Source organism: Pan troglodytes, chromosome 8 (genome assembly GCF_028858775.2).
Source record: "Pan troglodytes isolate AG18354 chromosome 8, NHGRI_mPanTro3-v2.0_pri, whole genome shotgun sequence".
Classification (NCBI taxonomy): Eukaryota; Metazoa; Chordata; class Mammalia; order Primates; family Hominidae; genus Pan; species Pan troglodytes.
In genome coordinates this window covers 105,803,768-106,092,125 of record NC_072406.2, presented here as the reverse complement: position 1 = coordinate 106,092,125, position 288,358 = coordinate 105,803,768, and the positions used below count along the sequence as shown (strand labels likewise).

Below are 288,358 nucleotides of genomic sequence, written 5' to 3'. Positions count from 1 at the left end.
CGGATATCTTTCACCGTCATAATTTCTTTAGTTATAATTTTGCAAAGGCAGTTTCAATAGACTTAGTGGGAAAAACCAATAAGGCCTGCCTGTCTAGATTCTTCTTGGCTTCTCTGAGCACACACCCCTTTCTTCTGAATGTGGGGCAGGACTCTTCTCTGGAATGGGGATCAGATAATTTCTTTATGGCCAGTTTTTTTTGTTTGTTTGTTTTTTATTTTGAGACAGAGTCTCACTTTGTCACCCAGGCTGCAGTGCACTGGGGCATCTTGGCTCACTGCAACCTCCTCCTCCCAGGTTCAAGCGACTCTCCTGCCTCAGCCTCCTGAGTAGCTGGGACTACAGGCGCATGCCACCATGCCAGGCTAATTTCTGTATTTTTAGTAGAGATGGGGTTTCACCATATTGGCCAGGCTGGTCTCAAAGTCCTGACCTCAATTGATCCGCCCACCCTGGCATCCCAGAATTCTGGGATTACAGGTGTGAGCCATCACACCAGGCCTATGGACAGTTTTAAATAGAGTATTTTTAGGTTTTATGACTGGCCTTCAAGGGAAAAGGGTTTCTGGTTTCTATGACCCACCTTGGGGAAGAAGAAGTTTAGTTTCTATGGCTAGCCTTGTGGGAGAATGGGACTGACAGAAAGGAGGGCAGGCAGGAGAAAGTCATAGAAAAATTTTGGGGCTGGGTGCTGGTGGCTCATGTCAGTAATCCCAGCATTTTGGGAGGCAGAGGCAGGAGGGTTGCTTGAGGCCAGAAGTTTGAGACCAGCCTGGGCAACATGGCAAAACCTCATCTCTACAAAAAATTTAAAAATTAGCTAGGTGTGGTGGCATGCATCTATAGTACCAGCTACTTAGGAGGCTGAGCTGGGAAGTTCGCTTAAGACCAGGAGGTTGAGAGGGCAGTAAGCCATGATCACATCGCTGCACTCCAGCCTGGGTGACAGAGCAAGATCCTGTCTCAAAAACAAAAGAAAACAAAAACTTTTGTTTCTGAGGCTGCTGCTGAGGATTTCATTTTTGTGCATTGTTTTCTGAGCCCCAATAGTAGGTTACAGTCTATTTACACATCCAGTTAGGTTACAGTTCACTATGTACTGAGAAAACTTTAGGCTGAACTTAAAATATGTAAGGGAGCAGCTTTAGGCTAAACATAACACTCTCATTAGTACCTGGGTTTTGAAACAGAAAGTTTCCGTGGACCCTCTATGGGTGGGAACTGGAGTGCATGAGAGCTAGAATTAGCTGGCTACTTCGGTGCTGGCAGGGGTGAACTCCACTCACTTGGTCCCACTGTGTTCCAACCCTCACAGGAGGGGGAGCACAGGTGAGCAGGTGCAGGAGCCAGAACAAGTGCTTTCAGGTGCTGGAAGGAGCAAAACTGTGCTGCCCCATGGCATCATCTTGGGGGGTGCCTGCAACCTCTCAACCACCAGAAAGAGTGTTACAAGAGTGCTAAAACAATGCTTTTTTAGCTTTGCCGCCCACAGACGGCTTAAGTGTTTACAGCTAAGTGGAGTGTCAGCATGACAGCTTTTTCACCCACATCTGAGTTCTTGTCTGGCGTCTAGGAGGAATGAAGTCCTGTGAACAAATTGGAGATGGTAAATGTGGGGGCTTTTATTGCCAATGAAAGTGGCTCTCAGCAGGAAGGGGAGCTGAAAAGGGGATGAAGCAGGAAGATAATCTTCCCCCAGAGTCAAGCCATCCTGACCAGACTCTTCTCTGAAGTTACATCATCAAGGTGTTCCTCTGAAGTCAAGCTGCTTCTCTCTGACGTCCAATTGTAGTGTCCGACGTCCTGCTGCTTCTCTTCTCCTCCCTCTTCTGGCAGAGCCTGGGGTATTTATGGGCACAGGATTGGGGGGTGGGGTGGGCCATGGATGGTTTTGGAAAAGGCAACATTTGAGCGGGAAAACAGGAATGCATGTTCTTGCTTTGGGTTGCAGTTCCAGGCCTGAGGTTGGGCCCCTCACTGGGGACTGCCCTCTTCTGCCCAGAATTTCCCTGCCTCCTGTCTGTATCATTTTGAACAATAAATTAACTGATCACCCTATCCTACCCAGCAGAAACTTGAACCTATGACTTCTGCATTCCAAGACCACTGCTCTGTTTGCCAGATTTTATTAATCCCAGGCTCCCTGTCACTGTCTCTCCTAGTATCTCCAGGCCTTTGCCAAGTCACACCACTGAGTAGACTCAAATCCAGTGATCTGTTTAAACAACAGTTTTCTTTGAAATCTGCCCGGTTTCCAACTGGCTAATGAAGCTCAATCATAAAAAGTTTCTATTAAGAGGTAATTAGCAAGATGAAAATAAGCCTTGAAGTTTAATTGTTCAATGTGCCTTAAGGAATCCTCAGGAGCAGCTTGAATGTAATAAACGCAGGACAAAGATGATGTTCATTTTGTGTCAATGTTTAATACCTTACCCAAGGCAATTTTTATTAAACTGCAACCTCTGAACTTTTAATGCTCTCCGAATTTTTTAAAACAACAAAAATTGTGTAAATGAATGAGTTACAAACCCATTCAGGATTATTTTCCTTCAAGAGTGTGTCTGAGCAGAATGTCAGTTTATTTTCTGCAGTTAATTAATTCTGCCGTTCTTAAGCAGAATGTCTGATTGCCTTAAGCGATAGAGAGGCTTTTTGCTAGAACAGAAAGCTGTCTGCATAGTTTATGTTAATACAAACCTGCAGGCGGTAAATGACTGCTCTTTGGAAAGAAAGCAAATGGCTACTTTGAAACTATTGAGATGCATTAGGGCTCTTGATTTGAGAAACAGGAAATACTAGAGCAAAAAAACAAATTGATTTAAGCCATTCATAGACTAACAAGCACTCCTAGTCCCTTTGTGAACTTTGGGTTCTTGGGCCCAGCCCTCAGGCAAGTACTTGCTTCCTTCCACCCACCCCAGTGCGGATTCTCCTTTCTGCTTTGATCCCTGAATTAATAAACCACTCTGGGAAGGAGGGTCCTTTAAGTCAGCATGGAACCACCACCCCCAACCTCCGCCATCAAAAATCCATAAATCATTCAAAGCAGGAAGTCTTCATAGCAGGAAATGAGCCTCTTGAACTTCACTTTAATTTCCCATAATCTTTGGAATTACAAGAGATAATCTGGTTCATTCTCCCAATTTCTGGTTAGGAAAATGTTAAAGGTGGTATGCCTTTTATTGATATCTGAGGCTCTGGATGAGGTAAGTAGAAGTTGGAACTAGAATCCCACTCTCCTAGGGCAGCATTCACTCCACTGCACCCTCTGCCACTAACTAGAGACTGCAGAGACAGGGGTTACCATCTTGCCGACAGTGCTGTCTTCTGAAGGTTCCCTTGTATGTCACTTATTTGGAACCTGGGACACGCTTTGTCCTAGAAACACGTTTGTTTAAAAGGTGGCTGGGTTCTCCATCCAACTTAAAACCAGTTTTAACCCACATCACTGCTGCGGTCCTCAAAGCAGCCTAAGCCCTTGAAGGGGTTCAGAGTCTGCCACCCCAAAATATGCCTCTCTGCACAAGGATTCTTTTGAACTGAAGACAACTGAGAAAAACAGACACAGGGTAAACTCTCTGTCCTTCCCTGTATGCCTGAGAGTGTTACCAAAAAATGAGGGGTTCAGTCCTGGTCCTGCTGCTCACTGCACAGAATGCCAATCACTGTGACAATGAGTATTGCCAGAGAAGAAGACTTTAATCAGGTGCTGCAGGCTAGGATGACAGGAGGTACAGTCTCAAATCCCTCTTCCAACGGACTAAAATTGGGGGACTTAAATACTGAGGAACGCAAAGAAAACAGGAATTAGGGAGGGATAAGGAAGCAATTGTGATGGATGAGGGTCCTGGGGTCTCATTGTCTGAATGTGGTGATTTGATGAGTTTCAGTTCCTTGCCTGAGGGTTGGTTTCTTTTATTTTTATTTTTATAATTATTATTGTTTTGAGACAGGGTCTCACCCTGTTGCCTGGACGGGAATGCAATGGCATGAAATAATGGCTCACTGCAGCCTTGACCTCCCGGGCTCAAACAATCCTCCGACCTTAGTCCCCTGAGTAATTAGGATTACATCTACATGTGCCTGCCACTGTGCTGGGCTAACTTTTTGTATTTTTTTTTTTTTTTTTTTTGGTAGAGATGGGGTTTCACCATGTTACCCAGGCTGGTCTCAAACTTCTGGTCTCAAACCATCTGTCCACTTTGGCCTCCCAAAATGCCAAGATTATAGGTGCATGCCAATGTGCCCAGCCAAAGGGTTGGTTTCTTGAGGAAGAAACTCAGATGAGACAAATGTAAGCTTCAAATTTTAAGACTGAGGCTGGGCGTAGTGGCTCATGCCTGTAATACCAGCACTTTGGAAGGCCAAAGTAGGCAGATCACCTGAGGTCAGGAGTTCGAGATCAGCCTGGCCAACATGGTGAAACCCCGTCTCTACTAAAAATACAAAAATTAGCTAAGTGTGGTGGTGCGCACATGTAATCCCAGCTACTTGGGAGGCCGAGGCATGAGAATCATTTGAACCCGGGAGGCGGAGGTTGCAGCGAGGTGAGGTCACGTCACTGCACTCCAGCCTGGGCGACAGAGTGAAACTTCATCTCAAAAAAAAAAAAAAGACTGAGAGGGTCAACTTCTATGTTTATTCAAAACCTCATAAATATAACTTCCATGGGACAATTAGGCCGGTTTCAAAAGAAGAAGATAAATTTCCCTTGTGAAGTTGTCCCCGCCTCCACTTCCCATACCAGGACTGGGATAACAACCTTATCCCAGAAACAAGATGGCACTGAGGAAGAGTCTACCCAAACAAACCTTACTAACTACCCTTATCTTCCATTAGACTCTTCATAAATTCACCTCCCACAACTTGATGCCCCTACTAGCCTAAGCCCATGTTGCTTTTTCTTTTTGAGACAGGGTCTTGCTCTGCCACCCAGGCTGGAGTGCAGTGGTGTGATCATGACTCACTGCAGCCTAGATCTTCCAGGCTCAAGCAATCTTCCCACCTCAGCCTCCCAAGTAGCTGGGACTACAGGCATGCACCACCAAGCCTGGCTAATTTACATATGTATGTATGTATGTATTATAGAGATAGGGTCTCACTATGTTGTTCAGGCTCGTCTTGAACTCCTAGGCTCAAGCAATTCTCCTGCCTTGAACCCCCAAAGTGCTGTAATTACAGGTGTGAGCCACTGTGCATGGCCCTAAAACCCCTTTTTGTTTGTTTTGTCACATCTCTACAAATGTTTTGTTCTTTTGTTAAGATGCTATATAAACCCCAAGTTCTTTTTTTAAAAACATTTTATTTTACTTTATTCTACGTTCCGGGATACATGTGCAGGATGTGCAGATTTGTTACATAGGTAAACGTGTGCCATGGTGGTTTGCTGCACCTATCAACCCATCACCTAGGTATTAAGTCCCACATGCATTAGCTATTTATCCTGATGCTCTCCCCAGCAATCCCCTGACAGGCCCCAGTGTGCATTGTTCACTTCCTTGTGTCCATGTGTTCCCATTGTTCACCTCACCTCCCACTTATAAGTGAGAAAACTAAGTGTTTGGTTTTCTGTTCCTATGTTAGTTTGCTAAGAATAATGACTAGCCCCAAGCTCTAACCACCCCTTTGAATTACTCATTTTTGAGTTTGTCTCACAAGTATGCATGATGTACACATTAATGAAATTTTATTTTTCTCATTAGTCTTTCCTTTGTTAGTCTAATTTGCAGCAGCACCTGCCCCTCTCAACCAGAAAACCTAGAAGGGTAGGGGAAAAATATTTTTTTTCCTTTCCTACACACCTCTAAAACTCTAGTGCTGGGCGTTGACACTGGTTCCTAAGCCTTTCATAAATTTTCTTTGTAGAGACAGTGTCTTGCTCTGGTGCCCAGCCTGGAGAGCAGTGGCCTGAGCATAGCTCACTGCGGTCTCAAACTTCTGGGTTAAAGCAATCCTCCCACCTCAGCCTCCCAGAAGCTTGGACTACAAGTGTGTACCAACATGCCCAACTATTAAAAAAAATTTTTTTTTTAGAGATGGGGTCTCACTATATTGCCCAGGCTGGTCTTGTCCTCCTGACCTCAAGCCTACGCCTTCCTGAAAGCTACGCTCTGAGGTCTGGGAGAACCCCAAATGAGCCAGGGTATAGAGAAAGAGAACTACAGTTGTGCCCGGAATTGGTGGGTTCTTGGTCTCACTGACTTCAAGAATGAAGCTGCGGGCCCTCGCGGTGAGTGTTACAGTTCTTAAAGGTGGCGTGTCCAGAGTTTATTCCTTCTGATGTTCAGATGTGTTCAGAGTTTCTTCCTTCTAGTGGATTCGTGGTCTCGCTGGCCAAGGAGTGAAGCTGCAGACCTTCGCGGTGAGTGTTACAGTTCTTAAGGCAACGCGTCTGGAGTTCTTTCCTCTCAGTGGGTTCATGGTCTCACTGGCTTCAAAAGTGAAGCATACTTCCGTGTTGAGTGTTACAGCTCATAAAGCAGTGTGGACCCAAACAGTGAGCAGCAGCAACATTTACTACAAAGAGCAAAAGAACAAAGCTTCCACACTGTTGAAGGAGACCCCAGTGGGTTGCCACTGCTGGCTCAGCAGCCTGCTTTTATTTCCTTATCTGGCCCCACCCACATCCTGCTGATTGGTCCATTTTACAGAGAGCCAATTGGTCTGTTTTACAGAGAGCTGATTGGCCCATTTTGACAGGGTGCTGATTGGTGCGTTTACAATCCCTGAGCTAGAGACAAAAGTTCCCAGTCCCCACTAGATTAGCTAGATACAGAGTGTGGACACAAAGGTTCTCCAAGTCCCTGCCAGAGTAGCTAGATACAGAGTGTCGATTGGTGTATTCACAAACCCTGAGCTAGACACAGGGTGCTGATTGGTGTGTTTACAAACCTTGAGCTAGATACAGAGTGCCAATTGGTGTATTTATAATCCCTTAGCTAGACATAAAGGTTCTCCAAGTCCCCACCAGACTCAGGAGCCCAGCTGGCTTCACCCAGTAGCTCCCACACCGGGGCTGCAGGTGGAGCTGCCTGCCAATCCCGCGCCCTGTGCCTGCAGTTCTCAGCCCTTGGGTGGTCGATGGGACTGGGCGCCTTGGAGCAGGGGCGGTGCTCGTCGGGGAGGCTCAGGCCGCTCAGGAGCCTACGGCGGCGGGTCGGGGGAGGCTCAGGCCAGGCGGGCTGTAGGTCCCGAGCCCTGCCCCAGAGGGAGGCAGCTAAGGCTCAGCGAGAAGTCGAGCACAGCAGCTGCTGGCCCAGGTGCTAAGCCCCTCACTGCCCGGGGCAGGCGGGGCCTGCCAGCCGCTCCGAGTGTGGGGCCGCCGAGCCCACGCCCACCTGGAACTCGAGCTGGCCCGCAAGCACCCTGTGTACACAGCCCTGGTTCCCGCCCGCGCCTCTCGCTCCACACCTCCCTGCAAGCTGAGGGAGCCGGCTCCGGCCTTGGCCAACCCAGGAAGGGGCTCCCACAGCGCAGCGGCAGGCTGAAGGGCTCCTCAAGTGCTGCCACAGTGGGAGCCCAGGCAGAGGAGGTGCTGAGAGTGAGTGAGGGCTGCAAGGGCTGCCAGCACGGTGTCACCTCTCAGAGTGATGGAGTAGGTGGCACTGGGGTATCTCTTGGAGGTCTAGGGGGTAATGGCAGAGAAGGGGTTGGATTTGAGAGCTTCTGAAACTGGGGGTGGGGATTGTGGAGAAGGACGTTTTTCAATTACAGGAGAGGCAAAATGCTCCTTCTATCCTTCCAGGTTATTTGGCTTGTCTGTGAATTAAATTGACATAAGAGATTTAACAGGAGAAAACCAATTCTAATTATGTATGTATGCATGAAGTCCCACAAAAATATGAGACTCAAAGGAGCAGCCAGATGATTGAGATTTATGTATCACCCTTGAAGCTGTCCTCACAAGGGTAACAAGCGTTCTGGACAGAAACATTGTTATAATTAAGCGTTAATCAGGCTGTACTCTGGCCCACTTCCTGGTAACTGAAAGTCGCACAGCACTAGATAATGACCATTTGCATCCCCACTGTTGCTATAGGTGGGATTTCTGATGTTAGAATCATAAGGCTTTTAAGAATTAATTTGTATCCCCATTATTCTTACAGATAGAATTTCTGATGTTGGAGTCATAAGGCCTTTGTGTTTAAGAATTGCTTAAGAGGTTTTTCAGATCCTGAATTCCAGTGGAAGAGCTGATGCCAACCGTTTGAAGATCCCCACAGAAGAACCGAATCAGCGTGAGAATACAGTTTCCTTATCTTCCTGTCCCATAATTTCCCCCATGCACACTTTCACCCATCAATGATCTTCACAGTTAAAATCCCTAGCCCCAAACTCCTCAGGGAGATGGATTTGAGGTTTCCTACTGTCTCCTCATTCAGCGGCCCTGTGATTGAACCTGTTTCTCTATTGCAACCTGGTTTTGATGTGTTGACTTGCTGCACATCAGACAGTGAACCTATCACAGTTACACCCCGAGATACAGAAAGGAATAAGGGTTTGGGGTTCCTGCAGGGTGGTGGAGGCAAATTACAGGAAGGGGAGGGGAGGAAATGTATGGTGAATGGTGGTTGCCTTGCTATGCAGATAAAAGTCTCTCAGGTGATAAAAGTCATCTCTGAGTAGCTGTCTTCTTCCTACAGATAGCTTTACTAATGAAGATATCCTTTATAAATGTAAATTTCCTTTACAAAAGAGGACATTTGTGCATTATTTTAGTTGGGGAGAAGTAAAGAGCTTTTCCCACGTTGACTGGTTCACAATTTCTTTTAGCTCAAAAGAATCAATATGCCAAAGTGGCATATTTTGAGGTGATATGTTTTGAACCTCTTCACAGGGCTAGAGAAGGATCCAGCGGGGGAGAAACAAAGGTTATTTTACAAACTCTTTTTTCATAAATTAAGTGTTCTGATAAGTTATGATGGGGCTCAGGGCATGCCACCTCAATACAGGACTGCGAAAGACCAGAATTTACAACTCCCAAATATGCCTTTTTGATATAAGATTATTTTGAGCTGGTTATCTTGAGAAACTGCAGACGCAGGTGAAGTTCTGAAAAGTTACCCTTTTGTGAGAGAAATTTATGTCTATAAAGGAAATCTCCATTTGCAAGGGTGTTTCCCTCTCACACCAGGAAGACTAAATCTCTAAACATACTTTTTACTTTTATTTTTCTGTTTTTTTTTTTTTTTTTTTTTACTTTTTGTAGAGACAGGGTCTTACTATGTCACCCTGGCTGGTCTTGAATTCCTGGGCTTAAATGATCCTCCTGCCTGGACCTCCCAAAGTGCTGGGATTATAGGCTTGAGCCACCACTCAGCCAAGACACCCTTAATCAATGGAGAAGACATCAACCAAAATCTGCATAATAAACCTTGCTGTGTTTATGGCCATACTCTTCATTGTTTGTTTCAGAGAATGATAGTATTTAAGGCTGAAATTTAAACTCTTTCTTTGGGGTCTACTCTAGAGATTTACTTATTTCTCTGGGTTATCATTCATGTATACAGAAGGTGTACATATTATTAAATTTCTGTTTGTTTTTCTCTTGTTAATCTGTCTTTTGTTATAGAGAGTCTTGGCTAAAAACTCATGAAGGGTGAAGGAAAAATTATTTTTTCCCCCTTACAGTTCTAAAATGCCTATATGAAATTAGAGTAAATTTGGGAAGTGGTTCTCTTTTTATAGCAAAAGAAGTACCAGGAACAGCTCTAAAATACTCCCTTGGAGGGCCAATGACTGGATTAGTTTATCATTTGAAGGCAGTCTCATCAGAAGATAGCTATGGGTCTCCAGGGTGCCTGATGCCAGATCCTGGTCTTCCTCTAGACAGACTTGCCCCCAGGAGGTGCCTGGATGCGTAAATTGAAAGCGCTGAGCATCTGCCCTCTTGTGAGCCCAGGAGTGGGGCACTCTTGGCTGAGCTGGGTACTGAGGAAGGGGATCTCTCTGCCCCCAGGATTTCCTACAGCCTTGGTTGAGATCTAGAATTTACTGACATCATCACAGTGGGGGCCCAGCATGGCCACTTGGACTTTATAAGACTGGCTTTCAACACAGATGCACTTGCCAGTAAGAAGCCACTGGCTGGTGGACTCAGTAGACTCAAGTACTGTTTTAAAATGTAGATTTTATTATTCAGGTTTGATGAGGCCAACAGATCAGGAGATGACTGCCATTGAAAAGATAGTTTGTTACAGTTCCCAAGAGGTGGGGACGATCCATACCACAGTGTGTGTGTGGTGGGAGGGGCACACTGGGAAGCAGCAGGGTTGGTCAGGAGGCAGAGGGAGGGAGGGGAAAACTCGAGCAAGAGCCTTTATTCCTGCTGCAGGAAGAAGCAGGTGAGGCAGGGTAAGCAGGCTTAGGATGGACAGTTTGAATAATTTCAGCTGGCTCTGATACATAGGGGGCTATCTCTCATTGTTTGGGAATTGGCCCTGGGGTGATTAGAGCAGAAGGCCCCAAGTGAAAGGAGGTGGGTATGTGGACTCTGGGTTGGTTGGTTTGCATATGAAAGGCACTCTCCAGGGGAGTCTGTACTGCCTCCAGGAATTAGTGATCCCTAAACCCCAGCCCTAAGCCCTAAGTCAGGGAGGGGCAGCCTCTTCAGGATCAGCAACACCCCAGATGTCAAAGCTTCAGAATACAGAAAATAAGACTAAGAGAAGTGGCTCACACCTGTAATCCCAGTGCTTTGAGAGGCGGGAGAATCACTTGAGGCCAGGAGTTTGGGAACAGCCTGAGCAACATATCGAAACTCTTATGATGTCTCCACTGCACTCCAGCCTGGGCAACAGAGCAAGATCCTGTCACTGAAAAAAACAAAAACAAAAACACACACACACACACACACACACACACACACACACACACACAAAGAGAGAGCGCACAAGAGACAGAGCAAATAAAAAGGCATGATTAATACAGGTACTCTCTGCTTCGGGAGGAGGAGTGTGGAAGCTGAACTGATTTCCTCTTTGGCTGAAGTAAGCTGCCCCCGACCCCTACTCACCACTCTCCCCATGGATCTTGGATAATTCAGGGAAGGAGATACTTGCCTCCTACTAGTGAGGTAGATGGGGCCTACAAGCAAATAATTTTAAAATGCCAAAGAGGTGACCGTGTTTGATCTCTGAGTTTGTGCAGCATTCCGTGCCAGTTACAATAGTGAGACCTCAGTTGATTAGTTGTAGAAAGAATTTTAAAGCACTTCAAAACTTCTTTGCAACTCTCATTATCCTAATAAAGTGGAAGCAAAAAGGAAATAAATGAATATTTAAATCAATTTAAAATGTATTGACCTCAACAGAACATTTTTGCAAGAAACTTGCAAATATATTTGCAAGAAACTAATTCCTCAGGGATTGAACACTTTCAGAGAATTAGTTTGGTGGGAGTCAAACAGCACAATAAGCATATATGATCAAATACAAGGAGACTTTAAATATATATATATTTAAATATGTATCTATGTATATATTCTTACTTTGTGTATGTGAAACTATGAGCTTGTTTTTTGACCTAATTCTCATTTTCCTCAAAAGAATTTCTGTCCAATGTCTCCTGAGATGCTGTCCTCTGGTGTCCAGTTTATTGTTGAATAATGTTGCATTATTGAATAACTACCAAGTATTAGCACAGAGGTTATAATAATAAAGCACAAGCCTTATTCCCAAGTTGCTCCTGGACTAGGGATGAATGATTCTTAATGTTTTCTGGGTTGCAGATCCCTGATCATCCCTGTGGGGGGTCCACAGATTGCAGATTAAGAACCCTGTTCTAACAGGAAAGGCAGACAAATAATTATACTACACGGTGCTCTATCCAACAGTAGAAGTGTCTGCAACAGTTTTTCTTTACTTTGGCTGCTCATGAAAACATCTAGGGAGTTTTTTGTTGTTTTTTCTTTTGACAGAGTCTAGCTCTTTCGCCCAGGCTGGAGTGCAGTGGCGCTATCTCGGCTCACTGTAAACTCCGCCTCCCAGGTTCATGCCTTTCTCCTGCCTGAGCCTCCCAAGTAGCTGGGACTACAGGCGCCCGCCACCACGCCTGGCTAATTTTTTTCTTTGTATTTTTTAGTAGAGACGGGGTTTCACCATGTTAGCCAGGATGGTCTCAAGCTCCTGACCTTGTGATCTGCCCGCCTCGGCCTCCCAAAGTGCTGGGATTACAGGCATGAGCCACCGTGCCCAGCCCATCTAGGGAGTTTTTAAGCACCAGTCATTTGTTCCCTCATCTAGAGGTCCTGATTTAGTTGGTCCGGGTAGCAGCCTGGGTATCAGGAGTATTATTAAAAAGTTCCCTGGAAGATTCCAATTGTAATAAGTGGAAAGGTTCTGCAGAAGCCCAGTGTGATGGTTAGTTTTGGGTTCATCTTGACTGGATTAAGGATGACCTAGAGAACTGGTAAAGGATTATTTCTGGGTGCATCTGGGAGGGTATTTCCAGAGGAGATTGGCATGTGAGTCAGTGGACTGAGTGGGGAAGATTCACCCCCAATGTGGACAGACATCATCCAATCCACTGGGGGCCCAGATAGAACAAAAAGATATTCTCTCCCTTCTGGAGCTGGGATACAGTCTTTTTCTCCTGCCCTTGGACTCTAGAATTTGCACTAGCTGCTTTTCACGTTCTCAGGCCTTCAGTCTGGGACTCAGTTCGTTTCCTTGTTTCTGATGCTCCAGCAACCCAGGGTCTACAGCTTGCAGATGGCCTGTTGAGGGACTTTTCAGCCTCCATAATCACATGAGCCAATTCCTCTAATAAATCCCCTCTCATCTATGTCTATGTATACCCTCTTGACTCTGCCTCTCTGGAGAACCCTGACTAATGTACACAGCAAGGGCATGATTAGCTCTAGCATTCCCCCAAACCAAAATAGCCCTCACCCTACCCTGAGAAAAAATGAGAAGCAACTCAAAGTAGAAAAAAACCCACCAAGAACCAAATATGACAGGAGAAGCAAGGCCAGATCTTGCAGAACAAATGTGTGTGGAGAGGGAGCATTGAAGCACTGTTTTCAGACAGCATTCAAGATGTTAGGGTGTGTTTGAGAGTTGGTGGTGGCTAAGTAGGGCTACACATGACCAAACCCTGCAAAGCTATTAGAACAATGTTGTCAAGATTGGAAAATGTGTAGTTATAGAACATCCAGCAGACATTAATTAGCACAAGAGACCGTAAAGGCCAGGACCTGGTAAAACTGGGCTGGAGGGAATTAACAACAGGAATAATAATTGCACCAAAATATTCACTGAGAGCTTACCATACTATACTATACACGCATTTTTTCATTTCATCCTCACAACTGGTCTTATAAAATAGTTTTGATTATCCTTTTTTTATACACAGGGATATTGGGGCTTAAAAGTATGAAAGACAAAGTGCATTGGACAATTAAGGAGATAGTTTTACCCAGGCAATTGCAATACAGAGAGTGTTTATTTATTTATTTATCTATTTATTTTTTTTTGAGATAGGGTTTCGCTCTGTCACCTAGGCTGGAGTGCGGTGGCACAATCTCAGTTCACTGTAACCTCCACCTCCTGGGCTTAATCAATCCTCCCACCTTAGCCTCCTGAGTAGCTGGGACTACAGGCACATGCCACCATGCCCAGCTAATTTTTCGTATTTTTGCTAGAGACAGGGTTTCACCATGTTGCCCAGGCTGGTCTCGAACTCCTGAACTCCGGTGATCTGCCTGTCATGGCCTCCCAAAGTGCTGGGATTATAGGCGTGAGCCACCACACCTGGCCAGAGAATGTTTATTAATGAGGACCATCTCAAAGAAAGTGAAGGAGGCCTGGGTTTTATAGAAGCAGGTAAGTGAGGGAATGAGACTTATAGAAGTCCTGAGGAAGGATGGAGGCAGGTCTTGTCATGAAATATGCTAGGGCAGGGTAGTCCTTTTCAAGATTAGCTATTTCCTGATTTTGGAGTATAAAATGGTGGAGGGATTTCTTAACACTTGCTCTTTTCTCAGGGCTCAAGTAAAATTCAATATTATCAAAAGGTTGAGTAACTTGTCCAAGGACAAGCAGCCAGTAAGTGGCCCAGCTGGATTCAGACCCAGCCTGACTGGTGCAATCTGTTCTGGATTTGTGGCCAGAACATCAGTTTCTGTAAAAGGAGGAATTGGATGCTATTCAGGCAGGAAAAGCTAGGCAAAGGGAAGACTCCAGAGAGCAAGATCCAGACTTAGTTATCCTGTGAGCCTGGGTGGAATCACAGGAGTTGGGTTCTAATTAAATAGTTCTTGGATCACTGTTTGAGAAATGCAACAAACCAGGGTCCAGGACAAGGGCCCTAGGCTGAGAGAGTCCCCAGGCCCCCTATAGACAAGAACAACTAGGAACTCCTATCAGCCCCAGGTGGAAGCTGACTCTCCTCTCCTCCGACCTTAGACACCCCTTGGTGCTTAGACAGACAGGTGGGCAGATATGCAGGGAGCCAGAGAGGCCTGCTCCACTTCTGAGCTCCCAGGGTGATCCAAGTGGCTAGCTGGCAGAGCAGCTAGAATGCTTCATGTTAATTAGCCATTATCCTCTTGGACTCATTAAGCAAGTTCAAGGAGCTTTATTGCTTTGTTGACTGAAGGTTAAAATGAAAATGAGCTTTTTACACTGTGTAGTTTAATAATTAAAAGAGAGAGAGATAGTTCTGTGCTTTCTAATGCACAGGGCCTCAGATAAATTTTCCTGAGGGTTGTAAAGGCCAATGTCTTCTCATTTAATAACTATTGAGCACCCACAATGTGCTAGCCATTGATAGAGAATGCTCAGTGACTAAAACAGATAAATATCCCCCCCCTTCTGAAACTTACAATCCAGCGACACAAAGAGATAATAAACACAATAAATGCATAAATTATGGGGAATTATAGGATATGATATGTGCTTTAAAAATTAGAGCAAGGTAAGGGGGCTTACAAGTGCTGGGGTTGGGTGCCGCAATTTAAACAGGGTGGTCAGTTGAGAAGTTGATAAGCGAGCAATGGTTTGAAGGTGAAAGAATGAGCCTTTCCGATACCTGGGAAAGGGCATTTTGGATGGAGGAGCTAGTGCAAAAAGCCCTGAGGTGGAAAGATGCCTGGTGTGCTCAGGAAACAGCAAAAAGTTCTGGCTGGTCCAAAGTACAAAAGGGGGAGCATAATAGAAGATGTCAGAGAAGTGACAGGGCCAGATGGAGTAGGATCGTAGAGGCCTTTAGAAGGACTTTTGCTTTTATTTTGACTAAAATGGGGACTAGAACGTTTGTTATCATATTACTAAAATTATTGTTCTTATTTGCCTACTCTTGGAGGAAGAGGCTTGGTCCTGCCAGAGTCACAGGGGATTCAGGACACCAACCAGGCATAAGAATGCCCATGTCCAGATGTCACTCCATGGCAGCAGTCAGAAAAGATGGGGACAGGGCAAAGACATCAGCGTCATGGTGAAATTGAGGGAACAAACAGAAGAAGCCAGAATTATAGGACTTGATTTAACTCTCTCGACTTCTGAGACGCCTTCACTTGACTGATCTCCCAATGAGAGCTGGGGACTCTTTTCATTGACTCAGAACTTGTCTCATTACAGCACTGATACATTCTATTATACTTGTCTGTCTGTCTGTCTGTCAACCTTCCCTCATAATCTCAGTTCCTTGAAGTTAGGGTCCCTGTGTCATTTATTGTCCTTTTTTCCCCACATGTCAAACTCAATTCTGGCATATAGTGTCTACTCTGTGAATGATAAATAGTGAATAATAACATTTATTGAGTGTTCCCTCTGTGCTGGGCATTGTCTTTGCATCTTATATGCATTAACCCATTCAATTCTCCCTGAAACTCTCAGAAATAAAGACTATTACTATCCCACTTCAGCAATGAGTAAATTAAGTTTCAGAGAGGTTAAGTAATGTGTCCAAGGTTGCTTTATAAGTGAAGAAGCTGCTATTTCAACCTAGGCAGTTGGAGTTCAGAGTCTGTGCTATTAACCATTACAAGATAAATGGATGGATGGATGGATGGATGGGACAGGTCAAAATTATGATACAGAGTTTGAGTCAGTGTTCCAGAAGGGAGCAAGGATGGGAGAAATATTAAAATTTATATTTACTCATTAATAACTTGATAGTAGTATTGAACAAAACCCCAGGGGGCCAAAAGTACCTGTGTGCTGTTGAAAGAAAAAAGAAGAAGGAATGCGGAATGGATTAAAAAAGGCAATAATCTACCTGGGCTGTTACCAGATGCACTAACATCCCTAGCTTTGGCCCCCTTGGCTCACTAGCAAGGTCATCCCCAGGTTCTGGAACTGCCAAGTTTGATGGCCAACCCTGCTGGAGTGGGGGCAGGAGTGGGAGATTGTACCATGAAGGGTTCTCAAATGAAGTGAGTGTTTTTGGTTTTGTTTTTAACTTTTATTTTTTGAACTGTAATTCACCTACAATGATATACACCATTTTTAAGTGTTGCAGTTCAATGAGCTTTTACAGAGAAGGTGAAATTTTGGGTACAGTCCTGGAGGAGTGAGCAAGAAGTTAAAGGTCAGGAGTGCACAGCACATGCAGGTGCACAGAACACTCAAAGAGCACGAGGTCTCTTGTGGCTGTGGTTCATCCTGAGAATAACATGCTGTTTGGGTATGGCAAGTAGATAAGGACGGATAAAAATCCAAAGGAAAGATAAGTCTGGCACATGTCGGAGAGAGGACACTAGTTTATAGTGCAGAGTTTTCACATTGTCGTTTGTTATGAGTTGCTATTTTTCTGTCTAAAACCTTCAATAAGAAGGCCTCTGCCTTTTGCTTTCTCTTTGGAATTCATTGATTCTTTCAATTTTATTTTCTTTATTTATGCCCTGTGGTGCTATTCCATATTCAAACAGCTGCAGGTGATGTTGCTTTCCTTCCCCCAATCCAAGCTACTGCATTAACCCCCACATATCCAGCCAAGTTCTGATGGGGAAGCCATTTATTCTTGAGGATGTAGATATGAGCATCTGCTCCATTTGGGATCATTGTTTATGGGCTGTGAATAAGAACACAATTCAAAGGTTATGAGAAAGGGCAGGGCATCTACAATATAAACACATCAGCCCCCAAATGGAGAAGACATGCCAGATACAATGAGAGCTGAGAAATTAACTGGCCATGGTTCAGTTATTCAATATATAGGTAACTAGTGCTTTCTGTCTGCTTGGCATGCCTTCTCTTTCTACCCAACTTTACTCAAATGACATCTTGTGTCCCTGAGACCTTTTTTGGGCATGCTATCTGAAATTTCCCTCCCCAAATAAACATTTCCTATGAACACTTCTAATATGGTTTGGATCTGTGTCCCCACACAAATCTCACGTTCAGTTGTAATCCCCAAGTTGGAGGTGGGGCCTCATAGGAGATGATTGGATCATGGGTGCAGTCTCTAATGGTTTAGCACCATCCCCCTAGTACTGTTCTCATAATAGAGTTCTCATAAGATCTGGCTGTTTAAGAGTGCATAGCACCTTCCCCCTCTTTCTCCCCCTCCTGCTCTGGTCATGTAAGAAGAAGGCCTGCCTCCCCTTTGCCTTCTGCCATGATTGAAAATTTCCTAACACGGGCCTCCTGTAATCCCAGCGCTTTGAGAGGCCAACGCAGGCAGATCATGAGGTCAGGATATTGAGACCATCCTGGCTAACACGGTGAAACCCCATCTCTACTAAAATACAAAAACTTAGCCGGGAGTGGTGGCAGGCACCTGTAGTCCCAGCTACTTGGGAGGCTGAGGCAGGAGAATGGTGTGAACCCGGGAGGCGGGGAGGTTGCAGTGAGCCGAGATCATGCCACTGCACTCCAGCCTGGGCGACAGAGCAAGACTCCGTCTCAAAAGAAAAAAAAAAAAAAAGAAAATTTCCTAACACCTCCCCAGAAGACATCATGCTTCCTGTGCAGCCTGCAGAACTGTCAGCCAATTAAACCTCTCTTCTTTGTAAATTACGCAGTCTCAGTTATTTCTTTATAGCAGTGTGACAATGGACTATTACAGAAAATTGGTACTGAGAAGTGGGGCATTGCTATAAAGATATCTGAAAATGTGGAAGCAGCTTTGGAATTGGGTAACGTTACAAGCAGAAACTGGAAGAGTGTGGAGGGCTCAGAAAAAGACAGGAAGATGAGGAAAAGTTTGTTGTGACCAAAATGCTTATAGTGATATAAACAATAAAGTCCAGGCTAAGGAGGCCTTAGATGGAAATGAGGAACTTATTGGGAACTGAAGCAAAGGTAATTTTTGTTATGCATTATCAAAGAACCTTGAGGCAGTGTGCCCCTGCTCTAGGGATCTGTAGAACTTTGAACTTGAGAGTGATGATTTAGGGTATCTGGTGGAACAAATTTCCAAGCAGCAGGTCATTCAAGATGTGGCCCGGTTGCTTCTCACAGTGCATGTTCATACATGGTGAGCAAAGAAATGACCTGAAACTTGAACTTATATGTAAAAGGGAAGCAGAGTATAAAAGTTTAGAAAATTTGCAGCCTGGCCATGTGGTAGAAAAGAAAGGGCCATTTTCAGGGGAGGAATTAAAGCCAGCTATAGAGATTTGCATAAGTAAAGAGGATCCAAATGCTGATAGCCAAGACAATGGGAAAAAGCCCTCCAAGGCATTTCAGAGACTTTTGAGGCAGCCCCTGCCATTACAGGCCTGGAGGTCTAGGGGGGAAAAATGGCTTTATGGGCTGGCCCCAGGACCCCTTGCTACTCTGTGCAGCCTTAGGACACTGCTGCTTGCATCCCCGCTGCTCCAGCTCCAGCTGTAGCTAAAAGGGCTCTAGTTACAGCTTGGGCTGTTGCTTCAGAGGTTGCAAGCTGTAAGCCTTGGTGACTTCTACATGGTGTTAAGGCTACAGGTGTGCAGAGGGCAAGAGTTGAGGCTTGGGAGCCTCCACCTAGATTTCAGAAGATGCATGGAAAAGCCTGGAAGTCCAGGCAGAAGGCTGTTGCAGGGGTGGAGCCCTCATGGAGAACCTCTACTAGGGCAATGCAGAGGGGAAATGGATTGGAGCCTTCACACAGAATCCCAGTTGGGTCACTGCCTAGTGGAGCTGTGAGAAGAGGGCCACCTTCCTCCAGACCCCAGAATGGTACATCCACCAGCAGCTTGCTCCCTGCAACTGGAAAAGCTGCAGGAATTCAATGCAAGCCCTTGAGAGCAGCTATGGGGCAGAGCCTTGCAGAGCCACGGGGACAAGCTGCTCAAGGCCTTGGTAACCCATCCTTCATACCTGGATGTGATACATGGAGTCAAAAGAGATTATTTTGGAGCTTTAGGATTTAATGCCTGCAATGCTGGATTTTGGACTTGCATGGGGCCTGTAGCCCCTTTTCTTTGGCAGATTTCTCCCTTCTGGAATGGGAGTATTTACTCAATGCCTATACCCCCCATTGTATCTTGGGAGTTATTAACTTATTTTTGATTTTATAGGCTCATAGGTGGAAGGGACTAGTCTTGTCTCAGATGGGACTTTGGACTTTTGAGTTAATGCTGGAATGAGTTAAGACTTTGGGGGACTATTGGGAAGGCATGATTGTATTTTGTAATATGAGAAGGCCATGAGATTTGGAGGAGTTAGAGGTAAAATAATATGGTTTGGATCTGTGTCCTCACCCAAATCTCATGTTCAATTGTAATCCCCAATGTTAGAGGTGGGGCCTGATGGGAGGTGATTAAATCATGGGGGTGGTTTTTAATAGTTAAGCACCATCTTCCTAGTGCTGTTCTCATGATAGAGTTCTCATAAGATCTGGTTGTTTAAAAGTGTGTAGTACCTCCTGCTCTGGCCATGTAAGAGGTGCCTGCCTCACCTTCACCTTCTGCCATGATTGTAAGTTTCCTGAGACCTCCCCAGAAGCTGAGCAGAAGTCGTAATGCTTTCCGTACAGCCTGTAGAACCATGAACCAATTAAACCTCTTTTCTTTGTAAATTACCCAGTCTCAGATGTCTCTTCATAGCTGTGCAAAGATAGATTAATATATCTTCTCTGCTTAGTTTTTTTCCTTAACACTTGTCACAATCTAGCAGAGCATGTATTTTACTTATTTATCTTATTCATTGTCTGTCTTCACCACCAAAATGCAAGCTCCAAGGAGACAGAGGTCTTTTTTCACTGCTGTTTCTGTCATATCTAAATCATAGCAGGTACTTTAAAAATATTTTTTGAATGAATGGATTGTGCTAGGTTCTGTTAGGAACAAAGAGGCTTTGAAGTCAAGAAACATCATTCAGTGATGACATAAGGCCTTCAATTCAAATAACATTAAAAAGAAATGAATGAATCAGACACAAGTTTCCACATCAATAACAGAAACACAAAGAGCTTGCCTCAACCTAATTAACCAACTTATAGATTTAACAACCTTGAAATTCCTTAACATTTCTTTCAAAGGAGCAGATTATTTAGCAGCTTCCTTTTTAAAACCAGGGAACATAATTATAGATACATAGACTTCAGAAGGGTAAAGGATTTACAAGTCATATTTGCATGTTTTTAGGAAAATTCTGGTTTTTGCAGGTCTGAAGAAATGAGCCATTGAGACATTCAAAACAATTAAACCAAGGATGCAGATAACTACATTTAATATTATGATCTTACTTACTGTGAAGTTGTGTGCATACTTAATTTCACTGACTTATGGGAGCTTTCAAAATTCTATTTTCCAGTTATTTTATCTTTGACTGAACTCTGAGTTTTTAGTGATTAATTAAATTTGGTTTTTTTTTTGCCACCTAAATTTTAACAAAATATTCCATCAGACAAGTAGATTGTGGCAAGTGTTATTTAGGTTTTTTAAAATAAGTTTTTATTCATTAGAAAGGCTCACAAGTTTTTTTCTGAGATAACATTTAAGAGAAAGTCACACATTTGAGTTTTTCATGCTAAAACGTTTCAAAATGTAAAGTTTAGGCTGGGCACAGTAGCACATACCAGTAATCTCAGCACTTTGAGAGGGTAAGGCGGGAGGATCGCTTGAGCCCAGGAGTTCAAGACAAGCCTGGGTGACATATTCAGACCCTGTCTCTACAAATAGTATAAAAATTAGCCAGGCATGGTGGTATGTGCCTGTAGTCCCAGCTACTTGGGAGGCTGAGGTGAGCGGATCAGTTGAGCCCAGGAGGTTGAGGCTACAGTGAACCAAGGTTGCACCACTGCACTCCAGCCTGGAGGAGAGAGAGAGAGAGAGAGAGAGAGAGAGAGAGACCCTGTCTCTAAATAAAGCAAAATAAAATAAAATGTAAAGTTTATGAAGAATTAATACCTTTCATCCTGCATTTACATTGGATATTGACTGACTTGCTGTTTTTTCTCTCAGTGTCAAATCAGAAAACCCTCTGCTGCAGTTTGAGGAAAAGTCTTCAAATGTTCAACTTTTGTGTTTTTCTGCACTGAACTTGCATAGATGAGTGGCTTTTAAAATGTAGTTAAGGATTTACAAAGTGGTCCACATGGATTCTGGGGAATGGTGCAAGTGGGGGGCCCCTGCAGCATTAATGTTTCTGGTATGGATTAACAAACATTAAAGGCATTTAATGTAAACATTGAAGTTCATTAATTCATTCATTCAAAAACTGTTGTATTGAGTACTTACTAAATGCCAAGCACAATGCTAGGTGAGGGATTATAGCTGTGAACAAAACAGACATGGACTAGCTCTCATGGAGTTTACTTTCTAGTGTGGAGAAAGATACCAAACAGGCAAATAAATGAGAGATAATTTTAAATATATGACTTGCATTCTAAACAAAATAAAACAAATAAAACGGTGTGATGTGATAAGAGTAATAGAGTGGGGTGGGAGAGATTTGGTGCTTAAGGACAGCCTCTCTGAGAAGGTGACATGTGCTAAGACCTGAATGACAAGAAGAAAATTAGTCCCAAAAGATGGACTGAGATGAACTGTCGATCTCAGCTTTTCATGCCTGAAAAATTGTAATCAATTATCAAACTTATTTTTCATTCTTCCCTACATGTACCTGCTGCCCCAGCCAGGCGTATGTCAAGAGTGACAACCTTCACCTCACCCCTCCATGGAGGTGACACATTCTTCAAAAGCCAAATGTCTTGATGCCTTCTTAGTCATAAATATTACTGTTTCTTAAATAATAGTAAAGGGCAGGGGAGACAATTTTTTTGGCATTTCTTGGCATCTGGGGAAAACCATCCACCTATTCCATGCACCTTTAGCCTGGGGAAAAGGGAAGAGAGTGTTATGTGAGGAAGACTTCAGCAAAGGTCTAAAACATGAAGGTGAGTTTTTGGACTCCAGTGCTCAGCTGACTGGGGCACCAATCTGTGAACTGACAATAGTTATTTAGTGTTCTGTATTCATGCATTGAGATCTGATTAAACCCTTTGGAAGATTCCTTCTCTTATTTCCAGTGGAACATCTTGCAGCAGGAACCTGAGGCTCCGTGTTGAAGCTAGGTTCCTGCATCTGCCACCTGGATCTTAAGCCACTTTGTCACTGAGTTTCAAGACCCTTCTAACAGTAAGTGCCTCCTATGACATGTGATATGATTTGGCTGTGTCCCCACCCAAATCTCACCTTGAATTGTAATAATCCCCATGTATCAAGGCAGGTGGAGATAATTGAATCACGGGGGTGGTTTCCCCCATACTGTTCTCGTGGTAATGAATAAGTCTCACGAGATCTGATGGTTTTATAAAGGGGAGTTCACCTGCACATGCTCTCTTGCCTGCTGCCATGTAAGATGTGACTTTGCTCCTTATTCACCTTCTGCCATGATTGTGAGGCCTCCCCAGCCATGTGGAACCATGAGTTAATTGAATCTCTTTCCTTTATAAATTACCCAGTCTTGGTATGTCCTTATTAGTAGCATAAAAAACAGATTAATACAACATGCTTCTCCTGCCTCTAAGCCTGTAGACTCAGTTATTCTAGAATGCTCAAGCCTTTCCAATGGGCCTGTGCAAACGTTGCCTGTCATTTAAAGCTATCTCCTCCCTAAAGTCTTTCCCAGTGACTCTGACTTCTCACAGCCCCTGTTGTGGTCAGCATAATATTCTCCTTGGCTATGACTTCGTAGACCTGCATTCTTTTAAACTCTGCTCCCAGAGACTATGATGATCAGCCTGGTCCAGGAACTTACTTTCCATCTGAAGGAGATTCAAGGGGAAAGAAAAAGAGAGTGGCCAAACAGATAGAGACAGGACTGATTCTCTGCTTTCTACAGTTCTTGGTTGACTTCAGAGACAGGCCTTCCTAATTTGGATCAAACTGGTCTTTCTAGTTCAAGGCCACAGGTCATAGTATGGAAGCTTCTTAAACTTTAGGAGCAGAAGAATCACTTAGGAGGCTTGCTACAAATGCAAATTTCCAGGGGTCAGCCCCAGAGGTTCTCCTTCAGTAAATCTGGTGAGTCCTGGGAATCTGCATTTATACAAGCACCCCCAGGTAATTGAGATATTGCTTATCTGTGAACATTTTGTAAAATACTTGCATAATGAAGTGCAAGGAACCATTGCCCACCTCTGCCTCTTCTGTGTAACAGGGTTCTCTATTGTAAGACAGGATCCTAAAATTCTAGTTCATCCAACAAACATTTATTTAATCCAATGTCATACTAGGCATACAGATTAGGCCATAAAAATATTTGGGACATACCTATACTAAAAAGGTATTAGTTGCTTATCTCAAATTCAAATTTAACCAGGCATTTTATATTTTACTTGGCATTGCCAGGTGGCATGGGGCTGGGAGGAATTGCTGCAATTTGGGTCCTCTGGCAAGCAGACTGAGATGGAGTTCACTGCTCAGGATGTTTATTAGGAAGCACCCTTGAAATCAACACGTGTGGAAGAGAGAAGGAAGCTAGATCAGGCTGAGAAAGAAGGCAAACTGAGATGCAGGCCCAACATCCTTGACCAATCCAACAGGTGGCTGTGAGCCAAAAAGCATCAGAATTGCTCTGCAATGGACTGAAATAGCTGGGACTTTATACACCGGCTTTCATCCATTACTGAGTACAAGCCATCCCAGGAAGAGTGTTACACTAGGCAAGGCAGCTCTTTGCAGCTGAGGCAGGAGCTGAAGGGGCAGCAGCACTCTTAGCAGCCAGGTAAGTCCTTCTTTGAGTGGGGATCCCTCTTCTTTGAAGGCAGTGAATCTCAGCCGGGTGCGATGGCTCATGCCTGTAGTCACAGCACTTTGAGGGGCCGAGTTGGGTAGATCACTTGAGGTCAGGAGTTTGAGACCAGCCTGGCAAACATTGTGAATCCATCTCTACTAAAAATACTATATATATATATATATATGTATATTATATATGTATATATATATATGTATATATATATGTATATATATGTATATATATATATGTATATATATATGTATATATATATATGTATGTGTGTGTGTATATATATATATATATACACACACACACACACACATACATACATATATATATATATATATAAATTAGCCAGGTGTGGTGGTGGGCGCCTGTAATCCTAGCTACTCTGGAGGCTGAGGCAAGAGAATCACTTGAACCCAGGAGGCAGAGGCTGCAGTGAGCTGAGATTGTGCCACTGCACTCCAGCCTGGGTAACAGAACAAGAGTTTGTCTCAACACACACACACACACACACACACACACACACACACCACAAAAACATAGTGAATCTCTGTGGCCCCTACAAGAGTCTGAAATCTAGCTACGAAGCCAGTGTGGGTTCCAGCTATTAAAAATTAATGTGATCTTATTTTATACTTGAGAGATCATAACACCTGGATATAGTGGTTACATTGATTCAACCAGAAGTCTCTGGCCTACAACAGTATACCACCACTGGCTTTTTTGAGCTACTTCACAGTGTGATATTTTTGTGGACACCAATTTTCAAACCTCCACAACCCAGAAAATAGAATTGTCCAAAGTGAATGAGTGATTCATGGTGGAAACTCTCAGGGTTTAAGGAACAGAGCTGATGGAAAGCTGTGACAACCAGCTAATCATGAGGTGATCAACGCCTTTCATTCCAACAGTAGATTGTGACCAGGACAGTTTACCTAACACTGTCTCAGGGTTGCTGTATTTCTCATTCTTCATCCACTTATTCAGCCAACTGGTGCTAATTGACCTTTGGGCACAGAAATAAGAGCTCTTATTCCTCACATATAGAATTCCTGAAAGCTTCCTATTATTAATGGGACAGCTTGACTGAAGATGGAAAGGTTGTTCTTGATACTTAATATGTTTAGGTATTTCACTTTTTCATATCTTCCAATGCCTCATTTGCCTTTCTTTGAAGCATCACAGCCTTTCTTTCCTCTACATCAATAATTTATATATTTTTTAAAAACCGCACTGGTTTCCATAGCAACTTCAAAGGTGAACAGCTCATCTAGGCCAGGAGGATCTTCAGAAACTGTTTATGATAAAATCACCAGGTCTTCTAGAAAAAAAAAAAAAGCCAGCCACTTAAAACATTTAAAAGCTAACACTGTGGGAGAATACCTCCCCCAAAAACATGCGCGCATGCACACGCACACACACACACACACACACACGAGAGAGAGAGAGAGAGAGAGAGAAAGAGAGTGGCCTGATGGTGTACTGTGGAATTTGGTGCATTCTGGCATCTTTTTACAGTGTGGGAATGGGGCACAGTTCCCTTAGCGACGTAGGCACAACACTATGCTGGGGGATGTGGGACTGGAGAAAAGGAAAGAACCCTAACAAAAATGAGAATAATATTTTCCTGCTATAAAGTTTCATGGGGACCTCTTGGGTGCCCAGGGCTGAGTTCCTCATCTTTGTCAAATGTTGGAAGAATGCTTAAGATTCGATTATCATATTTCTGATTTTGTAGAGGAAGAATACAGCCTTAGAGAAAAATGGTATTTTGGAGAGCAAAGGCCAGAAGAACAGAAAATAGAGAGAAGGCGGGTGGCCATGAAAATGTACCACTCAGGTCTCCTACTGTGAAGAGCAAAATTGCCTGACTGGCCCCAGGTGCTGCTTCCGGATTCAGCACCACAATGTGCTGAGCCACACTCCCCAGGGGGCTGATCCCTGGGACGGCTGAGCATAGCAGAGGCACTAAGGCAAGCCCACTCCAGCAAGAGGCGTGTGGCTCTGACTCGAGGACTGTGGTTTGAGACGCTTCCTCCCCAGTGCTCCTTCCTGTCCAATTTCTTTCCCTGGGAGTCAGCCTGCATTATAATCTGAAACTCGTCCAGCCTTCTCCCTTCCTCAATAATTCTTCTTGTGTGTCTGATTCTTCAAAAACATCTGTTTCTAGTGAACCCAAACTAGGGCACATATCATTTGAAATGGACAAAACACAGAGAAGAGTTAAGATGCATTTTGAATATGCTGGCCAAAGTCATCTTGGTCTTTAAAGGAGTGAAGAATGAAGTGAGCCTCGTGGTTCATTAAGAATTCAGCCAAATGGATGCTCAGCACCTTGGGCAGACAACTGTGTGCAGTCCATGTGCTCATGATCAAACTTGAACAACTGCTCCTTAAATTCAATGGGTGTTGACACATAATGTTAGTGACCAAACTTTATGGAGCAGAAGGAAAACAAAATGCCAAACTTTTTTTTTTTTTTTGAGACGGAGTCTCGCTCTGTCACCCAGGCTGGAGTGCAGTGGCATGATCTCGGCTCACTGCAACCTCCACCTCCCGGGTTCAAGCCATTCTCCTGCCTCAGCCTCCCGAGTAGCTGGGACTACAGGTGTGTGCCACCATGCCTGGCTTAATTTTTTGTATTTTAAGTAGAGACGGGGTTTCACCATGTTGGTCAGGCTGGTCTCGATCTCCTGACCTCATGACCCACCCTCCTTAGCCTCCCAAAGTGCTGGGATTACAGGTGTGAGCCACTGCGCCTGGCCACAAAATGCCAAACTTCTTAAAAGAATAGCTTGAGTGTGTGATTTGCTTCATTGGTCTCTGCGTAACATTATAGTTTGTATAATATATAATTTTATTAGAAAGCTGGATTTTCTTCCACAAATATCCCGGTATGTCTTCATTTTCCCCCTCTTTCATCCCTATGATCACGAATCACCTGAAGCCCTCATTGTTTATTACCAGACTTACTTCAACAGTCTCCTGTTGGTCTTCCTGCCTCCTTCCTCCAAGCTCCTGGGACTGGACAGTTGATTTTTCTAAACCACAGATTTGACTACATCAACCCTATGCTTAAAACCCTCCAGAGGTTCCTGCTCATTTCTTTCAAAATAAAACTGAACTCTTAAATTTGGCTTATGAGACCTTCAATGAGGCAGGTGACACCCTCTGGGTTTCACTCTCTTTACTTCTCAGCCAGACACAGGAGTTTCTTGGACTCTTAAGAGCCCTTCTTTAGAGTAGCTTGGCATATCCTGATGAAGTCCAGAGAGAGAAAGGCATATCTCAGAGAGAACTGTGGGTGTTACTTTTGGCACATTGGGTATATATATATATATATATACCTGGCCATATTTTTGAGTGACTGATACCAATTTACCACATACACCATGGGATATTTCCATTAATAAATTCAGGTGTTTTTTTTTCTTCCTGGAAAATTTTCTTAGATTATACTTCTGCTTCAGCCTCCAGAGTAGCTGGGATACAGGCACATGCCACCACACCCAGCTAATTTTTCTACTTTTCGTAGATGTGGGGTTTCTCCATGTTGGCCATGTTGATCTCGAACTCCTGACCTCAGGTGATCCACCTGCCTGGGCCTCCCAAAGGCCTGAGATTACAGGTGTGAGCCACTGCACCCGGCCAACATCAACTTTTTGAAGTTTAACTCACATATATAAATATGTACCAATTTTAAATATACAGTTTAATAATAATAATTATTATTATTTTTTGAGACACAGTCTCGCTCCATCACCTAGGCTGGAGTGCAGTGGCATGAACTCGACTCACTGCAACCTCTGCCTCCTGGGTTCAAGCAGTTCCACCACCTGAGCCTCCCAAGTAGCTGGGATTACAGGGGCGTGTCACCACGCCCGGCTAATTTTTGTATTTTAGTAGAGATGGGGTTTCACCATGTTGGCCAGGCTGGTCTTGAATTCCTGACCTCAAGTGACCCACCTGCCTCAGCCTCCCAAAGTGCTGGGATTACAGGCGTGAGCCACTGTGCCCAGCCCAGTTTAATAAATTTTAAAAATGTATATGTTCATGTTACCATTACCACCAAGATAATACATTTCATTATCTAAAAAAACTCCCTCCTGGCCCTTTGTTATCATCCCCCCTACCCAAACAATCACTAACTGAGCAGCTTTCTGCTGCTGTAAATAAGATTTACCTTTTGTCAAATTTCATACAGTAGGTACTCTTTTGTGTCTGGCATCTCTGACTCAGAATAATATTTTGAGGTTTATCCTTGCTGCTGCATTGCTGGGTCAATTGTTCATTACTTTTATTACTGAGTGTATGCCACAATGTGTATCCTTTTACTTTTGATAGGCGTTAGGTTATTTCTAGTTTTTTTTTTTGCTGTTATAAATAAAACTGCTATTAACATTTGTATACAAGCCTTCGTGTAGACACGTTTTTATGTTTATCAGGTAAAACGTAGGAATGTAATTGCTGTATTGTGTGATAACTGTGGGTTCAACCTTATAAGAAGCAGACAAATTATTTTCCAAAGGGGTTGTAACATTTTGCCTTCTCGACAGCAACATATGAGAGTTTCAGTTGCTTCAAATCCTGGCCAACCCTTGGTATCATCAGTTTTGATCATTTTGGCCATTCTAGTGAGTGTGTATTGGCATCTCATTGTGGTTTTACTTTACAGCTCCTTGATGACCAACAAGGTTGAGCATCTTTTCATGTGCATATTGGACATTCATTATCACCTTTTGTAAAGTATTTCAACATAGCCAATGTTAAAAATTGGGTAGTTTGTCTTATTACTGAGTAATAACAGTTCTTTATATATTATGCATACAAGTTTTTGGTCCTATGTATGTGTTATGAATATTTTCTCTCATCATGTGGCCTATTTCATTAATAATGGTATATTTGAAAGAGAGAAGTCTACAATTTTGATGAAGTTCAATTTATCATTTTCTATTTTTGTTTTTCATGCCCAATCTAAGAAATCTATTATTTATTTATTTTTTTTTGAGACAGGGTCTCACTCTGTCGCCCAGGCTGGAATGCAGTAGCACGATCATGGCTCACTGCAGCCTTGACCTCCCAACTCAGGCAGTCCTCCCACCTCAGCCCCCTGAGTGGCTGAGACTCTAGGCATGCACCACCACACCCGGCTAATTTTTGTATTTTTTGTAGAGATGGAGTTTCACTATGTTGCACAGGGCTGGTCTCGAACTCCTGGGCTCAAGCAATCCACCTGCCTTGGCCTCCCAAAGTGCTGGGATTACAGGTGTGAGCCAATGTGCTCAGCCAAGAAATCTTTGCTTATCCCAGATCAGAAATATTTTCTTCTATGTTTTCTTCTATAAGTTTTATATATTTAAATATTATGTTTAGGTTTATGTTTCATTTTAAATAATAAATTTTTGTGTATGATATAAAGTAAGAGTTGAGGTTCATTCTTTTCATGTGGATGTTCAGTTATTCCAGCATTATTTGTTGAAAAGACTACTCTTTCTTCATTGAATTGCCTTGGTATCTTTAGAAAAAAGTAATTGATCATATGAGTGTGGGTCTATTTCAGGTCTTTCTACTCTGTTCCGTTACTCTATATGTAAATCCTTATGCAAATAACACTCTTTCTTGACTACTGTTCATTTAGTAAGTCTTGAAATCAAGCAGTACAAATCCTCCAACTTTGTTTTTTTCCTCAAAACTGTTTTGACTCTTCTAGATACTTTGCATTTCCATATAAATTTTAGAAACAGCTTATTAGTTTCTACAGTAAAGTTTGTTGGGATTTTGATGAGTCAAACCTGTTGATCAATTTGGGAAGAACTGACATCTTAACAATATTGAGTCTTCCAGTACATGAACATAGTCTATTTCTCCATTTTAGATTATAGGCTTAAATGTGAGTTTTATTCCATTGTTTTATATGTCTTCTTCAGGGGTTCAAGTGATCTGTATCTTTAATTTTCTTTGTTTATCTTCCATTTCAACCACTTTCTCTCTGAATTTTTTTGCTTCTGTTTTTAGTTCATTTTTATTTTCTTGTTCATTTTCCTGCCTCTGTTCAATCTTCTTAACTTTTCAGTTTAGTCTACTCTCCATTGGGTGTTTGTAATTTGGCCTTTATTCCTAAGATGATTTTGTCTTTTTCTTTCCTGAGTTGAATCAATCAATCAATTTATAAAATATGTACTTATCTGTTGTTTTGTTCATTTCCGTTCTTGGTTTTCAAATATCTGATTCAAGGTGGTTTTTTTATATTTCCAAATGTTTGAGGATATCAATTCCGTTTACAATTTTGTGTTTTGTTGTTGCTTTGTGGTTCTTTTTTGGGAAGGACTTCATCAGCTAAAGGCTTTGACTGATTTTTTTTTTTTTTTTTTTTGAGACGGAGTCTCGCTCTGTCACCCAGGCTGGAGTGCAGTGGTGCCATCTCAGCTCACTGCAACCTCCACATCTCTTGTTCAAGTGATTCTTGGGCCTCAGCCTCCTAGGTAGCTGGGATTACAGGTGTGTGCCACCATGCCCAGCTAATTTTTATATTTTTAGCAGAGACGGGGCTTCACCATGTTGGCCAGGGTGGTCTTGAACTCCTGACCTCAAATAATCTGCCCGCCTTGGCCTCCCAAAGTACTGGGATTACAGGCGTGAGCCACTGTGCCTGGCCCTGATTCTAATTTTTATTCCCCCTTAAAGTAGCGTTACATGGATTTAGGATGCTTCATTTCATTGCATTGTATTTCATGAAGTTATTTACCATTTCTAGTTCAAGATCACCCTCTTCTGTCAGTGTAGTGAAATGCAGTTCCTTTAAGGGATGGCTATCTTGTTTTTTAAAGTTGTGGGGTGAATAATTTTCTGTTGTTTTTTTTATTACTTACCTATTCCAGTTTTATAATGTCCTATTCTGGTTTTATTGATGTTATCTTCTTTTATTTCCCTGAAAATTTTAAACAGTTTCATTTCAAAGTTCTTTTTAGATTCTTCTGTCACTTTAGAATGTAGATCTTTGATTTGTGATGACCTTTCAGTGTGCTCTGTGTCTTTTAACTTTTGCCGGAAAGTTCATATTGCATGAGAATTTTCTCCCACACTTCCCTTGCCTGTGAGGCAGTTTCTTGGCTCCCTTAGTCTTGATCTCATAGGTTGACTAGACTAAACCTATGCCATATGTTTGCAGCTCAACTCAGAGCTGCTCATTTCTGGGGTGAAAATTCTCCACAATGCACATGGTACAGACTGGTGTAAAGCCTCACTCAGAATCCCTGAGTTGAAACCACCTTTGCAAAGATTATGACAGTAAGAGAAATCTGATATGGCTGACTCCATCTTGCTTCTAGCCTCACAGGTTGGCTGTCTTCACTCATTCCTGGGCATAGGACAAGCTAACATATTCTTACTTTTAACCAAATTAAAATTTATAGTTTAACTTGGAAGCAAGGATGATAATAGTTTCTCCCTGAAACGAATCCTCTCCTTGTTGGGGCCAGGGGGCGGGCTGAAACTACTTTCGTAAGACTAATGAAAGGCCATAAGATTACGATTCTGGGAGGGGCCTGAATTCTGCTAAAATGTCGGTATAGTTTTTATGATCCCTTACTTCTCAGGAATCGTGTGGCCAGAGGTCACAAGATTTATGACTTCCCTAATTGCTCATATAGATAATATCACTATTGTAGAACTTAAGATTGGTCTTTTGAGATGTTTTTCAGACTAACGCCACCCAGACTCATGACTCATAACTCAACTGTTCCTGTGCCCTCCTCTCCCACCAAGAGGTGGACTCAGTGCACAGATGGTGACCATTTTCCACACCCCTATGATTGCATTGCCAACCAATCAGCAGCACCCATTCTCTATCCCCTGCCCACCAAACTATCCTTGAAAAACCCTAACCCGTGAGCCTTTGGGGAGACTGATTTGAGTACTAACTCTATTTCCCCTGTGGCCAGCCTCACATCAATTAAACTACTGCAATACCATGGTCTCGGTGAATTGGTTTTGTCTGTGCAGAGGATGGGACGAACCCATCAGGCAATTACAGAGTTGTTGTAAAGATTATTTTAAGCTGAAGACATTTGAGACTCAACAGATGCAGAAAAAGACTTTCTTGGAGCTTTCCTAATCTGATGAAAAACAGCAACTTTGGGAAATGAGACTACCGTAAATCCCTTCTCCTAGGGAGAGTCCTAGCTGTGAAGAAGAGAGAAAGGCCACTAGCACCTATGTAAATAAAACGTCACAAACTTTCTCATCTCCCATTTATTCTCATAAAAATCCAGTTGTCTTTCCTAAGGAAACCTATTTGTTCTTCTCATAGAAGCCTTTTCTCCTTTTTCCTTCCCCTACTATGTTAGGTACATAAGCCCTGAATTCTAACAGTGAGCACAATCAGTGAGTGCATCACTGAGCACTCCTGTGTGTATGCACATTGCATGCTTAAATCAACTCTTTCTTTTCTCTTGTCAATCTATCTTTTGATGGTTTAGATTCACAGGCCCCCAGGCACTGACTCTATGAAGGTAAAGTGTTTCCTCTCCAGCACCAGGAATAGCACTGATATGGTTTGGCTCCATGTCTCACCCAAATCTTATGTCAAATTGCAATCCTCACGTGTCAGGGGAGGAGACTGGTGGGAGGTGATTGGATCACGGAGGTGGATTTCCCCCTTGCTGTTCTTGTGATAGCCAATGAGTTCTCATGAGATCCGATGGTTTAAAAGTGTGTGGCACTTTCCCCCTCATTCTGTCTCTCCTTCTACTCTGCCTTGCTAAGACATGCTTCTCCTTCACCTTCTGCCATGATTGTAAGTTTCCTGAGGCCCCCTGGCCATGTGAAACTGTAGAGCCTGTTGAACCGTGAGTCAATTAAACTCCTTTTCTTCATAAATAACCAAGTCTCAAATAGTTCTTTCTAGCAGTGTGAGAATGGACTAATATAGGACTCTGCTTTGGATACTGACCCTGAGCAAGTGGTGTATTTCTGCCACTGTTCTAGATGTACGGATGAAGTTCTGTCATCCACTGTTCTTGGGTAGCTCCCCACTACCAAGGGCTACATTCAGTCCTTCCTCTGGACTCCAGTCTTGTTTGCCTAGTTCCAGTCTCACTGTTTGTCCCTGTGGTTTTATACTTTGCTTATTAAGTTTTACTCCTTTTTTGAGCCAGTGACATTTTCCTCTTGCATTTTTAGAGAAGCATAGAAATATGTATTTAATATCTAACCTGTCATTCCTATGGATTTGGAGCACAGGAAAGAGGATTATGAATGCATTTGCTCTGATATCTTTATTAAGAAGTTTTCAGGCCTTTTAAAAAGTGAGGATGCCAGTATTTATCTGAACTCAAAACAATGGTTCTTGATCCAGTAATTCTGTTTCTGGAACTCTTCGTAGAAGAAGTAATCCAAAAAATGGGGGCAAAAAGCTTCACACACAAAGATGTTCATGGCTGTATTACTTTCTATGGTAAAGATCTGAATATATTATAAATATTTCCCAACGATAAATAAATATTAATATTTCCATTTAATATAATATTATGCAGCTACTAAAATAATACTTTACAAAGAATATATGACATAAAAATGCTTATTATAATACAAGGGAGAAAATTTGTAGCCATTTTTTGTTGTTTTATACAAGCATGCATTAAAAAATAGCATAGAAAGACTAATAAAAAGAAACCACATCAGTGCTAAAAACGGTTGTCTCTTAGTTTTTCTTTATTTTCAAAATTGTGTGTTATGTATATGAATCGCTTTTATAATAGGAAGATACCTAAATAAATATATTAACAAAAAGCTGAATGATAGAAGGACATTTTAAGACAGGCATATTTCATGATTATAGAGAATGGATTGGCATACTACAAAACGATTGCTTCTAAAACACACAAACAGCAGAGGAAGCTTTTGTGTTAGAAGATTATTGGTTGTGATTAGATGGGTTTTCAGCATCAGGGCACAAGAAGCACCAGTTTGGTGACATCGAGCAAGGAGGCAGGGCTACAAAGGACTGGCAGATGGCAAGAACCTACACTCTGCAGGCAAATGGCCAGGTGCCAGGATCAGATGAGGGAAAGGGCAAGCTAGGAGACTGCGCCAGGGGAGCCAGTGGTAGGGGCCGGACAGGAGCCAACACTTATTGAGGGGTTGCTGAGTTTGTGCCAGGCACTGTTTTGGATCCTGAAATACAGGTGGAGAAGACTGACACAGTTCTTGCCTTCGTGAAACTTACAGTCCATGGCAGGGGTTTCAAGCTGGTTTTTTTTTTTTTTTTTTTTTTTTTTTTGGAAAGGGCTAGATAGTAAGCATCTTAGGTTTTGTGAAGCTATACAATCTGTGTTACAATTACTCAGTTCTGCCACTGTAGCTTAGTAAAAGCAGCCACAGACAACAGTAAATGGATGGGTGTGGCTAGGTACCAATGAAACTTTGTTTATAAAAATAAATGGTGGCTAGACTTGGATGGTGGCATAGTTTGCCACTTCCTGATCTAAGTGGAAGACAGACAGTAAACAAGTAAACAAGTTAATATGATAATTACGGATTGTGATCATTGTCAGGAAGGAAATCAAAAGGGTGATCTAGTAGTGAATTAGTAATACATTACATTTTACCTTTTACTGAGATGTGACATCCATACAATAAGGTGCACAAATTCCAGGATATAGAATGTTCTTAACACCTTAGAACTGGGTCCTGAAGCATTAGAATGACCTCTCCATCCAAAGAACTGGGCATGGGGAAGCATTCCAGGCAGAAGGGAAAACAAGCACAAGAGTCTGAGGCAGAAAAAGGTTTCGCATCTTCCATGAACAGAAAGGGTTTTCATGGGGCTAGATAGCAGTGAGCAGGGAATAGGGTGGGATGCTGTGGGTAGAGGAAAACCCCACAGACTTTAGAGGCCATTGTGGACATTCTGTATCTTATTCTAAATGTTATAGGAGAGCAATGGAGGGTTTTAAGCAGAATAGCATGATCTGATTGAAGTTTCAAGATGATAAGTGAACTGCTGTCTTCTTTCTGGACTTTTCTGTAGTAGTGTTCAGTTAGGACTGGGAACTGGGGCTAGGGGCTGGGGGCTGGGAGCATCCAGCCTCAGCTGGAGCTGAGATGGGCTGTGTGAGGAAAATCCATTAAAGAACACCATTACTATACACCACATACTGAACCATAAACATTGATTTATTTTGTAAAACACCTCTTTGAAATATTACTGTAACTAGATTTATTGGCACCTGTTTCCGAGCACTTAATTAGGAGATACTTTAAGAACTGTGCATCAAAGACAAGAACCTGAAGAAAATGCAAGCAGGGGGTTAAGAGGTGAGGTGAGCTGGCAGGTACAGATCTAGCAGCAGCAAGTCATGCTGCCGAGGTGGAGGCTCACGAGAGGCGGGAGGAGGGGGTCAGAATATATCTTTAGTGCCCAGGAAGAGCCCCCGGTGGTTTTTGGAACCAGAGAGTTGAGGTTTGCTTTCATTGGTGTGGCTTGGTTCTGATTTAATGTTTTGAAGACATATTGTAGGGAATAGTTACAAAGTGTCCCTAGGATGGTGAAAAGAGGGGGGTGGTGAGGGGGCAAGAAGGAAGGGAGTTTTGTAAATGGAGAATTAAAGGAAATGATAATTTGGGGCCAAGAGCCTTCCTCCTTCTCTCCCTACCTGCCTCTCTTCTTTTCTCCTTTCTTCCCTTTCATTTATTTACTTATTTATTTATTTATTTACTATCTACCTTGGTTGAATGTCATCTCCTTTCTTTTTTAAAAATGCAGGGGCGAGAGACCAAGAGGAAGAAATTGAATCAGTATGTACTGCCTTACTAAGGTTGTCATGAAGTAAGCACATACTAAAATATTGTTCATGTTTGTCTGACATTCAAATTTAACAGAGCACCCTGTATTTTTATGTGCTAAATCCGGCCATCCGTCTATGCCTGTGGCTTGGGTTTTGCCATTTCAACGTCAGCGAGTGAAACCTCCTCCTAATTACTCCCTGCTAATTGGAACCAGCTGCCACCAGGAGGCAGCCGGGCGCTGCTTCCACCCAAGATGAGGACAGTGTCTGAGATTCTAGGGAGCTCTGAGTCTACCTTCCTCTCGAACTCTCCTGACACCCATTTCCACTTCTAGCCACAACTTTCCACTGCTCTCTCCTAATCTTGCTTTAGTAAAAATAGCTAAACTTTAAAAAAAATTATACTCCATTTAAAGGTAAAAAGAACCCATAACATCACATGCATCTTGCCTCCCTAAATAATTGCAGTTAGAAATTAATTCATCTTCCTTTAAAAACCTGAATTTAGCCTCAACTAGTCACAGCTTCTGTCACTCGCCCCTTTGACCTGGGGGTCCCCTTCGCTCCCAGCTTTTCCCGTGTCCCTGTCCTTGCTCCCTCTCTCCACTGTGCCCTTCCTTCTTCAGCCGTCACTATGGTTACAGGGGGACCTGTTTCTGTGATGCCCTCTTCCATAGCCTGCTTCTGAGGTAATTTCCCGAGTGAATTCCACCTGCTCTCAGTTATCTCTGCCCTTATCCTACTTCAATGAGTTGGGGGGGGGGGCGGGGGGAATCAGAGAGAGAAAGAAAGCGCATGCATCCAGCAGCTTAGATATCAAAATTCTTTCTGTTACCAGGAGACTTTCTCCAATCAATGTTGCCTCTTCTTTTGTTTTCCTTCTTTATGAGGAAAAGCTGTTCCCGACTCTGCCTCTTACTCTGGCATAAACCTAAATCCACTTATAAAAGTTAACTAAACAACTCTTGGCCTTGTGACTGTAACACTGAGCAACAGTTTGCTTCTTTGCATACCTCCAATTCTGGAGTCAAAAGGGTCCCTTTAGGACAGAAAAATGAACTGAAGAAAGAACACCAGCTCTGTCACATGGGGGAGACAGCGACACAGAAAATGTTAACCAAGCAGTCCAGGCCACAGGGAGATGTGTCCAAAGCCCAGGGCCCGGTAATGAGAGGCTACAGGCAAAGACTTTCCCAGAGAGGTGGAGAGGAAGCGTCTCCAACAGTGTCCAAGCAGCAAAGGTGATTCCAGAAAGCTTATGGTGAAATAACATGGAAGCAAAGATCACAAATAGCAGTGTTTTGATAAATATTTGGATGTTGGTTTGTTTGGTTTCTGCTAATTTGAGATTCTGTGAGTTAGATAATTTTCTTTGCTTCTCATGAGATATAGGATAACCTACTCAAATTATGCAAATGCTCATTCAAAGGAGGAAGCAGAATTATGTTAGTCTCTTCTATAATTCTATTGAAATGATGATTCATAGGGTCCATTCTCAAAGAAGACTTGCATCAAATTAACGCAGTCCAGCAACATTTTTTTTTAAATGTCATAAAAGGGCTGTAACTCACAGGAACTCTTCTTAAAATCCCCATGTCCTCACCCTTCCACTCCCTATTCACAGCTCCTTCTGGTCTCTTTCAGAATACAAATTCTGACACCCTCCTACGGCCTAACCCGTGAGTTACTTTGTGTTATTCTCCTCTTCTCCCAATTCTGCTTCATGGGAGTCCCCAAAAGAGGGCTATGCTGGGAACGCTGTGGGAGAAGAAGAAATTGACTAGAAAAAGCCTGAACCTTCTTTAAGTTGTAGGGCAACTGGAAAGCTGGGAACACATTGACAGCAGCACTTTTGCCTGGTTAAACTTATATTTTTGGTCTCAAAATGTAAGTTTCCTGTAAGTCCAGACCTGTTGGGATAGTCATCTCACCTAGTGGCGACCTTGAGTGGTATTTGGTACTTGCTAAGCTGCTGCACATGAAGCTGTGCTGTGTTCAAGGGCAGTAAAATTCAACTACACTCAGTCTGCCTGCCCTTAACCAAGGAGGAAAGCAAGGTAGTCTGTGTGGGTATGAAGCCAGCTCTCTCATTGCGTGTACAATGCCTGCTGTGCTCACCATCACCTGAGCCAGATCATTGACCTTCCTGCTAGGAGGATCGAGGGCAGAGGTCTATGGGAAGATGAAAGCAAAGTGTTTGTTACCACACCCCCTTTGTTATGGAGGTGATGGGCATTGTTGATATAGGTGATGCATGGGCAAATCTGCTGACATGCTAAAAGGATGGGTAGTTGTTCATGCTGAATTGAATTAATTGTTTATATCTTGGCTGAGTCATTAGGAATCTATGTTACAGTCCCTGACTTTGCATGATCCAAAGATGAATTCCGTGACTGTTATTCTGATTTTCCTCTTGGGATGACCAGGCTTTGGGGGACTAATCCAATCTTCCAAGGCGGGCCAGTGGATCGATTTCAGGGAAGAACAGAAGCTTCACGAGGGAGACATAGATATGAGTACTCTCTTCTTGCTAAGGAAAGTCTATTTAGAATACCAAAGCAAGATGCTATTTAAATACTTTCTTCAGTTTCATTCTTTTTCTCTGTCCTTTACCGCCTTCCTTATCATCTGACTGAGGCAGGACCTTGGCAAACCTTATTCAGCAAAACAAATTATCAGAACCTTGGGAAACCCTGGGCTCTGTTCTTGGAATCTCCATAACAGTATTGCTGGCCACTGTCTAGGAAGAAAATTTCTTTCCCCAAAACTCGTTGCTCACATTAGTTATACCTTTTCTGGGATCCACCCTTTTGTGGTCCCAGTGTCCTGGAGCACGGATGTTCATAGTGGCTGTCACATGAGCACTGTGCCCATGTGCATGGCAGGGGGGTTCTACTGCCCTCTGTTGGCCACAGCAGACTTGGTCTGGTTGTTAACTACTGGGTCATGTCCGCCTCTGGCAAAAGGCTGCAGTTCTTGCCCTCTAACTCTCCTTCCTCAGCATTCCTTAACAGGTACCAAATCCTCCTATTATTAAGCATTGGATGAAGCCACGTTGCAGCTCCCATGAAGAGTTTATCTAACATTCCCAAGTGAATGATTCTAGCAGTCTATCTAGCATAGGGATCATGAGTTGTTTCTGGGAACGGCCCTGAAATATGGTCAGAAAATGTCTGAGCTCATCAACTCTGTCCTGACTCTCATTTGATTTGCTGTCAGAGAGTGATATCCCTGGATCTTGCCCCTACATAGTGTGGTAGTTTCTATTTGGAAGCCTCAAAACACAAAGCCCCTTCTATAGCATAATAATAATTATTATTATGATTAATCTGCTACTGCATCCTTTAAGTGGTGAGAATTACAGAAATCTCAAACATCAGCATCAGTTTGATCCTTTAAACTAGAAATAAAGGGGAGAAGATTTGGAAATATGCTGATGGGGGCAAAATCAGTTATTTGGAAGAAAAAGGAGACTGGGTTTAGATACCCTGATGTGCCAGGTTATTGGGAATCAGTAATATATGCCAACTTTTATTTTACCACGAATATCTCCTCAAAGTCTTGGACAGGCTTCTCTCTGGCCCTTCTGAGTACACTAATGCAGGTTGGTAGTGTGGTTTCTGGAATGTACTTCTAGGAGGATCCATTTACTAGGCAGCCTTTTTTCTTTGCTGTGGAGGAGGCTTTTAGCAGATGGGTGTGTTATCTAATGGTCTGCACTTTGCCCCTACATGAGTGTAAATATTATAAACATGAACATCTGGCTGATATTACTGATGTCTACAGGGCATATTGGCCTCAGTTTAGGAGGGTGAAACAGTGAAACCCTCATCAAAGAGTGATAAATCCAAGAGATGGCTGAGGTGGGATGGGGAGGGAAATTAGTCCCTTTTTTTTTTTTTTTGAGACGGAGCCTCGCTCTGTCGCCCAGGCTGGAGTCCAGTGGTGCGATCTCGGCTCACTGCAAGCTCCGCCTCCCAGGTTCATGCCATTCTCCTGCCTCAGCTTCCTGAGTAGCTGGGACTACAGGCGCCCGCCACCACGCCTGGCTCATTTTTTTGTATTTTTAGTGGAGACAGGGTTTCACCGTGTCAGCCAGGGATGGTCTCGAGCTCCTGACCTCGTGATCCGCCCGCCTCAGCCTCCCAAAGTGCTGGGATTACAGGCTTGAGCCACGCGCCTGGCCCCCTTTTTCTGTTTGTTTTTGTTTTTGTTTTGTTTTGTTTTTGACATAGAGTTTCACTCTTGTCACCCAGGCTGGAATGCAATGGCGCAATCTCAGCTCACTGCAGCCTCTGCCTCCTGGGTTGAAGCGATTCTCCTGCCTCAGTCTCCCAAGTAGCTGGGATTACAGGTGCCCACCACCACGCCCAGCTAATTTTTGTACTTTTAGTGGAGACAGGGTTTCACCATGTTGGCCAGGCTGGTCTCGAACTCCTGACCTCAGGTGATCCGCCTGCCTCAGCCTCCCAAAGTGCTGGGACAGGCGTGAGCCACCATGCCCAGCCAACTTAGTCCCTTTTAATCTTCATTGTGGGGAAACTTTCCTTTAAGAAAGTTATGCAAGTATTATATGAAAATAATTTTAAAAAATCAAATAAAGGAATTTCAATAAAAAGTTGATTTCTTTCTTTTTAAGGCTGAATAACATTCTGTTGTATGCATATACCACATTTCTTTTAACCATTCTGTCAATGGACATTTGGGTTGTTTCCACACATTGGCTATTGTGAATAGTGCTGCAGTGAACACTGGAGTGCTAATATCTCTTCAAGATCCTGATTTCAAATTTTCTGGGCAGTCCCAGAAGTGAGATTGCTTGTTCATATGATAGTTCTATCTGTACTTTTTTGAGGAACCTCCATATGGTTATCCAGAGCAGCTGCACCATTTTGCATTTCACAGTGTACAAGGGTTCCAATTTCTCCACATCTTCACCAAAACTTTTTGTCTTTTGTTTTTTTTGATAATATTCATTCTAGTAAGCGTGAGATGATAGCTCTTGCTGGTTTTGATTTGCCTGTGCCTGATAGTGATGTTGAGCATCTTTTCATATATCTACTGGCCATTTGTATGTCTTCTTTGGAGAAATGTTATTCAAGTCTTTAGCCCATTTTAAAATCAGGTTATTAGTTTTATTGCTATTAAATTGTAGGAATTCATATTTTTGATATTAACCTCTTATCTGATATATGGTTTGCATATTTTTTCCTATTCTGTAGGTTGCCTTTTTACTCTGTTAATTGTTTCCTTTGCTGTGCAAAAGCTCTTTCAGTTTGATGTAGTCCCACTTGCCTGTTTTTGCTTTTGTTGCTTGTGTTTTTGGTATCATATCCATGAAACCATGGCCCAGACAAACATCATTAAGGTTTCCCCTGTGTTTTCTCCTAGGAGTTTTACAGTTGCAAGGTGTGGTTTACTTTTGATATGTTCCCTCTGCCAATCCTTAGGCGGCAGCTTTTTCACTCTGTTAAATCATTTAAATCGTAAAGATGTATTTATTCCCCTATAATTAGCATTTTAATCCAAATACTTAAAAGAGGGGGCAAATTGGGAAGGGAAGAATGAACACCATAGCCGAGTGACTGCAGATATAAAAAATCCCTTTGTTAGTTTGGTTGTTTTTAATTAATAATTGAACTTAAGGCTGGGTGCAGTGGCTCATGCCTGTAATCCCAGCACTTTGGGAGACCAAGTCAGGTGGATCACGAGGTCAGGAGATCAAGACCATTCTGGCTAACACGGTGAAAACCCGTCTCTACTAAAAATACAAAAAAATTAGCCGGGCGTGGTGGTGGGCGCCTGTAGTCCCAGCTACTCAGGAGGCTGAGGCAGGAGAATGGTGTGAACCCGGGAGGCGGAGCTTGCAGTGAGCTGAGATCGCGCAACTGCACTCCAGCCTGGGCGACAGAGCGAGGCTCCATCTCAAAAATAAATAAATAAATAAATAAAATAAATAATAATAATAATAATAACAACTTAAATAAAGAGGACCCAGAGGCAGCTGTTTCTAATATTGAATCATCACTGCACATGAAAAACGCATTTATTTCTATGCTATGCCCTTTTTTCAATGTAGATAATTGATAATTTCTTTTTTCTTTTTCTTTTCTTTTTCTTTTTTTTGAGACCGGGTCTTGCTGTGTCACCCAGGCTGGAGTGCAGTGGCATGAACACAGCTCACTGTAGACTTGACCTCGTAGGCTCATGTGATCCTCTGGCCTCAGCCTCCCAAGTAGCTGGGTCCACAGGTGCTCACCACCACACTTAGCTAATTTTTAAAATTTTTGTAGAGATGAGATCTCACCATTTTGCCCAGGATGGTCTCAAATTCCTGGACTCAAGTGATCCTCCTGCCTTGACCTTCAAAAGTGCTGGAATTATAGGCGTGAGCCACCATGCCCAGTCCGTAATTTCTTAATCTTGCAAATGTACCATGCAAATGCAACTTTGAGCTCTACCTTCTAACTTGTCCATTACAACTCCTGAGCCCCTCATATACAAACTTCCTAAATATCTATCAGACTTCACCCTTATGACAGAGTACTCTTAGGGCTACAGTTTAAAGCAGAACTAGGCAAAGGCCTCTTCTGGTTATATATCAAAGGATAATGCCATATATCCTTGTCATTAATATTTTCTTTCATTTATTCATATATTCATGCACGTATGCAACATATGTGTTGAGCTCCTACATATACCAGTCACTTTGCTAAAAGACAGAGATACAGGCGTGAAGAAAACACAGCCCCTACCTATAACCTTCATATTATATTATATCAGTGTGGTTTTCATTAGGGCTGTTGGCAAATCTTTGTTTATTTCTATCTCCTTTCAGACACATAGTGGGATTGTATTTCACTGTCCCATTGGTTTAGGCATGGCTATATGACTGGCATTAGCTAGCAAAACATGAACAGAAATGATGTGTCAAGTTCCAGGGAGATGCTTTGAGAGCCAATCATGCCTTTTTGTCATGCCTCTTTTTCCTTCTGCTAAAGCGACTTACCAATGTTCCATATACTGACTAGTCTACCAATGCATACATGAATGTGTGATTATTATTGTGACTTGCACATAGTTCTTAGTTTCATGAATAAGAAGTAAATATTTATTATTTTAAGGCACTAAGATTTGAGAGTTACAAATAAACCTAGAAAACGGTTACCAAATAACCTTGCCTACCCTGATTGATATAATCCATGTGAGTATAGCAGTCAATTACTATACATAGTCAGGCGTGGTGACTCATGCTTGTAATCCTAGTACTTTGGGAGGCTGAGGCAGGAGGATTAGGAGGACCAATTGAGCCTAGGAGTTTGAGACCAGCCCCGGCAATGTAGCAAGACCCCGTCTCTACAAAAAATAAAAAAATTAGCCAGGCATGGTGGTGTGCATCTATAGTTTCAGCTGCTTGGGAGGCTGAGGAAGGAGGATCACTTGAGCTCAGAAGGAGGAGGTTGCAGTGAGCTATAATCATGTCACTGCACTCCAGCCTGGGTGACGGAGTGAGACTCTGTCAAACAAACAAACAAACAAACAAACAAAAAACCCCAAAAAACCACTAAGGCTCTAATTTGAGAGAGACGAAGGTTTAAATCCTAGCTCTTCTATCTACTAAATCTACTAGCTACATGACTTTGGGTAGGCTTCTGAACCTCTCTGAACTTCAGTTCTTTCTCTGGAAAATAAGGATAATAATAGGATTGTAGTAAGGATTAAATGACTACATGCATGTAAAATAGTACATGTTCTGCACATTGTAAATGCTTAATAAATTGTAACTATTTTTATTGCTTTCAATCATTAACAACATTTTTAGCCTATTAAACATAGGTACTCAGGCCATCTAAAGACAGGAAGAATGTGTGTAAGGCAGCTGAGTTATTGTACTAGATGGAATACTGTGTTTTAGGAGATGTGGAAAAGAGTAAGCTCTTCAAGATTTGGGTGAAAATAAGTGCATATATGACTATTTTGTGATAGTAGTGGGAAAGAGGTCTTTATATTTGGTCTTTTAAAATAGTATCTGTGCTTATTCACACTCCATTCAGAGTACTAGTCCCTCTTTACTAAACCTTGATGAATTCTGTGCTAAAAATACTTCTTTCCCATTTGGTGCACTGAAATGTCATATCCATTAAACACCAACATACCAAATGCTGCTTGCAGATACTCAACCTAGCAAACCCAAGTCAACAGGAAATTGGATCTTCCTCAGCTTGTTCGTACTGCACATCTCAACAGATTATTCTGAAGGATTATCTAAATGCTAATTATTATCTTAGAACTATCTTAGAATTACGAAATAAAGAACTCATCTACTATAAAGAAGGTGATATTGGGTCAAGGTCTCCAAACTTTCAAGCTGTTTTTTTCCTCCTTTATAACAGGTAGTTACAGAAATTTCAGAACTGAAAGGGACCTTTGGGATGACCTTGTCCAGTTCCAATATCTTCTAGAAAATTGAGGCACCAAGAAACTTAAGTGTCTTGCCATGGGTAATGCTTAAAACTAGTATGTTCTAGAGCTTTTGGACAACTTTTTCTAACCACAGGCTTGGAGCTACTAACATGATACTGGTTGGTCCAATGTGGTTATTTATATCAGAGGCTCCCAAATCCCAGTTAGTGGGCTGGTCGTGGGCTATCAACATCAGAATCACTCAAGGAACATTTAAAAATAAAGATTCCTGGGTTTCATTCTTTGAAAATTCAGGTTTGATGGGTTTGAGGTAGAACTTCAGGAATCTGTATATTTAGTTAACTTTCTAGGTGATTTTGGAGTGGGGCATCCAGATTGGGGAACCATTATGAACAGAAGTCAGCGTTTTATGTTCTATTCTCTGCTGAGATTGGCCTGTGATAATTTTAGCCACTGACTAGATACTTGCAGTGTAGGAAAGCTAAATTAGGAAAAGTCTTGGACCACTAAGGAGCCTCTAAGATTTTAATCTGCAAGGCCAACCTCAAGGTGATTAAAGTATAGAGAGAGGGGAGCTAGTGCTGCCCTTGACAGATACAGATTGATTTGAGATGGAAGCACATTCAAGTACAGAATGGAAAGTGATCTAAGAACACTTGGTCTCTCCTCTCCCAGAGACGGGTGGCCACTAAATTAGAATTGGCAGCTTGACTTCACTTAGGAAAACATCATTCTGAAACAAAGGATACCGGTTTAAATATTTTAAAACAGAATATTTGAGGGAACATACTTTAAAACTGCTTATAGAAAAGGTAACAGTAAATCATTATAAATAATAGACCAAGATGGGAGGTTATATTTTGCCAACTTTTGAAAAATAAGAGCTGGAAGGGATCTTTGAAACCTTTTAGTGAAGGGATTCTAGACACGTCTGAGGGTGTGGCCATCCTTTAGTAACTCTGGCTCTTTAAGCAGAGGTTCTCAAAAGAGACCACACCTCCTACTGATAGCATTTGTTGTTTTGCCTGTCTGGTATTCTTTCCTTCCTTTTAATAGCACTCCAATTTTACTTTAGGGAATCACTCTTACCTCACTCTCACTCTATGTGGTTCTCATCCGTGGGTTCCAGGGGTGGGAACATGGCCCAACCTGGGCCAATAAGCATTCTACCCTTAGCCACAACAATTGCATCAGGATGGGCACTGGGCCGATGAGCACCAGCCCTGAGCTTTTGTTAGAACTACTAGAGAAGAGGAGTTCCCAGCCTTTCTGTTGGGCAAGGCTACACCGGCAAGACTAATGTTGGAGCTGTTGGTAGGCATTTTTCCACCATGAAAGGAGGGACTGACTTAGGAAAAAGTCAACATAGACTAAAATAGGGCCAAGAGTCAGGGAATGACAGATTTATGAAAGTATCATCTGAGCATCTGGTCCAGATATTTCTGAAGCTAGATGTTCTTTTATGTTTCAACTAGTTTAGTTAGGCTTCAGTAACTTACAACCAAAAAAAAAAAAAAAAAAAAATTCCTGGCTGCCATGACTCCTCAGGGATCAGAATCTGGGCTGTGCATTTAGAAAAATCCTGATAATTCTGATACACTCATTGAGAGTGGACAGGATTTGAAAACAGGAAATGGGAGTATGCATTTACTCAGTGGAGCACTTCTAGTTGAGAATAATTTAAGCTAGTTGAGGAAATTTGGCCAAAATCACATGGCTAGAATACAATAAACCTCTTGGGAGCTTGATTCTGTCTTCTTTTGGGAAAAAAAAAATATATATATACATATATATATATACACATATATGTATATATATATATATATATACACATATATGTATATATATACTTTTAAAAAGTAAAGGCACACATCACTTAATATAAATTTGCTGACAGGGACGATGTGGTAGAATTGCTTCATTTTATCATTCAGGGATATCTGACTTTTATTGATGCAAAAGCCACACAGAAATTTGAAGAGCTATTTTTCACACTGTGTTCCCTCCACTGATGTAAAAACAATGACCACATTTTAACAACAGCAAGTTTTATTGGAACATAGGTAATTTTCTAGAGGCCAAAGTCCCTCAATGTTCCTCAATAAGAATGCATGCATATCACACTCTGTGGCTCCTGTCGTCTTCTATGTTGGAGCACACCAATGCTGCTGGGGTGGTCCGCTCACTTCACTGCCGTCTTCTACCTGTAACTTCTTGGTGGGCCCCACTGCCTCACCTGGGTTTCTGTTCCACCTGTTCTTCTAGAGGTCCACAGACATCCTCAGCTCTCACAGAGAAAGATGTGATGGGGTGTAAGCATTTTCCAGCTATCCTGATCAGTGATTACAGCTCCTATACAATAATGTACCACTTCTACAACTCATACCAGCTTAGCAGAATGGAGTGGCCAAAATCCCAGATGCAGGCTCCCAGGTCAGACTTGCTAGCCGTATGTTCATGGACAAGTTGCTAATTTCATTAGTAAAATAGAGGTATTCAGAGTAACCACCTCCTGGGGTACTTGTGAGGCTTATACAGTATTTAATCTGCAAACCCACTCTATGACTATCATTATTCACATTTTGCAGATGAGTTTGATTAGCTTGTCCCAGGTCCTAGAGCTAGAGGAGGCCATATTGGGATGCAAATCAAGGTCTCCCTGACTCTTAAACACATGCTGTTACCACTATGCCCACTGCCCCAGAGAGAGAAGTATTGTGGACACCAACAGTGTTGACCTACAGGCAAAAAAAACAGAAAACATGTGTCATGATTCATTTATTCTTTAGACCCTTATAGAAGTTACTTTTGCCTCTTGCAAGTCAAATTTTTTGCATGCTGGCTTTTAGAAATAAGCTCCACTGGTTTGTAAATTATTTAGGGGTAAGGACAATTTTTTGCTCATTTTAATTTTCTTTGTATCATCTACCATAGTGCTTTGCACATAGTAGGTGTTCAATAAACATTTTCAGTGAAATTGAGCTTGTGTTGTGTCCATATGTATAAATACCTACCAAAAGCTCTATGATAATGGAGACACATCAAATTTCTGAGTGGCGTATCTGTCTATCTGGCAGTTTACAGAGTTCTGAATTTTTAATATATATTTTGTCTTTAGGCACTTTGTAGCATGGTGCCACTGATGGATATGATCCAAATGAATCTTTCTTTGCTTCTTAACTGGTTGTATAGCTGTGGGAAAGTTACTTTGCTATTCTAAGACTCTGCTTTCTCATCTGTAAAACAATACTATTATCATAGGATTAGAGTACGGATAAAGCCCTTAGGATAGAGGCTGACTCATAGTAAGTGCTCAGTAAATGTCACCTATCACTATGATTAAATTAAAATGTTAAAGAATATGTCCTATATTAAAGACATTTTATTTTAGAATTATTAAATATGTGTGTATAGACAGGGCCAAGAGAATGAAGTATGAACAACAATTATCCTGAGATCTGGCATTATTAAGAGGACCGATTTCTGGGATACAGATTTGCTGGGAATTACTGTTAAAAGCTCCAGCTAGGGAGGATGCTCCCTCTGGGGCATCTCTGAGTAGTACTGACCACAGATGTGGATTCCTCTCTGGGGATAAAAATTTCAAAGGGCATAGGCTTTCTGAAAGTGCTAGTGTCAAACTTCTTGCCTTTTTACTCCCCATGGCTTAATTCAGTCAGTTCCCATCCTTCAGTTTTGTGAACCAGGTCTTAGGTAGATCTGCAGTGTGTGTGTTTAATAAGGATTTACTCAGGAAATAAATTGTGTCTCTTTCACCTTCAAGCCTACCCAGGTTACCAGTGGGGAGCTGGCAGACTGTCAAATCCTATTCTTTTGGGGTAATCCATGGCCAGGAGCTTTTGTGGAGCTGGGAACTCACTACAGGGGATGTGGCTGCTTGTCAGAGATGCAAACAGGAGCATTGAAGCTTCTGGGCTTAAGTGAGTTGATTTTCACCAAGTTTTTGGACCCTCTTCAAAAAGTAGGACTATTCTAGGAGCTTAGGGGTGGGATGGATGGAAGAATCACAGATTTCTAAGACACAGTCCTGACCCTCAGAGATGTGTAACCTGGTGGGACAGATGGATGTATTGACAGCTAACCATAATGCAAGGTCACGTGAAACATGAGCCTTGCTCATGGTACAAAGCAAGGGGCCAAGAAACCCAGAGGAAGGAGAAATCACACCTAACTAGTTGGTTGAGAAGGACTAAGACTTCAAAAGCTAGAAAAGCAGGGAAAGGGCATTCTGGGTCGTGGGAGCCACTGAAGCACGGAAGCATGTCAGTGCTTAGATGAATAGAGATTGGCAAATTGTGTGGGTAACTGGAGTGTGGGCAAGGTAGAGGATGCAGGAGTGGGAGAAAAAACAGGCCAGATCTTGAACTCCACCTTCAGGACTTTCTAGGGCCATTTTAGGTCTTCTTGAAATGTGTTGTCCCTGGAGGCCCTGATGCTGTTGATAGAAATCATATTAAAATGCCTTATATCCCACATTATGATTGATATGTAATGATAAGAGCCGAGTTGAGTCAGTTGAGCTGTAGTTGTTTCAGTTACCTATAGGTGTGGTCCTGGGACCAATGCCAGTCCAGGGAGAGTTTGGAATCAGTTTGGGATAAGTACAGAACTTGAGACATTACCACATCAACCAAGTGTGTGATCGTTTTTCTAGTAATTCCTTTTTAATTTCCAAAAAGATTGGTTCACAATATATTGGTCCAAAATACACTGGAAATTATAAAATTTTGATGGTTCAAAAATTTTCATACATTGGAATTTTTACATAAAAGTTTAGAAGCATTAATCTGATTGAAATAATAGTACATTTTGAAGACATTTGACATTGAAAATGAACTTGAAGATAGAGCAATAGAAATTATACAGTCTGAACTGTGGAAAGAAAAAGGATGGAATACCTAGTACTTACCATCATATCTACATTACAGTAAATTATGCCTAAACCTTCTGAATTAGTTGGAGATAATTTTGTGACAAGTACAGAAATCCATTCAAACTAACCTGAAACAAAACAAAATGTGTGTGTGCATGGGTTGTCGTTAGAAGGTTATAGAAGTCCCTTGTATTAGTCTGCTTTTATACTGCTAATAAAGACATACCTGAGACTGGGTAATTTATAAAGAAACAGAGATTTAATGGACTCACAGTTTCACATGGCTGGGGAGGCCTCACAATTATGGCGTTAGAGCAAGGGGCATCTTACGTGGCATCAGGCAAGAGAGAGCTTGTGCAGGGGAACTGTCCTTTATAAAAACCATCAGATCTCGTGAGGTTTATTCACTATCAGGAGAACAGCATGGGAAAGACCCGCTCCCATGATTCAATTACCTCCCACGTGGTCCCTCCCACAACACGTGGGAATTGTGGGAGTTACAATTCAAGATGAGATTTGGGTGGGGACACAGCCAAACCATATCATCCCTTGAGGAATTCAAGGGCAGGGAGCTGAATCCAATGCTAACCAGCATGGAGGCTGTATACATATAAAGACCTGGTCCCCTTGATCTAAACAACTGAGAAGAGACATCCCAGCTCAGTTGTCTCAAGTTAGAGCAGCTACCAGGTTGCCTGAGGCTTTTATTGGAATTTTGTCACAGTTCAGTGCCTCCCTCCACCCAATCCTATTTCCATTTTCTCCTTCCCAGGTGATGACCTCAAGAGGACTCCTGAATTAATGTCTGTACAGTAACTTCTCAGAGTCTGGTTACCAGGTAACTCAACGAGGAACACTGTACCTCCCCATCTTCCTCTCACTATCCCTCCCTCCTCACTTCCTCTTCCTTTTTGCTCTCCCTTGTTCCCTCTTTTCCTCCCTCTTTTTCTCACCCTTTTTCTCTCTTCTTTCCTCTCTCTATTCTCTCTCCTGCTCTCCCTCAAACTGCGTAGTTTCTCACCTCTGCTCCTTTCTGAGCTCTCATGTCATTCTCTTCTCACTTTCTGACCAGTTTCCTCAGCTCTTCCGGCACATGGACCATGATGGCTGCCCCCAGATGGTGCCTTCAGCTCCCCAGTCACCATCACTGTGGTATATGCTGTTGGTATCTCACCCCGATGCCTTTACTGGGCTGATGTCCTCATCTTGCAGCTGCTGTGGGTGTCAGTTAATAACAGCTCATATGTGTACCCTTCTCTGGAGGACTATCCTTTACCAACTGGAAGCTTCTCTCCTGGAGATGCCCAAAAGGTTTTGCCCCACATGCCTTAGCCAATGACTGTCAGATGGGTGGGGGCATGCAAAAGTCCATCCTCCTTGCCTCAAGGCAGGACACACTCTGTGGTACAATTCACACTCTGGACAGCCCCCTAGGATCAGGTGCAGTCTGCCTTTTCCTGTCTTTGCATAGCATCTTCCCCTGTTCCATGCTGCTCCTCTCACTCCCTTCAGGTGTAGCCTCGGAGCACTCCCTCAATCAATCCCTCTGCCTCTAAGGAACCTGATTTAGGCTCATCTCCTTACAGATCCTGTGCCTGTGGCAAATTGGCTCAGCCTTTGCTGTCCTAATTCCAAATATCCAGGAGACAGAACTCTCTTAAAGTTCTTTCTCTTTGAACTCCCATTCAAAGACCAGTGCTCCCTACGTGCAGCTTGGCTCAGGCTGAGCTCAGCCCAGCATCTAGGACAAACACCTGGAGTTCATTTCAGGTGAACACTGGGAACACATTACAGGTGCAACCTTCTGTGGCTGCAGAGGAGACAGAGTTAAATAGAATAGGGCAGATGAAGGGTACATGGAGAGGGGACAACTCTCAGAAAAGGCTAGTCAGTTCCTGCAAAGGTGAACCCTACCCGTGTCCTCCTCCTCAGTCTTTCTTGAATTAATTTTCTTGGTCTTCTCTTTACCCCTCATCAATCTTCCCATCTACATGCCAAGTTCTAATCAGATAGTGAATGTTTGAAAAGTGGCACCACGTGATGGAGAAAGGACTAGGCTGAGTGTCAGGATGGAAGATGGTCCTAATTCAGCTAGCTCGCTTCACATACACCTCTGGGTCTCCAGCTTTAAGGTAAATTAGAGAGTCAATTTGCTAGCTTCAACAGTCAGTGCTTTTCTGAAAACAAGAAGGGCTGGCTGGGTGCTTTGGCTCATGCCTGTAATCCCAACTCTTTGGGAGGCTAAGGTAGGAGAATTTCTTGAGGCCAGGAGTTGAGATTTACCTGGGCAACATAGCAAGACCCTGTCTCTACAAAAATTTAAAAAATTAGCTGACTGTGGTGGTACATGCCTGCAATCTCAGTTATGCAGGACGACCACTTAGCCCAGGAGTTTAAGGCTGTAGTGAGCTATGATTGCACCACGACATTACAGCCTGGGCAACACAGCAGGACCCTAAAATTAAAAAATAAAAACAAATAGAGCAGAATCTGCGTCTTTTAATCTCTGCATTCCTGAATTCAGCACAATGCCTGGCAGAAAGAACATTGATAACGTATTTTTTAAAAGGAGCTATTCTCAGCCGGGTGCGGTGGCTTATGCCTGTAATCCCAGCACTTTGGGGGGCCAAGGCAGCGGATCACCTGAGGTCAGGAGTTCAAGACCAGCCTCATCAACATGGCAAAACCCCATCTCTAGTAAAAATACAAAAAAAAAAAAAAAAAAAAAAAAAAAAAAAAAGCCAGGTATGGTGGCAGGCGCCTGTAATCCCAGCTACTTGGGAGGCTGAGGCAGGAGAATTGCTTGAACCTGGGAGGCGGAGGTTGCAGTGAGTCCAGATGGCGCCACTTCGCTCCAGCCTGGGTGACTGAGCAAGACTCCATCTCAAAATTAAAAAAGGAAAAAAGGAGTTATTCTCTAAAAAATGAAATGATGGAGAGTTACATTAAGATAATAAGGTAGAGCATGATCCCAAAGTATGCACTATTCTGAGTGTAGGGTGCCTGTCGGCAATAACTATCACTTGGTAAGGGCTCAGTTGTGCCAGTTCCATGTTAAGTATTCTACTGCTGTTGTGTAACAAATCACCCAAAAACTTAGCCATTTAAAACAATTTAAGCCATTTTATTATGCTCATAGAGTCCGTGGGTCAGGCATTTGGACAGGACACAGTGGGGATGGCTTGTCTCTGCTCTGCAATGTCTGGGGCCTCTGCTGGGAAGATCTGAAGTCTGGTAGTGACTTGTGAGCTGGGGCTGGGATCACCCAGAGGCATCTTCACGCACAGAACCAGTGGCTGAGGATGGCCTTGTCTGGGTCTGTTGACCAAAGCACCTACGTGTGGTTTCTCCATGGGGGCTGGGCTTCATCACAGAACAGTAGCCTCAGGCTAGTAGGACTTTTGAAGGTGTCTGCTCACAGCTCCAAAATCAAGTGTCCCAGTTTACAAGATAGGAGAGAAACTTCATCATTTTTATGACCTAGCCTCAGAAATCAACTATATTATTCCCACCACATTCTTACAAGCAAGTCATAAACTAATTCACGTTTAAGAGTAGGTGAACTAGGTACTGCCTCTTGATGGGATGGGGGAGAGGCTGTCACAGAGCACATGTGATGGCAGATATTGTTGTGGTTATATTTGGGAAATAAAATCTGCCTTGCATGTACTGTCTCAATCCTTCCATTATCTTTGGAAGTAGGTATTATTGTCCCTCTTTACAGGGAAAGAAACTGAGGCTCAGAGGGGCTAAGCAACTGGCCTGTGGACAAGGCTAGTACATGGCAGAGTTGGAGTTCACCCTAGTCTGTACAGAGCAGGTGTTCTCCAGTAGCATATGATGCTGCTTACAGGAAAAGGGAACTGAAAAAAATAAGACATTCAAAGGCCAGTTCGGGAATGAGGTATTCTTCTCTCCCATAATCCTGATGTCAGAGTTAATATCTTCCCCATATGGGAATCTGGTTCCTGTGCATAACTCCCCAGGGAGTTGCTTCCCAGAAACTATGTAAGTATGTGTGTACCTTTGATGCCTCAAGTCTTCCAGATATGCACTGTGTGCCAGCAGCTGCTGTCTGCCCTCCCTGACCACACTTATATGGCAAAATAGTCCAGCAAACAATGAGCAGGAGCAAGCTCTGACCCTCTCCGTGAAGGCAGCACACAGAACCAGTTCGTGCCAGGAATATCTTCTCTGCCATGATCCCCCTTTAAAATTACATCTTCCCTTTAAGTGCAAACAAGAACCTAGACTTCCAGAAAGTCATCTTGATACTCCCAGGATACTTATAATCTGGAATCTTTAGAAGGTACTTGGCACTCACTGCTTGCTCTGTAGGTTTTTTGTGTTCTAACACCCCAGTTAGTCTTCTAAGGCCTCAGAGGGCAAGGTTCATGCCCTATTCTGCCTCAATCCCCCACCCCTGCTGAACAATACCCCATTCTTAGTAGGTAGGCAATAATTAGGTCAAAAGGCCTCAGAAAGTTTATTATGATATTATAACAGGAGGACACGTGCTTCTTTAAAAGCATTTTTTGAGAGCCTACTCTATCACCGGCATTGTGCTAATGACCCATGTGATCTAGAAGCAGAAATTTAGAAAATCAAATATGAGCCTTTTGGGCACTCTGCAGCAGGTAAATAACAAATCAAAATTGGTATCTAGAAGTGAAGCATCCTTGGTCAGATTAAGAGGCCTTCATGACAGGTACATTTGAGGCAAGCACTGTAAGGTTACAATCTCTATCAGCTGTCAGATGTTTAGAAAGACCCTAAATAGGGTATTGAGATCCTAATTCTTGATTTTACTTTCTCCTAGAAATTGTCTGAGTGATGATTTTAGCTGGGCTTATCAGTCAGGAAAGGATGGGTCTTGCTGTCCTTAATTTCAAATCAGTCTTCTTGTAGTAGGTAAATTTCTCTACCTTTCTTTTAATTTGTCACCATTTCACCTCAAATTATCCCTAAAGGCCATGACCTTTGGAAATACCTTTGAATGTTCAAAATCAGCTGATCCAGCCACAGATAAACCTGGTCATAATCAATGGGTAATCAATCTCATATTACCCATAATTTTATCTTCACTCATTCTTCACATCGTAAATCCTTGATCCAAATACAATACTATTATATAAAACTATTTCTTCAACATACCAACAACAAGAATGAAACAGCTCCTGTAAATAATTACCTCTGGGATATGAAAGAAAATGTAAACATTTTATTTGGCAGTTGTTTCTGAACACATGAATAAATAAATGGAAAAGTACATATTATTTCTTTTTGGAGTAACAGATACCATTAAACGCTTATTTACACATCTTCACTGCAAAGAACAGTTACACAATTAAATTTTGTCTTATAAAAGGTAACTTCCCACATCACTGGACTGGACAGTTAAGGATGGAGATACTGGTAGTGCTTGGTTCTAGCAGTCTCAATGTTTGAAAGGCATTCATTTGCAAGTGTGATAAGAAGAGTCATCATGCATTGAGTTCATCCGGGTCATGTACTGTAGAAAATTTCTGATGGCAGCCACAGAATTTGGTGTCTCATGCGCTTAAGTCAACTATGACATGTTTGTAAATCTGTGTATTTCCCTTAAAACTGGAAGCAAAAAGAAAATTACGCTTATTAATGGACACATGTGTGAATGATCTTGGTGCCTGAACATTTAATTCCTGAAATTTCACAAATTTGGCTTTCTCTGCATCCCAGTTATACACTTGAGTAAAGGAGTAATCACTTCCAAGAATTGCATATTGGTAATTATTTATTTGAAGAGGCTGGAACACCATGGATCCTCGCGATGGCATCCTCTGAATATCCTGGAACGAGGAGCCTCCCCATTTCATGACTTTGGAATCACCAATGAATCTTGTCAAGCAAATGTACACGTCCCCTTTCACTGAGAAGTGCTTCACTGCGTACACATCCTCCATGTTAGGAATGTCAGTTTGGTTAGTGAATGATTGTGTTGCTTTGTTCCACTGATAAATTACAGGACGCTGGGAACTACTAGACAGAATTAAATGAGGCGTTCTGAGTGTCTGAGGTGTTCTGACTATTTCTAGATATTCCACATCAGTGTCCCTGTACCACGCGTGTAAGGATTGATGGGAGTAGAATCCGTTTCCGTTCCATTTGTAAATGGTAGTAAAACCAGCTTTTGAACTGTCAGCAACAACAAAGTACCAGTTGTTTTCAATCTTGAATGTTTCAATGTCATTGGGTTTTCGGATTTTGAGAATTTCAATATCCTGGATTTTTATGAATTTATTTGCAAAACTGTCTCGCTTATAGATGTGAGAGCCACCAAACAGCTGGGCCACAATAACATAGAGCTGAGTTTCAATGACTATAGGCTTGCATACTACAGTGGATGTGCCTGGGAAAAGACAAAGGAGAGATTAGTTGTGTGGCCATCCTCTTTTGGAGCATGTAAACATGCGGGCTGGGGCCATACAACTTCCACCCAAATCAGCCTGAAACAAGAGATCTCCTTGGTTGATTAGGCAAGGCTGGTCTCCAAAGCCCAATGGCAGCAGTGTCCTAAAGTTCTGTGCCTTTGTGCCTCGTGGGGCCTTGTTGCCAACAATTGAGTTGTTAATGTCATATCTAGCCTGCGCTAGACGTTCAGGACACACAGCTATGGCCCGAGTGTTCTCCTCTTATTTCTTGCAGAAAGAAAGCATTAGTTTCCCTGACACAAAATGAATTAATCATAATTCTAATGAAAACTACTGTTTACTGAGCATCTATTATGTGCTTTCTCAATTTACCTCATTAATTTTCCCAACAATCTTAAGAGATAAATATTATCCTTTTTCCACATGAGTAAACTGAAGCTCAGAGAGGCTGTTCTGGTAGCAGAAGTCAGAGTCGGGGATTCAAAGCCAGGCCTACCAGCATCTCTATGCTTTTAACCCAAGCTGGGGACAAGTTAGCTATTCCAGGACTTCAAATTTGGTTTATCTAAGATCTTAGATAACCAAAGGCTAGCGTTGTGGTCTGGGTAGCCCATGGCTCTACTGTAATTGTTTTGCTCTAAGTCTGAACTGCTTCCTGCTCTAGAATAATTCGCCTTTCCCCTGCAAAGAAAGGAGATGCCACTTGTCACTTTTCTGGAGCTTTAGGTCACTGGTGGCAGGAGTGAAGAGAAGGAAAAGGAATCTTTAAGAAAATCGAAAGAAGGGTGCAGCCATGGGCACTGCTCCTGAAAGTTATTTTGGAAAATCATGGAAAATGATGTGGGATCTGTCAGTGGCCTAGCTTGGTATCCTCTGGGGAAGAGTTTGACATTTATCAGTAGATTCTGATCTTGCAGGAGTTTGGCTCTAGAAAGTCCAGAGACAGCTGAACAAATCTGGGCTTTAGGCCTCTTCTGACTACAGCGCTAGTGCGGGGCAGAAAGTTCTACATTAACTCTTTCTACTAATTGGCTTCATCCATAGGCAAAATAGTTTTATTTGTGACTCTTTTCAGGGCTAAACTGTTTGTATGATCTTAAGAAAATCATTTAACTTCTCTGAGGCTCAGTTTTCTTTTCCGTACAACGAGACTTTAGACTAGATTAAGGATGGCCACCAGATTCCAACACATGTACCAATACTGATTGGCTCATTGCGTGTGATTGTCTGGGGAACTGTGTTGAGAAGGATTCTGTGGCCGTGTCTGCACTCTACATGAAAGATTCCCATGATAGATTAGTGGTGCCTGTCTAGAGTGAAGGAAGGGATAATGACTGAGTATGGGGCACATATTTGTCATCTGCTATGGTTGGAATGTTTCTGTCCCTCCAAAATTTATGTTGTAGCTTAATCCCCAGTGTAATAGTATTAAGAAGTGGGGTGTCTAGGAGGTGATTAGATCATGAGGACTCCACACTCATGAATGGAATTTGTGCCCTTGCAAAAGGGCTTGAGCGAGTCTGTTAGATCTTTTTTTGCCCTTCTGCCATGTTAGGACACAGAGAAGGCACCGTCTTTGAAGCAGAGAGTGAGCCCTCACCAGACCCTAAATCTCCTGGTGCCTTGATCATGGAGTTCCCAGCCTCCAGAACTATGAGAAATAAATTTCTGTTCTTATAAATTATGCAGTCAAGGTATTTTTTGTTACAGCAGCAGGAAGGGACTAAGACATCATCCTAGACAAGATGAGCTCTGAGATGCCCTCAGAAAGTTTGCAGATGTATGATTTATTTCTCTTGTAAGTGCTCATCTAAAGAGTCATTCAAAGAAATTGATGAACCATACACAAGTAAGAAAAGCCTGGTTTCGACCGCACAAAACCCTGCTATAGTCCACTGGAAAACTTATGGGGGCCTAGGGAAGCATGACCTTCTTCCTTCAGAGAGAAGGATTCTAAAAGAAAGGAGGATTCCAAAAGGGTCTCAGTTTGGAAGGGATCCCTTTATTTAAGCAACCCCAGCCTCAAGCAAGCCCCAGACCTGTCTTGGTCCTTTGAGCAATGAGGGTGATGGCTACCAGCAAAATCTATCATGACCCTCCATGCCTTGTCTAAAGGGTTACCTTTTATGGGGAGGTGTGAGTGTTCTTGAGAGCAGATTTAAAGGTATTAGAAGCTAAAACTGATATTAAAAATTGTAGAGGGAGCCCTATGTTCTAACTTATGACTTACAATTTTAAAAATTATTAAAATGGGAAAGAAACTTAAGAGATCAGCTAAGTAAGCCCAGGCAAGGTGGTTCACTCCTGTAATCCCAGAACTTTGGGAGGCCAAGGCGGGTGGATCACTTGAGGCCAGGAATTCGAAACCAGCCTGACCAACTTGGTGAAACCCCATCTCTACTAAAAATACAAAAAATTATTGGGGCGTGGTGGCGCATGCCTGTAGTCCCAGCCACTTGGGAGGCTGAAGGACAAGAATCGCTTGAACCCAGGAGGCTGAGGTTGCAGTGACCCCAGATCACGCCACTGCACTCCAGCCTGGGTGACAGAGCAAGACTCCATCTCAAAAAAAAAAAAAGAGATCCAGATAAGTAAAAGTTTTCATAGAAAGAATTAGATTCCGGCTGGGTGCGGTGGCTCACGCTTGTAATGGCAGCACTTTGAGAGGCCAAGGTGGGCGGATCATGAGGTCAGGAGTTCAATACCAGCTTTGCCAATATGGTGAAACCCTGTCTCTACTAAAAATATAAAAATTAGCTGGACATGGTGGCACGCACCTGTAGTCCCAGCTGCTTGGGAGGCTGAGGCAGAAGAATTGCTTGAACCCGGGAGTTGGAGGTTGCAGTGAGCTGAGATTGTGCCACTGCACTCCAGCCTGGGTGACAGAGCAAGACTCTGTCTCAAAAAAAAAAAAGAAAAGAAAAGAAAAGAAAGAATTAAATTCCATGGCCAAATTAAGGGTGAAAAATATTGGAAAAATTTCCTCACTGCAGGGCTTCTCAGATCCACAGATGTCTATATTATGAACCTACAAGACCAAGATATGGTTCATGAATTTATTGGACCACAAAATCCTTTTCATTACAAGGCATACATTAACATTTTGTAGAAGACACGTTTGTGTAACAAATTTGGGACTTATTGATCTAAAATAACCTTCTTATTTTATAGTTAAGAAAAAGGGGTTGAGGGGTGTCAGTGAGTATGAGCGGCTTGCCCAAATAGACTGTGGCAGAACCTGGACTAGAACTCATGATTCACCATCCAATACTTTTATTTGAAGAAAAATATTCAAATATTTACTGTTTATGTATTATACTAGACCCTATGCTAAGTTTCTTGAATATGTGTTCACATGATCTTATTAACAACCTTGTGAGTTAAGTATTAATATTATTCCCATTTTACAAGTGGGGAAATTATGGCTTAGAGAACAATCCCAGGTCACTTAACAAATGGTAGAGTTGGAATTCAAATGCTAAAGCATTCCCCTATACCACTCATCTTTCCTTGTTGCCCTTGGCTGAAGCAGTTTAAATTACCACTCAAAATATCATTAGGCTTTTCATACCTGTAATGTTGTCATAATTCCGGAAGGTCTTTTCCACATGGTCCCATTCAAGGAAAATGCATTTTCCAGTAAAAGGCTGAGCGATGACTACATACTCATCATTCAAATAAGAAAAAGTGTCTATGGACAATGATTGATAAGGCAGGTCTTGAGACTTTGCAAATTCTGCAAAAATAGGAAATGATAAGTAACTGTGAGCTAATACCTCTTTCCTTGGCTAGATCTTAAATATTCACAAGAAATACATTTATTTCAGAGAATAGTAAAATGGCCATTTTACTTTTAAACACATGAAGCATTGTCAATGGTTCATAATTTTTTTAAAATTAAATTGCTCAGCTAGTTTTTAAGATATAAAAAATATCAGTTCCTGCACATGAAAAAAAAAGGTAGCCCTTATTTTAATTTTTTGAGGTGGAATGATGATGAGTACATTACCTGTAATGATGCAATCGAAATCCTTCGAGGAGAGACTATTGATTTTGCGCTTCTTGTATTCTGGGGGGCCTTCGCAGTAGATGTCTTCAACAGTTGCATTGGTGTGGCCAAGCCATTCCACTAGCCATTTCAGTTTACAGTCACAATTAAATGAATTACCCCTCAGGTCCCTGAAAGACAAACTTCAGCTGCTTTTGCTGTACAAGGGCCCTACCCACGCAGGAAAGAGTTCTACATCAACAATTAACATGTGCAGAATGACCTTACCCGGCGTTGCATTCTGCCCTATAACCTGCCTGGAACCTGACTGACCACTCATTCACTTTGGGCTCAGAGAGTTAGCACCATGCACACTTGAAGACTACCCAGTCAATGGAACCTCATCACTTACTCCCTCTTGAATTCCAAAGCGGCTTAGTCTAGGGCTGTGCTGTCAATAGAAACAGTATATGAACCGTAATTGTAATTTAAAATTTTCTATAGCCACATTAAAAAAGTAAAAAGAAGCAGGTATAATTCATTTTAATAATATGTTTTATTTAACCCAATACATACAGAAGATTATCATTTTGACACATCATCAATATAAACATTATTGAGATATTTTACATTCCTTTTTTATACTAAGTCTTTGAAGTCCAGTGTGTATTTTATACCTACAATATATCTCAATTCAGATGCTAAATTTTACCAGAAATAGGTGATCTATATTTAGATGTCATAAAATTCATAATTGAAAAAAATAGGTGTATATACCCAAATTATTCCAAGCGTACTTAACATTTTCCAATAATTGAGCTGAGAATCAGCTTTTAAATTTAAATTTAACTGTTAAAAAATTAAGTAAAATTTAAAATTCAGTCTCTCAGTTGTACTAGGAGCACATTTTAGGTGCTCAGTGACCATAAGGTCTGCTGGCTACCCTACTGGACAGCACAGGTCTAAACGACAGAATGTAGTGATTATTGTAATGTATTTAATCAAGTGAGCTATTTGCTTTTCTTCTTTCTCACAGACATAATTAATCCTGATCCTCTTCCGTGGTCTACAAATTCAGTTTAAATAGGAAATGACTTTGACACAGCAGAGTTAACACAGACATACAATCGCTCATGCCTGTAATAAGTTATACAGCATAGACCATTTACATATCCACATATGACCCCAACTCACCAAGTTCTCTGTGTATTTGCATTGCTTCTGTTCAGGAATTCCACCTCCTTTCCTGGTCACACAGAATTCTTAAGATAGGTGCTGCCTACTCTTCACACCACACATAAATAATTTTTAAACGCCCAAACATTTAAAAATGTTTTTTAGAGGATACTTTCAAGAAAGCCAAGAAATCCACTAAAAGGCAAGTTGGCATGGATCCTTGTACTTCTAAGATAATTCTTGATTTGGGCATATTAGAGTAGGTCCAAAAGGCTAAACCCCTCTTGGGATTCCCATGAGAGACTGAGCCAATTTCAATATTTTTTTGTTTTGTCTTTCACTAGTGTAGGGTATAGACTGACACAAAAATGGGGTAAAGGACCCCCAATGAGCTACATCCCACGTCACCCATGGAGTGTGTTCTAACTTCCAAGACACTCCCAGAACTGACCTAGTCTCCCAAGAGAACTCTGACCCACACTAATGAGTGGCAACCTTTCAGGCTACTGTAAACCAGAGAGGATAACTATGGTCTGTCCAGGACTCTCTTGGAAGAATCCTGATTTGGGCATTCTCCTGGAATCAAACCATATCATTCAGGAATTGAGGTAATAGACATGGAGGAGGGGCTGGGGAAATACTGCAAGGAACAAAGAAAGTTTTTCATTAGGCTACTGATTTGAAGTTAAATACTGGGCTTGGAAGAAAGTACTTGACTCAGATTTTCTTTTTGTTTGTTATTGGAGAAAAGTTGTTTTGAATATATATTCTACAGACAAGTACCTTAATAATTTTTTTAAAAAGCTTTTGTTTTCATATATCCTTTCATTTGTTCCTGTCTTCCACCTTATGACATTTAAATACCTTTCTAATGTTCTGGAAGGCAAATAATGAAGCTGAATTGCTTTTGAGAGGTTTAGGCATATATTACTTGCTTTGCTTACAGCAAAATATACAAATTCCTTGCAAAGATCTTTCACTCGGAGGCTTAAAAGTCAAAGTTTGAAAGCTCTTTTGTTTGAAAAAGGGTCAAAAATAATTAAGTTCATTCCCTTCCTGGGGCTTAAGCCAAATTCCTGGGGATTAAGCTTAGAGTTGTTGTTCAGTCTAATGAGAAAAAAGGCAAACTTTTCTCCCTTCCCCCACTTCCTGCTCCATTTCTCTGTTGATTGACCAACCCAAGGATGTAACCTTTCATCTTTATTCTGTCAGTTTCCCAGACTCCTTTATGTTTTTCCTTTGTAGCCCTATTTCCTGGACCTCATGAGAAAAAAGGGATTTTGAAATTTCTAGCCGGGTCTCTTCCCACCCCGTCAAAGTCCTTTATCATCGCTCCCTGCCGTATTGACACACACTTTGTCAAAGGAATGCCTGGGTGCCATGTATTCAGAATTTCCAATGATAAATACCATAGAAGACTCAAATGTTAGTCCATGTAAATTTAAATTTTTGGCCAGTTAAAATTTAGATTTAAAAACCCTAATTTTAATTTAAAAGCCAATTAAAAATTATAATAATCAATACCAGGCTTCCTTGTTAATGACTGCAAATTAATTAATTGTTCAGTGATTTCTTAGGTCCTCTTACACATTTGTTAAAGAATCCAGGCCTTTGAAAATATCTTTTGGGAGTGTCTGGAGATTGTTGTTTGCAAGGCTCCTGGAAAAAAAAAAAAAAAAAGGTGATGTAAACTGTAGTGATAAATTAAACAAAGGCATTTAATGATAAAGCTTAGTTATGAGTCTCTTTTGTCATTTCCAGCCTACTAAAAGACTTGTGGTCCTTTTTTTTTCTTCTGAACTACTACTCAGATTCCTGCTATTGTCCTTTCAGTTCCTAACCTGTTCACTTCAACACCCACTCCATATTTATTTACTTTTATTTCTTGAGACAAAAGTCTCGCTCTGTCACCCAGGCTGGAGTGAAGTGGTGTGACCTCAGCTCACTGAAACCTCTGCCTCCCGGGTTCAAGCGATTTTCCTGCCTTAGCCTCCCGTAGCTGGGATTACATGTGCCCGCCACCATACCCGGCTAATTGTTGTATTTTTAGTAGAGACAGGGTTTCACCATGTTGGCCAGGCTGGTCTTGAACTCCTGAGCTTCAGTGATCCACCCGCCTCGGCCTCCCAAAGTGCTGGGATTACAGGCGCACTCAATATTTAAACAACACTTTATGTTGGTTAAAAACAACAATGATTCCTGGGCATTGATCTTTCCATTTAGAACAGAACACGAGAGATTCACACTCTTAGACGCTCAATCTAGGGGATATCTCCCAAATGATGACTAACCAAACTGGTGAGTGTCCATCTCCAAAATGCGCCCCCTCCTCTTGCCTGGGCTGCCCCTTCTGCCTGCTTCCTCCTCGCTTGCTCCGGAGAGCAACCAAACCTCCAACCCACAGTGCCAGTAGCTCTATCTCTTCCCCAGTACATCCTTTCTCCTTTCTAAAGCCCACGCCTCCTTTTCCTTTCTAGCACCATTCATTCCACCTCAGAAAAAAGTTTTCTTATAAAAACCTATCCATCTATTCTCTTTAATCATCCCCCTCTTTCTCCTTCTTCTGGTTCTTTTCCTGTGATCACAGGAATGATTTTCCCTTTCCCTTTCTATTTGTTCTTCCGTAAATCACTAGAATGATTCTAATAAAGGTTAATGAGTAAAAAATTGTCCTGATAATGTCAAGGAAAGGGAAATGTGTCCCTAGTACACAAATATAGACATAGCACAGTGCTAATGCTGTATGACTGGGGAAGGTCACCAGGTAGTGTAATTTTCTATTTTTAACCAGCACCATATATATACACGTTATAAACTTTTCTTAGAGGTGTTTTTTTTTCCACAATAAAAATAAAAAACTAAACTAAAACTAAAGAGCCCATACCATTAGCCTCTAAACCCTTGAAAATTCTCTCAACTTCCCTTTAAAACATTCTCAAAAGTCTATGTCTTCTACCTCCACTAATTAAATATAAGGTTTCTCAAGTGCAAACATTCATGATCTTTAGAACTTATTTTTAAGTTAGTTATGCTGTTTTTCTAGGTTTTAGAAATTACTGCTAGTTTGGAAAATGGTTCTCAATGAACCTTGGAATGCAAGAATAGGAACTGAGTCAGAATGTTCCATTGTCAATGGCGGTCCAATTGTGACAAAGAGCATGGCTTTTGGAGTGATTCTGAGCTACGTTTGAATCCTGACTCCAGCGTTTACTGGCTGTGTGACTTTGGTAATGTATCTTCTTGGAAATTCAGTTGTTTCATTTTTAAGTGAAGATAATAATACCTTATCTCATAAGATTATTGAAAAAAGGAAATGAGATAATCAAGGATGGTGCAGGCGTCTGAACTACTCTCAGTAGAGTGGCTGGTGTCAGAAGAGAACGGCTTCTGTACGTATGTTGTCCAAGAAACAACGTTTAGAAACAGACCACATGAATGAACTGCTATGGCTGTCCACATACAGCAAAATTAATAAAATGCTGCTAAGGAAGACTATTCAAGAGAATGTCTCCATAATTCATCTTACTGACTGGTGTTTGAATGAAGAGATTTTCTGATGTCTTGGACCAGTCCAGAGTCACTCCCATGTTATGTGTCTCAGTTTATTTTCTGGCACAATGTGGCTTAAAGTTATCATACTAACTTCTAAGTGGATGTCCCTTCCTCTGAAGCTGGTAAAAACTGCAACTGGCCGCAGAGCATAAATTTAGAGGAGGCTGAGTCACAGGACAGTGGGCATGCAATGATTAAGCAGTCAAATCCTGAATTACTACTGCCAATAGGGGCTATACAGGAGAAGGCACCATGCTTGTCTTACTGTCCAAGGGGAATTCTTTTTTTTTTTTTTTTTTGAGACAGGGTCTCACTTTGTTGCCCAGGCTGAAATATAGTGGTGCGATTACAGCTTAATGCAGCCTCAACGTCCCTGGCTCAAGTGATCCTCTGGGCTCAGTCTCTCCAGTAGCTGGGACCACAGGTGTGTCCCACCATGCCCAACTAAGTTTTTTTTTTATTTGTAGAGACAGGGTCTTGCTATGTTGCTCAGGCTGGTCTTGAACTCTTGGGCTCAAGCTATCCTCATGCCTCTTCCTCCCAATGTGCTGGGATTACAGGTGTGAGCCACTGTACCCTGTGGGATTCTTTTAAATAATGAGTGAATCTGGAAGTTCTACTTCCTGCCCGAAGGAGTAGAGCTTTAGGCCTCACATGATCCACGTGCAAGCTAACCACAGAACAGATGGCAAAACAGAGCTGCAGACTCGGAGCTATGGGGCTTCCAGAATGGAGAGGCAGTATTTTTGCATGACAAGATGGAGGGCTTCTAATTCACCAGAATTGTGAGATGGGGCTGAGAAGGACAGGCTGGCCCGATGGGCTGTGGAATGAGGCATTAAATTTCCTGAGAACCTCTTGTGACAGGCTTTTGCCTTGGGAATCAGAGGGTGGGGGAGGCAGGGGAGCCAGAGGGAGAAATGGTGGGTGGATTCGCTGAACCCAGTGTCAACCCTTTGATGCTCCGCTACCAAAAATTCAATGAAATCCTTGCCCACAATGAACTGCTCTTAGAGGAGAGAGGATGAAGCTTCATGTCTAGGTTTGGTGAGTGATGGGCATGAGAAGGCTGCCTGGATTCACTAAGAGAAGCAGACTCAAGAGGAAGTAAGATTCAGAAATGAGAGTGAGGCTTCCAGACACCCAAGGCTAGGGAGCTGGAGTTCAGACAGCTTCCCTAAGTCTCTGGGAGGCTCCAGTGACAGGTTACATTTGGATAAAAGGAAAGCAGGCAGAGGGATTTGGGCAGAGAACGACTTAGGAAAGCAATGCTGACAGAGCCTGAGAATTACTCTGCAAAAAATGTTAACAGGTTGCCAGGGCATGGTGGCTCACGCCCGTAATCCCAGCACTTTGGGAGGCAGAGGTGGGCGGATCACCTGAGGTCAGGAGTTCGAGACCAGCCTGGACAACAAGGCAAAATCCTCTGTCTGCGAAAAATACAAAAATTAGTTGGGTGTGGTGTGTGCCTGTGGTCCTAGTTACTCTGGGAGGCTGAGGTTGGAGGATGGCTTGAGCCTAGAACTTGAGGCTGCAGTGAGCCATGATCATACTGCTGCAGTGAGCCATGATCATACCACTGCACTCCAGCCTGGGTGACAGAGTGAGACCTTGTTTCAAAAACAACAACAACAACAACAACAAAGAGATATAAGGGATCGTGTAAATAAACTATGGTCCATACGTAACACAGAATATTTTGTAGGAGATTTTAAAAATGAGGTAGGTGTAGGGTTACTGGAATCTTTCACTTTTCTGTGTAAATACATATTTATGTTGTGAGTTTTTATCATCAAGCATGTATTATTATTTTATAATCAGAAGAAACAAAGAATAAAGTTGACTTTTTGAAAGGATCCTGTTGCTTAGTATTTGTATATATCTATGGTTCTGTCCAGTGAGGGTTCAGTCATTTGAAATCAATCATTTGGCTGCATTTGTCAAGTTCCAAAGCTACCTACAGGGTTAGATTAGGAATTACCGAACTCGGGGGCCTGAGTGGTCAGGTCATGCAAATGTCTTTCACAAGACCTCCTGCAGGAGGGAGCTGCCTGTTTCCTAGAAAACTCTCATGCGGTTTCAGGCCCTCACCCTTTAGGGAGGTTTGGGGCTACAGGGCAGTCGAGGCTTGAAGCCACCGCTGTGGTTCTTTGCGCCAGCTTAAAGCCAGCTGTGATGAGGGCCTGTTGCCTCCACAAATCATCATGGGCATCTGAGGGCTTCAGGGAGATTTGCTGCAGTGGAGGGGTGCTGAGGGCACCGGGGTCAGGGGCAACAGGAAAAAAAAAGGGCAAGTCACGCGACGTTCCCTGAAGCCTCCTCAGCATTTAGTCATTAAAAAAGGGGTAAGTAGAATGAGATCCTGTGTCTATCAGGGAATTTTAACAGCTAGAGAGACTGAGATAGCACTTTGTGGGTTAGGGTTAGGGTTATTTTAGGGTTGATATTAGGATTATTTGATTCTTCAGATTCCACCTCTGCACCGAGTTTTGCTACCAGAAAGCAAAATACCTGGATAAAATTTTCCCAGTTCTGTCTTCATCCCACTCCCAGCTTCACAGAGTAATGATATAGTAATATTATTATTAACTTTTCCTCAACAGAAGCTCTAGTTGCTATACGTGCTATGTATTTTTAAAACTGGTTGTAGCTATTCTTTCCTGCATCACTTAGGGTAGTGTAGTGGTTTAAGTGCCAACTTCGTCCAAATCCACCAGGGATTAAATTTGAACGTCATCACTCTTAGGAATGTGTCCTTAGCCAAGTTAATTTCACCTCTCTGGGTTTCTGTTTTGACATCTGCAAAACTGAGCAAAGGATATGAATTTCACTTATTGTGAGAATTAACACATGTAGCTACTAATATTTTTATATACATATCTTTGTAATGGATTCCAGGAAAAACTGTATCTGCAGGTGAATTTTTAAACCTTATGTGTTAAGACCACAAAACTAATCTTTTTCTTTGTTGTTATTGCCATTAAACAGTGATATTAAGTATCTAAACACTTTAAAATATTTGCTTCAGGAAGCTGAGATCATCTATTCTTTCTGCCTCTCTTAGTAGGGATAATCCTATGCATTGGTATTCTTAAAAGTCCCATCTTTTACTTTTATTGATACACACACACACATATACACACACTACATATGCACATATATATGGAATAATAATTATTTCTTCACTTCAAGAAAAGTTGGAAAGTGCAAAAATTATTTTTTTAAAAAAGGAGAGAAATAATAATTATCATAGCAGAAGTAACCACTGTTAAGATTTAGTCATGTTTTCTTCCAGCCATTAATACAGAGCCCATCAAAAGCAAGTGATTCTGGAACGTCATGTTACGGGTCCTGGCCCACAGAGTGTCTAGTCCTTCTCTTTCCTCTAGAGTGTCATGACTAGAGAGAGTGTCACGACTTGAGAGAGTGTCACCCTGAATTGCGGTAGGGGACCCTCCTTCCTCTGCAAAGATCTGTTAGCCAAGAGCTGTTAAGCAGAGCTGAATTTTAATACTAGATATAAGAATTCTTAATTCTTAGGAATAGGAGGAAGAAAAATTATGAAGGACAGAGAGGCAAGGAGTCCCAGGTAGCCACCAGAGTTGTCAGGAAAAAGACTTTCTACATGTTTTGGTTTAAGGAGTACCAGGCTCCTGTGTTGGCCAAAGTGGACCCCTTGCCAGTCAGACTCACTTTAGGGCCCAGAACTCAGCCACAGAGTACAGGGGTGACGTGGACAGGGAAGTGGATATCTGAGTTTGAGCTCAGGCTATTCCCTTTTCTATAAAGTGAATGATCACTGGGTCAGAATGATCTCCAAGTCCTATTCTTGCTCTGAAATCACAGCTTTGTCATTTTCACTGAGAGGCTATGGCTTCATCTTTAAAATTAATAGATGACACTAGGATAGGTGATACTTTAGGCCACGTACTTAGGGGTCAGTGCGTTTGACAACAGGCTTTTCTAGGGGATGGAGGTCACACTAGGTGGCACTAAAATATCTGACTGGGGTGGGGTGGAGCCGATTGGGAGAGGGGTGAAGACACAGTCAATGAGAGACTTGAGGAAACATTTAATCAATGTTCCTTTATTTCTAGGATAATTCTGCAATGAGCACTAGAAGGATGGTTCTCTTTGCATTATCTGTAGTGCTAGCATAGTGCCTGGCACAAAGTAAGCCCTCAATAGATACTTTTACTTATTTATGTATTTATTTATTTTGAGATGGAGTCTCACTCTGTCACCCAGGCTGGAATGCAGTGGCGCTATCTCAGCTCACTGCAACTTCCGCCTCCCTGGTTCGAGCAATTCTCCTGCCTCAGCCTCTTAAGTAGCTGGGATTACGGGCATACGCCACCATGCCCGGCTAATTTTTGTGTTTTTAGTAGAGATGGGGTTTCACCATGTTGGCCAGGCTGGTCTTGAACTCCTGACCTCAAGTGATCCGCCCGCCTTGGCCTCCCAAAGTGCTGGGATTACAAGCATGAGCCACCGCACACAGCCTAATAGATACTTTTAAATGAATGAATGAATGAGGCAGGCTGGAGTAGACGAGAGGAAGCGTACATATCTAGGCAAAGAAAAGAGCAAAGGATGCTCCTTTGAGGCCCCCTGTGCCAAGGCACTGGGGGAGAAAGCTCAAAGCCCTGTGAGTGACTAGTGCAGTCCCCACCAGCTGGTGTGGACCCCCACCTCAGGAATGACCCTCCCTCCCCACAGCCCCACTGTGGCAGAAATCCCAAGGCAACGTGGAGGCTCTTTAAAGTTGCCTTCAACTAAGCACCATTCTCTAGGTCCTGGTTCAAAGTTCACCTAAGAAACATTCTTTTATTTATTTACTTACATTTATTTATTGGAGACGGAGTCTCGCTCTGTCACCCGAGCTGGAGTGCAGTGGCGCAATCTCGGCTCACTGCAAGCTCCGCCTCCCAGGTTCACGCCATTCTCCGGCCTCAGCCTCCCGAGTAGCTGGGACTACAGGCGCCCGCCACCACGCCCAGCTAATTTTTTTGTATTTTTAGTAGAGACGGGGTTTCACCGTGTTAGCCAGGATGGTCTCGATCTCCTGACCTTGTGATCCGCTCACCTCGGCCTCCCAAAGTGCTGGGATTACAGGCGTGAGCCACCGCACCTGGCCAGAAACATTCTTTAAAACAACTGAGATATTGCGCAGCTGAATGTCTAGTTACCTTGAAACTGGCTGAGTAAGGTCAAGTGTTCTCAAAGGCAGACGGCCATTCCTTCTTCACAGAAATGATGACCATTTCCTGCCCTTTGGTGTTTTCATCATTTACCCAAGAAAACCTCCGATTATGACTGTGGAACCCACTGGAAAGTCTTCTCTCTAAGGCAGACCAGACTGGCTCAAACACCGCGTTTCTTTCAGTGCCACCGGGCTCTGCTGCTAAGAAAGCATCGCCCACAGCCATCTGGGGTGCACCAGCCCCCCTGCAATGCAGATTCTCAGCTTGGGTTTGTGTCTGTCTGAACCTGCGGCGGTGCAAGTGCAGTTACTTTAATTTCATAGAAAGTGTTTAAAGGGGGTATACACTGTAGCATTTAGCATCCTGATTCAGGACTAATGGAGGTTATGCAGTGAGTTTTAGTTTTTTCCTACACAGTGGTGCTTACTACATACCAGGCCCTGTTCTGAGCACTTTGTAGTTACTTAAATTTCACAGAAAATGTTTAAATGGTATATACACTATAGCATTTAGAATTCTGATCCAGGACTAATGGAGGTTGGGCAGTGAGTTTTAGTTATACAGTGGTGCTTACTACATACCAGGCCCTGTTCTAAGCACTTTGCATTTATTAACTGACTTAATCTCAAGACAACCTTAGGCACTAATACTCTTAAATGCCTTGTTATTCCCCATCCCATTTTAAGAGATTATTATTATAACCCCATTTTACATGCCCAGTCTGTAGCATAGTGAAGCTAAATGGCCTGCCCCAAATTCCACAGCTGTTAAGGTGCAAAGCCGAGGAACTGATCTGAGGTGGAGAAAAGTGCACTTTGAAGCCTAAAGTCTTAAAAAGGAAACTAATGGCTCAGATAGATGCCAGATTTATTAATAAGTAGTAAATAATGGAAAATAAACTTGTCCTATTGAGCTGGCAGAGAGACAGTTGAACCCAGGCAGTCTGGTGGCAGAGATCACCCTCTTAGCTGCTACATTGCACTACCTCTTTACATATAAGGCAATGTGAAGGCTAAAACAAAGACATCCTGTGCAACTGATTGGGAACACGCAAGCATCCTGAGTTTGGGGACTGTTATATAGTCCTTTGTACCCCCTCAGTGCTGAGCAACCATTGGATACTCTACAATACATATAGATTGATGATAATTTTCTCCAAATATTTATATATGCATGCAAACAATGCTGGCTCCACTGGGCCTTAGCCACAGTGACACTTAATGGCACACAAAGCAATCATTACTAAAGACTCATAGGTATTACTAGAAGCCAATACATAATGTTTGAAGATTTTGTCATCATTGGCCATAAATTAGTTTTTTATTCATAAACTAATTTTTATTCATGTTTTCCTGATTACCAAAATAACATATATTCATCAGAAAAATTCAAATATACAAAAGATTACTAAAATATACAAACCATTCAAACATTAAAGTGAAACATGCATAACATTAGAACAATGATTCAAAATAAAGTAATTGAGAATCCCAGCATTTGACAGGCTTTGAAAGGACTTAACTTTAAGAAGTCTCTCTCCCTTTTTAAGGGTTAATTTGCAGGGTTTTAAGGGTTAATTTGCAGGGGAGGGGAGGATCTCGCCTGATAGCCAGGTATATATAATAACTTTTTAATATTTATTTATTTATTTATTTATTTACTTCTTAGAGACGGAGTCTTGCTCTTTCGCCTAGGCTGGAGTGCAATGGCGTGATCTCGGCTCACTGCAAGCTCCGCCTCCCGGGTTCATGCCATTCTCCTGCCTCAGCCTCCAGAGTAGCTGGGACTACAGGTGCCCGCCACCACGCCCGGCTAATTTTTTGTATTTTTTAGTAGAGATGGGGTTTCACCATGTTAGCCAGGATGGTCTCGATCTCCTGACCTAGTGATCCGCCCTCCTTGGCTTCCCAAAGTGCTGGGATTACAGGCGTGAGCCACCACGCCTGGCCTATAATAACTTTTAAGTTATCTGTAAATGTCTCTTAGAAGAGAAATCTACTGACATCTCTGTATAAGAAGGTGAGAAAGTGCATTGTTTCTTAGGCGTGAACTAAATTTATATAAAGGCACAGGTAAGGGAGTGGCTTTAATGTTAAGCCAGAGTGGGAACCAGCTGGCCCTGAAAGTATACGTCTAATCCCAACTATCTGCATTTTGAGATGAAATATGAGGGTAGGTTTCCTGTTTTCAGGATCTTTTCTTTCTTCTCTAGTCATATTTTCTCCTCAAATCATGTCCCATGGAAGGATCCAGCCAGCTCAATAAAAGCTATCTGGTCCTGCGGTAACTGGCACAGTGGACATAGCACCGGACGTCTCATCAAAGACGGTGGGAGCTGTCTGTCTTTACCACTTAGTAACTGGGGAGCAGCTTCAACTCATGGTATACCTCCACTTGCTCGTTCATCTATGAACATAGTGCTACTGCCCTGTCTCTTTCACGGGGTCGTCAGGAGACTATGATGAAGTCAAGAATATGAGAAAGCTTTGTAACCTCTTCCTGCAATGCATGCAGGTTAGAGGGTGAGGTGCTAATTCCTCACAGCTTGAATGTTTGCCTTGATTGGGAAGGATTGATCTGAGGTGGAGAAAAGTGCACTTTGAAGCCTAATGTCTTAAAAAGGAAACTAATGGCTCAGACAAATGCCAGATTTATTAATACGCCATAAATAATGGAAAATGAACCTGACTTACTGAGCCGGCAGAGGGAAATTTGGGTTTCAGATCCTCCCTACTCCATCTCTCCTTGAAAGACAGAAAGGAAAGAAGGAAGGAATAAAAGAAGGAAGGAAGGAAGAAAGGAAGGAGAGAATGAAGGATGGAAGGAAGGAATTGTACCATGAAGAATAGCATAATTTGAAAGGAGAACATAACTTGGGGACAAAGGCACTCAGTGAGAAAATATTTGTCCAATTTCTCTTGCTAGCCTGAGCTTCTCTAAGGTGGGACTAGATCTTACTCATCTTTGTAGGCCCTACTCCTTGTAAAGCATGTGTCACATCTTAGAAACTATTTAAGATGAACCATATGGCATTGCCATTTTTGTAGATAAAAAACAGCCTAACATTGGCAATGCCATATCAGTCAACCTAATAAGTGTTAGCTAAAGATACAAGAGACCTAAGGGTCATATTCATTTAGCCACAGCCTTAACCCCTGTTCCCTCATAACACCTTCCTACCTCCAGCACCAGCTCAGAGAGGTGGGACTTCTCTTTCACTGCCTGTTAAGAGTCATGCCTCTCTTTGAAGGCTGCCCTTGGTGTTCCTTGAACCTGAAATTTTCTGGATGTTAAGCGTGTTCTGTACCAGCCTCTCTCTCTTACAGGCTCCATACTGCTAAAGAAAGGGCATCATTAAGACCCACATTTAAATTCCCATTTCATTTGATACACATAATAGGCTCCAGTAAACAAAATGGGTGTCCTACACTAGGATGTCAAACAGACTTTTTCTTTCCCTTTTTCCTCTTCCCCTTCCCTCCTTTCTCTCCCTTCCCTTCCTCTCTCATCTTCCTTCCTCTTTTTCTTTCTCCCTCCCTCCTTTCCTCTTTCCTCCCTTCCTTCCCTCCCTTCCCCTCCCCTCCCCCCTCCCTCGCTCCCTCCCTCCTTCCTTCCTTCCAAGACAGGGAAACATTTTTTCCTGTTCTGTGCATGGAGCCTGAGAGAAACCACAGGCTTTTAGGCTGGAGAGGAGACACAGCTGGATGAATTGGGCAGGTGAAGCTTATATCTGGGTTCCTCGAGAGGACACCAGAGTCCTACATCCTCCCTACAGCTCTCATGATGCTAAGCACTGGACAGAGGCCGTATGGATTGGGATGTATGTGAATCTAGTGGATTTCAAGTTGAGGTCATGAATTTCCATTTCTCCTTCCATATATTTGTTTCTTTTGTTTATTTGTTGTCTGAAAAATGAGGTTTGGCAGTGTTGAGCTCTGTGATAAAATTGCATAGCATTCATTCTGTAAACAGCCATCTTTGCATCATATCATGTCATTGACATGAAGAGTAGTATTGCAAACACTGTTTTTTTATTATAATAACTCTATACAAAGCCTTGAAAGGTATGATTTTGTAAAATATATCTGGCTATTAGCTTCTCTTTGCTACAAAACAAGCAACAGGAGAGAAGGGGGCCTGGTGGAGGCAGAGTGACAACCGCGTGGACACACTGGAAATCAGGCTCAGTCTAAGGACAGGCATTTTTGTCTCCTTTGTTCCCTGCTGCATCCTAGGGCCTAGAGCAGAGCTGGGAATGAAGTATGATGAGAGAACAGGTTAAAGCTGACAGAATGACTATGACACTTGGATCTCTTGCATCTGTATCTAGAACTGATAAGATACATATTAGGTAGATTGAGAAATAGCTGTTGAAAGGATGAAGAGTCACTGCAATTCAACAATTAAGTAGATGTTCTCATAATTCCATAACTAATCAGCTCACAAGGCATATATCCCCTCCAAGACTGTTTCCTCATTTCTGAAACAGGGATTATTGTGCCTGTTTGGCAGGATTATTGAGAGGATTAGATGAAAAGTGATGTAAATGTTAGTGCCTTTTCTTTCCATGCTCTTCTAGTTTCCTTAAAATAATCTGTGTGTATGTGAGAGTGTGTGTGTGAGTGTGTGTGTGTATGCATATGTGTGCCTGTGTGTGTATATGTGTGTGTGTGTGTGTGTGTGAATGTGTTTGTCTGTAGAGGGTGAGGGAGGCTAGAAGAAACAAATTGTTTGGGTCCTGTTGTTCAGGGTTTCTCAACCTGCCCACGATGCCACTTTAGGCTGGATAATTCTTGGTCGTGTAGGGCTGTCCTAAGCAGTAGAAGAATCCCTGCCTTTCACCCACTAGATGCCAGTTACATCCCCAGTTGTGACAACCAAACATGTCTCTAGATATTGCCAAATGTTCCCTGGGAGACAAAATTGTTCCCTGTTAAGAACAACTGCTGTTAGCTGTAATCATCCATTGAGTAATTAAATATTTCACTGATAAACAAGTTGATCAGGTACTATGAAGACATCGCCTGTGGCTATATTATGTTTAAATGTATATAAAGTGAGGGCTTATAGAGGGAAAAAAAGCTGATATCAAATTATACAGTCAACTCATAATGATCCATGAAGCAAGTAATGATGTAGATAATAAAAGAAGTTATTTCAGGCACACAATTTCCCTGCATTAGATTGCTTTTCTAATTATGGTTGGTTTTGGATAAAAATATTAATAGTAATCAATTTATTGAACACCCTCTGACAGATGACAGGGAAAGATGGCAAGTGTGCATGGAGAGAAGTCATTTGGGTTTCTTAAATTTTTATGGACACTCATAAAGTAGGTGCATTAACCACAGGTGATCAAACTGCATTGTCCATTAGCAAGCTTAAAAAGTAATAGCAACATTCATACTTACAAGTGAATTAATGACTTTAGTCCCCGGAAAGTATGTCTTGAAATTGACTTGATGTTGTTGTTTTCTATGAATCTGCAATAAGTTATAATATTTTTTGTCAAACAGTTACAGGAACTTGAGAGTACTTGTCCTGAATCATCATGTTTTAAAAAAGCTTTTTTACTTACAAATACTCTAGATGTGGAAGACCAATAAAAGCATCATCACTGATCACATCAAAGGAGTTCGATGTGAATAACCTGCCCAGAAAAAGTACACAATGAAAATGGTGAAACTGACAGATTGTCAATCTTGGCTGCTTTTATCTCTCAGAAAAATGAGTGGGAGTTGTATACAGAAAAATGTCTGCATGGCTGTCTGCTACAGTGTTAGTTATGCAGATAATCTATGCAGCATTTTTTTACTCCTAATCATCTCCTCATCAAAGGCTCATCAAGGGGTGCCTGGTGCCCGATTCCTCACAATGACTGCCACATACCCTGGGTGACATTTTGAGATACAATCAGAGCAGCTATGATAACCAAAGCAGCCAAAGCAACATTTTACATATTTTCATGACAAAGGCACTAACAATCTTTTCTGCTTGTTCTAGAAACCTCTGGAGTGTTCTAACTGGCAAAAACAATGGTACTTTGCGGTTTTGAGCCTGGGAAACCTAAAAAAAATTAAGCTGCATGCCTGGTTGTGCTGTGACATCTCGTAACAGACAGGCAGTTGACACTGGCTCCATGAACACCAACCAACCTCCTCCTTTGCACACAGACTGAAAATGGGAAACATGAGGTTTGGGAAGAGTCTTAGACCCATTTTATTACCAAATAGTTGAAGCTTTTACTTGGACAAATATATTTGCAATTTCAAAATCCACAAGGATTTGGTTTAGAAATCACTGATGAAAAAGAACATCAATCAGCCATCCCACACCCTGTTGAACTCCTTGGAGAACTGAATGAGAGGCTTAAAAGAGATAGTTTTAGGCCAAACAGTACAAGAATATATTATATTATGTCATAATGTAATAATAATAATAGTAATTCTGTTAGTAAAGCTTATCACTTTTACTTCTGAAGCCAGGGATTAAATATAAGTACCACTAACTAGCTTAGTGAATTCACCGCTGAACCTGTGAACTAGAGGAATTAAAACTAGGAGATCTCACTTTCTGAACATTTATGAGTAATTTATTTGTCATCTGGGATTGCTTCAAATAATCAGAGGAGGGGGACAACAAGGGGTTAGAGAAGAATTGGCGTGAGTTGATAATTTTTGAAGCTGAAAGATGGATACATAAGAGTGAATTTTACTATTTTGTCTACATTTATATATACTTAAAATTTTTCATAAAAATGTGGAGAATGGGGGGTAGGAATGAACCAACCAAACAAAATGAGATGATTTCTTGCATTTCTTCCTAAACTATCAACCCTAGAGTGGTGTTGGATTGTCTTCTAATCCCTCATGCCTCTAATGTCATGGCTTTGTACCCAAGTAATTCACGAGGCTCTGAAAAGCCAGTACTAATGAACAGTGACACATGTTAGAATTCCATGTTACTAAAACAAATTCAAAGCTGTATGATTTCCATCACAGCTTTGGCAATTGTGTCTCTTCTCACTTCATGGCTCTGGAAAACAAGAAGACTGCTCAGCTTGACTCCAAGTTAAGCTAACACCCAAAGGTTTCCTTAGGTTCCAGACTTTCATTGCATTCAGTATAGGCAGCATCAGCAGCGGAGAGAATGGAATAAGGCAGAAATTGGTACACACAAATATTATACCTCCCACACTCACTGATTTGAAAAATGGCCCAAGGACCAGGGACTTCTCATATTCCAAGTTGCCAGAAGAAATAGTTTCCATTGCTACTTCCCTTTATGTTAAATCAGATGCAGGACATAGTGGGAAATGAATATTAGTGGGCAGAACTTGCCCATGCACGTCACGGGAAGAAAAGAGAGGATTTCTGCTAGATTTTTTGTCTGCTTGTTCATTTCTTATCCCTAGCACCTGTGATACAGCACCTGTCCTCTAGTGGACACTGAATAAATATTTGTTGGACAAAGAGGAATTCACTTTACACTAAATTCTGATCATTACGAGACTACTGGATTAAATATTTCTTACAGCAGGAATTTGCCCTTATTTGTTTTTGTGTCCCCAGCCCCGGGCACAGTTCCTGGCTGAATAATGTTTGTTGAACTACATTTCAAGGACTAAAACCTCTTGTGAGAACTACAAATGCATATGCAAAACTAAGGATGAATATTCAAGGAAAGGAGCCAAAACACAATAAAGTACATCCTATATGACTGTACTTATATAAAGTACAAAAACTAATCTATGCTGCTAGAATCAGGAGAGTGGTTACCCTTGGAGGCAAGGAGTAATTGGAAGAGAACACAAGGGGCATCTTTTGGGGTAATGATAATATTGAGTTTCTTGACCTGGGTGCTGGTTACAAGGGTATTCACTTTGTAAAAAGTCATTGAGATGTACATTTATAACGTGCACTTTTTCTTTATGTATATTATACTTCAATTTAAAAGTTTCTTATAAAAGCTAAAAAAACACCCTCTGGCTAAGATAATAATGAATACCATAATCTCTCAATGCTAAATTCAATTGTAGTTTCTATGGAAAAAGATGTATAAAATTATACATACATTCTAAAGATAGTTGAGTGGGCTATCCATTTTATTATCCTACGTATACTTAAAAAGACTCCTACATCATATTCTATACAGAGGATGAAACTCTGACCCTTAATTTGTATGGATTCCTCTAAATATGTTTGATTTCATTATTATAATTTGTTATTGAACCAGATATGTTAAAGTATTCCACAGTCTCTGTTAAGGGAAACCGTGCCCAACCCACCCCACCTACACAAAAAACAGAACTGGGGCAGACCAGGGTGGCCATGTTCTACACTGCACAACCTCTGTCCCTTTCCACAGAGTAGCCAGTCTCTAAATCAACCAGCATCCCATGGCCCAAGTAGCCTGGTTTAAAAAGGTGAGTTGGGCTAAGACGACACCCTTCTTGGGGATCTGGAATTGGCAGACTGAGAAATGGAGCCAGCCGGTAGAGAAGCTAAAGGATAAAGGATGCCTTAGGGTTGAATTGGATCCATGGTAGGTAAAATTATGTGCAAAGAATGCTTAGGAGAGTGCAGAATTGTGGTGGAAAACCCACCAAGATAAGTTTTTTGAAGACTGGTGTGGGAGAGATACCTAGATCTGTGTTGAAACCTCAGCCAATGCTTCTGAATCCTGCTTGCTCTTGGAATCACCCAGACAGCTTTAAAAATACTGATACTTGGTTCCCACTCCTGGAGATTCTGGTTAAATTCTAAACGTGGGGTGTCACCTGGGTTACTAAAAAGCTCCCTAGGAGACTCATATGCAGCCAGGGTTGCACATGGTAAGCTTGCCAAGTCAGTCAAAACACTGTCCCCTTTACCTGTGGTGACCAAGGGGTCTCTGCTCCTTGCAGCAAGTCTGCCTGGAGCCGTTGGTGTGGGGAGTGGAGGAGCTGTGGACTTTCTTGTCCCTATAACTACGTGTAGCCTAGAGTCTGCAATAATATGAGTTGGAAGTGACAACTATCCTCACAACAGCAGCAGCATCATGGAGGGGTTTATGAAACCAATGTACCATCCAAATGACCTCGTTACTCTGAGCCACAGATCAGAGATCTGGACCCTGCAGGCCTGCCAAGCAGCCAGCCCGTGGGTTTGTGCAGAGGTTGTGCGGAATTTGCCCTCTGCTCCAGTTCCATGGGAACACTTGAGGTTTCTCCTCTTTTTTTAGGGAAGCATTTTCCTAAGAAGCCAGGCATTTTCCCCTAGAATTTTGGTGGAGGTGGACACAGGGGTGTGCCTGATCTGTCTACACCCTCCCCAAAGGGCTGTGCACTTATTAATTCAGTAAGAAAAGGGGCTGTGGGAGGAGAGGGGAGGCTTTTTTCTTCTGCAACCACGGGAGTATGTTTCCTTACCAGGAGGGAGATTTAGAAAAATCATTTATATGAACTATGAATTCCAGGCAGGTACTAGCTTATTCTTTGAATAATGATCTTTGGCTTCATAATAGCCTACATGTCATAGACTCCTGCCTGGATTTTCTTATTTGGTCTTTAGAACAATTCTGTGAAAGTAGTAAAGCAGGTAAGATCTATTTGACAGAAGAGGAAACTGAGGCCCAGAAGGCTACCAAACACTTTCCTTGAGGTCACAAGGCCCAAGACCCCTGGTTCAGTACCCTTTTCCACACACTGGGTGGCCTCTCAGCACAGGTCCCAGGTCACATAATGACATAATAACCACGTTCTGGCGAGCAGCCATAATAACACCACTCAGCTCATACGGATTTAAGAAATGTAATTAAACAATAATGCCTTTCTTAGAGGAATTAATTAGAGTAAGCAGTCTTAAAATCACATCCAGATAATATCAATCTGTGTTTTTCAAGTAGAAAGTTTGAAAATTTTGAACACGCTTTGTGAGGTTTTTCCAGTTTTTTTTTTTTTTGTTTTTTTTTTTTGACAAAGTCTCGCTCTGTCACACAGGCTGGAGTGCAGTGGCGCGATCTTGGCTTACTGCAACCTCCACCTCCCTGGCTCCAGCAATCCTCCCACCTCAACTTCCCAAGTAGCTGGGACCACGGGAGCACAACGCCAAGCCTGGCTAATTTTTGTATTTTTTTTTTTTTTATAGAGATGGAGTTTCACCATGCTGCCCAGGCTGGTCTTGAACTCCTGGACTCAAGTGGTCCAACCGCCTCGGCCTCCCAAAGTGCTGAGATTACAGGCATGAGCCACCGTACCCAGCCTTGAATACACTTTGGTGAATTCTGTTTATAAATAATATATGCTCATTGTAGAAATTCTGGAAAACACAAAAGCTTAAAGAAGAAAATGAAGTGCACCATAATCATACTACCCAAAGACACTGATATGCATAAGCATAATGCATATATGATATATACACATATGTATTTATAAAATTGATGTAATATTATATCATTGTGTATCCTTCTTTTCATTTGCTTATTATATCATGAACAATTTCTCATGACAATCAATTTTTCAAAAATATAGTTTCCATAGATGAGTAAGTTTTGTATTGTGGATATATCATGATGTAACTTTTTAAATTATCGATTCCAATGTTTACTATTATAAACATGATTATAACCATCCTTATATATAAATATTTTTCCTATCTCTACTTATTTCCTTATGATAGACTTAGGATAGATTTCTAAAAGTACCATTATTAGATTATAGAAGGTTTTTAAATCTCTAGTTCTTTACTGCTGACTTGTACCAAATTACATGTCCAACTCTGAGTAAGGAAATGCCTATCTGACCATATCCTCACCAACATTTAAAATTATCATTTTTATTTCTCTATGAAATCATGCCCTTTGACCCCTTTTGTTGCTTTCTAAGCACTTTTTATTTATTAAGGATATTACTTCATCTTTTCCTATTTCTTTTGATGCTAAAAGTTTTTTCCTACTGATTACCAATTTGCCTTTTCATTAATGATTTTTAACATATAGAAGTTTAAATTTGTATTTAACAAAATACATCAACTCCTATTACGTATTATTTCTTTGTGTTTAATCTTTTTTTTTTTTTTTTGAAACAAAGTTTCACTCTTGTTGCCCAGGCTGGAGTGCCATGGCACGATCTCGGCTCACCACAACCTCCGCCTCCCGGGTTCAAGAGATTCTCCTGCCTCAGCCTTCTGAGTAGCCGGGATTACAGGCATGTGCCACTGTGCCGGCTAATTTTTGTATTTTTAGTAGAGACGGGGTTTCACCATGTTGGTCAGGCTGGTCTCGAACTCCCGACCTCACGTGATCCACCCTCAGCCTCCCAAGTGCTGGGATTACAGGCATGAGCCAGCGCGCCTGGCCTGCCTTTAATCCTTTTTTAAAAAAATTATAAATTTAGGGGGTGCAAGTGTAGTTTTGTTACATGGATATATTGTGTAGTGGTGAAGTCTGGGCTTTTGGTGTAACCATCACCCGAATAGTGTGCAATGCACTCGTTAAGTATTGCATCATCCCTCCCTTCCTCCTACACCCCCACCCTTCTCAGTCTCCCATGTCTATCATTCCACACTTTATGTCCATGAGTACATATTATTTAGCCCCCACTTATAAGTGAAAACATGCGGTATTTGACTTTCTGAGTTATTTTACTCAAGATAATGGCCTCCAACCCATCCATGCTGCTGCAAAAGACATGATTTCATTCTTTAAATATCCTTTCCTGTCTTGAGATCAAGGAAATATTGCCTACATCTTCCCCTTAACATTTTCTTTTTAATATTTAACTCTTCAATACATTTGGAACTTACTTTTATGTATGATGTGAGGTAAGACACAGCCTTGATATTTTCTAAATATTTACCCAAATTTACCCAACGCTTTCTGTTGAATAATTAACAGAATTAACAGAATCTCCCCTATTTGAGTATGTGATATCCTTCAAATGTCTGGCACATTTTTTTTGGCATTTTCCAAGGATCAAATCTTCGATTAATTTTTTTATTCCCACTGTTTTCTAATTTATTATTTTATCTTTTCTTTATTGCTTTTCTCCTGATTTCCTTAGGATACTTATTAAGTTTAGTGCTCAATAATATACTTTTATTCTTTCTGATTAAAAAATGAAAGTATTTAGAAATGGAACTTTACTTTGTGTAATGCATCCAGTAAGTTTTGCTCTGTGCTCATCTTTTAAAATTGCGTATTTGATTTCAATGGGAATTTAGAATAATATTCTTAAAATTGCCTGTAATTGTTTTTTTTTAAAAAAAGCTTTCATAATTTCATTATTAATATTGCTCTGGGATCAGAGGATGTGACCTGTAAAATGCTAACATTAAGCTCTAATTCCTCCAGATTCTGCTGTCTATAGGGACGGGTCATGACTAAGTGACACTTTCACACCAAGGTCATAAAGCTATTAGGGGATTCCTGGTTGAACGGAGAGGTAGGACACACAGAATTTACTTCAAAAGGAACGGAAAAGTAGGCAACAGGGTTAACATGGAGCTCAGAGTTCAGAGGGAACCAGGGCCAGCAACAGAGAAGTAAATGAAGAAGCAGAGGATCTAAGAATGAGGATATAGCTACAAGGGGTCAAGGGTAAGGCTGCCCAAATACCGGGTGAGAGGCCAGAGACGGGAATGCATAAGAGCAAAAGGACTGGGCAGGCTCATGTGTTGGTGCTAAGTCTGGTGGGCCACTGAGGTGCTTTCCTGCCCTGGGGCCTCGTCTCTTCAGAGGCCAGGGAAGCAGCACACTGAAGAGTGAATCAGGAAGCCTGGGTCCTAATATAAATTTGACCATACCTTCCATGTCCTAGAGCATACCACTTTTCTCTATGTTGTAAAGCGAGGAGACTAGACTAGATCATTTGTGAGGTCTTTTGTAGCTCTAAAGATGTATGAGTCTATGCTTATAGCACTGTAGCTTTTCACTCTTTCATTCATGAAAGAGTAGGCATGTGGAATCTGGGGAGCGGGGAGGCTGGTCTGCAGATGCCTGAATGGTGGGGGGAAGGGTGACTCCTGCTAAGAAAACTTCCCATTGTCTCAAACTAGACTGCTCATTTGGTCCCGTGCCAGGCACCCTGGCTCTAATGACATGTACTTCTTCAGACTCTCTCCAGTCACCTATAATATCTTGATTGCCATTAGAATTGTATCTGGCCCATGAGTGGCCTACATCCCATGTTTCAGCCTAGAGCAGATTTTCCTGGCTATGGAGGGGAGATGATCTAGGAGGCTCTTCCAGATGATTCCCAACTCCACAAAAACCACTCTGATTAAGAAGGGAAAAGTGAGTAGCCAGTGCTTGGTTGTCACTTGGAGAATGAATTGATTGGATTCAGAATAGAGAATCAGGTTTCTAAGCTTGTAACTGCCAGTTATTATTGTATGTTTACACATCAAGTAGGTAAATCTGTTTCATTATCTGTTAAAATAGGATTGAGGATGCAAAAAGACTTCCTGGATGATTTTAAGAATTATGTGAGATAATGTGTATGAGCATGTCTACAATGCTTCTGCCAAGGAATAGCTAAGTAAAGAGCACAGACATCAAATGTCAGAGCTGGAAGAGCTCTTACTTAGATCTAGGAAAAGAACACGTGTTTAATTGCTAAGGAAACTCAGGTCCCGTGAGGATGTCACCTGCCCCAAGAAGACTTTGATGGACATCTTCTAGGATATTAGGTAGGACACGGACAGTGTGTACAAACATGAGTGTGCACACTCCCAAGTGAACATGGGTTTATTTGCATATGTATATGTATATGTAAATGAAAGAGCACAGGATGCACAGGTTATAGCTGTTGGAAGATATGGAGGGACAGCTGGAGGGGCTTGCCAAATTGCTTAGAGCTGGCTTTGCTTAAATGATTCAAACCCTTTGGTTTTTACTAACACTCTCCTTTATCCAAAAGAATAGGGCTGGTTAAATGATAATTAATAATAGGCTGATGATTCACTTTAGTTAAATGCACACATTATAAGTGCATGTGCCATGTGAATAATTCACATTTGAATATTTAAAAATATGCTCCTAACACAGAAAAGCATTAAAATTGGAAGCATCACACACAAGTACATTATTTGACAGTTCTTTTTGACTCTCAACCTTGAAAATTCAGCTGATCCTTAATTAGATTACCAACTCTTCAACCTGGATTGATTGGAATAACCTTAATTTGGTTCCACACTAATCTGAGGGTTGGGGGTACTCCAGAGAGATACGTAGTCCGACTCCTCTTTTTACAGATGAGGAGACTGAGGCTGGCAGAGGTTAAGTGACTTAACCAAGGTCACATCTTTTGTCAGTGGTGGGGCTAGGATTAGGATGTGGATTTCAGATTTGCAGGGATGTCCTTGACATGCACGCTGGCAAACATTTGAACATGGACCCTCTCCTTTTGGAGTGGTAACCCCCTTTTGGTAATCCTCAATCCTCCTGGGATTATCTCTCATCCCAGAGCAGTGGAAACTCTTCCTTTCTAGGAATTGGCACAACTAGTCAGCAGCCCACCCTCCCCATGTGTTTATAAAATCACCCTGGATCTCCCCGGTCCTGGAACATCAAGGAGAAGGGTCTACTCCATGCCAGGCCTCATCTTCAACAGCTTGACATCTGATTTTAATCCTCAAATGAACACTAAGATGTAGGTTTTATATTCTCCACGTAAGAGATAAAGAAAACCAAGGTGAGGCAAGTGAAGTGATTTGAAGCTTGTAAGTGGCAGAGCTGGGATTCCAGGCTCAGGCTTCCTCTCTCCCTCCCCGACTTCCCCAGGACTGGTGAGTGGCCATGAGGAAGCCAGCTCCCTCTTTTTAGTATCAGCTCTGCCTAGTATCTGCTGCAAACCTACAACAGTCTTGCCCAGAATTTCCCAGAGTGTATTCCCTGGAACGCACGATCTTCAAAGGGTTGAGAGGTTTATGTACACAAAAACTGGCAGATACATTTAGGAAAAGTGGGTTAAAGAAGTTAATCAAGGTTCTTAACTGTGCCTTTTCTATCCTTAAGTAAATTGAGACTCTTCAAAATGGAATTAAATATACAGTTTCCTGGTCTCATTGACAATGCGACTCTTTTATCATTGAGCTTCCTACAAAATGAATATTCCATGGAACATACCCAGGGAAATGCTTGTTTAGCCATTTAGAAAATAGCTGTGATGAAACCTGCTCCAAATAAAAACAGTGACAGTGTATATTTACACTCAGAAGCCTTTTCCTGTTGAATGAGCTGCAAGAAGTCATCTCCTTCCTCCCAAAGATGGAGATCTACTGGGAGGTCCCTAAAGAAGGGGTGTGTGCTAAATTGCTTGACCAGGTAGAGAGCCTACTGAGGAGACTGACTCCCAGAGGTCACATCAACGAATCCACACTAACAAAATGGTCTTGAGTTGCTCCTTATATGGAGACAGACCGTTTAATGTATCCACTAGGATGAGATTCTTTCCACCTGCGTATCCTTTGCTATCCAACCTCTCTAGAATGAGGTGGGGTACAAATAATTAAGCTAAAAATAAAATGAATTATCACATGCATATATTTCCAAAGTACTGTATGTTCCATAGAACCAATATTCTATGGGATGTTAAGAAAAGTGAAACAATTTTGAATAATTTCAGAGATGTTTCTATGCCAAGGTAACTTCATTGTAAATAACCAAGCAGGGATAGAACGTGCAGTTTCCCAAATTTATTTGAGCACAGAACTCTTCTTTCAGGTCAACTGCTCCACAGGACACAAGTTTAGACAACAGTAGTCTAAGGTGTAACTTTAAAGTAAATAAGGCCTTTTTCTTTTGCTTTTTTCTTTTCTTTCTCTCTCTCTATTTTTGTTTAAGCAAGGAGATCAGAGCTTACACATATAAATGAGAGTTGCAACCTAGGGAAACTAGCTGCTCTTGCCAGCAATGCGGCCACTCTTTCAAAGGGCTTTTGAAACTCCTTTCAGTCATTGTCTCCAGGAATTAGGGCACATTCTCCTGAAAACTCTTGTTAATGGCAAAGGTTGACCCTTTGAGAGGGGATTTGATTTTGGGAACAAAACTATGCAAAGTGAAGCATGATGATTCATGTTCAGGAGGAAGTAGACAGAAGTGGTTAAAAGTGAGGACATGGGTTTAAACTCCAACTCTGCTACTTAATAGGGGCGTGACATTGAGGAGGTTATCTTTTAGGACTCAGCGCTTCATTTGCAAAATGGAGATAATTATATCTACCTCAAAAGGTTACCATGATGATGACATTAAAAATGAGATCTATAGGCCGGGCGTGGTGGCTCACGCCTGTAATCCCAGCTCTTCGGAAGGCCGAGGCGGGAGGATCACGAGGTCAGCAGATCGAGACCATCCTGGCTAACACGGTGAAACCCCGTCTCTACTAAAAAAATACAAAAAAATTAGCCGGGCGTGGTGGCAGGCGCCTGTAGTCCCAGCTACTCGGGAGGCTGAGGCAGGAGAATGGCGTGAACCCGGGAGGCGGAGCTTGCGGTGAGCCGAGATCACGCCACTGCACTCCAGCCTGGGGGACAGAGCGAGACTCTGTCTCAAAAAAAAAAAAAAAAAAAAAAAGAGATCTATAAAATGCTTAGCACCAAGCAATACAAAAATAACTAATGCCTCTAATAAAACCCTGCCTGGTTTTATTGTGTGGCTTGTAAACTGGCAATGAAGACAATTCTCAAAGGAGGGTCCAGAAATCTTTAGCCATGGAAGCACAGTTGGGCAAAATCTATGGCCCTCTGTGAAGTCAAGAGTTATTTGTATGTATACATTCTAGTTTGTATTTTTTAAGATTTATTGCCTTTTGATCACATTTTACACATGCAAGCACCTGCCATCTTGCTATATAAAAATGGGCCTAACAATTTTTTTCCAATCCTTGCTCCATGAGAGGGATACTGAAACATCATTTTATCATCAACCACCACAGGGAGAGCCTGGTAAGGTCCGTTTGGACCTGTTTGGGAGATTGGGAACTACAATTATTGTATTAATAACCTTATAACAGCCAGTTTCATGTTATGAGATTCTTTCAATGAACAACCTAATGTATTGGTTTGTTAGAACTGATTCAATAATCTTTGTCCATTTCTTTTTTTTTTTTTTTTTTTTTTTGAGACGGAGGCTTACTCTGTCGCCCAGGCTGGAGTGCAGTGGCGCGATCTCGGCTCACTGCAAGCTCCGCCTCCTGGGTTCACGCCATTCTCCTGCCTCAGCCTCCCGAGCAGCTGGGACTACAGGCGCCCGCCACCACGCATGGCTAATTTTGCGTATTTTTAGTAGAGATGGGGTTTCACCGTGTTAGTCAGGATGTTCTCCATCTCCTGACCTCGTGATCTACCCTCCTCGGCCTCCCAAAGTGCTGGGATTACAGGCGTGAGCCACCGCGCCAAGCCATCATTGTCCATTTCTTTAACCATGCCATTTCTATATTATATTAACGTAACTGTTTGTAGAATACAACAGAATTTTAAGATAGGAGGAGACCTTAGATGTAATTGAATGCAAGGGTCTCAAAATGCCAACTTATATTTGTGTGGTCTTTATCCTGTTTAAAAATCTACTTCCAGATTTCCACCTGCCCCTAAAAATGAGGAAGATAGGGCTCCATGTGCATGTACCACATTCCCATCAGCAATAGTCAGTTGGAGCAGAGGATTTTTAGGTAAGACATGTCTTCTCTGGTTTACCTCAGTCACCACTACTCCTTATTGTCTTATACTCAACTGCTTCCTTCATTGGTCTTACCGCCCCAAACCCCACTAGCATTTGAGTTTCAGAACCACAGTTTAATCTACCTCTAATATTTTATGCAATAAAAGCTGAGGTCCAGTGATATTTTGTGACCTACCCAAACTATTGGGTAGTTTTGTGACCTACCCAAACTATTGGATCACGCAGCCCAATAGTGGCCAAACTGAGTTTCAAACCCATGTTTCCTGATTTCTAGTTCAGGCCCCTTTCTATGCTACCATAGAACCACTCATCTGAAGACTGCCAATATTAATTATTTAAACAAAATCTGGCACGTTTTACAAAATGTAGTGCCAATCATTTTATTCATGAGGAAGAAAGGAGAGGGTTATGACTTTTTTTTGAAAGGTAAATAGTTCACGTTTCCTGTAAGAAGTATTTAAAGAAAAGATTTCTCAGCAAGTTCTGCTGGGGAACTGTGTGTAGAACCACAAAATGTTTAAAGCTGAGATTATCGGCAAACCCAGATTATACAATCAGACACTAATCTGATGTTATGGTAGTTCCAATTAAAGTGATTTTCAGATACTGTAATAAAGCTAATGTGTATTGAGTTACAGGAAACTTGCAAAGCATTTTTCATGCATTATTTTACTTAATCCTTACTGTAATTCTGTGCAATAGGTACTACGGTTATTCCTCATTTTGTAGATATAGATATCAAGACTTGATTAAGCTTGCCCCAAATCATACAACTAGGAAGAAGCAGAGTGGGGATTTGAACCCATGCTTGTCTGCCCACAAGTCTGTGTTGTCTGCCTCATTGCCAGCTCACCAGGGTCAGCTGTTTTGATATTACAGCTGATGCTGTAAAGCCCTTGCAGACATTCTGTAGCCCGTATTAGCCACAGGATCAACAACCAGCAAGCATCACCATCATCACTAATCAACTGAATATCATTTGGAACAAAATGAGAATGCTTATCAAGACTACCTTATAATACATTTAAGGAGGCCAGGCACATACCCATAATCCCAGCACTTTGGAAGGGTGAGGTGGGAGGATTGTTTGAGGCCAGGAGTTCGAGACCAGCGTGGGCAACATAGCAAGACCTCATCTCTACTTACATAAAAATAATTTTTTAAATGAAACTAATGCGTTCAAATACAGGCAAAGTATAATTTACCATATCAAGAATCACTACCAGCTTGGAGCTGCCATATCAGGGTGAAAAGTGACAGCGTGTCACTCATCTTTGTGTCCTTCACAAAGCCCAACATTGTACCTGCTACCCAGTAGAGCCTCAAAACATGTCTGCTAAAATGGGAGGCTTTTGTTTTCATTTTGTTGCTGCTTGCAACTATGCAATAAATAAATACTTATTTTGGCTAAGCAGTACTTAAATCAAAAAGGAAATTATCTTTGTGTTATTGATTTTTTTTTTCATATTAATAATGCTTAACTAACATTTCCCTCTGGATGTCTGGTCAGGCTGGATAAAGGAGCATCTTACCCTTCCCAGGACAGACTAGTCGGCCTCTGCAGTCTGATTAAAAACCAAGGAGGCCAAATGTGAAGTCAGCGTGGGACAAAAGAGATTCGAGCGGTGGGTCTAAGGAAAGGCTTAGATGCTTTGCCTTTGAAATCTGGAATGCTGGAAATCTCTGCTGAGGAAGTTTGAATTCACAACTTCATGAGCAAATATCTCCTCGAGTTTTTTTAGTTCGGCTCACTTCCCAGACCTCCACACCATTAGTCCACGTGAATTCAGCTAGGGTGCACCAAACATCAGAAAGAGTGTGAACATGACCAGCATTATCTGCTGAGAGTAACACAGGAGTCTTCAGCACAAAATCGATGGAAACATAAACTGGATTCAACAAATACATGGGAAAACATGTCTGGGTTTTTCTCTGGGACCACAGCTTATTGGTGATCCTCCATGAAAGACACAAGGCAGATACAAGCACCATAACTCTAACAAATGGCACACAGTGCCAGACATCAGTAAAGGCTAGAGAATTTGAGAATCAACAGAGGTCATAGAATGAGATCCTGCAGAACTTGTTTGGGCACATGTGTGTGTGTGTGTGTGTGTCTGTGTGTGTGTGTGTCTGTGTGTGTAGAGTCAATGATGTGAGTGATAACCTTGGACAAATAGAAAGGGCCAAACGCTATGGATGCCAGCTCAGGTGTCTGGACTTTCTCTGTTTCTAGGGAGTCATGAAAGCACGGAGAGCTGTGTCTCAGGAAAGGCAGCGCTAATGGAGATGGGTCAGATGGGAACTGAAAGCAGACAGTGAGGCGTGGAGGCTCCTGCCACAGCCTGTGAAACAGTGAATGAAATGCAGCCTCAATGAAAGCAGTGGTGCTGTGGTGAAGAGGAGGAGGCAGATTCTCATGCTGTCGGACAGGATGCTTGTCCAGGTGGAAGTGGAGAGTGAAAGAGAGGGGTCAGGTAACTCTGAAGTTTCTTGCCTGAATAACTGAAAGGATGAAATACACTTTCAGAGAAAACAACTGTGGTGAGTGCTAGTTTGTGCAGTTACGAGAATTAATTCACTTCACGTAACAAACCTGTACATGGACCCTCAAATCTAAAATAGAATTTAAAATTATTTTTAAGAAAGTAAAAACAAAAAAGTAATTAATTAAAAAGTTAAAGATTAGATCTATGGATCATTGGGCAAATTGTAGACAAAACAGCCTAGATGACTGAAATTTTTGCTTTTTGGTCCATCATGGGGGCATCAGCTGGATACAAACCAAAACGTGCTCACCTATAACCAGCTAATAATTCCTCCAAAAATACCCTTGGCTGATAGGTTTGGCTTGAGTGGTCATTGAAGACTGCTAAATTGTAGGCTTCTAATATAAGGAGGAATAGAAAAAGGTAGCAATTGCTTTAAAGGTAAAGGAGGCCATGGATATTTTTTCCTGGACAGATCATATTTTGAAGGACTAAATGATAAAGCCTTAGTAAGGATGGACTTATTCCTTCTTTTGTTCATACTTTTTGCTTTTCCATTTGTTTTTAGTTTTTAACTTCTTATGGATCAGGTATTTATGTGTTGATTGTAGATTAATTTTTAAAATAACGCTATTCCCCTCCTTTGACCCTGAAAGATCAATTCTGTCTTTCAAACAAGACCACATTCCAATTGGAATACTAAGAAATTTTTTCTGGTCACATCGGATTCTTACTTGCAGTGTTTTTGTTTTGTGTTGTTTTATTTGAGCATGATACTAAAACTACCCTGGAAATCACTCCCTGAAAATAGAACACTCTCGGGAATTACAGGGGTTTATAATTAAAATATGTTATAAGTGGGTGGCGAAGTGGCCACATTTTGTCCTCTTAAATTTGAATTTCACTTCCATCATGAGCCCATATCATTGGGGACTTCAGTGTGTAGTTGAGAAGGAACAGGGCTGTAATGTGTGAAAACACATTTCTCTAAACTGCATTCACTAAAAGTACCACTTTCTATCACTAAAAGCAAGCTAGAATGCATAATCGTTGTCATTGGTTATGTTTCGAAACTGGCCCTATGTAAAACATGAATGAAATTGCATTTGCTTGGGAAAGGTTTTTGTTGTTATGTTTAAACCCATAAATGAGATTTTTAAAAAATGTATTTTACAACTAATCTAATGAATTTTTATTGAATAGTTTTATCCTTTCTCTCTCCTCTCTACGGAATGTGGGTTTTTGTTTTTCTTGTTCTCCAACACAAACTGCCAGCCATGGCCTACCAGGATCTTTTCCCAAACACTGCATGTAACTTCAGATACCATGTCTATTTTCCTCAGTACCCCAGACTGACATTTCAACAACTACTTCTCATCATAGCTTTTTCAGAAGCTCTGAAAAAGCATCTGGGGGCATACTGACATTATCAGATTTTTAGGGTGGATGATGGAAATAGGACATTTGCTTTAACCCTTCCCAACAACAAAGCAAGAAACCAACGAACTGTCTTCCTACGTCAATCAAGCCGAATTGATTCTGAAATTTATCTCTTCACAGTGTATGATGGGTGAGTGTGGCAATTCACAATCACAAATGCTGTTGGAATTCATTGCAAACCTCAATGGCTTGTGCGATCTAGGCCTAATTTGGTGGTCCAATGCCATTGGTCTTCATGTTCCAAAGGGGGATTGGCAGCCCATATGGGGTTTTCAGGGCACTGGACAGACCTGTCTCACAGAAGAGATCTTTCTGTGTGGGATCCATGCATTCCCACAATTGTTATGATCGTTTCATAGTTCATATTCAGAGCCTTCTCATATATTTCCTACACACTGCACATGAGTTTATTAGACCTTTTCCTGAGGATAGGAGGAAGCAGAGAATATTGGGCAAGAAGGATGGAGAGCAGAGTCTTCAGGCACAGGGTCCTGGTGATTAGGGACAAACTTTGGCCCCTGACAATTTTGCATAAGTTCAGCACTGGCACAAGTCTACCATGCTGAGGTTAGCCAATCTGAGTTAACCGAGAACACACTGGGCGAGAATTACTCGCCTTTTGTTATTTCTGAAACTTGAACTGCTTTTAGAAATAAAGGCTGGAATGTTCCATAGGAACTCGGAGCATGGGACACGGGCATGGCACACACTCGGTTGGGCTATTTAAAAACCAGTCCCTTGGCTTCCCTCTGTGATTCTAAATACGTGAAATCACATTACCCTGCAGCAGCCGGTAACTATTTCTATAACATTGTCCAGCATCTGTGCTTGCCGTGACTGGGTCCACCCAACAAAAACAAAGTGGAGATGTGGTAATTGATTAGGTTAATCACTCCAGGCTTTCTGTGCCACAGCTAATGTCCATCTAGTGTCTACTGACACTACTCCTGGAATTTTAAGGACTGATCTATGTAACTATCCTAGGGGAAGGGAGGTGCCTTAGCATATCAAAAGGATGCTTTTTAAATGAGCCATTTATTCATTTAACAAGTGAGCACCAGAAACACAATTTATCACTTTCTCAGAGACAGCAAATTCTTATCCTATGGAAGGATCCCAGCATTAGAGACTCTGCCCCTTTCTGTGGGAAAGAATCTATCTTTTTTGGATTTGTTTGATGTGCTAACTAACACTTCCCCCAGTCACACCACTAGCCATCAATCAAATAGATAAACCCCTTAGGAATATCTAGTCAATTGCTAATCATTTGAAGACATCAGCCAGTAGAAGGACATTAGCCAACATCATTACATAATGTCAAAACAACTGATCAAGTTTGTGAATTCAATGAAACAGTCAAACCAGTTTAGGAATTTCATATAGGCAAAACAATAGATGAGTGACTTTTAGCTTTTTAGCTTGATATAAAAATTTTAAACCCTGCCATTTATAAATGTGTAAGCATTTGGCATACCCTATGCCAAGTGTTTTATCTACTTAAACCTTGGAAGTATGTGTTCTCACTTCCATTTTAAAGATAAGAAGACTGAGGCTTAGTGAGATATAGTAATCTGCACAAGAGTACATGTTTAGGTTCTATGAGTGGCAGGGTGAGGTTTAAACACTTGTCTCTCCAACGTCCACTCCATGCTGTTTGCCTCTGTGTATGTAACTTCAAACAGCCAAAATGGCCAAGTAAGGCAAGAAAATAAAAAAATAAAAAACAAATGAGTGAAAGGCTTGGGTCCTGAATCATGCAGTTAAGATAGCCAAGACTCAGCTGATCCACAATTGTCTAATTCTGCCCATATCCGTCCAGCTACAAACCAAGTCTGCGACCTGATACCTGAGTCCTGGGAGACCTCTTGACCCCCATGTGATACCGCTGTAAGAACTAGGACTCCAATTGCCAAACATTACACATCAGAACAAATTTTGTGTGTTCCATTATGCCTGTGAACAGATCTGATTTCTTAGTCAAATATTATTTTTTTGAATATTTTCAGGCATAGACTGAGTATGTGGCTCCCTTGTGGCCAACTCAAAACATATAGCAGAGAGTAATCCTTTGCACTATCCTATATTAATATTTTCTTTCCCTCCTTGTAATGGAACTAGTTATAAATTAGATGAGATTAAAAAACAGTCTCTTGAGAATTAACATTTTAAGGAATTACCTAGAAAGAGCTGAGGTGTTTTTTTTTCCCCACATGGTAAATCATACAGAGTAGCAGCCTGCCCCAGATCCCCGGAGACAACATCTTGAGCGCATATGTTATGCTGGGTTCTGTATTGACTAATTCAAAAACTCCAGGGCAAAAGAACCAAAGTTCCCAAGTTAAAAATGAAAGTAAAATAGTGGAATGGAATTGGGATCATTGTTGCAAGATTCCAACAACTTCATAAATAGCCATTAAAGTAGATAGCATGACAGGTTAACAGATTTACCATTGTAAGAATCAACCTGCACTGTTGGTGTGAAGTCGCAAACAAACCCATCTACCTCTCACTTTACTGATATTCTATTTTCTCAGAAATAGAATCACATTTGACAAAATTAATATTGAGATCATTTTACTAGAAGGCTTATCCAAATATATGCCATATTAAAAATAGTCATGATATAAATATTTCTCACAAGAGCTGCAGCGATGGTGTGAATAAAAAACTCCCTTCTGAGATTTCAGTAAAACCAGATCTCACAAAGGATCTGAAAGAAAACAAAAAACAGAAAACAAACAAACAGACACACACAAAGAGACACACACACACAGAACAAACCTTATGTTAATCCGGTTTAGCATAACAGTGACTATTTTGACACTATTTTATGAAGTACGATACTATTCCTTCCCAGATGAAGTAAGATAAATGAATCGGCTACAGGTTTCTCATGATAATGTTCAGGGCTGGGGGTATCTAAGCATGTTCAGTAGCAGCTAAAAAAATCAAAAATTCTAAATGCAGCAAATGTTAGCACTGTCAAATGGCCAAGCATGCAAGAGGAATCTCTCTCTCCATGCCCTTCTACAAATACATGCAAAGCCCCAAATCCACCGGCTGGAATTTTTAAATCGTAAATTAGATATCAAAATGCTTACGGGCCTTACAATGAGATAACATCAGGAGGAACGGTGCGTGGAATGGATCTGGCATTCTCACATAAAGCATTATCTTTGGTACAAGTACACACGGCAGGGCATTTTGGCTTCGCTGGTTTCTTCCCCTCAGTCAGCAAAAGCGCAGATAAGAGACATAGGAAATAAGCAATTCTTTTCAGGGGAATGCAGGCATTTCCCATCCTTTTGCTTCTTTCTGATTCCATGCAGTCGAGAAAATATCCCCAACCATGAACAGGGCTTCTGGAATTCAGATGGTGATTGTCTTGCTCTAAGAACAGGTCACATAGCAGTCCACCCTTTTCCTCTGCCTCTGTATCTCTGCTTTTTCAAAACAGAGACCTGCAGCTGATTCGTGAGCTTCTCCTCGCTCCAGCAATGCACTGCTCGGGGGAAGAGACCTGTGAGGTACTGTGAGATGGGAGGGATCCAACTGCTGGAGGAGAGAGCCGACTTGCATCACCACGAAAACACTGAGCACAGACCAGCCTTCGAAGGCAAAGTGAAGTGATGTCACAGAAAATAAACAGCTTTCTGCTTTCACCGGGAGGCCCTTTAATTGTTACCAAAAATAGGACGGCGTTATGTCTTATTAGTGAGTGGGTGGGCGGGTGGGTGGGAGCAGTCATCTTGCATAGGATGTCGGCAATCTCAGAAACCTCTGGGAGTCTGCTTTTCATGTAGCAAACAACCTAGTAAGAAAAACTAGCTTTGGAGCCAGCCCTGGCTGGAAAAAATGAAGTTAAATGAAACTCTCTCCACAATATTGGGCTAAAACCTTTTGCTGTTTCTTGCTGAGCTTACCTGGCTAATGCCATCAGTGAAAGGCAAATCAGAACAGATGAAGAATGTGACTTTCAGGGGATGAATGTGAGTAAATACTTTTCTGACACTTATTAACTGTCATGAATGATTGATTTTCCTATCCCCCTGGGTCCCCCACGTAATTCATTCTCTCCTTCCATGACAAGGAAGGGAAACAGAAGTGCGGGACCCTCTCTGTGTATAATCCACCTCCCTCTCTTCTCCCACCCTCCCTTCTTTGGCAGTAGCACCAGAAGCCTGGAAGGAACTCCCTGCCAGCAGGAGGCGGCCAGCTCTAGCTTCCTGGGGCTTTGAAAAAGGCCTGGCTCAGCCCCGAGGCTGTGACATGGTGGGGGAAATGCTGGACTGAGAACCAGACACCTGGCTTTGAGAACGCAGGTCTGCTGTGAACTTGCTGAATCTATTCTCCTGTCTGTAAAATGGGGATGATAGTAAAGACATTCTGGAATTAAATGAAAATGATAGGCTACGTTACTCGTGTACTTGAAGTGAGAGGATGGGCCCTTGGAAAAGAAAATTCATTTAAAGAAGCAATCAAGAGCCCCTGGCCTTGGGGTGGGATAGTTTAGTCCAAGAGAGTAGGAAGACCCTTGGGATGGAGGAAGATGAGGAAAACAGACCCCCGGTTATCTCACTATGGCGAAGGCGGCCATCCTTCAAGCTGGCACGAACAGCCTGGGATATCAGTCCACATTCCTTTCTCCTCTAGCTTCTTAGACTGAAAGTATTAAAAGGGCTGCTTGAGCAAAGGCGATTTTGACATAACCTCATTCTGCATCAGAGCTGAAAGCATTGCCATTCTACCCTTTCGCTCATGTAGCTGGCCCCATGCTAACTTCAATCCCTTGTTCAGTTCTCTGTAAACTCTTTGCGGGGGACAGTGCCATTCACGTGCATTCTCACATTTGATAACTGTCTGTTTATCCCAGAAGACTGCGAGGTCCACGAGGTTAGAGACCCCGCTAGGGAACCCAGGGCCTGTGTAGCATTGTGCATGTAGTGGGCAACCTGGATGGCTATGCCAGCAACAGCAGAGTATACAGTCCACTCATGGTCATGCCCAGCCAAATAAACTTACAGTTGCACCTTGCAGTTCTAATAAAGAGATCTAACCTAGTCAAGGAAGTCAGGGGCCAATTCCCTGAAGTAGCAGTGATTGAGCTGAGTTCAGAGGTAAGGAGGAGTTACAGAGAGGGTTGGTGAGAACACTCCAGGTAGAGGGAACAGCATACATAAAGTCTGGCTCATGATCTGCAGAGCAATGGGACACCTCTGTAGAATCAGGCAGGGGAGTGATATTAACTGGTTTGTGTTTCAAAAGGACCAGTAGGTTATTATCACTAAGTCAGTTTTTGTGGGGTCGTAAATACTGTGTGTTGTTTTTTACGGAAGGGAAAAAGAAAAACTCTTCGTTGACAAGAAGTCATGATTTTAAAGTGTATTCTACGAATGCTTCACTGTCAAGGACTCTGTGGAGGAGGGAATGGAGGGCAGTGTTTTTAGAAACTGCGATCTCTGCGCAAGCCTCACTTTAAACAGTAAAAGCGTCACTTAAAAGTTGGCTGCAAGTCGGGTTTTTGTAAATTGAACCCTGCTTCAAGTGCCCAGTGGAAACTTGCTCCGTAAAATAATTATGTGGTAAAAGTTTTATGGAGGATCGTTTTTATTCAAAGTCACCCTCTAAATCAACTGACTTGTAAATGATGTGTTCTGTAACTACAAAATGAAGGCACCGAGAAGATTCAGGGACCTCAAAGATCCTGGATTCGATCCCTGCATATTACAGATGGAGAAACTGAGGTACAGAGAGGACACACAGAGACCACCACTCTGCATGGGGTAAGCCCCATGGCAGAAACTTGGTTACAGTGACTAATGTAATCGATCAGGCTAAGTCACTCCCTACCTTTCACTTTCAAATGTTTCAAATCATGAAGATTGCTTGACTAGCTGTTGGCTTTGTGGTATGAAGACACAGCCAAAGAAAGGGTGAGCGGTCTTTTTCTTTTGACTTGGTAAAGCTAGGAAGGCAAATGAATGAGGGGAAGAAATCATATCCATACTATTCACTTTGCAGCTGTATTTATCTGGCAGTTCAGTTTGTCAGTTCAAGGGGGAAAAGGACCATTGGGGAGGGGAGGGGAGGAGAAACTCTAAGGACAAATTACAATGGGCATTCTGAAAAGACAGTAACTTTTTATTTTTCTATGGCATTTAAAACCCAGACTTGAATTCTTTATTCAATTAAAAACACCCACTAAGGTCAGGCAAAATTTAACCATGTAATGCAGGATGCTGGCGGCCTTTTTGGGAGGAGAAACCACTTCCTGGCTCCAGAATTGGATCTGAGGAGAGACTCGGGGAGATGAGGGCAGGTTGCTGCATTGAAGTCTTGAGAGGCCTGAAGAGGAGGCCCCATTGCTGATAATGCTTCCCATCTTACCGCTCCAGGAAGCCCCAGGGAGCACAGAGATGATGTAGGAAGCGGGAGGTGGAAGCTTAGGGGTTTCCACCATCTTGGAGGCCTTCAGATAAGGTGTGGCCACTCACCTGTGGATCACAATAGGGACCCTGGGGAGAGGGGCTTGGAAAGGATTAAAGCAGAGTTGGAAGGAGGCCCAGGGAAGCCAGGAGGCCTAGCTGAGGCAGGCTCAATGCCCAGTCTGAGCTGTAGAGGAGTAGCTGAGCTCTGCACTTTGCCAGCCATATGACCATGGGCCGCTTTACCCTTCCTAAGTCACAATTTTCTCCTCTGTAAAACGAGGATAATAATAGTATGTATCACATAGAGTTGTTGAGAAAATGAAACATGATAATGTATCTAAAAGTGCTTACTGTGCAGTCTGATACGTGTGAAAGATTTAGTATCATCTTCACCATCATCACCATCATTCTCATCACGGTTGCAACAGGACTTGAATCCTGAACATGTGACTTCTGGGACCTGGGAAGCAAAGCTCTCAAATAAAAATGAGGTTAGCTGAAGCGTATATTCACTCTGGGAAGCAGGCACTTCTGAGCAGTATGACACACTGTGGCCTTGTCAAGGGTTCCGCCATGAGAAGGAACCAAGTTGCCTCCTGAAAAAAAAAAAAAAAAAATCTCACCAGTTTGGGTGAGAGTAGGAGCACGCATGCTTGGCCCAAGGACAAGGTCTACAGGTGGAGAAGGTTAAGGTGGTTGTGAATACAGGATGAAGACTTTTTTCAGCCTACTGCCCTTGAACACGTGTAAGTTAGAAGGGAGTAAGAGGAATCTCTTTTGGGATCCCTGTAACAAAGTAGGACTTCTCTCTAATGTGGTGGGCACCATTGCATGGCATGCAGGTGCTATAAGGAACTATGCACAGTGGTGACACCAGAGGCTGCTGAAGAGGTAAGACAAACAATGCTCCCATCCAGGCCTGGGAGTCAGACTAAAGTCATGGAATTTTTCACCAGCAGCAGCTCAGCCTTGGTGGCCCAGCAGCAGTGACAGCCCTGCAGACATCAAAGTCACTGGGAAAGGATCCCAGCAGGGAGGCAGAGCAGAAGAGAAGGAAAATGAGGGACCAGGAATGATGTTTGGGAGCACATGTACAGTGTTCCCTGGACATCCTCAGAAAGACCGGAAGGGGGTTCTCGTCTGGGGGCTTCTGGTGGTTCTGGAAGAGCTGTTGAAAGCCGAGTGAGAAAGGAACAGCATGTGCCTGGTTATGATCCTAGTTTTCCCCTCAGGCTGGTGTGGCCTAGGAAACACACATTGTACAAGTAAACAAATCACTATTAGGAGGCTTAGAAGATCAAGCTTGGCCTTGCCTCCTTTTACAAACACTCAGACATGCAAACTGGTGTCATTTTAAGCAGCTTTCTCAACAGAGCAGGGTTTGCAAAGCTGCGTGTCAGATATGATAGTGGATCGGGACATCAATATCAATCTAGTGAGTACAAGTAGAATTTGAAAAATAAATCGTTTCAAATACAAAATTGGAGCATATTGCACCAGTAAGGATAACTATTGCCTTGTGAAGCCTTTGTTTCCATTCTTTGTGTGTGTATGAAGGCACAGCTGTGATATAAATCATGCATCTTTCAGTTTACAACCAAAAAAAAAAAAAAAAAAAAAAAAAAGAAGAGAAAAGAAAAAGAAAGGGAAAAAAAGACTGCATGAGAGGATGCTAAAGATCCTTTCCCAACCCAGGAGTCCAAAATGGCAGGGAAGTGATCTTGACTCCAGTAAATTTCACTTACTGGTTGAAGTTAGCAATTAGACCTGTCGGAATATTGTTTCTGTTCTTCACTGACTGTGTGAACTTAGGAAAGTTGCTTAGCTTCTCTGTGCCTCATTTGCAACAAGGAAGTAAAAATAACAATACTATCTCTGCATTGTTGATATTAGGATTAGTGATGATGTACATGGAGAGAATGTTGCAAAAAAGGCATTGGACTACTGATAGTTCCACTGGAAATAAGTGGGAAGGGGATTGAGGGCCAATCTTTAAGATTATTTAGCAGTAGTGTGTCATTAGGACTCTTTGGTAGCAAGTGACAGACACTGACTCTGCCAACATAAGTGTAAAAGGACCTTGTTGCCATGGTGATTGAGTGACTCACAGAATCCAAGGAAGGGTTGACCAAGCAGGATTTAGAATGAAGGAACTTGTGAAAGCTTGGGAATCTATGTGGCAGGAGCTAATGGATGATGCCCTCTGGCAAATTCAGTCCAACCTGTTCTTATCCTTATGTTCCTCCCCAAAAGATGAGTATGGTGGACTGATCTTGGGTCAGGCACCCCTGCCCATTGCCCTGGGAAAGTGGGGCACCTTGACTGGCAATCTCACCAAGAGTGCACATGGTGGGAGAGAGGTGGTTCCACAAAAGCAAGTTGGGTACTGCTGTCGGAGCAGAGAGAACAGGCTGGGCAGGTGAAATCCAGCGATGCTCATTTGGGTAGGAGTGCTGGGCTCTGATAGCTAATATCATTGGCCCTTGCCCCTAACTCAACCTCATGGTTTTAAAGAGAAATGACCAGAAGACAATTTAGACAAATAGATATGAATACTTTCTCCAAGGACAGCTAAACTCGCGTGTTCTAACTGTGGAATCAGGGGATTTTCACCTTTTATAGTCCATGAGAATAGAACTTGGGCCAAGAAAGGGGTTGAGAAGTAATAATAATGAAAGCTGACTCTTATAAAATGCGTATCATGTGCCAGCTGCCATTCTAAAGCACTTTACCCATATTAACTCACTTAATCCTCATAACAATCCCATGGGCTAGATAGATATTACTATTATTTCCCCTATATTAGCAGAAAAGGAAACAGAGGGTCAGGAGGTTAAGTCGTGTGCCCAGGGTCCTGTAGCTAGTGAAAGGTGGTGCTGGGATCGAAACCAGGTGTCCTGGCTCTGATGTCCACAGCATTAGCCACTGCTGGACACTGCCTCTCTGATGGGCTGTGTAGAATGAGGGATACCGTGAGCTGCTTCGGAGCTGGTAGCGCCTCACTGGCTGGGCGCTACTATTGTACTACAATTCCCAGCATGCAACTGGGCTGGCTATCATCTTAACCCCTTCTTCACCAAAAGTTCCTCACTGTCTTGGGTAAAATCTTTTTTATTGGCAAAATCTGATCTCCCTCATGGATAATTATGCAATTGAGGCATAAATGTAGATATAAGTGGCAGCAGATAGGGGAGAGGGTAAGATTCTAAGTTAAAGTACCCTCCACATTTTTTAGTATTTGAAGGAAGACATCGGAGATTACTATGGGAAAGATTTTTTAACTTAGAAATGTGTACTATGAAAACGTCGATGGGGATGTTTTAAAGCACCCATTCTCAAAGTTGGCCACACTTTCGAATCACCTGGGGAATTAAAAAAAATACTTAAAGTTTGGGTCACATTCCTAGAGGTTCTGATTTAATTGGTCTAAGGTATGACTGTTAAAAGCTCCCTATGAAATTCTAAAGAGTTCCCCATGGGTATAAAACAGGAGGCACAGCTTGTCATGCAGTGGGGGCATATGGGGAAGCATCAGGGCTGGTCAGGGGCCCAAGGGAGCAAGGGGAAAATGCAGACAAGAGCCTTTATTGTGATGTCTGCAGGAATGGTAATGCAAGACAGGGTAAACAGGCTCAGGATTGGCTCCTTTGAATAAGTTCAGTGAACTTTGGGGCACAGGGACTGTCCCTAGTTGTCTGTTACTGGCCCTGGGGTGATTAGAGTAGGTGGATGGTGGCCCCGAGAGATGGCCCAATAAAGGAAGTGATTGGGGGTATGGATACTGGATCGGTTGGTTTGCATAGGAAAGGTGCGCTCTCCCACGTGAGTCATTTACTGTTTCTCGGAATTGGCTAACCCTGGGAATGGCAGTCCCTCCAGGGTCATCAGCACAGCCCCAGGTGTCAAAGCATCAGGATACAGAAAATTTAAAAACATGTTGAATATATCCTTCCACTCTTCAGCAGAAAGCAGCTGACCGGGCTTAAAGAGAACTGGGAAGAGCTTGAAGCCTGGGGAACCATCCCATTAGGAATGGTGATCTGCAGGGAAGGAAGCAGGAGGGCTAGTGAAACAAGGAGAATTTCAGCCATGGCTCTATTTAGTTTATCAAGATTCCAAACCTGTCACGGAATGACACCCAGGCGAATGGGAAGAAAGGCGGCAAGTTCTGCCTTTAAAAGCCTCCTTGTAGAGACCTCTGCAGTCCCATGTTTACTGCAGCACTACTCGCAATAATCAAGATATGGAATCAAGTTAGATGTCCAACAACAGATGAATAGATAGAGAAAATGTAGCATATACACACCATGGAATACTATTTAGCCATTAAAAAACAGTGAAATCCTGCCATTCATGGCAACATGGATGTTGGAACTGGAGGACGTTATGTTAACTGAAATAAGCCAAAAACAGAGAGTTAAACACCACATGTTCTCATTCATACGTGGAAGCTTTAAAAAGTTGATCTCATAGGAGTAAAAAGTAGAACAGAGGATACTAGAGGCTGGGAAGGGTAGGGGGAGGTGGAGGGCATACAGAAAGTTTTGTTAAAGGATATAAAATTACAACTAGATAGGAGGAATAAGTTCTAGCGTTCTATACCACTGTAGAATGACAATAGTTAACAATAATAGAGTTTCAAATAGCTAGAAAGAGGATATTGAATGTTCCCAACACAGAGAAATGATAAATATCTGAGATGATGGATATGCTGATTACCCTGACGTATCAAAACATCGCTATGTGCCCCATGCATATGTACACTTATTATTTGTCAATTAAAAAAATATTTAAGAAAGCCTCCTTGAAGGCAGTACCCACAATTTATTTATCTTTTTATGCCCTTGATTAAATGATCATTACCTAGCAGAAACAGTTAAAATGGTCTTATAAAAGAGAAAAGTTAGTTTAGAGATGTGGGCTGGTACTTTGCTCTTAAAAAATAGAGTTTTTCTTAATTTTTATTACCAAAGTTAAGTATGCTGAATTTATACATTTCTATATCTGCCTTTAAACTCAAGCAGAACCTGAATTAACCATTGATTGGAGTTTATTGCTTATGTCCCCAAGGGAAGCGCCTCCTCTGGCTCATGCTGGTGGGAGAAAATGAACCAGCCCTGCTTTCTCTCCCTGGTTCAATTCCCAGCAAAGGAAAAACAATGTAATTCATGATGATGATGACAATGACAATGACGACAACAACAATAACCAACCTTTAACACATCCTTATAATGTGCCAGACCCTGCGGTAGGTGCATTAGAATAATTACCTCATTTAATTATTGTAACATAGTTTGGTTAATTTGCCCCCATTTTTCATATGAGCAAACTGAGGCATGGAGAGGCTAGGCAGCTTGCCCAAGAATAAGAGGCTGTGCTGGCTTGAAAGTGAGGCATTCAGACATTAGTGTCACATGCTCTTAATCGCTCCACAGCACCATCTCCTTGGATCGGAGTGATTTCCTGGAGCAAAGGTAATCTGATCTTATTCACACAGGAGCAGGCAATAACTGCCTGAGTACAGAACTCCTATGAGGCGATTGGTGTTGGAACCCTGAGTAGTCTAGTTACATAACCAGCATAACCCTTGGAAAAGCTGTCGCATAAGGGAAGGCTGCCTCTGGGACTAGAAGAAAGACTATGCCAAGATCTGGTTCTGCAATAGATGAGCTGTTTGACCTTGGGCTCAACGCTTCACATTTAGGCTCTGATTTTCAAAGGAAGTTCTTGGGCTGGGTAATCTCTGGAGATCCTGTCATGTAAGCAGCCCCTGCCAGCACTCCTACTGGGGAGTGATTACCGTAAAGACAAGGAAAGTGTTAAGCAGGTTCTAGCACCTCCCAAAGTAAGTAGCAAATAGCTGTTTGGGTGTCCTGAGGAGTTCTGAAAACATTGGGCCTAGTTGCCTCCTGCTTCATCTTGCACCATATGCCTGAAGCTAGTGAATGAATAAACATCACTCGTGGCTATTTCTGGATGCTCAAGAAACTTTGAAAAAAAGAAAAGAATGATTATTTTGTGAGGAGAGTATTATAGAAGACCCAGGGGAAGACAGGGTAGGGAGGAGAGTGAGGATTCTCTTTGTTGTGATCCTAGAATTCCCATTAGGTGGACTGGAAATGCTAGACTTACCATTGTTGGACTGGAAATGCTAACATCCTGAAACTCTTAGGAACTCTGCGTGAAGAATTGTCCTGCCCCAAATGCTCTTAGCACCCCCACTGAGAAGGAGTAAAAGAGTTTCTCACAGTGGAAACACTGCGAACCTCTTTATGCATTTTTCTGAACATCAATCAATAATCCATTAACTCGGGGAAGCTGAATGCTCTTCATACAGGAATCCAAAATAAATGGACAGATATCCTCTGGGAAGAACTGTAGAAAGGCTCTGTGGGCTTGAACAAGGCATTTCATTTCCTTGGGCCTCAGTTTCTTTATCTTTATAGCACTAACATTCTATAGCTTCCTAATTTCTCTCCCCAGAAAGGAGAAATAATTTTTAAACACAGAGGCTTAGAAAGAGTTTGTTTTCCAATTCGGGGCATGCTAGGTACATGTACTGCAGTTAACCAAAATGCACATGGTAAAGTTTAAGCCAAAAGAATGCAGAATCAGGCCGGGCATGGTGGCTCATGCCTGTAATCCCAGCACTTTGGGAGGCTGAGGTAGGCGGATCACAAGGTCAGGAGATCGAGACCATCCTGGCTAACAAGGTGAAACCCCGTCTCTACTAAAAATACAAAAAATTACCTGGGCATGGTGGCGGGTGCCTGTAGTTCCAGCTACTCAGGAGGCTGAGGCAGGAAAATGGCGTGAACCCGGGAGGCGGAGGTTGCAGTGAGCTGAGATCGTGCCACTGCACTCCAGCCTGGGCCAGAGAGCGAGACTCCATCTCAAAAAAAAAAAAAAAAAAAAAAAAGAAAAAAAAAGAATGCAGAATAAAATTATCCCAGAATATTTTTAGTAAGGTATGATCTTAATGACTTAGCATTTTTTTCTGGAAATATATTTGAATTTTATCAGACCTAAGCACCAAAAATTTAGGCAAGGTCATGGAAGGCCACCCTTTTTACTGGCTAGACTTGAATAGAAATCTACTCAAGAAAAGAAGTTTGTTAGGGAATTAAAAAAAAGGATAATTCTAAGTCATGGGCAAGGTGGAAATAATCTAGCCCGAAAATATATTTGGGGGTGGTACTAAGGAAAACAGTGGCTCTAAGAGGTATTGCCCTAGAGTGGGGCATGGTTATTGGAATATAAAGTTGAAAATATGATTACTCTTCTATCTTCCTCTTCTTCTTTATGGCTGAATCACTCCCAAGATAGTTCTTAGCAGGTATTTATTTATTTATTTATTTTTATTTTTGAGACAGAGTCTCACTGTGTCACCCAGGCTGGAGTGCAGTGGTGTGATTTCAACTCACTGCAACCTCCGCCTCCTGGGTTCAAGCGATTCTCCTGCCTTAGCCTCCCGAGTAGCTAGGACTACAGGCCTCCGCCACCATGCCTGGCTAATATATATTTTATATATATATATGTATAGTATTTTTAGTAGAGACGGGGTTTCACTATGTTGGCCAGGCTGGTCTGCAGTTACTTTTTTTTTTTTTTTAAAGATACTTCTTCATTCTTTCGAGGAAGCTATTAACTGCTTTTGTTTTGTTTTAGTTTTTTTGGTTTAAGATTCTGAAGTTAAGAGGAAAATCATGCAACTAATCTGTTCATGCTTTGGAAACTTGAACTTCATGATGTTGGATTTCAGCCTTTTTGCTTTTGTCTTATCCCTTTAGAAGGGATCTGTTTTGTTTTGTTTGGCTTTATACTGTCGTTCTGGAAGAACTCAGAGCTTTCCATTGCTGCCCGTGACTTATGGCCTGTGTTACACCCATTGGTTTCTGTAGGAATGATGACCCAAGAAGCTAGGAATTTGACCGCAGAAAATAGCAAAGCAATGAGGAAACTGGTTATGACCATAGGATTAGTGCCCTGAGGGTCCAGGGCAGAAATGGGTGTTAACAGCAGAGAAGCACCAGGCTTCTGCACCAGCCTACTGCTGGCTCACATTCAATACTGCCCCTATTGCTCCCAGCAGTGCAGCAAAGAAGACAAAGGAACCCATGTTTGCTGGGCCCCCTGCAGGCCAGGTGCTTCCCATACATTTTCTCTGTTGATCATTTCACCTGCCGTGTGAGCAAGGCATTATCCCCACTGAAGCTTACAGAGGTTAGACTCGTCCAAGACAATATATTTTGGCTTCAAACTGACATCTGTCTGTTTCCAAAAATATTTTTCATGTGACTTATTTTTGATGTATATAAACTTATAGACAGTTCTTGAATTCTTGTCTGTGTGAAGTACATATTGTGTGAAGTATTTGCATGGGGCCAGGCGCGGTGGCTCACACTTGTAATCCAGCACTTTGAGAGGCTGAGGTGAGCGGATCACCTGAGGTCAGGAGTTCGAGATCAGCCTGGCCAACATGACAAAACCCCGTCTCTACTGAAAATACAAAAATTAGCCAGGTGTGGTGGCAGGCGCCTGTAATCCCAGCTACTCAGGAGGCCGAGGCAGGAGAATCACTTGAACTCGGGAGGCAGAGGCTGCAGTGAGTCGAGATTGCATTACTGCACACCAGACTGGGTGACAGAGAGAGACTCTGTCAAAAAAAAAAAAAAAAAAAAAGTCTGCATGGTATTGTTTGCTTATATGATGTTTAGAACAAGGAAATGACTGAGGCTGACCATGCTCTGGCTCTGGAGGCTCTCTGGGGATACCTGGAGGAGTCTTTGGGTCACACCAAAACACTAGGATGCAGCCTAATGTGAAGATTACAACTCAAGTCTTGGCTTTGCTATTTAGCAGCTGAGTGACCTTGGGCAAGTTTTCATTGTCTCTCAGCCTCAGTTTCCTCATATATAGCATGGAAATAATACTAGTGTTTCTCTTACAGGATCACTGTGAAAAGAACATGAGATGCCCTTTGCAGGGACATGGATGGAGCTGGAAGCCATTATCTTCAGCAAACTAACACAGGAACAGAAAACCAAATACCGCATGTTCTCACTTATAAGTGGGAGCTGAACCACGAGAACATGGACACAGGGAGGGGAACAACGCACACTGGGGCCTGTGGAGGGCAGGTGGGGGGAGGGAGAGCATCAGGATAAACAGCTAATGCATGCTGGGCGTAATACCTAGGTGATGGATTGATAGGTGCAGCAAACCACCATGGCACACATTTACCTATGGAGCAAACCTGCACCTCCTGCACATGTACCCCAGAACTTAAAATAAAATAAAAGTTAAAAAGGACACGAGATAATGTAACAAAGTAGTTAGCACATAGAAAGCTGTTACTATTCCAGTATGTCTCCTACTACCCACGGTGCCCCTTATATAAGAGCGCCCTCCTGAGGCTTTCAGAATGACTGGGGCGAGGCAGGGAATGAGAGGGGACACCAGGCCTGAGGAGTGAGGAGAACAGACTAGAATGGCTTCCTGACCGAAACTACACCCACTCAACCCCAGGCCTGTGTAATAGGCACTTCCACTTTAGTGTAAGGGTAAATCCCAGAACCCTGAAGAAACACAGCCCAGAGCTGGCATCCTTTTGGCCATTTCCTGGAGTGGAGCCGGATTTCAGAGGGCTGTCTCAAATGACAGTGTCAGCACTAGGAGCTGATGGTTAAAGCTTTGCAAGAAAACAGCATCCAGCATTTTCTCTTGCTACTCTCATGGGCCAACATGAAAGTGAGTAATGATGGACACAGGCTTTGCTTAAGTGGTGAGTCTATCATCCAACCTTTGACTATAATTATGTTGCTCAGATTAGAGCTAAGTAAACACTGGATTTGTTTTTTTTTTTTTTTTACTACGAGCAAATGAATCTTATTTCTTACTCAGCATAGTTGTCCCAGTTTGTTTATTCAACAAACGTTTAAGCGTGTTCTCCATGCATGGTGCTTGTGGCACTGGGCATTCAGTAGAAAGCTAGAGGCCAGGCGTGGTGGCTCACGCCTATAATCCCAGCACTTTGGGAGGCCGAGGCAGGTGGATCGATCACCTGAAGTCAGAGTTCAAGACCAGCCTGGCCGATATCGTAAAACCCCGTCTCTACTAAAAATACAAAAATTAGCTGGGCATGGTGGCACATGCTTGCAATCCCAGCTACTTGAGAGGCTGAGGCAGGAGAATCGCTTGAACCCGGGAGGCCCAGGTTGCAGTGAGCTGAGATTGTGCCATTGCACTCCAGCCTGGGCAACAAGAGCAAGCCTGTCTCAAAACAAAACAAACAAAACAAAACAAAACAAAACAAAACAATGAAAAAGAAAGCTAGACCCATAGAGTTCCTGCCTTCTAGTGGAGGAGATGAGCAATTAAACAAGAGAAAACAAGTGCGGTGAGGGTGATGTGCAGGCTGGCGGAGCAGCAACAACAGCACAGAATCCTGACTACGGTTTGAACTAAACCCAAAGGGCCCCGACTCTGCCTTGATCTCTCCAGAAAGCCTCCCAGGGCCCTGACTTCCCTGTGCATGTCAGGTGACCACGGCGGTGGGCAGCTTCCCACCTCAGCCTCTTCCCTCAGTGAGATCTGGGAAACCTCCTCCCTCCTTTGCCTCTGAATTCTCACAAAGATGACCAAGGGTTTTGAGGCATAGTTTTTAGGAAAAAAACAGGGAACAAGGAGAATAATAATAAAGAAGAAAAAAAGTACAAGAAGTAGAAGGTATCTTGCCTTACTGGGCCTTGGTTAGGTGTTGAACATTGTGCTAAGAATCTTTCGATGTATATTACACTGTGTCGTTCATTTCTCTGAGGTTGATATTGTTGATATGTCCATTTTTCCAGATAAGGAAACTGAGGGTAAAGAGGAGAAAGAAATAGGTCATAAACTTAACCAAAGGCAAAGCTATTATTTGAACCCAAGAAAATGTGAAAATTAATTGATCATTTCTTAAGGGCAATTTTATTTTATTTGTTTTTTTGCAGGGGCAGTAGAGGGAGACATTGTTGTTCCCAGAAAGGGGCCTTTAGGAAGAATAAAGAAAGGAATCCTTGATAGGAGTGCTAAATCCTCCAGTACCTGGTAGTGCTGGCCACAGGAGGAGCTCAATAACTATTGAATAAGGCAGTGAGGGAGGGCATGAGGAAGGGAGTGAGGGGATGAGTGAGGCCCCTCCCAGCCTACCAGGACCTGTATGGCTTTTCTCTCATGAATCCCAGTCACAAGCCAGCTGCCTGCATCCTCTTTTCTTCCATCTTGCAGCTGCCAGGCGTTTAGGGTAGCTTGGTGGTTGGTTTCCACCACTCTCCTCAGTCCCTGAAATCCTCATTTCTTACAACACTCGCTGTACCTGGGACTTGGTCTCCATGGCTTCTCCAGATGTTACTGCCCTGGAAGTCAATCCCACAGGACCATTTTATTTTAAGGGTCAGAGGGCTATAGTAGTTCAAGACCCCGGTGGATGCCTGAAACCATGGATAATACTGAACCCTATTTAATTGTGCTTATATGGGTATTGATGATATAATATTGCAAAATTACTGCAGACATTATAATTACATAAAAAAAATACTAAGTTGAAGAATAATTCCATGACAGTAAATCAGTCTAAAATAAATTAAAATAGAAAACTCCAAATTAATGGCAGCAAGTATATTTAAAAAATAAGAATATGAGTAAAAAGACAAGACCTGACAAAGGAGAGTTTCAACACTACTGTTTATGTATATATTATACTAAGTTTTGATTTTTTGTTCGTTTGTTTTTGAGACAGGGTCTTGCTATGTTGCCCAGGCTGGAATGCAGTAGCTATTCACAGGCATGATGGTAGCTGATTGCAGCCTCAAACTCCTAGGCTCAAGGGATCCTCCCGCCTCAGCCTCCTGAGTAGCTGGGACCAGGGCAGCATACTCTTTTTGATCTGATAACTGAGACGGCTACTAAGTGACTAACGGATTGGTAGCGTATACATTGTGGATACACTGGATAAAAGGATTATTCACATCCGAGGGTGGAGTGGGAGGGTGCAAGATTTCATCATGCTACTCAGAATGGTGCTTAATTTAAAACTTACAAATTATTTATTTTTTAGAACTTTCCATTTAATATTTTTGGACCTCAGTTCACCGAGGGTAACTGAAACTTCAAAAAGTGAAACTGCAGATAAGAGGGAACTACTGTATGACAAACAGTAAATATGAGGAAGTTGTAGAGGTTATGAAACCTTCCCAACCACTCCACGAATGACCTACTTTTAGCTCTGGCTATCATATAGTCTCCCCAGAGTCAGACGACAGTCTTGCCACTTGCCACCTGGGTAGTGGTGATCTTTAGCAGGTTACTTAATCTCCCTAACCATGTCTGTAAAATGGTCCCCATCTCCTCAGGTTGGAGTGAGCATTAAAGATGGTTCTGTATTTGAAATCTCTTAGTACAAAGAAAATGCTAAATAAATGTTGTCAAGGACTGAATTTTATCCCCCCAAAATTCATGTTGAAGCCCTAACCTCCAATGTGACTATATTTGGCGATAGCGCCTTTAGAAAGTAATTAAGGTCAAATGAGGTAAAAAAGGGTGGAGCCCTAATGCAGTAGGATTTCTGTCCTTAGGAAAAAGGGGGCCCGGCGAGGTGGCTCACACCTGTAATCCCAGAACTTTGGGATGCCAAGGCAAGCAGACGGCTTGAGCTCATGAGTTTGAGGCCAGTTGGGCAACATAGTGAAACCCCATCTCTATAAAAAATACAAAAATTAGCCTGGCATGGTGGTGTGCACCTGTAGTCCAGCTACTTGGGAGGCTGAGGTGGGTGGATGGCTTGAGCCTGGGGGTGGCGGAGATTGCAGTGAGCCAAGATGTGCCTCTGCACTGCAGCCTGGGCAACAGAGCCAGACCTTGTCTAAAAAAAAAAAAAAAAAGAAGAAAGAAAAGAAAAGAAAAATGGAAGAGACACCAGAGGTGCACATGCACAGAGGGGAAAGGCCATGTGGGGACACAGAGAGAGAGTGACTGTCTGCAAGAGACCTCAGGAAAAACCAACCCTGCCAACACGTTGATCCTGGACTTCCAGTCTCCAGAACAGTGAGAAAATATATTTCTGTTGTTTATGCCACCCAGTCTGTGGTATTTCGTTATGGCGACCTGAGCAGACTAATACACATGTTCAGTCTACTTCCTTTGCTTTCCTTGTTGTTTGAACACATTTGCCAGGCAAAGTGTCAGAGCCCCTGTATTGGAAAGTGGTCAGTGTGTGGGTTGGTAAGAAGAATTTACCAAAAACAGTATAGATTTGAAAAAGGAAAGTTTTAGAAAGAAAGAATGCTGCAAAAGGGTGCAGTGGGGCACCTCAGTGAGAGAGGACTGAGCACACTGTGGTGGATTTTCCTTAGGAGCATTTATGGACCTTAAGGCGGGAGCTTAAGGGTAATTTTGACCATATCAGCCAGGTAGGTCATGATACATGATTACATCTGTAGACATTTTGGTGCCTTACTGTCAGCAAGGGTTGCACAATGAGTTTTGACATGCATGCATTCTGGAGGTATATAGAAATTCTAGTTATGACATTTTTGAAAGAGATCTAGATGCTGACTTTAGATACTAGGGAAGTTTAATTACTTCTAAATTCCTCAGATAAGGAGTTTTTGTCTCTGGAGACTGCTCGATGGTCACCAGGTGATTTTCCTCTCCTCATTTGCTCCCTGACAAATATCTTGGTCATATCTTTTACCCTTTATATTTATATTCCCCCATGTTCATGTCTACCTGCTGCCTACTGGGGTCTCAAGAAAGGGAAAATGGTCCAGTGAAGAGGGGTGATGAGTCTGTCTGGCTACTTCCTCCTGAAAGGGGGCTTTGAGGGGATAAGTTGCATTTTTCTCTTTTTTGCTCTGTGTCATAAAGGGAATGAAGGGTCATGAAAAACTCAGTCACGAGGGGTGGGGACTGGATTCTATCAAGAGGCCCCGTATAAATGGAAGTTGCTGTTGCAGGCCAGTATTGAGACTGCATAGTCATCTGTAGGTGGAATCGTTGTATTCTGGAAGATACAAACTTAATGAGAGCATTAAAAATGCAGGGAGCAAATATTAAAAGAAAAATGACAAGGAAAAAAGGTCCAAGGAATGGGAGAAGCCCAGTCTTGGTTACTTTGGGAAAGTGTGTATAACCATTTGGCTTGTTTGAAAATTTACTGGGACATTAGTTTCCACTTCTCCAGACAACAGATTTTGTTGATGACAGCACAGACTCCTCCTTGTTCAGGTGGAGGTAATCACGAACTCATCTATTATCAAAAACCATTTCTGCTAGTGAGTATAAAGACTTTTCTAGTGCTGATAGACTTGTGCCAGTTTTTTCTAAGATTATTTAAAAGGAGATGGTAAGTTCTTGTAGTGTGATTTCACAGTAAGTAAAACCTCCCCAAATAGTGACAGTTGTGATAGTTTCCACAACTCTGGCCACAATAAGTCCTAGGACCCTTTATCTTCTGGAATGGAATTCTGAATTGGAAGTTATACTCCAGACAGTGATTTGGGTGGGAGCTATTGTTCCTAGAGTACAATCATCAGAACGAAGGGAATTATCAAGGTAGAATAGGGCCAAAACTTGAAAAGGGTTTAAATAATTATTGGCAGAGCCACAAAGTCATAAGAGTCCATGAGGGGGCAGGTATTATAGTGTGATGAGCTTATGAATGCATAAAATATATGTAGATATGAATCTATTTTATCATATACTAGTGCAAAACATACACAAATCTATTATACAAAGTTAAAATTTATCAAATCTTACACAAACACTTATGGACCATACATGGTGCCATTTGCAGTCAACAGAAATGCAGCCAAGCATGGTGGCACATGCCTGTGGTCCTAGCTGCTTGGGAGGCCGAGACAGGAGGATTGCTTGAACCCAGGAGTTCAAGGCTACAGTGAGCCATGATCGCACCACTGCATTCCACCCTAGGCGACAGAACGAGACCCTGTTTCAAAACAAACAAACAACACCCAAAAACATAAAGATGTGGTATTAAGTCATAATTGCATAAAATGAACCGTAGTAATACTATGCTACTGTAATAGTCTTGTAGCCAACTTCTGCTGCTATTGCAGTGAGCCCGAATGTTGGGAGTATTCACTTAAAACACCGTGTGACACTATCATCTCCATGTGAGCCGTTCGCTTCTCTAGTAAATTGCATATCGCAGTAAAAATGATTTCCTGAGATTCGTGTGCATTTTTTCATCATGTTTAGTACAGTGCTATCAACCTTGAATAACACCATAGGACCCATACAAAGTTCCACTAGTGATGCTGGAAGTACTCCCAGGAAGCAGAGGAAAAGTCATGACGTTATTTTAAAAAAAGAAAGGTGAATTGCTCGTTATGTAGCAGATTGAGATCTGCCGCTGTGCTTGCCCACCATTTCAAGATAAATGAATTCAGTGTAAAGACCATTGTAAAAGAAAAAATGGAAATTCATGAAGCTATCGCTGCAGCAACACCAGCAGGCACAACAACCTTGCAATTTTTGCAAAATTTTTTTATATTGATGCATAATAGATGCACATAGTTCTAGGGTGTATGTGATAATTTAATACGTTGATTTATTTTGTAAAGATCACGTTGGTGTACTTGCGATATCCAATACATTAAATATTTGTCTTTTTTTTGTTATACTAGAGCTGTTTGAATTCATCTAACTATTTTTAAATGTTCAAGATGTCATTCTAAACTATGGCTCCCTATTGATATATCTAACACTATTTCTTCTATCAAACCATATGTTTGTACCCATTTTTCCACTTTTCTTCATCCCCCTGACTCTTACCCTTCCTGGCCTCTAGTATCCACCAATCTACTTCCTATCTTCATGAGATCCACTTTTTTTAGTTCCCACATCTGAGTGAGAACATGTGATATTTGTCATCCTATGATTGGCTTATTTCACTTAACATAATGTCTTCCAGTTCTATCCATGTTGCTGCAAATGACAGGATTTCATTCTTTTTTATGGTTGAATAATATTCCAGTGCAGTATATATACCACATTTTCTTTATCCATTCATTCATTGATGGGCACTTAGGTTGATTCCATATTCTGGCTATTGTAAACAGTGCTACAATAAACATGGGAGTGCAGGTATTCCTTATATATATTAATTTCCTTTATTTTGGATATCTACCCAGTAGTGGAATTGCTGGATCATGTGGAAGTTCTATTTTTAGTGTTCTGAAGAACTTCCATACTGTTTGCCATAGTAGCTATACTAATTCACATTCCCACCAAACAGTGTATGAGAGTTCCCTTTTCTCCACATCCTTGCCAGCATCTGTTATTGCCTGTATTTTTGATAAAAGCCATTTTAACTGAGGTGAGATGATATCTCATTCTGGTTTTGATTTGCATTTCTCTGATAATTAATTATATTGATCATTTTTCATATACTTGTTTGCCATTTGTATGTCTTCTTTTGAAAAATATTTACTCAGATCTTTTGCCATTTTAATATCTGATTACTTGTGGGTTTGCCTTTTGTTTTTGTTTGTTTGTTTGTTTGTTTGGTATTGAGTTGTTTGAGCTCCTTATGTCTTCTGGTTGTTAATTCCTTGTCAGATGGGTAGTTTGCAAATACTTTCTCTCATTCTGTGGGTTGTGTCTTCATTTTGTTGATTGTTTCCTTTGCTGTGCAGAAAACTTTTAGCTTGATGTAATCCCATTTGTCTATTTTTCCTTTGCTTGCCTGTGCTTTTGAGGTCTTACACAAAAAAATCTTTGCCCAGACCAATGTCCTGGAGTAGTTCCCCAATGTTTACTTCTAGTAGTTTCATAATTTCTTAGACGTAAGTCTTTAATCCATTTCAATATGATTTTTGTGTATGGTGGGAATAGGGGTCTACTTTCTTTCTTCTACATGTGGATATCTAGTTTTCCCTGCACCAATTATTGAAGAGAATGTCCTTTCCCCATTACATGTTCTTGGCATCTTTGTTGAAATTGTGTTGGCTGTAAATGTGTGGATTTGTATCTTGGTTTTTTATTGTGTTCCATTGGTCTGTGTGTTTGCTTTTATGCCAGTACCATGCTGATTTGGTTGTAGTAAATTTTGAAGTCAGATAGTGTGATGCCCCCATCTTTGTAGTAAATTTTGAAGTCAAAGAGTGTGATGCCCCCAATTTTGTTCTTTTTGCTCAGGATTGCTTTGACTATTCGAGGTGTTTTTGGGATTCCATATAAATTTTAGGTTTTTTAAATATTTCTGTGAAGAATGTCATTGGTATCTTGATAGGGATTGCATTGAATCTATAAATTGCTTTGGGCAGCATCGTCATTTAGACAATATTAATTCTTCCAATTCATAGGCATAAAATATCTTTCCATTCGTTTTGTATTCTCTTCCATTTCTTTCATCAGTATCTTATAGTTTTTCTTACATAGGTCTTTCACTTCTTTGGTTAAATTGAGTCCTAATTACTTTATATTCTTAGTAGCTATTGTAAATGGCATTGCTTTCTTGTTTATTTTTTTTCGGATTGTTTGCTGTTGGTCTATATAAATGCTACTAATTTTTATATGTTAATTTTCTATCATGCAACTTTACCTAATTCATTTATCAGTTCTAATAGTCTCTTTGTGGATTCTTTAGATTTTTCTAAGAACAAGATTATACCATCTGTAAACAGGGGTAATTCGGCTTCTTTCTTTCCAATTTGGATGCCCTTTATTTCTTTCACTTACCTAACTGCTCTGGCCGGGACTTCCAGTATTATATTGTCTTGTTCCAAATCTTAGAGTAAAGGCCTTCAATTTTTCCCTGTTCAGTATGATGTTAGCCGTGGGTTTGTCATATATGGTCTTTATTATTTTGAGGTATGTTTTTTCTATAGCTAATTTGATGAGGACTTTTATCATAAAGGGATGGTGAATTTCATTGAATGCTTTTTTTGGCATCTATTTAAATAATCATATGGTTTTAGTTTTTGCTTCTGTTAATGTGATGTATCCCGTTTATGGATTTGCATATGTTGAACCATCCTTCCATCCCTGGGATGAATCCCACTTGATCATAATGAATGATCTTTTTAATGTGTTGTCAAATTCAGTTTGCTACTATTTTGTTGAGAATTTTTGCACCTATGTTCATCAGTGATATTGGCCTGTAGTTTTCTTTTTTTGTTGTATCCTTGTCTGGTTTTAGTATCAGGGTAATGGTGGCTTTGTAGAATAAGTTTAGAAGTATTTCCTTATCTTCAATTTTTTTGGAAGAGTTTGAGTAAAATTGATATTAGTTCTTTTCTAAATGTTTGGTAGAATTCAGCAGTAAAACCATCAAGTCCTGGGCTTTTCTTTTATGGGAGACATTTTATTACAGCTTCAGTCTTGTTACACATTATTGGTTTACTGAGTTTTCTATTATTTTCATGGTTTAATCTTGGTAGGTTGTATGTGTTCAGGATTTTAACCATTTCTTCTAGGTTTTCCAATTTCTTGGTGTATAGTTGTTCATAATGTTACATAATGATTCATTGTATTTCTGTGGTCCTAGTGGTTATGTCTCTTTTTTTGTTTCTAATGTCATTTAATCTGGTCTTCTCTCTCTCTTTTTTTTTTAGTCTAGCCAAAGATTTATTGATTTTGTTTGTCTTTTCAAAAAAACCCAACTTTTTGTTTCATTGATCTTCTGTACTGTTTTTAGTCTCAATGTCATTTATTTCTGTTCTGATATTTATTATTTCTTTCCTGCTACTAATCTTGGGTTTGGTTTATTCTTGCTTTTCTAGTTCCTTGAGCCGCATCATTAAGTTATTTATTGGACGTCTACTTTTTAAAATATAAATGTTTGTTGTTATAAGCTTTCCCTTTAGTACTGCTTTTTCCATATCCCATAGATTTTGGCATGTTGTATTTCCATTTTCATTTGTTTCAAGAAGTGTTTAAATTTCCTTCTTAATTTCTTCATTGATCTATTGGCCATAATTTAATTCAGAAACTATACAAACACATAGAAATTAAACAACATGCTCCTGAATGAGTTTCCTCTTATTGTTGATTTCTGGTTTTATTCCATTGTGGTCAGAAAAGATACTTGATATGATTTCTACTTTTTTGCATTTGTTCAGACTTGTTTTATGGCCTAAGATATGGTCTATTCTTAAGAATGTTCTGTGTGCTAATGAAAAGAATGTGTATTCCACAGCAGGTAGGTAACATATTCTGTGAATGTCAGTTAGACCTATTAGGTCTTGTGTGTAGTTTAACTCTGCTATTTCTTTGTTAGTTTTCTGTCTGGAAGATCCATTCATTACTGAGAGTGAAGTATTAAAGTCCCTTGTTACTATTGTATTTCAGTCTGTCTCTCCCTTGAGATCTATTAATGTTTGCTTTATATACTTGGGAGCTCCAGCGTTGGGTTGCATATATATTTGTAATTGTTATATCCTCTTGCTGGATTGACCCCTTTATAATTATATAGTGACCTTCTTTGTCCCTTTTTACAGTCTTTGATTTGTAGTCTATTTTATCTAAGTATACCTCCTCCTGGTCTTCTTTTGGTTTCCAGTTGCATGGAGCATCTTTTTTTACCCCTTCCCATTCTGTCTATATATGTCTTTATAGGTGAAGTGGGTTCTTGTAGGCAGTACATATTTAGGTCTTTTTAAAAAAACATCTACTCTGCTGTTCTATGCCTTTTAATTGGAGAATTGAGACCATTTACATTCAGTGTTATTATTGATAAGCAAGGACTTACTATTGTCATTTCGTTGCTTATTTTCTGATTGTTTTGTAACTCCTTGCTTCTTTTCTTACTGTCTTCCTTTGTGGTTAAGAGATTTTCTCTGGTAGTATGTTTTAATTTGTTGCTTTTTATTTTTAGTGAATCTATTATAGGTTTTTGCATTGTGGTTACCATGAGGCTTACAAGAAATATAGATATAAAAAGTTATTTTAAAGAGATCATAACTTATCTTGGATCATAAAGAATAGAAACAAAAAAATGAAAAAAACTATGCTTTAACTCCATCCCTTCCACATTTGACTTTTAGTTATCTCATTTACACATTTTTATATTACCTATCTCTTAACAGGTTGCAGTAGCTTTTTTATATAGATTTGTCTTTTGGGCTTCATACTACAGTTATGAGTAGATTGCACACCACAATTACAGTATTAGAGTATTCTGGGTTTGTCCATGTATTTAATTTTACCAGCGGGTTTTATACCTTCAAATGTTGTTGTTTCTGCATGTTAACTTTCTTTTCAGATTGAAAAACTCCCTTTAGCATTTTTTAAGAGACAGGTCTGGTGGTAGTGAATTTTCTCAGCTTTCGTTTGTCTAGAAAGTTCTTTATCTCTCCTTCATTTGTTTTTTATTTTGTTAGTTTTTTTTGTGGTATAATATTCATAATATAAAATTCTAATTTTAACAATTATTGACTATTCACTTCAGTGGCATCATATGCATGAACAATGTTGCAAAAATGTTATTATTTATTTTTAGAACTTTTTCATCATCCCAAACAAAAACTCTTTTTTTCCCTCTCTTTTTCATATTTGAAGAATAACTTTGCTGAATATGGTACTCTTGGATAGCAGTTTTTTTTTTCTTTTAGCACTTTGAAAATGTCGTTTCACTCCCTCTTGGCCTGTATGGTTTTCAATGAGAAGTCTGTTGCCAGACAAACTGGAGCTCCTTTATATGTTATTTGCTTTTCTTTTGCTGCTTTTAGAATTTTCTGTTGTCCTTGACATTTGAGAGTTTGATTATTATGTGCCTTGGGGTAGTTTTATCTGGGTCAAACCTGTTCTGTATTCCCTGAGCTTCCTGTATCTGAATATTTATATCTTTCTCAAGTTTGGAAAGTTTCTGTTATTATTTCTTTGAATAAGCTTTCTAACCTTTGCTATTGTTCAACTCCCCCTTCATCACCAATAATTCTTAGATTTGGCCTTTTGAGGTAGTTTTCTGTATCTTGTAGGCAATCATTGCTTTTCATTCTTTTTTCTCCTTTGTCTGTGTGTTTTCAAATAGCCTGTATTCAAGTTCACCGAGTGTTTCCTCGACTTGATCTATTCTGCTGTTGAAAGCCTCTAATGAATTTTTCAGTATGACAAATGTATTTCTCAGTTCCAAGATTTCTGTTTTTAAAAAATTATTTCAATATCTTTGTTAAAATCCTCTGATAAATTTCTGAATTGCCTTTCTGTGTCATCTTGGAGATCACTGAATTTCCTTAAAACTGCTATTTTGAATTCATCAGATAGCTCACATATCACCATCTCATTAGGGTCAGTTACTGGTTTCTTTGCTTTGTCTATTTGGAGAGTTCATGTTTCTGTTTGCTGTTGTTTCTTGTGGACCTACATCTATGTCTTTGCATTGGAAGATCGGTTATGTATTTCTCCTCTGTCTGGCTTGTTTTGGTTTTTATTGGATATGTTTGCTTGAAGTTTCTTTACTGCTAGGTCACAGCCTCCTTTTTGGCTCTAGGTGGTGCCTTAAGCCCAGGTTCACTTTGGCTCCAGTAAACGATTATAGCACTGTCCTTTCCAAATAGGGGAGGTCCCAAAGGGGATGTACTGGTAATTTGGGAAGGCTGTCTAGAGGTTTGTGCCCAGGGGACTTGTAGGATGAATCCCCTACAATGTGGCAATGCAGAAAAGCTGCTCTGTTTTGGTGCCTCCTTTGGCTGAGTGAAACAGCATAGTTTCCAGGGCTGTAAATGGCAGTCTTAACTCCCCTCTTTGTCTCTGCCTGTTCTCGGGAATATTTCTCCCTTCAGGTGCTCATGATGCTTCCCATAGGTTAAGGCAAGGAGAGATCTCCTGACAGGGAAACCAAAATGTTGGAGAAACTGGTTGTCCACCTCAATTTCACTTTTTTGAGGGGGATATCTTTCTGTTTTGTGCTGGGAAGAATGGGAGGAGGGGTACTGCAGATGTGGAAGTCTGAGTATATTACCATCTGCTTAAAGTTTATTTATTTTTATTTTTTTAACTTCGCTGTGGCCCCAGAAACTCTCTCATGTTGATATTTGAGCTCTGGGATATTTCTGGTTATGATCTCAGAGCTGTATATTTGTTTTTGGTTTTCTGTTGGGGAGAGTGAAGCAAGCTTGTTTCTACATTACCATTTTGGAATCAAAAGCTGAAATACCCTTTAATCTTGTATTGAAAATACAGCTTTTACGTAGATGCAGGACTGCTATAAGAAAGGCATACCCATAGACTCTAATATGATTAGTGAAAAAACAAAGTCCTTACATAACAAAGCATAAGGAAGGTGAAGGAACTAAAGCTGGAGCATTTAATGCCAACGAAGTATGGTTTGATAATTTTAGAAAGAGATTTGCCTTTAAAAATGTCAATATAAGAGAATAAGCAGCTCTTACCAACCAAGAGGCAGCAGATAAATTCCTGGACACTGTTAAGAAAATCATTGAGGGCTAAGTGCAGTGGCTCACACCTATAATTCCAGCACTTTGGGAGGCCAATGTAGGCAGATCACATGAGGCCAGGAATTCGAGACCAGCCTGCCCAACATGGTGAAACCCCAACTGTACTGAAAATACGCACACACAAAAAAATTAGCCAGGCATGGTGGTGTGTGCCTGTAATCCCAGCTACTTGAGAAGCTGAGGCAAGAAAATCACTCGAACCAGGAGGCGGAGGTTGCAGTGAGCCAACTCGTGCCATGGCACTCTAGCCTGGGTGACACAGAAAGACTCTATCTCAAAAAAAAAAAAATCATTGAGGAGAAAGAATATCTACCTGAACAAGTTTTCAGTGCAGATGAGATTGTGGATATGGCAAAAAAAAAAAAAAAAAAAAAAAAAAAGGAGGGAAGTTGAAGGTTTTCAAGATGATCCTGGAGAAATTTAAGAGCTAACAAACACCACACCAAAGACAGCAGAAGACAACTTGATGGAGATGAGTGATTTCAAACCAGTGCCAGGTGATGAAGACGATGTATGGAAAGCAGTTCCAGAAAGCAAATTGACATTAGACAATCTAGCAGAGTGGTTCTGATCATTCATGACTGCTTTTGACTTTTTTTCTAACATGGACCCTACTAAGATATAGACACTGAAACTAAATCAAATGGTGAAAGAAGGATCAGTACCATATAGAAAATTTTTAGAGAAATGAAAAAGCAAAAATCAAATAGAAATTATAATGTATTGCTGTAAAGTTACACTGAGTGTGCCTGGTTATTCCACCTTCTCTTCCACCTTCTCCATCTTTTCTGCCTCTGCCACCCATGAGACAGCAAGACCAACCCCTCTTCTTCCTCTTCCTCCTAAGCCTACTCAACAGAAGATGATGAGGGTGAAGATCTTTATGATAATCTACTTCCATTTAATGAGTAGTAAATATACTTTCTCTTCCCGATGATTTCTTTAATAGCATTTTTTCTCTAGCTCACTTTATTGTAAGAATACAATATATAGAAAATATACAAAATATGTGCTAATCAACTATGTCATTGATAAGTCTTCTGGTCAACAGTAGGCTATTAGTAATTGAGTTTTTGGGAAGACAAAAAGTTATGCACAGATTTTTGACTCTGCAAGGGGTTAGCACCCCAACCCCTGCATTGTTCAAGGCTCAACTGTAAAATAACATGTGATTGTGAAGGGTTTTTATTAACAATTTTAGGCACTGTTGTCATGTAATGGAGATGTTTGAGGGCCACAGGGAGAACCCCTACAACTTTCCAAATCATGCCAATTAAGTGCCCACTTGGTCACACGGTTATTGATTTTTACCTTAGTGTAAGAGCACTTACTCCCTTGTTACCTTAAATTCCTTTTGCCACCCATCTGGTTCTCCAGTTTCTAATTAAAATTTGGAAGTTTCATGAAAATTCGGCAGGAACAATTTTTATGAAATGTTCGCTACAGTGGAGCAGATTGTGCTGCTCATCCGAGGCAGCTCTCAAACTAATTTAACTCTCAGCTCTGTAGACTTCATACAGAAAGGCAGGGGAAGCAAAAATGGAGCTGTGATGAATGATGCCAGTTGAAATGCCTCATGCTTCTGACTCATTTCAGAACCATTATCATCTCGATAGAAACATCCCCTCTACCCTCCATATTTTTGCGAGGAAACGTTACTAGAAAAGCAAGGTCCAGAGAGAAGCAATGCATTAATGTTGTGATTAGGCTTAAAGATAAAGCAGCACTGGACATCCAGAGTTGTCTTGGTCACTGGATCAAAGGGAAGAAATAGCATTTGAAGATATGGGAAGGGAAAAGTCTACATACCTAAAGCAGGGCTGACATCATATAATGATAAATAGCTGTTACTTACTAAATATTTACTCTGTGCCTGACACCGTGATTATAAATAAATGTTCTCGTTTGATTCTCAGAATTGCTGAATTAGTCAGGTGAGGCTAACAGCCATAACAAACATCCTCAAATCTCAGTGGCTTGATATTTTAAAGGCTGATTTTTACCCATGGCACAGTATGGGCAGAAGGCGGGGGAGGGATTCGGGTTCCTTCCTGAATAAACTCACCCTCCCCAGGACCTTGAAGTTCTTCACTGGATCTTCTGCATCTCACTGGCAGATGAGGGTAGAGGGAGCAAGTTCACATGGCAGGGACCCCATGGGAGGGTTCTTAAGATCTAGGCCTGGATATAGCATGCATCACTCCTGCCAACATTCCACTGGATAGAATGCAATCACATGGCCTGCCTAGCTGCAAGAAAGGTTGGGAAAAGTGTACTACGACTATGACCAGGAGGAAAAGGAAAGTGTGAGGAACACATAGTCTCTGACCTAAGTACTTATCATTACCCCCATATTACAGATGAAGCTGAGTTTTAGACAGGTAAAGCAACTTGCCCAATAGCACATAGCAAGTAAATGGTAGAATCAGGATAGGTTTTTGGCATGGTAAGTTCTTGGAAGAGCCCAGGAACCTGACTACAAGTTATTGAGCTTTGCAAGTAGAGCAGAAACTGTCACATTTACAGAGCATGTTCTACAAACCTGGGCATTTTTTTTTTTTTGAATTTGTGGACATTACAGTGAAATATGTAGACATTATAGTTTTCAACACTACGATGGAAAGACAATAGTGGGAACAGGGTGAGGACAAGGTAATCTAAAGGTGATACCTCTTTAAGTACTTGATTCCCCGCAAAGGTTCAGGTCTGGTCCCCTGGCTTGCTCCCCAGGTGTAAGATGATAGAACTGAGCTCATCTTTTGCTGCACACAAGCATGCACCCTTAACCACTGCAGACTCTCTCAAAGATTTATTTAAGATTCCCTTGTTTAACAGCACCTACTTTGATATGGCTACAGGGGAACCTACCACATTTTAGACTTAGGTGCAAGGCTTTAGATCTTATCCCACCACTTCCTTGTCCCACAGAGCAGTGGTAGTCCCAGTGTGTCACCTGAGGCCTAAGGTGATGAATTTATTTCCCTACGCTGTGTTCAAGCCATGTAGAACTATCAATATCCACATAAACTCACCATGTTCTCTTGACTCCCGGCCTTTGTACTCATTGTTCCCTCAGCCCCAGTGAGTCTAGAATCACTGGTGTGGACCTAGATGTCGGCAATTTTCTTTAGCTACTCAGGTGGTTCTATTTTATGGCCAGGGTTGAAATCCAATGACAAGATCAGTCTAAGCCAATCGTGGCCAGTCACATTCTCCTTGGCCAGATCAGTGAATGAACATACTCCTTATCAATCAACATAGATAGGATTTTGGGAAGTCAATTCTCATGATATGATCACTATCAGTTCTCTGATTGTCATAGACAATCTTGAGTGTATTTTCAAGGGCCCCTTGTATTAGTCATTTCTCACACTGCTATAAAGAAAAACCTGACACTGGGTAATTTATAAAGAAAAGAGGTTAAATTGGCTCACAGTTCTGAAGGCTATACAAGAAGCATGGCAGCATCTGCTTCAGGGAAGGCCTCATGGAGCTTTTACTCATGGCAGAATGCAAAGTGGGAGCAGGCTTCTAACATGGCAGGAACAGGACCAAGAAAGAGAAGAGAGAGGTGCTACATGCTTTTAAACAACCAGATCTCATGATAACTCACTCACCTGCTATCACAAGAACAGGACCGAGGAGATGCTGCTAACCCATTCATGAGAATTCTGCCACCATGATCCAATCACCTCCCATCAGGCACCACCTCCAACACTGGGGATTACAATATGACATGAGATTTGGTGGGGACACAGATCAAAACCATATTACTCCTATAACACTTTCAGCTTGTTCCTATCATAGAATTCTTCCTTGTTATGCAATAGGCCAGCCTGGGAGATGCTGCCCTAATGATTTGGAAGACTGTCTACTCCTATGTGCCATTGTAGTTCAGTAGGGCACCCTAGGGCCACCGCCACTCTGCAGAACACGAAGTGGTGACAGTGGGTTCTAGTTCTCTGCAACAAGTCTAAAATGTGGTAGAAAGGGGAACTTTCAAAGCATTTTGTACATGTTGTGAGGAAAGAATGACTGCCGCTTTAAATCTTGACTCCTCTGTACACCACTTGGCCCTCAATATAAAATCTGTAAATAGCCCTGCCTTTCTACGTCTCCCAGCTCCCCACCCTGCATGGATTCTGTGTCCAGACAAGTGAAGGTTTCTTGTGACTGACCCTGAGTTTCCTGCTACTCTGCCTTTGGTCACACTGTTTGCTTTCCTAGTATGCTCATCTCTTCCCCTTCCCAAACTCCTCAAATGTTACCACCTTAAACTAAAGCTAAGGGTTTCTAGGTTCTCCAGCGGAGAATGGAGTCAAGAAAAGGGTTCTAGGAAAATTTCAGGGTGTGGATGCTGCATCTGTTGATCCAGCCACCTAGGCACTATAGATGTACCTTAGGCACAAAGTGGCTCTGTGTGTGTAAACTGGAAGTTCGGCACCCCACAGGTGCTGTGACATCAGAAGCTCAGACCTGATTAGTGCAGGTGTTCCAAGGGTGGGCACAGTCCTGGAGCAAGAGAGAAAAAGAGAGAGGGAGGGAGAGACAGAGATAGACACACACACAGAGAGAGAGAGAGACCATTTATCACCTAAAAATCTCTAAGAATCTTTTAGGACTGTCAATAGTTATCTGTCTTGATACTGTAGTAATATTAAAACAAATAGGGTCTCATTCTAGATAACTGAACTTTATGGTTTTTGCACTGATGTAAAGCAACACAAACAGCAGACAACAGAGCCCTTTGGTGGACTCACCAGACTTTCTGGTTTCTTCTATGAGGTAATATTAACTAATTAACAATGAATAAGTTAATCACTTTGGACTATCTGCTCCTGGTACTTCTACCAGGGTACTTCATGGGAAAAGTACCCCATAGGAGTAGGATAGGTTCCGCTGATCAATAAGATGAACTTCAGTTATTATGGTTTGAGCACCATATTAGTCCGTTTTCACGCTACTGATAAAGACATACCCGAGACTGGGTAATTTATAAAGAAAAAGAGGTTTAATGGACTCATAGTTCCACATGGCTAGGGAGCCCTCACAATCATGGTGGAAGGCAAAAGGCACGTCTTACATGGCAGCAGGCAAGACACAGAATGAGAGCCAAGTGAAAGGGGTTTCCCCTTACAAAACCATCAGATCTTGTGGCACTTATTCACTACCATGAGAACAGTATGGGGGAAATCGCCCCCATGATTTAATTGTCTCCCACAGGGTCCCTTCCACAACACCTGGAAATTTTGGGAGCTACAATTCAAGATGAGATTTTGGTGGGGACACATCCAAACCATATCAAGCACTAAAACAAATGAGACATTATTTTGCACCAAAGGTAGATGAAGCAGGACATGCCAATCAAATTGATGAAATAAAGCACCTTTAATTTTGTGTCTCATTTACTTCCTCAAATTTCTGATGTACTGAAATGATTCAGTAAGTGCATACTAAGGGCTTGTCGTCTGCTGGGCACTCTTGAAAGTGCTGGAGTGTGGCAGGGAACCAGGCAGAATGGTCCCTAACCTCAAGGAGCTTCTGGTCTGTACCTAGAAGCTCTTGCTCTGTTTTCAGAATCTCTCTTTTGCTGGTATCTGGCTGTGATAGAGGGAATTCAAAAGCAGCTTTAAAATGTTTCCTGCAGAAGAACAAAGCAGTAGTTACCAGTATGAGAAGAGGGGAATTGCTACTTTGACACCTACAAATTGAAGGATGGATGCCTTTGTTTCACATCTGTTTTCTCCATGTGAGAAGCAGCCAGCTCCACTGATTGTGTACTGTTGAGGGTGACCACTCCATTTTTCTCTCCTGGAAACATGTAATTTAATGTGAAGCATCTATTGATGAACTGCAAGTATGAAGAATTCTCAGGATAATGTACTTGATTTTCCGCTTGAAATGCAATTCACATTTATTAAGTATCTTTTCTATACAAGGCATGGAGCAAGGTGCTTCATGCACATAATCTCATTTAAGCCTCACAGTTGCCTCTGAGGTAGGTGCATCATTAGCCAGCTTTTATAGACAGGATAAAAGGGAAAAGAGGAAATGGTAGCCCAGGATTCCAAAAAGTGCAAATTCATTTCCAGTGGATGAATACACTTATGATTTTGTTTCTCTTAGATGGGTTATGATAAACATCTTTAATATTAATACCTGCCTTACATTTGCATAATTCTTTCAACTTTTCAAAGCACCTCTTTTATATCTTATTTGATGCTCACGCTAAGCCCTATGCTCCTAACAGTCTCGAACTCCTTGATGGTGTCTCTTTGAGACCCGAAATCTCTGCAGAGCTGGCTTTTGTTGCATAGCTAAGGTTCAGGACTAAGCTAATAAAAATCTTGCTTCCAGACATCTAATCTGCATCTTCATTTGCAAGGTCTCCTTGGGATGGTGTGACCTGCTGTTTAGTAAGGACATCAGTGCTCTCATACCAGTGATTACTATGGTTACATCTGCCCCAACATTCTCTAAAGCCCTAGATTTTAGAAATATTGGTGTCTTTACTACCTTGTCCTTGTCTGGATCTTCCTGTCATGCCTGAGTTAATGATAGCCAAAGGGAAAGGAATGAAATAAAAAGAAGGAAAAAGACAGCTCTGCGAGCTTGTACACTGAGGTGCATGTATTCTCAAAAAAACCAGAAACCAGCCTAAATGAAGAGGGAGGGGATGGTGGCAGATGAAGCATAAAGCAGGTGCTTACTTAATTGCTGCAGCTGGTGCCAAGTGTTTGGCATAATTTTTCTCCTTATTTTCAATTATTGGCACTGTTATTTTACTTTTTAGCTGAAGCATCTGAGAACAGTCTAGGAAGCTTCTCTGCTCCTCTCACTTTTACAGGAAAGCAAGCAGGCATTTTTTTTTCCTGAAAGTATTGTAAATAAACACAATCCTTGAAATTTTTTCTTGTGCCCCAAAACAACTCATCGACTATAGAAAAGGAAAAGAAATTGGCTTAAATGCAATTTGACGTTTTCATTCTGCCAAAATTACTATGGGTTGAATTTTTAATTTGATTCAGAAGACGATTCAACTCTTCAGCCTCATCTATGTGATTTTGATTTCAGAATAGCATGTCTGAGACCAGAGCTTCCTAAGCTGTTTTCTTTTAAAACACAGATTGTTAAATTCTCCAATTGACATGGCATATTCATTTTGCTATTTGACTTTTTTCTTTTAAGTAGTGAAGGTAAAAGTTGCAAAAATATTGGATGAAAGTCATTTCATGCCCTGTTATTCCACCAATTTTTAAGAAGAGTAAGCGCTGTGCCAAAACCTTATATAGAACAATGTGCAAAAAACAATACAAGGACCCATGAGGAATGCAAAGATAAACAAGATGTAGTCTTTTTCTTTCAGCAGATTTAGTCCTGAAAGGAGAATAAAATGAGTACAAGCAGTAACATAACAGTTTTGAGGGAAGTAACAATGATATGCTAGAAAAAAAACAGCACACGTATATCAATTACTTTTGATGGCAGATCTAACATAAAGAAAATAAAAATGTTTCATCTTTCTCCCTTTTAAAGTAATTCTGCTTAGAGAATGCTATTTAATCACTGTATTTAAGGTGACATTTGAATTCTGAAGGTTTTATCTCCTATTGACTCTATTCTAGAGAGAGAGAGAGAGAGAATGTGCATGTGCACAGTTTTGAGCAGAAAAAAATATTTTTATTTTAGAATTTTGTTTCAGATTGCATTTCAGGAAAAGGAAAGGAGAAAAATCGTGCTCCCAGAGGGCATTGGGAAATGTGGGTTACAGTCTTGTTTTCACCTTCAGCCATTTGTGTTTCTGGGTTCCTGAGTGCTTAGGCTGGGTAACTCCAAGTTTCCTTTCAGTCTTCATAGTCTGAGTGTGATGCCTCACATCTTGTCCTGAATGAATCCAGTGGCTTTCCCATAGGGAGCAAAGGAAACTGAAGGCTTGAGGGAGTATCCAAGGTGCCAGGAGGCGTAGGGAAGAAAGAATGGTACTACTGGATGAGACACTCTTGGGCCTCTCGGTTTTCTTAACTTCCTATTTAAATACTTCATCATTTGTAGAAAGCCTTAAGTTCAGAGCCATTCACAATTTATACTGGGTCTGATTCCTTTTCATTCCCACTTTAGCATTGGCTTTTAAGGATGTAGAAGCATGGCCTAGCCAAAATATATATATATATGATTTACAGGCTAGTTAGAGTTTGTGCTGAGCTGTGTCTGCAAATAAGCCTTTAAGGTAAATGAAAGAAGTTCTAAAGAACCTGAAAAGGAAATGGGGGAGAGTGTGATGTGACAGTGAGGAATGTCATTTTTCTCTGTGGTTCTTTCCTGTCTAATTTCACAGCCAGCAACCTGGTCCAGGCCCTAATTAACCACATGTCCATAGGCTGCTGCTGATGCTCTAACAATATCCAGTCTTCAGACTGTTCCTGTCCAGTTTACACATCATTGTCCTTCCTCAAACACTCCCTTCACCATGGTGCTTCCCTAGGCAGTGATTTATTATGAGTCCTTGTTACCTGGTACAACTCATCTCTTTTGTTTATTTACTTATTTATTTATTATGATTACATATATTTAAAGTATACAACATGGTGTTTTGATATACATAGAGCTAGTGAAATGATTACTGCAGTCAGGCAAATTTACACATCCACCACCTTGCATGGTTACCTTTTTGTGTGTATTTGTGGCAGAAGCTTCTAAAATCTATATTAACAAATTTTTAGCATACAAAACAATATTATTAAACTCTAGTCCTCATGCAGTCCTTTAGATCTCTAGACTTATTCCTCCTACCTAACCGCAAGTTTATACCCTTTGACCTACATGTCTCCATTTTCTCCCAATCTCTGCCCCTAGTAACGACCGTTCTACTCTCTATTTCTATGTATTGAACTTTTTAAATATCCTACATACAAGTGAGATCATGCCATATTTTTCTTTCTGTGTCTGGCTTATTTCACTGAGCGTAGTGTCTGTAGGTTTATATGTGTCACAAATGGGGATATCTCCTTTTTTTTTTAAGGTTGAATAATACTTCATTGTATACACAAGAATTGTACCACACTTTCTTTATCCGTTCATCCACTGATGGACAGTTAGATTGTTTCCATATCTTGGCTATTTTGTGAATAATGCTGCAGTGAACATGGGAGTGCAGATTTAGCACTATGAGGTGCTAATTTCATTTCCTTTGGGTATATACCCAAAAGAGGAATTGGTGGATCATATGGTAGTTCTATTTTTAAGTTTTTGAGGAATCTCCATACTGCTTTCTATAATGGTTATACAAATTTACATTCCCATCAGCAGTGTGTGAAGGTTCCCTTTTCTCTACACTTTTTCTAACACTTGCTATCTCTTGTCTTTTTGATAATAACCATTTTAATATGTGTGAGGTGGTAACTTACTGTGGTTTTGACTTGCTCATCTCAAATCTTTAGCCCAGGGTTCGAGGTCTTTCATCCAGGAAGCATGGTATTAAAAATAGGAGACTGAGCTTTAGTTTTGGCCTTTGCAGCTTTAAAGCTGTATGATTTTGGGCAAGTTGTTGAACTTGAACTTCCCTTGCCTTCATTTTCCTCTTCTGTAAAATGACTTGGAATTGAGGTCTCTAACTCTAAGTGATCTCCTGGAACTGCTGGTCAAACATGGCCATCTTGGTATCACATTTCCCAGGAGTGCCCAGACTCAAATAGGCTGGCCTGTGGTCCTATTAGCACCTACCAGAAACTTGGCAGACCTTGGGTCCCAAGTTTTGGTTTTAAAAATGTGGTCCCCATAGGTTTCCAAGGCTACTTCCTGTTCTTCTCCAAGGCTCCAGACAAGTCAATGGCCTCAGGGGCTCTGAACAAACCTAGCTGCTTCCATCCTATTTGTTCTGGCTGAGTCATTGCCCAGCAACCCGGAGTCCCTTACATTTACCCCATGGCTATCAACTCCCATGATGGTAACTTCAAAAGCCATATTGTTGGCCCCAGTGACCTTTGCCAATCTATTGATTTATTTTAAAGCTCCAATTGTTCCCCCAAGAGTATTTATTTTATTTTTATTTATTTATTTATTTTTTTGAGACAGGGTCTCACTCTGTCACCCAGGCTGGAGTTCATGGCTCACTGCAGTCTCAACCTCCTGGGCTCAGGTGATCCTCCCACCGCAGCATCCTGAGTTGCTGGGACTACAGGCGCCCACCACCATACCTGGCTAATGTTTGTATTTTTTCTAGAGATGAGGTTTTGCCATGTTGCCCAGGCTGGTCTCAAACTCCTGGGCTCGGCTGAGCACGATGGCTCACTCCTGTAATCCCAGCTCTTTGAGAGGCCGAGGCAGGTGGATCACCTGAGGTCAGGAGTTCGAGGCCAGCCTGTCCAACACGGTGGAAACCCGTCCGTACTAAAAATACAAAAAAAAAAAAAAAAAAAAAAAAATAGCTGGGTGTGGTGGTGGGTGCCTGTAATCCCAGTTACTTGGGAGGCTGAGGCAGCACAATCACTTGAACCTGGGAGGCAGAGGTTGCAGTGAGCCAAGACTGCGCCATTGCTCTCCAGCCTGGGCAACAAGAAAGAAACTCTGTCTCAAAAAAAAAAACAAAAACAAAAACAAAAAAAAGAAACACAACACCTGGGCTCGAATGATCTACCTCCTTCGGCCTCCCAAAGTGCTAAGATTACAGGTATAAGCCACTGTGCCTGGTTCTAAGAGTACTTTTTTTAACAACATGATTTTCATCATATACATGCATTCTATTATAGGCTATTTTTTTCATTCAACATTATATCATAGATACTTTCTCTCATTGTCCCATGTCTGGGCACTCCTGGGAAATGTGATACCAAGATGGCCATGTTTGGCCAGCAGTTCCAGGAGATCACTTAGAGTTGAATTCTTGGTATTGTATTAACTTTTCACCTAATGTTGGACATTAAAGTGTTCAGTCTTTCATTATTATAAATATCCCACTATATATAGCCTTTAGAATTATTTTTCTAGTTGAGACTCAGATGTTATCGTTAGATATAACTTTCTTATTTTTTATGTCATGCTGTAGTTTGGCGATCCTCCTTGTGTCCCTAGCTAATTCTTAGGCACTCCTTTACAGCCGGTGTCCCCAGCCTCAGGCTCCCCTGCTACCCTAACATTCAGCAGATGGCCTTGCCTAGGGCACTACATAATTTTGTCTCAAAGATCCTGCCTCTACAACTATTTCCTGATTTAGTAGTTCTCAAAGTTTAGGTGCATCAGAAACACCTGAAGGGCTTGTTAAAACAAGCCCTTTTTGCTGGACTCTCCTCCAGAGTTTCTGATGCATTGCGTCTGGGGTGCAGGCCAGAAATATTCATTTCTAACCGATTCCATGGTGATGCCCACGCAAGGACCAAACTTGGTGAACAACTGCTCTAATTCTTTCATCTGATCTCAGGGGAAACGGTTTAGATTCTCTGACTCCACCCCATGACCTGTCCTCTGAACCTCTTTCCCATCTTCACTGGGACCAAGCTATCACTCCTAACCTGTTTCCTTTCAGTGGCTTCAATATCTGCACCTTGAAACCCTCCCTTACTCCATCCTTCAAGGACTCTCTTATCACTGCTGTCTCAATTAACCTTTCACTTTCCAACATTACCCAACTCTAACCACTAACCCAAAAATCTTTCCTCCTGCTGTGAGTTTTTCTGAACTTGAACTTGTGATCTTCGCCTGCTGCTTCAGCGTCTTATCCATGTATTTCCTTTTTAATTTCCAGAAATTTCCCAAGGATGCTCTATTGAAATTATCTGGAAAGTTAAAAATGACCCCCTTCTTCCCAAAATCAATGGCCTTTCCTTATTATGTAATAATAGCAGTCAATATTAATTGACTTCCAATTGTGTTCCAGGAATTGTGCTAAACATTATATAGATAGAAACAGAAGTATCTCATGTGAAGATTATTCTTATGTCAATCTTATGAGGTAGATATTATTTTAGAGATGGAAAAACTAGGTTCAGAGATGTGAAATAATTTGCCCAACAGACCAAGTGAAGGAGCCAGGATTGGACTCAGCTCTGCTTCCACATCCCTTGTGTTTAAACACTTCCAGAATAAGCACAGACTCCCTAAGCACCTATTAAACTGCCAATGCCAAGCTCCAGTGCCAGAGACGCTGACCCAGGTGCGCCCAGAACCTAGGAATCTGAATTATTAATAGTCCCCCTAATGATTCTGATATGTGTGATCCCAGAACCACACACATTTTGAGGAATGGTCCCACTGTATTGACATAATTGGCCACTTCCTCTCCTTAAAGACTTCCCTCCGTTGCTATGATATAGCTTTTATTTTATTTTATTTTTGTCCCTTGGGCTCTCTGATTCTGTTGTTCTCCATCTCATTCGCTCTCTCTCTCCTGCCCATATCACTGCCCCCCAGAGTCTGTGCTCTGCCTGCTCCCCCCTCTGCTGTCTGTCCCCTGAAGCCCATCCTCTTGCTGTGCTCCAACTCAGGCAGATGGTCCCCAACCTTGTCCTTCTAGTGCCAACCTCCTGGCAAACGCCATGGAGCAGCATGAAATAATTTTGGAACGGTGAAGAGTTACAGCCCAGGCCCTGGACAAAACTGTGAGACAGGTGACATTGATCCTGGTGCCCCATCACCCCACTGTGCCCTTGGTCTTTCCTCTTGCTCATAAGATCTCTGTGCCTTGCAGTTTTCTAATCAAATCAGTTCAGCCAAAGAGCTGATCATTTTACGCTCTCATTCTAATGTGTTAACTCTCCCAGTCATTTGCATTTTTAAAGCCTTTTATCTCTCTTTGTGGGTTCAACTGTTGTTCCTGTATTGAAGAGTTTTCAGGCTTCATTTATCAGATAGTGGGAATTTAGAGGGAAACCAGGACTGAAGAGGAAGGAGGAAGGTGAGCAAGTTTGGAAGGGGACCCTTTCTTCCCCTTGAAATGTTTTGAAGTTTAGAGCCAAGAGCAGAGAATAACAGTGCTGGGAGGGCAGAACTTGGCCTCTCTTGCCTCCTGCACATCCCAATGCCCTGAGCAGGAGCAAGCCATAACTGGGTTGCTGCAGACCTGTCCCTAGAGGCGCAGAAGCTGAGGACAGACTGGAGAGCTGGTGGCTCTGCTGGCTTCCTGCCACCCTACGCTCGGCGTGGCTGACCTCTTCCTCTTTCAAGTATCAGCTTAAATGTTCTCTTTTCCAAGCAGCCAGTCCTGATCACCATGCTTATGGGGGCCCTTCTTGGTGATTCTCTGTGTTTGGTAGTTTTCCTTCATTTCATTGATCATTGTTTGTAATTATTTTATTTACTAGTTCTTCCTGTCTCCATTTGTAGAGTAAGGCTAAAGAGGGCAGAGACCATGTCTGCGTGTTCCCTCTGTGCTCATAGCACAATGCTAGTTCATAGTATATACTGAGAATTTGTAGTAGGAATGGCTGGAGAGTTACACCTCCACCACCAGGCACTTAAGAAATAGTTCTTGAGCTTAACTCAACTCCCCTAGTAGCTATCCTGGTGCTGAAAGACTTGAGGCAATCAGAGAGCATCGTGTTCACTCCACTGTTGGGATGAGGTGGGGAGTGCAGGGAGGTGGCATCAAGAAAAGTTAGGGATGACTTTGAAGTAGGCAAAAAGATTCCTGGGTGTCCTGTCTGGAACTCTGTTGAGTTTACATTTTTATGTCTTTGAGCTATTTTACAACTTTGCACATTTTAGAAAACTGACAGTAATACAAATAATTCTTGCCCATAGAGATGCAAATGAATTTTTTCTAGTGGAGGTGCAATTGATAATTGCCCTGTGGATATTGACCAGCTTTGCATCTATTCGTACATCCATTTTCACTTTCCTGATTGCCTATATACGTGTGTGCTTGAATTTTCCTTTGAACTGGTTGTAACATCATACTGGTTCCCTCATTAATTAGTAAAATAAAATTTCTGACCCAGGTTAATTTTATATTTATACACAAGTCACAGTTTTTAAAAAATTGTTTTTGGCTGGGTGTGGTGGCTCACACCTGTAATTCCAGCATCCTGGGAGGCCGCTTGAGCCTGGAAGTTCAAGGCCAGCCTGGACAAATTAGGGAGACCCCATCTCTACAAAAAATAAAAAATTACCTATGTGCAGTGGCTCACGCCTATAATCCCAGCTACTCAGGAGGTTGAGGTGGGAGGATCGCTTGAGCCCAGGAGCTAGAGGCTGCAGTCATCCGTGATCATGCCACCGCACTCCAGGCTGGGTAACAGAGTGAGACCTAGTCTCAAAAAAAAATAAATTATTTTTTTAATTGGACTGTATCAAAATCAAGAAGTTTTGTGCATCAAAGGATATTATCAAGAAAGTAAAAAAAAAACAACTTACAGAATGGGAGAAAATATTTGCAAATTATATCTAGAATATATATATCTACAATATGTAAATGTTATGATTTAAATGTGTGTGGCCCTCCAAAATTCATACATTGAATCCTAATCACCAAGGTAATGGTATCGGAAGATGGGTCTCTAACTGAGTACCCTCATTTTTCTAAGAGATAGTTTAATTATTGTTTTCTGTCTCTTCTTGTCTCTTTCTCCTTTTCCCCACTTCCTTCACTCTGTCACCCAGGCTGGAGTGCAGTGACACAGTCTCGGTTCACTGCAACCTCTGCTTCCCGGGTTCAAGTGATTCTCCTGTTAACCCCTTTCCTCTTTCTTCTTTTTCTCTTTTGGAATGGGAATGTCTATCCTATGCCTGTCCCACCATAATATTTTGAAAACAAGTAACTTGTTTGCTGGAGGGGGATTTGCCTCAGGATGAATTGTACCTTGAGTCTTACCCATATCTGATTTAGATGATTTTTAGGTGAGACTTCTACTTTTGAGGTGATGCTAGAATGAGTTAAGACTTTTGGGGCTATTGGGATGAAATGAATGTATTTTGTATGTGAAAAGGACATGCATTTTGGTGGGCTAGTGGTGGAATGCTATAGTTTGAATGCATGTGTGTCTCTCCAAAATTCCTATGTTGTAACTTAGTGAACAAAGTTACAACATTAAAAGGTGGGGCCTCTGGCAGATGACTAGCGCATGAGATCCCTGCCCTCATGAATGGGATAACGCTCTATAAAGGAGGCTTCAGAGAGCTTCCTTCTGCTTCTGCTCTTCTGTCACTTGAGGATGCAGCAAGGTGTCACTTTGGAAGCAAAGAGCAAGTCCTTATCAGACACTGACTCTGCTGGCCCCTTGATTTTGAACTTCACAACCTTCAGAATTGTGAGAAATAAATTTCTATTACTTATAAATTACCTAGTCTGTGGTACCTTGTTATAGAAGGAACAGACTAAGACAATAAAGAACTAAAACTCAACAACAAAGCAAAGAACCCAATTCAAATATGGGCAAAGGACTTGAATACTCATTTCTCTGAAGAAGATATACAAATGGCCAATGAGCACATGAAAAGACTCTCATTAGTTGTTGGGGAAATGCAAATCAAAACTACAGTGAGATACCACTTCACAACTACTAGTATAGCTGCAATAATAATTTTTAAAAGGAAAATAATAGGTGTTAGTAAGGATGTAGAGAATGTGAGAATGTAAAATGGTGCTGCTGCTGTGGAAAGGAGTCTGGTGGTTTCTCAAAAGGTTAAATCTAAAACTCCTACATGACTCAGCAATGCTACTCCTAGGTATCTATGCAAAAGAAAGCAGAGACTTGAACAGATAAGTTGTACACCAATGTTTATATAAGCATTATTCACAAGAGCCAAAAGGTAGAAACAACACAAGTGATGTGGTTTGGATCTGTTTCCCCACCCAAATCTCACGTTGGAAATGTAACCCCCACTGCTGGAGGTGGGGCCTGGTGGGAGGTAATTGGCTCATGGGCAGTTTCTAATGGCTTAGTACCATCCCCCAGTGCTGTTGTCATGATATCTGATTGTTTAAAAGTGTGTAGTGCCCCCCTACTTCCTCCTGCTCCCACCATGTGAGACGCCTTGCTCCTGCTTTGCCTTTCACCATGATTGTAAGTTTCCTGAGGCCTCCCTAGAAGCCAAGCAGATGGTCTTCATCATGCTTCCTGTACAGCCTGTGAAACTGTCAGCCAATTAAACTTTTTTTCTTTATAAATTACTCAGTCTCAGGTATTTCTTTATAGCAATGTGAGAACAGACTAATACACCAGTGTTAGTCAACAGATGAATTGGATAAACAAAATGTAGTATATACAGGCCAGGCACCGTGGCTCATGCTGGTAATCCCAGCACTTTGGGAGGCTGAGGTGAGAGGATCGCTTGAGGCCAGGAGTTCAAGACCAGCCCGGGCAACACAGGGAGACCGTGTCTCCACCAAAAAAAAAACTTTTTTTAATTAGCCAGGTGCAGTGGTATGTGCCTGTAGTCCCAGCTACTGAGAAGACTGAGGTGAGAGGATCGCTTGAGCCCAGGAGCTCAAGGCTGCAGTGAGCCACGATCATGCCACTGCACTCCAGCCTGGGCAAAAGAGTGAGATTTTGTCTCAGAAAAAAAAATGTAGTATATACATGTAGTGGAATATATTCTGCCATTATAAGGAATAAAGCGTTGATATACAGTGCAACATGTATGGAGTTTGAAAACATATGCTTAGTGAGATAAGCTACGCACAGAAGGACAAATACTGTATGATTCCACTTATGTGAAGTACCTAAAATGGGCAAATTCATTGAGACAGGAAGTAGAATATAGGTTACCAGGACTGGTGGAAGGTAGAATGAGGAGTTATAGTTTAATGGGTCCAGAGATTTTTGGGGGGGATGATGAAAAAACTTTGGATATAGATAGTGGTGATAGTCACACAACATTGTGAAAATAATTAATGCCACCGAATTGTCCATTTACAAGTTATTTAAATGATAAATTTTATGTTACATATGTATATATATATTTAACCACAATTTTAAAAACCATCTTTTAATGTAGAGAGAAACCATGGCCAGAATATGCTCTCGATGGCATCATGATTGAGGATCTGAAAGTCTTGTGGCGTAGTTCACATTCAGCTCACTTACAAGCTGTGTGACGTGAATAAGGTAGAGTTGACTAAGTTGGGGCATCAGTGACTGAAAGGGAGGAGACAAAGGGAATTTCTAGGTTTCTGGCTTGAGCACCAGGGTGGATTGTGATGACGAGAGACTGGCAGAGGAAGTGTTACCAACCAAAATTGGGTCCACTCGGCCAGGGCAGCAAAGCCAAACACTGACAATGAGATTTGCAGCAAGAAAAAGAAAGACATTTATTGCAGCACACCAAGCAAGGAGAAGTGGACAGCTAATGGTTAAGACCTGAGCTCCCAGATGACTTACAAGCAAGGGTTTTTACAGGCAAGGGTACATTTCAGGAAAGTAGAAGTTATGGGCAAAATCATAAATACCTGGAGGCTAGACATTCATTTGGACCCAAAAGTGTGATATCTTCAAGCAAGAGCTTACAGGTCATAGGTGGATTCAGAGATTCCTTGATTTGCAACTGGTAAAAAAAAAAAGCAAGGCTTTACCTAAAACCTTGGGGCCAGCAGAAAGGAATGTTAAGTTTTGGCCTGTAGGTGTGATGCTCTTCAGGCCCCTGAGGAAGAAAATTAGAACAAAGAATGGCAGTCAGAGTATAGTCCTCAGTTTCCCCTTATCCAAGATCTACAGGAGGGGAGTCAGCATTTTCTATCTGATGGGGCTCCAGGTTTCTGAAAAACAATTCAAGGTGCTATCTTTAGTTTCTATAGGGAATGAAACATTTTGTGAGTCTGGCTTACTTGGATGGCTTTTTTTTTTTTTTTTTTTTGAGACAGAGTCTTGCTCTGTTGCCAGGCTAGAGTGCAGTGGCAGGATCTCGCCTCACTGCAGCTTCCATCTCCCGGGTTCAAGTGATTCTCCTGCCTTAGCCTCCCAAGTAGCTGGGACTATAGGCCCCCACTACCATGCCCAGCTAATTTTTGTATTTTTAGTAGAGACGGGGTTTCACCATGTTGGCCAGGAGAGTCTCGATCTCTTGACCTCGTGATCCGCCCGCCTCGGCCTCCCAAATGCTGGGATTACAGGCGTGAGCCACCGCGCCTGGCCTGGATGACTATTGTTTAAGTTATTATTACCTTCTTGCTTTGTGGGTGATTCATTTACTTCTCTAATTGCTGGTTGAAAGGTGCCTGGAATCTGCCTTGAAGGGATTCAAAATTTTTCCTTTATCTCTACGCTGGGGTTTGGGGCCTAGTCTTGCAGCCTAGTTCACATTTCAGCTCAGTTACTAGCTGTGTGACCATGGAAAAGGTAGAGGTGACTGAGTTGGGGCATCAGTTCCAACTGATGGCAGGCGCCTAAGAGGGGCCTCTGCTCTGTCTCAGAAGTGGGGTTAGTTTGGAGCAGAAGGTAAGAGTTCAGTTTTTGTCATATTAAGTTGGAGACAGCCATGAGGAGATGTTAAGTGAGGAGGTGACTATGGGAGTCTGGAGCTCAGTAAAGACGTCTGGGCTGGAGGTATTAATATAAACTGGGACACATTGGCATGCAGATGGTCCTTTGAGCCATGGAAATGGCTGATAGCATAAGATAGAAAAGAACAACCAATCCCAGCCCCACAGAACAGCAGGGGCCTGAGAAGGCAGTCTCTGAAGAAGAGAACTGAGTGTGGGGTCATGGAGGCCGAGAGGGACTACTGGCCTTACTCTTGCCCTCTAGCCACTCCCTGTCCAGTAACCTGGGGTCAATTCAGCTGCTACTTAATTTTTGCCATGTGAGAGGGCAGCACCCTATACATAATGGTTCTGGTCATACACAGAATGTTTTCAACAGCAGCAGCACGACAGCATGCTTCTTCTTCTTCTTCTTCATTATTATTATTATTATTATTATTATTATTATTATTATTATTTGAGACTTAGTCTCCCTCTGTCACCCAGGCTGGAGTGCAATGGTGTGATCTCAACTCACTGTAACCTCCACCTCCCAGGTTCAAGTGATTCTCCTGCCTCAGCCTCCTGAGTAGCTGGGATTACAGGCGCATGCCACCATGCCTGGCTAAGTTTTGTATTTTTAGTAGAGACGGGATTTCACTATGTTGGTCAGGCTGGTCTCAAACTCCTGACCTTGTGATCCGCCCACCTTGGCCTCCCAAAGTGCTGGGATTACAGGTGCGAGCCACCATGTCTGGCCGACAGCATGCTTATTGTCAGAAATTTTGCTAAGTAGGATAGGATGCATAAGAACACTGCCAAGTAAAAAGCAAATCTGCACTTAGTGAGGACAACCTTTTATTTAAAAAGATTACTACAGGAGAGAAAGGGACTATTGCAGTAGGGGAAGTGTGCTATTGCAATGGGGAAAATACTGAGACCTTAAGAAAGGGACTGTCTCTTGAACAGAGAAAAGTAACCAAGGCTAAAAACAACAGGGTGTGGGAAAAGGGAATGAAAGGGTGGCCTGATGGGATAGTAGGCCATATAATGTCTTACTCTGAGGCCAGCCTGTTCTCAGGATGGGCTGTGTGCTGGCTCAGGCTGGGAGTGGGGGTGGGCCAAAGTGCAGGGGCTTAGAGGAAGGAGAGAAATTGAATCAAAGTTTGGTTAACAAGCATTTTGTTCAATTGCTCAGTGGGGACAAGCAGTTCAGCTCATCATTTATCAGGTAAGGAATGAGAATTTGTTCGGTCTGTATCTAATTTTGCCATAGGTTAAACACAGGGCATCTGTGCATCTTATCTAAGTCATATGAGAAAGAGTCGTTCTGATGCAGAGCAGATGAGTCCCAAAATTGGGGCTTAGCAGGGGAGGGTTCTTGGCTGCACCCAGGAAAGAATTCAAGGGTAAGCTGGTGGTTTTAGACAGCAACTCTTATTGACACGGCAGGCCCCAGCATTGGCAGCAGCAGCAGAGGTACCAATGGCAGTGTGCCCAGAGTAGCAGCTCAAAGGCGAGTCTGCCGTCATATTTATACCCACTTTTAATTACATGCAAATTAAGGGGCAGATTATGCAGACATTTTTAGGAAAAGGGTGGTAGTTTCCAGGTCATCAAGTTGTAACTGAAAGGGGCTGTAACTTCAGGGTGTTGCCATGGCAATGGTAAACTGACATGGCACACAGGTGGGCGTGCCTTACGGAGAGGTGCTTCTGCTCTGTCCCTCTTTTAGCTAGTCCTCAATATGGTCCAGTGTCCAAGCACCACCTCCAGAGTTGAGTCCCACCTCCTACCTCAGTTTTTTGCAGTAAGCTGTTTTCTAGAACATGCAAAAAAAGGTTGGTGTGGGGGGATGGGAGGGGTTTACTTTACCCATCACTGTCTTCCAGGAGCAAAGGGCTTCAGTGAAATTCAATATTGTCAACGTGCTCTGGGATGTGAATTCCATCCCTCCAGTCTGGGTGACACCTTCATCTTCTCAACCAGCATTGATATTCCTGCCCAGGAACTTAAGAACTGCCCCTTGCTGTGGTCTGGGTCTCAAGGCTCTTTTCCTGCGAGCTTAAGACTTTTGACTTTTCCCCTGAAGGCGTCCGCATGCCTCCATGCCTGGCTTACCTGCAGCCTGTCTAACCCCCAAGAGATGCATCTGAGACAGCGTCATAACCTCTGCTTCCAAACCACCATCACTAAAGGCACAGTCCTGAGGGAAATGAATCATCGCCTTGGAAATTTGCAACCTATGGGCTGAATTCAGCTCACAGAAGTGTTTTTTCTACAGGGTGTTTTGCTTTGATTTTAAAACTTGAATTAGATGCCTATATAAAAAATCAGGATATTGAATCTAAAAATCCAAATTTCTAAATCTAAAAATCCAAATTTCTAACTTCTCCTGAAAAGTAGATTGCTCCAGCAGTTCTGGCCTGTGTTTCTATTGTATGCTCCTACACTGTTTAACAAAAGTTCTGACAATAAAATTTGTTATTTAAAAAGTTCTATTTATGAATACAAGTATTACTTTGAGTGCTGTTACTTTTATACAGCCTAAGTGAGGAGGAGTACAAATTCCATCTTCTAATCACCACTGTTCTGTGAATCTATTCAGTCTTTTATATTTTCTGTGGGTGTTTAAGTATTTCTATTTCCTACCACCAATTGTCACTTTCAGTACTAGGACAACTAGCCAAAGAGATTTTACTTTCGGATAATTTGTTAATCAAGGCATCATTTAGAAAAATTACTTACTGTTTATTTCAAATTGCCTGACTACATAATAATCATGACATGTATCCTTAAACACATGACCTACTTCACTGTACATTTTACTTGATCATCCCAGCACACTGTCTGCATGGTCAACTTGGTGTTCATAAACTGTGAAATCATGTGACATGGTCAACTCCTACTTGGAGCTTGCTTATACCTTATATAGAGAGAGGGGCTGTGGGGCATCACTGGTGAGTGTGGGAGGCCTGAAAGGAAGTCCTATATCTCCCTCTCCTTTGGATGCAAAGGCAGCACAATTTGGAGCCCAGAGTTAAACTGTGGTTTCAGCATTGTGAACACAAGTGTAAAGTCCTGTCTCTGAAGCCTTTTCCTGCTCTCTCTTAGGATTAGGGGCTCCTCCCTAGTGTACCCATAGCTTTCTGGGACTGTTCCTATTACTGCCCACCCCATTGTATTGTAATTGCTTGTTTCTGTGTCTGTGTCCTACCTAGAGGTGAGTCTTGAAGATGGGAATGATGTCTTTCCCATGATTATAGCCCCAGGCCCAGCGAGGCCTTCAGGAATGATCTAGAGACACAGCACTCTTCAACCTTGATTATTACAGTAGGTCTCCCCACTTTGCATTTTCCTAAGTGAAGCATGAAACCGTCATACCTGCAGATATTATATGACAGAAAATAACAGCATCAGTTTCCCGGTGATGTTTAGCATTCCTGGTTTCTGCCTCTCATCTCATCTGACCCGGTAAGTGTCTCCCTATCTCTTAATCACAAGGCTCCTTATCCACAACTGTCTCAGAGAGGGGTTTACCAGACATCCTGTCTCTGTTCTCATCTCCTGGGAGCAGGCCAAAAATGACAATCAATTCATTTGGCTAATTGGTATACTGCTGTCTCTCCACTTTTGCTTCCCAATGTCCATTCCAGGCACAGGATTTGTGCAGTGCAACCTCTCTGGCAGCCTGCTCCAGGCATTTCCACAAGCAAGGGCTTGACCTTTGGCCAGCTTGCAGATCACTATTGGGCTGTGTCTCTATTCAAGGACCGAGCTTTACCATGCAGGTGTGGAGCTACCTTCTTCCAGATCTGAGCTTATAAATATACAGAAAGTGCAGGCTGACCTTGCCAAGTGTTCAAGGCCCGGGCACTTTCAGTCCTTTGGATGCTGACTAGAGTCTTTCTCAGCATTTACAGAGCTCCCGCGGGCCTCTGTCTCAATGCCTACAGGAAATTTGTCTTTGAGTATGTAAGCACTTCTGTGGCATAATTTCCAAGGCCCCAGAAAATTCCACCTATCCACTTCCTAATCTGTTCTTTCACGCCTGAAGTTGCTTAAATCACCAAAACTTCCATTTACCAAAGTTTTAAAAACCCCTAGGAGCAATTAAGTTTTTTAATGTAAACTTTTTATTGACTATAACACTCATACATAAAAGTGCACAAATTATGGTTGTGAATGAACCACTCATGTAACCAACACCAGGACCAGAAACAGAACTTTGCCATGTCCTCAGAAGCCACCCCTTCTTCCTTGTATCCCTTTGTAGTCCCTTCCCCTCCCTCATCAGGGAAACCACTATCCTAACTTGGAACAAGATAGATTACTTTTGTTTGTTTGTTTGAATTGGCATATACAATTATAAGTATTTACCTTGTACAACATCTTGTTTTGAAGTACGTATACAATGTGGAATGACTAAATCTAGCTAACTAATATATACATTACCTCACATAGTTGTCATTTTGTTTATTTGGTTTTGTCTTTTATATAAATGGGATTTGTTGTATGTACTCTTTTTCATATGTAATGCTTCTTTTGCTCAGCTCAATACTCATGAGATTCATCCATGCTGTTGCACGTAGTTGTAGTTTGTTGATTTTTATCGCTGCATAGTATTCCACTGTGCAAATAAACCACCTTTTACTTAACTATTCTAATGCTGATGGACATTTGGGTTGTTTCTGGATTTTTATATGCAAATAGAGCTCTTATGAACATTCTTGTTCAGGTCTTTCAGTGAATACATATACACTTCTCTGTTGGAAATACATTGAGGAGTGGAATTGATGAAACCTAGGATAGGCACGATCAGCATTAGTAGGTACAAGTTACTATCAAACATCTTTTCCAAGGTAGCTGTTCCAATTTACACTCCCATCACCAGCATATAAGAGTCACAGTCATGCCACATCTTCTCCAACACCAGATTTGTATTTTCCATTTAGCCATTCTGATGGCTGTGTAGTGGTAGTGGTGTGCTTACTTGATATTTATCTGATAACTAGTAAAGATGCGTGCTTTGTTTTATGTGCATTGGCCATTTGGCTATCTTTCATCTGTGTATTTTCTGGTCAAGTCTTTTGAGAATTTTTCTATTAGGTTTCTGTCTTTTATGTAATAGTTTTTTTTTTCTTTGAGACCGAGTCTCACTCTGTCACCCAGGCTGGAGTGCAGTGGTGCAATCTTGGCTCACTGCAACCTCCACCTCCCATGTTCAAGTGTTTCTCGGGCCTCAGTCTCCCAGGTAGCTGGGATTACAGGTGTGTGCCACAATGCCTGGCTGATTTTTGTATTTTTAGTAGAGACAGCGTTTCACCATGTTGGCCAGGGTGGTCTCAAACTCCTGACCTCAAATGATCCACCCACCTTGGCCTCCCAAAGTGCTGGAATTACAGGCATGAGCAAACGCGCCTCTTGGGCTGTCTTTTATGTAATGATTTTTGAAGATTTTTATATATTCTGATAATTTGTTGGATATACATATTGTAGATATTTTCTCCCACCCTATGTCTTAACTTTTCATTTTCTTAATAAAGTATTTTAAGTGAACAGAAGTTCTTTATTTTGATTTCATTATGGTTAGCTCCCTGTGTGTCCTCTTTAAGACAATTTTTCTTGCCCTAAGGAAGTTATCATATCATGAAGATATTTTCCTACATTTTCTTTGAAATTGACTTTTGTATACAGTGTGAGGTAGAAATCAATTTTTTTAACTGTATTATTCAATTGACTTGGGTCTATTTATTGAAAAGACTATACTTAACCCTATACCATTAATCACAGGACTATATTATATATATATAGGTCTGTTTCTGGACTGTATTTGAGAAGCAGTTAATTGTTAAACTTTTCTAATTATTTTCTCAAGTAGGATTTATTACATACTTACTATGAACTAGGCATCACATTATGCTAAGCATTTCAACTGTATCATTTCATTTCAAATTTCATCAACCCTCTATGAGATAGGAACTATTATTATCCCCGTTTATAGATGTGAAAATCAAACAAGTTGCCCAAGTTCTCCTAGCTAGTACATAGCAGAATGCAGGTCTAGTTGACTTTAAAGTATGGTTCTTTACTGTTTCGCAGAGCAGCCTTTGAGGGGGAAAGGAACGATAACATTTTGGGGGTTGATGGGGGAGAAGTGACGGACAAGAGTGAGGACCTATAAAAAGATGAACAGGTGAAGAATGAAGAGGTAGAGTATGCTAAAAACGACGTCTGCAAGCATCACACTTTTGCTTGGAAGAGGTATTTTAATTGTTTGTGTGTTTTGTTGTAGTGCCAAATCCCCATTTGAAGCCAACTTATCATTTCCCCAAGACAATGTCATTTTTTAGTCACCCCCTCCATTTTCATCAGGGGCACCTATGTTATTTCAGTGTCTTCAGTTTTGGAGGTACCTTTCACTTCTGTATCCTTTGTGCCCTATGCCCAATGACTCATATCTTTTACCACTTATTTCTTCAACTCACTCTTAAATGAAATTTTCCGTTTCCATTCCCACTACTTCCTGTACTCTATCTATATTGCCTCCTCTTTAAAACAATAGTGAACATTTAAGTGAACATTTAGTGAACATTTAAGTCTTACCATGTGCCAGGCAGTAGCCTAAACACTTTAAATGCAACGTTTAATTGATTCTCACAAGAATACTGTGAAGTAGTTACTGTCATTATTCCCATTTTACAGAAGACGATGAAAATTTGAAGAACATTAAGTGATGCTCAACGCCACATAGCTGGTAAATGGCAGAGCCAGGATTTATATATAAATTTGATTTCAGATATCTACCAGTCCAAACCACCACTGTATTATTTACAATACTTCCCTAGCTCTAAACTAATCTCTGCACCCTAGCATTTAAGAATGCCCCAAATCTAGCTCTAATCTCTCTTTCTGATCTTTCTTTCACTAATCCTTTTCAAAAATTCTTCTCCAGCTCAAGTGAGCTACTCAAATTCCTCTAAAGAACCTGTGGATATTTCCACCTCTAATCCTTTACCGAAACTCCCTTGCCTTGACTGCCCCCTCCTCTCATCTCCTCTCCTCTTAAGAGCTACCTTTAAGTCATAGCTTAAGTCCCACTTCCTCTACAAAGCCTTTCCTGCCTCTTACTAATCCCTCTGTCTCAATTTATCTGGTACCTTTCCTCCATAAAAAAGGTTTCTAATTCTTTTAAGTATCACAAACCACCATGGGCCTTATTGAAAGGCAATATGTATGGTGGTCAATAGCGTGAGCTTTGGGCTAGGTGCTGTGGCTCACACCTGTAATCCCAGCACTTTGGAAGGCCGAGGTGAGAGTATAGCTTGAGCTCAGTAGTGTGAGACCAGCCTGAGAAACATAGTGAGACCCTGTATCTACAAAAATTTTTTTCAAATAGCCAGGTGTGGTGGCAGCAGCCTATGGTCCAGCTACTAAGCAGGCTGAGGTGGGAAGATTGCTTGAACCTGGGAGTTGAGGCTGCAGTGAGCCATGATTGTGCCACTGCACTCTAGCCTGGGCAACAGAGAGATAACACTCTCTCTCTACCTATCTCTCTCTATATATACATATATGTGTGTGTGTATATATATATATGTATATATTTAGTATTAGTACTCACATTGCTATAAAGAACTACCTGGGACTGGGTAATTTGTAAAGAAAAGAGGTTTAATTCACTCGCAGTTCTACAGGCTGCACAAGAAGCACGGCTGGGGAGGCTTCAGGAAATTTACAATTGTAGCGGAAGGTGAAGAGGAAGCAGACATGTCTTACATGGCAGGAGTAGGAGAAAGAGAGCAAAGAGGGAGGTGTTACACACTTTTAAACAACCAGATTTCTTGAAAATTCTATCACAAGACAGCACTAGGCAGATGGTGGTAAACCATGAGAAACCACCCCCATGATCCAATCACCTCCCATTAGGCCCCACCTCTAACATTGGGGATTACAATTCAACGTAAGATTTGGCTGGGGACACAGAGCCAAACCATATCACACACACACACACATATATATGGTGTGAGCTTTGAAGTCACTTATATTTGTGCCCCATTTGCTTACTCATGACTCTGGAAGTGTTATATAATTTTTTAAAAAAAATCTGTTTTCTTATTGTAAAATAGGGATAATAATAGTACCCACTTCATTTGTTCAATAAATATTCTGAGCAACTATCATGTGTCTGGCACTGTGCTGAGCACTGGGGATTCCACACTGAAAAAGAGAGGTATGCTTCCTGCCATTGTGGAGCTTGCATCTCAGTGAGGGAAACAGGGCTAAATTATTACTGTGTATGTAGCTAAGTGCAATGGAAAGTAATGTGCATATTATCAGTAATCCTATCTAGTCTGTGGGAGAGATGCTCATGAAAGGCCTTTCCTTCACCTAAGTTGAGTTTTGAAGGATAAAGAGGAGTTAGGGAGGCAAACAGAAAGGGTTTAAGACCATTCCGGGTGGAGAAAATGGTAAATTTGAAGAGGCATGCATGTTGAAGAAACAAAGAAAGCCCAGCGTGGCTCCATAACATCAAATGTTATGGAGGTTAAGTGAGACAGCAGATGGTTCTGGATATTTATCAGTATATAACAAACAACCTCAAAGTCTTAGTGGCTTGAAACAATTATACTTATTCTGATTATTAGTCTGCAATCTGGGTGAGGCTCAGTGAAGTTACTTCATCTCTGCTCCACTCCATGTCAGCTAAAGAAGTAGAGTGACAAACCCAGGCAGAAGCTCTAACACCTTTTGCAACTTAGCATCAGAAGTGTCTTAGCATTACTTCTGCTATAGTCACTGACATGCCCAGATTCAAAGCTGTGGCCATAGGTATTAGCTTATGTTAGAGAAGTGTCAGCATCATATTATAAAAAGAACATGGAAAATGCAATCTTCTCAAAGACACACAGTATTAGTAGAATGCATATTCAGCCAGGCGCAGTGGCTCACCCCTGTAATCCCAGCACTTTAGGAGGCCAAGGCGGGATCACTTGAGGTCAGGAGTTCGAGACCAGCCTGGCCAACATGGTGAAACCCTGCCTCTACTAAAAATACAAAAATTAGCCAGGCATGGTGGCTCACACCTGTAGTCCCAGCTACTGGGAAGGCTGAAGCAGGAGAATGGCTTGAACCCGGGAGGTGGAGGTTGAGCTGAGATGGCACCACTATACTTCAGCCTGGGTGATGAAGTGAGACCCTGTCTCAAAAAAAGAAAAGAAAAGAAAGAATGCACATTTGTTGGGCGCGGTGGCTTACGCCTGTAATTCCAGCACTTTGGGAGACCAAGGTGGGTGGATCACCTGAGGTCAGGAGTTCGAGACCAGCCTGACCAACATGGTGAAACCCCATCTCTAGTAAAAAAAAATACAAAAATTAGCCGGGAAAAGAATGCACAGTCATAGTTTATATCAGAATTATTACTTGGTATTATCACCACCATCATCACCCAACTTCCCTCATCCTGACCACATACTTAATATAGTATTTTGTTGCTTTGAGTTACATAGCATTGGTGCACATTTAAATTTTCATATCCATTGAAATAACATATTTTATAAATTAGGAACAACAGGTTCATGCATGTACTAGACACTTGGTATATGATAGAATATATTGTTGTAGTTATTCCACACATTGTCTGTCTTACTAGTCAACCTTCAAGGATAAGGAGTTGCTGTTACATACCTGTAACCCTGATGTCTAGGGCAGTGTCCTGCCGAGAGTAGGCACTGAATAAATGTTTGTGTTTTTTATTGTTGTTGAGCTATAATTGTTAACTTGAGATTTCCTAAGCAGGTAGGTTTTCTATCCTGTATTATTTCTAGTTCAGATCATGCAATCTATGCCTAATATATATTTTCTATTTACTCTTTTTCAGTAACTGCTGTCTCAAAGTAAAAAATGGAAATCTTTGCCTGAATGGACTGGTAGCAACAGATCTGAAATTCTTAGAAATGTTGGAACCAGAAGCTACTTCCCACACAATCCATGAAGTGGGGGGGAGAGAGAGAGAGAGAAAAGAGAGAAAGAGAGAGAGAGAAACTGGGTCTTATAGAGAGACAGACACAAGTACTACCCAGTTCTCGACCCTCACCAGGTTTGTGGCTTTAGGTTCTGTGCCTCTCTTCCTTATGTGTAAAATGAGGCTAATAACACAGCAGCACAGGGTTGTTGGAAGAGTAAAATGAAGCAACAAACAAGAAGATGCTAGGGATGGTAGAAAAATGCTAATAAATGTCAAATATGGATAGAAAGGAAATTGGATATGAGGTATAGGTCTGTTTAGTTTTATTAACAATAAAATAATTATATATTTAATATATTTACCAAAAAAGAAACTGCTTGACAAAATAATTCCATATACTATAACGTCAAATTGTAAGGCTTCCTATTGCTTTCACTTTTTTTAGTAAAAGTTTTTATTGAAATATAATCTGATTGCATTTTGGAATAAGTTAATTTACAATAATTTAATTTATCTTATAGCCTTTTAAGATCACATTCAGTGCAATGGATAAAGCAGAATGTATCTATAATTTATTGTCAGGGTTAGAGACTTGAACTGATAAGGATATCGTTATCTACTGTTTAGGGCAAAAGATGTAAAATGACTGTGCATTAAGTGCCAAGGTTTTCTCTAAAAAGGGCCCACTGTAAACGCCAGAAGCGTGCCAGTTCAATTCAACAAATATTTAATTAGCACTTGTGATTTCCAAGGCACCGTTTTGGGTACTGAGGAGGAAGCAAAAAATGAATAGCTGCTAATGCCAGCGAGAGACAAGACATGAACCAAACAACCAGACTGGAAAGAGTGGGGCGTCGTGATGTAGAAAAGGCAAAGCACAGGAAGAACCTAGTGGCGCTTAAAATAATCCAACTTTTCCTGCCTTTTTTCTTCTTCTTTTTAAGATTCTATTTTGGATCCCTTTTCGCATGTGCCAGGTCGCTTGTCGGCAGAGAATCCTCAACCCTGAGAAATCTCTCCTCCTATTCTTTCTTTCCTCACAAATTCGATGAGCTCTTCTGCCATCAGCACTGCTTTTGGAATGGTATCTATTGTGTGGGTGGCGAAACGATGGAGAGATATTTTTGTTCTAATTATGAGAACTGTTTTACTGGGGGAAGGAGGGAGAGGCAGATCTGAAGCGCTGATGAGCTGCTCTGAGAGGATCCTCCGAGGAGGCGTTACTAAGGTTACTAGAGAGAGGACGGCAGGTGATAGGCAGGGTAAAACAAAATATATTTTCAAATGAGAGGCGTGGGCTAAGCAGCAAGCAGTGCCAGCGGTACTAGATGCCGGATTCCCTAGAGGGGAAAGGAAGGAGACCCAGGGAAAAACTGGGAGCCGCGACTTGGCGAAAGCTGGAAGCCTCTTCGTCCCTTTCCGGGCCGTTTCTCCCGCTGCCCTTGTTTCCCGGAGCTGTTCTGGCTGTAGCACAAGATCGGCGCACTCGGGGGACGGTGCCATTTAGATGTAACACGTGGCCGTGTCGGACCGGAAGTGGTGCCCAGTCGGGACCCGTAGGGAGAGGCGGGTTGCGGGCGGCGGCGGCGGCGGCGGCGGTGGTTGTGGCGAGGCTGCGCGGCCGGGCGCACGGGACCTGTCCTGCAGCGGCTCTCTCAGGCCGTGGGTCGTCGCTGCAGCTGCCGGGAAAGAAGGAAACGACGACTCCGGGGGCGAACTTGGCACACAGGGAGGAAGCGAAAGGGTGTGTGAGGAGGGCTGTGGGTATATTTGGCATCAGGGAGAAGGACCTCAAAACTTGTTTTTCAGATAGTACTAGTTGATCGTCGGGTTTTTTTTGTTTTGGTTTGGTTTTTTTTTTTTTTTTTGGATGACAGATTCTGGAGACACCTGGCATCTCCGTTTTTGAGTTTCTCTCCGCTCTTGTCAGTTGATTCGTAGCCTGAAGTGAGTGAGAGCTTTTTAGTTCAACCAGTGAGTTAAGATAGGTATGGGTTGGATGGAGCGGCCAGCGAATAAAGAAATGGGAGAGTGGGAGCAAGAATAGGAAGTCGTGTCCTGGGGCGAGGGAAAAGATGATGATGATGATGTAACATTTACTGGGTTTCACTGTACAAGACACCGTTAAAACCCTTTAGATGAGGCAACTCTTTTAATCTCCATTCGTATGAGGTCAGCCATCTTACTAGCCTCTTTTTATAAATGAGGACACTGAGGCTTGGAGAGGTTAAGGAACAGGCCCAAAGAAAGACAAATGAAAAGTGCAGAGCCAAGCAGTGAAATCTAGTAGGCTGATCCTAGAATATATCTCTCAACTCCACACTACAGCTGTCCCCCATCAAGATGTAAAGAACGTGAGGACATAGGACAAAGAGTGAGAGGACAATATGGCTTGAACAGATGTGATAAGACAGCTGGAGTTGACCTAAAAAAGGGTGTAAAATCCAGGTGTGTAAGGCAATAACAGATGTAAGGGAGGGTAGAGTTGGAACTCGGGCTTTCAAACCTTCATCTCCAACCTTAACTAGCATCTTCCTATCTAGGATTTTAGTGGGGCAGAGAAGAGAGGTATATACCCACACACCTATGTTTGAAAATGGAATTACAGACTTTAAAGGTTATTTAAAGATTTAAACAACTTAAAGATTATTTCATGTAGCTACCTTATTTAATAGATGAAGTCCAGGGAGATGAAATGACTTATTCAAGGTAGCCAGGACTAGAAACATGTCGTTTACCCTAGATCCAATGCAATGAAGTTTAGAGAGTTCTTTCCTCTTTTTCCAGCTGCACTTGCTGTCGTTGTATTAGTTTTAACAATTTGATATATCATTTAACCTGGACTGTTCCTTCCAGCCATGTAAATTAGTTACGTATGACATCAAATAGTCCATCCTTCCGTCTTAGTGTGTGTTCCAAATTCAGTGCAAAGCTGGAACTAGGAGCTTCTTCCAATACAATTGAGTGGCAACTGAGGTCTCCCAGCATTTTGGGATGCTGAGGTGGACGGATTGCTCAAGCCCGGGAGTTTGAGACCGGCTTGGGCAACATGGCGAAACCCCTTATCTACAAAAAAAATTTTTTTAAGTTTGCCAGGTGTGATTATGCACTCCTGTAGTCTCAGCTACTTGGAGAGGCTGAGGTGGGAGGATTGATTGAGCCCAGGAGGTTGAGGATGTGAGCCATCATGGCGCCACAGCACTCCAGCCTGAGCAATAGAGCGAGACTCTCCAAAAATAACTAGATAAATAAAATGAAACAAGAGAAAGCTGACTAATCCAAAGGGCAAGGTGGTTTACCTTAAAGAAACTCAAAAGAAAATGGAAATCTCTACATATATTGAAAAAGATTACAGGAAAATTTTCATCAATTGATGATGTACTGTTCACAAATACTGTAATTCTCCTGGAATATAGTAAATCATATTCCAGAGAGGAAATTTGGAGTAATTGAAATTGTGGGCACAAGAATCAAGTACAGCAGATTAGCCACTTACTGGATTTGTAAATAGATTTACTTAACTTTGATTACTTCATTCCTAAATGAAGATAACTTTCTAACTTGCAGAATTAGAAGTGTTGTTTGTAAAGTATTTAACACAATGTCTAGAACAAAGTTGGTGATAAACACACAGTGATTATTACTACTCTGAATCAAAAGTGAAGGATTGCTAAACCTTGTAAGCAGTCACTGCAGCTTCTAGGCCTGGTTTTTCAGTGAAAAGATCAAAGAGTAGCCTTCTTTGTTCACCTAATGATAATTAAGGGTGAAAAATGTTGATGCATTTCCTGAAAGGTATGTCTCTTATTTAAAAGCGAATGAAAGTTTTAGATGGCTAGATGGCCTGTGAATAGGAATCTGCCCACAATGATCCTTTAAAACTATTGTGGCTGTTTAAGATAACTTATTTTTGAATTATTGTTTCCTGGACAATTGGCAACATAGATTCTAAATAGCTGACTTTGTACTCCTTTACAGATGCATGGTCATGGAGGCTATGATTCTGATTTTAGTGATGATGAACACTGTGGAGAATCCAGCAAAAGGAAAAAAAGGTAAGTAATTTTTTTTATTGATCTATTTTTCACATCCTTTCTAGATTAATATGAAGTATAAATAAACGAGTGAAATTTTTGAATTGTGTTTACATGTGAAGACAATTGCTCTAGTGAATGAATTTTTGTTCATTAAGCTAATACATTGATTAAAAATTGGAGAACAATTGTGGGAAAAATAAAAATTAATTCTGCAAAGGGGTTTATTGAAAGCGAAAGAAGAGTTTCAGATTTCTGGAATCTTTTCAGAAATCAGTGAAACCTTTTCATTACATATATTTTTCATTCAACTGTCAAGGACTGTTTATTTGCAAATGTTGTAGCTCAGAAGGGGCTTGAATGGTGGTCTCTTGCCATTACTTGCCTTCAAAGTGAAGTTAATATGGAGGATGAAAGTATAATGCAGCACAGTTATTACGCATACATGAATGAGCAGACTAAGAGGTCACGGGAACAAACTCAAGGAAGGTTTTTTTGAATTGCAAGAGACAAAAACTCTTAGCACATAAAGCCTGTGCATTACAAGCAGGATACGTCTTGGTGGAGCTGCTGTGCGTAGGAGCATTGTTTTTAGCTTTCAGTGCATAGAAACTCAGTTTTATACGTTGACTCAGGAGTGGTTGACTGATGTATACTAACCAAACTTACATGGCTGTTGACTGATTTTTTTAAGCAAATGTATAGAAATTGGCTTATTATTTCACACTGAGAGCAATATATTAGGCATACTAACAGGGTCTGAACATTTTTATAGGATACTCAGTCTCTGCAATAAAGGATAGTACTAATTATAATAAATTACATTTTTGATGCTTTACATTTTCTAGATTTTTCATTCAAAAATACTACTTTGTAAGAATAGAATTTGAGCAAATCTAGTTGGATACTCTGCTCCAGGATTATATTCATCACTATAACTAGGGCTGACAGTCTATGGCAGGGTGTCCAGTCTTTTGGCTTTCCTGGGCCACATCGGAAGAAGAATTGTCTTGGGCCACGTACTACAGTGGAGCACACACAATTGTGAATCTGTTGGTTCACATTGTTGGCCTGAAGCAGTGCTGGGCCTGCGTAAAATACACTAATGATAGCCAATAAGGTTTAAAAAAATGTGAAAAAGTGTCTTAATGTTTTAAGAAAGTTTACAAATTTGTGTTGGGCCACATTCAAAGCCATCCTGGGCCACATGAGGCCCATGGGTTGGGCGAGCTGGATCTGTGGTTTGTGTTCTCTATAATCAGCCCTGCTTTTTTGCGTATCATTAATTACCAAAAACTTCCTTATCACTATGTTACAGATAGAGAAATGAAGAAACAAAGAGATAAATAATTGAATCTTATTAAGATTAAGGTAGTAATTGACAGAATTAGGATTTGAATCAGGAAGCTAGGTGATATGACACTAGAGTCCATGCTTTTGTTAGTTCCATCTTCCCCGTGTTATAGGTATTAAATAATGTTAAGGTATTAATTAAGCTATTTAAGGAAATGTAAAATATCTCATTAAAGATCAGTGAGTCTTCTTAAAGTTAAGACTTACATTCTTTAAAGTATATTCCAGTTATGAAAATATAAAGAATTAGAAAATAACCTTTGAAAAAAGTGAACTCTTATTTTCTTCTTAATATACCAGGACAGTTGAAGACGACTTACTGCTCCAAAAACCATTTCAGAAAGAAAAACATGGAAAGGTGGCCCATAAACAAGTTGCAGCAGAATTGCTGGATAGGTATGGTATTTCAGTGTCAATTCTATTTCTTGGTTTAAGTTGCTTCGGACTAGGGGATTTGATTATGTTAATTTGAATATAAACATTTTGAATTTTCTTAAAAAAATTTGTTTTAACAGGGAAGAAGCAAGAAATAGAAGGTTTCATCTCATAGCTATGGATGCTGTATCCTTTTTTTATTTCCAGATTTTTATAACTAGTAGAATATTTTAAAATCTGCTTTTTTGTTTTATAAAATCTTGTGAAGTCAAATAGGCTTTTTTATTTTTAAAGATAAGTATTTAGTGATGTAGGATTTTGCCATTTATACTTTTGGGTACAATTCTCTTTTACTAATATATAGGAAAAATTTAGAGACAAAAATAATAAAACATATTACTAGTACTCTATAAATAGGTTTATAAAGTACATGAATCTGCAAATATATTTTCCAAATTGTTTTTTCAAGCTTTCAACATTTCCTTTTCCTATACTTATCTTTAGTCTCATTTTAATTTATTCTCTTCCTACCTGGTTCTTTGCTATTTAAGGTCTCTATAAAACTTGTATTTAAAATTAGGTCTATCCAGTGTGTCCCTGGATCTAAGGAAAAAATACAAATAAAATGAGGCCTGCCTGTGGACTGTCCTCAGGCCTGCCATGGCTTTAATTTTTAGGCATGACTTAAAGCTATCTTTAAGATAAACCCTGCTTCCTGGTTATAGCCATTTGTCAACTCAGTTTTTTAATAAGACTGGCTGATGACACTAACTGCTACGCTGGCCATCCATACTGCTGTTGAGAATATTGGAGAATTTAAGAGATACCAAGCAAAAACTGAAGTATTTTTGGGTATTTATTGCTGTGATCAGAATTGGGAGAAGGAGACAGTGTCAATTTGATACGCCCCCTACCTGTAATCATCTGTTTCACTGTGCTATTCCAATATTTTTCTTTTAAGTTATAGAAGTACCATTGTGTCACTAATTGATTTATTCTTCTTATCTCCTAACCCAATAGCTAGCTTTTCCATGGATCTCATCTGCCATTTGTTCCTTTAGCATTTAAACATTTGCTCTGCCTTCTCTGACACCTACTGCATTGGGGGCACCTAGTTATAGCCTGGTGAGAGTGAAAATATGGGTACTCTTTTTTCTGGCATAGGAGGAGTTGGAGCCACAGTTTTTTTGTTTGTTTGTTTTTTGTTTTGTGTGTGAGGATTTATTTTATTTTGTTTTTCTTTATTTTATTTTATTACTTCAAATTCTGGGATACATGTGCAGAACGTGCAGGATTGTTACATAGGGTATACATGTGCCATGGTGGTTTGCTGCACCTATCAACCGATCACCCTCACCCTTCCCCGCCCACCGGCTCCAGTGTGTGATGTTCCCCTCCCTGTGTCCATGTGTTCTCATTGTTCAGCTCCCATTTATGGGTGACAACATGTGGTGTTTGGTTTTCTGTTCCTGTGTTAGTTTGCTGAGGATGGTGGCTTCCAGCTTCATCCATGTCCCTGCAAAGGACATGATCTCATTCCTTTTTGTGGTTGCATAGTATTCCATGGTGTATATGTACCACATTTTCTTTATCTGGTCTATCATTGATGGACATTTGGATTGGTTCCATGTCTTTGCTATTGTGAATAGTGCTGCAATAAACATACATGTGCATGTATCTTTATAATAGAATGATTTATATTCCTTTTGGTATATACCCAGTAATGGGATTGCTGGATCAGATGTTATTTCTGGTTCTAGATCCTTGAGGAATTGCCACACTGTCTTCAATAATGGTTGAACCATTTTACATTCCCACCAACAGTGTAAAAGTGTTCGTATTTCTCCACAGCCTTGCTAGCATCTGTTGTTTCCTGACTTTTTAATAATTGCGATTCTGACTGGGAGCCACAGTTTTCTCTGGGTTGTTTGACAAGAGTAGAGTAGTTTTTGTCTCAAAGTTGTCTTGCTAGGCTGACTCTTGGTCATTTGGTTAGAGAGAACAGGCTTTTGTTGACGATTTTTTAGTCCGTGCCTGTTGGTGTTTCCAGGTTGTCACCTTCTTTACCTCCAATTCTAGGATACATGAGACAAAAAGAAAACCTAGGGAACTCGCTATCATGTCATACCATAGGTCTTCAGGAGGTCCCTAGCGGGGCGCCTTCTTCCTTCCACCTTTTAGAGTCTTTTTATGTTTGATATATAATGTACAAGGATTTTAGTTGTTGTTAGTATGAGGAATAGGGAGAAGCACATCTTTGCCTACTCCATCTTCCCGGAAGCAAAAGTTACACCCACCACCTGTTCTTGTACATAAAATTATATTGGAATACAGCCATGCTTCATTTATATGTTGTCTTTGGCTGCTTTCATGCTAAAATGGCAGAACTGAGCATTTGCAACAGAGACCATATGGCTTGCAAAGCCTGAAATATTTACCATCTGGCCGTTTGCAGAAAATGTTTGCTGACCCCAGCTCTAACAGGTTACATGACTTGCCATGGTCATGTGACCAGTTAGTGGTAGATCAAGAGCTAGAATCCAGATCTCCAGGTATTTGGTTTTTCTGTCTCTTTCTTTTTTTTTTTTTTCCTGAAATATTAACTGGTTTGTTACAATATGGAAATACCATAATCTGATTAAATTGTCTATTAGTACACATTATGATCAGTTAAATCACTATATATGTTTAATAGTCACAGAGAATATTGTAGAAGGTGAGGTTAGCTATTATGTGCATGTTTGGCTCTAGAGAGAGTGCTGTTGAGCTTTTTAAAACAAAAAGTAAAATGCTCATATATTTTGTTACAATGCTTTGAAAAAACATGGCATTTTATTCTTTGAATTTAAAAGACTATAAAAATTGATTTTTTATATTTGCTTTTTTTGAAAGTTTAATGTTGGGATTTAATATTATAAAAGTTGCATCTTCTATTTAGAGGCTTTATCATTACTAAAATAGATAAATTATATTTTATGATAATGAAAGATAAATTCTCTACTTTTAGAAACTATAATTTTAAAATTTTTCATATTGTGATTATTAGAATGAGTGGTGGTAGGAGGCTATATGCAGTTCAGCAATAGAATAAGAAGCTCTATTTCTCCCCAGATGGAGATATATTTTTATCACAAGAGTAGTATATGCTTGAAAAATAGTCGAAAGAAAGCCTGTACTTTACAATCTTCACTTTCAACAATTTAATATATACCCTTCTAGATTTTCTGAATGTGTAAGCATGTATAGTGTGTGAATATTTTTAAAAAGCTAAATAGACTCATATTGTGCTTTTTTTACCACCAATCAGCAATATATTATGACACCAAACAGCTCCTAAGAGAATAAAATCCTTAATTTTTTGCATTTCAGTATCAAAGACATACAAAGTTCGTAAATGACTATATTTTATACTATGGTGGCAAAAAAGAAGACTTCAAGCGTTTGGGGTAAGTATCAGGAAGTTTACATAGAAGGGAATGTGGGTTATGGGAAACTTTAAAGACCCACAGCTACTGTGCCTTCTGATTCTGTCATTCTTCCCTGCTTTCTATTCCGGTGTGCCTTTTTTTTTTTTTTTTTTTTTTTTAAGATGGAGTCTCACTCTGTCGCCCAGGCTGGAGAACAGTGGCTTGATCTCGGCTCACTGCAACCTGTGCCGCTGTGGTTCAAGCGATTCTCCTACCTCAGGCTCCCGAGTAGCTGGGATTACAGGCTCCTGCCACCATGCCTGGCTAATTTTTGTATTGTTAGTAGAGACGGGGTTTCACCATCTTGGCCAGGCTGGTCTTGAACTCGTGACCTTGTGATCCACCTGCCTTGGCCTCCCAAACTGCTGGGATTACAGGCGTGAGCCACTGCACCTGGCCCCAGTTTCTTTTTTATGTTATAAGGTAGAGATACCATCCACAGCTCCTGAGTAGCTCTTCATGAATCCCATTTTTTTGGACAGGCCTCAGGTAGACTCTTTACCTGCTGAGCCGGGCACAACCCTGGTGATAAAAGAATATCTGAAGAATACTCATGTGTCTTCTTGGCAAAGATCTTTGAAATAAGGAAATTTTTATACCTTGATGTTTGGGATTGCTTTTTAAAAGATAGGTAAACAAGAACTCTCAGTCTAGCATTTCTTGCACATCAAAGTCCTTCCCATGTTTAAGGCTCTTCTATCAGAACTTGTTTTTTGTTTTGTTTTGTTTTTGTTTTTTTAAATTTTTATTTTTATTTCAATAGTTTTTGAGGTACAGGTGGTTTTTGGTTGCCTGGATAAGTTCTTTAGTGGTGATTTCTGAGATTTTAGTGCACCCATCACCCGAGCACTGTATGCTATACCTAAAATGTAGTCTTTTATCCCTCACCTCCCTTCTGGCCTTCCCCCACATTGAGTCCCTAAAGTCCATTATATCAGTCTTTTGCCTTTGCATCCTCATAGCTTAGCTCCCACATATAAATGAGAACATATGATATTTGATTTTCCATTCCTGAGTTACTTCACTTAGAATAATGGCCTCCAGCTCCATCCAAGTTGCTGCAAAAGACATCATTTCATTCCTTTCTATGGCTGAGTAGTATTCCATGGTATATATAAATGGTGTGTGTATATATATATGGTATATATATATATATATGGTGTATATATATATGGTGTGTATATATATATGGTGTGTATATATATGGTGTGTATATATATATATGGTGTGTGTATATATATATATGGTGTATATATATATATGGTATATATATATATATATATATATGGTGTATATATATATACACACACCACATTTTCTTTATCCACTCATTGGTTGATGGGCACTTTGGTCGGTTCCATAGCTTTGCAATTGCGAATTGTGCTGCTATAGTGTGTGTGTGTCTTAGAACTTCTTAGTTTTATATGAGGTTTTTTTTTCCCTCTAACAATTTTCTGAGTTGGTAGGACTCTGAGAAAATTTAGTACCACCTCATTTACCCCCAATTTATCTCCCCTATCAATTTATCCTATATCTCCCAACAATCACTTTTTTTTCCTTTTTTTTTTTTACCCCCAGACTGTTAGCATTTTATTTTGAAAGGTCAATCCCTTTGGCTTTCTTCCTCCTTTACTCAGTCTTCTACCTAGGAAACTAGTAAAATGAGATGTGAAAAACTTTTCATATTTTTTAAAATTAAATCTCAGCAGGGTGGTTGGTTAGAATGAAACTTATTTTCATTCACTTTATTCATTTAGTGTTTAGTCGGGTTTCTCATTCTAGCTTTGGTAACTTAGCACCATTTGTATAATTGAAACCAATGCTACAGACAGATTCCTTATCCATTTAACTTGCTTCTGTAGTAGTATTTTTATAAGTGCCTTTTGAAAATACTGAAATATTTTTATAAATATGTGAACAAATTTATACTCACCAAAAAACTATCTTCATGTATTATATTTTTAATAAAATTTTCCAAAACTCACAGAGCTATTTAACCTAAATTTGACTACTTTTGTTTTTGTATTAAATTGAAAAAGTTCTGTTTTCCAGGGAAAATGACAAGACAGACTTGGATGTTATACGAGAAAATCATAGATTCCTATGGAATGAGGAGGACGAAATGGACATGACTTGGTAATTAGCCATCAGAGGCGTAATGCATCAAATGCTTTAGTCCTGTTTCTCCTGTTTTCTGAGTGGTTTTTTAGTCAAGGTGTTCAGCCCCTTCATAGAACAGTTCTGAATCAAGGACATAAAATCAAGCCTAGGATTATTTGGTTCTTTTGGTAATTTTTGGCAGTTTTAACTGACTTCTCATTGTTTGACTTAGTCTTCAAAAAAATAACATTCTTTTTTACAGTATTGTGTGTTATCTTGTAATATGTTATTATATGCTGCTGTTTTGGAAAAAAGTCATACCTGAAAATGTTTTTTTAAATCCAAACATTACAAAGGGTAAACAGTGAAGAGTGATTCTCCTTCTTATTTGTGACTGTCAGTTCTCCAATTTCCCTCCCTGAGTGAACCACTTTTAATAGTTAATATCCAGATATTCCATGCACATGTAAGTAATAGTTCTCTTAAAACATTAATATTTATGTAGTATGTATTCTTTGACATCACTTGAAAGTAGCAAACCATGGTTGAGTTTCTAAATGTATAATATTTATATTTTCATGGGTCTAGGGAGAAGAGACTTGCTAAGAAATACTATGATAAATTATTTAAGGAATACTGCATAGCAGATCTCAGTAAATATAAAGAAAATAAGGTATGCTTTCCACATATTTATGGAAAGAGGTTCTTATTCAAGTAAAATATTAACTTTTATTATACTGTCATGCCCCACATTATTCTTTTAAAGATGCTAATTCTAGACTCAGTTGTCCTGTGTTTATGATGTGTCATTTGGACCATTTAACCTCTGCAGCTGTGGAGTTTACAAAAGGCCTATGGAAATTTATGAAGGACAAGGATGCTTTTTTTTGTTTGTGAGCTGAGGCATGAAAAGTCTAAAATTAAACGCAAGTGGGTATTGGATCCTGTTTCATCCTGACTCTAGTCTAGAGCCTCTAGTGATTGTAATGAATGACTTAACTCTACAGAATAATGTCTTATTTCACAGATGATGTTTGAAACTGATAGATTTTAAAAATTGATTACCATTTATAGAGATCCAGATGCACATCTTCTATTACATAAATGTCTATTCTAGTAAAATTAACATTTCAATCAGTGCTAATTAGTAATGACAGATTTCCTTTCCCACTTTACATCTTACTTTAGTTAATATTTTTATTTTTGGTTGGGCGTGATGGCTCATGCCTGTAATCTCAGCACTTTGGGAGGCTGAGGCAGGAAGATTGCTTGAGGCCAGGAGTTCAAGACCAGCCTGGGCAATATAGTGAGACTTTGTCTCCACAAAAACTAAAAAAAATTAGCCGGGTGCAGTGGTGCATGCCTATAGTTCTAGCTACTTGGGAGGCTGAGGTTAGAGGGTTGCTTGAGTCCAGGAGTTTGAGGCTGCAGTGAGCTATGATCGTGCCACTGCATTTCAGTGTGGGTGACAGTGAGACTCTAAAAAATAAAAAGTTATTTTTATTTCTATCTCAAACATCAAATTATAGCTGGAAAAGATGACCCAGGAGCAGATCTCAGTTAGAAATATGAGAGGAGGGAATGTTGCATAAATATGTGTTATAGATACCGTATATTTGTATTAAGAAAAAACCTATTTAAAAAGCTATCTTGTATTTATCTATCATGAAGATTTATTTGTCATTTAAATCATTTGATCTCATTAGAACCAGGGTTGATTTAATAATTTTTTCAGTAGTGCCTTTAATATGTGTGTTGCTTCACAGTTTCTTATAGAAAATAGTAATAATGTTCATTTTGTATACCCTATTTATAAACCCGTGCACTTAATATATCCCCAGAACTGCTGTTTCTTATGAACTAGTTATGGACTCTGGTTCACAGCTGTCTTCTCTGTACCACATCTGGTTCAAAAAGCACCACAGTAATTGGAGTTACTTAAAGTTACTGTATTGTAAATCAAGTGTGAAAATTATGTCTTTCTAGGAGCATGTAACAAAGGAGATTTTTCAGCCCTGGCTTATTCATGGATTGTTCTTAAGTTGTTGTTTCTTTTCTTTTTTTCATTTATTTTCCCCCACCTCCTAATACCATCATAATTCTTCAGTATTTTTTTGTTGTTGTTCAGTATCTATTGAAACTGGACTAGGTACTATGGGTTAATACATGGTGACTACTTTTCAGAAAAAGCTAGTCTAGTTGAGGGGAGAAAATATACATAAATAAAAATTAAATATTTGAGTTCTCAATTTTTCAAAAATGGATACCACTAGAAATCGTACTTTAAAGAAAATAATCTTGAAAAAATGTGTATTTTCCTGCTAGAACATGATGAGTGATTGTACATGAGAGTAAATGCAGCAAGAAATCCGATATGACTCGCAGATTCTGACCATGGATGCTGAGAAAAATACGGAATTTGGAGGAGGATTTTTTTTGTGGGGGGAAGATAATGAGTTTGGTTTTGGCATACCATGTTTGAGGTGTTGGAGAAAGAGTAATGCCTTTGGTTCCCTCACTAGGATGCATTTTCTCTTCTCTTTATTCATACAAAGACAGTGTATTATTCAGTTAATTAAAACCAGCTCCTAATATATATAGTAGATACTTTTAGAGCATTTTTAGTGAATTTCCACCTTTGCCTCTTACTCCTATTCCTTTCTTTATTGCATTTCCCCTTTTTAGTTGGATCAATGTATCAGTTAGGATTAGGTCCAGAAGGACAGAGAAGACTCCCCGAAAAAAACCACTGGCTTAAATGAGCTGGAAAGTTTATTTTTCTTATACATAAAAGTTCAAGTCGATGGTCATAAAGTCAGAATCCTTCTTGTTTACTGCTTGCGTACGTGACCTCATTGTGATGAGTGCAGAGTGAGAAGAAAAGGAGGCTCAGCACCAAATCCTGAATAACTTCAGCTTTAATCCAAACTAGGACATTTATGTCAGGAAATAATATACAGTCTTTAACTAGTAGGATATAATGTAATTTGTTTTGTTACATTTATTATTTCCTCATAAGATTATAATCTTCTTGGTGACACACTATTTTAATAATCACTTTTTATCCTCAGTGGAATGCCAAGCCCAATAGTTAGTTGCTTAATAAGTTGTCTGTTGAATAGATTAATGAATGAAGAAAAAAGTTTGGAAACTATTGCTGTTACACTTGGCTGTGCTTCAGTAGACATCCTAACATATGTTGGATGGCAAGCAATCTCCACATACATATATAGGCTGAAAAATAGAATTAAACAGAGTTATCCTGAAATTTTATTTTTTCCCCTAGATTTGGAGGATTTTATTTTTGTTGGGTTTTAATCAGAGTATTTTGAAATATTTTGAGCCTTTATTTGCATTTAAAATACAAAATTGCCAAATTCAAGTAATAGATTAATGATTTTTTTAAAAAAATAATTGAAATTGCCAGGCACGGTGGCTCTTGCCTGTAATCCCAGTACTTTGGGAGGCTGAGGTGGGAGGATAGCTTGAGGCCAGGAGTTCAAAACCAGCCTAGGCAATATAGTGAGACCTTGTCTCTATAAAAAATAAAATTAGCCAGGCAGGGTAGCACATGCCTGTAGTCCTAGCTATTCGGAAGGCTGAAAAAAAAAAAAAAACCCCACAACAAACTGAAGTTAGCAAGGCATTGAACACTTTATATGAATCCTCTGTCTTACTATAATAATCCGGTGAACTTAAGGTTGTTACTATTTCCATTTTTATACATGAAGAGGAAGTAGAGAAGTTAAGTAACTTTCCCAAGGTTAAGACCTAATGAGTGACAAGAGCTTCTTGAGTTGGGTACAGGTATGCATGTTTCTAGACTGGAGTGGTTTTTTATTTGTTTGTTGTTATTTTTTGTTGTTGTTGTTGTAGTTTTTGTTTGTTTGTTTTGAGACAGGCTCTTGTTCAGTTGCCCAGGGTGGATGGAATGCAGTGGCATGATCATGGCTCACTGCAGCCTCCACCTCCCAGGTTCAAGTAATCTTCCCAAGTGTATTTTTTGTTTGCTTTTAATTTTTAGAGCATTTTTAGGTTTACAGCAAAATTGAGCAGAAAGCACAGAGTTCCCATATACCCCCTGCTCTCATACATGCATAACATCCCCTACTGTCAGCATCCCACACCAGAGGGGTACATTTGTTACAATCAGTGAACCTACATTGATACATCATTATCATTTGAAGTCCATAGCTTACATTAGGGTTCACTCTTGCTATTGTACATTCAACTGCTTTGACAAATGTGTAATGACGTGTGTCTACCATTATAGTACCATAGAGAATACTTGCACTGCCCTAAAAATCCTCTGTGCTCCACCTGTTCATCCCACCCTTCTTCCTAATCCCTGGCAACTACTCATCTTGCTACTTCCTCCATAGTTATGCCTTTTCTGGAATATCATATAGTTGAAATCATATATATGTAGTCTTTTCAGATTGGGTTTTTTCACTTTGTAATATGTACTTAAGTTTCTCCATGTCTTCATGGTTTGATATTTCTTCTTACCACTGAATAATATTAATTGTCTGGATGTACCACAGTTGTTTATCCATTCACTTAATGAAGAACATCTTGGTTGCTTCCAAGTTTCAGCAATTAGAAATAAAGTTGCTGTAAACATCTATATTTAGGTTTTCATGTGGACATTAGTTTTCAGCTCATTTGAGTGAATACCAAGAAGCATGATTGTTGGAGTATACTAGTTACTATTCTAAGTGTTTCATATGTATTATCTCATTTAAACCTCTTTAAACCTCTGTGAGTACCAAGGAAGTAGGTACTCATATTTCTACTTTACATATATGAGGAAGCTGAGGCAAAAAAGAGATTAATTTGCCCAGTACTATACAGCTGTTAAGTGGTAGAGCTAAAATGCAAATGTAAATAATCTGACTCCAAAGGCTGTACTTTTTTGTACTAGAATATACTACCTCTTTACTATACCATAACCTCTTTTTTTCTTGTCAGTCTTACAGAACAGGATATATTATCTGTTAACTTAGGTATCTTGTGGCCTGGCACCTATAACTTTTAAGCTATCTTAAAGTAGATTGTTCTTAACAGATAAATTGGTGATTGTTCAATGTATTTTCTTCAAATCCTATAAGAAGAGAAAAATCTGTCATGATGGGAATTACATTTATTTTTTAGGTTGGTGAATGTCATTGTTGGCTCCATGTTTAGATTTCTGTATAATTTAAATTTACATTGGCATAAATGTAATTTTTTTATTATCAGTTTGGATTTAGGTGGCGAGTAGAAAAAGAAGTAATTTCAGGAAAAGGTAATTCTTTAAAATTTTTACTTTTTAATAGGATAAACTTATTTTGTTAGGTTACTGAATTGGAGTCATTAAGATCATTCCTAACATATACAAGAAATTATTATCTACAAAAGTAAAATTAGAGAAGGTGTATTCATGATACATTATTAGCAAAGGTCTGAATATAATGCTTTAATGATTATTACCTTTATACTTTTGCCTTTAGAACATTCAGTTGAATGTTCTGCATATTTCTAAGTATGTAGAAAATATTTTACAAATTAAAGATTTCATAGCAAGACAACTTTCAACAAAAAAGAAAGGTTTATTTTTTTCCTTTCTTTATTAATTTTTGGAATAATGAATTGGTATTACTGTTTTTCAGCCAAATCCACATTTCAAAAGTAGAAGTTAAATATCACTTTAATCCCAATAGAATTTTGGGGCAGGCTAGTACTCATTTTTGGAAGTCCCTTATATTGAGCCCAAATACTTAGTCTAATAGCAAAAGACCAGACATTTGGTAGGCAATCAGTAAATGCTTTTTCTATGCATTATTGTAAATCTATTCATTAAATTTTTCCTGGAAATTGTGTATCTCCATACTGTCTCTTGCTGTAAAATTAGCTCCTTACTGAGTAATTGCATTTTAAGTGTTAAAGTACTGAAAACTATATAGTAGCACTAAGGAAATAATTTTAAACTTACTTTAAAAAATCTTTTAAATGGAAAGATTACATTTTTAAATGATTAAATATTTATGCTATCATTGTGGCTCATATATATCTTCCATAAGTTGGCTATGTTAGGTGTGAAATTGCATATGCCATAAAACAACATTAAGGAAAAAGAATAAATTTAAAGCTATTTTAACTTTTCTTAGGGTTATATTTTAGTTTATGTTTTTATCTAAAATAATGAGAAATCCTGAAATGTCTATCACAATTTTAAGATGTACTTTTATTGAATGAGATTTTCAGGTGAGTTTATAATGCTACCTTTTAAAAAAATTGATGGGTAGTCTCTAAATTCATATAACTGAATAAAGGACTAGTTAGGAAAGGGAAAGAAAGCTGCTAATGTGATTTATGTGATTTCTTTTATAAAGTTATAATTTTGTTGCTGTTTTAACAACAAAGCCTTACCTACTAAACATATAGATTTAATAAAATATTCATTTGGAATGAGTTTAAAAGGCTGATTTAGAAATAAGTCTTTTTAGGATATAATTTTCTAAATTCATTTTGATAATTTCTTAATTTTTATGAAAAAGATTTGCTGGTTACAGATTTGCTTCTGTTAGTGCAAATTATTGTGATATAAATTAATAAGAGTTTGATCTTGTCTTTTTGCCAAAGTAAATTACTGTTGAGTTGTTTCTCTTTTTTTCTCTCAGGTTATCAGTTAGTCTTTTTTTGGAGGTTTTCATATATTGTGGACATGGTAATGTGTGTGATGTTAATAATAGTGTCAAGTTATTCTAAAATTTAGAGTATCAGGTTTGACTGCGTATTGTACTTCACCTCAAAGTGCTAGAATTTTTAAATGTGTTTTCAAGGCCATCTATGCTAGTATTTAAAATAAATGTCATTATGCTAATACTTAAAACTATTAACTATTATTACCATTAAATATTGAAAGGTTTCACCCAGCTATAAGTGTGTGTACTTTGGAAAGTGCGTTTTTTTGGGGGGGGGTATTTGTGAGTATGTTGTTTTTTTTGTTTTTGTTTTTTTATTTGTTTTTCCTTAAACCAACTTTCTGAGAAATATGTCCATTCTTTAATACCGTCTTTCCAAAGTGTAAGATTCCCTAATAAGGAGTCGCTAAAATGTCTATCTAAATACAGTCTATCAAGCAAGAATTCTGTGACTGATTTTTTTGGTAACAGTACTTTGATTTGATACTTGTATACAAGTTGGTTGAACATATTACTCTGGTCAGTTTTTAAAGGCTGACTATGGTTAATTTGCATATTTTAGAAGTACATTTTAGGGGTAATACTAGATCATATAGATAAATATTGTCACCAACTACCATAGCTAATATTCCTTTCCTTTCTGCAGGTCAATTTTTCTGTGGAAATAAATATTGTGATAAAAAAGAAGGCTTAAAGAGTTGGGAAGTTAATTTTGGTTATATTGAGCATGGTGAGAAGAGAAATGCACTTGTTAAATTAAGTAAGTTGATTTTAGGGGGTATATGATTGATTCTTCCAAGTTTGTCTTTAATTTAAAAATATATAGACTTTAAAATTCAAATACAATTTTTAACATATCTTTCTGGAAGTGCTCTTTTTTCTTGGAGCTTCCCAAAGTCCCAAAGAACTTTTTAGCCTCAATTTTTTACATTTTTAGCATTACAGTGGTGTTTCAGTAAAAAGAATTCTAATGTCAAATGTAAACTGGTAATTTGTAGAGTGGGGCTCTGTCCCCATTAACTTGAGAATGCCACCACATTACATAGCTAAGAGGCACAGTATCAGAAAAGGCAGTGTAATCTCACATTAGCTGATTACTCAGTGATATCGTTGTAGCACAGATAATAAATAAATTCACTCTGTTTCACAGTATTAATAAAGAAAAACTTTAGGAAGGCATAATTGTTCTTGACCTCAGTCTTAAAACCATAGGGAATAAATACTCCAGAATACAGCAGTTTCCCTTAGGATGCATGTTTTAGAGTCTGTCATTCTTTTATTTATTTTTTAAGTTAGTCTTCATGTGTCAGCTGTTCCTCTCCCTCATCATATTATTGCCTTTAGCCTTCTCTGGGTCCTAAGTAAATGTGCCTTCAGAGTTTTCTGCTCATACCTAATAAAAGTCAAGAATGTCCCCACATGCTACGTATGCACGTCAATACAGACTGATTTCTGAGTTCCTTCTGGAAGTGCTCAAGAGGAAAAGTCAGCCAGTGTGAACTGAGATTAAGGCAAAAAAAAAAAAAAAAAGAGACCACAATTATGGAACTATTTGAAAAGCTCCTTTGCATTTGAAAGTTCTTAGAGCACTTCAGAGGAAATGACTATACTCACATTATTATTAGATATCTTTGATGTGAGACACATGTTAATGTGCCTGTGGAACACAGTTTGTTTTTGGAACAAATTGACAACACATTTTTCTAAAATAGTGTTATTTTCAATTCCTCAAGCTAATATTTTTATTATATGTATGTGTGTATATATTTGCATTTTTGAGGTGAGAAGGTCAGATTGTTTTCTTTAGATTGTTTGTTTACCCTCTTATAGTAATGGAATATAAAGAAAGTGCGAATTTATGATATTAAAAGTAGATTAGCAGTGTGGTTATTCAAAATCAGCCATTCAGTGGTGTCTTTTCTTTTTAGGGTTATGCCAAGAATGTTCCATTAAATTAAATTTCCATCACAGGTAATGTCTTTTAAAATGCCATTCTTAATGTTTAGTAATCCAGGATATAGTCATTTACCTGCACTAAGTATCTAAATGTAGACTTAGGTGGTTGATGGTTGAATTGGTTGATCATGTAGAAAATCTGGCATTGTCGTATGGCTACATAAACGAGGGGTTTAGAAGTCCGCTATGCCCTATTCTTGCCAAGCAGTTTTAAATGTAAAGGCCTATGTGAGGTGGTAGATGGATGTTAGAATTTTTAGTTTGGAGCCAATGTTCTGACACTTTAATATTAGAAATTATGTTGTAAAGCAGACTTCATAAAGCAGTTCTTGTGTCTCACTTAGACAGTGTTTTAGCTGGAGTTTGCCATTCTTACAAAGGATTAGACACCTCTATACTCATTTTAAATGTTAAAATCAAGGACAGGCGCGGTGGCTCATGCCTGTAATCCTAGCACTTGGGGAGGCCAGTTTGGGTGGATCACTTGAGGTCAGAAGTTCGAGACCAGCCTGACCAACATGGTAAAACCCTGTCTCTACTGAAAATACAGAAATTAACTGGGCGTGGTGGCAGGTGCCTGTAATCCCAGCTACTGGGGAGGCTGAGGCAGGAGAATTGCTTGAACCTGGGAGGCAGAGGTTGCAGTGAGCCAAGATTGAGCCACTGCATTCCAGCCTAGCAACAGAGCAAAACTCTGTCTCAAAAAAAAAAAAAAGTTAAAATCAGGCTTTTATTGAATGAGCTTTAATGTATCTGCCACATTGAATGTGTGGGAATACCAGTGTCCTGCAGTTATGGGGTTTGAAATCAGACCTCAGTTTTTAATCTCAGCTTCTCCGCTTACTAGGCTTCTTCTTGGGCAAACTGCTTAACCTCTGTAAGGCTTAATTTTATCACCTGTAAAAATGAGGCTACTCACGCTATTGTGGGGAATAAATGAAAGTGCATGTAAAGTGCTTGCCACAGTACCTGGCATTAAAGATGTTCACACTGATTCTTCGCAACTTGCCTTTGTGATGGTCAGGTTTTATGCGCTGGATAACAGTTAAAAGTTCAGCTTTTGCAACTTTGTAAAATGTATACATAAGCATATTAATTTTAAAATAGCTTTCTTTTTTTTCAAGCAATCACATGGGTTGTCAAAAAATAACAGCTTTGTTATAAATGTGCCTATATAGTATTTTAGCTGTTAAAAATAAATGTTAAATAATATTTTTAATTCTTAAAATTAGCAGGATTATTTTTATTATTTTCATTATTCTTTATTTTTTTGAGACAAGGTCTCACTCTGTTGCCTAGGCTGAAGCACAGTGGTGTGATCATGGCTCATTGCAGCCTCAGCCTCCTGGGCTCAAGTGATCCTCACACCTCAGCCTCCAGAATAGCTGAGACTACAGGAGTACATCACCACACCTGGATAATTTTTTTTTAAAGTTTTTGTAGAGATGGTGTTTCCCTATGTTTCCCAGGCTGGTCTCAAACTCCTGGACTCAAGCAGTCCTCCTGCCTCAGCCGCCCAAAGTGCTGGGATGATAGGCATAAGCCTCCACACTTGGCCAGAACTTTTTTGGATTACTGGAATAGCCTAAACCTTTATTTCCCCTTCCCATCAGTGATACTGAAAGAAAGCAGGGATTTGTTTTGACCTTGACTTTTGAGCTTCATTTCAAAATGGAAATGATTCTTACAAAATATGCAAAAGTGGTTAATGCATTAAATACTATTATAGCATTTGGTAGATGTACTTTAACTTGGAAAATCTACTGAACAAGTTTTTTGAAAGTAATCTTTTCCTTTGTCTCTATTCTCCTTGCCAGTCCCAATTTCAGCATTATCACTTTTTCCCATTTAGTATTTCTTTTCTTAACCTATTAAAATTAATTAATTGTTTGCCAACCTTGTAAACCTGCCCTAGAAGAGATAAAGCTGCAACAATAAGAGTATAAATTATAAGTGGCCTGATGTTGATATATGAATTAACAATAAGCCCTTTCCATTTTCATTCCATTATGCTTCTACTATATTCCTTTATTCTTAAGAGTAGAAATTTCTATTTACTGGTGGCTTAGAGCTGTTCAGCAGTTTCTTCTTATTTGTGTTTTTTTAACATGTAGGTGGATATGGATTATGTGAAGGGAAATGAGGCTTTTTTTTTGTAATTTAGTTTTAAATGGCTAAGTGATAGAATATAGAAAGAAAGAAACAAATACAATTATAATTTGTATTTACTATGGTCGTATACAGAACTTATAGAAAATAATTATTTGTGTCAGTGTTAAGACTTCATTATCTTATAGAATGATTTTAATTAATATACAAGCATAAAATATTTACAGTCTCACTTAACGTTCCTTATTATATAAATCACATTTAAAAAATAAGTATTTTAACTGATTTTGGTTTTTTGTTCATATGATGGTTATTTTTGAAAAGGTCAGTTGGAAAAGTTAACTTTAATTTTATATTGTTTAACACAAAGGAGAAAAGAAATCAAGTCAAAAAAAAGAAAAGATAAAACCAAAAAAGATTGTGAAGAGTCATCACATAAAAAATCCAGATTATCTTCTGCAGAAGAGGCCTCCAAGAAAAAAGATAAAGGTAAAAGGAAATTAAGATAAGGCATCTACTCACATTTGTGAGCATGAAATATAATCTGCCATATTTCATTCATCTAATTGATGAATGCATTGAGAATTTCATTTTATGGTAGTTGAGAGGAAACTGGCTGAGAATTTAGATATGAACTTAAAGTGACTTACAGGAGTTTTAAGAACTCCTCTAAATTAATTAAGGGTTAATTTTAGTTCATTTTTGGCAGATAGTATAATATTGCCAACAGTTTTCTAATTCCTGGCTTTGTCACCTACAGACTTGTTACTTTGCATCAGTCACTGAACTGCTTTATTTTTCTTATGTGTATAGGGGTGAGGTGCATACCTGGCCTTCATACTGGTCAAGCTTATTGTGGAAACTCAAATAAGAATGTGAAAGGGACTTTGATCAGTGCCTTTAAACAGTCTATAATCTATAAATCAATATAAAATTGTAACACTGATTTTATTTATAATGGCCTATGTGACTTTTTTTACTAGTTTATGAGTTTCTAGAAATGAGAAAGATTGTCATATATCTGTGTTCTCAGAGCCTAGCATGGTGCTGTGCACATATACTTAGAACTGCCTGCTTTTTCTTTAGCAGTCCTTAAGCTCGCTAAGACTCAATTTCTTCATGTGTAAAATGGTCTTGATTCCTTTTAGAATTGTTCAGAAGTTGAAACGAGATAATTCATTAAGCAGTTTGCATAGTACTTGGCACATATTAGCTATTATGAAGGTTACTTCTAGTTGCTTTTTTTAGCCCATAATAAAGTAGAGTCAATCGGCTGTAATTTATAGTGAATCAGACTAATCTAGATAGGTAATTGAATTAGATTCAAGCCAATGTTAATATAATATTTGGACAGGAGAGGGCTCTCTTGCTCCAGCTGTGAAGATCATTAGCTATGTTGCATGCTTAGAAGCATTTACTTCTTCTTGCACATGGTAATATATTCGTTATGTAGCAGAGTTTAAATCTATGTGCCCTTGTGATACTGTCTACTCCCATAGCTTCAAGTATATGGTGTCACCAACCTTTAGACTTCGTAAAATTGATAGATGGTGAGAGGAAGATATTGTTATTTTATTGCTTATTGAGAGATGGCATTTGTAGCAGAATGCCTTTTTTGTCTCTATCTTAATTATTTTCCACTCTAAGGTAAATTTTAACCAATAAATGTTAAAAATATGTTTTGAGTTTTAAAAACTTATTTATCCTTATATGCTAGTAAAACATTTAATATGTCACTTAAGAAATTTGTTGCCCTCATTGTATTATATGTTCATTCTTATCACAACTGTGATACCATGTTAATCACTGCGTATTCCAAATGAAAGAACTAGTCTCTACTTTATAAAATGTTACTCAGTACAATCAAAGTAGATCAGGTAGATGAATGCTCAGGTTCAGGGCTGAGGTTGGACCCTTCGTATTATGCGTACATATGCACATGATCTTCCTTATAGACATTTTTCCCTTAGTGTTCTGTCAGTAGATGACACCTATGTTGACCTAAAAACTAATATCAGAAATCTGGGGATTATCCTTGATACTTTCTTTCCCCTTATTATTTATGTTTAATTTGTCACCAAGTCCTGTGAATTTTACCCCCAGAGTATATATTTCTCAAGTTCTCTCCACCCTACTACAAACCACTATATTTTCTCTTATAGGCTACTGTTGTATTCTCCTTACGGGTTCCGCCTCTGTCTTGCCATCCCACCTTCCCTCCTCTTAATCCATTCTCCATAAATCAATGATTTCCTGTTGTTTTTAGGCTGATAAGCAAAATCCTGGACAAAGCTAAAAGGTTCTCTGTGATCCAGAACTTGTGTACTATACAAGGCTTGTTTCTCACCACTCCGTACCTCACGTTCACACTCCCCCCATGTAGCCTTTCAGTTTCTGGAAAATGTCAAGCCTCTTTCAATTTTAGGGGTTACATGGATGCTGTGTCTTCTCTTCCTAAAACTCTCAGTTCTATCCCAGCTCATCCTTCAGGTCTAAGCTCTTAAATGTCATTTCCAAGGATCCTTTCCTGATTTCATCCCCCACCTTGAATCTAAATTAGGACTCTCATTTGTAATGCTGTCATGGCTCCTGACACTTTCCATTATTACACATATGACGATGTAAAAGCCAAAGAGAGGCAGAGATTCTGCCTGCTTTGTTCATTGCTATATCCCCAGCACCCCACTAGCTCATGTTCAGCATAAATAATAATGAGTAAAGGACTTTGAAGATTCTTCAGGGATAGAAGACCAAAGCAAGGTGGAATTGAGACATCTCTTTCTTATGTATTCTCTATTTAGAGTGCCTTTGAAAGCAAAGTCTCTAGAAATATAGCTTTTTTACCCCCAACTTCTATGGTATATAACAGAAAATAACAAAATTTTAGCAAACTTTTAGGAAAACCATGTGGAACTCTTTAATATCTTATCTGGGATCATCTAGAATTAGCTTTATCATTGATTTGATTCTTTCTTGCCAAACCACCTTAATTTGGACCAGACTTGAAGAGTAATTAATAAACGCTTAACATCTCAGCTGCGTTTAGACTGTTGACAACTTCCTTTAATTTTATTTCTATCTTTCTGGCCTCTCTTTAGCTAATGCTTTTTTTTTTTGTAAGGCAGGGTCTTCTTGTTCTGTCACCCAGGCCCCAGGCTGGAGTGCTGGAATACAGTGGCATAATCTTGGCTCACTGCAGCAGGCTTAACCTCGGAGGCCCATGTGATCCTCCTTTCTCAGCCTCCCAGGTAACTGGGACTACAGGCCTGCACTACCATACTCAGCTAATTTTGTTGTTGTTGTTGTTGTTGCAGAGACAGGGTCTTGCTGTTTCCCAGACTGGTCTCAAACTCCTGGCCTCAAGCAATTCTCTCACCTTGGCCCCCCAAAGTGCTGGGATTACCAGCATGAGTCATCACACCCGACCTCCTTAGCTGCTTTTAACTGAAGTTCCTTCTCAGTCTTACATTTAGCTGTTAGAGTTCCTCGGGGCTCTTACCTAGATTTCTCTAGTTTCTCTCTGTACTCCCAGTGTAATCCCATCAACTCTCATAGCTTTAGGTTACCGTCTTAGAAAATGTTAAATAAGTAATAGATGGATGAACTAGATAGCTGAATGAATGGATAGAGAGAAAAAATAAGAAAGATCAGTAGCTGACTTTAAGGACCAGTCTGCTTTGGCAGGTATGAGGAGAACAAGATATTTAGGTAGACTGTCTTGGGAAAATGTTCAGAATCTTATCTGTCTCACCATCACCCCTTTCCCAAAAGCTACGTCATCCTTCAGGTTTCTGCTTAGCTCAATTCCTTGGAAAGGCCCTTCCTGACACCCTTCTCCTCACTTCTCCAAATAAGATTATGTTCCTCTTACATATTCCAATAATACCTGTCACTTCTCCTTTAGAAATACATAGTATCCTTGGAATAAATTGTTTATTTTCTGTAAGGGAAGGGACTGTGTGACATGTTTACTTCGTTATCTCTAATTCCTAATAGTGCTTGCTCCCATAGTAGGCATTCAATAAGTGTAGGTGAGTGAATCAGTGAATTCAACCACATTTTCTGAAAGTTGAAAGGAACTTCAGAGATCAGTCCTGGAATCACGACTGAAAGGATATTCTTTAATTTTGCTTTTCAAAGTAAAGTCCTCTGGGCAGCATTTAGGAACTTGTTAGCAACTCACAATCTCAGACCCTTCCAGATCTACTAACAAGTTCCCAGGGCGAATCATATTCACTAAAGTTTGAGAGAGGCACTGCTGTATATTATGTGGTTGTTCTGCATTGGTTCAACATTTCCAGGGAAAAGGAACCCACTACTATCAAAAATAAAGCTTTACATTTTCAGGTAGTTGTATTTGCTAGCACGTTTCTCTTAACATTCAGCCAAAATCTACAGCTTCCTCCCTTTGGTTCTAATTATGTTCTTGGGCCTCCAAATTAAGCCTAACATCTTTTTTACCTACGGACCTTTGGATATTGGGAAGCAGGTATCATGTTCCTCATTAGAGGATGACAGGAAAGAATACATTTCCTGTTTCCTTACCCTGTAGTTCTTATACTCTTCATCTGGTCTAAAGGGGCCAAAAACTTTGGGTTACGAGGCCTCCTATCCAGGAACATTGGAGGAATTGTTACTGTCCATCTGTCACCTGCCCTTTTTTACTTTATCATCCTTCAGAAATATTTTCCCTGAGGTCTTATTGCAGGAAGCTCTGTATCGTGGTGATTTTTTTTTTAAATTACACTGACCGGTCTTCAGTGCCTTTCTCTCTCTGTTTCTCTCACTGGATGACCATTGTAGAGCTGAGAATTTTTGTTTTATGACATAATTGTGTTGTGTTCTTATCAGTTTCTGAGAACTAATACTTACCTACATATATGACTTTAGAAAAGATACTGTAAAAAGCAAGTATTTATTTGTAAACTGCTTTCAAATGTTGAACATCTCTATAGATAATAAATTATTGCTTATATTGCAGCTAATTATCTGTGAGGTTTTCTTTTTAGCAATATGAGATTTTTTTTGCGGGTATTCATTATTTTTTGTTTTGTGCTGGCTATTACAGACCATATGAGCACATAAGATATGATCTCTGCCTAAAAGAACGTAACATTTTAATGAAGGAGATAAGACTAAGGAACATGAAAGATTAGAAAACAGCGAAGTGCTTATCTGTAAGACTATAAGCAAACTAGAATATTGCTAAGAATTCTGGTTATAGCTACAATGATTGCACTATTACAAGATGATAGTTAATAAATCAATGATGTTTCCTTTTCAGGACATTCATCTTCAAAGAAATCTGAAGATTCTCTACTTAGTAAGTAACAAGTGTTTATTTAATAAAAATATGCATTTGAGGTATTTGCAATTTAGATTTCCCATGAATCGTGTCTTGCTGTGATGTGAATTATTTTTTGTTTTTGTTAATTATTTTTGTACATGAGAAAAACTGTAGAAAAAAGGCCAAAAGTGTATAGGATTTATTCCCCAATTAAGGGCATTAAGAAGTTTCTTATTTTAAGTATAGAGAGCATTAAAAATTTTTCCAGTAAATACAATGGATATATCTTTCAATTTCATGTTATAAAATGTGAAGGAAGAAAGATAAAGGGATGAGGTTGAAATGGATTTAAATTAGGCCTATGGTTTTCACTAGCTTGGATCAAAACAGATTGGATTTCGTTGAGTATTTGCTGCAAATTTTATTATTTTTTCCCTGCAATATTCCAAAAAGTATTCACAATGACTTATAAAAACATACACAATAAGTTTTTTTAAGGTTAAAAAAGTCAGAATAATGGAAAAATAAGGTAGAATAGCAATGTAAAGCTACAGGTGAAATTTATACACACAAATGTATTCCAAAAAGTCCTGCATAATTGCAGAGATAGATCACAGATTTGTCAGTGTTCTTCCTAACAACCAAACCTAAGAGTGAAACCAGCAATAGAAAGATTAATTGTACCCATAAGATAATAATGAGAACTCCTGGAGTGTTCAGCTTTTTGCTGGCAGTTTTGAGAGAAGAGTCTTCTATGGGTTTATAAAAGGGTACACCCATTTGTGTCATAACAAACAGTAGCTTTGAATCTAAACAGTAATATAATGTTGAATTTTTTAAAGACTTGTAGTAGGCTCAAGGCCTAATAATAAGGTGTAGTTCAATAGCATATCTAATTCATTTTATACTCTCTGGACTTATCTCATAGAAATTTAGAAACTTGAGATTTCTAGGCTTACTTAGTTATTTTATTTTATTTTTTTGGAGACGGAGTCATGCTCTTTCACCCAGGTTGGAGTGCAGTGGCGCGATCTCAGCTGACTGCAGCCTCTGCTTCCCAGGTTCAAGTGATTCTCCTGCCTCAGCCTCCCAAGTCGCCGGGACTGCAGGCACCCATCACTATGCCCAGCTAATTTTTGTATATTTAGTAGAGATGGGGTTTCACCATGTTGGCCAGGCTGGTCTTGAACTCCTGACCTTGTGATCTGCCTGCCTTGGCCTCCCAAAGTGCTGGGATTACAGGCGTGAGCCACCACGCCTGGTCACTTGGTTATTTATAAACCTAAGAATTAAGAAAACAATTTTTATGACTTTAAAATAATATTTATTGTGGCAAACCCAGGGAAAAAAGTTTGATGATTATTCTAAATTTCAAAACTCAAATATAAACATTATTTGCATTTAGTATAATTCTTAACAAGAAATTTTAAATATTCAATGATCAGAAATTTTGCACTGAGAAAAATAGAAATGTTAAGATATTTGTTGTTTAAAAATTTAGCAGAGAGGGAGATGTTGATGGAGGTATCCCTTTCTTAGGAATATAGTATATTCCTTATCATTATTTTGCTTGTACCAACTTTGTTTTCAACATATTTGAAGTGTCTTAAAGCACTGACTCTTTCTCTCCACGTAAATTCTAATTTATCAGGAGGTCCTTTCCTAAATTAGGTAAAATGTAGTGACAGTTTCGAAAATACATTCAAGTATAAGACCAGTGGACCAATGTTATCTCAGGATGAAATCATAGATACATACTTCAACAAAGGTGTACACAGGCTAAAGTGGGAGAGTGTATTTTAGTTTTCATCCATTTCCAATAATGAGAGGTGTGAATGCTTATGCAATATAGAAAAAATTCCCCTTTTTCAGTTCTAATTTTTTATCCTTAAAAAGTCTTTTGGGGCAAATTCTTGAATCACTGATTTATATTATTCTTTTATTTCTTCTGCCTGCCTTCTCCTTCCCACTGTCTTTCACCCCTGCGCTTTGAATCCTTCCCTGCTTCCTAGAAATAGCCCTTAATGCTCTTTTACCTCTCCTCAGCTAAGTCAAATTTTTACTAGTAGAAGCAGGGTGAATACTGTGAAGACTATATCCAATCTGAGAAACCCCTAGCTAATTTGATCTTGAAAAAACAAACTATCCACTTCAAGCTGACCTGCTGTTTGGCAGCCGGAACGCTATTTACCATAGCAAGCATGAAACATATACATTGTTATGGTATGCCAACCCCAGATATCCTCTCAGGCGGTCAGTCATCTGTATTACATGGTCTTGGCAATTTCAGACCTCACATTTTGCTCTTTATTTCCATTTGGACAATACTCAGTTACCTTCTTAACCCATTTGACATCTGGATTATTAAAACCAAATCCATGGAGAGAAACTCAATTTCTGTTGGGACAGTAACAAGTGCTTTAGATATGTTACCTCATTTAATCTTAATAATGTGCATATAATATCCTCATTTTGTAGATGAGAAAAATCAAGACCTAGAGAATGTCTTTAAATGAATGAAGAAACTCAATTTTTAAATATATATATATTTAAAGTATACAACTTGATGATTTGCTGCCCTCTTAACAAATTTCAAGTATTGTTATCTTTAGTCACCTTGCACATGAGATCGCCCAAGAACCAAAGAATTGAAGTAAAGTGCCCAAGGTCAAATAGTTAATGGCAAAGCTGGGATTAAACATAAGTTTATAATTCCAAAGTCTATGCCCTTTACCTGTATCATCAATCAATAACTGTTCATCAGTGAAATCAACTGTATGTCTATTCTTTATACCTCAGTTTTGGCATATGCATTGTACAGATCCACATTAAATGATTTGATCTATGTTTCACTTCTGTCTGTAAAATGGGTATAAAGAGACCTACTTCATTGGATTATTATCAGAATCAAATGAGAAAACATACATGTAAAGTATGTGCCTGACGCAAAGTAAGTCCTTGATAACCTGTAGCTATCATTGTTATCAGAGAAAAGAAAAATACAGACATATAAATCCTGTGTTTGTTCTCTAGAATTGATGAAATCAAAAGTTAAGTCTATAAAAATCTGACCTGTCCATTTGTTACCATGATTGTTGGAGGCATTTGCCATTTCTTAAGTAGTGCAAGTTATTAGTTACCATATAATATCCACAAAAACCAAGATGATAGACCTACTTTCATTATTCAAAACATGTAGGAAAAATTGTATATAATTTTAGGCACCACACTCTAAAGGGAACATTGAAAACTTGAAGCAGGTCAAGAAGAAAAAAACTGAGGTATGGAGAAAACTTGAAATTATACTGTAGGAAGAATGTTGGAGGAACTGCAGATGTTTACCTGGGAGAAGAGTGAAAGGATGGGAGGGAAGAGATGAGGAAGTAGACATGGAAATTACTGTATGGATATTTGCAAGGCTGCTACTATGTAGGAGACTTATTTTTTATGACTCTGGGTTGGCAGAACTGCCCAAAGACAGATTTTTGCCTTAATTTAAGGAAAAACTTGTCCCTTAGAACTGTCTGACAAAAGGAATGGAGAAATGGGCTGCCTCTGGAGTAGCGAGTGTTCCAGCATGGATTGGATTGGCACTTATTGGAGGTGTTGCAGTGAAGGTTCATTCATTGGATAAGTGTTGGATTAAATGACCTCCAGATTCCCCTTTCAACTCAGAAAGTCAGTGACTTAAATTCTGATCCCTACTTACCAATAATTACTGAATAGATTTGACAGTGATGCATTCTTTTGTGTTGCCTGTTCTTCCAATTGTTATTTCCTTAGTAACACTCCTCCCGCCCCTGGCAGGTTGTAACAGTTACGATAGCAATGATTTGTAGTGACTACCAACCCTCAGGGAACCAGGATACTATAGATTCATAGGGTTATAAGGGACCTTAAAGGTCATTTAGTCCAGTCTTGTAGACTTGATTCTCTAGGGATATCTGGCCACTTTTTTAGTGGGTATTTTTTAAGACAGTTAGTTTATAATGTTCCTCTAAACTGACTTGATTTTTTAGTAAAATTGACTGGTATCAGAAAACTGGTGTAAGAAAGCTGGCATGTGGGAAGTACTCTTGGAAGGGAACAAGATAACAGCTGTCCACTTGTAAAGGCCTTGTAGGTTTCGTTCTCTGGCATCATTAACATTAGCAGAGTAATACAATAGTAATAACCTTGCTAGGCCTAATTAATTTTTCTCTGCTTAGTTTATCTCATATTAATGAGTTTTCATAAAAATAAGAGAAGATTTTAATTCTTTTTTTTCCCTCACATTATCAATTTGGGACACTGGCCATTCCAGTGATGGCTGTCATTGAGTCAGGAATCTTGTTTTCAAGATTAAAATTTTATCATTTGTATGTAGATCATTAGAATACAAAATGCCCTCCCCCACTTTTGCCATTTTTGCTAGAATTGGTGTCAGAATAGATTCAGTTAGGAGCAAAGTTCAGACACACATGTTGATTCAGGGATCAGAGTCCAACAGGTAAAAGGCTAGAACCACCGTAACAAATCAATGCTGTTTTATTTTTATGTTGTGTTTAACTAAAGGACATTCTGTATTGACAGGCCACATTTGTGCCATTTCTTTTTTAGACTAATAATCATTATTGGAGAGGAGTTGTCTGCTAATGTAACTACTTTGTGGGTTATAGTGTTATTGTCTGATAATTTTGCAGTATTTTTAAATTTTTAGTTGACTAATACAGGTGATTTATTTGAAACATATCTATTTTGTCATCTTTAATAAAATGTCTTTATTGTTTTTACTGATTTTGAAGGTAATTCATGCTCATTGTTTAAAATACAAACAATTTGAAAATGTTTAAAATAGAAAGTAAAAGTATTCCAGGCCCACAGGTAATATAATCACTGTTAAATTTGGTTGGCTTTTGCAAACTTACAATACATATATAAAATTACATGTATGTATATAATGTGCATATGTTTTTAACATATCTATTATACTATGCATACTTTTTGTAACTTTTTAAAAATTTGATATAGAATGGACATTTTTCTATTGCAGTACATACAGATATGCTAATGTTTTTAAACAGCTGTATAGTATTTATTTAACCAGTCCTTAATCCCTAATTGGTGGGGAATTAGGTTTTTTGTTGTTGTTGTTATACAGTGTGCATCTTTGTACATATGTATCAGAGGTGCTTATTTATGTATGTAAGTAATCAAATTCCTAAAAGCAGCATTGCTGGTCAAAGGGTATGTGTTTTAAACTGATCTATATTGCCAGATTTTTCTCCAGAAAAAGGTTTACAGAATTTTCACTCCCAGCAATGTGTGAGAATGCCAGTTTCTTCCCTGAAACAGGCTTCTTCTCATTATGTAATCAGCATTGGTTTTTTAAAATGTCTCACAATTTTTTTTTAAATAATTTAACTAGCTGGTCTTACATACTAGCTCAGTTCTTAAGGTACTAATCCTAATGTAAACATGTTCTCTACAAATGTAAATCTTAACTTGCGTGTCTTCTGTGTAACCAAGAAAAAGAAGAAACTAGATCAGAGACAACTATATTGCAAGAGATAATTGACTTATAAGAGTTAATATTGGAATTGCTACTTTAACTCAGTGTAACTTAGAGAAGTTTCGATGAGACTTAAAATCCTTGGCCTTTTTGCTGAGATTCTTTGGTAACCCTTGGCTTATTTATATATGTTTTAAAAGAATTTATTGTACCTGTGAGAGTGAATTAAATTTCTAGAGAGCCATAAAAGTTGAAGCTGAGTTAAATAAAAAGTTAATTGTATTGGCGAATAATTCAAAATGTGCTTTAAGTATAATAGGTTTTTAAAAATCATCTTTTTTAAATGAACAGGAAACTCTGATGAGGAAGAAAGTGCTTCAGAATCTGAACTTTGGAAGGGTCCACTACCAGAGACAGATGAAAAATCACAGTAAGTGCTGATATTAATAGAGAATATGTACCTTTTCAATCAGTTTAGGAAGCTATAACCACAGCTTTATTAATGGAAAAATACAACATCATGGTGATCTATTTAATGCCAAGGACTGCCTAGCCTGGTAAGATTAGAGCTTATTCCCAGCCATTGTCATAAGCAGCCAACACATCCAGCTTCCTCCTGGTAAATAAATCTTTCATCAGTTCACTTTAACAGATGAACCTCTGGTCCTTGCTTGGATTTCTTCAGAGATGGCTGTTTCCTAAGCTTCCAGAGAAGCCTATTCCATCATACTGTGATTATCATAAACCTATGCAAGGGAATCCCTTGCATGGGAAGTACACTTCCATACTGCTATCCCACTGGTCTTTTAAAAAGTAAAATAATAATATTTACTGTTACAAATACATAATATATTTACTATGCTCAGTGTAGTAAAAAAACTACAGCCTAAGGAGATTTACCCAATTCCCCTTAGTTATTCCCCAATATAACTTAGGCTTACATTTTTCCTTAAAAATAGTTTCTTTTTTATTCACTTCTTGAGCAGACTATAATTTAAAATGAGAATGAACAGAGAAGTTATAAAGTAAGCCCACAAAGTAAAGAGAAGGAATGACATTTCACAAGTATTTCAAAGCAAAATTTTAGGTAATACATTTAGGGAGAGGTGCCAACATATGAAATATTTTTATTTTAATCAATCTGGGTATAGTTATGATTATTCTAGAAACTAAGAATTATTTGATGGCTGAATCATGGCAATATATTGATATATAGCAGAATCAGCCAATACGTTGGCTTATTTTATTTTTATTAATCTCATATAATGTATCATGTAGTAATTTTTTTACCCTAATTATTGATCTTAATATGTATGCTTTTTTTTTTAAATAGGGAAGAAGAATTTGATGAGTATTTTCAGGATTTGTTTCTATGAGACGAGAGAGAGAAGCCTCCGCTCCTTAATGTGAAACTTCATGAAGTTTTAAACTTCATACAATTTGAAATTCCATATAAGTTTTTATCTGCAAGTTACAGCTTGTGTGGTTTGTCTTTGGAAATAAAAGTCCAGGTTCTCTCAGAATGTCAGAGGCTTTGGAAGTTTATTAGTTCAATTAAAGACTTTCCTGTCCTTTAAATATCTTTTCAATTGCTTATCTACAATTCTGTTTTATTTGTAGCTCCTAGAGGATAGAGCTGGACAGATTCCATTGTTCCTACATTTTGTAGGTTTTTTTTCACTGCCTTCCTTATGTATCTTCTCTTGCCTTCATTATTTTATTTTATTATTTCTTCTTTTTCTTTTTTTTTAGAGCCACCAATACTGGATTTGTTTGTTTTTCATTTTTTTCTTTTGTAGAAACGGAGTCCTCCTGTGTTGCCCAGGCTGGTATTCAAACTCCTGGCCTTATGCATTCCTCCCACCCTGGCCTCCCAGAGTGCTGGGATTACAGGTGTGAGCCACCATGCTCTGCCAATTATTTTAAATTACTAGGATTAAAGTATATTATGTATGTCTTTAACTTCTTTCTTTCCCATTGATAAACTGGCACCCTTCTTTTAAGTACCTGTTCTCCCATTACCACCTATTTCCAGCTGCTTTTTGAGGTTTTTTGCTTGCCTGTCTCTTGCTTCCTTCTTAACCTCTACCACTTAAGAGAGTTTGTTATAATCAAATTTGACTTCCTAGCCTGTGGATAATTTACTATTAAGTAAATTATTACCACAGGGAGCCAGTGAGGTCCTAGTAGTCTAAAACAGTTCATGTGTTCACAAAAATTGCCTCCCCGGCAGAGATTATGCAGTAAGATAATTTAACTGAATAATACTATGTGCATGTATCTTGCCTCAGATATACTCATGCAAATATGAATATACCTCTGATATGGTTTGGCTCTGTGTCCCCACCCAAATCTCATCTTGAATGTGTACTCCCATAATTCCCACATTTTATGGGAGGGATCCAGTGAGAGAGAATTTGAATCAAGGGGGCGGTTTCCCCCATATTGTTCTTGTGATAGTGAATAAGTCTCACAAGATCTGATGGTTTTATCAGGGGCTTCTGCTTTTGCATCCTTCTCATTTTCTTTTGCTGCTGCCATGTAAGAAGTGCCTTTTGCCTCCCACCATGATTCTGAGGCTTTCTCAGCCATGTGGAACTGTAAGTCCAATTAAACCTCTTTTTCTTCCCCAATCTCTGGTATGTCTTTATCAGCAGTGTGAAAATGGACTAATAGAACTTCTATGCAGAAATATAAAATGTAACTTCTTAACATAAGGTCCTAGTCGCAAGGGTCTATGGAGGTGCTTCAGGAGATCCAAGCCTTTTTAGAATCTGTGCAAACTTCTGTGTATGTTTTTTGGAGGAAAAGTCCATAAATTTCAAATTTTCAAAAATCAGATTTTCAAAAGGATTTATTGATTTCTGAAAACTAGCAAAGATCTGCTTTTATAAAGAGCAAATAGATGGATAGATATAGGAGAAGATGCTTGACTTGATGAATAAGAGAAAGGACATATAGAAAATGAACTGAACATAAGCAGGTATTTTATTGAAGATATACTATTTTAAATAACATTTAAACACGGAATGATTGGCAATAAACTGCAAAATGAGTAATTTGGTATCATTTTAAAATGGTTATTATCAGAGATTTTCCTTTTATTAAACAGTTATTCATTAATTCCACAAATATTTATCAGGCTTCTATTATATGTGATGTACTGAGCTGGGCATGGCTGTAAAGGAACCATCTAGGAAGTAATTATGCAATCATTTCTGAACCTGTTTCAGAAAAGTAAATCAGTGTTGGGTTTATCAGTGTTTAACATTGTTTGATAGTCCCCTCACTTCTTGAATAAATTGTTTTTTTTCACCTCACTACTTGTAGTGTGTAAAAATGAATCTATATTTCTGGGGAAAAAGTGTTTGAAATGTCCAGCCGCAAGACTGATATTAGTAGTAGAATATATGCAGTTAAACATTCTTATGGTAAAAATATGTCCATTGTTTAGTGGTTGTCAGAAAGTAAAATTCCTGCAAAATTAAAATTAGGAATTTAACTAGGAAGAATATCTAAAGACCCTTTAAAAATAGATCAGTGTATTTGGTATTTCAAGTAGCTTTATGACATCAGGCTCATTTATAAATTTATATAAAATCACAATACTTAATCCATGCATACACAGTGACAGATAATGGGAGTTATGTTTTTAAGGAGTCTTGAAAAGGCCTCTAACATGATGAGTTTAAAAAGTAATTCTCCTACATACCTATCTCAAACTTTGCTATAGTGCGGTCAGCGGTGGTCAGCAGACCACTGGTCGGGGGGTGTTGAAGTTAGGCCTTCTTATACTTGCTCTTAGGCAGAGTTCATGTATTTGGCAGACCTTCAGTGGTGGACATCTCCACCCTCAATACAATTTCTGGTGACTAAGGAGGGGAAGTTGTTTGAGCTGACTGATGTTTTGGGGTCTAAAATTACATAGGGCTAAAGGAATAACGTTTCTTACGTGGTTTTTAAAATAATAGTGCTTCTGGAAGTGGAGTTTCAAAATTATTTTAAGCAATGGAAATAAGGGAGCATGCATCACTTAGCTAAGTTGATTACTTTAATAAACAATACTCATTTGAGTGTACATATGACTTACTGTCATACCTTATTTATATCTGTTTGTTGTAACATTTATTCACATAGTATTCATTCATATTACTGAGTGCCTACCTTGTGCCAGGCACTGCTCTAGGTGCCGAGATAGAGCTGTGAACAAAACAGACAAAATAGACAAAATCTTTCCTCATAAATTTTACATTCTAATGTGAGAGAAGCAGTCTGACAATTCTAAGTACCTAACTGATAAAAATAAATGGCGATTCATTTCTTGGCTGCTCAAAATTGAACATTATCTTGTCTATTACAAAATATATAGGTTCATTGATGTTCAATTCTTTAGAATATAGATAGCTTGTGACAAAAAAAAATCTATGATAAAATATATGGCATAACTATATTATTCTATTTTCTAATTTTATCTATGATTATAGATAAGTAAAAGAAAGAAGAAATCTTAAATTTCTCGAATATCCAGACAGACATATACCATGCAGTCGAAGTAGTTGATTGCCCTTAGTTTGTCTTAACAATTTAATATTTAGAATGCCTGGTAGGTCTATTAATCATTTTTAGAAAGTCATCTTGGTTGAAGTTTTTCTGTACTATTTTTGATAAGGTTCTTGCATAATCCAATCACATGCTTCTTAATGCATAATATTCATTAGCTGCTTTAACTTGCATTATGATTATCCAGTTAGAATCTTGTGCATTGATAATCTTTTTAATGAAAAGAATAGTTCTGAACTGTAAAAAATATTCTTAGTTACACCCAAAATAATTGATTTCAAACTTTGAAGGAGGAGTGTAGGTCAAAGGCATAGTTTTAATAAATATTGCCAAAAAATAGTTTGGTCTTCATCATTCTATTATCAAGGGTAAAAGTAGAGAAAAGAGATAAGCATTTCAGATGGAATGACGTTGAATAAAATGACATCATTATTTTCTATATCATATTTACAACATTATACATTCTATACTGCATTTACTCTTTTATTAAGACGTTGAGAGATTTTAGTTCGGGGAGTGGCTTGAGGTATGAATCACAGTTACGAATGTTATGGGTGAATTGTGTCTCCCCCACCCCTCACCCATTTCATATATTTAAGCCCCAATCCCCAGTACCTCAGAATGTGACTGTATTTGGAGATAAGGCCATTAACGAGGTAATTAAGACTAAAATGAGGTCACATGGGTAGGCCCTAATCCAGTCCTACTGGAGTCCTTATAAGAAAAGGAGATTAGGACACAGACACACAGAGGGAAGACCATGTGAAGACACAGGGAGAAGATGGCCATCTGCAAACCAAGTTGAGAGGCCTCCCAAGAAACCAACCCTGCCATCTCCTTGATCTTGAACTTCCAGCCCCCAGGACTTTGAGAAAATACATTTCTATTGGTTAAGCACCCAGTCTGTGGTACTTTGTTATAGCAGCCTTAGCAAATAAATACAATTAATGTTTTAAAAAAGAATTTGTGACTAGTTTCAGGATTGCATATTTTTTAATTTAAAATAAATTGGCACCAAAAATGTACCTATTTTTGTCATATTTTGCACTTTTGTTGAACTTTATTTTGCCCCTGGGATTTTTGGGCTAGCAATATATATTTTCTTCATAGTCACAGGGTAGTTTTTCTGAAGATCCTGTTACTTGATGATTTGTTGAAGTTCTTTTGAATGTTTTCTGGTTTTCTTCAAAGGTAAAATGATATTTGAAGTTTAGACCAGTTAGATAATATTACAACATTAAACATGTTTTGGACTTTTTGTCATTACCACCTCCTGAATCTTCAGCAGCTAGTAAAATCAAGGAAAGCAATATTATTAGGAGTTAGTGGATATACAGTGTTTTTATTCTAACACTCCCATAATAGTAGTGTCAACTTTGTAGACTAATTAGTCATTTTAACCTAGCAAGTACTGTGGGTTTGACCATGTAAAAACTTGAATTAATATTCAGAGTTGGTCCATTCAAAAAATAAAATCTGGGTTAGGTGCAGTGGCTCCTGCCTGTAATCCCAGCACTTTGGGAGGCTGAGGCGGGTGGATCCCTTGAGATTAGGAGTGCAAGACCAGCCTGGTCAATATGGTGAAACCCTGCCTCTACTAAAAATATAAAAATTAGCTGAGTGTGGTGGCATGTGCCTGTAATCCCAGCTACTCAGGAGGCTGAGGTGGGAGAATCTCTTGAATCTGGGAGGCACAGGTTGCAATGAACTGAGATCATGCCATTGCACTCCAGCCTGGGCGACAGAGTGAGTGAGACTCCGTCTCAAAAAAATAAATTAAATAAATAAAAAACAGAATCTGATCAATGGTTGGCCAGTTAACATCTTAGTTTCTCACTGAGACAATGCAGTCTGGAAATCTGAGCTTGATGCACAAAGCTCCATGCCTGGTGATAGAAAATAATGATCTTAGTCCACAAAGAATTCTCTATGTAGTAGCAAAAAAACTCAGAAGTAAATTTTTGTGCAAATAAAATATAGATCCGTATCCAATGTCACTTAAAGGACCTGATCATCTCTTCATAATAAAGTTGAGATAAAGGTTAAATCTAATAGTACTAAGAAATACCCTCACTTTTCACTTGCTTGGTAAAAATCACTTATTGTTTTGAAATGCAAATCATATCTTACCTTAAATCTCTCAAATGACCCATGAACATTTTTAGCCCAGCCTTCAAGGCAATACAGTATCTGGCAGCTACCTGCACTACCAGCTTCATATGTACTTCGCACTCTTTACTCTCTAACTCCAGCTATATCAGCTTAAAAATTTTTCAATTGCACCAAGCTTATTCCTACTCCAAGCCTTTGTACCTATTTTCTTACTCTTCCTCCCCATTGCCTGCTTTCTGTGGTTAGCGTAAGCATTCTTCAGGAAAGCCTTCTCCATGGCCCATGTGCACACTAGTGCTTTCTTCGAGATCGTTAATTGTGCATTGGTTCACAGTGTTTAGTTCCCCCACCAAATGGTAAACTGCTCAAGATAAAGGATCCCATCTTTCCCCAGGGCCTGCCTAACACAGGGCTTTATACAGAGAAGACATCTGATAAATACATAAGTGAATGGATATCAAGGAGTCAAAAACTCCTGCTTTTATTCTGAAGGACATCCTTAACTTTGTTAAGAAAAATATTTTCTCCTATGAATTATTTAAAATTTCACTAAATGCAATAGAGCCACCTAAAAGGAACATGTCAGGGCCTTTCCACATGGAGATGATTTCTTTGTTAAGCAATAACAATTGCTTACAAAACCTTCAGAGTGATAAACTTTCAAGACAGAAATTAGCATTCCACTTTCAAAATGATGTTTGGGCCATTTGATGAACTAATAGTTAATCCTAAGCATTTTAAGAATCCAAAAACAACATTAAACTTGACAAAGTGACTTTAGGAATAGAAATTTCATGCCAGAAAAAAAATGGCACAGGAATCTCATGCCAGAAAAACATCTCCCAATGTGGAGACATTTGGGAGACCGGCAATCTCAGCCTTACTCTACACGTAGGGCTTCCTTAAGCTGAAGATCTGTAAAACCACCTCATTACATGGAGAAGAATATTAAACTCAGCGAGGTTAAGCAAGCTGCCCAAGGTCTCACAGCTAATGTACAATGTTGGGACAAAAACTTTTTTCTCACCTAAATCTAATCCCCCAGATTCTGTGGTTTACATATTATCCCTAAGCATCCAGTGTTCTGCAGAGGAGCCACCTTCTAGCAAGATGAAGAAGCCTAGCTCCAACCTCTACTTCAACTGGACCGGTCAATTCGATCTGGAGTTATACATAAGATGTTGTCTGTGGCAGGGCCAGGGGGACCTGAAAACCACTAATCGGCCTGTTAAAATGATCAGTCTGCACCAGTAAAGCAGGTTTTCTGTTTGTAGTAACTCTTTATGGCTTTGTCACATGCCATTAAGCTCAGCCTAGCTTCTGGCTACATTACAGGAAGCAAAAACAGAGCCCATCTAACCTTTTTCGGCTCCTCCTTCTTGCTTTTTTGCCTCCTCTTCAATGACCTTCATCTTTGCATCATACTCATCAGCTAGTGATTTCCATTCTACTCTGTTATTCTGAAGACCACTCAGCATAGGTGTGATTTCTTTGTGAAACCGTGAGAACTCCTAAAAGGAATTTTAGGTCAGAAACTACATAAATCATACAGTTAATTTTCAGGATCTTTCATATGCAGAGAATGAGCTGTAAGGAATTGTTACAGCACTCAGAGCTGCTAGGATAAGTTTAACCACGGGCCTATGAAGTTTGGGAAAGAGACACGTGCTGTCTTTACTGCCTGCCTAAGGAAGTGTTCAGTTCGCTCACATCTGAGTTGCCTCCTTTTATTCCAGCCCTGAATAAGATTAGGGTAAAACCTCAAACTGCTTTGGAGAAACAGTGACACCCCAATGGCTTTCCATATGGGTGACTTCTAAATTTTGGTGACAGTTTGAAAGAAAATTTCTCATCCAAGTGTTTATGTATTTAATTCAAATAATTTGCTTACTTACCTTATATACAAAAGTACAAACAAAATCAATAAATCCAACTTGAAGTTTAGGTAATTCATCTCTTTTGTTTCTGTCCATCATAGGCTAGAAAGAGAAATAAATCCTTTAAGACAGGTTTCTAAGATGTATGAACAAAACAGACTGATTTGTCCTGATAACTTTTTTTTTTTTTTTTGAGACAGAGTCTCACTCCGTCTCCAGTCTGGGTGCAGTGCCACGATCTCGGCTCACTGCAGCCTTCGCCTTCTGAGTTCAAGTGATTCTCCTGTCTCAGCCTCCCGAGTGGCTGCGACTACAGGCATGCACCACCATGGCCAGCTAATTTTTGTATTTTTAGTAGAAACGGGGTTACACCATGTTGGTCAGGATGGTCTCGATCTTTTGACCTCGTGATCTGCCCACCTCAGCCTCCCAAGGTGCTGGGATTACAGGTGTGAGCCACCGCGCCCGGCCTGTCCTGATAACTTTTAATAAGTAATACATTTTTATGTCAAGGTCTTACAATGGGTTGTTGCTGCAACACTGTTCTCTCCAGATCTCCTTGTTCCCAAAATTCATTTGCAACCATAAGTGCTACCTGCAAATGAGAAAGGCTTGGTTCACTAAATCCACTTATGAATAGAGAACTTGCATTTTATTAGTACAAGTGACATTTAAGGATCGAGTTTACAGTCAATGTTTGAGGTGCTATCAAACCGTATGCTCTTAAGTTTTAAAAAGAGGTCATTTACAGATTATATTGAAATGCAAAAGGGGAGCTTTCTCTTCCTACTTCAGTGTTCTAGGCTTACTCTAGGAGTATCTATCTCCCATTTACGATTGCCACCACTTCTCACCAACGAAAAGGAGAAACAGGAGGATTAAATATTATGCTTCAAGTTCTAACACTTCGCAGGTTGTTCTTTGTCCTGTCTATCTGTTAGCATCTAGCATATGTCTGTGAATGCACATGTGACATACACCCATTAGTATGTAGCTTTACCTAATTACAGTGTGAGGATATTCCATCATGAATTTATATCACTAAAAAAAAATTTATCAAGTTCATTGAACACCTGCTAGCTGCCTTTACATTGGCATGAGCCAGGCTTGCCAAGAGGAATAAGGGGTGATCTTTTTCTTTAAAATGTTCAGAGTCTAGTGAAGACAGTCATGTATACAGTGTGGTAAGTGCTGTAACAATAATAGTGTAAGTGCTATGGGTCAGGGAGAAGGGAGTAAAGATAAGTTTCATGAAGGAAGGAGGTGGCATTTATGTTGTATTGTGAAGAACAAGAGTAATTTTCCAGGAAAAGAGGAGGGGAAGAATATTTGCCGAGATAAAATGGAACGTACAAAGCTTCTGTGAGTGCAGGCTTAGAGTGTGAAGCAATGACATGGGAGAAGGTGATGGGAATTGATGCTGGGAGTGTGAGTTGAGGACAGGCAGTGACAGGCCATGTAAATTTTGCCAGGAAGCTTGAATTTGATTCTCTAGGCCAGTGCTGTTTACTCTTGGAGTCTAGGGTTCCCCTGAAGTGCTCTAGGGCCCAAGAAGGTGGAGACCAAGAGAGATGAAAGCTAAAGTAGCTTTGCTTTTTTCTCTTTTATAAAGTGATCTTTGGGCAAGTTTTGTTGGGAGAAAATAGACTTTACTTCTTTGGGAAAAAAGTTGGAAACCTCTGGCAATGGGGAGTATGAGCCTTTTAAGGAGTAGAATGGCTGAGTTGAGCTCTGTGTAGAGACATCCTGGCAGCAAGTCAGAGGATGACTTGTGGAGTTGATGTGAGCATCTATTAGGAGGCTGCCACCATAGTTCTGATAAAAGTCAGAACTGAGGTACTAGCAAGGCTGATATAAATGATTTTGAAATGAGGGAGATAAGCTCAAGCAGGACCCCAGGTTTCTAGCTTGGGTGACCTCATCGATAAAGAACAGAGGAAGAAGAGCAGGCATGTCGAGGTGGAAGGAGAGGAAGCGTTTGGTTTTGGACTTGATGGTGACGGAGTTCAGGACACCCTGCCCCAAAATATTTTAAGGTGACGGAATTTGAGGAAACTAAAGCAGCAGGAAGATCAGTCTCACCTTCCCCCCACCTTCTCCCCTGAAGTAGGTCATAAAACCAGGTAAGGATTTTCTGACCTTCCCCTGAAGCAGATCATAAGACCTTCATTCAAGAGGTGCCCTCCCTATTCCTGGAGGAAAGGAGCCAGAGACACAAAGATGCCAAGAAGAATCTGAACAAATCGGCCTTGCTAAGCTGCCTCACGATTAGATCATACCCTCTTTGTTGAATTCTATTTCTCCATGACTATCTAATTCATCCAACCTAGCATAAAACATACAAGTTTAACTGTTTCTTAGGGTCTTTGTTTCCTCACAAAGGCTCCTGTATTACATGTAAAACAAATAAACGTGTACGCTTTTCTCTTGTTAATCTGTCTTTTGTTATAGGGGCCTCAGTCATGAAGCTAGGATGGGTGAGAAATAGATATTTTTTCTCCCCTACACTGAGTTCTAATTATTCAATCTTTTTAAAAAGATACAACCCACTTTTATAGTTAAACCCATTTAATTCTGGGCTCTCTTCTGCTTAGGGGTTTCCCTAGAAATTATTGGAGGAAAAAGGAAGGTTTTTTCATCCAATTAGTAAGAAAGCAAGTGGTAGACTAGTGCCTCCCCAAGGTGGGGGAAGAACTTCAGTGGAAGGCAACCTTAGACATCATCTCACAGTCAGTGCCTTCTTATAATTCACAGCACATTGAAGAAGAGACTGTAGGAGCAAAAACACCCTTGATAGAGGAAAACACTAACGATGCATCCTGATCTTGTTCTGATTTACCTCATTGATACAGTTTGGCTATGTCCCCACACAAATCTCATCTTGAATTGTAGTTCCCATAATTCCCAATTCATGGGAAGGACCCAGTGGGAGGTAATTGGATCATGGGGACAAATCTTTCCCGTGCTGTTCTAGTGATATTAAGTAAGTCTCACAAGATCTGATGGTTTTATAAAGGGGAGTTCCCCTGCACACTCTCTCTCTTGCCTGCCACCACATAAGACATCCCTTTGCTCTTCCTTCGTCTTCCACCATGATTGTGAGGCCTCCCCAGCCATGTGGAACTGTGAGTTCATTAAACCTCTTTCCTTTATAAATTACCCAGTCTCGGGTATGTCTTTATTAGCAGCAGCATGAGAACAGGCTAATACACTCCTCTATTTAAAAACTCAGACATTTCTTGGATAATTTTATAAAATTGTTTACAGTGTTTCAATGTTAAAGAATTCTTTCAAGAAAGAATTTTCCTTCCAAAGTTCCTTCTATTTGCTTTATTCTAGGGCCTAATCAAATTGCCTACTGTCTCACTAATATTTGTAATTTTTCAGAATTCTGAGGTTGCCTAAGATCTTTAGGTGGACATTTACATGGGACCTAGGCAGTACCTGACAGTGTGACAGAAAAGAAAACTTAACTGGACTCACCTGACTTTGTACCTCCCAGGGCTTGGTGATAGCAGACAAGTCACATGCCGTCATCATCATTGCCCTTAGGAAGAAAACATTTTAAAATAGAAATAAGTACAAAATAAGTTATTTTTACAAAAAACAAGAGAGAAATACAATTTTAACTACCTACATGATAATCTCTTTTTTGGTTGGATCAACAGTTACATATTTGATGGCTTCTTCTTCCGTTTGCATTTGTTCACAGGCATCAACAATTTTTTGAAACATGGTCCTCTTCCTAGAAAAGATACAGCTGTGAGCAACAATTTTAGCATATGAAAAGAGAGAAAAAATATCTTAAATACATGCTTTTCAGATTTCACGTTCCCACTTTGCATTGTGATGTCCACATAGCAAAGTCTACAGGGCCAGAAAATACGAGAGCAGAGAATGGTGGTATAACTTTGGCTCAGAAAGGGTTTAAGGCAGAAAAAGCACAAACCATACAGAGAGAGAGAGAGAGAGAAAAACAAAACAAAACAGGTAACTTGGAATACATTACAACGAAAAAGTTACATATAAGGCCGGGTGCAGTGGCTCACATCTATAATCCCAGCACTTTGGGAGACTAAGGTGGGAGGATTGCTTGAAGCCGGGAGTTTTAAACCAGCCTGGGCAACAAAGCAAGACCCTGTCTCTTTAAAAATGAAAGTAAATACAAAATTACATATGAGAAAAGAGACCATAACCTAAAAATAAAGGCCCCAAACTATGATAAGATATCACAACACATATAGCCAACAAAAAGTTGGAACCCAAAACACATGGATGTCCAGCTGGTCTCACTGCTAATCAAGAAACTACAAATTTGAACAATAAGATATTATCTCACACTCATTATATTAGCAAAATAAAATTTCAATTTGCTGAGTTCAAGAGTACTTCAGATATGGTATTTTTCTTTTTCTTTCTTTCTTTCTTTCCTTTTTCTTTTTTTTTGAGACAGAATCTTGCTCTACCACTCAGGCTGGAGTGAAATAGCTGGATCCTAGCTCACTGGAGCCTTGAACTCCTAGGCTTAAGGGATCCTCCCACTTCAGCCTACCGAGTAGGTGGGACTACAGGCATGCTCCAGCATGCCTGGCTAATTTTTTAATTTTTTTGTAGAGACAGAGTCTTGCTATGTTGCCCAGGCTGGTCTCAAATTCCTGGCCTCAAGTGATCCTCCTGCCTTGGCCTCCCATAGTGCTGAGATTACAGGCATGAGCCACCTCACTCGGCTGGAACTCTTGTACACTGTGTGTGGGAGTGCTAACTGGCACAACTTCTCAGGAGTGCAGTTTTGTAATGTAGCATGAAATTGAAGACATGCAAATCCTACAGCATTGTCACTTTTACATTTCTTAGAGAAACTCTCATATATATACAGGGACATACAAGGTAGCATTGTAGGCAATGATGAAAAATTAGAAACAATTGAAATGTCTATGAATAGAAGACTGGGTAAATTAATTATGAATATTCAACAGTTGAATACTCTATTCAGTTAAAATGGATGCATTGGAGCTCCATTTATTATCAATGATAAATCTTTGAAACACAATGTTCCATGAATACAGCAAGTTGCAGAAAGGTATGTACAGACAGTATGATACCACCTATGGACAATTTGAAAACACACAACAGGTTGGGCGAGGTGGCTCACGCCTCTAATCCCAGCATTTTGGGAGGCCAAGGTGGGTGGATCACGATGTCAGGAGATAGAGAGACCATCCTGGCCAACATGGTGAAATCCCATCTCTACTAAAATACAAAAAAAAAAAAAAAAAAAAAAAAAATTAGCCAGGCGTGGTGACGTGTGCCTGTAGTCCTAGCTACTCTGGAGGCTGAGGCAGAAGAATCACTTGAACCCAGGAGGCAGAGATTACAGTGAGCCGAGATTGCGCCACTGCACTCCAGCCTGGTGACAGAGTGAGACTCCGTCGCAAAAAAACCAAGAAACCAAACAAAAAAAAACAACACACAACAATACCATATAAAAACATGGATGGAAATGATGAATACACATCAACGTCAGATGGTGATATCTTTGTGGAAGAAGGGAAGGGATTTTTCATAGTGAAGTAGGGGTGGAATACCTCAATTGCATCACTAGTTTTTTTCTCCTTATAAAGCAAAATCTGAGGCAAATATGGCAAAATTTCGCATTTGTTAAATCTAGGCTATAGATATTTGGATATCCATTTTATTATTCTTAGTATTTGTCTTCACGTTGAACTATTTAATAATTAAATATTCAGGCCCAGTGCAACGGCTCACACCTGTAATCCCAGCACTTTGGGAGGGCGAGGTGGGCAGATCACTTGAGGTCGGGAGTTCAAGACCAGCCTGGCCAACATGGTGAAACCCATCTCTACTAAAAATATAAAAATTAGCCAGATGTGGTGGTGGGAGCCTGAAGTCCCAGCTACTCAGGAGGCTGAGGCAGGAGAATCGCTTGAACCTCGGAGGCCGAGATTGCAGTGACCCGAGGTTGTGCCACTGCACTCCAGCCCAGGTGACAGAGTGAGACCTGTATAATAATATATATAATAATAATAAATAATAAATAAATATTTAATGAAGGATCAGAAAGGCATAATTTTACAATGCCCAAGCCACTGAATATTTCAATCCTATAACTAGTTCATCTTGTTCTAACCCATTTTCATCAAGCAACTTTATAGTTCACTTATGAGAAAATGTGGAGATACTGGGAGTATCTGGTCTCCTTGGCAATATTACTGTTGTAAATAGGCTGGCTCTCTGTTACGTACGACTCAGTTTTGTAAGTTTGGTTAATGTGTGTCAATGCCACCAAAATTGTTCAGCTCCCAGACTTTGACAGAATTAAATTTCTGAGGCTGAAACATTAAAATGCCAGATTCTGGACCATAGAGAATTCACCTTGACAAAAAGCCACATTGAGAGGTCTCTTGGTTTCACTCTTTTGACAAGGCACAAACTTGGCTGCACATTCTGCAATTCAAACCTGTTTGGAGAGCAACCTACTTAATATTAGGAGCTTATGTTTTTAAAATATGTTCCCAGAGGTCTAGTAAATTTACTGGCAGGCATCTGTCTTGAAGATACTCTACTTGGTAATCCAAAAGGAGAGCAAATTTTGTGTGTGTGTGTGTGTATGTGTGTGTGTGTGTCTGTGTGTGTGTACGTGTGTGAATAAATGCCTTTTAACATTAATGCAACAGATAATTTATGGAAGGTAAAACCACACAGAGTACAGGGCATTCCACTGTGCAGAGTTATGTACTTACTTGAAATATAAAGCCAGGTCAGTTGCTATTATTGCGACCTCGAACAAATGAATAACTGTTTCAAACTGCCGCTTATTTAGGTTCTGGAAGATGTTTAAACTCTGTAAGATGAAAATTCACAATAAAATGCTATCAATAATTTGCCTCTGATTGAACAAATGAAACTATGCTTAACAAGAAGAAAATCTAAAAGTCTTTCAACACTTTTTTGTTTGGTTTTTTTTTTGTTTTCCTTCCTTTTTTTTTGGCTTGCTTTTAGTTTTTATCTCATGGACTAAGCAAACCCCTCTACTATACTTTAAGTAAGATAATTTAATTTAAACTATAAAAATAGATACTGTTAGCCAGTATTCATGTAATCAGTGTTTAACTTTTTGGAGTAAATAAATGTTTTCTTCTAGGACCATTAAAATAAATAACAATAGATTAAAAATGTGCTTGTATTAATTGAGAAGCTTTAATAAAGAATTTCTGGGAGAAGTCCAACAGTCAGACATGTTACTTTATCTACCAGGTAATTTTAGAGTGATCATAGAAACCACTGGTCTTTCAGAAATTGCAAATTACACTCATATTTGTGTATATGTAGGAAAAAATAATGAAATCCTTCCACATTATCCTGAAAATGTTTTAATGCAATTCTATTTTACCAAGACTTAACTAGACCTTTCTTCAAAGAGTTTCTCACTACATCTCTTCACATAAGGATCAGCTTCATTTCTTAGCATTCTAGAAAATGAGAATATAGGCCGAGCATGGTGGCTCATGCTTGTAATCCTAGCACTTTGGGAGGCGGAGGTGAGTAGATGGCTTGAGCTCAGGAGTTCAAGACCAGCCTGGGCAACATGGTGAGACTCCTGTCTCTACTAAAAATATGGAAATACAAAAATAGCTGGGTGTGGTGGTATGTGCCTTGGGTCCCACCTACTCAGGACGAGGCCAAGGTGGTAGGATTGCTTAACGCTGGGGACTGGAGGTTGCAGTGAACTGAGACTGTGCCATTGCACTCCAGCTTGGGTGACAGAGAGAGACCCTGTTTCAAAAAAAAAAAAAAAAGAAACAAAGAAAGAAAATGAGAATATAAGCTGGGGGTGGTTTCTTAAAGCCTAGTTATTCCAAATAGACCATTTTAGTCATACAGGCCAAATGACAGATATATAGTGATTTTGCCAAATGAATTTGACAGTTACAAAATACAGAAAAACTCCATTGGAAAGAAAGAGGAGATAGTCTATCAAACTATATAAAGAGAGAAGTAGCATAATGCCAAAAACAATACTGGCCTGAACACCAAATAATAACAGTAAACACTTACTTAGTTCTTACTACCTACTAGGCTCTAAGTGCTTTGTGAATATTCTTAATCTCTTCACAACAGACCCCAGCACAGAGAGGTGAAGTAACTTGCCCGAGGTTAAACAGCTAGAATGTGGCAGAACTGGTGTCTAAGCCAGTGCAGCATGGTTCCAGAGTCTGTGCTCCTAATCTCTGCACCACACTACATTACCTCTCAAGAGGGAACCCAGGTTCATTTCCTGGCTTCCCCACTTTGGCAGTGGTATAATCCTAGAGACTTCACTTAACATCTGTGAGTATTTGTTTTCTCATATGGGCATAATAACAGCTGCCCTGCCTAACTGCCTAGCACTTAGTCTATGCTCAATTAATATCTGTGGAATGGTGAATCAAATGAAATGACAACTGGGAATGCATTTTAAAACTGTAAATCGCTGTTAAAATTTATTGTTGTATCATTATTATTATTAGGTAAAGTTATGAGGCTAGCTCCTGGTAGAAATAGAATTGCAAACCTAAGACCAAATATGGCTCAGTCATTTCAGAAGATTGAAATATTAGAAAGCAATAATTGGACAAGAACTCAAGTTTTAGACACTACACTATGCCTTATATAAATCTTCACTTAAGTCATCTTTTTATAACATTTTCTAGGACAAGAAAAGTGGTGTTTTACAAAGCATATATAAGTAATAGAAGGGAAAATTGTGATTTGTTTTGTCAACATAATGAGTTCATCATAGCAACTATAGTTAAACTTTTAAAATAGCTAGAATGAAGCAATGGGTGTTGACCAGTCTAAATTACAAAAACAAAAGAGAGATTATCTGGATCAAAATCAATGTTTTTTTTCGTTTTTGTTTTTGTTTTTGTTTTTGTTTTGAGATGGAGTCTCACTCTGTCACCCAGGCTGGAGTGCAGTGGCACAATCTCAGCTCACTTCAGCCTCTGCCTCCTGGGTTCAAGTGATTCTCCTGCCTCAGCCTCCCAAATAGCTGGGATTACAGGCACCCACCACCATGCCCAGCTAATTTTTGTATTTTTTAGTAGAGATGGGTTTTCACCATGTTGGCCAGGCTGGTCTCAAACTCGTGACCTCAAGGGATCCGCCCATCTTGGCCTCCCAAAGTGCTGGGATTACAGGCATGAGCCACCATGCCCGTCCCCCGAATCAATTTCTTACTTGGGACATTTCACAGAAGCCTATTGTACATATCAGTCCAGAATCTCTGAACCAAATCTGGATACAGGTTATTTTCAACCTGGTCTGGATTACCAGGGAGGGGAAAATAAGCGGGGTCATTTTGATCCCACTTAACCTGCCCCTGATTTTGGAACAATGGTGGCCTTCCTTTTGGACTTGGGGTGATCCAGTGGCATACTGATATCAGGGAATCACTGCCTTTATTTGTTCACTGATGAACATTGCTATGTTCCCAAAGTGATGTTTATTATCTGACTCAGATACATACTTGGCAAATTAATAATATTTGAAGCCAACCTTGATTGCTATACTAGGAAAAAAAGCAAGGGGAGGGGAGGAATGTGTGAAAATGCCTTAAACTTTTAGACAAGTTAATATTTATAGCACATTAAGTCATTTAAAGAAGCAAATCAGACTGCTGAATTCAGAGAAATAATTCCCTGGGACAGAGACTTCCTCGTCTCTACCAAGTGTCAGATTGTGCAGAGTATATAATCTACAACAAATCAAATAAATCAAATTTATTATGCACCAATTGTTTTAGTGCATATTGCTTAATGTAAACCTGGACACTTGTTGCTATTTAATAGACGTGAAAGAAAACGCTATATATAAAGAAATATATAGAAACATATGTGACAAATACTGTTTACTCTTATACCTTTTTCCAATCCAAAATAATAAAACAGCTGTATTAAAGTTGATAGATTATCAAAAACTATATTACTTTTCAAAATGAGTCAATACTGGATTTTTAAAAATTGATATAATGAAGAAAAAGGGTTTATAGTCACCATTTCAATACTGCTTCTTTTGTATATAGCACTACATATCTGCATTTCATTCATACCTTTTTCTTCTCACTCATTTTCATTTTTATCTAAAAATATGTACAAGCCTCCTAACTGAAAAACTCTTCCTTAATTCTACATTCTTTTAGATTTTCTCAGTTCTCCCTTTCACACCTGAGGTTCTTGAAAGAAGAGCTTCTAATTGACTTATTAAGTTGTGGATATAGATTCATATAAAAGATCCCATTCCAGTTTTTGTATTAGTTGCTAGAAAGCACTTGGCCAAATTTGTGGCCTGTGTCTGATAAACGTTTTGGCCAAATTTGTGGCCCATCTCTGATATATATTTTGGGTATGTATGGCCTTTACTATGCTCACCTCGTTTTTCTTATTTTTCCATTAGTCCTCATTTTCTTTTTCTTTAGTGTTGTATGTATTCTTCGAAGCTCCATCAAATTCTCTTTGGAACAAAGTGGGACACACACACACACACACACACACACACACACTTGCACACAAGTTGGGTTTTTTGTTTGTTTAGTAAGTAAACACAGACTCAGTGATTCTTTAATTAGAGCAAGAGGTCTCAAGATGTGCCCAGCACACAGGAGAAGCAAGGAATTCCTTTCAAGACCTACTTTGACAACACAAAACAACAGCAAAAGAGGAGTTGATGGAGAAGTTATGCTGATGTACATTTGTATTGACTTCTGATATTCAATCTCCTAGACCAAAGACATTGCCATAGGTAACAAGAAGTGAAGGAGGGAAGGCAGACAGCAATGGCCAGATCCCAAATAGAAGGCCTGGAGCTTCATGGGCTTTGCTCAGTGTGAGCTTTACCAACTTCCGGAAAACAAAATCAAAGAGGTGTTGATATGGCTCTGTGTCCCCACCCAAATCTCATCTCGAATTGTAATCCCCAGGTGTTGAGGGAGGAACCTGGAAGGAGGTGATTCAATCACGGGGGCAGTTCTCCCACGCTGTTCTCATGATAGTGAGGGAGTTCTCACAAGAGCTGATGGTTTTAAGTGTGCCACTTCCTCACTCTTTCTCACACACTCTTGCCTGCCACCATGTAAGACATGCCTTGCTTCCCCTTCTCCTTCAGCCATGATTGTAAGTTTCCTGAGGCCTCCCCAGCAGTGCAGAACTGTGAGTCAATTAAACCTCTTTTCTTTATAAATTACCCAGTCTCAGGTAGTAGCTTTATAGCAGTGTGAAAACAGACTAATACAGGTGTGCTCCTTAGAATTGGTGAGAGAATGTTTGAGACAACAAATTGGAAGCTGAGGATTTCCCCAGCTCATTCCTGCACTTCTTCCACGGTACTCGGCAGATAGTTGGCTCCACTCAGGGTTGAGTAATTTTCAGAGGGGAACAAGTGCAAAACCTATGCATATAATGACCACAAGAACATAAAATAATCCATAGAGCGAGTGGAATTCCAACCAAAATACCAACAAGTTTGTGTATGTGTGTTTGTAAATTGACAAATCAATTATAAAATTTATATGAAAATGTAGAGTCAATAAGTACTGGACTCAATTAAAAGTTGAATTAAAATAAACAATAGTGGAAATTACAGAGCAAAATGTAATTTTATAAATATTGATAATGGTAAAAAATTAAAAAATTAATATCATATAAAACAGACATGTGGGGAAAAGTATACCAATTCCTTCATATTTCATAGAAGGGAGTTAGTAGATACTGTAAAGTTAACACATATAGCTTAAAAATGTCAAACATCTAAATGCTCAGCTACAACTTTTCATAATTTTTCATAGTCATTTGTTATTCATTTTAGAGGGCTCTTTAAGAGCTAACATTTCTTGTGATAAAGACACCATTATGTGAAGTTCTGCAATTCTTTCCATTTCAAAAACATTTCTTCTGTTAAATTCAAATAAAGTCAAATGCAATACCTTTTATTTAAGATAAAGGGATTCTACTTAGCAATGAAAAAAATGAATTGACTGGGCACAGTGACTCACACCTGTAATCCCAGTGCTTTGGAAGGCCAAGGAGAGAGGATTGCTTCAGCTCAGGAGTTCAAGACCAGCCTAAGCAACATAGCAAGAATGCATTTCTGCAAAAAATACAAAAAATTAGCCAGGTATAGAGACTCATGCCCGTAGTCCCAGCTACTTGGGAGGCAGAGGTAGGAGGTTTGCTTGAGCCCAGGTGGTTGAGGCTGCAGAAGGCTATAACTGTGCCACAGCACTCCAGTCTTGGCAACAGAGCAAGACCCCATCTCTAAAAAAAGGAATGAATCATGGACATACACAACATGAGTAATCTAAAAATTATTATTCTGCATGAAAGAAACCAATGCAAAAGAGTGTGATTGATTGCATGATTATTCTATCATTGTGCTAATTGTGTGATTGCACTTATATAAAATCTAGAAAATGTAAACTAATCCATAGCAACTGAAAACATTTCAAAGGTTGCCGCCTAGGGCTGGGAGTGGACAGTGGGATGTGCTGTGAAGGGGCATGATACAAGCAATTACTTGGATGATAGAAGTGTTCTGCATCTTGATTGTGGTGCTGGTTTCCCAGGTATATAAAATAGTCAAAACTCATGGAATTGGGCACTCTAGAGATGCAGTTTAGGCTAGGCATGGTGGCTCACACCTGTAATCCCAGCACTTTGGGAGGCCAAGGTGGGTGGATCACCTGAGGTTGGGGGTTCGAGACCAGCCTGGCCAACATGGTGAAACCCTGCCTCTACTAAAAATACAAAAATTAACCGGGAGTGGTGGTGCATGCCTGTAATCCTAGCTACTTGGGAGGCTGAGGTGCGAGAATCTCTTGAACCCAGGAGGCGGAGGTTGCAGTGAGTTGAGATCACGCCACTGTACTCCAGCCTGGGCAACAGGATGAGACTCCATCTCAAAAATAAAATAAAATAAGAGATGCAGTTTATTGTACATATACTTCAATGAAGTTGATTAAAAACCAACTCTGGCTTAAAAAAATAGCTTGGGTAGTGGGAACACATGGAGTCCTTTCTCTCCATGCTTCCTATGTATATCCACAGGGTGACTGCAATGAGGTTCATTAGACGTTAATGAAATATCGATTTCTGGATGGTAGGATTTGAAGCAATTTAAGAAATATTTGTCTTTGATGTTTTTCCTATTGTTTGAATTTTTATAGTGGGCTTATGTAACTTTTGCAACTATTAATGAATATTGAATACATGTATAAATATGTAATATTCCATTTGTTTTCGAGCATTGTGTTGAAGACATTATGTGGAGACAGGTGCACTAGACGAGAAAGGAGACCTACTTCCCAGCCCCTGGCCACGGGCCCTGACTTGCTCAGCTGCTTTCATTTGCTCACGGAAAGAATCTTTTTTATTTTCCCTGACTATTAAAATGGCGATAGAAATATGAATTCTGCATAGCACACCCCAAACAGGTAGAAATGGCTTTAATTCATTCAGGTCGTGGCTCTCGAGCTAGCTGAGGCCAGGGAAAGTACAGGCCGTTCTAGTCTTCAGCATGGTGCCTATGACGCCCGCAAGAGAATATTGCCAACATGTTCTTGCCTTGCTAGTGCCAGTACACAAGGTATTTGATTTCTCCTTCACATTTCTATGTGTAAAATGGGGCAGGTTGAAGCAGTTGATATGAAAAAGCATAAATAAAATTATCATACTTTGGAAAGAGATGTTCTGAATAATAACAAGATTTTGTTATTTATGCTGAGCAATATGTTTTGTCATTTCTACAGTATATTCTAGTATTAAAATTTATACTTGTGCAAATTTGGCTAACAAGGTTTCCACCCATTCATTTGGGTTAAGGCATTGATTTCTGTCTGGTTTAGAGTACAGGCAGTTCTATTCCTCAAAGCAGTGAATCCATCTCTGCTAGGATAGAAGGACATTGCCGTTCAAAGCCTTCTAATATGCAAAACAAAATGTCTGAGTAATGCCCACAGATGCTGAAATTACTGGATAAATCCCAAGGATTTTCCTTATTTAAAAAAATTAAAATTTTTAATGTGTGTATTTTCTTTAGAGAATGAAAAAAATACAAGAACTACATTGTCTCCCCAAAATGTAAAAATAATATCTGATAGGTAACAATCTTTTTGTGTGTGTGTCCAATTTGACTGCTCATAAACAGGCTCTGTGTGACTGCATTGCCTAGCGACTCTATTGACAAGGCTTTAAAAGTCTGCAATTAGCAGGTTGAATGGTATTACAGAGAGGTCCTTGAAAAGATGGTATAGATTACTGAGATGCAATATTCCTTTTTAGAAAGAATAATAAGTCTTTATATAGCCATCAAAGCCAGTTCAGACTGCAAAGTAAATAACATTAAAAAAAATTCAGATGGAAAACTGTAACTCTAAACTGCCAAATCCCAGAAGGAAAAACATTTAAGAAACTAGGAGCCTTCTAGTGTTAAGCATGTAGATATTTGGCAGCTGTTTTAAAACAGTATTTTGTTTTAGTAGGTGACTGTATGATTATGCGATACATGACATTTGATGCTACCTCACTGTGGTATCATATAAACAGTGGGATTTACAGAAAATTCTTACTCAGAAACCAAAGATTGTCTCAACCAGCAAAATAAAGACTTATAACAAATTAGGTAATAACAATTTACTCTTACATTCCTGAGTTATTTTCAGTTCCGCTCCTTCTTTTAATTCTCATAGAACAGGTGTTACCTATGCTGTGAATTCTGCTGCAGGGAGAGATTCTGTCTGCATATCAGAATTAAAAGGGTTCTGGTTCAAAATACAGATTCCCAGGCCCAAACTCCAGAGAGTCTGTTCAGTAAGTGGAGAATGGGGCCCGGGATCTGTGCCTTAACAGCCTGTCTGCCCCCGCCCTGTTAAATTAATGAGTCCGAAAGAGTTGGTCCAGGTACCCATGTCTGAGAACCACCATCTGGACTTATATGATGTTAGCGCTTTGCCAAGAGCATTGCAGAATTAGAAATGCCACAGCAGGTCTGGGTTGACAATGGTGTTGGGTGCTGTGTCAATCACAGATTGTTAAAACAACACAAGCAGTTTTCTTGTTTTTCCATTTTTCTGCGCAGTTGCTCTGCCTTATGAGATTTTCCTGCTTGGCTTATGAGGACCATCTTGGATTTTCATTACCTAGAAGAATTTAGTATTCTCTCTAAACTTGGATATCTTTCTGTATATTCTCCCTGAGCTTTTAATAAAAGATTATTATTAAAAGTGAGAAAAGCCCACTCTCCAGAGGGCTCATGTATCCTAATGAGCATGTGATTCTGAACAAGTTCACTGCCTGTGACAAAACAGTGCTCCCCTCAATCTAATGACTCACCTTAATCATTTTTGGTTTGGAACGTTCTTAAGAAAGTATAATTAGACAACATCCACAACTTTCCACATGCCCATATATCCCTTCAATAAAATTGATCAAGGGAAGAAGAATGACTACCCTCTCTGGAAGATCAGTAGTACGTAATATGTGCAATTCACAATGAATTCAAGGGGCTGAGCCGCTCCTGCAGAAAGCCATCTCTGATCCCACCCTCTTTGCCCCTTTCCGCTGCCACTGTCTTCACACAAATGTGGTTTCTCCCTTTGGAACTCTCAGAGCATGGCTCAGTGCCTCTCTGATGGTGGCTACGTCATGCCTACCTCCATGATATAGTTTGGATCTGTGTCTCCACCCAAACCCCATGTTCAGTTGTAATCCCCAATGTCGGAAGTGGGTCCTGGTGGGAGGTGATTGGATTTTGCGAGCAGTGTTTCTTATGAATGGTTTAGCCCCATCCTCCTTGGTCATGATACTGAGTGAATTCTCATGAGATCTGGTTGTTTAAAAGTGTGTGGTACCTCCCCCGCATCTCTCTTCCTTCTGCTCTGGCCATATGAAGTGCTCGCTCCCCCTTCAGCTTCCACCATGATTGTAGGCTCCTTGAGGCCTGCCCAGAGGTTGATGCTGCCATGCTTCCTGTACAGCCTGCAGAACCGGGAGTGAATTAAACCTCTTTTCTTTATAATTACCCAGTCTCAGGTATTTCTTTATAGCAATGCAAGAATGTGTGAATACACTCCACTATGAAAGCTTGACTTTCTTAAAGGCATAGACCATGCTCTAAAGCATATGCCCCATGAATGAATAAGAAAATCAGTGACCATGTAGCCTCCTTTCCTCTTTACATTTACATATGCTTGGGGTTCACGGAGCCCTTTTGCATCCACCATAAGCTTTTTCTTCTTTCCCTACAGACCCACAGAGATTCTGTGACTTTCCATGGCTCTCTTCACCTGTCTCAGCTACTTCCAACTTGGCTGTTCAAAAACTAGTTCGATATAGCAATTTCTATCAATTGACTTCAACAAGGGTATACACTATCAACTGCTGTAACTCAAGGCCACCCTTTTTCCAAGCATTTTCTGTGGGTTAGTGCTTTGATCCAGAATTTGTGTTTAGCTGTCCTAAAGAGAGGTTTACGTACCTCATCCTGCAACAGAGTCTTACTGTACTCCAGGTGGTGCCTCTCCAAAATAGAAGAACCATGAAGTCTTGCTAATGGAGATGTGGATCTAGAAGGAAAACAACATGCCATGATTCTAGCTGTTTAAAAATTACACATAGGTTCATACAATTCAGGATTTTTCTTAATGTCTCTCTTCTCCCTCCTCACTCAATTATCTGTGAAGTGGTCAAAAATAACATATTGGAAAAGATTTTCTAGATTTAGAAGATGAGAATATGCTCTTTTGGAAAAAAAAACCTTAATTTGTTGAATGCATAAATGATTTAATTGTTTAAACTAAGGAGTTCAGCTCCTTGTATCTAAATTCTTTAAGTTCCCTGGGGCTTATGGCGGTGGACTATGACTTATAAAACATATAGCAAACATGTGGAGGCCCATAGGTTATCTGCATAGAACCAAGATGAAAAGCACTATAAGGTAACATTTCTCTCCTCCCCCAAGACAGTGAGATAAATGTATCTCCCTGTTCCTTCCCATTTATTAACGATTAGATCACAGCTTTATATAAGTAGGGGCCCCAGTCTTTTGTACCCTGTTTTTCTTCAATGCCTTCAGGGTAAAAGAGGCTGATGTCAAAGGTCTAGAGATTATGTGAAGACTCTCATGAAAATATAGAATAAATAATTTTAAAGAAAGAAGAAATAAAAAACATGGCTGGTAGCCTTAGTAGAGAAGCTTTATTTATTTCATGGAGAACAAAACTTTAGGCTGAGAGAGGTCATTGCCAGGTTACTGGCAGGTCAGGGAAAGCAAATACTTTAGTTGGGGAATAATTAGGCCATATCTGATCAATATTATAATCGATCATAATTTTAACACATATTTAAACAACTACTCTGTGTTGGGATTAGAGATTTTTTAAAAAATGAGTAAATCCCAGTTTCTATAACCATCAAACTGCTTTCTATCTTCTGAGATCCACTTTTGAAGCCTCCATATATGAGTGAGAACATGTGATATTTGACTCTCTGTGCCTGGCTTATTTCACTTAACAAAATAATCTCCAGTTCCATCCATATTGCTGCAAATGACAAGATTTCATTATTTTGGAGGCTGAATAATATTCTATTATATATATACTATATCGATATAGTGTATATATACACTATATATATACTATATAAATATACTATATATGTACTATATATATACTATATAAATACACTATATATGTACTATATATATACACTATATATGTACTATATATATACACTATATATGTACTATATATATACACTATATATGTACTATATATATACTATATATGTACTATATATACTATATATATATATACACGCACCACATTTTCTTTATTTGAAGATAGAGAGTAGTTTGGTGGTTATCAGAGGCCAGGAAGGGTAGGGAGGTGGGAAGGATGAAGACAGGTTGATTAATGGGTACAAATATACAGGTAGGTAGAAGAAATAAGACCTACTGTTCAATAAATTAACAGAGTAACTATAGCAAACAACAATCCATTGTTATTTCAAAATAGCTAGTAAAGAATAATTTGAATATTCCCAGCATAAAGAAATCATAAATGTTCAAGGTGATGGATATCTCAATTATCCTGATTTGACTATTGCACATCATATGAATGTATCAAAATATCATGTATCCCAAAAGTATGTATATCTATTATGTAGCAATTTAAAATGTATATTTTTAAAAATGAATAAAGCTCAAATCTAGTCAGAAAGGAGTGGTATCTTTAATTCCTTTAGGTTTAAAAACATTAGTTAAAAAATGTTATTGGGAAGCTAGATATTCATCTGATCTCAAAATAACGTTTCACATATTACTTATTAATTGCAAAGGAGAAAATGTTCCTTTACATAAAGAGATCTTCTGGACATCGTCCATAAATAAAATTGATATCATGGGCTTCTTGACACAATGCATTGAGAAGGACACAGCATCACCTATGTAGTATTCCTGCCAAAAAAATGTTTAGTCTGAATTTATTAATCAGGAAACAAGTGGTTAAATCCAAATTGAAAGATATTCTGCAAAATAGTTGGCCTAGACTCTTCAAAAACATCAACATCCTGAAACACATAAAAAGGTTGAGCAACTACTCCAGATTAAAGGAGATTAAAGATATTTGACAACTAAATGCAAAGTGTGCTCCTTGATTAGATCTTGAATTAGAAGGAAAAAATAGCTATAAAGGACATTATTGTGGTAATTGGAAAATTTTTAAAAAACACTTTATATTAGATAATATTATTGTACCAATACTGAGGGTGATCATTGTATTGTGTTTATGTAGGTGAATGTCCTCCTAATTCTTAATAAATATATGCTGCAATATTTAGGAATGAAATCTAGTATTGCAGCCGACTCACAAATGATTTAGTGAAAAAAAAAAAAAGAATTAGTTGGCCACATACAGTAGCTCAGGCCTGTAATCCCAGCACCTTGGGAGGCTGAGGCAGGAGGATTGCTTGAGCCCAGGAGTTCAACACCAGCCTGGGCAACATAGGGAGGCCCTGTCTCTACAAAAACAACTTAAAAGTTAGCCAGGCATGGTAGCATACACCTGTAGTCCCAGCTACTTGGGAGGCTGAGGTGGGAGGATTGCTTGGGCCCCAGAGGTCAAGGCTGCAGTGAGCCGTGATCATGCCACTGCAGTCCCTGGGTGACAGGGTAAGACCCTGTCTCAAAAAAATATATATATTATTTATATACACACACAGACATTCACACACACTGACAGTCTGCAGTCAGGAAGCCCTTCCATCACCACATGCCCATACAGTTGAGTTTACAGAGGAGGAATGATGAAAGAAAACCAGGCCAATGCAGAGGGCAGGGTGTGGCTGCATGCATCTTTCCTGCAAACCTGGAGGCAAGATGGCAACTTCAATCCTGCTACTTCCTATAACCTAGGGAAGGTTTGACTTCATCTTTTGAGCTCATCAGTTAAAGTGGGGGATACTAGTACCTCCTATATGGCACCTCCCTTCACTGTGCTGTGAAGGTTAAATGAGGCAGTAGGTATCAAGTCCTTACTAGCACGCAATAGATGCTCAATTTGTTTCTCTGGAACTGAATTGGCTAGTATACTACTGATCAAGAAGGAGGACGAGGACTTCAGTGACTGTCAGGGGACTTGCATTCTGGAGGAGCGAGCGGCCAGTGTAGGCTGGAACCTTTGAGATGAAGATGTCTCTTGCCTCAAGTCTGGATGGAGATCATCTTTTCAAGACAAAGCCTAATAATAGGTAGAATTGCTGAAGATGAGGAGTCACTGCTTACAAAGTGCTTTTCGCTCAATGAAATTATATATGTGAAACCTGCCTAGCAGGCACTTTCTCAAGTAGGTTTCACATACGTAATTTCACTGGATTCTCACAACAATCTTTGAGAGGTCAACACTTTATACATCTCATGGCTAAGAAACTGAATCTCAAATAGATTAAATGACTTGTCCAAGATCCCCCAACCAAGAAGTAGTTGGTCCCCACAAACCCAAGACTCCAAAGCCCATTCAGTCTGTCTACAACACTTCACTACTTCTGGAGAGGGGTAGTTCATGTGTCAGAAATGAGAATGAAGTGTGGCTAAGGCAGATAGACCATCTTAAAACCCATTATCAAGGAACTGGGCTGGCCATGAGCAATACTGGTGAATGAATAGTCCAATGACATCACAACAATAATAGTAACCATAATAATACCTAAAGTTTATTTATTTATTTATTTTCCGAGACTGAGTCTTGCTCTGTCACCCAGGCTGGAGTGCAGTGGCGTGACCTCAGCTCACTTCAACCTCTGCCTCCTGGGTTCAAACAATTATCCTGCCTCACCCTCTCAAGTAGCTGAGATTACAGGTACACGCCACAACGTCCAGCTAATTTTTGTATTTCTAGTAAAGATGGGGTTTCACCATGTTGGCAAGGCTGGTGTCCAACTCCTGACCTCGTGATCTGCCCTCCTCAGCCTCCCAAAGTGCTGGGATTATAGGCGTGAGCCACCGCGCCCAGCAATCATACCTAATATTTATTAACTGCCAAGATCCTACCATGAGTTGAGGGCTTTATATGCATGATCATATTTAATCTTTACAACAACCTTATGTGCTGGGTACCATTATTATAATTCTTACTTTCCAGATGAGGAAATTGAGGCTTAGAAAGTTTAAATAATTTGTGACCCAGTGAATCCAAATCTGCCTGAGCCCAGAGCTTGCACCCTTCTTATTGTACTTCCTTTCTTGGGGCAAGAGAGAAAGATGGCATCGATGTTAAGATGGAAGACCAGCTAAAGTTTGGCAGAAGCAAAAAGACCAGGGAAGTGAAGGGTAGTGAGCCCAGGGGTAGTATTCTCTAGCCTGAGCTGGGGAGTGCTCCATAGGAGTGTACAAGTGTAAGCCTAACATTCATGTACCTTATGTACTTGTTTTTTATTTTTAATTTTTTTCGAGACAGAGTCTCTCTTTGTCGCTCCAGCTGGAGTGCAGTAGTGCAATCTTGGCTCACTACAACCTCTGCCTCCTGGGTTCAAGTGTTTCTCCTACCTCAGAGGCACATGTCTACCTCCTATAGACATGTGCCTATAATCCCAGGTGTGCCACACCCAACTAATTTTTGTACTTTTAGTAGAGACAGGGTTTCGCCATGTTGGCCAGGTTGGTCTTGAACTGACCTCACTTGATCCGCCCGCCTCACTCTCCCAAAGTGCTGGGATTTCAGGTGCGAGCCACTGTGCCCAGCCAGATTCATGCACTTTAATATAGGAATTCAATACTCTGATTAAACAAAGTTGAGAGAAGAAAGCCTGAAGGCCTATAGGAAGAAGGCAGAGGCACATCTGGAAATGAAAACAGAAAGGAAAGGGGGACGCAAGCACCTAGGGAGAAAGAGCAACGTTATCGTGAAGGCGGAAGCTTGGGAGGGAATAGAATCCAGCCCTGGAATTTCCAACATGGCAAAGAGGCATTGACTGGGCCAAGGAATAGGGAGAAGCGTTTTTCTCACCCTAAGTACTTTCCAATGTCCACCAATATGTGTCAACATTGGACATGTGTTCACTTACTTCATCTGGTACAAATTATTGGTGCCTCTGTGGTCAATATCATGGCAGAAAGCAGCAGCAAGCATGGCAAAGGCTTCGAGATCTGTGTAGTACTTCTTTAATCTTCCTGTCTAAAAAAATAACATATATATGTATATCTATAATTTATTTGAATTAATATACCTCTATACCAAGTGTAGCCTGCAATAGAGAATAGGCCCACTAGGTTTCTGGAGCAAGTTCACTTTATTTGTTGTGAGTATTGTAGTACTGTGGGTGAAGACTGAACCTTCCTTTAAGAAGGTAAGTGTGTGAATGTCTGAATGATCATCCCACCGGTGCTCAAGGATACTGGGACTCATCTGCAGCGGAGAGGGGTTTGTGCCCTGAATTTTTAAATTACTGATCTAAAATGATGGACCATACCTATTTCTCATCATGCTCAAATGGGAAATCTGCAGGTTTACAAGGATTTACAGCCCTCTGTACCTACCATCAGCAAAGTAAACATGGTCTGCCCCACGTTGAACCCATGCCGCCAATTGTGGTAAGTGACAGCTCGGTACCCTTTCCTCACAGTGTACATCCATCTGGTAAGAACCTAAAAGAAGATGACACCATTCAGACTTTGGAATAGAATTCTAAAGGTTAGAAGGTCTGTGGCAATCTTATCTAAAAAGATGTGTTGGTCTTGTTGACAGGGGTTAAGCTGATGTATTTAGAAAGTTAATAATAATTTAAAATTCAAACTGAGTCCATCTTTTGAACCACAGAAAACATCAGTGAAGCAGAGCCACAGAATCACACAGTATTTTAAATTAAATACCATCTGACCTCTACAGGTACTTTGAATTTCTCCACCACATTTATTTCAAAAAACAGTCGTATTCCACATTTAATCAATCCGTGCTCTGTAAGAGGGAAGTCACTGAAGCGGAATTCGTACAGTTCTGCTGAGCGTGGGTCTGGCAAGTCCTCTTTCTGTTGAAATAAGGATGGGTTGTTTCAGATTACATTCATCTGTTTTCCCTTTCCACTCCCATAGCCAACATTGGGTGTAAACCAAAATTACAATAAAAGAACACAATGTGTGATTCACTGAACCACCATGTGCCAGGCACTGGATGATGCTGTTTGCACAGATTATGCTAACGGCAGGCCTACACGATTATCTCCATTTTACAGGTGATGAAACTGAGACTTGGCCATATTAAAGACTTTCTAAGTGATGGGTTACCATTCTAAATCCAACTCCAGTAGCTCTTTTCTTTCTATGATGCAAAATAAAATGTTTAGTTACAAAAGCCTTACTCATTTTTGATACTCAACTTTTTTTCTGTTCAAGAAATATTCAGTAAACAGTAAACGACTGCTTAATTCAATTCTCTTGAATTTTCTTTATGTGCTCAGTGACAGTTTCCCACTAGAATGTGAGCTCCCCGAGGGTGGGGATCATCTGCTTATTTGCTGCCATATCCCAAATCTGCAGGTCCTGTCCCATGAAGGTGCTCAGGAAATGCCTGTTGAATGAATGAGTGGATGGATAAACCAATGATTGCCCTGCAGTACATAGGTATACTTGCAGACATTTCATTTAACTCACATCTGGTTAGGATTTCGGATTATGTGAAAAAATAGCCAAGTAGACACATGGCATTGGTGCGACTTGAGAAATAAAAATATGGATCTTGCCTTTAAGGAACTTAACTTATTAAAGTGGCTATAAAATATATACGAGTGAAAAGTAAGCACTTAGAATAATCAGAGAGTATGGCCAGTGCTCCATGCCGAGGGAGAAACTGAATGTCCTTGGACAAGTGGGGAAATTAAAGGAGGAGAGATGCTGGAGGGACATGCATGCAGCTGAGCTGGCAGAAGGAAGCGGAGAGACGATTCCATGTGGGTGAGAAAGTGCTAAGAGGCAGAAATTAGCAACAACTATGTGGGTCTACCAGACAGATCCGCAGGAGAGATTCAGTTCAATGGGTATTTATTTGAATGTGTAGTATGTCCTTACTAGTGCACTGAGGAGGACACAAACAGAGGGAAAGGGAGGTCACTCCCCTTAGTAAGTTTAATGTTTTTCAGGGGACAGCCATGCTCTACTTACACAGATTTCAACACCGAATGGTATATAGCTATTTAAAACAAAATTACGGTTTCTGGTCCCCCCAGCCCCTGAGCCTGGGCTGGCCCCTCACACTCTTGCAAAGAACTGTTGCTACACCCAGAAAATCAGCTGAGCCTTCCCTGGAGGTAACATGAAAGTGCAGGCCTGGAGAGAGACTCAGGTACGTGAAGATGGACAAACAATTACGTAGCTGGGAAATGATGCCAGGATAATTTTGGAGAACTCCTCTGAAATATTTGTTACGTTCCTCAATTTTATGCAACAACGATTTGGGATTTGCCCTGAGTAGATTTTACATTCAAAATAGGCTGGTTTTTTAGGAAGTCTACTGGTTCTTTGTCCACTTTATTGCTTCTACAACATAAGATCCTTCTTCCTTTAAATAAGAAATTAGAGAATTTCTGGTGACACGGATGTCAATAAAAGTTTTGTTTTCCAAGAAGATGCCTATTGTTGAGGGCAGGTGGGGAGAAGAAAGGGTGGTCTTCTGGGCCAGGCTGAGAGGATGGTGCCAAAGGTGGAGCCAAGCAAAATGGGAGAAAAGGGAACCTCAGATGACATGAAAACACGGGGGTGGGAAGTAAGCCCCAAAAAAGGGTCAAAGACCAACAGTCTTATGGTAGCAGAGCAAAGGCCCTGGGTGGGAGGACAGAGCCCACAAAAGATGGAAAGGGAGAAGGTGAGATAGTCGATGTGTCTTAGTTTAGAAAGAATGCTCACATCACGGATCGGAAAGAGACGGTGGAAAACAGGTTATAGCAGTTAGTAAGGAAATTAAGTGTGATATTTCCATTTCAATCAGAAGGAATTCAATCCTCTGAAATTCAAGGTCTTGGGGTCTTCGTAAATATCCCAGGATTTCATGGATTCCAGAGGAGCCACTTTCTAGAAACAAGGGCTCCACCCTAATAGTAGGAATAAAACCAAAAAAGATCATCCCAAATGAAATCTAAAACAATTCTCTCACCTGCCAGAAGAAACTCTAATGCTCTTTGCAGAAGGATAATATCACTCAGAGCCCCTACACGTTTTTATCTACAATATCTGATTTTTTATTTTAAAAGCATAAGGCATGCTTTAAAACAGGATCAAATGACTAGAACCCAGGTGTAAAAATAAACAGTAGAATCAGATCTACAGGTGATTCTGGTATTAAGATGGGTACCTTAAAATAATACACATCAATACATTTATTAAAATACAAGGGAAAATAGTCAAAATAGATCAAATGATGAAAAGTTTTAACACAGAGTTAGAATCTTAACAAAAGAATTAAATGTACCTTCTAGAACTGAAAAAAAATCTCTGAAATTACGAACTTATTGAGCGAGTTTAACAGTTGATTGGGCACAACAAAAGACAGAATTAGTGAAGTGGGAAAGTTAATTTCAAAGAAAAATAGTAGGGATGGCCTACTGGCAACAACAGGAAAGAATGGAGCCTTCAGACGCCAGAAGAGAAGCTAGAAATGGCAGGCGGTGCCAGTGCCTAGAAAGATCCATGCTCCACGCTAACTCTGTCATGTTCTCTGTGGTGGCCATGGTGTCATCCAAAGCTATTAAAATAAACTGTGCCTTGATATCCCTAGATTCTGTGCCTGAAGTCCCCTAAGCAGTAGTCTAGGCTACCTACAATTGTAAATTATCTGTATGAATTGGACCAGAGGCGACAAAGATGAAGAAAAGCAGGGAATCAAAAGATCAATCTTTAGAAGAATTCTTTCTTTTTAGCCTTGAGAAATATCAGGAAAGAGAAAACTCAACATTTACTTGAAAAACAAGAAAGCATGTCCTAATATATTATTGATTTATAATGCCTCTATTTAACAGGCATTAAGGTTAGAAAGAAAACACTTACCAAAATTGCAACAAGTTGTTTTTCTTCACAGTCGTCAATTACATCAACATTTAACTTCTCTTGAAATTTCTAAAATGTAAAAGCAATTGAGGTGTGAAATTCCTAAAGGAGAAGATTTCCATCTGATTCCTCTACTATTACAATCTTAGTTAAGATATATTTAAAATATGTGGGAGGAAGAGGCGGGAAGATCCCTGGAGCCCAGGAGTTGGAAGATGCAGTGAGCTATGATGGCACCACTGCAATCCAGCCTAGGTGAGAGAGTGAGACCCCATCTCTAAAAATAAGTAAATAAATAAAATATACTACAATGAGTTCCATGGCAAAGATGCATTCTTTGTCATGGATACAAAGACCTATAGCACCTGATTATGAAGACTTTTTTCAAGAAATAATCTAATATATTTGATTTTTAAAATTCCCCCAAAATGATTACAGTAGCTGGTTTTTTTTAAAGAGGTGTGGGTTGTTTGCATGTAGGAAAGAAAAAATGAGTGGCTTACATTTATTTTTGTATTAGCTTATCACAGTTCCCTTTATTACCCCCAGATCTTCTCATCTTTAACATCTCAAACTATCAAACTGAATTACACTCAAACCACTCGGCAAAACCAAAAACCAACATGCTCACCAAAACCAACCCACTCCAGCAAAACTACACACACACACACACACACACACACACACACACACACACACACACAGAGCCAGGGAAATAAAAGAAATAGAGATGGTGGGCACATGATATTTTCCCTTCATTTTGTGGTGATTAGAACATGGTTAGCAAATATCCACTTGCTCCCCCATCATCTATAAGGTTGGTCTTCGTGATGTGGCTTTCTTTGGCCAATGAGCATTTTGGTGAATGTGATGTGAGCGAAAACCTGAAGTATGCCTGCACAATTAGGTTTGCTCTCTTGCACTTCTGTCATCTCTGTGAGAAGGACATCTATCAGGTAGCTCCTGGTCCAAGAAGGATGAGAGACACATCGAGCAAACCAAATTCATAGCTTGGAGCCAAGTCCAGCCACTGTCAATCAAAGCCTGGTCAACCCACAAATGTGAGTGAGAGATAGAGGTTCATTACTGCATGACACTGAGGCATTAGGGTTGTTGTTATGCAGCATTATATGACAATAGCTGACTGATACATTTCCCTTCCTAAAATATATATATATTTTTCTTGCTATAGCTCCCATAGCCCCAGGGCTGTTTTGAACAAAGTGCTATTCCAGCCAAGCAGCTGTACTTCCAGTAAGGGTCTCTGTACACTGGGCCATCCATGTCTTCTTCCAACCCCTCCTTCCCTGTCTCTCTCTCTCTCAGCCCAGGAGTAAACCATTTGCATTTGTCAGACCCCTGGGTAATTAGATGACTTCTAGAATATGTGGTTAGGTAACATCTTATGTCCACAGGACTGAATTTCCCACTTACCAAAATGGACTTAATTTCTTCAGGAGTGGCTTTGGTTTGGTTCATGAGCATTTCCTGAGCAATGTCCTTTCTGTTTTCTAGCTTATTCATCTTATCGTAGGTGTCAGTATTTAAAAGAGACCATCCAAGAAATTGTGTGAGAGTCTGAAATGGATAAAAGGTGATTCTAATTCTCTTCAGTGAAAGGAAAATTGGTTTGGAGGCAACAATCTGCACGCTTTTCTATCCATCTCCCTTCCATCATCAACCACCCCATTCCTTCTTTTAATTTAAGAAAAACATACTAATAATCAGCTTCAGACAATAAAACTGGCTGAATTATTGCTTTTTAAAGTGTACCATGCACCATGAATAGAAGAGAGAGGTGTTACCAACACCAGTATAGTCAAGCAGGACCTAAAAATTAGGCAGGGGGCTGGGCGTAAGAATAAGAATAAGAACGAGAGGGAACAGGAAGGAGGAGTGGGAGAAAGAAGAAGAAAATCCTCTTTCCTGTTTTCCGAGTATTATTACAAATTTTGGTTAAGCTAAAATTTTATACTTTGGTAGAAAATGTTGCAGTTTATAGAAGTCAGGAAATAGAAATGACAAAATAACAACATATCGGTTACAGCTATGTGTGACTCATGTCTTAATGGCCCTTCAAAATATCATTCCAGAATAACAAATAATTACGCGCCCTCTCTTATTTTGTGAATTGCATTGACTTCCATTATCTTATTATTGCACTTGCCTCGGTAATGTATTCATCATGCTCATCGAAAGGTTTTCCATCCTTCCTGTTGTAAAACGTAGCCACTCCCACAATATCTTCTTTCTTGTTGACAATAGGCAGGGACAAAACATTCTTAATGACCCAACCAGTTTCGTCTACAGGTCCTTTCTACAAACGAGAAGGGACCTCAAGTTATTTTTTTGCCTTTTGAGTTTGAAATAATCATAGATTCACAGGATATTACAAAAGAAATGTACAGAGAGATTTCAGGTACCCTTCACCCAGTTTCACACAATGGTAATGACGCTTAGACAAGTACAGTACATTTTCTACCGTCTTGTGTAACTATAGTACAATATCGAAACCAGAAAACAGACATTGTACGATCCAGAGCTAATTTGGATTTTACCAAGATTTGTATGCAGTTACTTTTGCACATATATGTGTGTGTACATATAGTTTTATGCAAATTTATCCCTTGTGTAGATTTTCAACCACCATTAGAATCAAGATACAACACTATTCCATCACTACAAGACTGTCCTGTACTGCTCCCTTCTAGCTACCACCCAACCACCTGTCACTTAGTTTATTTTTAATTTAAAGAAAAAGGCTGGGCACAGTGGCTGGAGCCTGTAATCCCAGCACTTTGGGAGGCAGATCACCTAAGGTCAGGAGCTCGAGACCAGCCTGGTCAACATGGTGAAACCCCATCTCTAGTAAAAATACAAAAATTAGCCAGGCATGATGGTGGGCACCTGTAATCCCAGCTACTTGGGAGGCTGAGGCAGGAGAATTGCTTGAACCCGGAGGCAGAGGCTGCAGTGAGCCAAGATCGTGCCACTGCACTCCAGCCTGGGCAGCAGAGTGAAATTCCATCTCAAAAAAAAAAAGAAAGAGTAATCTTTTGGTGTTAGATGTGCAATTCCTACTTTGTGTCAGAACATGGCTAGGACCATACAGCCATTATATGTACTCTAGCACATCCAGTAGAGTGAACTAGAACCAAGTGTCTGTTTTCTGACAATTCTAACCTTTTCCCTTTCTTTCCCAAGCCCGAGTGATGGGAAGTGCTTCTTACCACTATGTTACCTCACTGTTCCCTTTACACTTTTTCTATCTTCTAACACCTGTTTAGCTAATTCCTTAAATAAAATTCTCCCGTTAAAATACTAGTGTGGTTTTTGTTTTTCTGACTGATCCATGAAGATAGTCTTTCATCCTGTGGTGTGTTGAGTTGAGTAAACATTTGTCAGGCCTCTGTGGTATGCCAGGAACTGGGGCAGTTGCTGAAGGTACAAAGAATAAATCACAGGTCTTGCCCTCAAGATGCTTAGGGTCTAGTCGAGGGATGCAGGCACAAAAGTTTAGGAGTGTTTCTCAAAGTGTGGTCCAAGGACCACGTGTAACAGATTTGTTTTAGTTTGTTTAATTTTTTTTTTTTTTTTGAGACAGGGTCTCACTGTGTCACCCAAGCTGGAGTACAACGGCACAATCTTGGCTCACTGCAACCTCTGCCTCCCAGGTTCAAGTGATTCTCCTGCCTCAGCCTCACGAGTAGCTGGGATTACAAGCATGCCCCACCAAGCCTGGCTAATTTTTGTATTTTTAGTAAAGATGAGGTTTTACCATGTTGGCCAGGCTGATCTTGAACTCCTGACCTCAAGTGATCCGCCCGCCTCAGCCTCCCAAACTGCTGGGATTACAGGCGTGAGTCACTACGCCCGGCCTGGGCATGCATCTTCAATAAGCTTCCCAGGTAATTCTGATGCCCTCTGAAGTTTGAGAACCATGATGTAGCATTTGCACAGTATGTAGCTAAGGCAAAGATAGACAAGCACTCAACACACCACATTATTTGTTCTTGAAGACTTCCCTTGGCTTACTTAGTCATCCTTACAGGCCCCTGTTAAGTCTTGGCTCTCCCATGAAGCCTTTCTAATTTTTCTAACTCATAAAGAACTTTTCTGTTTTGGAATTCCAACTGCACTTATAGCCTGAACCACAATTTAACATTTAGACTGAGCATGTAATAAGTGCTCAATCTAAGTAACTTGTTACTACTCTATGTAGTCATTATACATGGAATGAAAAGCAGAGGAACCAAACCTCAACATCTGTCTCCTGATGGTCAAAGCTTTAGAAAAAAGATGCAGTGCATAGTGCTTGCAAAGCCTGCATCTTTGGAAAACAATAAGAAATATTTATGTACTTACACCATCATACGAACCAAGGACAAAATCAGTAATAGAAAATATATCACATGCGTGTGAAAGAACTTCATGTGTATTTGTTAAAGCTTCCAAAATAAGCTTTGCTGACTGCTTCTTGGTGTTTCAGGAAATATTCATTTGCTACCAGTTCATATTCTTGTGCTTTGCCATTAGTTAGAGCTTACTGACAGACAAGTGACAGAAGGAACCCAAGGTTTAAGAAAAATTAGTAGGACAAAAAACTGAGGAAATTCTATACACTTTTCCTCCTGTGAATTAGGACCACTTTAATTGATGTTAAAGGAAGACCCCTTAGTCCACTTCGAGGAACCCTATGGCAGGCAGAACAATGGCCCCCAAAGATGTCTATATCCTAATCTCTGGAACCTGTGAATATGTTATCATACACAACACAGGGGAACTAAGGTTGCAGATAGAATGATGGTTGCTAAGTAGCTGGCCTTAAGATGGGGAAATTAGCCTGGATGTTCCAGGTGGACCCAATGTAATTACAAGGATCCTTAAAAGTAGAAGAGAGGTTAGAATCAGAATGGGAGAAGGAGCTATGATGACAAAAGCAAGGTCAGAGTGATGGTGCTGCTGGCTCTGCCAGGGGAAGGGTCACCAGGCAAGGAAGGCGGGCGGCCCTGAGAAGCTGGAAAAGGCAAGGAGATGAATTATCCCCAGAGCCTCCAGAAAGCAAGAGTCCCACCAGCGCCGTGATTTTAGCCCAAGAAGACTCATTTTGGAATTCTGACCTCCAGAACTGTGAGATAATACATTTCGTGTGGTTTTAAACCACTCAGTGGCAATTCGTGACAGCAGCAATAGGAAATGAATCCATTATGCTCCCAAGAAACACAGTGTGAGAACCACTGCCTTTGCAGGTTTGCTCTGATGGCAGTTCTTTTTATATCATTGGCTTGTCTATCAAACTTCTCAGGTGCAAAAAGGAATCGTAAGAATCAGGGTGGGGCCTGAGCAGGGAGAGACAGAATCAGAAGACGGAGCACAAAAGGAGGGTGGTGGTTTGGGGAGGGCGGTCACCCGTCCTAGTCCGCTGTGTGGAATGATGCACAGGTGATGCCGTTGAGGAGCAGTGGGGAGGGAGGCTGGGGGTGCTGAGAGAGACATCAGACAGAGATGCAGTCCCGACCCTTTGCAAAGGAGAAACGGAAGGATGGAAGGTTGAGGGGAGCCCCTTAGACCACCGTGCTGTTCTGAAACTGTTTGCAGAGCTGTTAGGCATTCCTAGGGCCCAAGCTGCCTGGCAGGGGATCTGGCTGTCTTGCAGGAGCAGGCCTGCTTTACTGTCCCTGCCACACTTAGTTACCAATTGGGAGTGGCCTGTGGAGCGTGTGGCCTCAGCACAGATGTGACCATGGATTTCAGGCCAGCAGCCATTGCACGGCTACACTTCCCACAGGTGGAGATCTGAGAAGCACATTTTCATGGGCACCACAGTGATGTTTCCCAGAGAACTGGGAAATCCCTGTGGCCTGGAGGTTTATCCCACACTGGGGACTCCCCAAGGCCCCAGGGAGGCCCCAGGCCTCCTCTCTGCCCAGGCCATGAGAGCACATCAGAGCAGTAGCTGCAGTGGAGCATGAGAGAAAGCAAAGGGCCTCACATTTCAGAGCAGCCTGCGTTCTCCTGGGCCAGCTCCATTCCCACTCCCTGTTTAGACAATGACTGCTTAAGGTTCAGACTCTAGAAAATCATTGTCGCCCTTTTGCTGGCATGCATCCTATTCTGACATCCACCTGCCATAAATATAGGGGTCAGGCCTGGGCACAGCATGGTCACAAATAAGCTTCAATTGCAAGGAGGAAGGAGCTAGAGCAGCCATATGGTGTTTACATGTTTTCCATGTCAATCAGCAAAGGGAGGAGCAGGCAGATGCACGTAACGAAGCAAGTGTGTACAGCTTTCCCCAAGGTGTGGTGTGGTTCTGCCGCTAAGGAGGCACGCTGCAGCCTGGGGAAGGCTGGCTTTTCCTAAAAGGCAGAGATGGGGCTCTGTATGTGAGAGAGACAGAAAAACAGACCCCAACGGTACCCACCGGGGAGGGCAGTCTCTATTTGTGACTGAGATCAGGGCTCTAAGGGGATGTTTTTTTAAATACAGGACAGAGAATAACAAGTGCCCAGAGGCAGAAAATAAGAGGCTGTGGAGCCAAATGCCAGTTTATCTCTAACAGTCAGGTTGGGAGGAGGTGACAGGTGGGGAGTGGGTGGCAGAGATGACAGGTGAGGAGGGATGGGCAGGTAGAGAAGGGAGTGGCAGAGATGACAGGTGGGGGGTGACAGTTGGGGAGGGGGTGGTGAAGATGACAGGCTGGCCCTTCTGGTGGGCTGGATGAACTCGGGGGGCGGGGAGGGATCAACTCGGGTCTGCAGCCAGGTTCCAGCAGGAAGCCCTGATGGGGAGAAGTGGGTCAGCTAGAGTAGCACATACAGAAGCTGATTCCTGGGAGCATCTGGTGGTGAGTGGAGGCAGATTCCCCAGGCAGTGGGTCTCTGCACAGTGGAGAAGGAAGGATACAACCGAGTCTAACAGCAGGAGAAGCTCTGAAGATTCAATCAGAATTGTTGATTTTCCTGAGAACAGTTGCAATAAGCTGCAGGGAAGGGCTGCTGAGAAAACCACCAGGAGAGCAGGATTCAGGATGTAGGAGGTAGCCAGCCATTCATGCATGCAGAGAACGTTTATTGAGCATGAATGCTGTGCCAGGAACTGTTGAGCCCTTAGATCAGGGGTCCCCAACCCCTGGACTGTAAACCAGTACTGGCCCATGGCCTGTTAGGAACCAGCAGGTTGTACAGCAGGAGGAGAGCAGTGGGTACTCGGGCGAAACTTCATCTGTATTTACAGTCACTCCCCATTGCTCACATTACCGTCTGAGCTCCACCTCCTGTCAGATCATCAGCAGCAACAGATTCTCATAGGAGTGTGAACCATCTTGTGAACCGCGCATGTGAGGTATCTGGGTTGTGCCGTCCTTATGAGAATCTAACTAATGCCTGATGATCGGAGGTGGAAGTTTCATCCCAAAACCATCTCCCACCCCACCCTCATTCTGTGGAAAAATTGTCTTCCACAAAACCGGTCCCTGGTGCCAAAAAGGTTGGGGACCACTGCCGTAAATGACCAGGAGTGTGAGCAAATGGAGGAGTGGCAGGTCCCCTCCCTGGCCTTCTGTCTTATCTTTCTTTTCTTCCTTCACTGAAGAATCTGCTACTTGCTGGCCCAGCCAGGGTGAGTGGGAGATGGACCCGTGTGTGCCTGTGGCCACACCTGAGCATCAGGCGGACTCTGGGGGTGGAGGAGAGGCGAGAGCATCCACTCCTCTACCCCAGCCCCAAGAGGTGAGGCCTGACCCAGAGTGCAGTTACCTGAAATGTGAAGTATTCATCCGCAGGGGCATTCATCATGTTACAGATCTGGAAGGCAAGAGGAGACAAATGGTCTGAAATATTGTGTAGTGGAGCCCTCTTGATCCACAAAGCAGAATAAGAAAGAACGCATTGGGAGTGAGGATTTCCTACACGGCTCTTGACTGCTTGCGGGCAAATGGACCTCAACTAGGCCACAGCTGCTAACAACTCATTCAAGATGGCTTCCCTGCTGCTAATTAAATCACTGGAGGATATGTGGTACCGTCTCTGCCCCTTCCCACTCCCCCAGACTCCAGGGAATCCCCTTCAAATTCAAAGCAACAGGCTGCTCAGGCCAAGGGGAGGAGAAAGCTGAGAAATCCTAGCTCTGCTACAGCCAGTATGAGCAGCAGAGCTAGGATTGCTTTTCTTCGTCTTCTTCTTCTTCCTAAAGTGAGATTTGGGTTAGAAGATGATGGTTAAGAGGCAGGAGGAAACAGCCAGATAAGTTTTCAGTTACACCAAAGTAAGGATTCAGTGAGAGATATCACTTTACTTAGTGGAATTCACAGACTATTGCTCACATCTATAAGGACAAGAAATCACTCAACTTTGGGTCATTTTAAGTTTTCTGTACCTTGGGTCATAATCACAAATGGATCTTAAAAGACCATGTCTTTCCAAGAGATAATTAAAATCATAGCATTTTATTTGATTTTATTTTTTATATTTTATGAGATGGAGTTTTTGCTCTGTTTCCCAGGCTGGAGTGCAATGGCGCGATCTCAGCTCTCTGCAACCTCCACCTCCTGGGTTCAAACAATTCTCCTGCCTCAGCCTCCCAAGTAGCTGGGATTACAGGCACCCACCACCAAGCCCAACTAATTTTTGTATTTTTAGTAAAGACGAGGTTTCACCATGTTGGCCAGGCTGGTCTCGAACTCTTGACCTCAGGCAATCCACCTGCCTTGGCCTCCCAAAGTGCTACGATTACAGGCGTGAGCCACCACACCCAGCTATCACAGCATTTTAAAGCCAGAAGGGATCTTAGCAATTAAGTTCATACTTTAAAAAAAAAAAGAACAAATGGAAGCCTAAAGAGGTTAAGTGATTTGTTTAAATCTATGGGATGGAACTAGAACTGTGAGCTCCAGAATGGGTGCTGGGGAAATCAGCTCTCCTGGCTGGGAATTGGGGAAATCCTTGGCTTGTATCAGTTGCCAATTTCCATGGTCCCAATTCTCTTGCCATGGGAGATTTCAAGCTGCCAACAGTTTAACAACTTGCTCACAAAAGTCCTAAAAAACTAACAATCTAACAAGATCTAAGTAGGCTCCCTCCTTAAATCCCCACCTCACCAAACTCTGCCTGCCTCTCGGCCCCAAGGTAAGTGCTTTCTGAGAATAATTGAATGAACCATGTCTACTATTTTTGTGGTACTCTTACACAGAAAATGCGAGAATCTTTCAAAGTTTTTATAAGCATATATAGCCTAAAAATTTAAGGAATCTTTCATGCCATGCATTAATTTCATGATCTAACTTGAATAAATTACATCATTTGATGGGCTGAGCACCCTTCAACTGTGTTTTTGAAGAGGCAAAAAGCAGCCTATTCTTTTTTAAACTTTTCATCAGCAATTATCTGTTTTAGTCCTTTCTTTGAAGAACATTATGTTCTAAATGTTATAAGAACATTTACAGGTGGGTCAAGACCTTAGAGGCCCAAGCTTTTAACTCAATATTGAAAAGTTCCACATCCCACACCATCCCCACCCCATCCCCCACATTTATGCTTTAAAAAATTGACTGATGTACTTGAGATAGAATTAAACCCAGTCATTAAATCATAGTCATTGGATTCCAAAGGGTATCTGAAATGTGTGTGGCTGCAGAATAAGAAATTGAGGGATGGAGGAACCTTTCTCATGCTGACTAAATATTTCTGTGTAGAGTTCAGAAGTCTCCAGTTAACCTACATTTGACTGTCAAGATTCTTCTCTCCTTTGTCCTATGCCAAAGGAAGTGATCATCTAGCTTTTTTTTTTTTTTTTTTTTTTTTTGTGGAGTTTCACTTTGTTGCCCAGGCTGGAGTGCAATGGCGCGACCTCGGCTCACTGCAATCTCCACCTCCTGGGTTCAAGCAATTCTTTTGCCTCAGCCTCCCAAGTAGCTGGCATTACAGGCATGTGCCACCATGCCCAGCTAATTTTGTATTTTTAGTAGAGACGGGGTTTCACCATGTTGGTCAGGCTGGTCTCGAACTCCTGACCTCAGATGATTCGCCCGCCTCAGCCTCCCAAAGTGCTGGGATTACAGGCATGAGCCACCGCGCCCGGCCCATCTAGCTTTTATTGGATGCATTCTTGCTTTCACAATTGTATCTATCTCTTAGCTAATAAGAGTTTCTTGCAATATTATTTAAAATTTGAATTTGTTCAATAACTTACAAATCCATTTTCAGCAACATATGTTGGCAACCCACTAATGAGTGTCCAGTGGTCTGCAGGAGGCGTCCTTGGGGAAGAGAAGAAAAAAAATCATTGCAATATAGAGAAATGCAATATGTGCAGAAATACAACGGCAACTGCGGCAGCAACTTCCTGCCAATACTCACGGAATCACTTTGATCTCTTCTTTTCCATGTAAAATGTAATCAATGATTTTATAAAAGTTGACTTCCTAAGAAAGAAAGAGGATATTATGGGAATAATGTTATTTCCCAAAGAAATCATTTTTCACTGGGGAACTTGTACTTTAAAACTCTTACAAATAGAACCTTATTTCCCAACCACATTATATTATAACATAAATTATCAAACTACTTATATCCTGACTACAAACTTATAATAAAACCAGAAATATTATTGGCTGTTTATCTACATGCACAGGCTAAAATAAATTTTGTTTTTAAAAAGTTGAATTGCCCCCAAACAGCTTTTGGGGTGGGGGGGATCTTTGGCTACCAAATCATCAGAGAGTCTGTTTTTATTTTCAAGTGATCCCTTTTGTTGTCCAGAAATACCCGACATTAATAACTTCACTAGAACAAATCATGTAATTTCTTAACTGTAGTCAGTTTTACATTATATATAGTGACCCGTACCCTCCTTTCATCAGTGACTTATCTGAACAGGTGCCTCAGAAACAGGAGGTTTCACTGCCAAAGCTGAAAGGGACTAGAGAATTATTCTCTCTGTTTCATGGGGCAGATGATGAATCTGAGGCCTGGACACAATCCATCCCCTTCTCTTTCCTGTGTGCTATGGACACAGGGGTTTCTGCCTTCATGAAGCTTGCAGTCAAGGGGGAAAGTAAACCTAACCCAACCCTTCCTTCGAGATTCTAATCCCACATATCTGAAGAAGGGCCCAGGTACTTCTTTAAAATGTTGTGCAGGTGGCTCTGATGCATCCCTTCCAGTTGAGAACCACTGGTCTACCAAGCCCTGGCTTTATAGAAAAGGAAACGGAGAGGTTCAACAAGGAGTTAAGGCAGGGGCCAATCAGCTCTAGCTTGGGGCATAGCTGGGACTAGAACCTCAAACTCCTTGTCTAGTGCTGTTTCTACTACTCCAGGTCTTCCCAGGCCAGTGCTCTATGCACTGTGGCCTCTTAATTTTAGCACCTGACACCATGCACAGATGGCATCAAGGAAGACATTTGCACGTACCCTGCCATCAGGTGTCTTTGGACCTTTATAAGGCTCTACTTCTCCAAGCTTGATTGGCCATTCATCGTAGAATTCCTGGAGGCAATTAGATTTAAGTATCATTAAACACACTGTTCCATGACCTACCATATCTTATATGAATTTTATGTGTTTGTATATTTTATGTTAATCTACGTAATTCTGGAATTTTAGTGCTGAAAGATCTACAATTCCCAGCAATACTGGTTAGGAATTTTTGACTGTTAACACGTTACTTAACCTTTTACATCTGTAAAATAGGGATAACAATAGAATTTGTACTAAAGAATTGTTGTGAGGATTAAATGAATAATACATATGTAACATCTACCCTGGCACATAGTTCAAAATACTCAATGTATAGCAATTCTTTCATAGACAATTAAGCTAAATCTGGTTTAAAAGGCTTGGCCAAGGTCACACAGAGTGGCAAAATGTTGGTTGCTTTACCCAACATTCATTCTCTGTCTTTTCCTTGCTAGCATAACCTGATGCGATTTGAGTATCAGGTGGTAATTTTCCATCAGACCACAGCCCATGAGTGGTCTACATGAGGTGCCTAGATCAGTTTAAGGGCAGGTATGTGGCCCAGATCTGGACATTGAAGAAGGGGGAGAAGTCTGCTGAGGGACTACTGGCAAAAGGTATTCCTCAGATAAAAGCTGATGAGAGTGACATTTGGAGAAAATGCCTCCCAGTTGTGTCATGCCTATGTGCCAATGATTTGAGCTGCAACAGCCATCTTTCCACCATAAGAGGAGGCCTCACCAACACGCTGCAGGTAGCAGAGACCTTGCCAGGAAGAAAGAGAAAGCACCTGGACTTTAATGACTGCACTGATCTCTGAATCAACCAGTACTAGTGCTGCCCTACCTTGTTAAGTAGGAGAATAAATATCATATTGTTAGAGATGCTTTTAGCTGTGTCTGATGTTTCTTATAGCCAAAAGAATCCTAACCAACATACTCAGCTACAAAGTCCCAGAACCAAGATCAGAACCCAGCTCTCCTAGTGCTTCATCCTATGTTTATCCACTTAGAACAATTACTCTGAAAAAATAACTTCCAATCACATGAATATGAAGAAATATAAATAAGGCCAGGTGCGGTGGCTCATGCCTGTAATCCCAGCACTTTGAGAGGCCAAGGCGAGCGGATCACTTGAGGACAGGAGTTCAAGACCAGTCTGGCCAACATGGCGAAATCCTGTCTCTACTAAAATACCGAAAATCAGTGGACGTGGTGGTACAGGCCTATAATCCCAGCTACTGAGGCATGAGAATCGCTTGAACCTGGGAGGCTGAGGTTGCAGTGAGCCAAGATCATGCCACTGCACTCCAGCCTGGTGACAGACCAAGACAGAGTCTCAAAAAAAGGAAAGAAAACAAAAGAAAAAATATATAAATAATATGGTATCGTTAGTTATTTTGAACTAGAAGGGTAGCAACAGAATTAAAGAAGATGACACAAGGGCATTATATTGTGAATAATATTACATGTTTCAATATTTCTACTTTAATTAAATTTTTTTTAGAATACAAAAACCTAAAGTTGGTAAAGATAATATTGATTATCCACCTACTGTGTAAATTCTAGACACTATGTACATATAGTGTTTATATATATAAAAAAATATAAAATCTCTAATTCTCACAATTGATAAGAGAGATGTCCTCATTTTACAGATGAAGAAGCCAAGAATCAGGTAGGTTAAAAGACTTGCTGACAACAAGAACAAAATCAAAAAGCTGACACTACCTGACTTAAGATTTGCCATGAAGCTGCAATAATCAAGACAGTGTGGTATTAGTGAAAGAATGGACAAATGAATCAATGAAACAAAATAGAGAACCCAGAAATAGACCCTTACAAATATAGTTAACTTGGACAAAGGCGCAAAGGCAATGAACAAAGGATAGTCTTTTCAACAAATTTTGTTGGAACAACTGAACATCTACATGTAAAAAAAGTGAATCTAGAAACAGAACTTGTACCTTTCACAAAAAATAACTCGAAATGGATTATACACCTAAATGTAAAACACAAAAGTATAAAAATTATAGGAGATGACATAGAAGATCTAGGTGAACTTGGGTTTGATGAGGCTTCATAGATACAACACCAAAAGCACAATCCATGAAAGAAAAAATATAGAAAAATTGGACTTCATTAAAATTAAAACCTTCTGCTCTACAGCAGACACTGTTAAGAGAATGAAAAGATAAGCCACAGACTGGGAGAAAGTATTTGCAAATCACATATTTGGTAAAGGACTTGGACCCATAATATACAAATAACTCTTACAATTGAATGATAAGAAAACAACATAATAAAATGTGGGCAAAAAATCTGAGCAGCTATCTCTCTAAGAAGATATACAGATGGCAAGTAAACATATGAGAAGATGCTCAACATCATATGTCATTGGGGAATTGAAAATTAAAACAACAATGAGATACCACAACTGATACCCCAAATACTAACATCAGCAACTGCTAATACCCAAAATACTGACATTAACAACTGCTGGTGAGAAAGTGCATCTGGTAGACATGCAAAACAGTAAAGTCACTTTGGAAGACAGTCTGCCAGTTTCTTACAAAGATCAATTTGTCTTACAGTATAATCCAGCAATTGCCCTATTCGGTATTTACCCAATTGAGTTGAAAACATGTAGACACACATAAACCTACCTACAATGGTTATAGCAGCTTTATTCACAATCACTAAATATTAGAAGCAACCAAGATACCCTTCAACAGGTGAATGGATACACAAACCTGCCATACAGTGGAATATTATTCAGTGATAAAAAGAAATTAGCTATTGAGTCATGAAAAGACATGGAGGAAACTTAAATGCATATTTCAAAGTGAAAAGCCAGTCTGAAAAAGCTACATACTGTATGATTCCAACTATATGGCATTCTGGAAAAGGCAAAAACTATAGAAACAGCAAAAAAAAAAAAAAAAAAACTGTGGCTACCAGGAGTTTGGAAGGGGTGAGGAAAGGTTGAATATGTGAAGCACAGAGGGCTTTGAGGCACTGAAAGTAGTCTGTCTGATACTGTAGTAGCAGATATATGACATTACACATTTGTCAAAACCCAGAGAACTGCACAAAGGATGAACCCTCATGTAAACTATGGACTTTAGTTAATAATAATATATCAATATTGATTCATCACACCACACTAATGCAAGATATTAATAACAGGGAAACTGGGAGAGGAGATTGGGAGGGAAGAGGAAACTCCGTACTTTATAATCAATTTTTCTGTCAATACTACTCTAAAAATAGTCTATTAATCAATGTAAAAAAAAAAAAACCAGACTTGCTGAAAACCCATACTACTAGGAAGTGGGAAAACCAAGATTCAAGCCTACATCTTTTTTGCTCCAAGACACACACTTTTACCTCTGTTCTTGTGATCAATCATGACTAATTATTTACATAGTGTATCTGTTTTTTAAGGATCACATTTCCTGTGATGTGTGTTTTATAGGCGATGTTAGATGAGAAAAAAATGTGTAGAATAATAAGAACCTTCTCCTTGGTCATGTCCAACAGTCCAATGGAGTATCGTTCACAGTTCAGATATGTTCTAACCGTGTAGAGCGCTTTGTGAAACTGTCGCTCAACATCTGTGAGTTCTTCAAATACTTTATTGGCTGACCACATAAGGATCTGAAAGTAGGTATCAAAAAGAAAACAGTTAGAATAAAGTATGCTACGGAGAGATAGAGCATTCACCACAAGAAAACATGAGGTGCATCAAATAAAATAAATGCATATCATTGGAAAGTGCAATTCTGATTTTGAACATGTGTACATCCAACAAACTACTCAGTTCCTCTAGGTGAGATGATGAGTAGACTTTTGCAAGGCTGCGGGTCTATGGAGAGAGAGAAGCTATGATTGGTTCCTGTGTCTAGATGTTTTGGCTCCAAAGGGGAAGTGCCCTGAAATGGGATGCAGGGATGGTCCCTGGGCGGAGAATCCAGTATTGGTGGCCCACTGGCTCCTGCTGGCCCTGATGTGGAGAGAGCCACATACCTCCTTCCATGCATCCTGAGCTAGTTGGAGGTAACCTTACCTGGAGAATTCAAACGGGAAGGGACCTCCCTCTCAACCTCTACTCGTGCATTGTACTGGTGAGGAAACTGAGGTCCAGAGAGTGGGCCAGACCTAGGTATCTTAGGTACTAATAGTGCCCTTTATCCCTCTGTCTCATGGAGTTAAGAATAATATGCTCCTCAAATTAATAGGTTTACCATGACCCAGGAATTTCTACAAGCTTTATGTGAGAGCTAATCGCTAATAGTCACAACAACCATCTGAAGTAGGTACCATAATTGTCATCACCATCTCATAGACAGAAACGCCAAGTCCACTCAGGATCTAGATTGAAGAAAGCCAAGCCAGTTGTGCACACAATTGGAGAGCTTGGGGTGCAGAGGAGTGTGGGTGGGGATAGTGGCAGGAAGATCATGAGAGGACACGTGGGACTGAAGTTTGGGGATCTGCTCCACGTGGCTTAAACCCCCAGGAGGAATAGGAGGGGTCTGAATTTGTTGTCTCTGGGCGGTTTTGTCAGAATAGGTCAGCATGGAATGACTAATGCTGCCTTCCTTTTACCTGGCTTCTTCGGGATTCAATATTGTACATGTAGCTGGTGTGATGAAGCCTTAGGATGATAGACACAAAGTTGAGGTATTTGGAAAAGACCTACAGACGGCAGAGAATAACAAGTTATGGTTGTGATATCTTTTCTTTGGTTATACAACAAATAAATTTCCTGAGCCTCCAACCAGATGCCCAGGGTTAGCATTACCTCTTCATCCTGTTTGGAAAATTCAGATGCATTTACTTTGTTAACTGCCATGATCACAGCAAGAACCTCCTTGCCCACCACGATCGGGGTTGCCAGCAGGTTCTTAGTGACATACCCAGTTTGCTTGTCCATGAAGTCAGAAAAATGGCTGTTCTGAAAGAGACAGTCACATATTTGTCAAAGTGGCACAAAATCATAGAGTGGTAGATCTAGGGATGCTGACAGATCATTCTCTCTCATTTAAATGCTACCAACAGATAACCAGGGCTCCAGTACAGTGGTCCCCAGTAAACAATCCCACTCCACCTGCCATCCTATGACTGCATAGAATGGAATTGCCCATTTCAGAATAAGCGCTGCCAACCTGAGCTATGGCCTATTTAGGTTAGGCTGAGGTTGGGCCAGAAGAAAAGAGGTGATCAGACAGCCAAGTGGAAAGTGAGGTGCTAAGAGGAAGAGAGGGGAAGGCACAAGGTTACAATAGACAGCAAGTACATGCAGGGAAGGAGAGCACAGCTAGGAATACAGACACAGTTCATAGAGCGCTTCTCTCTCATTACAAAGGGAAAACATGCGCTTGAAATCATCAACCCATATGTCATAACATAAAGCAAAAATTATCATTGCCCCCAGTTCCTTCCAATCTAGCCTACTAGAAGAAATCCGTGCTAACTGCTGGTGTGTCTCCTATGCCTTTCTCTATGCTTGAACAAAGAGTTTTCTATTTTTTCTAAAATTTCCTTTTCTAATTGCTTATAATAATTTCATCACTTAACAATGTCTTAGGGACTTCCCTGAAGACCAATGCATACGGATGTGAACTCACCTCTTAGATTCGTGCACACTACTCCACCCTGGGTGCTTTACGATCCACTCAACTGTCCTTTACTGATTTTGCCTGTGTATAGTTTTCCCCACTACCAACAATACTGCACTAATCCTTCTTGCTTTTATTTTTATGTGACAGATTCCCAAAAAAGGAAATCCCTTTTGCTGGATCCACAGGAACATACAGTTTTTCTTTACATAGATTACTTTGATGAAAGGTTCACATTCTGAGGCTGGGCAGGGTGGTTCACGCCTGTAATCCCAGTACTTTGGGAGGCCAAGGCAGGCGGATCACCTGAGGTCAGGAGTTCGAGACCAGCCTGGCCAACATGATGAAACCCTGTCTCTACTAAAATACAAAAACTAGCCAAGCGTGGTGGCACGCCCCTGTAGTCTCCGCTACTCAGGAGGCTGAGGCAGGAGAGTCGCTTGAACCCGGGAGACGGAGGTTGCAGTAAGCCGAGATCGCGCCATTGTACTCCAGCCTGGGCAACAAGAGCAAAACTCTGTCTCAAAAAAAAGAAAAAGAAAAAGAAAGGTTCACATTCTAACTTCCACTGACCCTGTGTGAAAGGACCAAGGACTACCCTCTTGCCAGCATCAGATGCTTATCAGGTTTTTAATGTTCTACCAAGCTTATGTCTTCCATTCCTATTTTTTTTTTTCTTTCTCTGGGAGAGAGGAAAGTGGATCTTCCCAGATTCAGACCTCATAGAGTAGATTCGAGAGATAATTCTAATCCACTGGCCATAGCAGAGGCTGAGTAATGAGTCTGGAGAAGCGCACAAATGGAAGGGCTTGAGAAAAAGGTCAAGGAAGGCAATTATCTTATTAGCTATCATTTCAGAGAATCGCCACTCACGGCGGGTTTAGACCCAGCCTTCCTTGGGTCATGACATTCTTCCCTTTGAACCTAGGACTTCTTCAATTAGAACTGAACTTCAGCCTTAACTCTGAGACTCGTTGGCCAAAATTAGTGCGGTATTCCTCCCACAGTTGTATTATTTTCATTTCCCTGTGTTGGCAGTGCTTCTAAAAGCAGCACAAACCTTGCAGACTGGATTCTGTCTGGTTTCCCATAGAAAAAAATGTGAGAATTTTCTGGGTGTGTCATTTCCAGGCCAGAGTTTCCACCAGGGAACAAGGGCTGGTTGGCCAATAGAACTCACAGAGCTCAAATGAGATTAGCAGTCCTGAGATATGCCTCAGAATCACCTGCAGATTAATGCAGCAGATGCACTGAATCCTAATCTCCTACAGTGGAACCTGCACTTTTACGTGGCCCAGGTAATTCTTAGGCTCAACCCAATGGGGAATCACTCCTGCAGAGGATCACCAGAAATGGTACCGCTCTCAGAGGAAATATGTGATGTAAAGGGGATAAAGGCAGCCCCTCACTCCAGATCTCTTCTATACCTTTCCCAAAGTGGAAACACACAAACCAACTCTTGAGGCATCAGCATTGCATAAAGGCAAGGAAGGTATTGGAGTCAGACTTTCTTGGCTGAAACTGGGCCCCAGTGTACTAGCTGTATGGTCCTGGGTGTGTTACTTACCTTCTGTGTCCTCGTTTTGTAATCTGAAAATAGGGGTAATGCTTCCATCTACTGCCTAGAATTCCTGATGTGAAGATAGAATAACATAGGATAGGCTGAGCACTTAGAAAAAAAAAGAGTATCTGGCACATAGTATTCAGTAAGTACTAGGAAGAGAAACTTAGTACTTTTCTAGGCTTTCCTGAATGAGAAGTAGTTCTTTTGCAATTACCATTTTGCTTCTAGTTTTAATTTTTCTAGCCAGTTCAAATCACTGAAGAAATCAGATGCCCGTAGCTGGATGTAGGCCTCCCATACCGCGGAGCACCCTTCCTCCAGAAGGCCAGCACACTCCCTCACTCATGCCACCAAGAACCACATTTCTTTTCTATCCATTTTATCTGTTACCTCTCTCTGTTTCCCCATAGCATCTTCACCCTCAGACCAAAGTGTCTGCAGTTTTTGTTAGATTCTTTCTCTTAATCCACTGCTTGTCTAGGCCAGCTCCCATTGTTTCCCTTCCACCCTGTTATCCATGCAGATCACATCACCTTCATTTACACAGCCTGGGCACTAAAGGAATCATCAAAATACCAGAAACGTGCACCATGGGGTGAAGTTAGCCAGGACTTCTTTCTTTCTTTTTTTTGAGACAGAGTTTTGCTCTCGTTGCCCAGGCTAGAGTGCAATGGCGTGATCTCTGATCACTGCAGGCTTCACCTTCCAGGTTCAAGCGATTCTCCTGCCTCAGCCTCCCAAGTAGCTGGGATTACAGACACCTGCCACCACACCTGGCTAATTTTTGTATTTTTAGTAGGGACAGGTTTTCGCCGTGTTGGCCAGGCTGGTCACAAACTCCTGACCTCAGGTGATCCGCCCACCTCAGCTTCCCAAAGTGCTGAGATTACAGGTGTAAGCCACCATGCTTAGCTGGCAGCACTTCTTTGCAAACACATTTCACTCTGCAGCTTCAAACTTAATGCCATTTTATTCCAGATTCTAAACACAAGGAAATGTTAAGTTCAATGGACTGTTTTGAGAAAATGGCTTGTAAGTTTCAAAATTTGATACTTGCTTATTATTGCATCTGAAAGCCCTAGATAAACCAGCCATTAAGTTACAGGATGGGGATGGGGGAGGGGTTTTTGTGTTTTATTTTCACTAGCTCAAAAAATCCTTAGCGAAGTTTCTTTGCATAAATCCTGCGTGTGTCCCTTGATGGTTCTTCAGAGAAGCCCTTGAAGGCAGCTGGAGAACATTGTTTAGAGCAACAGGAGGCCTGATCCCTCATCAGATGTCAGTATTGCTAAATCCTGATTAAACACCCTTAACCCCTGAGATCCAAAGCAGAAGTAGAGGAGGAAAGGAAGAGAGAGGAAGGAGGACTTTTAAACCACAGTCAGAATCAGGATCACCCATAGTTTATGGACAGCTTTCCGAATAGAGAAAAAAACAACTTAAAGAGGATATCTCTCAGTTTCCTGTTGTTAAAAGTCTTCCTCTCAGCACTTTGGGAGGCCTATGTGGGCAGATCACGAGGTCAGGAGTTCAAGACCAGCCTGGCCAACATGGTGAAACCCTGTCTCTACTAAAAATACAAAAATTAGCTGGGCATGGTGGTGCATGCCTGTAATCCCAGCTACTGGGGAGGCTGAGGCAGGAGAATGGCTCTAACTTGGGAGGCAGAGGTTGCAGTGAGCCGAGATCGCGCCATTGCACTCCAGCCTCGTGACAGAGTGAGATTCCGTCTCAAAAAAAAAAAAAAAAAAAGTCTTCCTGCCTTCAACTTGTTTTAAAACAGGCAATAATCACTGACCCTTTTTTGGCCAACCATATCCAGCTCCTAAACGCCTACTGGCATAATGACAATATTATCACAGCTATCATTTATTGAGCATCTACTATGAGTCAGGTCCTTTATATACATTTAATCTGTACATTTGCTTATCTCCATTTCTTAGGGGTAGAAACTCCATCACACAGTTACTAAGTCACAGACATGGATCTTCACCCAGGTCTGTCTGATGCCACAGCCCTCTCCCTATACTAGTGGCTTCCCTGTTACCTTCATGGACCCTCCAAGGTTGGGAGTATGTAGTTCTGTACCTTTGTCTAGGTGTGAGAAGTCTTTCCCTCACCTGCGCCCACACTGCTAGCCAGAGGAAAGTTGTGTGTGGTCAGGGATATTATAGAAAGAGGGAGGCCTCCAAGACCTGAGTTATTGCCCCAGATCTGCCACTTCCTGTCTACCTAACTTTGAACGATTCCTACTACACAGGCTGGAAATAAAAAATATGATCCTTGTCAGAGAACGTTGTTTAAATTGTCAAGTGCAATGAAAGGAGGAAGAATTAATCAGATGTTTCATTTGAAACATTGGTTTCTACTTCCTTTCCCGTTGCAAATCTTACTGCAGCGGCTAAAGCACGTGAAACTGCAGGGGTGTAAGGTAGGCAAACAGCACTGGACACATACTCAGCCACCTCCGTTCCAACCCTTCTCATCCACAGACACACACCATGGACCCGGGGGAGATACAACTCCTATGGCCTCAACTTCCTGTCCTCCATAGGACAGAGTTGGGCTAAAGACTTCATAAGCCCCTTCCATCTCTAATATTCCACAGTTGATTTGAAATTCACTTCCTCCTCCTGTATCTGCTTACCCAAGAGACCAGTGGTTTTCAACATTGGCTGCATATTAGAAGAAGCTGGGGGAGCTTTTTAAAAATACCAATGCCTGGGCCGGGCGCAGTGGCTCACGCCTGTAATCCCAGCACTTTGAAAGTCCGAGACAGGTGGATCACCTGAGGTCAGGAGTTCAGTACCAGCCTGGCCAACATGGTGAAACCCCGTTTCTACTAAAAATACAAAAATTAGCCAGGCATAGTGGCGCACCTCTGTAGTCCCAGCTACTCAGGATGCTGAGGCAGGATAATTGCTTGAACCCGGGAGGCAGAGGTTGCAGTGAGCCAAGATAGCGCCATCGCACTCCAGCCTGGGTGATGGAGCAAGACTGTCTCAAAAATAAATAAATAATAAAATAAAAATACTAATGCCTGAATTCTAATCTTTGAGAGTCCGCTGTAACACTAAAGCCACCAATATGGTTTTGTGGATTGTGTTTATTTTTTGAGACAGGGTTTCATTCTGTCACCCAGGCTGGAGTGCAGTGTGTGAACACAGCTCACTGCAGAGCCTCCCAGGCTCAGGCCATCCTCCCATCTCAACCTTCCAAGTAGCTGGGACTCCAGGCACACACCACCATGCCTGGCTTATTTTTGTATTTTTGGTAGAGACGGGGGTTTTCCATGTTGGCCAGCCTGGTCTCGAACTCCTGGGCTTAAGCCATCCACCCACCGTGGCCTCCCAAAGTGCTGGGATTACAGGCGTGAGCCACTGCACACAGCTTAATATGGTTTTAATGTACAGCCAGAGTTGGAAATCCCCACTCTAGAGAGAAAAAAATGTGAAGAAGCAGTTGAAATGAAGAACCAATGAGGTCTCGTCTTTCTCGTGAGCACAGAACCGTATGTGTCTTCAACACACATTTCTCTGTGTCCCACCCAGAACAGCCAGGAGTCCTCCAGAGAAGAGAGGAGAGACTCCCCACTCCCAGATGAAGTGCTCCGTCCATGCCGTGATGCTCACCATGGACAGCCGCAGACCAAAACCACCTCCAAGCAGCTCCATGCTCTTATTTCCTTCTCACCACAGAGAACTGGGCTCATCAAAGTATAACAGCAGAAATCATTTTACCCATCTCTTCTTTAAAAGCCTTTCAAAAAATTGCTGAATGTCACTTTTTCAAGTTTGATGTGCTAGCAGGGATGGGCTCAGTTGGGGACCCTCAAGGAGCGTATTCCCATGAGAAAAACCTCAGGATGTGCAGACATTGCCTTCCAGTTGGTTGTCTAGAGAACTTTGCCCTAAGGATGAGCATCCATTTAGACACTTGAAGCAGCTGCAGTCAGGCTCAAAAGCAAATTTAACCCAGCTTAAACTTACTGAAAGGAGGAATTATTCAGGACTGAAGCCCTACCAGGCCCCATGGTAACCCTTGCACCTGAGCGGTGTTCTGTGGTTGTTTGCAGAGAGTCGCTCGTGTTTGATGACTTCCACACCTCTTGGGTCCGTGTGACCCTCCCCCTATAATCAGCTTCAGGAGGCATTTAGGAGATTATCCTCCTGCTTCTCCAGCTGCCCTATTCACCCCTGCACAGAAAGCATTTCACAAGTTGTTCCCATTCAACTCTCTTCCATCATAATCCACTTTTCCCTTTTTGTTAATGGTAAACTGTAATAATGGACCACATGTGTAGAGAAGGAGCTGCCAGGAGAATCTCCAAGCTGGTACCCTTGATTATTGCTGAGGGGAGGGATGATGGGTGATTAGCATTTCCTCCTCTGGTTTATTTGTATCTTATAATTGTTTAAAAATGAACATGTACTCTAATGGTAAGAATAAAGTTTTTCTATTTCTATAAGGGGCATCTCAATGCCTTGTATTTGTGCAGTATGCTGTTGGTCTTCAAGAGGGTCCAAATGTCCCACTTACATGATTGGAATTCATTCTTGAAAGATCTGGGTTATAGAGCAGTGGGAGTGGTCAATTGCACTTAACCATCACCTAAATTCACATATGTAATGAATTCCAAATTTGAACATCTGAACTTTCAAATGGCATCATTTTTTCTCTTTGCACATTTGGTCGATAGATGAAAGAATTGATTTACTAGCAAATCCATCCAAAAAACCTGAATGTTTTCAAAGGACTGTGAATGAGAGGCATGGGGAGCAGTTCACAAGTCTTGGCATCTGGGCACGTTGGCCCATCTCCCTAGTGGGGTAGTTTGTTTTGCTGGTGTTGCTGAGAAGGAAAGTCCCCCAGAGCACTGGAGGAGGCGTAAGGGAGGGTGTGTGGAATGCACCAGGTCCAGGTAGGATCACCTGATAAAATGCCAAACTTTACATGGGACATACTTATACTTCAGAAAATAATAATTCATTGTTTATCTGAAATTCAAGTTCAACTGGGCAACTTGAAATTTCATTTGCTAAATTTGGCAACACTAGGCCTGGGTGATCCTCTTCCCTGCCACCCACATTCCCCCGGTTATTGCCAAACTAATGCCACAAGGATAGCACTATCTCTCTTTCCCATTTGTTCCTCCCTGACCCTGCCAAGACCTCTGCCCCACTGTCATAAGGCCACCTACCTTTTTCACATCTGGGACATTATGAGTTTTCTTCGTGTGAGCAGCCCAACCCACTATCCCAATGTCCAATGGAAACACAACTTCTTTGTCAGGGCCCACCAGGTTGTCCTCAAACTTGGAGGTTGGGGTGACATCCAGCAACCTAGAGGCCACCTCAGGTATGCCGTTCCGGGACCGGCACAGGAACATGCTGCAGCGGTCAGCCTGGAGCAGGTGGGCCAGCCTCTGCAGGGCCCTGTGAACCCCCTGCTCTGGGGTGCCCCCCTCCTCCTGCACGGTCCACAGCAGCTCCAAGCACAGGGCCGACTCCTCCACCTGGGTCAGCTCAGAGAAGGACATGCTGGACTGGACTGGCACCTGGCTGCTCTTGAAGATTTCTCCCAGCACCTCCACCCGCAACTTCCTGTCAAAGTACTCCTTGGCAAACTGAGGGTTCTCCTCCAGGTATTTCTCCACGGCATCTTGGTTGATCTCACCCATGGTGTGGCTTGCTTTGCTGCGTTTGTTCAGAAAGGACGACCTTCAGAGCACTACCTGAGGCAGAGTGATGAGAAGGAAATTCATCCTGGTGGAAATTACTGAGGAAACCGTAAATGGTCCCTCATAGGACTTCCAAAGGTCAAGCAGAAAGCAGAGCTTTCAAACTGCCTGTAACTCTTGGGATGTGACAGAAGGCCCTGGCTTAGGGTGGGATTCAGGAAGCACAGGATTAAAGAGTTCTTCAGGACACTAAATCCCTGAGCATTAGTAGCTCATAAGTCCCTAGCGAATCTTCAGAGTATCTTAGATCAGCCCAGCAAGTAGCAAGCTGAGGTGTCTATTCCAGAAAAATAACTGAATGTCGGCTGCTGTCCACAGCAAGGAAGAATCACTGACATATCCATGAATGACACGACATTGGCAACAATTGGCACTTTGAATCGTTCTTGTATGATAGCTATAGGAAGTAAAACTATTTAGACCTCGGAAGTGCTTGGATTTTTTTTGTTTATATAGCAACTGTAATGAACATCTGGGAGATATGGAACAGTTTGCATCACTGCAACATAAAGGTGAATATTAATCTTTCCTTTTCTTAAAAGTCTTTTGATCACCAAGGTTGCTTGGCCTCCTCTTTCTCTAGAACCTTCACCTCTCAATCCCTGTCACTTCAGAAAGCTTGACCTCAGAAGTGTTTTAAAGGAATAAACCTCAAGCTTATTACTAAAGAGGTGAACATAGCAAAATATTTGCCAATGATCCAAACCTAATCAAGTCATGAATTGAATAATAACCCTTGTCGAGAGACTATAATTACAAAAGGTAACCTACATAGTTGCTGGCTGGGTTTTTCTACTAAGTATCTTAGTTAGGATTTTGTTTTCAATAGTAATAGCCAGAGGTCATGCGATTTTGCTACAACATACAGTCTACTAAATCTACTAGATGATAGATATCTTGTCTGTTGCTAGGATCCTTAACGTCTCAGGGGCTACTGGCATAGAAAGAACACTTACCACTACTTAGTTTTGTTTAATGTTCACTTTACTAAGCTTTTACATCTATTAAACACATTTCCTCAAATATTTAAACACTATTATGCAACTAATAATTCAAACTATTAATTCATGAACCAATTGCCTTCAATACTTAAATGTTGGTTTCAAACTTAGTCAAGGTGTTTTAAACACTTCAATAAAGCTACAAACCTAATATGACAAATTCTCTTAAGTGGAAAACACACACATGTTACAGTGACTCTAAAAATTATTGTTACACCCACATTTAAGTTTGCTTCAAAAATAGAAACCCTATGAGTTTCATTGAGTTCTCTAAGATTTACCTCTCTAGATAGTAATCTTTTTCTTTTCTTTTTTTTTTTTTTGAGACTGAGTCTCGCTCTATTGCCAGGCTGGAGTGCAGTGGTGCGATCTCAGCTCACTGCAACCTCCGTCTCCTAGGTTCAAGTGATTCTCCTGCCTCAGCCTCCTGAGTAGCTGGGACTACAAGTGGGTGCCACCACGCCCAGCTAATTTTTGTATTTTTGGTAGAGATGGGGTTTCACCATGTTGGCCAGGCTAGTCTTAAACTCCCAACCTCAGGTGATCCACCTGTGTCAGCCTGAGAGATAGTAATCTTAATAGTCACAAAAGAAAGAGAGATCCGTTGAGGTTGCACATTCCCTGTCATGAATTGAGAGATTCTTGGTGGGAAACATGGTTTTCCCAGGGGTACAGAAAGAGTCATTTGTTGAGTTATGCCACTTCTTGTGATTGAGCTTCACCTGCTACCTCAAAGCACCTTGTCAGGTGCACACATTTTCTTGGACTGTTCTATGTCACACTCAACTCTACTCTCAGGAGGTTCCTCTTTGGATGACTATTTACTTCATAACACCCTATTATAAATAGGATAATGCAGAAGTGTATTTCCCAGGAGAGAGTTGAGTCAACTGAGTCACCCCTCCTATGGGACCATCTTCCTTATCTAACAATTTTGGACACTCTTTTTTACCTAGTTATTTTGTGTGACTCATGGTACAGTTCCTACTTCTCCTGTAAGTATGTGGTGTGCTCACGATTTCCTGGTTTCATCCTTCCCTCTTGAAACAGAGAGGGAAAAACACATATTTGCATTTCATATACGGACTTATACTTAATAGAAAAAGAAAAAACAAAATGCCCATATATGTTCAACTTTCATAATCTCTTTTTTTTTTTTTTTGAGACAGAGTCTTGCTCTATTGCCCAGGCTAGAGTGCAGTGGTGCGATCTCGGCTCACTGCAACCTCTGCCTCCTGGGTTCATGCCATTCTCCTGCCTCAGCCTCCCGAGTAGCTGGGACTACAGGCGCCTGCCACCATGCCCGGCTAATTTTTTGTATTTTTAGTAGAGACGGGGTTTCACTGTGTTAGCCAGGATGATCTTGATCTCCTGACCTCGTGATCCACCCGCCTCGGCCTCCCAAAGTGCTGGGATTACAGGCGTGAGCCACCGTGCCCGGCCGATCTTTCATAATCTTATAAAAGTGAATATTAATTTGAAAAAGAAACATCCTATTATAGTCAGCATTCTTTTGTTTTTATAACTAGTTAGAGATTCATTCATTTGTTCATTCTTTCTTTCTTTCTTTTTTTTTTTTTTGAGATGGAGTCTCCCTCTGTTGCCCAGGCGCGATCTTGGCTTACTGCAACCTCCGCCTCCTGGGTTCAAGCGAATCTCTTGCCTCAGCCTCCGGAGTAGCTGGGATTACAGGTGTATGCCACCATACCTGGTTAATTTTTTTGTATTTTTAGTAGAGACAAGGTTTCACCATGTTGGCCAGGCTGGTCTCGAACTCTTTAGGTAATCTGCCCTCCTTGGCCTCCCAAAGTGCTGGGATTACAGGTGTGAGCCACTTCACCTGGCCTCATTTGTTCATTCTTTCAACATTTGTCTATTGATTGTCTGTTATAAGCAAGGCACCATTCTAGCTATTGTGATAGAGACTTCAAGTTCCCCTTATATTATATGATTGTTTCCTTCTCCCAGTTACATGGGAAGATTACTCTTCCTCCCTCTGGTACAGCCATATGACTGATTTTAACAAATGGTTTGTGGGCAGAAATATCACTTTCAGACAGGAACAATTAATTGCCAACGGGAGGCTCTCCAGGTCTCTGTTCCCTCTGCTGCCACATCAGTTTCAGATGAAAGGGCCCCTGAATCCCAGAGTGAGGATGTCATGTAACAGAGGCCCCTGGATGACCCGAGATGGACATGTAGCATGATGAGAAATAAACTTGTCTTGTTTTCAGCCTCGGAGACCTGAGGGTTGTTGTTACTGCAGCATCACCAAGACAATTCTGACAGTTACACTTCTACTGTCGGGGACTCAGGGGGTGGTCCCAGCATTACAAGCACTTGTGGTGTGGGAAGGGAGATAAGACTAGTGCATAAAAAGCCATGAGACATAGAACAGAATACAATTAATGCTGGAAGTGAGGTACATGTACATGGCTATCGGAGTTCACGAAAGAGATCATATCTAGTGTGGCTGAAGACAGGGTAGAAATCAAGAGTGTTCAGAAGCAATAGCATGGGGTGTAGGGTAATACAGGGAGGACAGTGAGAGGTGACCCTGAAAAGGTGGGTCGGGCCCAGATTAGAAGGGCCTCAAAGCCTAGACTGAGGATTTTGAATCCTGGAAAATTTTTGAAGTGGGAGGCAACATTATTAGTGTTCTTCTTTACAAACTTAATGAGGAAGATAACTTGGAGGAAAACAAAATACTGGACATTGGGATACAGATTAAGATACTTTATTGCATTTGGCTCATTATCAAACAACCTAAAAATGTGTATAGGCTTTGACCCCACAATTCTGCTTTTATGAATTCATCTTAGAGAAATAATTAAGAATGTATGTGATTAATATAGTTGCAAGGGTGCTTACCATGAGTGTGGGTATAAAAGTAAAAGATCAGAAATAGCCTAGACACTTAATAGTAGGAGGTTGAGTAAATAAATGGTATTAGATCTGTAAAATAGAAAGCTACGCAGCTATTAGGTTGGTACAAAAATAATAGCGATTTTCCCCATTACTTTTAGTAGCAAAAACCGCAATTACTTTTGCACCAACCTAATAATATTGTTAAAGTCTATTGACATGAAAAAATATTTATGATATGCAGTTAATTACAAACAGTATTGCAGCATAATTCCATTAATATGCACAGACAGAGGTATATATACCAAAATATTAAGTGAAATTATTTCAAGGCAGGACACGGTGGCTCATGCCTATAATCCCAGCACTTTGGGAGGCCGAGACAGGCAAATTACTTGAACTCAGGAGTCTGACAGCAGCCTAGGCAACATGGTGAAACCCCGCCCTACAAAAAATTACAAAAATTAGCTGGGCTTGGTGGCACATGCCTGTAGTCTCAGCTGAGACTGGGACTGAGATGGGGGGATGGCTTGAGCTCAGGAGGTAGAGGCTGCAGGGAGCTGTGATCGCACCACCGCACTCCAACCTGGGCGACTGAAAAAGAACCTATCTCAGAAAAAAAAAGTTATTTCAAAGTGGTGGGATTCAAGACATTAATTTTTTTCTTCTTTTTTGCTTACCTGATTTTTGTAAAGTATCTACAATGAACATATATACTTTATGTAATAAAGAAATTAAGTCATTCATAAACAAAGATTTTGAGGTTATCTCTGCAGTCTATGGGTGAAGTTGCTTGGGAATGAAAAAGAAAAGGACAAATGTGAGACACAATCCAGCAAATGTGTCATGACAATTGACAGGACGAGGCAATTGATTAGTTAGAAAAAGCACACAAGAGAAGGCGTCACTGTTAACTACTTTGAGTGTTGAGCGAAGTTATGGACTGAACGTTTGTATTCCCCTAAAACTCATCTGTTGAAATCCTAACCTCTAATGTGATGGTATTAGACGGTATGGCCTTCAGGATGTGACTAGGTCATGAGGATGGAACCCTCACAAGTGGTATTAGTGCCCTTATTAAAGGGCCCCCAGAGAGCTCTCCAGCCCTCTTTCTTCCATGTGAGGATACCAGGAGAAGATGGCTGTCTGTGACCTGGAAGAGGAAGATGGCCATCACTGAACCTGACCATACTGGCACCCTGACCTCAGACCTCCAGCTTCCAGAACTATGAGCCCCTCCTTCTATGACACTTTGTTATAGCCACCTGAACTAAGACAAATGACATTTTATCAAAGATTTTAAAATGGGTAATATTAGAAGCCTCCTTTTAGCACACACACCAATAGCCTTTTCTTTCTTTCTTGTTCTTGATGAAGTCCTGTGATTTCCATAGCTCTTCCTCTTGGGATAGTTCTTTGCAGAGCTTCTTGCCAGTGTTAGCAAGATCTTTGTGTCTCTTATTGGCTGTCTGCTACTAGGCACTGAAAAAAACAAAATCAATTTCAGAAAATAACATATTTTATTTTTTAAAATGTCTGATTCAGGTGGTACATGTGTAGGTTTTTATATGGGTATATTGCATGATGCTGAGGTTTGAGCTTCAGTTGAACCCATCACCCAGATAGGGAGCATAGTACTCAATACGTAGTTTTTCAACTCTTTCCTTTGTCCTTTTGGAGGCCCCAGTGCCTATTGTTCCCATCATTGTGTCCATGTATACTCAATGTTTAGCTCTCACTTATAAGTAAGAACATGTGGTATTTGGTTTTCTGTTCCCGCATTAATTCACTTAGGATAATGGCCTCCAGCTGCATCCATGTTGCTGCATAGGACATGATTTTGTTTTTTGTATGGCTGCATAGTATTCCATTGATGCATATGTACCACATTTTCTTTACCCAGTTCACCGCTGATGGGCACCTGGGTTGATTCCATGTCTTTGCTATAGTGAATAGTGCTGTGATAAACTTGTGAGTGCAGGTGTCTTTTTAGGTAGCGTGATTTATTTTCTTTTGGGTTTCTACTGGATAGATACCCAGTAATGGGATTGCTGGGTCAAATGGGAGTTCTATTGTTAGTTCTTTGAGAAATCTCAACACTGTTTTCCGCAGGGGCTGAACCAATTTACAATCCCACCAACAGCATATGAGTGTTCCTTTTTCTCCACAACCTTACCAACATCTGCTATTTTTTGACTTTTTAATAACAGCCATACTGTCTGGTGCGAAAGGTTTTGATTTGCATTTCTCTAATGATTAGTGATGTTGAACATTTTTTCATATGTTTGTTGGCTGCTTGTATGTCTTCTTTTGAGAAATACCTGTCCCTGTCCTTTGCCCACTTTTTAATGGGGTAATTTGTTTTCTTCTTCTTGATTTGTTTTTTATAGATTCTAGATATTAGTCCTTTGTCAGATGCATAGTTTGCTAATATTTTCTCCCATTTCGTAGAGTGTCTGTTTACTCTGTTGATAGTGTCTTTTGCTGTGCAGAAGCTCTTTAGTTTAATTAGGTCCCACTTGTCAATTTTTGTTTTTGTCGTGTTTTCTTTTGAGGACTTAGTCATAAATTCTTTGCCTAGGCTGATGTTCAGAAGAGTGTTTCCTAGGTTTTCTTCTAGGATTTTTATAGTTTGAAGTCTTACATTTTTTTTTTAATTTAATTTTATTTTTATTGATCATTCTTGGGTGTTTCTCACAGAGGGGGATTTGGCAGGGTCACAGGACACTAGTGGAGGGAAGGTCAGCAGACAAACAAGTGAACAAAGGTCTCTGGTTTTCCTAGGCAGAGTGTTTGTGTCCCTGGGTACTTGAGATTAGGGAGTGGTGATGACTCTTAACGAGCATGCTGCCTTCAAGCATCTGTTTAACAAAGCACATCTTGCACCGCCCTTAATCCATTCAACCCTGTGTGGACACAGCACATGTTTCAGAGAGCACAGGGTTGGGGGCAAGGTCATAGATCAACAGGATCCCAAGGCAGAAGAATTTTTCTTACTACAGAACAAAATGAAAAGTCTCCCATGTCTACTTCTTTCTACACAGACACGGCAACCATCCGATTTCTCAATCTTTTCCCCACCTTGCCCCCCTTTCTACTCCAGAAAACCGCCATCGTCATCATGGCCCATTCTCAATGAGCTGTTGGGTACACCTCCCAGACGGGGTGGTGGCCGGGCAGAGGGGCTCCTCACTTCCCAGTAGGGGCGGCTGGGCAGAGGCGCCCCTCACCTCCCGGACCGGGTGGCTGGCCAGGCGGGGGGCTGACCCCCCACCTCCCTCCCGGACGGGGCGGCTGGCCGGGTGGGGGGCTGACCCCCCCACCTCCCTCCCGGACGGGGCGGCTGGCCGGGCAGAGGGGCTCCTCACTTCCCAGTAGGGGCGGCCGGGCAGAGGCGCCCCTCAGCTCCCGGACTGGGTGGCTGGCCGGGCGGGGGGCTGACCCCCCCATCTCCCTCCCGGACGGGGCGGCTGGCCGGGCGTGGGGCTGACCCCCCCACCTCCCTCCCAGACGAGGTGGCTGGCCGGGCGTGGGGCTGAGCCCCCCACCTCCCTCCCGGACGGGGCGGCTGGCCGGGTGGGGGGCTGACCCCCCCACCTCCCTCCCGGACGGGGCGGCTGGCCGGGCAGAGGGGCTCCTCACTTCCCAGTAGGGGCGGCCGGGCAGAGGCGCCCCTCAGCTCCCGGACTGGGTGGCTGGCCGGGCGGGGGGCTGACCCCCCCATCTCCCTCCCGGACGGGGCGGCTGGCCGGGTGGGGGGCTGAGCCCCCCACCTCCCTCCCGGATGGGGCGGCTGGCCGGGTGGGGGGGCTGACCCCCCCCACCTCCCTCCCGGACGGAGTGGCTGGCCGGGCGGGGGGCTGACCCCCCCACCTCCCTCCCGGACGGGACGGCTGGCTGGGTGGGGGGCTGACCCCCCCACCTCCCTCCCAGACGGGGCGGCTGGCTGGGCAGAGGGGCTCCTGGCTGGGCAGAGGGGCTCCTCACTTCCCAGTAGGGGTGGCCGGGCAGAGGCGCCCCTCACCTCCCGGACGGGGCGCTGGCCTGGCGGGAGGCTGACCCCCACCTCCCTCCCGGATGGGGTGGCTGCCGGGCGGAGACGCTCCTCACTTCCCAGACGGGGTGGCAGCCAGGCGGAGGGGCTCCTCACTTCTCAGACGGGGCGGTTGCCAGGCGGAGGGTCTCCTCACTTCTCAGACGGGGCGGCCGGGCAGAGACGCTCCTCACCTCCCAGACGGGGTCGCGGCCGGGCCGAGGCGCTCCTCACATCCCAGACGGGGCGGCGGGGCAGAGGCGCTCCCCACATTTCAGATGATGGGCTGCCGGGCAGAGACGCTCCTCACTTCCTAGATGGGATGGCGGCCGGGGAGAGGCTCTCCTCACTTCCCAGGTGGGACGGCGGCCGGGCAGAGACGCTCCTCACTTTCCAGACTGGGCAGCCAGGCAGAGGGGCTCCTCACATCCCAGACGATGGGCAGCCAGGCAGAGACGCTCCTCACTTCCCAGACGGGGTGGCGGCCGGGCAGAGGCTGCAATCTCCGCACTTTGGGGGGCCAAGGCAGGCGGCTGGGAGGTGCAGACCGTAGCGAGCTGAGATCACGCCACTGCACTCCAGCCTGGGCACCATTGAGCACTGAGTGAATGAGACTCCGTCTGCAATCCCGGCACCTCAGGAGGCCGAGGCTGGCGGATCACTCGCGGCTAGGAGCTGGAGACCAGTCCGGCCAACACAGCGAAACCCCGTCCCCACCAAAAAAACACGAAAACCAGTCAGGCGTGGCGGCGCGCGCCTGCAATCGCAGGCACTCAGCAGGCTGAGGCACGAGAATCAGGCAGGGAGGCTGCAGCGAGCCGAGATGGCAGCAGTACAGTCCACCTTTGGCCCGGCATGAGAGGGAGACCGTGGAAAGGAGAGGGAGAGGGAGACGGGAGAGGGAGAGGGAGAGGGAGACGGGAGAGGGAGACGGGAGAGGGAGAGGGAGACGGGAGAGGGAGAGGGAGACCAAGATGATGTTTTTGAAGTCTTACATTTAAGTCTTTAATCCATCTTGAGTCAGTTTTTGTAGCTGGTGAGAGGTAGGGGTCAAGTTTCATTCTTCTGCCTATATTTAGCCAATTTTCCCAGTACCATTTATTAAATAGGATGGAAAATGACATATCTTAAAATTTAAACTTACCAAACAGATCACTTAGAATAAATTTTTAACATGACAAAATGTTGACTTCACTGTTTAATTTTTACCTCAGTGCTTCTGTTTCATTCAAAGCATAGATTTGTTGTTTGTTTTTTTTGGATAGAATATTAACTGATGGATAAAATGAAGGAAAAAGTCAAAATCTTAGATGCTAATATTTTTTAATGACAATAAATTTATTTAGATAAACTCTGAAATGATAACTAAGTCAATGTGAAAACTCCACTGCATTTACATAGAATTTTTTTAAGAAATGTAAACCACCTGGTAATAATAAAAGGCTAATAAGAATAGATAACATACAAAATATATACTCTGTGACAGGTACCCTCCTAAGATCCTTACATATATTATCTTATTTAATTTTGGGGGGGTTTTTTTGAGACAAAGTTTCACTCTTGTTGCCCAGGCTGGAGTGCAATGGCATGATCTCCGCTCACCACAACCTCCACCTCCCGGGTTCAAGTGATTCTCCTGCCTCAGCCTCCCAAGTAGCTGGGATTACAGGCATGCGCCACCATGCCCAGCTAATTTTGTATTTTTAGTAGAGACGGGGTTTCTCCATGTTGGTCAGGCTGGTCTTGAACTACCGACCTCAGGTGATCCTCCCACCTCAGCCTCCCAAAGTGCTGGGATTACAGGAGTGAGCCACCGTGCCCAGCCTATCTCATTTAATTTTTACAATCTTATAAGGTACGTACCATTATCATTTTACAGGTGAGAAACTGAGGCACACAGAAATTAAGTTAGCTTGCCCAAGGTCATAGCCAGCAAGTGATAGTAACCTACTCTAAAACTACCAGTTTAAATATGGCTCAATTAAAAAATGTGCACATGAGGTGAACTAGACATCGTACTTGATGCTAGAGGGAGATATACAAAGACTCTTTCTTTGAAGATTTTGAAATCTAGACAAATATCATAAAATGTTAAATACTAATACAAGAGTGAAATAAAAATTCCAGACAATCTTTTTAAAAATCCACCAAAGAATGATTTAACTTCCTTAAACTTTCTGCTTAAACAAGTTTTCAGTAGTACTCTACATAAATGAGCACGCGTAATTTCTAATTCCATCATTGTTAAATTTTTTTGCTGCAGTTAATGACTTCTACAGGAAGTTATGCTTATACAATAGCCAAAACATATGCCTACGAGGTAGAAGCACCAACACAGAAATCAACAATATCCTGGGCTAATTAAGTGTATTTCACATTATTATTCTGAACCCACTCTTCAGTTCCACCTTAGCCAGATTATCTGTTCCTATAATTACCCATCATGGAAAGGACCCCCTGTAGGTAGGAATTTCAGGCACATCTGGCAGCCAACTGCACAGGACCCTTCCATCTGCACATTTGCTCTGATGAAAGCCCTGTGCTTGCACTTAATTGGGGGTATAACCAGGTATCTCAGAGACAATTTGGTTGGTGAAAACCATATTATTTTTATCCAAATTGATGTGATGGTCTGATGACTGCAACCACTGAGAACACCGTATTGAAAAAATTAATTTATCTCTTTGTACCTGAAAACATGGACTGACTAACCTTTCCATTTTTCATCCAATTATTTTGACATCTTTTAAATGCAGTCAAAAGATAAATGCTGCTCCACTTCCTGGTTTTTCATTTTTCTTGGCCTCGGTCCAGATGTGGGTATAAATGTTACTTTGTATAAAATGGAGCTGGTTGCTAGTGCTTAATTTTCATGAGGGTAAGGACACAAATGTCTTGCATTAGTTCTGTGAGTTATGGTAAAACCCTTTTCAGTCTTTTTTAGGAGTTAGTGATGTGTTTGATGCTGTGAAGGTTAAAGTAACAGCAACTTCTGTTACAGGTAACCTCTCAAATCTCAGTAGCTTCATCCAGTGGAAGCTCATCTCTCATTCACATAAAGTCAGTCACCAGTGGGGACCCTGGCAGATAAGAGGAGAAAAGAGAGGATGTGAACAATTGAACAGGCAGCTTTTCTGAGCTCTGCCTGGGAGTGACACAGCCCCTTCCGCTGGCCAGAAGGCTCGTGGCCTTATAGAGCTTCGGGAAGTGGGGACGGGGAAGGCAGGGGCTGGCAGACTGGTAGTCCCCAACTTTACAGCATGGAAGGGGACTGCAAATTTTCTGGTGAAAGGCCAAGTAGCCACCTCTGCTACAAGTACTAAATCCTGAGGAATTATATATTAGAAAGGGTGAACTCTGAACAGGTCTTTAAAAATAAATGTTTTATGGAGTTTGCATAGAGTGACTAATTTCAGTAAAAGAAATTATATCTATTGATTAAGCACCTACTATGAACAAGTCTCTTGATATACCCAGTGGAAAAGTGGGGAGAATGGGGACAGGTACAAAGATGAATGAAAGAAACATGGTCTGTCTCTCCATGAAGCATGGCAAGGAAATGAATGAAATTTTGTGTACATTATATATGATCTATAAGATGTAATTTAAAACATAATTTTACCTACAGAAAAAGGAGCAAGAAAAATATTTGTAAAGGAAATATTTGCTTTATTTTCTGATTCACATTTTCATCATAGAAAATTTTAAAAATACAAAAAGGCGCAAAGAAAAAATCTTTCAGTGTCCCTAATCCTATCTCACAGAGATATTCACTATGAACATTTTTCCTTTTGACTTTACATATACACATATTTGAAAAGTTAATGTATGAGGATTTTTTCCAAAGTACTGAAGTTAAGAACATCAGTTGACCTGAATTAACTTATTTGTAATCATGAAGAAATCCTAGAAAGAATGCCAAAGTAAACTGTTTTCCTCTGCTGGTATCTGGAGCACTAAGGTCCATGATTTATCATTAAAAGAGGAGGGGCAGAGGAATGGTTACACCAACTTTCTTTTTTCTTTTTTCACCTCAAATTTTTACTCTGAAACAACCTTTAAACACCCAACAAATAAATGAAAACTTGTTGCCGCATCAAAACCATCATCAAAATGAACTGAAATACCCTTCATTATTCAACCTACAGTGTGTGCAAGGGCCACCAGAATGTGTTCTAGGAGAAATGGCTGCAAGGCCAGGGGGTATTAGGAGAACGTTTTTGGCAGGAATAACTGTCCAAAGGCAACTGGGCTAAGCTAGGAGCTCTCCATCACTAAAGAACTTGGAGCAAAAACTGGAAGACCTCTCCTCTGGAATGCCGAAGAGGGGATCCAAGTATTGGGCAGGAGATAGAGAGGTGCCCTAAAATCCTTTCCCACCCAGGGTGCATAGATATATACCCCATAGGGTCCTGCAGGAGACGGTCTGAAGCAGAACTTATTTGAGCTGTTTGGGATTACACAGTCTTCTATAAAACTGGCCCAATCAGAAGATTTCCTAGTTAGCTTGTTGTCCAGAAACAGGCTTTCCTAGCTCTGCGGCGGTTAGGAGTTAAATGCATCACCGTTGGCTCCCCAGACACTGCTGGGACTCAAATGGGTGCAAGAGTGAAGGGGAAGGTGGGAAAAAAGATGGAGAAGCAGGGGGGAAGGAAGCCACAGATGTCATCTTTTCAGGATGCTCAGAATTAGCCCTAATGCCCTATAGATAAAGGATTGGTCTGAGAACCAATCAACTCCTTATTTCTGTTTGGCAGCCACCTTCCTCTTCCCCGATCTCCTCTTATTTCAGGTCGGGCTGCAGCAAAATGGCCCAAATTGATCTCGAATCTTTCCAATTTAGGCCATGGAGACACAATCGATATTGTATGGAAGGAATCTCAAGAAGAGATACTTCTTTGCCACATCATGAATTCTCATTCCGTCATTCTCATCCTTTGACTGGCTGCTTTGATCAAGCGAGTGGAACTCTTAACTTCGAACAGAAAGAGAAAAACAGGGTCAGTAAATTGTGCCATCACACAGGCAAAATACCTAAACTAGTCACACTGTTTTGATTCAATTGGCTACTGAAGTTATAGAATGTTGTTTACTCTTCTCTCCTTTGTCTACTCCCCAGCCAACAAAACAACCAACCTTAGCTGTTTTGAAAATAAATGAAAATTCCAACATGGGTTTGAAATAAAATTGCATCATAAACGATCGGTAGGTGTTTTTCAAAGTGGTTTCAGGGAAGTGCCACGGAGTAAGCAGGCGACCACCGAGGCTGCTAAAATATTTCCTGTCCTGACCAGGGTTGCGTTTCTGGAGAATATTTAACAGGGAGGGTTTTAACGCTTTTAAAGATGTTGAAACTAAAGAACAAATATTGACCAGAGGGCACCACAACGCTCCTGAAAGAGAGTAAAATACATCCTTTATAAAATGAAAAACTACTTGGATGAATTATTCCAAAATTCCTGCACAAGTGGACCTCAGAAGGCAGACGGAGGCGCCAATTTGGCATGGCCAGGGCCTGGGCACTCACGCACCAGGGAGCCTCGCGGGTCCGCTCTCGCTCTGTGAGGCCACGGTCTTCCCGCCAGGTTGACTCGAGCCTCCTGCCAGAGCCACTGGCCCCGGAGGCCACCCTAGACCGCAGCTGGCGGCCGCTGGCACGAGTGCAGGGTAACTGAGCCAGGGCCGCTGGCGCATTTGGCCTGGCCGAGGCCACCCCGCGCGGCCGCTCCACTGTGCCCGAGGCTGTCCTGGAGGTGAGGCCGGCCCACAGGGACCCTGCCCGTGCCCGGGCTCCGGTGAGTCAGGGCGCGTTATGCAAGTGCCCCCGGCGCCTCCCCTTCGGTCTTTCACCCCGCGCGGTTACGAAAGCGCGACCCCCTCCCCCCGGCGCTATAAAGCAGCGGGGCGGCCGCGGCGCGCTCGCCTCCCTCGCTCCACGCGCGCCCGGACGCGGCGGCCAGGCTTGCGCGCGGTTCCCCTCCCGGTGGTGAGTCGCGGCCGGGGTGGGGTGGGGTGAGGTGGGATACGGCGGCCCGGGGGTCGTCTGCCGGGCACTGACGGAGGCGCATCTCCCGCAGGGCGGATTCCTGGGCAAGATGAAGTGGGTGTGGGCGCTCTTGCTGCTGGCGGCGCTGGGCAGCGGCCGCGCGGAGCGCGACTGCCGAGTGAGCAGCTTCCGAGTCAAGGAGAACTTCGACAAGGCTCGCGTAGGTATCGGCCCAGGGGGCCCAGGCGGCCCAGGTCCCCACCCCATCCCCGCCCTCCCCGCGGCCCGCCGTGCGCCCCCGGACGCCAAACCCCTGCTGTCATCCTTCTCACAGTTCTCTGGGACCTGGTACGCCATGGCCAAGAAGGACCCCGAGGGCCTCTTTCTGCAGGACAACATCGTCGCGGAGTTCTCCGTGGACGAGACCGGCCAGATGAGCGCCACAGCCAAGGGCCGAGTCCGTCTTTTGAAGTCAGTGGCCGCCGGGGCAGCTGCGCCCTTTGCGCTCCAGGGTCCCCCAAGGGCCCTGCCTGCTGATCGCCACGTGGGCATTGTGAAGGGAAGGGAGCACCGAATGGGTGGAGGGAGGGAGGAAGCCCTTTGCCCGGCTTGGCTGAGGATCCCCTTGGCTTTTGCAGTAACTGGGACGTGTGCGCAGACATGGTGGGCACCTTCACAGACACCGAGGACCCTGCCAAGTTCAAGATGAAGTACTGGGGCGTAGCCTCCTTTCTCCAGAAAGGAAGTGAGTAGTCAGCTCTGTGGGACTGTCTTGGGAATGGGGCCCCTACCGGGCCAAATCGCTGGGTTTCTTCTCCAGAGGAACCTACCCTTAGGAAGAATGGCCTGCGGAAAGGTCTGGAAGTGGCAGGAACCCGCAGCACCACCTGAGGTTAGGGGAACAAGATTGGGAGCAGCTACCTACCCCCTCCCCAAACCTCAGCTCAAGAAACCTGGCCTAAGCTCAAAAGGACCTTTCGGTTTGTCAGGTGTCATTTTCCCCACCAGCCACTGTGCCAAGGTGTGTGCCTTCTCCATGCTTTCTCCTTCTGTCTTTCACATCACCACTCCACCTAGCTCTGCATTTCCTCCGTCTCTTTGGGCTGAATCCCTGAGACAGCTTGACTATCTGGGGCTCCCACAGAGGCCGAGAGAGCCCTATCCAAGGACGGAGGGAACACTGTGCATAGGGGTGGATGCCTCCCAAGTGCCTGGCCTGCTGATGCTGAGATTCTGAGCCAGGCACAGTGTGCTGTGACTGTGGCCTCTTCCCTTTCCACTAAGCTGTGAAAATCAGATGTGGAGGGGAGTGATGTTGAGGACTTGTAGAAGAACATCCTGAAATTTGGCCTAATCATGAGAAAACAGTGTCTACATGCTCTTTTTCCCATTTTTTCCCCCATTTATCCTAAGTTTCAAATCAGGAACCTACTTGGTAGCTAGAGAATAATGCAGGCCAGGGGACACATATCATGGAATCTTAGAGAGGGAGAGTTAACCTTTTGGAGGGGGTTCAATATGTAGATGAATAAACTGAGGCCAAGAGAACTTTGCCCAAGGACATGCAACAAGTTTGTTAGAGCCAATGTCAGAAGCCAGGCTTCCAAATCTCAGGCCAGGATCAGGTGGCCCTGAACTGCAGGGACTCCTAATCCAGACCAGCTTTTGCAAAGTATTGTTTGAGCTCTTCTGTGAGATAGGACCAAGGGTTGTTCAGGGAGACTCTCTCTGCTCGGTGATCCAGGGTAGAAGTGTCCTTTATTGTAACCCTTTGCTCTCCATATATGGCACACCACACTCTTGGACTTCCTCTAAAGTTGTGTGTTGGATGAAATTGCATTTTTAAATTTTATTTAATTTTTAATTTTAATTTAATTTTTTTTTTTTTTAGAGACAGGGTCTCACTGTCACCCAGGCTGGAGTGCAGTGGCGCCATCATGGCTCACTGCAGCCTCAACCTCCTGGGCTCAAGCCATCCTACCACCTCAGCCCCCTGAGTAGCTGGAACTACAGGCATGGGCCACCATGTCTGGCTAATTTTTGTATTTTTTGTGGAGTCAGGGTCTCCCCAGCTTGCCCAAGCTGGTCTTGATCTCCTGGGCTCAAGCCATCCTCCCATCTCGGCCTTCCAAAGTGCTGGGATTACAAGTATGAGCCACCATACCTGGTAGAGAAAAAGCTTAGAAGCTTTATTTTTATTTATTATCCTTGGAAATAATAAAAATTATTTCAAATAGTGCAGCAAAACATCCCAAAGTGATTTAGAGTAAAATATACTTTTCTGATAATGGATTACAAAAATCAATACCAGAGGTACAAGATTACTAATTTTTAGAAAGAGGAAACACATATGTTCTATAGCATTTTGAGATGTGCTCCTTAATGGACTAGGATTCTGTTGGCAATGCCTTTAGGCACAGGGTCAGAGAGGACCCAATGAGAAGGGAGCATTTTGTTTCTTGCCTCCTCCCCCATCAAACCAGATTAGTTTGCTTTTGTCTCTTGTATATTGGTATTTTATCAGGATTTCATTTGGAGGGCGAAAAAGTACTGCCATCTTGAAAGTGATTGCTATAGATATTAAGTGAGATGACTATAATATGGAAGGCTTAAGGATAAATTCCTTCTTAGGGTACATGTCAAAAAAGAAGCTGTGCAGTGTTGTAGTTAAGCCCGCCCGGTTAAAATTAGACCTCCTAAGTTCAAATCCCAACTCCACCACTACTTGTGGAACCTTAGATATGTTCCTTCACTTCTCTGTGCCTATTTCGTCATCTGCAAAGTGAAATGATCATAGAACCTACCTCATAGAGTTGTGTTACAAGATGCAATGAGTCAACAGGCAGAAAGCACTCAGAACAGTGCCTGAGACATGAGTTCTTTGTAAGTGTTTGATATGATGGCTGCTTAGTTATCTCCCTGGTCGTGAAATCATAGCTTTAGATTCTGGGTCTAGAATGGGAGGACCCATGGAGACCACTGGGTTCAAGTCTCTTGTTTTAGAAGTGAAGAAACTGGGGCCCATAGAGAAGTGACTGGCCTAGGGGCACAGGGTGAATTTTTGGCACTTAGTGACACCTCTTAACCCATGGCTTGTAAAAAGGCACAAACAATCCCTTTGTTTTCTGAGTATCTCGCAAATGGCATGGCTTGATGCACCTACCTTGTTCTGTTTTACATGCTTGTTTTGGGGTCATCTTAACAAACTCTACTTTCATTCCTCGTGCCAGTTTCTTCCCTGACCATGGTCTTGCTTTAAACACTGACTTGGACGGAGGGATTTGAAGGCCACTCCAAGAGTGGGCTGCATCCTCAGCCTCTCCCCTGCTCCACACACTGCATCTCACCAAACGGATGTGTTTAAAATGAGGTGCGCTTATGGAGAGAAAGTAACTCAGGGCCAAACGATCATGAAATTTGTTGTCGAATTATTTTAAAATTAAATGTGATCAATCTCTACAGTTGAATGTCAGTGTTAACAGACTGATGTGGCTTGCTGCTCCAGCCTTGGGCATGCTCCATACTGGTCTTCCCTTCTGGCTCCACCAGCAGCAAGCAGGATGTCTCAGGGGTTGAGGATACTACCATCAGCAGGTCTTGGTTGAATACAGGCTAGCCTCCCTGAGATTTGACTTCCTTCACTATGAAATGGGGATAAAGAATAGTTTCTATTTCATAGAATCATTGGAAGGACTAATTAAGGTAATTTGTGAAAATGCTTAGCCTAGTGCATAGTAAGTGCTCAATAAATATTAGTTATATCATCATTGTTTTGTGCTCTTGCAGAAAGACCTGGACAAAGACTCTCCTTGTGTCCTTCTGTCAGATGAAGTCTGTCACTCTGCTAGTAAAGGGGCCCTTGTCAGACTGAATAACAATGCAAGCCTGAATGTTTACATTAGTGTTGCCCAAAGTCAGTGTTCCTGCTCCGTCTATATCTAAATACACTAGGGTGCTTGTTAACAAATGCACATTTCTGGACTCAAACCCCGAATTATGGAGTCAGAAATTCTAAGGGCACGGCCCTGGAATCTGCATTTTAAGTATGCTCCTTGGGTATGCTGTTTCTGCACAATGAAGTTTGAGAACCACTGGTCTAGATAATTCAATCTGAAGAGTTTGGCTTACTCAGGTATCAAGGCCTCAGACTCCACTCACTTTTCTGGGGCCTGTTGGGGTATTTTGACAATGCATCGGAAATAGCATTAAATCTGTTGCCTGGCTGGCTCAGCTGGACTGTTAGGCCTGAGAAGCACAGGGAGCTTCCCACCTGGTCTTGCTGCTTTAGATGATTGGAGCATGCAGGTTTAGGGAGCCGAAAGGACACATGCCAGGCCCACAGCAGTGAGCAACAGAACAGACCAATGGAACCAGGTTGCCCGAGACAGCGCCCTCTACCAAGCATTTTCTTTGGTTTTGGGACTGGCAGTCCAAACCGCTAAACCAGTCTGTGTAGGTACAGTATACACACAGCTGCAGCGTGACCCCACTTCCTAGGATGGTAGAGGGGAGACAGGGGCTCCCAGCCACACAGCCACTGCCTCCAACGCTCTCTGTCCCTAGCTCCACTGCATGCGGTTAGCTGCAGTCTGGAAATGGCTGGGGGTGTCTGGTTCTCCAGAGGAGCCCTGCCCAGCTGCCGGGTGTGAGGAGGTTAGAGAACCAACCTCATTCTCGCAGTGCTCTGGCAGATCTCTTGCAAATACTCTTAAAAGGGAGAGCCTGGTCAAGGTCACTATGATTTAAATTCCTCGTCTTTGAATTATTCAGCCAAAAGAGCCTGGAGATTAACCAAACCAACTTAGGCCTTCTTTTAAAGTCAAGAACAGTAGCCAATTTTACTAAATCCAAGTATTGAAAGTTACTTAATTCCTCTGTCAAAATTTAAATGATGGCGACCATTTTGGAGGAAAAAAAAAAAAGTTAAGCTGCCGATCGGCCAAGCTAATAGCTGCCTGGATCATGAGTCGAGGTAACATTTCAAAGGCAAGTGTTTTTGTGTCTGAGGGTGCCTGTGACAGACACTGTAATCCTCGTAACCAGGGAAAGAATGACTTCATCCAAGGATGAGGAAGACCACCCAGATACTCTGGAGCCTGTGAGGGGAGTCAGTGGTTAGGGTGAGGCCCAGCAGGCAGCCCTGTGGCTTCTGTTCCCAGCCTTTCTGCTGAATAACTTTATGGTTCCTGCTGAGCAGTCATGGTTCTGGAACATCTCCTCAGCCCCACCTCTGACACTGTTACCCTGGAACAGCCTCAAGGCACAGGAGTGGCTCATTCTCCTGGCAGGCCTAGGGTGAGTTGAAGAGAAGGGCTCCACACCCACTCCTGTGACAGCCCCCCTGCAGAGCCTGGGTTTGGGCTGAACCCCATCCTAGGCTGGCACTCCAGGGGTTCTCAGAGAGGCACACCCAGAGGCAACTTAGGACCAGCATTCCAGGTGGCCTTACACCCTCTAACGCTGGGGGATCCAGTTCCCTCTGCGCTTCTCCAACTGGAACACTGCAGAGGGAGCATCACCCCTTGCTCCAACACCTGAGCCTGAGATGGAGACACAAAGCCTTTTTGTTTCTTGCCCCTCTCCCGTCAGTGTACTGATTGTCTGGAGACAGTGTGGTGTAGAGGTGAAGCATGTGGGCTCTGGGATCACACTCTCTTGCTTGAATCCCAGTTCTGCCCTGCTCTTTGTGACCCTGGGTGAATTATTAAGTATCTCTGTGCCTCAGTTTCCTCACCTGTAAAGTAGAGGATGATAGTGTGCAGTTTTGGATCAATGTGAGAGGTAACCGAGAAAACAAATGGGAGTGTCCATACAGTGACTGGCACATAATTAAGTGCTCAGAAAGTCCCAATCATGGTATTGTGTCAACAAGAAGGTTAAATTAAGTAGAGATGTGGCACTTTTATCTCAATACAGGGTGACACTGTTCTTTCTCTGTGGCAAATCGCTCACATACATTCTTTCTTTCTTTCTTTTTTATTTTTTTAAGACAGAATCTCACTCTCACTCAGGCTGGAGTACAGTGGTGCAAACCTAGCTCACTGTAGCCTTGACCTCCTGGGCTCAAAACGATCCTGCCGCCTCAGCCGCAAGTAGTGGAGACCACAGACGCATGTCACCCCACCCGGCTAATTATTTTCATTTTTCATAGATACGAGGTCTCACTATGTTGCCCAGGTTGGTCTCAAACTCCTGGCCTCAAGTTACCCTCCCACCTCAGCCTCCCAAAGTGCTGGGATTACAAGCACGAGCCATGGTGCCCGGCCACACATATACTCTAATTAACATTCTTTCCTCTCCTGCCTTCGTTGATATTTTTACCACTTTCATTTACTCTTATTCTTCATGGCTTACATTTCAGCCTTGAGGAATACATATAATCTAAATTCAGTGGCTCAGCTCTGCCTCTGTGAGTTGTGAAGAGGACAAGGTCTGAGAAGGAATATCTGATGCCAGATGGTGGGCCTCTTGTGTCCTCAAGGCAAAACCTACTCTTTGCCGGCACAAAGAAGTGAGTAGCATTAATAAGCAGAATTAGGATGAAGTCAGAGAAGCCGTGACCATGGGCGTGGCATCCTCCAGAGGACTGAGAGAGCAGGGGGCAGCCCGGTCAGTGAGTTGATTAGGAACCAGCTGATAGAGATCGAGAAAGACATAAGCCAATATTGGGGGTAACATAAGTTGGTGGCCATCAGATATTAGCCACAAAAGACACAGATATTATTGGAGAGTAGATGGTGAAGCGACAGTAGAACGGTTTATTCTGTGGTTTTGATGAGCCCACATTCTTGGTGGTTCTTTGGAAAGATGCTGTCACATTTATAGTGACATAATCACAGGGACAGATGATGATTGAAGTGAATGAGGTTTCCCTGGCTCCAAGATTTTTTTCAATAAAGGAGAACAAGATCCTTTCTGATTTGCCAAATTTTATAAAAGTTGTCAGAATTCTCTGAAGTGTCCTGCTTCCTAAGGAAATAAAACCAGCTTCTGGAAGTCACTGTGTTCTCAGGCGTGGTCGTGAGTTTCTCCGACATCTGAGCCCATGAGGGAAAGGCATTGATCGGCATGGTGGCTTTCTGGCTTGCAGATGATGACCACTGGATCGTCGACACGGACTACGACACGTATGCCGTGCAGTACTCCTGCCGCCTCCTGAACCTCGATGGCACCTGTGCTGACAGCTACTCCTTCGTGTTTTCCCGGGACCCCAACGGCCTGCCCCCAGAAGCGCAGAAGATTGTAAGGCAGCGGCAGGAGGAGCTGTGCCTGGCCAGGCAGTACAGACTGATCGTCCACAACGGTGAGTCAGGAGCAGGGTGCCTTCTGGCTCTTCCTGCAGGGCAGTGGGTTTGGACTAAGGGGCCCACGTGCTAGTGAAATTCATTTTGTCCGTACCCCAGAGAAAACAGGGGGTCTTGGGAGCCCCTTTCTGAGGCCAAATCCCGATCCTGCTTGGCCAGATTTTTCACTGGCCTTCTCATAGGGCTCATGCAGGTGTGGGTAAAGGCCTTTGTCCAGTTCACTGGCACTAACACTGCAGTGGGCTCTCTTTTCTTTTTATTCTGCTTCCTCGGGCCATTTCTGTGGTCACCCCTGGCTACACTGCCCCAAAAAACCATTGTGACTGAATTAAGATTGTTTGGGATTGAGCAGCCCAGTAAAGAGGTGGGCAGTTCATGTAGCCATTGACGTAAAAACTCCACAGGGGCATCAATGTAGTAAGCTCCAAAGAGAATGATTTCAACGCACCTTCTTTTTTCTATATGAAACCAAATAGCCATGACATTGACTAGCTGGGTTTCCTCAGTTGGGGGTTTTGAGATTCTCTGGAACAACCATAGGATCTTTTAGGAGATAATACCCTTGTCTGATCTTGATTTTAAAGCCAGGAACATTGTGGAGGAAAGAGCTCCATTTAGTTTGAGTGGACACTCACTCATTACTATGGGATACTGGGTTTCAAAATCCAAACAGAGTAATGCTAAAATGTAGAGAAACAAAATGGGCCAGGCATGGTGGCTCACACCTGAAATCCCAGCACTTTTGGAGGCCAAGGTGGGCTGATCACATGAGGTCAGGAGTTCAAGACTGGCCTGGCCAACATGGCAAAACCCCATCTCTACTAAAAATACAAAAATTAGCCAGGCCTGGTGGCATGCGCCTGTAATCCCAGCTGCTCACGAGGTTGAGGCAGGAGAATTACTTGAGCCCGGGAAGCGGAAGCTGCAGTGAGTTGAGATTGCACCACTGCACTCCAGCCTGGGCAACAGAGCAAGATTCTGCCTCAAAAAAAAAAATAATAATAATAATAAACAAAATGGAGCATTTCTGTTGGTCACGAACTGACCCACTACACCAAACAGATGGGAACTTAGACCAAAATCAAATTGATTTTGAAGCTTCACCCTTCAAAATTAAATGTAGGGCCAGCGAGGATTCCACCACAGCAGGGCACCTTAGGAAGCAGATTATGCACATTGTACAGATGAGAAAACAGAGGCTGACAATGATGAAGAAAGTTGCCCTAAATCTTTAATAGGTAGCTGAGTTGGATGCAAACCTAGAGTTTTGTGACTCTGAAGTCCCTTGTGCCACACCATCTGGTGACACATGACATGAGACATAGAAACACTTTATAAAACCATCACCAGTGTGTCCCAGGTCAGGCTGCCTTGGCTCCCACTTCCTGAAAGCTGAGGATGGCCCCCGACACTGTGAAATGCAATAAGGCAGACTTAAGAGAAATCAAAGGAAGCCCTGTTCATCCAGCAAGTCTTATTCTCTCCACCCCCATTACGTCCAGAGAAAATTCAGTGGGTTTCAGAAACAGCCTTGAAGGTGTTTATGAATTACAGCCACCTGTATCCGTAAGGGTTGCGATCTGCTGTGATGCATTTGAATTAAGAAGCATTTGAATGAAGCCAGCTCCAAGGCCATCATGATGTTCATTATCTATATAAAAACTGGGTCCACTTTCTGTCGTTAATGGCTTTGTTTTGTATTTTCCAGGTTACTGCGATGGCAGATCAGAAAGAAACCTTTTGTAGCAATATCAAGAATCTAGTTTCATCTGAGAACTTCTGATTAGCTCTCAGTCTTCAGCTCTATTTATCTTAGGAGTTTAATTTGCCCTGCTCTCCCCATCTTCCCTCAGTTCCCATAAAACCTTCATTACACCTAAAGATACACGTGGGGGTCAGTGAATCTGCTTGCCTTTCCTGAAAGTTTCTGGGGCTTAAGATTCCAGACTCTGATTCATTAAACTATAGTCACCCGTGTCCTGTGATTTTAGTTTTCATTTGTGTTTATGTCTGTGCTGCAGATGGATGGGTGGGGTGCGCCTCTTCATACCAGGAGCCCGTGGCTCTTTCTGACCTTTGGCCTGTTCTAGTGCCTAATCTCCATTATTAAATACTGGCTTCTCCCAACTTCCTGAAAAGGAAGTTTCCTCTTTAACTTAGGAAAGCCTTACCTACCAGCCTGGCCAAAGCACTGGTGTCAAAAGAGGAAGTGAGTAGACAGGTCAGTCTAGTGAGCCCAAGTCCTCAGTCAGCCCTAGGCCTGTGAGGGAGGTGGGCGGGCTGGCAGCTCACCAATGCTGGATTTGAGAGGCTGAGCCACAGGGGACAAAGTGAGCTCTAGAAAACACTCCTTAGCCCTTTATTGTCTCTAGCATGCAGCTCACCTCTTTCAGGTATAGGCAAAATGTTGATGGGGAGGAGGGAGGCCTCTGGGGAAATTGGAAGATGGGGCTCTGGAATCTCGTTCTATAGGAAAGATCAGAGCACCCCCTACCTGGAATGCAGGGAGGGGCTGGGTAGGGGGTAAGTTGCAGGGGCTGGGACAGAACACCAGCATCCTGCATCATTAGCAGCACGTGGGAACCCTAGTGTATGGGTGCAAGGCCACTTGCCTCAGTTTTCCAGGTGTTCCCAGGGGCCTCCATTTCTCATCTTGAAAAAAGCAGCAAGGCTTTGGTACCAGAGGGTCTTGGCATAAGTGCAAATCTGCTTCAGATATATATTAGCTGTGGATTTGGGGCTGGTTACAAGGCTTATCTGAGCCTCACTCTTTTCTTGGGAGATAAGGGAAAATAGTCTTTGCCTGATGGGCTGCAGTGAGGATTCAATTAGGCAGTGTCCCTTAGAGCTCTGGGGAGCTGTGAAACCGGTGATGCCAGGCTGATGTCTATGAAATGCACTGGGAGTGAGGAAAGGGTCACACATCTCCGCCTGGGTGTTGGAATATCCAGGGACCGTGGGAGGCTCCTGGGTGCCCCAGGCTAGTGTTCTCCACCAAAGACAGAGGAGACAGGTGATGTGCATGGGAGAGCTTTGCCTTCCTCTCTCACGGAACCACAGGCTGTCAGAGCCTTGCTCCGCAGCTTCAGTTTGACAACCTCAGAGAACCATAGTGATATAGGAGTTAAAAAGAAATTACTCGGGCAGATAGTGAGGGTATGGAAGTCCTTGGTAAGATTTTCCTTTTAATGAAAAGCAGCCCCTAAATCCTTTTCTAACAAAAAGCAGCTGTAAAATCGTGCTGCAGACATAGACAAGCAAGTTGGAAGCTTGCATGGGTGAATGCCAGCAGTTGTGTCCATTGGAATGTACTACCTAAGACTAAGCATGTTCAAAATGGCGGCTCCATCTTCTCTTTTTGCCAGCTATGAGTGCAGTAAGGAGAAGACAAGATGGCCAAGTGGAAAGTCCATTTGCATAATCAGATTTGGGTGGGGTGGCCAGCCTTTCTCGTGCACTACGTAAACGTCACACGTGGTCAAACCAATCTGTGAGCCCTATGTAAATCAGACACCACCTCCTCAAGCCTGCCTATAAAATATGCTGTGGTCCACCACTTTTCCCTTTTCAGATGCCTCTGTCTCACGAGAGAGAGAGCTGCTCTCCTCTCTCCTTTCTTCTGCCTATTAAACGTTCTGTTCCTTAACCCACCCACATATGTCCGTGTCCTTAATCCTCTTGGCGCAAGATGACAAACCCTGGTTATTTACCCCAGACAGCAATGCTGCTTCAATAAGATAGCCACACATCACTTCCAAAAACAGGTTTAATTGATCAAATCTATTAACTAAAGTGAGCAAAACATCTCTGTTCGTTTGTCTTCGAGCTTGTGATATCCATGAATCTGACTTCAGAAGCAAGCTGATCCAGAAACTGCATAAGCAGTCACTACTGCTGGTGCTGATTTCCTCAGCAACAAAGATTTGTTGAACACCTACTATACACCAGGCCCTGTGCTGCTGTGCATTGCAGCCACTGGCCCAGCCTCCAAGTGGTGGAGTGACCCTGGGTTCGGTCTTTGGCTCTGGTTTCTCTCTGTCTCTCCAAGGGATGTATTATAAAACCATAGGCCTATAAACACCATTCATATCTCCAAACAATGTGCATCTCCAGGCCCAAGCTCCACATCTCTGCATCCAACTGCCTATTCAATTTGGAAGTCTCACTGAGATTTCAAACTGATGAGCTCCAAATGAAACTCTTGGCTCCCCCACCCCTAATCTTTGCCCAGGCTCCCCCATTTTTGTTGCCTGCTTCACCATCCAACCAATGACAGGCTAAAAAATCAGAGTATTCCCCTTGAGTTCTCCCTTTCCCTCACATTCTATCAATTCCATCCTTTCCATCAATAAATCATCTTTGTTTTACCTTCCCAAGGTATATTTACAAGTCATTTCTCACAATCCCTCCCTAATGCCACTCACCTCCAAGGTCCCATCCCCATGTCACACTTCAGCAGCTGCCCAACTGGTCTCCATTTTCATTCATGCTCCTCAGAGTCTATTCCCTGCCCAGCAGCCAGGGTAATCTTTGCACACATTCATCAGGTCACGTCAGCCTCCAGTTGCAAACCTCCAGGGGCTTGGAGAACAGAATAAACTCCTAGGCCCTATGTGATCTAACCCTGCAATTTCTCTGGCCTCAACTGACAGGCCCCAGCCGGGTACCCCTCGTCTCAGCATTAAAGGCAGTGCCTAGTGCAGAGGAGGCTCCATCAATAGTCGGCTTATGCCACTCTCCCTTCAAGCATGTCAGCCTCCTTGCACTAACATCTCTTCTGTGTCCCTTCCCCCTATTCACACACGTGGCCCTTTCTTGTCGCTTACCTTTTGATCCAATTTGTCACTCCTCAGAAAGATCTTCTTAGGCCCCTCCCCATCTGATCTAAATTCCCATCACTACCATAGCCCCCATCCCATTTTCTTCACAGTGCTTATTCGCTCTGTGATGCTATACTATTTATTGATTTGTAGCTAGGCGTGGCGGCTCATGCCTGTAATCCCAGCTACTTGGGAGGCTGAGGTGGGAGGATTGCTTGAGCCAAGGCATTTGAGGCTTCAGGGAGCCGTGATTGTGCCATTGCACTCCAGCCTGGGCATTGGAGCAAGACCCTCATCTCAAATATATAGGTATCTGTATATAGATATAGTTTACTGACTTTTATTTAGTTTTTCTGCCCCTGACTTGAAGGTAAGTTCCCTGAGAGAGGGCCATGGCTGTCTGGTTCACCACTGTATTCCTAGCACAAAGGACACTGTCTGCCATGGCTGGTGCTTAAGAGGCATCTCTGCTGGATGCGTCAGGAGTAAACCACTCCTGAACTCCCTCTCAAACATTTCAGAGTCATCCTACTTTCTCTCTGACTTCATGATGCCGATTCTCTTAAAAGGGTCCATGGCATTTTTATAAATGAAAAAAAAAAAAAAAGTAAGTCATCTTTAACTGTTCCTTAGAAATTCTTCAATTGCTCTTGACATCAGTGAATGATCCTAAACCCTTACGAGTCCAAGGTAGGGCACAGGGTGGCTGTGACCCTTCAGAGGAGAAATCTGCGTCCTGAATCGGTTCTAAGACTCACTTCAGAAACCACTATGGTGTGGCTTTATATGTAGGAGATGTGATTGCTGAACAGTCATAAATAAATATTTATTAAATTCGATCATATTACAAACACACTAAAAAAGTTCACATTTAAAAGGAACCCATAACAAATCCTTTTTTTTTTTTTTTTTAAGATGGAGTTTCGCTCTTGTTGCCCTGGTTGGAGTGCAATGGCGCGATCTCGGCTCACTGCAACCTCTGCCTCCCAGGTTCAAGAGATTCTCCTGGTTCAGCCTCCCAAGTAGCTAGGATTACAGGTGCCCACCACCACTCCCAGCTAATTTTTTTTTTTTATTTTTAGTAGAGACGGGGGTCTCACCATGTTGGCCAGGTTGGTCTCGAACTCCTGACCTCAGGTGATCCACCCACCTCAGCCTCCCAAACTGCTGGGATTACAGGCATGAACCACTGCACCTGGCCAACAAATCCTTTTATAAAGGGAAAATATTATGAAACGTGGTGATCACCCCTTAATTTACCGATGCTGTGGATGTCTATTTGCATAGGTTCATTTTCTTAAAGCAGGGTGCACTGATGGAGGGTACTGGAAATGAACTCTGTTTAAAAGCATGCCACAGCTCGCCAGGTGTGAGAAACTCTGCTATAAAGAAAAATTAGCCAGAAATAATCGACAAGTCATTTCTTTTGACAGATGTGTCTGTTAAAATGGCTCCCTTTTCTGGGAACCAGAAGCAGCAAAAAATTTTCTTCCACTCATTCCTGCACAGTGTCATGTTGTAGAGGATGGGGTTTAGGGCTGAATTAGCAAATGTGAAGGCCACCACCCAGAAGAAGAGGGACGGCCAGATGACCAGGTCTTGCTTGAAGTTCTGGATCAGGATGAGGAGGATGGTGATGATGATGGGGCTCCACATGATGAAGAAGGAGACCATGAGGAGGAAGAGGGTGCGGAAGAGCCGGAAGTCCTGCTGGGACACGCGGATCTGGTGGCTCTCCGAGTAGGCCAGGCTTACCGTGAGCCTCTTCCTTGATGCCTTTGTGATCTGTGGAAAACCAAAACAGGACTGGAGCCACAGGTGACTGAGGGTTGTTGGGGATTTTGAGTTAGGGGCCCAAGAGTTGGAATCTGCTATCCCCAAGGCACTGAAGCTGTGTGCCTCTGGGACTTTGTGTGCCCAAGCTTAGGATGTGCTGGAGAAACGGGACCCCGGTTGGACTCCTGAGAAATAAAGCAGAAAATCACCTACCTTGTAAACAGAGTTATGAGGGGAAGTGAAAAGCCTGAATTGGGTGGTCTACAAGAGGGACATCTTCCCTGTTATTTTTTTTAAAAGAGATGTCTCTTTAATTGTTTGCAAGCACAATGTGCTTAGGGTTCAAACTCAAACAATGCTATACTGATGGGGAACAAATGAAGAACATCTGGCCTTCTCTACCCTCTATTTCCACCCTGGGAGGTGACTAACGTGAGTATTTTCCCATATGGCTTTCTGGAAATGCACCACTGCCACACACAATATTCCTGGCGTGGGATTGCAGGCATCTGCTCTTTTGCCTGGTACACAGATGGGCCCACACCACGCACCACACTCTGGGCCTTGCTCCTTTTTCACCTAGCACTATATCATGGTGCTCGGGCCATATCTGCACAGAGAAGGCACTTCATTCTTGTTATCTTCTATAAATGGTGGTTGCAATTTATCTAGCCCCTATTGAGGAGTATTTTATTTCTTTGGCCTTGTTTGGGGAGGTAGCAGCTGAAATAGCAGTGTGCATACTCTTCCCCTCTCTTCCTATATTATTCCGTTCTCATGCTGCTATAAGGACATACCCAAGACTGGATAATTTATAAAGAAAAGAGGTTTAATTGACTCATAGTTCTGCGGGGCTGGGGAGGCCTCAGGAAACTTACAATCATGGCAGAAGGGGAAGAAAATGTTTCCTTCTCCACATGGTGGCAGGAAGGAGAAGAATGAGAACCAAGCGAAGGGGGAGACCCTTATAAAACCATCAGATTTCATGAGAACTTACTATTACGAGAGTAGCCTATGGGAAACCATCCCCATGATTCAATTACCTCCCACCGGGTTCCTCCCGTGACATTATGGGAACTACAATTCAAAATTATGGGGATTATGGGAACTACAATTCAAGATGAGATTTGGGTGGGGACACAGCCAAACCATATCACTCCCCTACAGGTTGTTGAGTGGGAGATGGCATACCAGTGTGGCAGGCCAGGCAGAAGGGAGCACTGGACCCCACCCTAGGTTCCTTTCCTTTTGCAGGAGCGGGAGAAAATGGATCCTAGTCTTGCCTACAGGCTCCTGAGTCAGGGGTTAAGGAAAGATGATGTGATCAGAGGCTGCTCATTTGCTGGGGCAGCTTCTGTCAGGAGCCAACCTGAAAATGAAGCTGAGTGTGGGAAGGGTCTGCCCATACCTGGTGGGAGTGGGTGTGGGAAGGGCCCGCCCATGGGTTGGAGTGGGTGCTGCTTGGGAATGATCCCCTCATCAACAGGGGCTGTTGGCACCATCACTAGACACAGGGAAATCAGAGGCAATGACCAACAGAAGGGGGAAACCACTTCATATGGGCAATCATGCAAGTTCCTTGTCCTTGTGGGAGACCAGACCACTGCCAGGGCAGCCCATCCTCCTTCTCTGTCCTCCTCCCAGCTCCAGCACCACAAACCCACATCCTACGCCTTGGGCAGGGGAAGCTTTGAACTGACTATGAGATTGACATTGTAAAATAACCAAAAAATGACTGGAAAGCTCTGTAAATCAGACATAGGTGTCATTAAAGGTGCCCCTGCCCCAGCAAGAAAGAGGAGCTTGTCAGAGCACTGCTGGTGATATTTGTGGAAAATGACCGTTTTACATTTATGTCCCCTGTTGAGAGGTGGCAACTGGGGGAATAAGCCTCCTCATGCATATCCTTGCACACCTAGGTGAGCATGTCAGTAGAATAAATTCCTACCAGTGGAGCTGCTGGGACCTCTAATATTTTGTATTAATGAGCAGAGCTGGCAGTGAAGCAGAGGCATGGCAGGCAATGAAGGCAGCCCTGGTTATGTGGGCTTAGAAGGGGATTCTGGACTCTTCTTTCAGGAGATCCTACAGGTGTCCCCCAAGACTCCTGAATCTCAAGAGGGGGAGTAATGGAAGGTAATTAATATCATTCACAGTTCAGGTAAATTTAACTGCAAGATCAGAATGGCTGAAAATATTCCCGTTAGAATACTTGTAACTAGTCTGGGCGCAGTGGCTCATGCCTGGAATCTCAGCGCTTTGGGAGGCCGAGGCGGGCAGATCGCCTGAGGTCAGGGGTTCGAGACAACCCTGGCAACATGGTGAAACCCTGTCTCTACTAAAAATACAAAAAACTGAGCAGGGTATGGTGGTGGGCACCTGTAATCCCAACTACTCAGGAGGCTGAGGCATGAGAATCACTTGATCCCAGGAGGTGGAGGTTGCAATGAGCCGAGATTGCGCCACTGCACTCTAGCCTGGGTGACACAGTGAGGCCCTGTCTCAAAAAAAAAAAAAAAAAACAAAACTTGTAACTAGCTAATTAAAGGATAGTTGTTTGTTTTATGATTCAATGTGGCTGCTTGCTCTGTGCAGGAGTTTAGGTCCACCTGTTGATGGTGGAGACCAGGGCAACAGATGCTGAGTGAACAGCCTCATAGTCATACAGATCTCTAGCTTTACTGAGGGCTTCCATGTGGCCGGCACTGTGCCGCACATTTACTTCTCAGTCGTCACATTTAATCTTCATACCTACTCTAGATTTGTACTATCATTGTTCCCACTTCCCAGATGAGGAAATTGAATTTCAAGAAATTTAAGAAACTTGTTGAAGGTCACTCCACTGATAATACAGGGTCAGAGCCCCCATCTCTGAAAATCTAGCTCAGTGGGATTAAAGATGAGACAAATTACAAAAGTCTCAAAAGGGATGGCCACACTATTCAGCTGTCCCCTCCCCTCAATGGTTCTGCAGGGTGAAGGTTGCTCAGGATACACAGGGCACCACCTCGGGCTCAAATGCCAGAGGCCATATTGGCACATCCAAGTCTGGAAGTCACTATGTAGAATCAAATCTAGAACTTGTGTTCCGGTGAAACCTGGTTAATCTAAGGAAGCTGCCTTGGCTGTTAGATCTAGGAGAATATCAGTTGGGCAGGGTGTCAGGTGGGTGGGCTGCAGAGGAATTGGTACCGCCTCTGAGTAAGGATATCGCTTTAGGCCTAAGCACAGGCTGGGGGACCCACAAGGGCTGATTCTGACAGCAGCTTCATCCCTCTTGCTGCCCACACCATCCTAAGAAGGGCGACAATGTACCCAGGGTCCCTGGTGTAGTGTCGCAAAAATACTTTTTGATGAGTGATGTTGATGAAGGCTCACATTTATGGAGCACCTACTATGTGCCAGGCCCTTACCTATCACTTAGTTTACCTTTTTAAATTCTCCCAACAATTCTGTGACATATGTACTGTGATGATCCCCATTTTACAGATGAGGAAGCTGAGGCTCAAAGAGCTTAAAAAACTTGCCCACCAGTACTCAGCTAAGAAGCTGCCGAGGTGGACTGCCAACTTGGCAGCCTGACGCCAGCCCATTGTCTTTATCATAAACTAATTCTTTCCCACTCTCTACTATCTCTGCCCATGGGAATCCTTCTGCCCAGGCTTTAACTCCAAACTCTAATGCCAGGAACTCTGAGAAGGATTCCTGGTTCATCTCCCGCTTGGCATCTTGCAGCATTTTGTTTCAGGCACTCATGCGACAGTTGCCACATACACTATGTGGTAGATGTCCAGGCGTCCTTCTTTTTTTTTTTTTTTTTTTGAGGCGGAGTCTCGCTCTGTCACCCAGGCTGAAGTGCAGTGGCACCATCTCGGCTCACTGCAAGCTCCACCTCCTGGGTTCACCCCATTCTCCTGCCTCAGACTCCTGAGTAGCTGGGACTACAGGCGCCCGCCATCACGCCCGGCTAATTTTTTTTTTTTTTTTTTTGTATTTTTAGTAGAGACGGGGTTTCACCGTGTTAGCCAGGATGGTCTCGAACTCCTGACCTCGTGATCCGCCCACCTTGGCCTCCCAAAGTGCTAGGATTACAGACTTGAGCCACTGCGCCCGGCCCAGGCGTCCCTCTTACCTCTGACCCGGATATGGTTTGGATCTGTATCCCTAACCAAATCTCATCTCGAATTGTAATTCCCATAATCCCAACGTGTGGAGGGAGGAACCAGGTGGGAGGTGTTTGGATCATGGGGGCAGTTTCCCCCACGCTGTTCTTGTGATAGTGAATGAGTTCTCATGAGATCTGATGGTTTTATAAGACAGTTTTCCCTCCTCCTGCTCACTCTCTTCTCTCTCCTGCCACCATGCAAAGAAGGTCCTTGCTTCTCCTTCTGCCATGATTGCAAGTTTCCTGAGGCCTCCCCAGCCATGTGGAACTGAGTCAACTAAAGCTCTTTTCTGTATAAATTGCCCAGTCTCAGGCAGTTCTTTAAGGCAGTGTGAGAACAGACTAACACAGACCCCCACCAGACTACGGGTTCCTTGGGGGATGGGAGCTGAAGCAAGGCATGCCTGTGTCTTCTGTGACCCAGAGCCCTAGCAGGTACCTGACAATGGCTGCGGGTGACAGACAAAGTGGGCTCACTCATGGACCAAGTGCTTAAGTGGATGGATTTTTTTTTTTTGAGATGGAGTTTCACTCTTGTTGCCCAGGCTGGAGTGTAATAGTGTGATCTCGGCTCACCGCAACCTCCACCTCCCAGGTTTAAGCAATTCTCCTGCCTCAGCCTCCTGAGTAGCTGGGATTACAGGCATGCACCACCACACCTGGCTAATTGTGTATTTTTAGTAGAGATGGGGTTTCTCCATGTTGGTCAGGCTGGTCTTGACCTCCCAACCTCAGGTGATCCACCTGCCTCGGCCTCCCAAAGTACTGGAATTACAGGTGTGAGCCACCACACCCGGCCTGGATCTTTTTTAGCACTGAGAGATGCTACTATCTCCTTCTCTCCACAGTTCCCACCACTGGTAGGGTGTGAGGAAGAAAAGCGGGCTTTATAATCAAATGTAGCTCCTCTCCTCCTCCTCTCCCCATGCTAGATGTCAAGGATAGTTAACATTGATCCAGGATTTCAAATGTCTTCTGCACTGGGCAGAATGCTTGATGTGCTTTTAGATTAAACTAAATGCTCAATTAACTTTTGAGGATTAATCCTAATCCACAGAACAAGCGTCTGGGACAGGTTCTGTGGTTGCCGCAGTTTTGGAACTAAGAGGCCCTGAGAAGAGAAGTGATTTGCTTGAGCCTCACAGTCAAGTAGGGGAGTGTACCCCATGCCAGGTGCCAGTGTCTTCTCCGGTGAGGCACAGCACCTCAGCAGAGGTGGACAGCATCTGGGGAATGTGGTCCACGGCCACCGGGTAAATGATGACATGCAAATGCTGGGGGGCCCCTTCAGACATTCGGATTGTGTGGGGCTGGGTGAGGCCCAGAAATCTGCAAGTTTCCTAAACTCCCCGGGTGATTCTTGCCCACTGAAGTGTCGCAGCTGCTCATCTAGGACAACAGGCTCAGTCTGGAGTTCCCCTCAGTCCTTTGAGGACAGACCTTTTTGAGACTCACTGCCTCCACACCCACATGAGCTTCTGAAGACCGTGGGGTAGTCTCCACCCTACCTCACACCCTTCTGCCACCCCATGCCAGCAGACCGCTGCTGCCAACATGTGGGGATGGGTAGAGGATGTTCCCACTGACAAAGTTGGGACTCAGCCCTGAAGGTTGAGTCTCCTCTGGGAGCTGCTTGGTCAATCAACAGCCTCCCTTCTAGAATCACTGGACAGAAAATTCCATCTTTCCAGAGATTCCACCTACCTTCCCACGACCAGCATGCAGGCCCCCAAAGCTGGGGAATGCAGGTCAGGCGTGGAGAAAGGGCTTTGTGTTCAATGTCTAACACTCTCATGTTCAGCGGAAACAGATTTTGTTTCTCAGTTTAGCCCTGAGGCAGGCTGAGGGTTTTCCATCTGCAAGCCATAGACTCACTTATTCGACAAATATTTATAAGCCCCTGCTATGTGCTAAGCACTCATAGGTGCTGGACACACAGCAATAAGCAAGGGAGCTCCACCCACGCTGCTCTTCCATTCTGGTGCATATGTGGGCAATGAGAGGGGGATCAATAAACATCCACTGTTACAAAAGGGTAGAGGCATCTCAGTTGTCACGGCAACAGTTGCTGGGCGATGACGTCAAGCAAGCCCCAAACAGTGGTGACAGCCTGATCCGAAGGCACTTAGAAGTCGCTGGGAGGTTATTCCCTTGGGAAAACTGTTGATTGGAAAAAATATTGAAGATGTATGGCATGTTTGAGTCACAAGGAAAGAGGAAGCAGGGAGGGCAGAAGGATGAATAAGGCCACTGCTCCAAGCACATGAAGCAGCCCCTGAAGGGTGGGCAGTAGGGAAAGAGCCAGGGCGAAGCCTGCTCTGAATTCTTGCCCAGGTCAGAACCAGGAAGGAGGGTGGAGACTTTAGAGCAGGGTTTCCAAAAAGGCATTTCTTGGAGCACAAGTGCAGAGAGATGCTCTGTGGAGAAAAGGGGGTTCTGTAGTCACGTTTAGCAATGATACCTATTCTATTACTGTGTGGGAGATCCTCAAAGTATATTGGCATAATAAAGGTCCTGAGAAGTCCTGCAGCAAAGAATCCAATCTAGCCTATCCCAGCATTTCCCAAACCCTTTCTAACACCTAACATTGCCATGGCACTCTACAGAGCATTCTAGGAGACACACTGCTTTAGAGCAATAGAAGACCAGGGTGATGTGAAAAAGAGACACTTCTCAAGCCTGGAGATGAGACCTGGGTTACAGGAACTAGTGACAGGTGAGAAGTGGGACTGGTGGTGCTGTAGTGTTTGTATCCCATGGTGTCAAACAATTTGTGAATTGTCTGTTATTATGCCTAATTAACATTGATGTTCAATTGATTTTACAGAGTTATGTAAAACCAAGCTTCACAGAAAAAGCTTGGACAGAAAAGCTGACTCAGTATCTCTGAGTTACGTATATCTTCACAGGGGAGGAGATGCAAACTGAGGCCCTGCTTGCACACTCCATCCACCTGGTATAGCTTGTCTGCTTCCAAATTATCAGCCTGACAAACTCATGGTACCAAGTGAGGACAAATGTCATAGTCCTCCTGGGAAATGGGCAACAGTGGATTTTGCTAATAACGTGGAAAGTAATTTTTAAGTGATATTTGGATTAAAATTGTGATTTTTAAAACATTATCATATCTGCTCTTTCATTTTATTGTGTTAATCCACTGAGGCATATTTGGCTCCTGCAGAAACTGAGGTTCACATTACTTAAGTGACTTGCCCAAGGTCACACAGTGATAAAGCCTGGATTAGAACTTCTGTCTTAGGACTCTTTGTCCAGTGATTTTCCCACTGTCCAAGAAGAGACGACCCTGTAGACCCCTTTCAATGTGATCCAAGGCTCATGCCTCATTCATTCAACAAATATTTATTGAGCACCTATAATGAATGAGCCAGGCTCTGATCTAGGCATAGGAATATAGCAGTGAACAAACCAAAACCTCTGCTCTCATGGAGCTTGCATTGTAGTGGGCAAGACAGATGACTGTCATAAATTGAATATGACAGGTGTAGTAAGTGTTTGAAGAGAAATAAATCAGGATAAGGAATTGGAGATTGATGGGAAGACTTTTTGGTGAAGAGCTTTTTGAGTAAAGACTAAATGAAGTGGGGAAGTGACCCATGCAGAAATCTGGAGAAGAGAGATCAAGGAGAACAAGTGGCAGGTGCAAAGGCCCTGGGGCAGCAGTATGGTGGCCAGTGCGCAGTACAGCCTCAAGGCCAACGTGGACACAAGGGAGGGTGAAATATGAAGGTGAGAACGGCAGCAGGGCCAGACCACACAGGGCCTTAAGTTGAGGGTGGTGATGGAATGTAAATTACATATTTGCTCTGTTACTCTGTTACTCAGAGTGCCCTTTTACCTCACTGTGAGTCACGACAGCTCTTGCATCCAGGAGGTGTTCCGAGGTCTGTAATGGGGAGAAGTGAAGGCTGGCTGTGGGTTTAGACACAAGGTGCTTCGAGAGTAAACTGCTGTTTAGAGGTGGGTGGCTAAAAGGACAGCTGCCCCAACTCCTCAGGTCTCATAGAATTTTTCCAGGTGGACCCTGGCCTTGAGAAAAAGATGGGGGTGGGTGGAAAATCATTCCTTCCTCAGCAGGCAGCTGAGAAGCGTGAGGTACGAGTGAAAAGGGGCAGACCAGAGCCCTCTTGGCGCCTAAGGAACTCAGGAGTGAGACCTCCAGGAAGGAGGTCAAATGCTGCCGCCCCTTCCAGCCAGCCCTGCTCTAGCGTCAATTCCTTGTTCTTGATGTGCTCCAAATCTGGGCTGTTGTTTATCCTCTTGCAAATCTTAGCAGCACCTTTTCCCAGCATGCTCTGAGACAGGGGTCGGAAGAGCAGCCTTGCCTAACAAATCACGACCGTCATAATTTATTCATCGCCTGCTACAGGCAGGCATGGCTCTCTCTGTCCCATCAGTAGCATCTCCTACATGCCTCACAACAACTCTGTACTGCTGGCATTATGTTTGCTATTTTGCAGATGAGGAAACTGAGGCCCAGAGATGGTAACTAAGCTGGCCAAGGCCACACAGCAAGTAAGTGGCAGATTCAAGACTCAAACCCAGATTATTAAAATAACACTGTCAAGTCTCTGTGTCTGTCTTCATGGCCTTTTGTTTTTCTCGTTTTTTTTTTTTTGAGAGGGAATCTCACTTTGTTGCCCAGGCTGGAGTGCAGTGGCACGATCTCGGCTTACTGCAACCTCCTCTTCCTGGGTTCAAGTGATTCTCCTGCCTCAGCCTCCACAGTAGCTGGGATTACAGACGCCCACCACTACGCCCGGCTGATTTTTGTATTATTAGTAGAGACGGGCTTTCACCATGTTGGCGAGGCTGGCCTTGAATTCCTGACCTCAGGTGATCCACTGGTCTCGCCCTCCCAAAGTGCTAGGATTACAGGCGTGAGCTACCACACCTGGCCTGCTCTTCTTTCTTATACCCCTTATTCGTCCCTTACGTTTGTGTAGCATTTAACAGTTTGCAAAGTGTTTGCAAAGTCTCAGTATCATTCCACCTTGTGTTCAGTTTCTCTCCTTTCGATATCAGCACCCTTGTCTGTCTCCTCCCTCTTCCCCTTTTATGTCAAAGCTTCTTCTGGATAGAGAATGTGTCTTGCGCGGTTTTTAGCCCACCTCCTTTCCCCCAAGCACTTCGCACAGAGCAGGCCCTTAACACATGTCTGAGGAATTAATGCATTGGGACTCTAGGGTCAGACTGCCTGAATTTAAATCCTGATTGCCACTTACAAGCTGTGTTACCTTGGGTAAGTTACTTAACCTCCCTGTGCCTGGGTTTCTTCATCTGTAATTCTTATCAGAATTAAAGAGTCAGTTCCTGGCATATGGTCAACACTATGTAAATATTTGTTAAATAAGTTCTACATTTATCTTCCTTTTTCTCTCACCTCTTTCCTTTTAACTTAATGATAATAGCTAACACTTACATAGCACTATCATATGCCTGGTCCCATCGCAAGCACTGTCCAGACCTTAACTCCAGGCCTGAATCTGCCTCCTGCACTTGAACAAGCCTCAGGCTGGGTGTCACTTTAGTGGTCATTGGGTGGGCAAGAGTCTAATGAGTGACATGGAGGGGCCATCTCCCACAGGATCCAGGGATTAGCAGACCTGGATGGAGGTTGGCCTGGCTATGGGTTCTGAGCATCTAAGAAGGTTACAGACCCTTAGCTGCAAAGAAAGGGCCATAAAAGTGACCAGAGAGTGAGCAGGCCCTACAGGGCACCACTTCAAGTGCCTACTTGCCAGATGACCCACACATGAGATGCTATAAAACCAAGATTCAACAACTATAAACCTCCACGAGGATTCAAGGGCTTTGCATTAAACCTTCTAAAATGGGCATAAACATGGATGCACCCATGCTGTTTGCCTGGGCAGGCAACTTACTCACAAATGGGCTACCTTACGAGATATAAAACAGGCTGACTCGTCCTTTTTATGTCCCTGTACATATTTGTTTTAAAGGTAGAGATCATTTCCTGTTTCAGTGCACATTTGAAATGGACATTCCCTGGGGGTGGGTGGAGTAGCGACTGGAAGATAATAGGAGGGACTTCTGGTAATATTCCATTTCTTGACCTGGGAGCTGCTTTCATGAATGCACTCAGTTTGAGCCTACACCTATGCTCAGTGTGCTTTTTATATATGTATATAATACTTCAATAAAATGTTTTAAAAAGTATACATTCTCCAGTACTGCAGTGTTTGCGATGGGGAAACAATGGACACAGCCCAAAAGACCATAAAATAAATGAAGTCATATCTGTAGCCACTAAAAATAATGAGCTAGAGATATAGGAATGATGTGGAAAGATGTTAAGATATAATGTTAAGTGAAAAAAGGAGTTACAGAGCAGAGAGTATTATCTCATATCTGAAAAGAACATTGAACAGTGTCAGATAACCATTTGACCATTTTAACCTGCAATTTCATATGGTTCATCAAATACACACACAGTATACATGACATATACATAAGCTTATAAGAAAAATAACCTGAAAAAATACATCTTGAATTGTTAAGAAGGTAGAGTAAGTTTTCAGTTTCTGTGTTATTTACATTTATGTGTCTGCTTTCATTTTAATTTAATTTTTTGTAATGACCTAGTATTACTTTAGTGATGAGCAAAAACATAATCACAAAGATATAACTTTAAAAAAACCCCTCTCCTTCCTCAGTGTTGTAGACCTGGGCAGTGAATCAAGATTGAGCTGGCGTGAACTCTTAGGTGTTCTCCGACCCCAGATTCTAAGATTCTAGCAGAAATAACCCCAAGCCTGGGTGAAGTTCAGTGGCAGCACTTGAAGAAAACATACCTGTAAAATTTTGGAGTAACTGATCACAATGACCAGTCCTGGCACCAAGAAGTTCAAAGTAACAAAAGAGACATCCCACGAGATCTCTCCAGCAATGGTGGGCCAAATCAGTGTGCAAATCGAAATTTCCTAGTTACAAAAAGGAAAAGAACATCATGTAAATGCTGGCTTCTTATTGGCCTCTGGCTCAGTCTTATTGAGGGTTTCCTGACACTTACACGGTTGCATTGCCCAGTTACACAACTAGCATGACAGTGAACCCCAGAATCCCTCCCACTGCCCACCACAATCCCACTTGCAAAGTACTTGCCCTTGACCCTCAGAATAGCCATGATTATGTTTTCTGTTCTCCAGGGACAGCAACTGAGCCTCAGGCTTACAGGGTGGTAAGAGCTAGAGTCGGTTCCTAGGTGTGGTCTTTCCACTTCCCTGGGCTGACATGCAAAGGGCTTTCGAGCCTTCTCTTCCAAGCCTGCCATTTTACAAAGGAGAAAACTGACCCCTGAAAGGTTACAGAGACTGGAAAGGACATGCTACATAACAAACATATCAAAACAGGAACGAGGTTTCCCTGTAGTCACAACTGTGTAAGCTGAAGGACACAGGGTCTTTGCTAAAGCATTAAGTATTCATGCTGGGGGTGCTCAGGTGTCTAAAGTGTGTCGAGCTGCATCAACCTGGCCATCTAGAGCCCCAAGGCAAAGATCAGCCTCCACTCACAGACAGTTCAAGATGTAAAACCAATGGAATATGGCAGAAGAATGTGAAGGTTTGTGATCTTGCTGCTATCACTATGTTGTATTGATTCAAATGTTTAACACTAACTGCAAGAACTGCAACATATGGAGACCTTACTGACTAGTTACAAATAGCTTCCGCAACAATTTCATCCAATGAATAAATAGGCCAATGAAAACAGACATATATCTGTGTGTGTGTATATACTAACTTCCCACATATAAACTTCCTATGCCCACTTGACTACAGAAACAAAACTGTTTAGAAAACAAGTGGCCCTAACACACGCATATAGAATAGATTATTTTTAAGAGCACGTGCTGTGTAAAAAGACCACGTTATTGATTTTGAAGGGCCAAGGCATCTTAACCAATGTCTAGGAGTAGCATGATCATCTGAAGTACCATTCATTCATTCATTCACTTGACCAATATTCATTGAACGCTCTACTAGGCAAAAGCAGAGAATTTTTAGCAGTGAATCAAGACTGGGCTGGTGTGAACACATGGTGGGGGAAGTTGATTAAATCCTTCCACATTTTGGTGATTGGAAAGAAACCTGTTTTGTTTTGTTTTTTTTCTTTGAGACAGAGTCTCACTTTGTTGCCAGTCTGGAGTGCGGTGGCGCGATCTCGGCTCACTGCAACCTCCGCCTCCCAGGTTCAAGCGATTCTCCTGCCTCGCCTCAGCCTCCCGAGTAGCTGGGACCACAGGAGCATGCCACCATAACCAGCTAATTTTTTTTTTTTTTTTTTGTATTTTTAGTAGAGACGGGGTTTCACCATGTTAGCCAGAATGGTCTCGATCTCCTGACCTTGTGATCCGCCCGCCTTGGCCTCACAAAGTGATGGGATTACAGGCGTGAGCCACCATGCCCGGCCAGAAACCTGTTTCTTTCAAGGATCTTCTGATTACTGGCAGTGAGGCTACTACTGCTCTCTAGAAAACCCACCCCACCCCCTTTTGTACTCAGGCCTCTGCCCACTATGGACCCCTCATTCCAAGACAGCAGTAGCAATACATATGAGCAGATATGCTGAAGCATCAATTGGAAGAAATGGATTCCAGCCCTGAATGTGACTTGGTCTCTCATTCCTATTCTTGTGATGGAAAAATTTTAAGGGAGAGTAAAAAACAGAGGACACACAGAAGCTTTTCTTAAGACCCCCAACTCTTTCCAAAAGCCTTTTCCAGAATGTCTGCCAAAATCTCTCCAGGGTTAGCAAGACTTTTGTGGAGGGTATAATGATAGAGCAAGGTGTTCTCTCTACAGTAGGAGTGAAAGAAAAAAGCAGGTCCCTAAACCATGTGCTTGTATGATCCCAGTGTGTTGAAGAGAATGTATATGTGTGAATGAGTATATGGCCATCCAACACACACATGCACACACACACACTCTCTCTCACATACACTCACATGCTCGCATGCACAGAAAAAAACATGGAAGGATACAATCCAGAAAGTGAAGTGTCTATTTCTAGGCAGGACTCTCAAATTGTTTTTATTCTTGTGGCTTATCTGAATTTCCTAATTTTCCATGATGTGCCTATATTACTTTTATAAAAGAAAAAAGTTCATTTATAAGTGAAATGATGATCAAACATGAAACACAGACCACCATGATAGTTCTGCCAACTTTACCAGCTATTTTTCAACAGAAACAATGAACCTGTCCCAGGCAGCTCCCAAATTCCGTGACTTTAATAAAGACGCTCGTTCTCCTTTTGATTTGTGGCTCTTGCTCAGGGCAGGAAGTGTGATAAGGAAGTAAGATAAGAACTCTGCCCGGCACCCCCACACATGAACTGAGAGGCAGTGCAACTGGCTTGGGGGCCTGAATGATGGATTGACATGCTCTTTAGAAGGTTTTGTATGGTATTGTTGACTAAATGCACTGTCTGGTCTCATTAAAAAATAAAATAACAGGTGCCATGCCCACAGAGATCCAAGTTGGTGTCATAACTTGGTTTCTGTGGGAAAATCCATTTGGCTTAAGTCGTTTTGATTCTAGGTATTCTCCCACAGGCTGTGACATGTAGAGGAGTTAGGCAGCATGTCAAGTCTGGAAGGTGGGGATGTGAGTCCTATTATATTCTCTGTACTTTTTCTGCACATGTGAAATGTCCCCTGATTTTAAAAAGGGAACTTGGAAAACAAAAGTGGCAGGCCTGCCTTGTTACTGAGTTACAGAAGCGGAATTGGCAGAGTCAACAATAGTCTTCTTTAATTCATTTGCTCAACCACCCGACTCCAGACGTGGTGGCTGACCACAGCGAAGCCACAGTGAGGAAGAGCAAGGCACTGGCCCTTTCCTCCAGGAGGGAGGGAGGCAGAGAAGCGCTAGGACACTTCAGGACAGGACAAGCAGCTGGAAGTGCCCAGAGAGCTTCAGAGGACCAGAGAGGGTAGAGCCACCCAGGGGGGGTTGTTTCTGCTATGCCTGGAAGGACCACGGCCAGGGTCACAGGGAGGCCGGAGCTCAGCTGTCAGACCAGAATTGTGGGATGAAATTGGGAGGCCACTCACAGTGAAGGGATAAGTGTGACTTGGATCCCCCAGATGTGTTCTGCCTCATCCCAGTCTCCACTTCTCCCTGGCCATCTCACTCATTTCCACGGCTCCTTTTGCAGGTAAAACTCCAATCTACTCTTTTCAGCTCCATGCTTTCCTGAACCCCAGACTTGCCCAATAGCCATGAGGACATCTCAGCAGGAGGCCTCATAGGCACTTTAAGCTTTGAAGGTCCCATCCTCAAATGGTTCCACCTGATTCCTGCACTCCCTGAATCAGGGCACAGGGCCACCATTCTCCAAGCTGCCAGAAACCTGAGCACTGGCCTTCTGCCCACCTCCTCCTCCCCACTCAGAAGGGATCTCTAAGTTCCTCCTTCATAGCCATTGACTTATCCACCTATTGCATTTTCACTGGCCTACCCCCAACCCTTACCAAGACCAGGCCATCACCATTAAGTCTAAACTTCCTACCAGGATGACTCTGGTCTTTCTCCCTCTCCTCTGCCAACGCTTCCAGCACCATCTTTTGCCCCCACTGAACCTCAGGCTCTACACATGTGTGGTGGAGAACTCCTTGCAAGTTTCAGAACAGCACTCACTGCTCCTTTGGCCTCCATGTGGACTCTCCTCTGCCTACAATGTCCTCCTCGTCTCCATCCCCTTGCCTGGTTTACTTCCTCTCATCTTCACACTCAGTGGGGACACTGCCATCTCCCAGTAGCTTCCTGGACTCCCCACACCCAGCAGAAACCCTTCCGCAGCTCTCCACAGCTTGTGCCATCATCCCCTTCCCTGTCTGGAGTCCCCACTGAAGTGTGTTACTAAGGGTGGGGACCAAGCCTGCCTTTTTCCAGCCAGCATCCCAGCACCTAGAATTCTGCCTAATACACATTAGGTGCTCAGGACAAAATTGCCAAACGACATTTTCTAAGGAGACTCCCCTTGAGGATGGGGACATCTGTCCACAGGCACTGCGGAAATGCTGACCCTCCCCACACTGCCTGACTTATTTGCAAACACTGCCTGTTTGCAAATAAGTTCTAGCTATTTGTTCCAGCTGTTTGCCTATCAGTCTCTCTGATGATTCTTCGTGCTGTACCTCTGGAGACCCTTGGTAAATCCTTGTTCCTGTGTCTCACCTCTGCCATCAACATGGAAGACTTCAAGATTATTTTAAGAACCTAGGAGTGCTAGTTGGATATTTCATCTTCTATCAGCTTCCCAGCAAAAAAGAGAGAAAATATTAATGCAAGAGATGCTTCCTTTCTTATATTTCAAAAGTATTCTCTAATCATAACAAAAGCAAGCAAACTGTGTTTGTTTCCTCAGACAATCCACACTCAGCAGAGACACATGAACATTCACATGACTAGCCTGGTATTAAATTAGGGTAGGGTGGGGCAGTGGGATCAAGTGCCGCAAGGAAGTGTAAACCCAAGGGTGACGGTATCCAGAGGGACCCAAAAGAGTGGGGCTAAATTCTGGTTCCATCTCTTGCCATTCTGTGACCTTAGGGATTTCCTCTTTTAGAATAAACAAAAGAATATGGGGTGGGGTGATTGTGAGGACCAAATTAGGCCAGAATCTAGGACCATCTGTGTGCTTCTCCTTGAAGAGAAGGAGGTGGATTTACGTGATTTTGTGGCAGGGGCAAGAGGGGAAGGGTGCTTAGTAAATGTTTGCAGAATGAATGGGCAGCACATTCTGGCCAGGATAGACAGTCTTCTCCACCTGCCGATATGGGTCACTGCCCAGCCAGGTCCACAGCACACACAGGCTGGAATCCTGTTGAAGCAGGGTGAGCTGACCTGGCTGAGATGTCAGCGTTGCTAGGATGAGTTCGCCCTCTTAAAATGGCAGTCTGTTATTTTACAGCAGTCAGAAGAATTATACTGTTTGAAGAATGTTTAAAATGTCTATGTTCAAAGATAAGGAAAGTAATAATAGCTAGCAATTCTTATGTGCTTAACTGTCTATGTGCCAGGTGTTGGCCCATTTACTGAACATGAGTGCCCATGATGATCCGGTAAGGCTGGTTGATACTGTAATCATGCCCATTTTGCAGAAGAGGAAAGTGAGGTATTGAGAGGTTAGACAGCTTGGATTCTGTCATGAAGCTCCCGAATGGCAGAGATGGGATTTAAACAGAATGTTTGACTCCAAAGCCCACTCCAAATACCAAGTTGTCTCGCATTTCTAGGATATTTATCACCTCATCTTCTCTTCAGTGAAGTTTTAGAGTCTGATTACCATGAACTACTGGGCACCCACAGCCCACGTGGACAAGAGATTGAGTTTCTGTTTCAGGAGGGCTCTTGGGTCGGCAGAAGCTCTAAGGGGCAGTTTCCTTGGCCAGCGCTCCTTGAGGGGAGGGAGCCAGTATCTGCTTAGGCTTGGTTGATTCTCTCAGCGTGTGGTTTGGGTTAGGAAAATATCCCCCATCCCAAACCTCCATATTTAGTCTCTAAGTGGGATGGGGCAGACAGAATCCACAAGCAGAAAGCTGGGAATATGGGGATTGAGAAAACAACCCTTTGCTAATTTTAAATGTGAGACTCAGTCAGTCTAGACCAGATCCTCCTGTTGCTTTTTTTTTTTTAATGACTACACTCCCCTTTTGTTTTTTTCTGTCTCTCATTCTTTTCAACTTATTTCTTCAACTGCTGAACCTATAATATTGGATGTTTTCTATGTGTTCAGGCAACAACCCTTAGGAAATTGGGTTTTTTCTGTTTGTTGGGTTCCTGGGCAGGTAGGTGTGAAAGTGTGTGTGTGTGTGTGTGTGTGTGTGTGTGAGAGAGAGAGAGAGAGAGAGAGAGATGAGGTGGATGTGGCAGACAGGTAGGAAAGAAGACAAAGAAGATGGAGAGCCAGAAAGGATTGTCCCATTTTTTTTAATTAAAAAAAAATTTTTTTTTTTTTGAGATTGAGTCTTGCTTTGCTGGCCAGGCTGGAGTGCAGTGGTACCATCTCAGCTCACTGCAACCTCCACCTCCTGGGTTCAAGCAATTCTCCTGCCTCAACCTCCCTTATAGCTGGGACTACAGGTGCATGCCGCCACACCCAGCTAATTTTTGTATTTTTAGTAGAGATGGGGTTTCACCACGTTGGCCAGGCTTGTCTCCAATTCCTGACCTCAAGTGATCCGCCCGCCTCAGCCTCCCAAAGTGCTGGGATTACAGGTGTGAGCCACCATGCCCAGGGATTTTTTTTTTTTAAATTTCAAGCTTTCCCACCTCACCTCTACTAATTTCAGTGAGTAGGGCTCCTGTGGGTAACTAACTCACCTGGCCCCCAGTGCACACTGCAGCCTCATTCTCTCCCAGTGGCTTTGCCCAAATCCCTCTCCAAAGCTGCTTAAAACTAAGGAAGTGTTTCAACATTAAAACAAGGGAGGTCTGTGTGCCCAGCCATCACAACACAGACCTCCACGGAAGCACCTTACAGCACAACTGTGGCCACTCTGGAAGCACCACAGAGGGCTCTAACCACACCCAGATTCTCTAACAGTGGTGCGGTACTAAGTGGCCAAGACATGGAAGGCCCCTGCCTATGCCAAGGCCTTCTCACCCAAACAGTCACCTGTGTCCCTGTCAGCACACAATTTTAGTCTGGGCTCTGGCTGGGAAGTGACAAGAGTCTTATTTTTTAATGTCATTTGCCAATTAATTAGGGTTATACGTGAAATCACTGAAAAAAGGGAGAGGCACAAAATACACATCTGAAAACTTAAGATACCTCAAGATACATTCTATCTGGTCTTTCATTCCCTGAACATCATTTTCTTCTGTAAGAAAGAAAATGAGGTGAAATACCTCAAGTTCTGTGAGAAATATAGAAGTACTGTGACTCACTGAGAGAATAACTTTTTAAAAAATCAAAGAAACTGATGGCAGAAGCCCAGCCCCCTCCTGATCCATGCTTTTAGAGGCATCTGCGTGGCCCACCTTGATTCTCAGGTGTGTGTGGGCTAAGAACAAGCCTGCTCACTAAGCCAGAGCCCTTGGTCTGCCCATAAATGGCACCCACCAGCTCAGCTAATCCTGGCTTCTCTGGGCCCCACTTGAGTGGACATGGCCACAAGCTTGCATGTTATTTGATCAAGTGCCACAGGCTTGATGGGGCTCCTGCCTATTAGTCATTCAAGCTCATAAACAAACAAACAAACACCCCACAATGTATTCCACACAAGCATTAGAAACAAGTGTTTAAGTTTGATTTATGTTTAAAAAAAAAAATCTCGCACAGGATACAGGAGGCAGACTCCATCCATCCTACCCCCAATAAAAGGGCTGTGTGAGAGACTGGTCTGGGAAAACCCCCAGAGAAGCTCCACCTCTCTGTCCCAGGCTCTGGAGGTTCACACAGTCAGGGGGTGTCCCTGGTGGACTGTGTGCATCTCCATAACCAAGCCTTCCGCTGGTGACATGTCATTTCTCCCACCCTACTCCCCTCTCTGACCACTTCGAAGGTCCCTCTTTGGGACCGTGATTCCTGTTTGTGCCACGATTACTCAGGGCGCCCCATACTCACTCCTAGGTGGAGAGGGAGCTTAAGGGTAGGGGGTTCCAGGCCGGAAAACCAGTGACCCCGGCAGGGAAGGGGAGGCCAAGAACCCAGCCACGGGCAGAAGCTCCTGGAGGCTGAGCCCCCAGCGCAGAGACCTAAGTCCTTTCTCTATCTCTCTCCGCGAGGCATGGAGAACCAAACACACTGGGAAGACAGCCAGACGGCGGCCACTGTCCTCCACCGTGACTCCGCGTCTAGATTCCCTCTTCCGTGTGGATCCCGGCGCACGAACCCTGCAACCACGGGGCACAGCGGCAAGAGAAAAAGACCCGAGCTCGGGATTCCGGACCGCGGGACTTGAGGGGAACAGAGCCAATGTCCTGCTATCCGCAGAACCTTATTCCGATCATGGTCACTCCCACCCCTATGAGCTAATAATGACAACTATTGACCCGCTATGTAAAACAGAGCTCGTCGGCCCAGCCTCTGTAATCTGCACATTTCAGGCGCCCAGGACACCTCGAAGGTCTAGTGTAATCCTCCCGTTTTGCAGCTGAAAAAACTGAAGACCCCGGAAGGGAATTCCGTCACAAGTCCCCTAAAGACAGCATTGCATCTGGGGTCCCCGGGTCTCACATGCCTGTCCGCGCGCTTTCAACGCAGGACCATAACCCAACCCTGGACAGGAGCCCAACTCCTCCTTGAATTACGGGTAAACTTCTGGAAGGAGCCCATCTCCTCCTCGAATTACGGATAAAATACTCTGGGCAAGTTATTATACACTTCGGTGTGCCTCTGGTTCTCATCTGTGAAATGGGTGTGATAATAACAGTATTGTAGCACCTGGCGAGGAATCATGATTCAATACAAAGTGTTTGGCCACCCTGCACCCCCAAAGTTCCGTCTCGCTCCTAAACTACTCGTTAATTAACCTCGCAACAGTCATTGCATTTTGCAAGAATTTGGGGGACTCCACTTACATCATTTAGGAGGGCGTGTGCACAGCGTTGTAGTGAGATTTAAGAGATTAAACTTCACAGCCATGGGCACAAGGTTTGGCACAACGATTAAGTGCAATAAATGGCAATTGTTCTTGATCATCCTCATCCCAGCTTCCGTCGGGGCCCTGCTTCCCAGCCTGCGCAGGACACCTGCCCGGCACGCACAGAGGGGCGCTCACCTGGTCGGCGCCGGGGAGCCGTTGCGGGACGACTCGGAAGAAGACGCAGAGAGGCAGAGCGGCGACCGCCGAATAGCCCCAGATGAGCGCCAGCAGCACTGCCCGCGCCCGCCGCCCAGGACCCCGCACGCCGCGCTGCAGGTGCACGATGCACACCATGCGCTCCAGGCTGACCGCGGCCAGCGTGAGGATGGTGACGCTGCCGCTCAGGGTCATCACGTAGAAGAGCAGGTGGCAGGCAACGGGGCCCAGCAGCCAGGCCTCAGTCCAGCGCACGGCCAGCACCAGAGGGATAGCGCTGATGAAGAGCAGGTCCGCGCAGAAGAGGTTGAGTACCAGGCAGGCAGTCGCGCCGCGGCGTCGTCGGCGCGCCACCAGCACCAGGGCGCACACGTTGCCCAGCAGCGACACTGCAAAGATGAGCACCAGCACGGTTGTCTCCACTGCGGCCAGCACCAGCCGGTGGTCGCCCTTGACGTCGGAGAAGAAGGGAAAGCGGGTGCGGTTGGCTTGCTCCAGGCTGCGCAAGGGCGCGTCGCCCGCTGCCCGCGCGCATTCAGGGGACATTCCCGGCGCCTGGCGGCCCGCAGCGGTCTGAGAGAGTGCTCATCTGGGAGGCGAGTGAGTGCCAAGGCGGGGAAAGAGGGAGGGAGGCGGTTGCGACATCTCGCCTCTGGCCCCCTCCCTTCTGAGGAGCGCCAGCACTGGGTGCAGGGAGCTGCACCCGGGGCGCGCGGGAACCAGGAAGTGCCCGGCAACACTGGCCGCGAACACCGCAGCTGGCCGGGGAGGTGGCGGCCAAGGCGGAAGCCTCGCGCCCTCTGGCCGTTTGAAAGTGTATCCAGAAGCCAGAAAACTCACTTAGCGAATTCCTCGAGCCCCCGCAGGGCCTGCCCAA

The 288,358-nt window shown here is 41.7% G+C and overlaps 5 protein-coding genes and 1 long non-coding RNA gene across 13 annotated transcripts; 3 read left to right on the top strand and 3 right to left on the bottom strand.

The window, feature by feature from the left end:
• Window positions 1-54,421: 54,421 nt before the first annotated feature.
• LGI1 (leucine rich glioma inactivated 1) lies at window positions 54,422-94,773 on the bottom strand. 3 transcript variants are annotated; one of them, XM_016962385.2, is made up of 8 exons: window positions 94,248-94,772; window positions 93,776-93,847; window positions 75,129-75,200; window positions 74,962-75,033; window positions 62,382-62,453; window positions 59,640-59,809; window positions 59,202-59,366; window positions 54,422-54,827 (listed from the first exon to the last, which is right to left on the bottom strand). In XM_016962385.2, the coding sequence occupies exons 1-8, from the start codon at window positions 94,460-94,462 to the stop codon at window positions 54,790-54,792; spliced, it is 876 nt and encodes a 291-aa protein (XP_016817874.1). In that variant the 5' UTR covers window positions 94,463-94,772; the 3' UTR covers window positions 54,422-54,789. The 3 variants fall into 3 exon arrangements, with proteins under 3 accessions (XP_016817874.1, XP_016817873.1, NP_001065246.1); NM_001071778.1 differs by having other exon boundaries at window positions 54,773-55,608; window positions 94,248-94,462; XM_016962384.2 differs by lacking the exons at window positions 74,962-75,033; window positions 75,129-75,200 and having other exon boundaries at window positions 54,422-55,608; window positions 94,248-94,773.
• A 113-nt stretch (window positions 94,774-94,886) lies between these two features.
• On the top strand, window positions 94,887-108,120 carry LOC104008260 (uncharacterized). Its single transcript, XR_682777.4, has 3 exons — window positions 94,887-95,126; window positions 102,636-102,813; window positions 106,516-108,120. It is a non-coding gene; the product is annotated as an uncharacterized LOC104008260 (long non-coding RNA).
• Window positions 108,121-149,879: 41,759 nt separating this feature from the next.
• Window positions 149,880-182,755, top strand: FRA10AC1 (FRA10A associated CGG repeat 1). Of its 3 annotated transcripts, none has more exons than XM_507931.8 (14): window positions 149,880-150,118; window positions 152,353-152,429; window positions 154,062-154,157; window positions 154,277-154,322; window positions 157,506-157,582; window positions 159,656-159,739; window positions 160,292-160,376; window positions 164,945-164,990; window positions 167,036-167,149; window positions 168,318-168,360; window positions 170,825-170,943; window positions 175,739-175,777; window positions 181,584-181,662; window positions 182,566-182,755. In XM_507931.8, exons 2-14 carry the CDS (start codon window positions 152,353-152,355, stop codon window positions 182,606-182,608), a joined length of 948 nt encoding a protein of 315 aa, XP_507931.2. In that variant the 5' UTR covers window positions 149,880-150,118; the 3' UTR covers window positions 182,609-182,755. The 3 variants fall into 3 exon arrangements, with proteins under 3 accessions (XP_507931.2, XP_009457231.1, XP_054515779.1); XM_009458956.3 differs by having other exon boundaries at window positions 149,907-150,321; XM_054659804.1 differs by having other exon boundaries at window positions 149,990-150,822.
• A 4,014-nt stretch (window positions 182,756-186,769) lies between these two features.
• Window positions 186,770-248,412, bottom strand: PDE6C (phosphodiesterase 6C). 2 transcript variants are annotated; one of them, XM_063782021.1, is made up of 22 exons: window positions 247,629-248,412; window positions 231,618-231,770; window positions 231,422-231,511; window positions 230,330-230,470; window positions 226,767-226,841; window positions 225,712-225,776; window positions 225,545-225,611; window positions 223,114-223,161; window positions 217,524-217,673; window positions 216,791-216,934; window positions 215,357-215,425; window positions 212,203-212,349; window positions 211,862-211,969; window positions 211,390-211,499; window positions 206,309-206,396; window positions 196,543-196,643; window positions 193,419-193,526; window positions 193,265-193,328; window positions 190,302-190,376; window positions 189,800-189,883; window positions 189,265-189,415; window positions 186,770-187,080 (listed from the first exon to the last, which is right to left on the bottom strand). In XM_063782021.1, exons 2-22 carry the CDS (start codon window positions 231,747-231,749, stop codon window positions 187,022-187,024), a joined length of 2,076 nt encoding a protein of 691 aa, XP_063638091.1. In that variant the 5' UTR covers window positions 231,750-231,770; window positions 247,629-248,412; the 3' UTR covers window positions 186,770-187,021. The 2 variants fall into 2 exon arrangements, with proteins under 2 accessions (XP_063638091.1, XP_001148438.2); XM_001148438.6 differs by lacking the exon at window positions 247,629-248,412 and adding an exon at window positions 239,199-239,700.
• Window positions 248,413-253,280: 4,868 nt separating this feature from the next.
• Window positions 253,281-262,912, top strand: RBP4 (retinol binding protein 4). Of its 3 annotated transcripts, none has more exons than XM_063817616.1 (6): window positions 253,281-253,432; window positions 253,715-253,843; window positions 253,958-254,094; window positions 254,262-254,368; window positions 260,714-260,926; window positions 262,636-262,912. In XM_063817616.1, exons 2-6 carry the CDS (start codon window positions 253,733-253,735, stop codon window positions 262,671-262,673), a joined length of 606 nt encoding a protein of 201 aa, XP_063673686.1. In that variant the 5' UTR covers window positions 253,281-253,432; window positions 253,715-253,732; the 3' UTR covers window positions 262,674-262,912. The 3 variants fall into 3 exon arrangements, with proteins under 3 accessions (XP_063673686.1, XP_009457151.1, NP_001038960.1); XM_009458876.4 differs by lacking the exon at window positions 253,281-253,432 and adding an exon at window positions 253,518-253,623; NM_001045495.1 differs by lacking the exon at window positions 253,281-253,432 and having other exon boundaries at window positions 253,733-253,843; window positions 262,636-262,673.
• Window positions 262,913-264,675: 1,763 nt separating this feature from the next.
• FFAR4 (free fatty acid receptor 4) lies at window positions 264,676-288,081 on the bottom strand. The gene is made up of 3 exons (XM_003312688.5): window positions 287,461-288,081; window positions 278,522-278,650; window positions 264,676-267,532 (listed from the first exon to the last, which is right to left on the bottom strand). The coding sequence occupies exons 1-3, from the start codon at window positions 288,025-288,027 to the stop codon at window positions 267,143-267,145; spliced, it is 1,086 nt and encodes a 361-aa protein (XP_003312736.1). The 5' UTR covers window positions 288,028-288,081; the 3' UTR covers window positions 264,676-267,142.
• Between the last annotated feature and the right edge of the window lie 277 nt (window positions 288,082-288,358).

Coding starts and splice junctions, on each gene's coding strand:
- LGI1 (NM_001071778.1), bottom strand. CDS start 94,462: ATGGAATCAGAAAGAAGCAAAAGGATGGGAAATGCCTGCATTCCCCTG. Junction 59,810..62,381: donor CTGGATTCTTTAACAAATGT/GTAAGAGGACCT, acceptor TTTGTCTTTCAG/GGACCTGAGGGGTAATTCAT. Junction 59,367..59,639: donor TTTCGATTGCATCATTACAG/GTAATGTACTCA, acceptor CTATTTTTGCAG/AATTTGCAAAGTCTCAAGAC.
- FRA10AC1 (XM_507931.8), top strand. CDS start 152,353: ATGCATGGTCATGGAGGCTATGATTCTGATTTTAGTGATGATGAACAC. Junction 164,991..167,035: donor AGAAGTAATTTCAGGAAAAG/GTAATTCTTTAA, acceptor TCCTTTCTGCAG/GTCAATTTTTCTGTGGAAAT. Junction 181,663..182,565: donor GAGACAGATGAAAAATCACA/GTAAGTGCTGAT, acceptor TTTTTTAAATAG/GGAAGAAGAATTTGATGAGT.
- PDE6C (XM_001148438.6), bottom strand. CDS start 239,678: ATGGGTGAGATCAACCAAGATGCCGTGGAGAAATACCTGGAGGAGAAC. Junction 226,842..230,329: donor TGGACATGACCAAGGAGAAG/GTTCTTATTATT, acceptor AATTGCCTCCAG/GAATTCTACGATGAATGGCC. Junction 212,350..215,356: donor AACAACTTGTTGCAATTTTG/GTAAGTGTTTTC, acceptor TTATTTCAACAG/AAAGAGGACTTGCCAGACCC.
- RBP4 (XM_063817616.1), top strand. CDS start 253,733: ATGAAGTGGGTGTGGGCGCTCTTGCTGCTGGCGGCGCTGGGCAGCGGC. Junction 253,844..253,957: donor AGAACTTCGACAAGGCTCGC/GTAGGTATCGGC, acceptor TCCTTCTCACAG/TTCTCTGGGACCTGGTACGC. Junction 254,095..254,261: donor GGCCGAGTCCGTCTTTTGAA/GTCAGTGGCCGC, acceptor TGGCTTTTGCAG/TAACTGGGACGTGTGCGCAG.
- FFAR4 (XM_003312688.5), bottom strand. CDS start 288,027: ATGTCCCCTGAATGCGCGCGGGCAGCGGGCGACGCGCCCTTGCGCAGC. Junction 278,651..287,460: donor GGCTCCCCGGCGCCGACCAG/GTGAGCGCCCCT, acceptor TTTTGTAACTAG/GAAATTTCGATTTGCACACT. Junction 267,533..278,521: donor GTTACTCCAAAATTTTACAG/GTATGTTTTCTT, acceptor GGTTTTCCACAG/ATCACAAAGGCATCAAGGAA.